The sequence below is a fragment of the Pinus tabuliformis genome, chromosome 7 (assembly GCF_031772625.1).
Source record: "Pinus tabuliformis cultivar Carrire ecotype Pingquan chromosome 7, CPIR1, whole genome shotgun sequence".
Taxonomy (NCBI): Eukaryota; Viridiplantae; Streptophyta; class Pinopsida; order Pinales; family Pinaceae; genus Pinus; species Pinus tabuliformis.
Window position 1 is genome coordinate 841,096,497 of NC_142293.1, and position 288,358 is coordinate 841,384,854.

At 39.1% G+C, this 288,358-nt stretch overlaps 2 protein-coding genes across 3 annotated transcripts; one reads left to right on the forward strand and one right to left on the reverse strand.

Annotated features, from left to right (window-relative positions):
* Positions 1-7,820: 7,820 nt before the first annotated feature.
* Positions 7,821-222,075, reverse strand: LOC149250243 (protein kinase and Mad3-BUB1-I domain-containing protein). 2 transcript variants are annotated; one of them, XM_089458985.1, is made up of 20 exons: positions 221,778-222,064; positions 221,610-221,669; positions 221,256-221,400; positions 220,965-221,122; positions 220,733-220,820; positions 187,464-187,538; positions 187,311-187,366; positions 186,910-186,980; positions 186,323-186,727; positions 185,793-185,995; positions 127,905-128,012; positions 127,690-127,777; positions 61,479-61,582; positions 61,289-61,360; positions 61,049-61,138; positions 60,736-60,893; positions 60,384-60,438; positions 60,100-60,234; positions 59,879-60,000; positions 7,821-8,533 (listed from the first exon to the last, which is right to left on the reverse strand). In XM_089458985.1, exons 1-20 carry the CDS (start codon positions 221,885-221,887, stop codon positions 8,344-8,346), a joined length of 2,493 nt encoding a protein of 830 aa, XP_089315111.1. In that variant the 5' UTR covers positions 221,888-222,064; the 3' UTR covers positions 7,821-8,343. The 2 variants fall into 2 exon arrangements, 1 of the variants encoding a protein (XP_089315111.1); XR_016266817.1 differs by lacking the exon at positions 7,821-8,533 and having other exon boundaries at positions 59,968-60,000; positions 60,100-60,200; positions 221,778-222,075.
* LOC149250244 (uncharacterized) lies at positions 192,130-193,638 on the forward strand. Its single transcript, XM_089458986.1, has 2 exons — positions 192,130-192,794; positions 192,918-193,638. The coding sequence occupies exons 1-2, from the start codon at positions 192,667-192,669 to the stop codon at positions 193,402-193,404; spliced, it is 615 nt and encodes a 204-aa protein (XP_089315112.1). The 5' UTR covers positions 192,130-192,666; the 3' UTR covers positions 193,405-193,638.
* Positions 222,076-288,358: the final 66,283 nt, after the last annotated feature.

Sequence of the window (288,358 nt, forward strand, 5' to 3'; positions counted from 1 at the left end):
AAGCAAGCAACTCCGTCGGGGTACTTTCCAGGCTCGTTGGCAATGGAGCAATGTTTGTGTTCTTGCATGACTCTGTCAAGGTACTGTGCAGGCCTGATGGCAGCGGAGCAACACCAGAGATGAAAAATTATACTATGAAAATCTTAAGCTTGTGATCTACACTACCCTTCCCAACTCGAAACATTGTGAAAATGTTGAATCTTATGTTGTGTTCAACCAAGAAGGTATAGAGGGGACCATGTCTGTTCGTCAGGTAAGTGGAAAGGCCAAAGTAATATGAACAATGAATCAGTACTCCCCAAAGAACCAAGGCCCTACACGAAAGAGTTAACCAAAACAGAGAAGCTGGAATTCTACCAGTGTGTCACAAAGTGTTGTAGCGGCTGCAATACCCTCCAAAATTTTGGCCTATGCTCAATTTCAGAGCCTTTGTTGGTCTTGTATAGTGTTGTCCCAAACACTAAGACTCATTTCATGTACCTTTTTGGAGTGTTTTGGTCTCGTTTGTTACTCAGGAGAAATGTTGTATTTTCACATGTGGGTTGTCACATCAAGAGTAAAAGCTCATTTTGGTTGTTTCAAGGGTCCATCTTTGTGTTTATGAGTTTTCCTAACCATATAAACATATGTCGCACTCGTTCATGAAGTTTTGAGCACTATCGCACAAGTGTCATCACATTCGTCGTAAATTGTATCTGTGGTGTCGCACTTGTCATAACTGGTCATATAGCGGTCACACGCATGAAAATGTATTATTTATGGGTCATGGGTGATATATGTTGTTGAGTCGTCAAGTATTCTAAGTGTTAGATCATAGTCGAAGCTTTATCACTTCACACATCAGTCTCACTGGTCTAACACTTAACCATTTCTGAAGAGGCTTCTCGACCCAGCAACTTGACCTCACTCAGCTTGCCTGGACTATGCATTGCGCAGTTCCAGTCCTCTAGCTATGACCTTGACCTTTGATTTTGTGCAATGCGCAGTTCCTACCTCCCAGGATTATTGCACTGCACAATTCCTAAGCCCAAGACCTAGCCTTCACCTCCATAATTGTGCAATCCTCTCAAACAACCTAGCCTTAACTATGCATTGCACAAGCACAAGCCCCAAGCTCTCTCTTTGAGCCTCTGAACTGTGCAATCCCGCAGTGGCCTGACCTCCCTTGCCTCTCAGAACTGCGAAGAATTCTCCTGCAGTGACTATCCCTTCAACCTTTTCCACTAGCTACCAAAACTGTGCAGACATGTCCCTCAGCCTAGCATGAACTACGCATTGCACAGTCTCAGGCCTCAAGCTTCAACCTTGGTTGCTAGAACTGCGCAATGCGCAGTCACTAAGCCCCCCCTTCCAACCTATCACCTAGATCTAGCTTAGTTAGTAGATCTGAATGCATCATCTTAAGCTAGGAGGTTTTCAAGTTGATGGCATCTCGTCATGAGTGAATTGCATATGCAAGTACCTTATCATTATATGGCGAGATGATGAAGAAGGAGATGAAGGAGGAAGACATGCAAAAGGCAGTCCTATAGTTGAGCATGCAAGCTGATCTATCAAGGAAAAGCAAAGGGACACCAACTCGCGACCACAACTCAGGACTTGAGATCATTGAGGAATCCTACCATCAAGCCATGAGAAGGTAGAGGACAAAATCATTCTCAAGCAGACATCATTCACAGCAGCAGCAGTGGCTTGACATTGCCACATCATCCAAGCAGTTCATATCAGCAATGTCATGTCATGTTTGTCATGAGTTGTCATATGCCACATCATCGTTGTGGGCCATGTATATTGTATTCAAAATGTATTATGAAGTGGGATTCCAAATGACACATGTAATATGGAGAGTCATAGAAGTTGAAAAGTCATAGCAAGTCAAACAATCATGAGAGTAGTCAAAGAGTCACAAGGAGGGGAAGCATCACCCCTTTCGTTATATATACTCCTTCAATGTATGAGCAAAGGACTTTTCAACTTGGTTTGTCCCGCAAGGCATTAGAGAGATAAACTAGTTCTTTGAGCAAGGAGTGGCTCCAATGTTCCACTACTGGAGCTAGTGATGTACATTGTAAACATGTGTCCTGGAAGTTTTACTTAAAGACATAGGTCTTCAAGGCCATCACGTTCTTCGTGCATGGATTATGAATGTTTGTAAGAATATCATGTGGATATTTTTATTTCATGTTTTCTTTCACATGTGCTAAGATAGTTGAACTATTTCGATTATTTTAGTACTTAACTTATTGAGAATGTGTTGTAATCATTGTTATTGTTGTCCCATCCTTGTCGACTATTCTGCAAGATATTAACAGATCTTTCTTCATTTGTTGGTTGTAATGACCGTCGCATCCTCTATGGATTATTTCACTGGATGTTAGACGGATCCTTCTAGTTCATGTGTGTCTCTTCTTGGGTGGTACTACTACCTCTCACTTAGAGGCTCACTTTTCTCCCCTCTCCGCAGTAGAAGAACCTTGACACATTTACAATTGAACACTCCCCAGGCACACCTCCTCGCTTCTTGAAAACCATTGCATCCCTTGCTTGTGCTGACGGTTAGAGCCAAGGCATATCTTTGAGATATATGGCAACTGGGTTGATATTCCGGATGGGGCTCCTACACCAAAAGGTGTGAGGTCTAATTAGGACTTAAAATTTTCACAATCTAAAGTGCCTTAGAAATAAACTATAGCAAAAATGCTATAATCACTCGTTTGAAATTGATTTCAAGGCTATTCACAAAACCTAACTTGCACAAGTCACATCTTGAAAATTATAGTGAACTAGAATATAATTTTTTTATTGGATGTACCTTGAGTTGTTTTCTTAATATGTGCAAAATTTTATGGTTTGAATCTTCCCTGAAGAAGAATTATAGCAAAAGTTTCAATATAACTCACTTGAAAATGATTTTAGCATCATTCACAATCCCTAATTTCCAAAAGGTATATCTCCAAAAGTATAGTGAACCAAAACCTAAAATTTTTACTAGACATACCTTGAGATGTCTTCTTAATCGGATCATAATTTCACAATCTAAAATGACTTCAAAAAAATTATTGCGAAAATGTTGAGACGACTCATTTGAAGTAGAAAAACCTATGATCCTACGTTTTGATACCAAATTCCATTAACCTTGCACCTTAAAAATGACAAGAAACCAATAATAACACTCCAGTTTGAGGAAGAAACCTCCATTTGCAATTAATACAATGTAGAGGACAAGATTTGATGTTCCTTAGACTACTTCTCCTTTGTGTGTGTGTGTGTGTATAGAGAGGGAGAGGGCAAATGGTACAATGAAATGTTCTAACCAATATAGCGATATAATAATAGAAATATAATAACTCAATATCTAGAGCTTAATAAGGGGTATTAGGATTAACATGGGGCTTATATAGGGCTTGATAATATCCCCCATAAGGTAGTATCACATCAAAGAGCATCAAAAGTTTAACTTTCAACAACTCACAAGTTTTTATATCCCTATGCAACGGATACATGTCTAGCATGACTAGTATAAGTTAGCTAGAAATATGTTTTTGTCCTCAACCCATATTTATGTCTTAATGATTATTCGCTCTTGCTTATGGGATCTTACAAGGTACTCATAATTGGAAGCTATTTGACGTGTATTATATCAAATCACTCATGCTCATAACACTTCACATGACCGTACATGGCAATATGCAATCATCATAACTCATTAATCAAATAATATTAATAGAGCAATCATTATCACCAATCAACCCATTTCATCCCTTTACACCTTTATTTAAAAAATATATTCATTCAATATAATCATATTTTACCAATATAATTTTAGCTGGTATTTATATCCTATTATATATATTTCAATTATTCAACATTCTACAAATTTCATTTGAAATAACCAACTTATCAATCCAAATGTAATTAGTATTCAAATAATTAAAATTCCCAAATAACCAATTGTACAAGACATAAAATACAAGACAACGTTATCAAACTATAAAATCCATTTGTTCATATATTACCAATGAAAGTCATTAAGCCTCATCATAAAAGATGTGCATAGTGATATGTAGCTTTATCTGATTAGACAAAACCATAATAAGTTATATGTTATCAAAATCTCCAAAATCATAACATCTCAACAAATCGTTAAAATAGATACACACTTAAATGCACATGTACTACTATATAGAAATATAGTAGACATTACAATGCATGTAAACATGTTTCATGTTGTGATCAAGTACATGTCCAAAATTGAGCAAATAATGGCACTAACAATGCTACATGGAAGGTAAGAAGGAAATTGTTTTGACTAACCTAAAGCCATTGTATTATTTATAGGCGAGTCAAATTATAAAAAATTCAAGTCAAATGGATAATCTATTTACAATTATTCAACCTAGCAATTAAGCACAAGAAAGGGTCATGTAATCAAATAGTTACCTTTCTATGCTAGTCATTGTTTACAACTATTAGTACTTTGATCAAAGTAATGTTAAATGAATCAAAATCACCATTTCACACATAACTTTGTTCAATCACAACCAAACCAATAATATTCATTAGAAGTTGAATCAAGGAATACAAAATATGAAAGGTGAATTGATGTTCAAATTTGATGTACTATGTATACTTTGATCTTGACAATTAGTGTTGGGAAGAGGAGCAGCCCACTTTAATCTAGGTATTCTAGCATGCAAAAACCAAATCCGTTAACCTAGTTCTACTTGCATAAGATGTGACAAGTAGAAAAGCACATCCAAGGATGTACAATATGTCGCAAATTAAGACACTTTATAATAAGAGATGTAGAAAAGTAGAAAACGACATCCAAGGGTGTCCAATATGCACTTGCTTAGATGGTTGTGTGTAAAGGGATGCATAACACTTCAGGATAATTGGTCATTTTGAAGTGCAAAATATTTTTCAAGCTACAATGGTACTTTGATTCACCTAACATGGGAGAAGTTGAAAGGTTACATCCTCGGTTGTACACTATGTGGCATGTCAATCAAAGAATCAAAACTCAACAATCAATGCCCTCCTACACATCTCTAGTATCAACCATGCCATGGAAACTAATTTTCAATAGACTTGGGGGATATTTCAACATTTTAAGTCAATGACTATGTTTTTGTAATCGTCAACAAGATCACCAAGATGGAAGCTCTCTTTCCATACAAAGCCATAACAAGGCATCAGCCATGAACTTGTTTTACAACATGTTTAGTGCATTTGTACTATTGATACCCATAACTTTTTATTGATTTGTCAACCACTTTTGGAATGCATCATTATTGCTGATGGATACCAAAATACAATTCACAACTTTTCATTTACTCATGAATGTATAAAAAAATAAAGGGAATCAAACAATATGCAACTATTGAAAATGTTCAATCACTGACATCCAAAGATGGATGACTATTTAACCTATATTTTATATAGTTTTAATCAAGAGATATGTACTACAACAAATCATTATTTAAAGCACATTTGGGGCTCCAACCTCATGCACTCTAAAATCATGTAATGAAAAGTACATTAGTAAACGATACAACAAAAAGGCCACATTCAATGTGTTGAGATGTTTGTCAGCCACATTAGATTAAGCCATAGACAAATGCAAGAGTCATTGTAGAAGACCTAATATAGAAGAAACATCAATATAACTTACTGTACAATAAAGTTGAAGTTGGAAATAAATTGTAGCTACATTTGTCAAAGACAACTCAAGCAAAAAGACTCTAAATTAAAACCTAACTCTATCTAAACCACTATAAATGGTAAAACAGTATTAAATATTCAATATATAGCTCAACATGTTCAAGCTCCGAATGCTTGGTGAAGATGAGGACCAAATCAAAATGTTAAACAAAAACAATTTGATCCCAAAGATGCATCAACCTTGCGAGGGACAGCACACTATGTGTTAGAGAAGCAAATGAACAATTCTAAAAGATTTTACTATATCAAGTGACAAGTTAGATGCCACAGTAGAAATTCATTGACAAAGAAAACTCCAAAGAGAATTTTTTTTTATTTTCAGGGAAGGATGGCCTATCATCATCAGAAACGAAAGTCCTTATTTTCCCTTCAACCAAAGATGAACTAGACCATTCAATGGTATTTATGTCAATTTTAGCTTCTCTAATTGACTAAAGAAATTGGCATTGATTTAGCATGACCAACATCAACCAATAAGGACAAGCACAATAGCAACATCTTAGTTCGATAAGTTTTGACATATATTGACATTTATAACTGAAAATTGTAATCAGTTAGATATCTTTATAAATTTAACCTCAACTTTGATGAAGGGGTCTTTTAAGATTCACATAAGTCAAAACATTCTTGAGTCAACCTAAAATTCCCACTCAGAGATTATAGTTTAGACGCAATTTCGATACTGTAATTCCTTCATGTAACTCTGGAAATTCCACTTAGAAATATACCTTTTTAAAATTTTAATAACTCATAACATGAGCTCCATAATTGTATATCTTTTGCATTTTTCTGACATTTGTGCAAGTACATTTTAAGGCTATATTGACTAGTTTGACTGTTCAGAGTTCCAAGATCACGGACACACACATCACAGTGAATCAATTCAAACAAGGTTGAATTCTAAAGTTCAGTGGTAAACTCCAATTTTTAAGGTTCAATCTCACTGTCCATTTGGTAGCTAAGAACGTCACATCAATACTTATCTCTTAAAGACACCTACACACAGTTGTACAAATATAATGATTGATTTCTTGTTGTCAATAGATAGCTCTTTCATTACATTACATTTATAACATAACAAAGCACCACTTCATGCAAAGTACAAGATTTTGTAGGGAACAATTTAGCAGGAGGACATTAGTATACTAAGTTGAGACAAAAAAAAACTAAAGAATGGTTAACATGATTATTAACTACTACACTTAAGCACAAAATCTAAATAATAAAGGTGGAATCGAATATACCTCTAAAAATGATCTAGCAATTGCAAGTCATCTGAGCACATAACATATAGGTGGAATCGAATATACCTCTTAAAATGATCTAGCAATTGCAAGTCATCTGAGCAAATAACATTTCCAAACAGTTACAATTACTTAACAACCAACTAATCACTATAAAACATCAATTACCATAATAAAATTCCTTGTTTGAACTTAATCTTTCTAACCTACCTCCAACCTTGTCAAGGTTGGCACCTATTATTTCCGAAAGGAGGTCAAATTGGAGGTACTTCATTGGTAAATAAAAATGTATACCACCATTAATTAAAACCCTTGGAAGACAACAATCAATACTGTAAAAGATATATAGATTACCAAAACCAACAAGGAAATTAAATATCTCCATGGACCCCATTGAATGGTGAATTTGCTATTACAAAGAAGCATGTAAATCATCGAGCTCAAAAAGTCAATAGATGGCATTCAGACATCCATTGTAATATCAATTACAATATCTATGCCACTGACACTGAAAGGCTGCCAGAAATAAATTTCTGTGAATAAAATTACAATATCTATGCCACTGACATTGAAAGGCTACCAGAAATAAATTTCTGTGAATAAAAACCTTAGCTTGATGGCAAACAACAGTATTTGATATAATACATCACATCTTCATCATTACGTCAACGTTAATCTCTTATGAACACCCCTAAAATACACGTATAGAGGATTGTATATCAACATTTAAAAGCCAAGCTAGATTTTTTACATAGTAATGCTAATGATAATTTTATCTTGTCGCCATCACATTATTTATGGTTTCATTATAATAAAATAGTAATAAGTTGGCTGGACTACCATCAGCAAAAGAAATTTAAAACAGATTCGTTTACAATTAATGCCAAACTCCGTTAACCTGAACCAAGCCAATTTCACCTCCATTGCCTATGATAAATAAGCAAATGAACCAGAAAAAACTACAACATGAGATATGCTTGGGTTGTAGCATCTATATTGAAATATAGAGAGCATATAGTTCTAATGGTAAGTTGGCTAATAATGCCCAATTGAGATAAATCGACCAAAGGAATGAGCCATCACACCTCCAAGTGTGCAGGCTAGATCATAATTGAAAATTACAGTTATTACAAGAATAATAACTTACAGGGCCATCTTACAGAACTATGAACAGTGAATACACTTAGTATGAATGCGTCAATTCACTGTTGGATGTAAACTTCCTCCAATCTGTCATAAGAAATTCAAGCTAAACTAATGAACTAAGACCCAATGTTGGTGAAGACTCACACCCTTTCGGGTGAATAATAGAGCATCGCACTTTAATAACCCAAGAATTACATGGGCAAGAGAATGCCAGAAGCATTAATGGATTTCACCTTCCCGAGCACATCACAGTCCTCTGTTTCAACAGCAATTGCTTAAGCTTTTTCTTGAGCTGTGGGCTACTTGATAAATGATCTTCAAAATCTTTCCTCAAAATGCTCAAATCTGGGTTCTCTTGGCAACTTTTCACATTCAACAAAGTCATAAACAGTTTTTTCCACAAGCCACCATTCCAATAACTGAAAACACAACAGCCACTATATTGTTATTAGTAATTTTCTATTATAAAATGTAGTAAAGAAATTACAGTTGTTCGACCCACAAAGACCACTCTTAAGTGGCCGCTGCAAGATCAAGCTCTAAGTGCACAGATGACATCACAAGAGAAGGAAATGCAAGAAATTTTATTAAAGTTGGGATTATAGAAATGAAGTGACCAAAAATCAACTCTATCTTATAGCCAATCATTCATCATTTAGAAGGAGAATCACAAGGTGAATCTTGTAAACTTGAAAGACGTTTTCAGAAACATTTTGATCAATATATGCAGATGATCCAAAATGGATCTTCCAAGGGTCTAGCTCCAAAATGGATAAGAAGTCGAAGTTGGCTAAAGATATGGATTGGCCAGAAAAAAAGACTAAGCTTGTTGGTTCAAGCTTGAATTCAGACTTGTGGAGGCATCTAGGCACTTCTTTTGCAGACCTGTGGTATCTAAAAGCTTGTGGAGCTGTTGAGGACTAAAGTGGATATTTTGCAGATCTGAAGAAAAGTATAGTGACCAGAACCTGTGAAGAATTTCAGGTTTCATGACTTGAAGAAAATTATTTTGGACCTGTGAAGAGTGTTTAACATTCTAACCTGTGGAGACTCTTTTGTGAAGAAAACGTGTATTTAGACCAGTGGTTGGTTCAGATCTTGGAAGTTCTTACCTAATATGCATCTTCAGATCTGGTGCACATCCTTGACCTGTGAAAATCAGAGCTTAAACTAAGTTGAAACTCCGGTTAGAATCATTTGAGAGCAGTTTTTTTGTTGCTAGAATATACTTGAAAAGTTTCTTTTTGTGGACATCCTTGAACAGACCTTTGTAAAAGCAGCTACACTTTGAGAAGATATTATTGGAACCTTAGAAGCACAAGGATTGGTGTTCTTGTAGAATTCTTAGAGTTGAAGCATTTGTCAAGATATGAGACAATTCTTCTTAAGCTGATCACAAATGCATTATTGAAGATTTTTCTTGGGAACCTCGTGGATAGCTCCTTTTGATTATTCTTGTGGCATCTTTGGAATTTTGATTGAAAAACAGTGTTGGAGACATTTTATCATGTTGAAGCAGATTGTAGAAGAGCTGATTGAAGATCTAAGATTGTGGAGAATTCTCGGAGCTGCTTATTAAAGATATCTTTCATTGTTGAAGATCTGTTGAAGACATTTGTAGAAGCTGATCTTGGGGACGTTTGGAGCATGATTGAAACCCTCATGAAGTGACATTGAAGAATATTGTTTGGGTGACATGAAGAGTTGTGTAGACACCTTCTAAGAATCATAAAGTTGTCATTGATGAGCTAAGCGAGGGCATTTGTTGAAGGCTAATTTCAAGATATTGTCATGGCTTATTGCAGAAGTTTTTGGGAAGCCTTGAAGAATCATTCAACCTACATTGAAGAGCTGAAGTAGACTAATAGGGTTGGTGCCCTAGAAGATAGGTGTCCTCAAGATCAGGTTGGAGTCTGTGCTAGTGGAGAGGGTTGGAGCCTCATAAAGACAAGGTTGGAGCCTTGTGGAAGATAGGGTTGGATCCCTAGAGGTTGTAGCCTCATCAAGACCAATTTGGAGTTTGGCACCATACAGGTCGGAGCCTAGTTGATTGAAGATTGGTGTTTTCATCTAGGGTTGGAGCCCTAAACATTATTATACTTGATTTATTGTAAAGAATAGGAATGGAGCCCTAGTTATTTCTGATTAATAAAAATATTTATTCTAAATTGTTCATTTTGTGTTATGTTTATAAGTGATCTAAAACTGGTAAAGTAACAATTGTAAAAGAAATATTGATTCACCCGCCCCCCCTACCCACCCCCGCTTCTCAGTATTTCCAATAGGAATTAATTGAGACATGTGAGATTTCTCTAGAAACTCACATGGATCGATGCCAAGATGATCTTAGCCGTTGATGGAGATCTAATCATGGTCATTAGTGAGCCAACGAGAGATTATAAGAGGTTGATGGGGTTGGAGTGAGATACACTTGAGAGTCGACTTCCTTGTCCAATCGAGCTATACAGCAGCAGCCATTGAGTAGGGAAGAAGAGTTTGAGCCAGAGGGGAAGCAGAGTCAGTGAGGGGCAGAGACAGTTATTCTGGAGGAGATTCCAGTTCCGAAGAGGCAGCAGCAAGTGACAGAAGTATTCCACAGTGAAGTCGTGCGGGCGTTGTGCAGTAGCTTTAGTAAGCAGTTCGATTTAGCCGAGAGGGAGGTCAATTTAGCTTCCAAAGGCCAGGAAATTTTTCCAAAAGGTCGGAGAGTCACTTCCACCATCAGAGACAGGCAAGGACAGCTTGATTGGAGGCTGATTCGAGCCACACGTGTGTGGGTCTGCGCAGAGGCAGCGCAAAAGGCCTATTGTTAAAATTGGCAACTAGGGCCATCTTCCACCTTAGGACAGCTCATATGATGAAGATGACTATTGCATTGGATTACTCTTTCGGAGAGGTACAATTTTGATATAAAGATCATCTCATTCTATCAAGCACAAATGGAATTTTTAATTTATTTCTTCTCATATACAAATGTCAAGGTCAGCCTCAGTGAAATGTAGGCTCATGAAGCCCAATCGATGGGTCTCTTCACCCTCAACGAATTGTATAAATAGGAGTGACCCTTCTCTCATTTGGACACTCACTCATCTCATCACATCATCTTCTCTCTTCTCTCTTGATTGGTTCATACAACTTGGAGGCTCTTTTCTCTTCCCGCGTGTGGAAGGAAAACTGTTTTGGGATGCGGAAATTTTCTGTGATTAGGGCAGCGTTGACTTGAGTACTTTGACTGCAGCGTTGAATTCTTTTTTGGGCCAGAACTTTGATCCTTTTAGGCCGCATTCTTTCGCACACAAATCGAGGCATTTGGGGACAGTTTGACCACATTGATTGCAGCGTTGACTTTCTGTTTGACTACAGAAATTACAGCAAGCATTGTTTGGGTTGACTGAGTTGTTTTGGATTGACTTTGACCCTCTCTTGAGGTTGTACTATTCTATTGTTGATCGAGCTGTTTACAAATTACAAGTTGATTTGGGGCAGCCTTGACCACCGTTGACTTTCAGGTTAGAGCTACATTGACTGTTGATTTGACTGCGGATTTGGTAGATCTGTTTTGGGCTTGTACTTATGATATTTGTACTCTCTCTTTGCTAAATTATTGAAGAATAATAAGAAGATTTGATCAAAGGGTTTACCCGCATTGGGATTTGTCCCTGGCATCCGCCATATCTTGTGTCATATTGTCCTGCCTTGTCTTTTGCACATGTTTCTATGTTCTATTTTCATTTACTATCAATGTGCTTAAATTAATGTGATTGCTACTGGATATAATTGGAAATTGTCACTGGCTTGATAAGGAACATTGAAGTAAATTGTGCTAAAGCATAGAACATACCATTGTTATCTCAAACTAACATGATATCAGAGCTCAAGTGAAGACAAAGCCCAAGCAAGAGTAAAGCAAAGCAATCACTAAGAGAAGTTGTAGTCCCAATGACGACTACATCTTTCTTCAAATCCGAGGAAAAGCTTAAGGACAACTCTGACTATCATGCATGGAAGATGACATTGGATTTGACTTTAGAAGAAAATGATGCCACAGACTATGTCAAAGGAAGAATAGCAGAGCCTCCTTCAAATGCATCTGCCGCTACACAAAACAAATACAAGAAAGGTGGGGTAAAAGCTAAGAAGATTACTATTGATTCCATTCATAAGCCTTTGGTTGCCTATATTTCTGATTTGGAAACATCTAAGGAGATGTATGAAAAGCTGGTTGGAATGTTCAAAGTAAACAATGCAAATCAAATTCACTTTCTCAATAACAAGTTGAAGTATATCAAGATGGATAGAGGAGAATCCATCCAATCCTACTTCATGAGGATTACCGAGATCAAGAATGATCTCCTATCTATTGGAGAAGTCATTGGTGACAAGGAGCTCACTCTTATTGCACTTGGAGGCCTTACAAGAGATTGGGATGTGTTTAACACTACCATCCTCAACAATGATAGGATTTCGTGATTTGATGAACTATTAGTCAGATGCACTCAAGAAAAAAGAAGGATGATGGAAAGAGACAAGCCCTCAAATGGAAACAATCCTACTTCCTTCTCCACTCATTCTAAGAGAAGGAACAATGTTGGTCCAAGGAATCAAGGACAGGGGTTCAAGTCGGGATTCCAAGAAGGAAGAAAAGGAAGATGCTTCAATTGTAACAGGTTTGGCCACTTCACTATAGAGTGTCCTCACTACAAGGATACTCCAAGAGATGATGACAACAATAACAACAACTTCAAGGGCAATGGCAATCAAAGGAACAACAAGTTCAATAACAAAGGAAAGAGGAATGATCCTGCTACTCGAAATGGAAATGGTCATCCTCCCAAGAAGTTGAGAAACTGTAGTTATGAAGAAGTCAATGTCGTAAAGAAAAAAGAATTTTATCTTATTCCTCTCCTCCGGATACATTGGATCATTGGTTGATTGATAGTGGTGCCTCAAGGCACTTCTGTTAAAATTGGCAACTAGGGCCAAACTCCATGTGGGTCATCTTACTTATGGCAGCTGATGTTTTTCTTGGACTACTCTCATCGAGACGTGTAGGATCAATCTAAAGATCATCCGATTCCGATAAGTATTCATGAAGATATGAATTTATTTGTGTTATTGGACAAATCGTCAATGTCGTCCAGTAACCAAATAACCCCCATGTATGCTCAACGTTTTAGTATAAAAGGAGGTGACTTGAGAGTCATTTCACAGTCACTTCACTCTTGATTTCTCTCCACTCACTCTGGGTTTTAGTGGAAGAGAAATCTAGGAGGATGAAACCCTAGACGCAGGAGGAAAGGAGGCTAAACAAGATGCCCTAGCCGCAATAAGGAAGACAGGCCAGGGAGGGTTTGAAGGGACGTTGGAGGTCAACTTCAAGTGACCGAGTGCTGGAAGAGGGTTTATCTACGCTGCTAGGAGAAGCCTTCTATAGGCTGTCTAAGGAAAACTTATACGTTGTTTAGAGGAGGTCTCTACAAGCCCTAGCCGCAGTCCAACAAGTGCCACAAGTTGGTGTTCTAATATGCCCTAGACGCAGTCAAGGAGGAGGCCAAATACAAGCCCTAACCGCAAACAGAAAGGGTCAAGGAACAACGTGGAAGAGGTCTGCTACAAGAGGTCGAGTTTGGTGACTGTCTTAAGGCTAAAACAGAGTTGTTTCTAGGGCCGAGAGGGCAGGCTGCTAGGCCGAGTAAAGGAGGAGCAAACGTTGGTCATTGGGTGACTGTTTGGGCACGTTTTGGAGGAGGCCGAAAAGCTACAGCAAGCTAGGCCGCAGGCCATAGCAAGCTGTTGGTATTCTAGGGCTGCGTTGAGGTGGACAGACCCTTGAGAGGACAACGTGGCATGGGAGGAGCCTCTCCAAGGTTGGTTGCAGCACTAGAGGGCTAGTCTTGTTGACTGTGTGTTCGGTTAAGGGCAGTGGTACATGCCCTAACCAAGAATGCAAGCACAACAATGCTAATAGTGGTGCAACAATGGCACATGGGACAGCAGTGTGGCAACAGTGGTGCAGCAATGGCACATGGGACAGTTGTGGTAGCATGGTGCAGCAATGGCACATGGGACAGCTGTGGTAGCATGGTGCAGTAATGGCACATGGGATAGCTGTGGCAGCATGGTGGAGCAATGGCACATGGAACAGCAGTGGTAGCATGGTGCAGCGCAGTGTGGCAGCATGACAGAAGCAATGGTGCAACATAGTGATGATGGGTGCAGCACAGTGAGGTGCAGCATGAAGATGAGGTGGAGCACAATGATAAGTGTTGCATGGTGATGGAGTCATAGTGGAGAATCAGTTGAAGCAGCATGTCTTCAACTGAGTTTAGCTACTTCATGTATCATCTTCTTCGAGATGATCTATGCTCTTATTTAGATAATTCAAAGTGTTGACTTCTGTTGTAAATGTACTATCTCTCTCTCTCTGTTGAACTATTGAAGAACATATAAGAAGAATTGATCAAGGGTTTCCCCACATTGGGATTTGTCCCTGGCTAGCGCCACATCTTGTGTCCTCTTGTCTTGGCTTGTCTTCTACTATTTATGTTTATGTTCTATCTGCAATTTTCTATTATGCAAATGTGATTGCTAATCTGAAAAAGATATTGAGCTAACTGTGAAAATTGAAATAAATTGCTCTAAGCATAGAACATAATTCACTAGTTACAAAGAAGCTCTCTCAAACTTGATCGAAAAGAAGACGAATATGGAGATTATACTTGGGGATAATGCCAATTATCCCGTGAAAGGAATTGGGAGTGTTACTCTCCATTTAAATCAAGGTCAAACCCTACACTTACAAGAAGTGCTATATGTACCTGATCTGAAAAAGAACTTGGTCTCTAATTTTGTGATGGAAGATAAAGGTTTCAAGGTGACATTCATTGATGGGAAGGTTCGTGTTTGGAAAAGGATCCCAAGAGATGCATTCACTATTGGATTCAGGGTTGAAGGTCTTTATAAGGTTGGAGGAAGTCCGTTGGGAGAAATGACTTATCATACTTCTCTTCAATCCAAATTATGGCACCAGAGATTTTCTCACCTTCATTTCAAAGCCTTACCCGATGTAAGGAAGATGGTCACAAGGATGCCCAAATTCAACTTAAATCATGAAGGTATTTGTTAGGAATGTGAAGCTGGAAAACATACAAGGGGACCATTCCCCTCAAGTGAAACTCAAACCATCGATATACTTCAAATGATTCATTTTGATCTATCAAGTATATTGCCCCTGACATCTTTGGGTGGATATTTGTACTATGCCAATTTTGTGGATGACTTCTCTCGCAAAACATGGATCTATTTCTTAAAGAAGAAGGGTGAAGTGTTCAAAATGGTTCTGCTCTTTCAAAGCCTTGGTCGAGAATCAAATAGGGAAGAAGATCAAAATATTGAGGACGATAATGGTACCAAATGAGTCAAATGAATTCAAAGACTACTGTAGAGAAGTTGGCATTAAGAGGGAGACCACTGCTACATATACTTCTGAACAAAATGGTGTTACCGAAAGGAAGAATCATACTATCATTGAAGCCACCCGAGCTATACTTCATGATCAAGGTTTTCTGAAGTTCTTATGGGGAGAAGTTGTCAACACTGTTGTGAATGTCCAAAACCAATGCACACATCAAGCTTTGGACTTCAAGACACCCGAAGAAGTTTTCACTGGTAAGAAACCCAATGTTTCTCATTTTAAAAGTTTTGGTTGTCCTGTATATTTTCATGTGCCGAAAGAGAAAAGAAACAAACTAGATGCATCTAGGAAGAAAGGAACGTTTGTGGGCTACAATGAAACTTCAAAGGCATATACAATCTATGTGCCTGGTCAATGGGAAGTGGAATTAAGTCATGATGTCACTTTCAATGAAGATTCTGCTCTTAGAAAGATTCGAGATTTTCCCATTGCTAAGAAGGGCAATGATGATGTTGATGCAAAAAAGCAGGATGAACCTCCGTCTAATGAACTGATGCCCGATGTGGAAGGTTTGATGGATCCCATTGATCCACCTCCTTGTGAGCCCTCTACTTCAAGAAAAAGACCTTTGTGGCTCAAAGATACTCTTGAAGATGCCAAGAAACATATTGCATCGAGGGGGGCATTTCGTGAAAGCAAGAAGCCAAATAGGTACCAAGGGTACTTAGTTGCCATGAGTACCATTGTACAATCTGAACCTCGTACATTCGATGAAGTCATGAAACACCAAGTTTGGAAGGATGCGATGAGCGAGGAATATGAGTCGATCATGAAGAATGATGTCTGGGATGTGGTTCCTAGACCTAAGGATAAGTCAGTGGTCAATTCAAAATGGCTTTACAAGATCAAACATCACGCTGATGGGAGTGCTGAAAAGTTCAAGGCCAGATTTGTTGCTCGAGGCTTCTCTCAAAAGGAAGGAGTGGACTACGATGATATATTTGCACCAATTGCCCATATACCACCATCCGTTCGATCATAGCCCTTGCAGCCTCGCAAGGATGGAACCTACACCAGATGGATGTCAAAAATGCCTTCTTGCATGGTTCGCTTAAGGAGGAAGTGCATGTGAAACAACCCAACGGGTTCGAGGTTCAAGATCGTGAGATACATGTATCCAGGTTGAAGAAAGCCCTCTATGGGTTGAAGCAAACTCCTATGGCTTGGTATGAGACGATCGATAGCTATCTTATGAAGTTGGGATTTACAAGAAGCGATGTTAACTCGAACCTATGCTTCAAAGTTGAAAAGGGCAAACCCCTCATTCTAGTCCTTTATGTGGATGATCTCTTTCTTACAGGTGATGACCCTCTCATTCATCAATGAAGGAGGGAGTTGGCTTTCGAGTTCGAAATGAAGGACCTAGGACTGATGCATTATTTCCTAGGGTTGGAGGTCTGGCAAAAGCCAGGTGAGATTTTCCTTTCTCAAGGAAAATATATTGTGAAGCTACTTGAGAGATGTGGGATGGTGGACTGCAAGTCCGTGACTACTCCGATGGAACTCAACTTCAAGAAGCTATGTGGAAGTGTTGTTGGGCCCGGATTGGCGAACCCTACCGAGTATCGTCAACTTGTGGGGGCACTGATGTTCTTGGTCAACTCTCATCCTAACATATGCTTTGTTGTGAACACGTTGAGTCAATATATGGTCGAGCCTCATCACATTCATTGGATTGCTGCCAAGAATCTTTTGAGATATCTCTAGGGCACAATCCATTAGAGATACACTGTCAGGGATTTGAGACTACATGGATACATGGATGCTGACTCGGTTGGCAGTGTGGTGGATCGTAAGAGCACGTCTGGGTGCTGCTTCTCCTTGGGATTTGCCTCTATGTCTTGGATGAGCAAGAAGTAGGAATCGGTTGCACTAAGCACCGTCGAGGCCAAATACATTACTGCGAGTATGGCATGTTGTGAAGCAGTTTGGTTAAGGAAGGTCTTCAGTGAACTATTTGAGCATGTGCTAGATACCACTGTGATATTCTACGACAACCAAAGTGGGATTCGTCTATCAGAGACTCGTGTTCCACGACCGCTCCAAGCACAATGATATCAGGTACCATTTTTTCCGAGATATGGTACAACGTGGAGCAATTAAGCTCCAACACATCAGGACAGATTAGCAAGTTGTAGACATTCTCACAAAGCCTCTCGGGAAGGTCAAATTCTTAACCTTCTGACAAAGACTTGGAGTCTTGTAACGAACCTCTTATGAGGGCCCCATATGAGTTGGACACAAAGCTCTGGGAGCTCCTGGGGGCGTGGGGTACTTCTTCGAGCTAGCTATGAGCAACCATAGGGTGAGTGGTTCACCTTCCCCTAGTGGTGCGCTGGATACAGGGTGAGTGGTTCACCTTCCCCTGTGATACCCCATTATGGTTGACATGTGTATAAGGTGAGTGGTTCACCTTCCCCTACCCGGACACATATATGTAGGGTGAGTAGTTCACCTTCCCCTACGATTGGCATATGCATAAGATGAGTGGTTCACCTTCTCCTGCTGATGCCCTGACACACATCCTACCCATAGAGTCTGAGACTCATGGTAAGTACTTCTCATCTAGCCAATGAGTTAAGAAACGCTGGTTAGGGACCATAGCACTACCGATGGATGCATTGTGTACTGTTGTACTCCCTATGACTAGGATGCATGGTGTTCAACAACTTGATCTGGGATCAAGGACCGACTTTAGTCAGTGGAGAGTGGTATGATACACTCTCGATCACTTCTTCATTATTACTTCATTGTTCCGCAGAGCAAAGCAAAGCAGTACAGGATAGTGACGACAGGGACGATACAAGATGACAAGTTGATATGATGATGGATTGGCAGGTGGAATTCTCCCTAGTTGAGAGGGAGTGTTAAAATTGGCAACTAGGGTCATCTTCCACCTTAGGAGAGCTCATATGATGGAGATGATTATTGCATTGGGTTCCTCTTTCGAAGAGGTACAAATTTGATATAAAGATCATCTCATTCTGTCAAGAAGAAATGGAATTTTGAATTTATTCCTTCTCATATACAAATTGTCAAGGTCGACCTCAGTCAAATGTAGGCTCATGAAGCCCAATGGATGGGTCTCCTCACCCTCAACGAATTGTTTAAATAGGAGTGACCCTTCTCTCATTTGGACACTCACTCATCTCATCACATCATCTTCTCTCTCCTCTATTAATTGGTTAGTACAACTTGGAGGCTCTTTTCTCTTCGCACGAGTGGAAGGAATACTGTTTTTGGAGGCCAAAATTTTCTATGATTAGGGCACCACTAACCAGCGTTGACTTGGGTACTTTCACTGCGACATTGACTATTGTTTTGGGCCAAAACTTCGATCTTTTTAGGACGCATTCCTTGGCACGCAAATCGAGGCATTTGGGGAAAGTTTGACCACGTTGACTATAGATTTGACTTTCTATTTGACTGCAGAAATTACAAAAAGCATTGTTTGGGTTGACCGAGCTGTTTTGGGTTGACTTTGACCCTCTCTTGATGCCGTACCATTTTGTTGTTGACCGAGCTGTTTACAAGTTGATTTGGAGCAGCTTTGACCACCGTTGACTTTCTAGTTAGGACTACATTGACTGTTGATTTGGCAGATTTGTTTTGGGCTTGTACTTATGATATTTGTACTCTCTCTCTGCTGAACTATTGAAGAATAATAAGAAGATTTGATCAAAGGGTTTCCCCACATTGGGGTTTGTCCCTGGCATCCGCCATATCTTGTGTCCTCTTGTCTTGGCTTGTCTTCTGCACATATTTTTATGTTCTATCTGCATTTACTATCAATGTGTTTAAGTTGATGTGATTGCTCCTGGATATAATTGGAAATTGGGCTGATAAGGAACATTGAAGTAAATTGTGATAAAGCATAGAACATACCATTGTTATCTAAAATTAACACCTAAGCAAGGGTTTGGACAGCCTGTTTTTTCTAGAGGACTTGGTGCCGAGATTGCTTGTGGAGAGAGAGAATCATCTCTTTGATATTTTTGTTTGATATTTGTTGATTGGATAGTCTGTTAGCATGCATCCATAGATTGTACTCAGATTATTTCACTGCTGCATAATAATAAAACCCTCATCTACGGCACCGGTTTTCCCACATTGGGTTTTTCCGGGGACATTTGTCCAAAAATAATGGTGCCATTTTTATTTTGTGTGTGCTCTATATTTCCCAGTTCCAGTTTTTATTTTCCGCAGCATTTTTATGGTGAAGAAATTGCAGTCTGATTTATTTGTTATTTTGTTGTAACAAAATAAACTGTGTAATTGATCAGTTAGAAGCATAAATTCCAGTTGCTGCATTTCAAGGAATTTTCACATTATCAAGGTTGTTAAGGTTCTATCAGTCTTGCTAGATTAGCACAAACAAGGCAGGAACCCACTATCACCTTGGCGCGAGTTCTCGCTATTTAGACCATGTTGCACACATTTTGTCAAATTTCCAAGGGAGCAATTGTACCATATTTTTCAAAGGATCAAGATCATCAGCGATCAACATTATGAGTCATTGTAAACTCATTCTGCAAAATTTGTAATGTAAATGATGTTAGTAAGACTGTGTATGTATGTAACAACCTAGGTAAGCCTTGGCAACAAATTTCATCCTAGGAGGCTTTTGGTCTCACTGATTTATCTGTGTTTCTAAACACGAATGATCAGCAAAGTTTTTCCTTCTAGACTTGCTGAGAAATCTAACGCATAAATGGTTAAAAAATTTCTCTACTTGATGATTTCTTGTGATATACTTTTACTTCTTAGCTTATAGTCTTTACTTTGTTATGTTATTATTGTGGTTTTTCATCAAGACAATTACCAATATGCACAATAAAAGACAAGTGACATAGTATGTAGGCTTGTCAGCCAGGGCCAAAACCTCTCACTTCTGGAGAGGAAAACCCGATCAAAATTCTTCTTCTAGATCTTCAATTGATCAGTACCAAGACCATGACAAAGACCCTTGACTCTAGTATCCTCTCAAGAACCTTGTCGCTAACCTTGATGCTTTGCCTCTTCCCTTTCTCAACTTTCTTCTTGATCTTGAACTGCTCTCCTCAACTCCTTCTAGAGAAACTCGGTCTCTATCCTTCACACTGGCTTCTTCTCGACTTCCTATAGAGAAACTCGGTCTCTATGATCTTACTGGCTTCCTCTAGAGAATCTCGGTCTCTAGATCTCTTTCTTGGTTACCCAGAACAAGTACCCCAGAAGAATCCTTTCTTCGTTGCCCCAAAAGAATCCTTCCTTCGCTATCCCAGAAGAAACTTTACTTCGCTAACCCAAAAGAATCCTCCTTCGCTATCTCAGAAGAAACTTTACTTCGTTGAACCAGAAGAATCCTCCTTCCCTATCCCAGAAGAGTCCTCCTTCGCTTGCCCAGAAGAAACTCTCCTTATCACTTCTTCGCACTTTTGTTTAGTAGCCTTCGTCTTCGCACTTCTTCACTGAATGCTTGACAAGTTGCTTGCCATCAAGTGAGGACTAGTGAGGCTACTTATACACATCAACTCGTGACCCGTAGGCCGACATGATGACAAGTAGCAAGGCCAACTTCTTCTAGCATGTTCTTCCATCATTGTAAGTCAACTTGAAGAGGATAAGTGACAAGGTCTTGGAAGATACTTTACATAGACAAGATTGACCTGGTACAAAGTGTAACATGACTTCATTACATGGCAATGACTCTATCATTTTATGACTAGATGACAAATAATTCCTAAAGACTCTCAATGGGAGTCTTGACTCCAAAATAAAATCTCTTGCTCATGAAACCCATGAAGCAAGCAATACAATAAATTTATTTTTCTTCTTTACATCACATTACATAAAATCATAATTACATGTCATTATGAAGACCGAACCTAGTTACACTTTTCAACAAGACTCACCTCAAAGCTAGGGTAGAATTTATCATCAAAGTCTTAGGTCAGTCCTAATGTTCTAGTCGAGTCTTTTGTAAAAGTGATTTGGAAATAATTTAAGCTAATTGGTTAAATTATTTTATTACAAGTCACTTGGTCTACTAGATCATATTGTGTCATAGAATTGGGTGTGTATTTTGAGGGTCTATAACGAACAGGTATTCCCCCTTTGAGGATTGGATTTTGTAAAATCTTATGTAAAAAATATTTTAGTGCATGGTCTCTCATACTTAGACACCATGGCTAAAATATTTGAGGGGAAAAAATAATTAATCCCCTCAAGTTTCAATTAATTAAACTTTCTGACCAAATAAAATTAATCCTAAACCAGAAAATTAATTAATTATAGTCAAAATATTAAAATGTTAGAGAAATTAAATTCTCCAAGTGGAAAAATTCGTGGGTCTTAAAGAAATTAATTTTTGAAGGTCCCCCACCAAAGGAATATTGGAAATTCCAAGAAAAATTAGACTCTTGGGCCTTGGTGGTCAAGTCAAAGTCAAATTTTTTAGGAAATTAGCTCAAAATAATTATTTTTGAGCTAATAAAAAAGCGTTTTAATGAGAAATTCGAAAATTCTTCAAAATTAATTATTTCGATGGCAGAGATTAAAATATCATCAAACATTTATCGACGGTCGAGATTATTTTGACAAGGATCAAGCCAACTAACCGTTATTTTCCACTTTGAAGATTTATCTATAAATTAGAGGTCATTTGTGTCTCAAGCCCTCTGATGTTTGGCTAATGTAACTCTATAAAAGCTTATGTAAAGCTACTATCCCATTGGGAACGTTTTGAATAATCATAATAAAAGACTTTGGGGTGCAGTTCATGGTGTCTTTATTCTATTGATTTGTGGTATGCATTGGGTACGAGCATTCCTATATTGTGCTTTAAATTTTTATTAAATCGTTATTTCATTGTAGATGATAGAAACATTCTATTGATAAGTTTTGGGCTTATCTTAGGTGATCTAATTCATTGTTGTTCTAGCAGTTTATTCTTGAGAAATTATATAGTGTTTGCAGGTTCCCCAACCCTTGTGCTCCAAGTTCATAAAACTATGGGCACAAGCTGACTATGTTTGGATCTTGAATATTTTATATGGTTTTCTAACTTCACTAAAGTTGTGGTTTGACATTTATTTTTCGAAATATAACTAGACATTGTCAAAATCTACAAAAATTTATTTCTCAAAAATTTCTCTAAGCATTATACACTATTATTTTATTTTTCTAACCCTTGTTTTGCAGTTAGGGTTTTCTGGGGTTTTGACATTTTAAATTTTTGTATATATTGGGGTTTTGGATTATTGTAAATTTATTTGTGCAGTGAAATCAAAGGAAGAGAGAAAAATTAGAGCTACATATAAGCCCTTGAGGGTAAGATATAGCCTTTACAATTTTTTTGCAAGGCCAGCTACTAAAAAATTTTGCAGTGAAATTGATTATCTAAGGCAAATTCGATTTTTAAGCGAGGGTTTCAAATTTTGGGGGTTCTTTGGCCTAGCATTCTCCTATACCCTAGCCATCTTCCCTCCTATGCCTGGTTGTTGCCCCTTTCTACCCCTTGGAGCCCTAGCGTGGCCCTTCTAGGCTACAGTCATCCCTTCCTAGGCTAGGTCACAGCCCCTCTAAACCCTCGGTCGGCCTTCTTCTCCTTGGCCGCAGGCCCTGTGGGCCTCCCCAAGCCCTCCTCACTCCTCCATCCCTCTTGACCCTCCTCCTTCCCTCTCGGCCCTCCTTCCCTTGCCTCCTTATCCCTCTGCTCTCCCTCTCTTCCCCTTCGTTCTCCTCCATCCCTCCTCTGAAGCCTCTCCTTTGCCCTTGGTTCCCTCTCCTCCTAAGGCCACGCCCTCTTTTGACTTGTGGCAGCCTCCTTGAGGCCCCCTCTAGGGTGTTGCAGGCCTTTAGGGCCTCAAAACCCTAGGTCGTAGCGCCTTTAGGGCTTCTCGGCCCCTGGTAAGCCCAATTGCAACCTTCCTAGGCTTGTCGTGAATCTTATTAAGTCTTTCCCTTAGCCGATAAGCCTACAAGGCCTTTCTCACCTCAGCGTTAGCCTTCTAGGGCTTAGCAATGCCTTTCTTGGCCCTAGTTTGCCCTCTCATTTCTGTGGATGCACTTGGATTTCTAGACTGAATATTGGTGGGTTTTGTGGGATATTTTGGCTCAAGTTTGGTGTTTTCAGGTACCAAGTCATTGGAAAAAAAAAAATTTGCTAAATTGGGCAAGCAATCTTTAAGGCCTTGGGCCTAGGGTTTGATCTCTAAACCCTTGTTTTCTCATTGTTTTGCTACAGTTGTCATATTTATCACATAACAGTGATATAACATTCATAAGAGTGCCCTAAAATCACATATAAATTGCCTCAATGCACTAAGAAATTCACGATAAAATTTACTAATCAGTGGGCATTGTTTCTTGGGCATAGATCTAATTGATCGATTGACTAATATCTTTGCATAACAAGTGTGATCAAATCTGATAATTACATCTTAAAAAGGGTAAAAATCTAAAATTCAAATTTGATAAGCTTGTTTTGGGATTTGGGAATTGTTTGGCACATTTTAGCACACATTCTCGCATTGGTGGCTCACTGTTTTCACACTTTCCTTACCGGTGTCATAAGTGTTTTAAGATTTGGTATAGCACTAAAAATACATCATAAGAAGGTTGGTTGGCTCGTAAATTTCATTTGGAAAGTCATTGGGTGTCTCATTTCTCACATCTGGTTCATTACTTGCTTTGTCATTTTGGAGTAAAAGTGATTTTGTTTACTGTTGTCCTAAATCTATCTTAACAGTGAAATACAAGATACATAAGTGATTTTCATTGTTTCATGCTCTAATAAGTTCATTGTGGGAAAGATTTGTTTTATTGTGCTATTAAGAAAACAGTTGCTTAATCTAACATTTGCTTGTCTTATTTTAACTCTAAAAGATCATTGACTATGCACTAAATCCACTCATAAAGCACTTACAGCTATAAGCTCTAATCTTCTAATCTTATTGGATGGTTTAAGTTACTCTCTCTCTCTTGGGTATTTTGGCATCTAATTGGCATTATTGTGTTGAGCATCTAGTTGAACATTGTTGATCTCAAAGGGAATCTTGTTAAGAAACTTTTATTGTATATCCTAAGCATTGGCATTTTGAAAATCATTGATTGTAGTGGTGAATCATCTTAAGGAGCGTCTCGTTGTCGCTGGATTGTACAGGCACCACGACAAGCGCTTAGGGCAAGGGTTGTCACTCTGGTCCCCGCCCACTCCATTCTAGTTGTCTCCCAATAGCAGGCTATCGGGGGTAGTCCCTATGGAATGAGGTGAAGGAAAACAAGTTGAGAACCAACTTGTTTGGGAGACACAGATGAGTGACCTAGTTACTTGGTTAAATTTAGCAAGATTAATGATTAGATTAGATTTTAAGTATAATACCAGTGCTTTAATGGAGTCACAATTCTTTCTTATGATAAATTAAAACCAAGTGACCGGATGGACACCCGTTGCTTGAATGATTAACTAGCCTATACGATGTTCAAGTCCTAGGACCTATGTGAGGTGCAGTGATCTCAGTTAATTTTAATTATATGCCTAATTTAAATATGGCATTCCCTTAACTATTTTAAAGTTGGGCTCCAAGGTAGGTTGTGCGGAGGAGGCCAACAGGAACCAGGCGAGGGTCTAATTAACGATACCTTTTGTTGTGCTCCAATCACCCGATGCCTCCGGCGCTACAGAGACTGTGGCTCTAACGACTGCAAGGTCACTGTGTTAACCACTGAAGAGTTGCCAAGCCCCTCAAGCTAGGTGAGAAGGGTTGCCCTAGAGTTTTATCAACCTAGCTTACGCTAGGAGGTAAGTTTTAATGCAGGCTAGATCCTAGAATGCTTATGCAAGATGATGAGTGAAATTATCTTGAATTAAGATTGTTTTTGTTACTTAAAGTTCTTAATGCAAATAATTTTGAAACCAAAATACTTTTAACAATATTGAGATAACAATCTTAACAAGATAAATGCCAAAAGGTACAAGTGCAAACTTCATAGGATATTTCTCACGATGTTAGATTACTTAACAATTTAACCACAAAACTATAAAATGTCAATATTCAATACTTAAGACAAGCCAAATATCGCTCTATAACCAATGGAAACTTAGATGCCCAAAACAAGATTAGGAATGATCTTATTACTTCAATGGCAATTATTAAGAAAAATTTAATCACATCAACAAGATACCAATATGATCAAGAGACTTATCGCCAAGACAATTTATGATTCGAGTGTTTTTAGGTGAGTGAGCTTATTAAATGTGAAGTGTAAATTCTTTTAACATAAACTCACAATGTTAGCCACTTTCACAATATTAATGCTAGGAACAAGTAACAAAATATGAAGATACTTAGGTACTTTATGTTCCAATGATCCTTAAGTGACTGTTATGACAGCATTAGACAAGTTATAACAGTGGTAAAGAAATATCAATCTGACAATGCTTATGTTTGCCCAATGTCACAAAAAATAACCCAACCACCAAATAACTTGACAAACTTAAAAAAATCAAATGTGCTAGCTCCTTTAAGATGTATTTTCAGAGATATCCCAGATCTGATATATTTATTTAAGCAATAAGTAAATGACAGACCAGCAAGCTAGCAACCCTAAAGGCAATGCCCAAAAATGGCAAAAATTTTCCAAACTTGAAAAAATCAAAATTTAGGGCTTTTAGAGGGCATGATTCAGAAAATTTTTAATCTGATCTATTTATTACAGCAGTGAATAATTAATGGATCAGCAAGCTAATGAAGCTACTGAAAATTTTGAATTTTTGACATCTTTTAAGTGTATGCTTCAGAAATTTCAGATCTGAAATTTTTAGTTATGCAGTAAATTCCAGCAAGCATAAAAATAGATCTGAGCTATATCTAAGGTTGCCAAGCGGCCAAAATTTAGGAAAATCAATATTTTGTAATTTTAAACAATTTTGACCATTTAACATGTGATTTTAGGACTTAATTATTACTAATCTAACTGATGTAGTAAAACAGAGAGAAGGCTAGGGTTTAGAAGTCAAACCCTAGGCCCAAGGCCTTGTAGATCCCCTGATCAGAACTTGCTGAAACTTTGGGATAACATTGCCACCTAAAAAATAGAATTTTTGAGCCCCAAAACCTGCAAAACCACCAAGTATTCAATCCAGAAAAAAAAATACTAGAAGAATAGATGCACAGACAATAAAACACCATTGTTTTTGGACCAATGTCCCTGAAAAAACGCAATTTGGGAAAACCGGTGCAGCCGTTGAGGGTTTTATTATTATGCAATAGTAAATTTGAGTACAAATCTATGGAAGCTCAAATCTAGCTTTGCATACAGAGAAAATAACTGACAAACGTCTAGTAAGAAAGATCTCACTTCCAGCGGTTATCCGACACTGATCTTAGCTCAATATGAGCTGCCCCTTGCTGCCTTTGCGTCGGCCTGCTAGGACCAGCTTCTCTCTCACTCTGCTGATCAGTTGTTGCTTTGGAAACTTGATCTTCTGGCTCTCTGTGCTCCCACTCCAGCTCCTGCCTCTGAAACTCGACTTCTCCTTAGAAAATACGGATCTCCCTTTGAAGCTTTGTGTTGCCTCTCGGCACTGTGTCAGCGTCTCTATGGAATACACTGTCTCTCTGCTATGCACTCACTGGACTAGAAAAACTTCCTTCCGACCTTACTATCCCTACCCCTCTCTCACTGCTTTGAAACTACTGAATCACCTCTGACAACTACTATTGCTACTCTAGAGTTCGATTTCCTAGCAATATCGAATTTCTTGCTCCTTAAGTGTGTTCTCCAACCCCCATCGAATTTATTCTTATAATCTCTCGTTGAGGCTTCAATGGCCAAGATTAAAACATAATCAATGCATAAGATTAACTAGAACTCGATCCATGTCTTCTTCTAGAAGATTTCACCATGACTTAATTAATACCCTTTAATTAATCAGTTTTCCTAAGTTTAGACCTAGCTACCATTACAAAAAGGTTAATTATTTTAATTAAGTCATCTTTAAGTGGAATTTCCAGAAACGATTTCTAGGTTTTGAAGAATACATGTATTCTAGCCTCTCCACAAAGTTTCGTGATTAGAACACATCCGATGCTACAAAAATCAACAAAGACAGCTTGATTCCCTACATTTCCACACTAGATACTTCAAAGAAAATGTATGATGCTCTCTCCAAGTTATTTACAATCAAGAATATTGGACAAGTGGCAAGTCTAAAGAATGAACTTTAAACTGTCAAAATGACCAAAGATGATACAATGTCCTCTTATTTTGTAAGAATTTCTTGTATAAGAGATGAAATACAAGCAGTTGATGAAATAATACCTGATAAGGAACTTGTGATTGTTACCCTTCTAGGACTACAAAAGTCTTGGAATGCTTTTGCAACAGGAAGTAGTAGTTGGAAAAATTCCCCCTCCTTTGAAGCAATGTGGTATGCATGTACTCGAGAAGAAGCTCGTCTTTCCTGATAGGAGGTAAGGAAGGAGATGAAGAAAATACCTCAATTGCCTATTCTGCCCATTTCAAGAAGAAAGGAGGAAATAAGAAATTTGAAGGGTCATAGAAAAATCATGGGAAGATTGACCTTTCTAAAATAGAATGTTATCAATGTCACAAGATAGGACATTATAAGAACCAATGCCCCGATAATCCTAAGAACAAGAAGAGAGAAAGAGACCAAGCTACAGTTTCCACTGATGATAATCCTTCGAAGAAGACCAAAACTGAAGATTTCGAAGACAAAGACTTATTCTATTAAGTCTCTAGGAATATTATCCATTGCATATCCTTTGTTTATAGTATGGGCTATTATTTTAGGTCTTGTAGATTTTCTCTTATGATTGTCTCTAGGATTTATCTTTCTTTTGATTCCTAGAGTTTATAAATTTAATACGCTTTGTTAGAAATTTTTTGAGTTGTTTTGATAAAATCCCTCACAAGACTAGATTGATTCAAGATCAAGAGGGAGCTTCCACCTTTTCATAAAAGACAAGTATCTTGTTTTTTATTTCCTTTTCATTGTTGATTTCCTTATATATCTAGCTTCATTTTTGCTTGTTTATAATCGTTCCTCTTATGTTTTACTTGTAAAGAAAAATTTTGTAGGAATGTCAATAAAAGAAAGGATTGTGGCTATATTCAGAGGGAGCCTTCAAAGGGAGACTTTTATAAAACTTTATTGCAAAGGGAGCCCTTCAAGAGGAAGCCTTACAAGGTTTGTAAAGGAAGTAACTCAAGGTATGTATAAGATTACAAGATTTGTAGCAGGTCTTCATCATATAAGAAGGCACGATCTTTTTGTCTTTAAATTTTCTTTATATTAATGACTCTCTCATGTCTAGGGTTTTGCTATAGAATCATGAAGATTCTTATATTGTTAGGATGTTTGATCTCTAGATTAAAGTTAGCCCTTGTAGTATTATCTTTTGATAAAACCCTAGCCTTTTGATTAGAGTTTGTTGATGATATCTAGGGCATACGATAAAACCCTAGCTTTTTAGGGTTTGATGATAGTCTCTAGGGTTTGTGACAAAATCTTAGTAAAGGTTGATGTAAAATTCCAAGGCATAAAAGTGTAACCCTAGGTGTAAATGCTTCCGCTATGATTGAAACCCTAACATGGTTTAATTGTTGGATATCTGAGGTTTAATTTCTTGTTCAAAGTTTTGATAACCCTAGATTGATAAAGTTAATTTCATGCTCTTGTACATATATATATTTGTGCTTGGTTGTACTTGTTAATGACATTTGCAAGTACATTGTTTTCAAGAGGTTGCCTGCCTCATACTTGATGATGACTTTATGATGATGGAAAGGAGTTGTAAGAATCTTGATGACATTGAAGTTGACAATGGTGATTGAAGGATGACCTTGTTTCCATATGAAGATAAAAGGAATGATGTTTTGGAAGGTCGAAGTTCTCTGATGATATGATGATGCAAAAGAAAGAGCCTATGTAGCTAGAAGAATAAAGTTGTTGATGATGGACTTATCCCTAGTTGAGAGGGAGCTTGGATGAAGGAAAGTGTATATCCTCCATAATTGAAAAGAAGAACATGATGTATAGTAAAGACTATGAAGAAATAATAAGATTGGAGAATGGCTAAAACATTGTTGATGGTTACTCTTGTTTGATGAAGTTGTGAATAAAGACAGATGTTTTGAGAAGTGTTGAGGTTGAGTTTGGTGTTGCTTGAGAGGTTGGAAAAAGGAAGCTTTCGTCGAGATTTGTTTGGATATTATGATGAATTAGGCAGCATCAGAATGGTTGAGGACCCCAGATTTTATGCTAGCATATTAATAATAAGAACCAACATATTGGAAGTTTGATATTGGTTGGGGTCGTGAGGCTATAGTATGTTCTAATGAACAAGTAGGTGGTGTGTTGATATCTCCCTGAGAAGTTTTGAATATTTGATAAGAATGCTTGGATTGATTTGGTTAAGAGGGAGAGATGAATACCTTAGGCTGTGTGCCTGTATGATGGTACTTCAGAGAACATCTTGGCCTGGTTGGTATTGAGATCTCAATTATTGTTTGGCCTTGATGATGTCTAAATTTCGTTGTGGGAGGGTACCTTGGTCTTGATATGGAGCTTTGATTAAGTGATTTGACATTGATGATGCCTAGATCCCTGTGAGGGTTGGTGGCTTGGCATGGAGGCCTAGATGGTATCTATATCTAGTTGGATTGTTACCAGGGTTGTAGCTTGATGGTACCTATAGTAGCAAGCTGCCTTGGTGACACCTTAGTCCCTGCTAAGTTAGTGTCTTGGCAGATAGCCTTTGATGACACTTGATGATACCTTGGCAGCTTTTGGCTTTGATGGTAACTAGCATTGCGTATGTTATTGTACTCTTCTTAGAACGCTTCAAACTAAGGTCATCCTTGTACCGGTTGAACAATTATGAATACCTCTTGAGTTAAGAAGGAGTGTTGAAAATGTAACTAGCATCAGTCTTCATAATTGTTGTCTAGCTCATGACATGATGTAATTCATTTGTATTTGTAAAAAGAAGAAAAGAAAAAATTATTGTAAAGATCAAAGAAAATTATTTTTATAAAGCAAGGGTTTCATGCTCAATTTATTTTATTTTTAGGTCAAAGCACCCATTGTGTGCTTCTAGGGTTTGTATCTTAAGTCATTGTCATCATGTAAAAAAACCTTCTTGGGCTCCATATGTCGAAGAAGAAAATTGTTTTTATGTCAAAAATATAAAATAAGTCTCCTCCACCAAGTCAGCTCCATCTCCAACAAGTCGACCTCATTGAAGGAATTCGACCACGCCAAAAGACTATATAAGCGGTGAAATCGATCTATTGTGGCATCCATCCAAGAAGAATTTGATCTGCAATCTGAAGTGACAAAGAAGTGCGAGAAAGCTAGGGAAGGAAGGTCTTATCACTGCAAGAAAGAAGGAATCCAAGCGAAGAAGAGAGGAACCGAAAATATGCTTTTTTTCTGTCACACATGCGAAGAAGTTTGAAATTGCAATGTGAGTTGCAGGGCCAAAGGTGTAGGCCAAAATTGCAAACACAAGAAGGAAGGTTGAGACCTTGTTTTGGAGCAAAATTACTTTGACTTGTGTTGACTTTGCATGGTTAAAGGCTTGTTGATTTGGGCATCTTTATCTTGATTAAGAAAGAGTAGTTGGAAGGCTGACTTGGTGGATTGGAGGAAGTCTTATTGTTGGTCAAAGGTCTTGGTTGTCTCATTTGATTTGGTTCTAAAGGAAGAGAAGAGAATTTTTGGGTTTTCCCCTTGAAGAGGGATTTTTCCCTAGCTGATGAGCCTACATATTGTGTCACTCGGTATCTTGGTCTTCATGTTTCTGGTTTTGATGGTTGCTTGATGATAAGAAGATAAAAGAAGACATAAAAAAGCTAATAAGAATTCAAATACATCACAACTAGTTATCAAGATAAGGAAATCTTTCTGCCTTTTTGATTTTCTAACACACTATAGCTCTTTTATCAAACTAGTAATTATGCACACAACAAGAGTCGAAATCACGAAAATAGTAGGTTTGTGGAATTACAAATTTCAATAGATTTGATTCCCAAGTATGCATATAGTTGTGTAAATCTTTAAATTAAAGACAAGTAGCCTTTTTTAATTCAAAGGGATCACACTAGGAAAGGATTGTCTCAATAATATCAAAATCCCTATCAATTAAGTTTTGTTCTTCGTCAATTGGGATTTGAACTGTTGGAGTTATTTGGACAGTGGAGCTAGACTGGGCCTTTGTCTCAATTGTTCATAATTCCTGTTGTTGTATCTGAATGGCACTTGAATGTAGTTTGTTGTAGAAGAACTTGGTGCTTTTGACGAGTCTGCACCTTTATACATGTTTATTGCTGAAATGGATTTGAGTCGTTGATTTGTCAAGCCACATGATCGAGGATACATAAACAATGTAACCCGATTAAACTCTTGTAATTAGCATATTGCTAACATCATTGCGTATTAAAATCCTCGATAAGCACTCCCTAACTCGTTTGATTACTTAGAATAACACTTTAATTTAAATTTTGATTTTTGCAAAAAACCGTTATGCAAAAAAAACGTTACAACAAACACAAAGATAAAAAGTGTTCTAAGCTTCTACCAAAATTACAATGAAATTGTAAGCCCAAAAAGGTAGCGGTGAAGGCTACCAAGATGGGAGATCAAGAGATAGAGGCATCGCTAAGGTGGACACGAAACTTGTACGTGTTACATTACAAGGGTCCAAGGAAAGTGGAGAAAGGATTGGACTCTTCGAGTCCAGGTTCAAGTGGAAAAAAAGAAGAAATTTGCTCTTTCGGTTGTGGTTCTCAATGGAATTTCATTTTTGTAACTATAGTTGATGAACTTGGTCTCGAAACATACAAGCATCTACAACCATATTCATTGAGTTCATTGCAAAAGACTTCCTCTACATCAGTCATAAGGCATTATAAAGTTCAACTTTCCATAAATTGATTTTATTAATGAGTTGTAATGTTATTTAGCACCACTCACTGTATGTGTTGTGATGTTTGGAAGCCCCTACCAACTAGATAAACAATAGATTCAAACAAGATGTCAAAGATGATTTCGATTAAAATTCATGAGTTATGTGCTTCAACATTCTTCATAATTAAGCTTTTGTGGGACCTGTTGACCACTAGAGTGGCAGCTGATGATTATATGAAGACTCCATGCCCAAGGATGATCCAGAAGACAGTTGTACCATCATATCTCATCAGTCAACAGAGTTTTTTAACTCTACTTCTATTTTCTCATCATCTTTCTTGTACCCAGATTCCACACCCTGCAGGGAATTGTAATAAGTGATACTAGTAATGATGAGTTTTGAGTATGTAACAGGCCTAGGATGTTGGGAATCGATCAGCAAATGAGTACACCTTGGAGTGCTTTTTTTATCTGGTTAATTATCCTTTCTTTTTCAGAGGCGGATAATTTTATGGGTTTTTTCACTCACATTTTACCCCAAAGTCGGGGTGACGGTTTGAAAGTTGAGCCCCTGACACATCTTAGTATCTAGAGTCGATGTATATTACCATACTAGATCACACAAAAAATTTCGTGGAATTTGGTTAGGTCTAGGTAATCATTTTTTAGATTTCCTGCAAGTCAAATATTGCAAAGAAAATTGTAATTAAATTGTAATAAGTGTAGACTAGAGAAGTTGTATGGGGCATGAGTAATCAAAATTACACCTCTCACCCTCAACTTTCTACTATAACACACTTTGAGGAGTTAATAATGTGTTTTGGACCCTCAAAACCCACTTTTTCTAAGTTTAGTGGAAAATCTGGTAATTAATTAAGCCAGAAATTAAATAAATGGAGAAAAATAAATATCCACACATGCTAAATGTTGTGAAAATGAGGTGGAAAATTATGGGGGAGTTAAAGTGAAGTCCCAAGGTGATGTGGACTCCTAAAATCAAGGAAATGACATGTGCTCAAATAAAACCGAATTTCTGGCATTCTAGGAGAAAGTTGCTTACTTGGGAATTCGGATTTGTGAAGTTAATGCACATTTGGGAGGATTTGGGAGAATATTTGGTGGATATTTTTGTGGGAAATTGTCCCCACATGGGTTACCACCCATATACACTTGTCATTCTATCATAAAATTCGAATTTGGCACATAAGGGAAGAAGAAAATGATGTCCACTTGCCAGAATTCAATTTTTACACTTGGCATTGGAGCTCCATTCAACAAATTCGAATTTCTCTTTGGGATTGTCACCTCATGCCACTTGTTTAATCACTTCTACATTGGGATTGACTCCAATGTCATTTGTCATTGTCATTCTTCATTAGGACTTGCTCCCAACTCTCTAAATAATAGAGCCATGGGCTCTCACATGGTATCATGTAATACGAGTTATTGTGCTTGAAGAGACTCTGCGGGATTGTATTCACTACTTGCAATATAATACAATAGTCTTTGTAATAAAGCATGATGGTGTTCTTCTCCTTGCATGTGTGGTAAATTCTTGACTTGTTGTTATGCTTCTATTTATTTCCTCATGTCATTATTTCTTTCATGCTTGTTTCAAGTTATGTTAGTATGCAGCTATCTCATATTAGCATAAGAATTAATTATTTGCTTTAGGAAAAGAAATCTCCTAGTGGATAACAGATGTATCTCTAGGAATTCGTTCCACTGCACTTATTTAATTTCATGTTGATTTAATGATTTGTGGTAAAGTTTTGTAGATGAATCATTATTTGGTCAAGCTTTTCAGGCGTGAGGGGAAATTCTCGGAGGAATCAACCCATTCTTGAGAAATATTCAAGGAGAACCCGCATGTTTTGAATTCCAAAGTCTCATCTATATCTTATTTGTGTCTTGCAGGGATTCTTTCAAGTTTCTTAAAGCTTTTATTTCTTGCATTAAAATATCAAACTTGGAATTTATTTTTTTACTTATTGTACTTCATTTATCAATATCTAGCTATTTCAAAGAGCTAAGTCATGGCTAGTCAAAGAGTAGAGCTTGCTCATACTCTTTGACCTAGCCTCTTGTACATTATTTTTGTAACATACTTTGTTGTCATCTTGGTCTAACATTTCAGTTATTTTTGTATCCTTTTGAGCAAGATAATTTCCATGCTTTGATTTGTAGACTTATTCATCTTGAAAGCATTTATAATATCTTGCACTAACAATTTAGTGATTCACTTTTCAGGGTTATTTTGGCTTTCCATTTGAAAGCATTTTATTTCATTTTAAGCAGGGTTATTTTGGCTTTCCATTTGAAAGCATTTTATTTCATTTTAAGCAAAATACAATTTCATTTCTTAAAGATCAAATACTTGGAAGGCACTGGTTGTTTATGCATTTCATGCTTATCTTATGATGGTTATTGCTCATATCAATTTTTTGTTTATAAATCTTAAAGAGATAATCTATTTAACTCTAACAATTCTCCTAGAAACTCAAATTCTTTTTAACTTAACTTTTCATTAGGGACCACCCCCCTTAGCTAACCTAGGAGATAGCTCAAACAGAGAGAGTCGAGATTAGTTTGACAGACCCTTCTCTAAGTCCCCTGGCACCAACCACACCTTGAGGGGTTGAAGGCTTTTCTCACTAACTTGTAGGTAGGTGTAGGGGACAGGGTCAACAGGACACACAATCCTCCAACATAAGAATTCGAAATGGATCAAGTGCCAAGTCTTGCTTTGAAAGGGATATGAAGACAAAGTTGGCAAAGCATGCAAATAGCCCCAAAAAAAGAAAAAAAAAAAAAAATTGGTTTGAAGGCTACCTTCTTTCCCCAAGGGATTTTACATGTCAAGAGCTTTCAAACACAGCCAAGCTCAATAACCCTAAAAATGAATTTTGTATGAGAAAGTTATGCTCTGAAAGTTGACCTATGCAAAGGACCTCGAGACCAAGTCGAAGCAACACCAGCCACATAAATGATACATGTGGAACTTGCTATGTATGGACACCCAAGGTAATCTAAAGGAGTTCTGAAATGGTTCAACAAGTACAAAATATAGATACAAACAAAGAAATGCTTGCACCAGTAGGTGCATTCTTAAGCCCGGTATGGGTGGATGTGTTTTGTCCATGTGTATGTAACACCTGTGCTGGAAAGTGTCCCCTAGTGCGGAGAGGAGGGAGGAAGAAAGGATGGAGATCAAGAAAGGTGCTAGAGTTTTGTTTTTTCTGGCCTTTTTCTGGACGTCGTCGTCAAACTCGAGCAATGGAATGCGGGAACTATCTTTTGTAGGATGCCAAGGTTTACGGACACCAAGCACACTTCCATCCACGTCGTTGGAAGTGGCTTGTATAGTAGCAAGTCTGCAGCAAATCGAATGCCCTCGTGCTATTGTGCAGACACAAATCAAACGGGCATGTGGGGGTTTGTCCCCATGGAAATTTTTCAAGGTTGGGCTTGTTATAAGACTATAATCTGGGCTTAGAGTTTTCTCGAGGGGCTCAAGGTCCATTCTCATGTCGAAGGTGAAAGGATGTTGAGATTGTGAAAATTTCATCTATCACAACAACTGGAAATTATTTTGCTAATTGTTAATTTATTTGCAGTTTGCTACAACAAATACCAAATAATTCACAATGTGAATTTCACAAATAAATACTACGGAAGAAAATAGCACTAAAAACTGAGAAAATCTAGCACACGTAAAAATATGACAATTATTTTTGTACAAATGTCCCCGGAAAACCCCAACTTGGACAAATCGGTCTAGCGACTGAGGGTTTTACTATTATGCAACAGTGGGAAATTCTTATTACAATAATCTGGATGTTGAAATCTGGCTATAATGCAGAGAAAATATTGGAAAAAATAACTAGAGGGAAATTCCCTCACTCCAGGCATTTTCGACACTGGACTGCCTCTGAAAAACAAGTCGTTCAACTGGGCCTACGCAAGCTCTACATCAATCTGATGCTACCTATTGCAACTGTTGCCCGAACTGACTACTAATCTAGTTGTCTTGCGTGTTGTTGGCTTGGAAAACATCTCTCTGGTACTCTGGAACTTCTGCTCGGCCTGTAGAACTGAAAATGTCTTCCTTCCCATCAAATCGAACTGCCTTATTGAGGATTTGTGTTGCCTCTGCGCAGCCTCCTGGAGAACTCTCAACCTCTCTGCAAATGTACTTGTTGAATCTGGAAAATTTCCTCTAGCCTTAATGTCCCTGTCCCTCACTGTCTCTGCTTCGATCTCTGGCTCTCCAACAACTATTGTTGCTCTCTAGAAATCGATCTGCCAAGGAAATCAAACTGCTCAAGTGTCTTCTCCAAGTGACCATTGACTTATTTTTATAATCCTTTGTTGGAGCACCAACGACCAATATTAAAACTTAATCATGTTGAAGAAAGTGTAACTAGGTTCGGTCTTCATAATGACATGATCTTTGTAAATAATGTAATAAAAGAGAATAAATTATTTTTTTGTATGCCTTGCTACATGGGTTTCATGAACAAGAAGGACCAAGACATCTAGGAAAACCATGTTTCTAGCCCTAGAATGCAAAACTGGAAGGTGAAAAGGGCAAAAAACTACTAAAAAATCATGTTTCTGCCCTGTTTTTCAGCCAGGTGCTGCGCACTTGACCAGTCTTGGGAAAATAGAGTTTTGGAGGGTCAAAACAAGCCCATTTTGAAAACTAAAGGTAGACTTGGCAACTAGACTGGACAAGCTTTCCAATGAGCTATCCTAGGCTCAATTTGGACACCAGGAAGGCAGGCAAAAGTGGGTCTGAAGATGATGTTGCGTGTTTGCCACAGGTGCTGCACACTTGATAGTTGGCCTATTTTTTCATTGTTCTTCTCCAAATTTGATTTTTGCCCATGGGAAATCAATATTTTACCGATGTAATTGATATCATTGATGTAATTATTGCCTTTTACTATTCCCTAGGGGTAAATACATTAGGTTAATATTCTTCATCAAGTCAGATGAATCAGTTGCAATGTAATTAGGGATGAGTCACTTTGACCATCCTACACTCTATCTATCAGTTTAGATTTTGGTGGAATTGCTCCTCTTCTCATGGATTCGACCCCTAAGGATGGGAGGAGTTTGTTTTGAGGTCTATATCTTCCCTTTCTTCACTCTTTTCAGAGGTTGGACTCCATTGGATGTTGTACTAGTGTTTCAGACTTTGGCATGGAATATATTGGATGAGTTGTAGCTATTTTGGTGGGATTCCTGTGGCATGGTATTTTGATATTGTTTCTTCTTCAGTTACATGTGTGTGAATGTTTTGTATCTTCCATGATCCATTTCACTTCTAAATATGTTTGATTTTCAAGGTGTGATAAGCAGAATTCATCTTCTATGCTCTGTTTTGGGAAAATCATCATAATTTGTTTCATTTCCTCAGTTTAAAAAGAATACATGATTTCCATGCTCTTTTTAGCATCTCATCAGTCTAAACCATTCCATCAATATACTACAAAGTGTTAAAGTAACTTGCCTATCTTGCCCCATCAGATGTTTGCAATTTTGATTCTCTTTGCCCTGACTTATTTCACTCTCTGACCTAATTCACTCATCCAGTGACTACCCCAATCAAATCAAATCACAACCCTCTGCACTTTAGATCTAGCCTAAATTCCTAATCCATCTAGCCCTCATGGTTGTGATCCTTTGGAGAGACCCCTCTCCGGCTTGGTAGGGCTAGCTACCAAGTCAAAAGATTGGTCTGTGGTTACCTCAGTTGGACTCTTCCTCGTCCTTGGAGATCCGGACGAGTGATAATATACTGGCGTTGTTGTCGGGGAACAAAATATTCATTTTCCCTGGGTGTACGACAAGTTTTCTTTGGAATTTGGTCCTTTGGATGATGGGACTAAGTTTCAAAAAGGTTGATTCCATAATTGCAGTGTCAAGATTGTAGAGCTAGCTTCAAGAAGACAAATAAGATCTAATTCCACATCCTGATCCAGCTGATTGATTCGAAGATATTCAAAGCTTGTTCAAAAAGCAAAGAAGTTCAAATCAAACCTCATTTCATTGGTAAGCTCTTGATCGTTACCTGTTAAATTTTCTATTGAAAGAAATTCCTCGGTAGTGAAGTTTGAAGCTTTCTTGGTGCCGCTCAAGTCTGAAATATTTTACCTTATGTAGCCTTTGACCCTGTTAAGATTTTGGCTCCGAAAAGATATACCAGGTCAAACCTTGACCCGAACCCTCCTTCTCCTGTTGATGATCCTGAAAGATTGTTAAGAAAACCTAAAGTCCCTTTCCCTGAGACTGAAAGCACAAAGTTGGAAAGGACCACTTCCTTGCCAAATCAGATACAGAGTATTGAGGATATTCGCTTTGATATTAAATTCGATCTATCCCTAATTTGTTCGAAGTCTGAGTCTTGTCTTATAGAGGAAGTGTTTGATCCCATAAAGTTTGATTCATACTTACCCGCCTCAAAATCTTTGTTTAATCAACCTTCTGCTACATCACAGTGTTCAAAACTTGAGCACGAGGTTTGGTCTAATTTTGAGAAACTTCAAAGCCTAGCCAATCAATTACAAATTACTGCGGAAAAATCCTATATCCAGTATCAACTTGAAAGCTTACCTTCTACCATAGCCTTTACTGCACCTTCGAAAACAACCGTATCTGCACCTCCATCTTCATGCCAGCCAACTCAACCCATTGTAATCCCTGTACGCCATCCCCCAGTAGTCACGGCGAGATTTGCTCCCTTACAATTACCTGGTTAGTTGGCAGCTTTACCTCACAAGTATGGCCAGAGACATCCTCTTTTTGATAGCAGCCCGGGAGTTACAGCATAGCAACATATTGACAAGATGGTTGATTTCATTGATTTAGAGGAGGTTGATGATGACGATGTCAAAATGAGACTAATGGCTCAAAGTTTTTCTGGAGATGTGAAAAAATAGTTCTGTGGTTTGGTAGTTGGCTCCATTGATACTCCTCAAAGGTTGAATGAGTTGTTCTTAGCTAGGTGGAGGGAAAAGAACAATCTACTACAAATCTTGGCGGAATACAATACATTTAAAAGGAATCCTAACAAGACGGTTCAGGAGTTTACTATAAGGTTCAATCAGATCTACAATTCCATTCCAGATAACATCAAACCTCCACCTGATTTGGCACTTCAACATTATCCGGATGCTTTTGATCCAGAGATAGCTTATCAACTACGGGAAAGAGATCCTACCACTCTGGAAGAAATGCAAAATAATGCAGTGAGTGTGGAAGCAAACTTGATGATTAAAAAGTCTCAATAGAAACATGAGAAACCAAAGAGGAAAGTAACAATTAAAGAAGAACCCTCTTCTTCCACCAATCTCAAACTAGATGCCCAGATGAAAACCATGGAGAGGATGGCTGACCGAATGATAAATTCGAATAGACAGCAAGAGCCACAAGTTAGGAATCTGAATTTCATAAACCAACGGCAACCTCAGTACACGATAAAACAAAGAGAGCAGAAATCTCCTGAGGCATCAACATCTCAGTAGCAAATTCAGACACCCTTGCAGCAAAATTATGCTCAAGGAGAATCAGAGGACGAAACAGACCCGATTGTTGTAGAAAACCACTTCTTTAGGGAAGACTACCATCCCATTTTCTTGACTGAAAATGAGAAGTATGTCAAGAAGATGGATGATCCTAAAGATGAAGACTACATCTTGATAGATGACTATGCATTGGAAACCCAATCAGATGATTATCAAAGAGGATACTTGAATGCACTCAACTCTCAGCAGAAGAAATATTCCTTGAGAAATAGAGATGTCACGATCACTCCCATCCAGAAAAGGACATCGCAGTAGAAGGATACTCAATCGAAGACAATTCGTCAAGGTAATCAAAGTAAAGTCAAAGAGCTGGCAACAGCTAACCAAAACAAAGTAAATCATCCATCTACAAGCAATCCAAACAAGGACCATGACAGTCAGAAGAAAGATCAGCCATCAAAATATTTGCCCGAGAAAAGAGACATCATCCAAAAAGAGGTAGCTAAATCTAGCTCATTCAATTTAGAAACTGAAATTTCAAATTTGAAAGTGTCAATCCCTCTCACTGAACTTGTCAAAAATAGCCATTACGAGTCTGATATAGTTAAAATGTTGAAAGTTAACCCTATGTCCGACATGGCTAATGTTGAAGATGACTAGCCTGAATTGATTTTTGGTCCAGCCATAAATGGTTAGTCAGAAGATAGTGAGGTTCCTCCATTTTCCCTGAGTTTAAGAATGCATCAATACATTCTTCATAACTCCATGCTTGACTCCGGGGCCTCCCATAATTTAATGCCCAAGGCCATCATGGAAAAGTTGGGTCTAGATATTACTCGTGAATACCATGACTTATATTCTTTTGATTCCGGTAAGGTTCGTTGTCTTAGTCATATAAAAGATTTGGTAGTATCCCTCGACCAAATCCCGACAAAGAATGTCTTAATGGATGTGGTGGTAGTTGATATACCACCATGGTTTGGTATGTTATTGTCAAGGTCCTGGGGAGCGAAACTAAGAGGCACACTACAGTTAGACTTCTCCTATGCCACTATTCCAGTTTTCGGGCAATTGAGGAAATTGTACCGAGAAACCAAAATGAAATTCATGATAACTAGCAAGGAGAAGCCCAATAATCATCCTATAAATGTTGTACATATAGATTTAGAGTCATTTATTTTATATAATGATAGTGGACTGAATGATGTAGATAGTCATCTTGTGGAAATTAAAGATGTACCAGAGATTTCCAATTGTATAAGGACAGTTTTAGATCAGGAAAAAGAAAAGCTGCCAAGTTCATCTGAACAACCATTGGACAAGGCAGAGAAAGGCTCAGAGAAAGTAATGGAAACTTCATAACAGCCTGAAGAGATAGTTCAAAAAATTGACCCAAAGCAAAGACCAGATTTATAGCCCTTGGAAGAGAAGCACGGTCTTTGGACCATGGACTTTGATGGTGCTCTCGAGAAAGATGGGGCAGGCATTGGCATTTGGATCCGAAGTCCACATCATCAACAAGGTGAGGTCCCTCAAAATGTTAGATTATGCTCATACAAGTTAGCTTTTGATTGCACTAACAATGAGGCGGAGTACGAAGAGCTGATCACAGGCTTAAAGATCTTGAAAAGATTGGGTGCACAAAGAATCTTTGTGTATGGTGATTCAGAACTTGTGATCAAGCAAGTTAAAGGTGAATATCAAGCTCACCATTCGCAAATGAGACAATATAGAAATGTTGTTTTAGATATTTTGAGAATGTTTCCGAAATATACACTTTCGGTTGTACCGAGGAGTCAAAATCTTATGGCAAATTCTTTGGCTATAGCTACAAGCAATTTCAAAATCCCCATCTTTTCAAACAAGAAATTTGAGATTCATGTAAAGCATCAGCCCTTTGTTCCTGACAACTTGCGATATTGGCAAGTATTCTGGGATGACAAGCAGGTAAATAACTTTCTCCAGAGTGAAGGAGAGTTTGAGAATTGTTCCATGGATGAAGTTTACGACAAGGATGATCAAGTCATCGAGGCAACCCAAGTTGATATACTACAGCTAAAGGACAACAATATTCCAAAAGGTCTTGTATCTTTGGAAGATTTGTTTGATCAAGATGATGTAGCAAGCAAGCCTACATTAGTTCCTACCGAGAAAGGTGTCGAAGACGTGAACATTGGAACAACAGACAAACCAAAGATGATCAAGCTATCAAAAACATTATCTCCCGAGGTAAAAGAAAAGTATATTCATTTATTGTCTGAATTTTCTGATGTTTTCGCATGGGATTATGCAGACTTAAAGGAGTATGATAAGAAAATAATTCAGCATACCATCCCAATTAAGCCAGATCAAAAGCCCTTTAGACAAAAGCTAAGAAGGATTAACCCAAGGTTGCTACCATCCATGGAGAAAGAAATTAACAGACTTTTCAAGGGCGACATCATTGTTCCCATCAGATTTTCTGATTGGATATCAAATCTAGTCCCGACGAGAAAGAAGACCGAAGAAATTAGGTTCTGCAGACTTCAGAAACTTAAACAAAGTATCTCTGAGAGATAATTATCTGCTTCCCAAAATGGACCATATCCTTCAGAAAGTTGTTGGTGCTTCCCAGATGTCACTGCTGGATGGCTATTTCGGTTACAATCAGATTTTAGTGCACGAGGAAGATCAGGACAAGATAGTGTTCACCACACCTTGGGGCACATTCAAATATGCAAAAATGCCATTCGGTCTCAAAAATGCAGGGGCCACTTTTCAACGTGCCATGGACATAGCCTTTTCCAATGAAAAAGATGTTTTCTTGGTTGTATATTTAGATGATGTAACGGTATTTTCACATTCAGATGATGAACATTTGCATCATTTAAGAGTTATTTTTCAGAGATGTAGAAAGTTCGGGATCTCTCTCAATCCGAAGAAAAGTTTGTTTGCTATGGAGGAAGGCAAACTTCTCGGCCACATCATCTCAAAGGATGGCATCTGGATAGACCCTTCACGGTAGAAGCTATTCAGCAAATTGATTTCCCTCGCAGCAAGAAAGAAATCCAAGCATTCAATGGTAAGATGAATTTCTTACACAGATTTATTCCTAATTTGGCTGAACATCTTAGAGAGATGACAAATATGTTGAAAAAAGAGAATGATGTAAAGTGGTCCGAAGAAGCCCGCAAGTCCTTTCATGCAGTAAAGCTTGCCCTCACCACTGCCCCTGTTTTAATCAGTCCCGATTACTCCAATGATTTTATTATATTCTCTTTTGCTTCTGAACATACCATGGCAGCAGTATTAATGAAAAAAAGAGATAAAATCGAGCTGCCCATAGAATTTTTTAGTCGCAATATCAGGGATGCAGCCCTTAAGAACAACATCATTGAGAAACAGGCCTTGGCTTTGGCAAGGCAATGAAAGATTTCAAAGTTTACATTTTACATTCGCATACTCTTGTTTATGTGCCTAATACAACGGTAAAAGAAGTTCTTGTGCAGAATGACCCAGAAGGTAGAAGAGGTAGATGGATAGTAGCATTATTAGAATATGATCTTAAGATCAAGCCTACCAAGCTGATCAACGGTCAAGGCTTAGCCAAACTCATGGCTAAGTCAAATCTCCATGCTCTAGATATCAACATTGTAGCAGCATTGTCCGACAATCAAGAAGAAGTAGATCTCATTCAGGGATCTGATATCTTTCTATCATCTCCACGATATTTTGATATTATTTATGTTTTGCAACATCTAAATCCCCCTCCAGGCATGTCTAAGGCTAAGAGCAGGTCATTGAAGCTGAAGGCTTCTAAATATTGCATTATGGATAGCGCACTTTATTGGAAAGATCCTAGAGGTGTGTTGTTGAACTATTTGACCGAAGATGAGTCTAAAGAAGTAATAAATGACTTCCACAAAGGGGATTGTGGGGGCCACTTGTACTGGAAGACCACAGCCAACAAAGTACTGAGAGCGGGTTACTATTGGCCCACACTTTTTGCAGATATCTACAAGGCAGTGATGAGTTGTCACGAGTGTCAAGTTTTCCAAGGTAAAAGAAAACTTCTTCCTTTGCCTCTACAACCTATATCAATTCATGCACCTTTTCAGCAGTGGGGCCTAGATTTCATAGGCAAGATTAACCCATCATCATCCGCACAACACAAGTCAATATTGACAGCTACAGACTACTTTACTAAGTGGATCGAAGCAATTCCAACCAAACAAGCAACAAATTCAGTTATCATTCAGTTCTTAGAAACTAATATCTTGTCCCGTTTTGGTTGTCCTAATAACATCATCACAGACAATGCGGCAGTATTCAAGTCCAAAAAGATGACTGAGTTTTGTGACAAATACAACATTAAGTTGGGACATTCTACAGCATACTATCCACAAGGAAATGGTTTGGCGGAGTCCTCCAATAAATCCTTAATCAACATCATCAAGAAAACGTTGGAGGCCAACAAAAAAAATTGGCACAAAAAGCTTATCAATGCATTATGGGCAGATCGGGTGAGTAGTAAGAAATCTCTTGGACTTTCTCCTTTTCAAATTGTGTATGGAGTAGATATTGTTTTTCCTTCATCATTAGCAGTCCCGGTCATGAAATTGTTACAAGAAGCAGGAAGTGAAGAGAATGATATACAGCGCCAAATCAATCAAATGATTCACCTACAACAGACACGAGATGAGGTATTTCAGAACACCTCTAAGCTCCATGAGAGGATAAAGAAAATATATGACCGGAAAACAAAGGAGGATGATTTCAAAATTGGAGATGTGGTGCTTCGTTGGGATGCCAGAAACGAAGACAAGGGTAAGCATGGTAAATTTGAAAATCTGTGGAAAGGCCCTTATCAGATTTCAGCTTTCCAAGGACAAAATGCTTTCTTGTTGGATGAGATGAATGGAGAACCATGCTTAGGAGGACCAGTCAATGGTAGGCTCCTTAAGCACTATCTTTTCTGAATTGTCCTGGTTTCATTGTACATAACAGTTTAACTTTCTGCAAGTGTGAAGTAGAGAATCACTGGAGTTTGGAGCCTGAAGTGAAGGCCATGGAGCTTCACTGATTTTCTGCCATTTTCAATGTTCAGTCGTCAATTAAGTAAGTCAGTTTTGAGTCAGTTTGTGTTATTCGAGTCGTCAAAATTTAGTCATGCATTTCAGTATAAGTTTTTGACCGTATTGGCCCACATGGTTAGGCACTTGGTCTACGGTGTTCTTGACAGCTCCAAGGAGCTACCATCCCCAAAAAAGATCGATGTTAGAGTCAGTATTTGCATACTGCCATTAGTGATCAAAACCCCTCTTTTATATCATATTAGGGTCCCATTCTGAAATTTTTGTCATTCCGCTTAGGTCCTCATTTAAAAATTTACTCACTGATGGTAGCCATATGTCAAAAGCCCTACTCTCTCTCAAAAAATTAATATTTGTTGGCCCACCTTCATGTGTCTTACTAAGCATACATTGACCATAAAGGCTCATTTCATCATGTTTTGTGTCAGTCAAGTCCACTTGGAGTCTGCTCGTTCAAGGTCCCATTAGGTCACTAGGTTTCATTCTTTCAAGGTCCAATAATACTCTATTTCACTACATAAAGCCAGCAAAAAAGAATGAGAGTGAGAAAAATAATATCCTTTTGTCATTTGAAAAGGATTGGCAAACATGTGACTATGTTTGCCCAAGTTATAATTTTTATTCCAAGTATCAGTTCTATTTCAGAATGTAATCTTATTTCAAAAAACAGATGTAATATGTTTTCTAATTAATATAATTTTATGTTCATTATATGTAATAAGTTAATATTCCTAAAGTTGTCAACTCAAAGAACTATGTGCCAACTTCATCCAAGCAAATTCAAATATGAAGAATGCCAAAACTCCATGCATCATCAACGTGCAAAAAGAAAATCAGAGAGTAAAGGGAAATTAGCAAGCATTTCAAAAAGGAGGAATGAAACATTAGAAAGTGGGTTTTAAAGCTAAAAGATCAAATTCATTTGACTATAAAGGCTTTCCTAGCATCTAACTCAACTCCATTTGCCTCTTATCATTTCTTGAGCAAACCCCAAGAGACCTTTTTTCACATCTCTGGGCGAAAATCAGCAAAGCAGAGCAATCGCTGCGCGTTCTCTTCTGGCACTGCACATTTACCTGGCGTTGCATGTTTTCCACGAGCATTACGCACTCCCTTAAGGCGTTGCACGCTTGCTTAAGTCGCTACGCACTCCCCACGGGCGCTGCACGTTTGTCCAAGAGAGCTAAAATCGCCTCCTTAGCTCCACCAAAGTGCATCCGACCTCCTGCAAGTAAGTAACCGCTGCAGATCACATGTTTTTCCCCATAGAATCATTCCCAAAGTGTTTTGAAGGTTTGTTGAAGATTTGGTGTTATTCTCACATATAAACCCTAGTATCTCCCTAAAAACTACCCTTGCACCCTCAATTCCTAAATCTTAACTCCCCTACACTTTCATACACCCCCTACACCTTCATTCCCTTTCCCTAAACCCTTTTATCCCAAATACTCTCTAAACCTTTGTATCTAAACCCTAAGTCCTAGGTGCTACAATTACCTAGGCTCCCAAACCCCCTACATTGCAAACAATTTCCCCATCCCAAAAATCTATCATATTAATACCCCATATCCTCCTCCATTACATACATCCCTTCACCCATCTCCTTCATATTTCCCCTTCCCCATTTCCTATTCCCAAAAAACCACATTCCAACTACCTTATACCTCCCTAGGGTTTGATATTACAACACTATGGCAGAAGAGGAATATAAACCATACAGTGAGGAAGAAGAAACAGGGGGAGAAGAAACAGAGGTCAAGAAAACACACAAAGGAGGCAAGATACTCAGATTTGAGCCCACAGATCTTAGGGAACTCTTGGCATCTCCTATGGCTGTGACATCCTTCAAATATCTAGGTTGTTATGATTTCTGTGAGCAAGTTCAGGTAGTCCAACACCATCCTATGTTGACTAGGCTCTTCATATCTAAACTCCAAGACAACCAAGTCACTTTAGTAGGTGTCACTTTTACTTTATCCTCTGCCATTATATCAGCTGCCACCGGAATCCCAAATGTTGGGGAGAAATGGTTTAAACAAGGTGATTTGGAGAGACATTATTATGAGCCTTTCATAAAACCAAGGCACAAAAATGAAATAAAGGGCTATTTTCCTTTTTCTCACCTACTAGACAGATATGCTCCCATGATGAAAATTATCATGAAATACTTTTCATGTGAAGGTAGGTTTTCTAGGCTTTATTCCTATCACATCCGGCTTTTAATGCATTTCACTAGGGTAAAAATGTTGAATATACCCTACTATCTATTCCGGAGCATTGATAATATGGCCTACATTGTCCAGAAAAGGGAGTATAAAGATCAAATGAATAGTCTCTTTCATCATTCCCTCATTAAAATCATAGTCCTTTATCATCTCAAAGAGCTCAACATTGCATGGAGTACCTTCATAGCCAATCCCATATTTATTGATTCATTTACTCAGAATGTTCAAAGTATCCCTTCATCATCTCACCCTTCCACCTCCATTCCTCCATCTCAGCCCATAGATCATTCATCCTCATCTGATCAGTCACCCTCACCATCACCTCCATCATCACCATTTCATGAGCATATCCATTCACCTAACAGAGATGAAATCAGAGAGCAGGAGTAGATTGGACAAGTTGAGGTCATCAAGCCCAAAGGGGATGATTTGGGCACTTTGACACACATTTATCAAAGAGGCCACAGGCAGGTGTTTGCCCCACAAATTGTGGGAGGGGCCTTGCCTTCTTCATCAACAAAGCAGGTACAAAAGGGCAAGGAAAAGATGACAGAGACAGAGATTCAACATGAGGAGGAAGACCTCCATGAGACAGAGCAGGATTTTGACTTGGTTGACCTAGGTGAGCATGATGACAGTGAGAGCACAAGCATTGTCATCAAAGAAAAAGATGCACTCATCAGGGAGCTCCAGATCAACTTGCAGAGGGAAAAATACATCATCTCATATTATGAGCAGGAGAATAAGAAGCTTCAAGCCAAGCATGATGTCATAGAGATTAAGCTCATCAAGGCTAAGAGGGAAGCAATGAAATCCAAGGCATTGCTAGATGAGGCCTATGACAAGTATGGTGAACCTGAAGAAGATCAAGAAACTAGAAAAAGACCTAGAACTAGAGGACTGAAAAGAGCTCTAGAACTAGAGAAACAAAAGGAGGTTGAACTTGCCAATAAGCTCACATGGAATTAGCAATTTGCCATCTTGGTCAATGAAAACCGGAAGCATTGACTTGATAAGGTCAATCAGCATCTAAAGAAGCTCCTAGACAAAGCTAACAAACAAAATGAAATTTAGAAGAAGATGGCAAAACACTATGCCAACAGAGAAAGGATTGCCAAGGCAAAACTCAAAGTTGCAAAGGAAAAAATTGAAGCTCTAACTCACCAAAAGGAGAAGGAGAAGCTTGACATACTTGTAGAAGCTTCACTCCAAGCCTAGCTACACCAAACATCAACTCCTCGACCAATTTTGAATTCCCTTAGCATATTTTGGCAAAGATACATTTTTTGTTTTTTTTAGGCAATTTAAATATCAGCTGCATGGTCAAACGCGCAGCGCCCACTTTTTTGGGACACTTTTTGGAGGAATGGAAGCCACCAATGGATGTATAAGGACCAAGAAATCTAAGAAAACCTTCTTTCCAGCCCTGGAATGCAAAATTGGTAGGTGAAAAGGGCAAAAAACTATCAAAAAATCATGTTTCTGCCCTCTTTTTTCAGCCAGGTGCTACGCACTTGACCAGTCTTGGGAGAATGGAGTTTTGGAGGGTCAAATCAAGCCCATTTTGAAAACTAAAGGCAAACTTGGAAACTAGACTGGATAAGCTTTCCAATGAGCTATCCTGGGCTCAATTTGGACACCGGGAAGGCAGGAAAAAGTGGGTCTGAAGATGGCGCTATGCGTTTGCCACAGGCGCTGCGCACTTGACACAGGCGTTGTGCACATGACAGTTGGCCTAGTTTTTCACTATTCTTCTCTAGATTTGATTTTTACCTATGCGAAATCAATATTTTACTGATGTAATTATGGTCTTTTACTATTACCTAGAGGTAAATACATTAGGTTAATAGTCTTCATCAAGTCAGATGAATCAGTTGCAATGTAAGTAGGGATGAGTCACTTTGACCACCCAACACTCTAGCTATCAGTTTAGATTTAGGTGGAATTGCTCCTCTTCTCATGGATTCGACCCTTGACGATGGGAGGAGTTTTTTTTTAGGTCTATATCTTCCCTTTCTTCACTCTTTTTAGAGCTTGGACTCCATTGGATGTTGTACTAGTGTTTCAAACTTTGGCATGGAATATCTTGGATGAGTTGCAGCGGTTTTGGTGGGATTCCTATGGCATGGTATTTTGATATTATTTCTTCTTCAGTTACATGTGTGTGAATGTTTTGTATCTTCCATGATCCATTTCACTTCTAAATATGTTTGATTTTCAAGGTGTGATAAGGAGAATTCATCTTCTATGCTCTGTTTTGGGAAAATCATCATAATTTGTTCATTTCCTCAGTTTAAAAAGAATACATGATTTTGATGCTCTTTTTAGCATTTCATCAGTCTATATTAGGTGGGCGGACCTACCTATGGTTTTGTGCATGGATTTCGCACATGGTTTTGGGCATGATGGTTTTTTGTCCATGGTATTTTGTAGATCCGGTTAAGGGAACTACGGTTATGTTCTAATCCAGGGTTAATGGATTGGGGTTTATGGATGCTTCGGCATGTATATATATGTATTGTAACATTGAAAGGAACATAATGAAAAATCAATCTGGTAGTCCTGGTTTTGGGATCCAGGGGAAAATCTCTGTGTATATCTGTTTTATGTTTTATGCTCTCGCCATTGTTTATTTTTTGTTTTTAGAATTCGTATGCAGGTAATTTCTGTACAGGGTTAAAACCTACAAGCTTGTTATTCGAAGGGAAACTACTACAGGATTCTTTCCAGCTGTAGGACAATGGCATTGCTCGAAACTCCACCATCATTTTAAATCTGAGGCTATGTTGTGGAGCCCAAGGAACTAGAAACCCCACTGGATCAGTCTCCTTTATGGATGTAGTGCAAGCTAGACTCGCAGCCAATCAAATCAGATTCAAAACAACCTAGGACCATATATCATAGACCAAACTGAACAAGCTCCAGATATGGAAGTTAATCTTCCAAAGGTAAATTCTCTCTTTACTATGCTTCAATCCAAGGTTGTTATATGCAAATTCAATGGTCTCTGGCCAAGATCTGAGCCATTGCACCAATGGATTTTCTCCACTTGGACCCCTAACTGCAATATATATTTATGTTCCAAAGGATTTTTCATTGTTCAATTTGATACATAAAAAGATTGGATTTTTCCCTAAATGAGGGAATGTGGTTCTGGGGTACGGTAGGGCTCTTCAATACCCCATGGTTCCTGGATGTTGATGCTACAAATATGGTAGTCTCAAAAATCCCAGTTTGGGTGAAACTACCCAATCTTCTTGTTCCTTTTTGGCACCATAAGGTCCCATAGCATATTGGATATATGTTGGGAAAATTCAAAAATATGGACCATGAAAGAACAGAAAAAGGTGTCTTTACTTTTGCCAGAAATAGTGTAGAGATAGACCTATTACCCACCATTTTGTGGGTGATATCCCCAGGAGAAATTTTTTCTCAATGATGAGCCTCAGACGGCAGCCGGCAACCCCTTGATGCCTCCTGCTAGCTCCTTGTGCCATTTCTTCGACACCTGAACCAGCCATGTGGTCCCTCACCCACTTGTATTGATCGTATGTTTGAACGTGGGCCTCCCGAATCTAAAGGTATGTCTTGTCATTTGATATTTGAGTATTGGGTATGTTTATCATGGATACTTCTGGGTATGGATTGATGGGGGGATTTAGCGGAAAGAATGGGCTTAGTTTGTACTCTTGTCTTCTTGATCTCTTTTGGTTGTTACCCTTGAATCTTAGTCCCGTGGGATCTCCTTTATTGACCATTTGGTTCTAGGGTGGTACTACTTGGGAAACCCCGACTTTGGGTGCGTGGTCCCACTCCTTTACCCACATACATTACTCTCTTCCCACTCATTATACCCCATTCATCATTTCTCCCACCTGGGCTCACATTCCCATTCTGGGTCCACATAGGGCTAGCCTCCCTATCCCCTTGACCCCACCATGGGTCAAGCCTAGAATGATGCCCCGGAGGTTGAAGCAACCAAAAAAAGAAGAAAAAGCATAATTCGCCACAATTAACAGGAAATTGTACCACAAAATACAAAAGATGGTCAGGACAAAAATAATTAGCACGGGCAAAATCCAATACATGAGCTCTACCCCAATCCATGGCCATCACCCCGGTTCCATAGGCCCTAAATGAGCCTCCTTTATCATTCAAGAACCCATGATTGTACCTAACCCTAGAGGGCAATGAACCGCCCTACCTTGAAGGGGGTAATCACTGCTATATCTTACACACCATGCTCTTGTCCATTGCACCTCGAGCAATTAATTAAAGAAAAATCATAAAAGGCAAAAGGCATATAAAGAAGGGTGGAAAAATCGAAGCCAAGGCACCTCATGTCCCATGACTGCTCCCTCCTATATATTACATACCCAGGTGTGGGCTTCCCCTTATCTAACTACCCCTATGCCCCATGATGTGGCCCAAGACTGCCCCTCTCATCCCCTTTTCCATCTCACTTATTTGTCACTTGCCACCCCCATTAGAGGGATGTACCTTGAACATACTATCCCCTCTAAGGGTTGAAACCACCCAATGAGGTACTTGGCTAACCCCCTTTGGAGCTTGGGGACACTAGTACATGTTGAAACCCACTACGAAAGGGCATGCCATTATGAAGTGCCCACTTTGCTATCCATGATGTGTAAGCTCTTTTACTCGATTATTTTAATGATTGGTTGTATTGGATCTTATGCAGGGTTACAAGTGGTTTCCATTTCGGTTTGGTTTCCCTATATGGGATCCTGACCCCTAGAGGTCTACATTGGCACAGCTAGGGTGTGCATAGAGAGCCATGGGCCTCCACAATAGCAGATAGCACTCCACAGATCTTCATGGATGTTCAAAGGCTACTAGCGATCCACTTTTGGGATGATGGTGATATGCTCGCTACACTATGCCCGGCGGGCCCCCACAAGAGCTCCACACTCTTGGCAGGTGTCCCAACACTTGTACGATGTCATGGTAGCATTCATTCCACCACTTGGACCGTTACAAAGGATCTCCAGGCATCCCCGATTCATATGGAGACCCATGGGGTCATTTATGTGCCCTCAGACACACTAGGAGCACCACAGATCTACTACTTGGAGAACAAGGGACGACCCCCTTGTCCATCATATTCCGAGGAATTTATTCCTCAATATGGCACTTCAGGATATTATTAGGCCTTTGGAGGTGAGAAAATTTCTAAATCTACACATCAGAAATCATACTGCAATCACTGGTTTATCATCTCCTACTTGTTTTTACATTCAACAAGTTATTTAATTATTTAAACAGCGATGAAAACACTATTGCAGACTACACATACATGCAGATCATGAACTGAAAATAGAACGAGACAAATACACAAGGGACACCGTTATTTTTGGACAAACGTCCCTGGAAAAACCCAATGTGGGAAAATCGGTGCAGCATATAGAGGGTTTGCATTATTAAGCAAGCAGAATTTGAGTACAATAGGTTGCCTCTCACACAAACTAACCTATCAGAGAAATCTCGGTAGCAAGAAATACATACGAGGGTTTACCTCATTCTCCAAGTCACAACTGATCCATTGAATGGCTGACTCCAGCAAGCACTGCGAAAATCCCAGCACAATCTGCTCTGTGTGGGCCAGCGTCTTGCCTCGAGGAGACTGTGTCACTTCTCTGGTGAATAAATTTTCTCACAGGAGCTTCGACTTCAGCCCTCCCGGCTCAGAACATCGAACTCCCAGCGAAATCTCGAACTCTCGACGATTATCTCACACTGCCAATGCAAGAACCCTCTTGGCTTGTGTCAGCTCTACGTGAGCCCCTTCTTGGGCTGTGTAGGCCTCTGCGCTGTCTCCCTGATGCTATTGTTGCCTCTCTGCCTGGTACTCATTGGCTTGGAACTCCTTTCCGTTTCAACTCTCTACTACTGCCCCTTTCACTGCAACTCAGATCACTTGTTCGAGTTTCTCAGCAAACCACGCCCCAAAAAAATCGAACTGGCTGATGGTGTATCTCCAACTGACCCTCAAGCCTCCTCTTATGCTTTTCCTATTGATGAATCAATGACCGAGATTAAGTCCCTAATCAACGGCTAAGATTAAAAAATACTTGATCCTCGTCACTTAGAAGTTTCTCACCCATATTCTTATTAATACCCATTAATATTTTTTTTTCCTAAGTTTAGACTTAGGAACCCATTAAAAATATTAATTATTTTAATAACTCCTCATCCGAGTGGAATTTCTCCAAATGATTTTTGGGTTTTGGAGATCTCATGTGTTCTAGTCCCTCCACAAAATTTCAGAGCTAGAGCACATCCTATGCTACCCAAAATCAACACTCCCTCTTAGCGAGGAATATGCTCTAGCAATACTTTTCAATAGAAGTATTACACCGATCCACTGCATCGGTCCTCTGCGTTGTTGATGCTTGGCCTGCTACCCTTCATCCAATGCACTACTGCATCCTATACTACTACCCATGACTCTTCCATTGTCACTTCTGCATTTGTACTGCAGCTCCCTCTTAGAATGTTGCATCATGCTGCCCATAGCACTGCCACTGTTAATTTTTGCACTGCAACTCAGTTGTTGAGAAGTAAGCAACTGAAAATCCACCCAAAAGTTGACATACTAGTCAGCCTGGATACCTCGTGATGCTAAAGCTACCTCTGTTGCTAATCTGTGCTGACCCTCTGCCGATACCACGCTGTTGCAATCTTCTCTTTGCCTCTCACACTATTCCAACCTCCATTGTGTTGCTTCAGACTCTGGCACTCTAGTGCTGCCATTGTTGCTCCATCATCCCTTGCACCAACTGACCCTCGTCATTCTACTACTGTCATTAAGGGTTCCCGTAACAGTATGTGATCCAAGAGTTTGGGCACCTCAAGAATCATGCCCCTCATGTAGTCCTCTCAACTACAACTCCATGTCACCCCACATCTTCTCCAAAGGCGCATGAGCACTCATGGCACAATTGTCATCCTCGCCTTCCCTGTCAGCTTTCGCTGGAGCAGCCTTCGATTCAAAAGCCTCCTCCTTGCCCTTCTTCTGGGGGCACTGAGTGGCAAAATGTCCAAGTTCCCCACACTTGAAGCATCTGACCTTGGAAATATCCTTCTTCTTTCTCTTTTGCTGCCCTTGTTGTCCCGATGATGCGAGAGTTGCATCCTCCTCCTCCTCCTTGACCCGGCTCCTCTGTCACTACTCACTACCTTGGTCAACCTCCTGATCTCTTCTTGTAGAAGAGCTACCCACATCTCCTCCCAACTGGGGAGAGTCGCTCTGCCCAAGATACTTTGGACAAATATCTCCCAATCCTCGATGACTGCATTCAGGACAGTCCTGACCATGAACTCAGGATCTAGTGTAGACCCCATGGAAGTCAACTAGTCGTGAATCCCTTATAACCTGAGGACGAAGGGATCGATCTCTTCTCCCTTCTGCATCTGGTACTGTCTCAGTTGATTTTCTAATAGCATCTTCCGTTGGATGGAAGTGCCTTGGTACAAGGTGGTCAGCGCCTCCCACATTTCCCTTGTTGTTTCCTTCTCAACAATGTCTGGTACTACATGATCTTTGACCCCATATAGGATCATGCACTTGGCCTTCGCCAGGGCCTCCTCATACTTTGTTAATGGATCAGCGTCAACCAGAACAGCAACCACTTTCAAGGCATAGTCCTTGATGCGATGTTTATCTACGATTGTCAAGATCCTAATCTTCCAGATGACAAAATTGGATGCTCCATCGAATCTGTCCTGACTCTTGATCCCTCAGTCCATTTACTGCCATCTCTGCTCAAAAAATAGGATTAGTTCTCCTCTCCCTCTCCTATTGCTAAGCAAACCTCGGATCTGGATTTCTATGGCGTTAGAAATCCTCTAAGAACAAGTTCTTTATAGACGCCCTATGAGTCCTGATTTCCTTCACGACAATCCTCCGGCCAAATATCGAATCACTCCTCTCCAATCCTCCTTTGCTGCTGCAACCCAGATCTAGATTCCTTTGGCTAGAAATCTGTCAAGGCAGTGACTCCCTCTACCTTGGCTCTGCCACCACAGACATTGTTCTGCACCAACAGATTAGCGTCCCACCAGCTCCACTGAACGAATCTGCTTTGCTCCTCCAGCCCTGGTAACTGACTGATTCGAGTCCCTCAAGCTCTGCGCTGGCCCAGAGAGCTGACGCAGTCACTCCATGAGCTCTTCTTGGGTTCTGCGTTACCCTTTGTAGGCTCGAAATGCTAATGTAGGCACTGCATGAGCCTCTGCGTCATTTTTTTGGCTCTGCGTTACACCTTCAAATGCTCCTCTGCCTCTGAAATGGCACTGTCACTCGGGATAGCTGCTTCTCTTCCGCAAATTCTCTGGATCTTCCGATTGGTGTCTTCAGTCTCCTATGATCTACAATCCTCTGATACCATATGAAAATTTATGAATCTACACATCAAAAATCTTATTGCAATCAATGGTTTATCATCTCCTACTTGTTTTTACATTCGATAAATTATTTAATTATTTAAACAGCGATGAAAACACTATTGCAAACTACACATACATGCAGATCATGAACTGAAAATAGAACAAAACAAATACACAAGGGACACCGTTATTTTTGGACAAACGTCCCCGAAAAAACCCAATGCGAGAAAACCAGTGTAGCATATAGAGGGTTTGTATTATTAAGCAAGCAGAATCTGAGGACAACAAGTTGCCTCTCACACCGGCTAACCTATCAAAGAAATCTCGGCAACAAGAAATATATACGAGGGTTTACCTCGTTCTCCAAGTCATAACTGATCCACTGAATGGTTGAATTCGGAAAGCACTGTGAAAATCCCAGCACAATCTGCTCTGTGTGGGCCAACGTCTTACCTCTGGGAGACTGTATCACTTTTCTACTGGATCGATTTGCTGACAGGAGCTTCGACTTCAGCCCTCCTGGCTTAGAACATCGAACTCCCAGCAAAATCTCGAACTCCCAACAATTATCTCGCACTGCCACTACAAGAACTCTCTTGGTCTGCGTGAGCCCCTTCTTGGGTTGTGTAGGCCTCTGCGTTGTCTCTCTGATGCTATTGCCGCCTCTCTGCCTGGTACTCATTGGCTTGGAACTCCTTTCCAATCCAACTCTCTGCTACTTCCCCTCTCACTGCAACAGATCACTTGTTCAATTTTCTCAACAAACCACGCCCCAGAAAAATCGAACTAACTGATCATTTGGTGTATCTCCAACTGACCCTTAAGCCTCCTCTTATACTTTTCCTGTTAATGAATCAACAGCTAAAATTAAGTCCCTAATCAACAGCTAAGATTAAAACAGACTTGATCCTCGTCACTTAGAAGTTTCTCACCCATATTCTTATTAATACAAATTAATATTTTTATTTTCCTAAGTTTAGACTTAGGAACCTATTAAAAATATTAATTATTTTAATAACTCCTCATCTGGGTGGAATTTCTCAAAACAATTTCTGGGTTTTGGAGATCTCATGTGTTCTAGCCCCTCCACAAAATTCCAGGGCTAGAGCACATCCAATGCTACCCAAAATCAACAGGAGGGCCCCACGACATGTACATATTATTATTTGGCCCCTTGTGAGGCTTATCTTTACACTTGTGAGCTAGTTTGATGGACTTGTCACCAATAGGGGTTTTATTTGCACATTATTTTATCATTAGGGGCTAATGTAGGCCCATAGGCTAATTCGAACTCCTTAGGAGGCTATGTATTGATGTTAGATACATTCATTTGTATCATCAATTGACTTGGAATCTCTCTAATCATAGAGAATTTCTCATTTTCTCCTTGGAGGATATTTTCTGGAGATAGATGAATTTTGACATATGGATTTGGGCTATTTATCTTGTCTTGGAGCTTCGTCTTGTAAACGAAATGTAGGTTGGATATAATCTATAAGGTTGTAAGTGAATTTTGATGGTAATACTCTTGTTGTTGCATACTGCTAAAATTAGGGCTAGTTGTTGCATAATCGAAATGTGGAATTGAGCATGTTTTAGCTAATTTAATGTATGGGCCAATGTTATATGAATGAAATGTCCTAGAGATTATGTGTCTCGATAAGCTTGCATCGTTTGCTTTTAAGTACAAATTCTTGAATGTCACCTTTCTTTTCTTTCTCTCAACATTGGATGAAGTTGACTTTTTGGGCCACCTTGATCAAGAAACCAAGTTCTTACTCATCACCATCCTTGACTCCATATCCCCTATTTTTAACCCTATTTTTTACCATTTTCCCCTTTTTCCCTAGGTCTAGCTCCATTCGGGCACCTAGGGCATCAATTTCCCGGGAACTGACCCAAGGAAAAATTTTGATCTCCTGCAAGCTACTGCGTTGGTGGGTCCCCTCCCCACCCTCCAAATTTGAGGCAATTCTATTGGAGGAATCTCTGGGAATCCCAAGCCCTAGCTCTAGGATCAAATTTGCCTAGGCATCCCCAAGGCTAAACCTCAATAGGATCAATTCAACCTTTTGAAGTAAATATTCTTGCTTGGTCCTTTCCCCTCACCTTGTCCAGGATAGGAACATCATTGGTTGTTGCATTCCATCCTCGAACCTGGGCTAGGTCTACTTGGCCCCGTGTGGTCCCACTGCTCAATAATGATTATTTGTCGAGGATAATTTGGGAATCCAAGTTTCCCAAGGATCATAGAGATTAAGAACCTCATTTATAAGCCTATCATTTCTCCCTCAACCCTCCAATCCTCATTCGTTACCCCTAGTGGACCAAATCCCTTGCTTAAAGAGCAAGCAAGTTCCATTCTTCACTCCATCCTTGGGAAAGGGTTTTCAGGGTCACTTCTCACCTATCCATTGACATATACCTTACAAGTGATCCCTACACTACCGGGACTCCTCCCATCGGTGAAAGTTCGTAAAGGTCAGGGAGACTTAGCTGTGGTGACGGTGGGCTAATCCTCCGCCATTGCCCTTTACCTAGCAGTTGCCCTCTTAGGAACCCCTTTAGGCCCCTGCTGGTTTGAGTGGTAACAAGACCTAAGCAAAGGCCTTCCTAACCATATCCTACTGAAACATAAAAAAATTCAGTGGACAAAGGTATTAGATTATAAGAATACGACATTCAGATGTCGAATTTGCTTTCAAACAGGAACCTTGTAGAACTCATACCTGAAGGCAAAAAAGAAAACAAAAATAAATAAAAAGAGGCCAGCCCAAAAGCCAAAGGGATGGCAGGTATCTGATCCTCATCTTTCAGAATAAGAAGAAGAGACCACGAAGAACCATACAAATGTGGATGCTCAGGCCCAACAAGGAAATCAAGCAGAAGGGGATATTGTGACTCAGTCTGGCACCACAACGCACATTTAGAAGAGTACCAAATTAGTAGTGACCCAAGCATCAAAGTAGCAGAAAGAGGAAACACATTACGAAAAGGACATGGGGCTTATCAAGAGAACCCATACTTTTGACAGATCTGATTCAAACAAAAGTACCCTTGCAGACGGCTGGAAATGAATTGGCACTGGTACAGGCTGAGTCCAACCCTGGGGGTTGGTGAAAGGTATAGAAAATTTAAGGCAAAAAGGAGAAGTTAGGGGATTTTTTTATCATATCTAATTTTGGCTTATATGACTGAATGTTTTCAGCATCTACAGAATGTAATTTTGTTCCTTGTTTCAAGTTGAATAAAATTACGATTTTTTCCAAGTGATTAAGAAAAAACTAAAAAAATAAAAAATAAAAACAAAAAAAAAAACCGGCAATGCAAAGTGAATTAACAACATTCAATGTAATGTTGGCTAAGTGATTGTAATAGTTGGCTAAGTCGTTCATTGTTTTATTGAAAAAGGTGTCTAATGGGTTGATTAAGTCAAGGTTGATCCCTGGGTCATAGCAAACCAAGTCTTCAAACTCCAACCATCACTAAAAGAGAAGATAGACAGAAAAGGACACCTAATTTGGGAACTGTACAATCCAAGCATTTTCTCAAGACAAAGAGAATTCTTTCTTACCAATGTATGCTCAACAATCCCAGAAAAAGGTTGAAATAACAGTCACGTAAATGGTCAGGAAGCCTTGATAATGTATCTGTCTAGATCATTTAGACCACACAATAATCCGGGTGTGAACACTGAAGACTGTACCGCAGACACTTGTATTATATTGAGAGAAATAAAACAGAGAAGCCTTGATAATGTGTCCATCTAACTGTTTAGAGAACATAATAATCTGTGTGTGAAGACTGTGCTGCAGACAACTGTAATACTAATATCTTATTAGTAATAAAACAGAGCATTTGACTGCTAGAGTTTTTCCTCAATTGAGGCTTTTTCTAGGGTGGATTTTGCATGTTATAACGTATAGTTTGTTAGTATTAACATTTTCCAGTGTATATTACTTTAAAAGGCTATTTAGTATTTTTATATCTCATGTTAATGGAAAAAGCTAGTTTTTTTACGAGGGCATATACACTGGAAGTAACAACATAAGAATTTTTCCACAAACCAACATCTGATAGATGAACTGTCTAGAGGATAAATTCAGCAGTCTACAGATCAGTAGATAGTACCGTTTGAAAGCAGCTTTGGGATGATAAAGGCAATCTCCCGCAGGATCAGTTTGCTTAACTAACTCCATGTAACTTCCATGCAACATCATGTGTACAATAGAACAGAGTCCATAAGTGTCCACCTGAAAGAAGCATAACGCATTCATAGAAAAAAGAACATTAATGAAAACCTTACAACAGCTGTTTGAACTGGCTTGACTAACAAAATGCAGGTTCCTTACTTGGAATGTCCAAGGTCTGTTTTCCTGCATCTCAATGCATCGGAATCCTGAGGTCCTACTATCTGCCTTGAATTCTGTGCCACTTGGGAAGAGAGTCATATCTATACCTCTTCCCCAGTCAATCAAACAAAGACCCTGTTAAAATAAAATTTACCAAACATCAGTTGCAAAAACTTTCCGACAGAGGACATTATTTAGCAGCTACTAAAGCACTGAAAGTAAACAAGCAAACAGAGGACATTATTTAGCAGCTGTTAAAGCACTGAAAGTAAACAAGAAAACACCTGATTCTTCCATTGCCCTGTTCGTCTTGGACTCCATTCCTCAGAGATGTCATTACTATCAGAGAAGAAAGAAGCTTGTAAGAATCCATGCAAAAACCCAAATTTTATTAAGCCAAGCAATGCAGAAGCCTCCAGTGGATTTTTAGGACGTGGAATAATTTATTGATGTCTGATAAATCACTCTAAATAAAAAAACCTTCCATAACGAGATATAATATTGTTACTTATATAAGTTATTTTTATAAATAATATACAAAATAGGGTTTACATATTGCATATAGAAGAGAACTAAAAAGTTTAGCAAACATAGACATAATTGTTTCAAAACCAAGACAAACTTCATACAACTTACCTAACATAGCGAATGAGCAAGTTGTCTGGCTTAACGTCGCCATGAATAAGGCCTACAGAGTGCAATGTTTCCAACATACGTAGCATTTCTATAGTGTAATAAATGCATAATACCTCATCCATGCACTGACCAATTACCAAATACGAATTAATAACATCCTGAAGGGCAAGGAAATCAGATTATCAGAGAAGAAACATGGCATCCAGTATAATAGAATCTAATATAAAATATATTGAAATTCGAAAGGACGATAGAATTTGCAAAATCATATGCATTATTCAGATTTGATTTATTTGTGAATTTAGAACATTACCTGGAGAGTCCCATGCTCTAAATAGTCGCAGACCAGAATACTACAATCAGAATATAAATGTACTTTCCATGCTGATCCAAAACTTGACCGCTGAAACAAGAAAATTGTAATGTCAAACAGTAGAAGCTATAATACAATTTCTAAAAAAGGCAATTCTTTAACAAATGATATCTTTGTGATTTCCTTTATGAATTCCTCATATTCCATACGAAAACATCAAGTGAAGAAAATTATGCATACTTCGTCTGTAACAATGCGTTCATCGAGCTGGCGATACATATAAAATTCCCAAGGGCAAGCAGGTCTTTGAATCTATAGAACAAAATGCTCAGCAATTATTGTTGAAAGAAGAAATATGTAGATGAGAATAAACATGAAACTTGATAAAATAGCCACTGAAAAGAAATTATACGTAAATATAAAAGAATACCTTTAAAGCAACTGTGTCATCAGTGCATCCATCAATATGAGCCCTATAAACTTGAGCAAAGGCACCTTCACCTGAGCATCCTTTTATATGGTACTTAGTGCCACCTTCAAGAACAATGCAGAGATAACAGTACAGATCAACATCAAGGATTTGATTGCAAAGCAACAGTATTACTTCATCTCCTAGAAGCACTTAAAGCTTTACACAGGTTTTGTTCTCATAGCTTACTTCTCTTTGTAGTAATAAATTAAGTTTGGTTCTCATCTCCTTTTGAAATCCACCAATTCTCTTTCACATATCTCCTCATTAATAGATGTATTCTAATTAAAAGGTCGCCTATGGCATCTTCCAGGCATTTATGCTCAGGCATAAGCATTATGGTTCAAGTGCCAAGAATCTCTGGGAATTTAAACAAACTAACCACAAACGTGGATGAGAGAGCTGGTGTTGGGGCTAATTATTGGTCCTACAAGGAACCAAATTATAAAAATAAGTGCATTCTACAAGCGAGGCAAGGGGATCCATCCACACTTTGTTTGTGTGTGGGGAATGCCCAGGCAATGTATCGCTTAGAAATGTTAATTCTATTGTTAGGGTATCTTGAGGTTAACATGTGAGCAAACTGACACATATATGCAGTTAATAATAAACATTATAAGATAGCGCATCCATCTTAACCCTGGAACTATTACATGGCAAAGGATATCAAATTAAGAAAGCTAGAAATTGCAATGAATTTTTGCCCACAGAAAGACGAAAAAAAAGGAAGACGGGGATGGGATATTTAACCACACCTATATCGTGAAAACAATGAGATTTCTACCTTGAGAAAAAGATAACTCTCAATACAAAACAGATGCCCTGTTAAAAATCATTCTGCGCTAGCATAAAAACAGGAACAGCAAATTGCAATTTTAAATTACTAGAGGAGAGCTTGAACAGAGAAGAACAATATAATTATAAGAAAAATAAATAAATATAAATACTAATGGTCAGCCGGCAAAGTAATGACAGCCTGGACCCATATCTCCTTTAGTCTTCGGCACTATACATCTCGTTTATGAGGGGAGACCTGCCCTACTAATAGCAGTTGCCCTGAAATAATTGCAACAAATGCAGCTGCTACCCTTATTGACCGATTAGACCAACTTTGCACTATGTGCATCTTGACCAGGACAAATACATAATGCAGCCATCATAATTGCAATAATAAATTCATTCTTCTTTTGTCTAAATAATGTGCACCCTGTTACCGATCCAGTCAGCTGCAAATGCACCAAAGTTCCAAGTCACTAGATATGAACCTAAAGGCCACTTGGAGGGCTCACCCAATGTCAACTCAATGACCCACTCCCACACTTGAGTAGGGATTATCAGTAATAACGGGGGGCTACCATAAATAATTAAGTCTTCAATAAGAGTAAGATGTTAAATGGATTTGACAACTGCAAATCTGGTCTGTTCTAAAGGTCTGGTTATATTTTCCCGATTATGAGGTGACATCATAGAAACTATGGATGCAAGAATGAGGAGTTCAATAGTTTTATGAAAAGATGGAAATTAAATGTAAATATAATTAAACGCTGATATGGAAATTAAGGCAACTAACCAGCTCTTTTGCATTTATAACCATTCGGATTTAAAGCATGCAAAGGGGCGGAAAATTTTTGTATTTACTACTCTAAACAAATTTACTCTTGCGAAAAATAGGTCATAAAATACAGAATTCTAAGAGGCTAAAGAAGATATCTTTAAACCTCAAGTAAGAGAGCCATTAAAAATATTTTGATGGTGTAAAAATCAGATCTCCTACAGCCAACAAGTGGCAAAGAGTTTGCTGGAAATTTATCTAGAAATTGAGATTTTTTGTGTATTGTCTAGAATCAAATTACAGCCAGGCGAGGGGTTTTAAAGTGTGAAATTTTTATGAGGTTGGAAGTGAAGATCAGTGCCAATGTTATTTAGTCCTGAAGGGCAATATTTTTTAGTGTTAATTCACTTGTTTTAACACCATTAGAAGCTATACAAAGCATGCTATAGCAATTAAATAATTGATGTAATGTAATTTCCAGAACACTGGAGTCACTCTATTGAAGAAGATTTTCACCCAACCCTTGGCAGAAAATGTCCTTGAACTGACAAAGTTGAAGTATAAAGCATTTCTTAAGAAGAAAAAATTAGTTTCCCGAAGAAAATCGACCTCACTCAAATATTTCAACAACTAATTGCATTAGAATTTTAAACAGACAGTAACTTATCAATAAGATCTTATAATCTAGACCAGCAATACCTGGATTATGTTCTCCACAATAAGCTCGAAATTGAAGATGTGTTGAAAAATATAACTAGTGTCGGTCTTCATAACTGTATTTGAGTCATGTTGTAATGTATTTGTCAAAAAAAACAAAAAAGAAATTTTATTATAAAAGAAATTGACTTATTAAAGCATGGGTTTCATGCTTGGGTCAATGGTTCTTAGGTCAAATCCTCCATTGTAGGCTTCTAGGGTTTATGTCAAATGTCTTTGTCTATGCCATAATGTAAAAGACCCTTCTTGGGCTTTGTCAATCACCTCCTCCACCGAGTTGGCCACAACCTGGACAAGTCGGGCCTAATTAGGGAGGCAGAATCCACTATAAAAGAGCAGCAAATCGACTCATTTGGAGAACAACAACCACAAGTTCGATCGGCAGTAGCTAGAGATAGAAGAAGGGTTTGAAGTTCAAGGAAGAGGAAGAAAACCCTAACGAAGGAAAAGGAAGTCTTTGTCAAGCAAAAAAGAAGTAGAGTTTTCTCTCTCAACTCTCACAGATGCGAAATTTTAAAGTTGCTGGGAAGGTTGCAATTATGGGTCTGTATAGTAGGACCAAAATTCTGGATGTTGAGGGTCAAAACTTTGGGTTGTTGTTGCGTTGTAGCTGCTGGACAAGAAGAGACTACTAAGTTTGTTGAATCATATTGGAAGGCTGACTTGGTGGAGGAAGAAGGCCTTCTGGTCAAGTCTAAGGTCTTGGTCCATCTCAATTGGATTAGTGGAGGAGTTTGACTAGGTTTTCCCCTAGAGAGGGGTTTTGGCCCTAGCTGAGTGCCTACATCTGGTGTTGTTGATCTTCATGTTTTGATTTGATAATTGCTTGATGAAAAGAAGATAAAAGAAGAACATAAAGAAGATAATAAGAATACAAGAATAACACAAGTAATTATCAACATAAGAAAATATTTTTGCCTTTCTGATTTTCTAACATGTTGTTTCATTTGTATACAGTGATTTGAGATTTTTACATCATAGCTTCAATTCTCCAATGTTAAAACAAGATAGTAAAAGAGCTTATTCAACTATCAACAACATTACAATGAGAGGGGCTCTCTTTATATAGTTGTGGAGCTAGAACCTTATGAATAAAATATTATTATCCATGCAAAAACCCTAACAAATATAATAAAATAATGGTGGCTAGGCTATATGAACACAGCTAAGTTGCACAAAACGCTGAAATGTCTAGAAGTTTCTGAAACAGGGACAGCCCAAAACGCGACCCCCGGAAAATGGAAACGTAGCCAAAACGTCATATATATATATATATATATATATATAGTCAATATTAAATAAATTATAACACATTATTTTGCAAGAAAAGAAAGAATGAGACATATAAATGACATTTTAGAAGGAAATCCAAATTTATATTAACTCCAACATATGATTACATGATGCAAATATCCAAAATTAGCCTTTATAGATGAGGCTTTACATTCAAGACTCCAAAATCAGCTTTTATATGTGAGGCTATATGTGCTAAAACTGAAATAAAACATGAACTAGAGACAATCATGGCTACATTAACAGATCATTACTAATACAACTCCTTTGTTCAGCAGAAGAGGCAACTCTACTAGTGCTTCCAAATGCACTTGCATAACTAGCACAAATATCAAGAGCAGAAAGAGAGAGCTCTAAATCTAGACATTCTGCATCCACATCCCATTCTTTATGAGGTCCGCTTGTATATTCTTCATCCCTACGAGACACAAGGCATAGGTTTGAATGCACATATACAAGATCCTCTAACTTCTGCGATCCCAACCTGTTGTGCTTCACACTATGAATGAAACTGTAGGTGCTCCAATTTCATTCTGCTAATGAAGAGCTTGCCACTTGTGATAGAATACGAGTGGCAAGACTTTGCAAATGAACACCACTTGCCCCATGACAAGTCCACCACTTAACTGGGTCCATGGTCCTCCTCTCATCCAAAGCTGATATGTCTGCAAAATCCTCTAATCCAACAACAAAACAGGCAAATTCTTGCCTTACATCAATTTGTAAAGAAGCTGGAAATATCCTCTAAAAGGCTTTCTTCACTCCATTGGCCACCTCCTTGTCCTTATGTGGAGCCTTCCTCTTCCCATTGCTTTCAGCAATGAATTCTTCATCATAAAATTTTGGATTCAGAGCATGTGCCAAAGTGTGCAATGGAGTGTTGAAGCCATTCCACCTGGTAACAATAATGGACCTCACTTGTTCAGCAAAATCAAAATCCACAAAAAGAAGAGTGGGAGTCTCCTAGGTAATAATTTCCACGGTTTTTTCACCCATGGTATCCATGCCATCATAAACCTCTCCTATGAAAGGTTTCTCTATGTCTGCAACTCGAAGAAGATCAAATGCAGGCGATGTGAACTTGAGCAAGAAATCAATCTTGCTCCACCAATCTTCATCAACCAACACCCTCCTCACCATACTTCCCTTCTCTGAATTTGCTTGTCTCCACTCAGCCCAAGTTGGACCCACCACCATACTCATTAATGCATTTTTAACATCAACAAGGCAACACAACATGATGAAGTTTGAGGCATACCGTGTCTCAGCAACTTTCAACAACTCCCATTTGGAGTATTCTCGATATATTGCTTGAGATTGGTGGTGGTTGGTGACGAATTTTATAATCTCCCTAGCTTGCCTTGTGACCTCCTTAATCCATTGTATTTTTGTCTCAATCTCTTCTAAAATCATATTCAAATTGTGGACAATGCAAAGAGAGTCCAAAATATGTGATTGTATCTACTCTCAACAATCCACCTTGCAACTTTGCAAACAGGTGCATTATCTGTGATAACTTGCACCACATTTTCTGACCCTACTTGTTCAATAACAGAAATTAAAATATCAGCAATGAACTTACTATCCTTTATCTCACCTGAACAATCTTCTACTTTGATTAACATGGCTCCTTTTGTTGATGATGCAATGACATTAATCAAAGGTCTGCATCTTGTATCAGTCCAACCATCTGAGATAATAGAAACCCCTATACTACCCCATGAGCTATGAATTGGTTTGAGAACATCATCAAGAAGTTGCCTCTCTTTCTTCAGCAAAATTGTTTTGACTTTTTCATAGTTTGGGCCCTTGTAACCTTGAGGAGCTCTATTAATCGCTCTCACCAAAACCTACCAATATGGGGATCAAACCACACTAAAGGGCATGCCACAAGCAAAGATGGCCCTTGCCACTCTTGAGTCAATTTCTTCTTTCCCTTGACTATCAAGCATTTTCGCCAAGCTGTTGTCTTGAATTGGAGTTGATGCCTCTGATAACTCTGCTTCTACTTCTAGTGCCCTCCTCTTTCTTGCTTCCTGAACAATCCTTGGCTCAACACTATCAGACATGCAAGGATTGGTAGTGCCCATGCCGATTTTTCTTCTTTGATCCTTCAACCTTTGAGCATCATCGCTCTCTTTCTTGAATCTAGCCCTCACCTTTGCATTTTTGGTATATGCACACACATCAATACCCTTTATCTCTTCATGCAAAATGTGAGCCTTCACTCTTCTGTAAGAGCCCTTGAAGATATTTTCATTTTTTCACAAATTGCACTTCCATTCCCATGTACCACCAAAACCCATCTGCTTCACTTTGGTAGCATACTTCCATAGCGAATGATATTCTTACTGCCTACTTGCTTGAGTGGATTTAGGGGCACTTGAAACACAACTTTGAGAAGCCATGATTGCTGCAAAATGACAATAATACAAAATGAAAAACTCACCCAATTTAGGGGCACCTGAAACACTACTTTGAGAGGCCATGAATGATGCAAAATCTAGAAATGAAAACTCACCCAACTAGATGTTGTCCACGCTCTTCCTCTTGCTGCCCACGCCCTTCCTCTTGATGCTCATGCCCCAAAACATAAATAAACTCCTTGTTGCTGGTATAGGAAGCTCTTCTTACAAAACAATGTGTGAAAAATGAGTGAATGGAGTGCCTTTTTAAAGAAAAGAAGAGGTTCATAGGGTTTCTAGAGAGTTCTATTCTTCACATCTTCTAGAGAATTCCATTTGTAATCCTTTTTATTAAATTTGGCTAACAGCCACATAAAAATTAGTTTATTAGTGTGTGTTGGTGTTAGATGGGGCCCACGCCCTCTTTCCACAAGTTGAGATGGCCAAAAAAGGCTTAAAAAAAGTTTAATTTCTTTCTAGTCGCCGAAACTCGGGCGGTTGCGCTGAAACTTTGCTAAAACATCATCGGTCGTACCATTTGGCATTTCGAAATCACAAAACGTCGTACCATACCACCAGTGGCGTTTCAAGCCCGTTTCAAATCGTCCCAGGTAATAGTACGTCACTAAAAGTAGTGTTTCTTGCAACATAGGTACACAACTATTTTGAATAGTCAAGAGGCAAGTTGAATGCCTAAAGAAAGCATCATATTCCCTGATAATGAACTCAACACATGGCAAAATGGAGAAATTCCTCCATAAAAGGCAAATCTCAACTAAAAAGAGAAGAAACGATGAATAACTAGGTTTTGTTTATGTGCTTTTGTTGTTTTATTGGACAGGTGTTCTAGTCTCGATTTGTGTATAAGAGGCTAAGTAACACAAGATCTCCAAAACCCAGAAAAGGTTTCGCGAGATAAGCTTGTGAAACACCTTAATTAAATTACCTAGCCAACATTTAAATATTTCCTAAGTCTAACTTAGGAAAAGTGGTAATTAAAGGGAATTAATTAAGGAGATAGACTTATGCTCAAGAGACTTCTAGAAAATGACGTGGATCAAGTTTAAGATGATCTTAGCCGTTGATGAGGATCTAATCATGGTCATTGAAGCTCCAACGAGAGATTATAAAAGCAACCCGATGGGATGGAGAGAGATACAAGAAGGGAGAGAGTTACCTTCGCAGATCGAGCTATCCAATTGTCGTGATTCAGCAAGGAAGTGAGTTTGAGCCAGAAGGAGAGCAACAGTGATTGAGGGAGGAACAAAGGAGAATTTTGGAGAGTTTCCTAGCAGTTTTCTAGTATTGGAGAGACAGGAAAAGGGAGGCCAAAATCTTCTGCAGAAAAAGTCGTCCAAGCAACGCGAGTTTACCAGTCCAATAGAGCGAGTTGCTGGGAAGGATTTCTTTTAGTTGTCTGAGGTCAGATTTCGGTCCAGAAGGTAGAGAGAAATTTTTCTAGAGGCAAGGAAGTCTAGATGGCCCAGTTAGAGATAGATCCAAGGTCATATGACTTGCATCAAGCCAGTAGTGCAAGCAGCCAGAAGGTAGTGCGAACAGGCCAGAGGGAAGCCGAATTATTTTCCAGAGGAAAAAAAAAATCTCCTAATTATTTTGGCTAGATTATTTGTCAGAGGATTGCCAATTCAGCATCCAGATATTGTACTCACCATTTTGTTGCACAATAACATAAACCCTCATCTGTTGCACCGGTTTTCCCTTCAGGGTTTTTCCAGATACTTTAGTCCAAAAATATTGGTGTCGACTTTTTGTTGTGTGTGCATCTATTTCTCAGTTCCTCATTTTTATTTTCCGCAGCGTATTTTTTGGTGAAGATTCCAATTGTGAATTATTCATTTATTGTTGTAAACAATTAAACTGCTAACAATTAGGAGAATAGTTTCCAGTTTATTGCAATAATGAATTTTTCACATGGTATCAAAGCTTTGAAGATTAGACCAGAGGCTCAGAAGCGACAGGAGCAGGATTGTGCAATTTCAGAGGGAGATCTGAGCACAAGTTCCCCAGATCTATGCAAGCCAACCAAGCAGTGCAAATTGTTGGGCAGAAATCAATTTTTGGAGGCAAATTGCGAGAAATGTTCGATTTGCCCAAAGCAGAATTCCAACAGGCAGTGGATTTGCTAGAAAGAGGGTTCTAGTGAGCAAATCAGTTGATTCATTGAGCAAATCTAGGCACAAAAGAATTCCAGCAAGGGTTGCAATTGCAGATCTGCGTAGGGGCGAAAAGAGAAAATCACATAGAGGAGATTGCCAAAATTTCTCAGAGGATTTCCAACTCCAAGTTCTAGGAGGACATCTCAGATTTCCCATTGCAGAGAGACCGAAGCAGGCAAATTAATTTGCCAATGCGAGTGTGCCAAAATAGCCAATTCAAGTCACAAAGATTGCAGTTTGCATGCCAATTCCCGGTACACATCTGAAAGGCTGAGCGATTAGTCTCAGTGAGCAATTGAAGGTAGCGTATTAGCCGGAGAAGGACATTCGAAGGCAGATTTGTGCATTCCTTAAGGAGTGTGAGTAGCAAAAGGAAGGTTGAGCCAAGAGGACAAGGAGATTTCCAAATCCAGTCTCTAGTCTATTTGAGTTTTGTAGAAATGGCCGCAACAGGTCTCATAGATCGAGAAAGACTTGACGGAGCCTCAAACTTTGGTATTTGGAAGGTCAGGATGCAATTCTTTTTGGATGAGCATGGCTTGAAGGAGTTCGTAACGGCAATCATAGTTGTACTGACAGACCCAATCCAATTCCATGAGTATAGGAAGGATATGGCCAAGGCGAAGAGGATGGTCCTCGATGGAGTTCGAGACCATATTGCCCCGCATATTGCAGAAAAGAGTAGAGCAAAGGAAATGTGGGATGTCCTTGTAAAGCTATACCAAGATCCATCTGACAAACAAAAAATGATTCTGAAGGAGAAGTTGAGGACCAAGATGCAGAACGGTGAATGAGTGACTCCCTATCTCACCATAATTCAGAATGTCTAAGATGATCTAGCAGTTGTAGGTGAGAAACCAAAAGACAGTGAACTTGTGTGAATAGCTCCGAATGGGTTTACTAGAGAGTGGGCAAAATTTGTTCGAGGAATTACTGGATGAGACAAATTATCATATTGGGAACGTATTTGGAGCGACTTCACACGGGAGGAGCTAAGGCTCAGCCTTGTCCAGGGTACTACTAGTAGCAGTAGCAAAGGGCTAAAGGTTGACAAGGAAGAGAATGTTGCCCTTGCCAGTAAGGAAAAGGCAAGGAAGGTTCCCAATCAGGGACAAATCTCAAAGGGAGACAAAAAGAAGAAAAAGCACCTGACGAAGGTCAAATGCTTTGGATGTGGAGAAGAAAGAGGAGCAGCAGACAACAGCTTCGACAGAGATAGACGAGTTAACCTCCAAGTTGGAAGAGTTTGCACTGATAGTTGTTGAAGAAAATGTAACGAGGCTAAGTCTTCATAAATGTAATTTTGATATTTGTATTTATTCAAGAAAAGAGAAATTATTTTGATATTATTTGTCAATGAGTTTCTTGCTCATTGAAAATAGGTCAAGCACAATTTAAAGTGCTTCTAGAGAGTCAAAGTCAAAATGTAATTATGATGAGACCCTTTGAGGGAATGTTACATCATGTATGTCAATGGACATGATCATGGGAGCACCTCCAAGTCAAGTCAAATCCTCTCCTAGCTTCAATGAAGTCTCCATGCAGCGAAATAATGAATAAAAGATGAATTATGATGAAACAATCAAGTCGGCCTAATGAATAGTCAAGTCGGCCTAATGAACAGTCAAGTCGCCCTGAAAAGGAGGGACAGACCTCTATTTATAGAGATTGTCCACTCCTCTATAAACACACGCAATCATCTCTGAAATTTGTGAAGGAAGTAGCCGAGACAAAGTGAAGGGAAGAAAGTCTAAAAGGGTCTCCAAGGTGCAGTGAAAGAACAGTGAAGGTAAGGAGACAGTTTCTTGGCTATCAGCAGCCACATGTGCGAGGATAAGAGGGCCTCCTTGCGGTCATAATAGCAGCACCATATCATCACCACCACTTACCTTGTTTGGCGTAGAAATATAGGCCTAAAAGCCTCCCACTCAAGCGAAGGACCAAGGAAGAAAAGCGAGGAAAAGAGGGTTGTTCTAAGGCCCATTACAGTCACACGTGCAAGAAAAGGAGGTTGCCACTGTTGGCATAACAGCCCTCCCATCATAGTGATAAATGTTCAATGGTTGGCTAAGAGAGTGAAGGTATCATCATAAGGAAAGGCCTCATCAAAGGCATGTCCTCTAGAGCAAGCATACCCAGACCTACTGTCAATTGAAAGAAGAACGAAGTGCCGGAAGACCCTCAAACCCTTCAAACTCACTAGTATGCCTTCCTTGTTGCAACCTAGAACAGAAGTATTTCTCCTTCTCCAACAAGCTTCTATCTTGTGACATGTTGCATAAATGGATGAGTAAATTGACTCCAATTCACCTTGTATTTATACACATACAAGGGCTCCTCAAAACGTCCTCTATGGGCTTGTCCAGTTGTCAAGAGGCTTATTTAACTCAAGCCGACCTTAACTCATATGGTGCAAACCCAGTCCATAACTTCGAAAATTCATTTCTCACTAAGGACAACTGAGAATTCGACGATTCTTGAAGCATTGGATTGTCCTTTCCACCGTCTATCATCTCAATCCATCACATGTCCAAAGTGCTCCATGGTTTCGGCCCAAAACATAATGGGTGCAAAACCCCAACCTTGGGTTCTAAGCCCACAAGTGACTCTTGTGGCACTTTTCCCTCCAAACCCTGAACCCTAGGGCTTGGAGTACCTCCAAAGCTACTCAAAAATCAACAGCTAGTATTGGAAGTACTAAGAGCAAAAGGAAGATTACAGAGACAATTGTCTTTTTTGCAGGTTTTTGGGGGTTTTTGGCTATTGGTTCTTAGTACAGGTCGCAGTTGTGGGAAGTTGAAGTGAGCTTGACAAGGTCACATCTGTAATAAGTAGGTCACGATCATAAACACTAGGTCTAACCCAATGGACCAGGATCAGGTGGCACTATCTAAGAAGGTTTGAGATATTGAATCGACCTTGGCACAGATTATAGACGATATCGAAGGCCATGGGAAGGATTTTGAAAAACTTCAAGCAGATATTCAGGAAATTAAGGGAGCCCTTAATGTAGGTTCTTATTCCCTTGATTATGCAGTAAGACAAGCCCATGATCAGCAAGATTGAATGAAGGACTTAGAAGATCAAGTGAAGACACTTGTGGCACTAACAAGAGATCAGTCTGATACCAATGCAGTGTTGAAGCAAGTTATAAGGCAGAGTTCAAGCAAATCATCTATGAAGGTGAAGTTGAAAGAACTGAAGACAAATGATAAGACTAGAAGCGTTAAGGTGCTTGGAAACTTTGGTTGGGATGTGGAACAAATGCTGGAACAAATGAAGGGTTGTTTTGAAGAAATGAAGCTCAACGCAATAACCATGTATCTCATAGGAACAACGAAACATTATTTGAGGACCCAAGTTGAGGACTTAGCAGTTGGTCAAATCACGGACAAGATTGACACTTGGACAAAGCTGAAAGAGGCTTTGAATGTGCAATTTAGACCAAGGAATCAAGAATCAGTGGCAAGGAATTGTTTGAGGTAGCTAAAGCATACCGACAAAACCTAGACCTATATAAAGGAGTTCTCATGTCTTATGGTAGAGCTTAGGGATATGCATGATAAGGATAGAATGTATGCCTTTGCTGTCAATCTCCAACTATGGGGGGAATGTTTGTTGAGAAAACAAGTGCGTAGTAGTCTAATACTTGATTCCTTTTCTTGATAATTATTTGTAAATGTTAAATGTCTTCTTATTACTTCTTATGTATTCTTCATCAAGCAATTATACAAACGTTCATTCTTTCAAGAAAAACAAAGAGACAAGAGACACCAAAATTAGGCAGCAAGCTAGGCAAAACCCATAAGGGGAAAACCCAACAATCCTTCTCTTATAGAATCATATCAAAATGACACAAAGACCAAGAAAAAACTTCCACCAAGATACCAAGTCCAACCCTCCTCCAAGTCACCTCCAAAAAACAAACTCAACGTTGGTCTAACTACTCCAATTTTGGTCAAAGCTCTAAAATTCGGACTTGCAGCAAGAGGGGCCAAAAAATTGGTCTGCAACTACTTCAGATAATTCAGTCTTTCTCATTGAAATTCCTCCACACATGCATGCTCTTCACTCTCCTTCTACTTGGTCTATTTCTCCTTTGTTAGGTGTAGAAGATATATGATATGCTAATGAATGAATGTCCTCCAAAGTGGTTGAACTTGTCTCTATATATAGTTGCCCAGGAGGGTCGAATGGGGTGTCACTCTGAAGGGCCAAGCCGACTTGTCCAAGGAGGGTTGACATGGTCATCTTATGGGCTAATAACACAACATAAAATTCAAATTCGTTTTTCTTACAAATGTCCAAATGGGACATGACTCAAATACATTTTCTTTTGACTCATAATAAATTCCTTTTGACTCTTTTGACTCTATAAGCATGAAGAATATACATTGAAAAAAATAAATATATCAATGATAAATTTATATTATGAAGACCAACTCTACTTACAACTTCAAAAAAGGTTAGTCATGAATCAAGGAGTCCAGACTCTTGTAGCAACCATCATTGCAGCAAAGAAGCTCCTTGATTACTGTTGATTTGGTGCTAAGTTGCAGGAAACGTTGGAGAAGAGTCTGTTTCCGGCTGGAAACGAAACGGAAACGAGGAAACTCGTACCATACGGCCTGGAAAGGCGTTTCCGGTCGTAATGGCCCATTTCTCGAGGAGGAAACATGGCCAGTACAGCCGGAAACGCGTTTCCAGGTTGTACGACAAAGTTTCCTCTTCAAAATTGACTTTTTCCTGTATTTTTGTTATTTTTTCGCTTCTAATTTTTTATTGGGCGACTAAAATATCTTTTGGATGCCTCTCAAGTTATAAAAAAGAGGATTTTCTGAGTGGGGCAGCCTAATGTTCAAGCCTACGGCCCTAGTGTTGATATGCAGTTCATGGTAATGTTAAATTCTTAAATTTTTAACATTACCATGAAATGACTCGGGATGTTTGAGAGTCGTTTCGCCCTCATTGGATTTCATATGGAGAAAGTAGAATTTTAGATCTCACTCAAAATCCAGCGGACTTATCTGTTTTTCAGGATTTCGGCATTTGGGTGATTGCAATGTTTCCATTGGATTTTGTCATGTACTAGGGTATGGAACTTGTATTTAATCAAGAGAACCAAGCCCTTTATGCAGGGGAGACTCCCAATAATCAAGAGCACGTAGGATACTAGGGTACAGAACTTGTATTTAATCAAGAGCACTAAGGTCGTTTGACTATGTAGGAGGAGATTCCCAATCAAGCACGAGACAAGAAATTAGAAATTTCTTGTGGCTAGTTTTGGATATTGCTATTTTCATTATGTGATCATTCCTGAGTAAATGTGATTTAAATTTAGAGACTTATAGTTTATGCATTGACAATTTAATCATAATGTAATAAATTAGAATGTATCATATATGCTTTATGATTGCACATATTTCTTAAATGTCCTAATATATATATATATATATATATATATATATATATATATTGTGTTTCCCCGTTTCCAAAATTTGGGGTGGGGGGGGTCACGTTTCGTACCCGTGCTCATTTTGGAAACTCGTACCGGTTTCCCCGTTTCGTGCAACTTAGATTTGGGGTAGCATCAGATGTGTTCTAGCCACGAAAATTGGTGAAGAGGCTAAAGCACATGAGATATCCAATACCCAGAAATGGTTTGGGCAAAATCTAACCACTTTGGGAGATATTAAAATAATTAATATTTTTAATGAAGTCCCTAAGTCTAAATTTAGGGAAAATAAAATATTAATGTGAATTAATATAAAACTGAGATAGAATGGTCCAAAAGTCATGGATCAAGCCAGATCTAATCTTAGCCGTTGATTAGGGACTTAATCTCAGTCGTTGAATTGTCAACGAGAAAAGTATAAGAGGAGGCTTGAGGGTCGCTTGGAAAACACACTGAGTTGATCAAGAATTCGATTTTCTGGGACAGGGCTTGCTGAGAAAATCGAAGGACTGATCAGAGTTGCAGCTGAGGGGCAGTGAATACAAAAGCATATAGGTAGAGAGGGTACCAGGAGCATCAACACAGAAGTTGGGAGAGAGGGACGCAGAGCCAGCTAGAGGCCACGCAGAGCTAGTCAGGGCCCACGCAGAGGCAGCCAGGAGTTGCGCAGTGCCAAAGAGAGCCAGCCTGGGTGACGCAAAGGCTCTAGACACTGATGCAGTGCCTACAGAGGCTGACGCAGGGCGAGTTGGGGTGACGCTGGGTTGACGCTAGGGCCAGAGAGGCTGACGCAGTCACTAGAGGCAGACGCTGGAGATTTCGTGGGGCAAATTGGAGTTGAGAGCTATGGGATTGTTCATCAAGGGTTTCAGCCAGAATATCTGTCTCACACTAAGAGGTACTACTGTCGAGATAATTCTCTGTTGGGTGAGCCAATTTGGCACCCAGATTGTATTCTAAAACTGCTTAATAATAAAACCCTCAAATAGCTGCATCGGTTTTCCCGCATTGGGTTTTTCTGGGGACATTGGTCCAAAAACAACGGTGTCACTTGTGTGCTTGTTTTTCCCTCAGTTGATGATCTGTAATGTGTTGAGCATGTACTTGTATTTATTTTCAGTATTTACATGGTAAATAATTTGTTAATTAAACAGAACACGTAGGCAGAAATAAATCACAAAGTACATGAAGAATTTCTAACAGTTAGACTTAAAATTCCAACATGGTATTGGAGCGTGGTTGTAGATCACAGGATAACTGACGGCATTAGCCAAGCACAGCAGCAGTAGCAGAAACAGTTGTCCCGAGTGACAGAAATTGTTCATAGCGAAAAAGCAACAAGGAAGGGATGACGCAGTCCCTGAGTCATCAGTTCGAGCCGAGAAGAGGATCAACACAGTGGCAGAGAGGAGCAGACCTGACCTACGCAGTGCCCGGTCACCTTTCTCAGTCAAGAAAGGTTGACGCCCATGGCCAGGAGGTGGGGATTTTGTTGGTGCAGGGCTTGCGCAAAGCCTAGAGGCTCTAACCTTCAGTTTGCTGGGACATAGGAGGCTATCGGTAAGTTGCGGAGTGAAGCCGGTGGGGTATTGTGGTCAGAATAGTACCTAACAGGGCAAGACCAATGAGGAGGGAGTTGTTGTCGAGGATTTCTAGCCAAGAAATCCGGATCAGTGGTGCAGTTGCACTAACGATCAGTTTGGGGGCATCTCGACATTGGTAGAGCGGTTTCCAGGAGGGAAATCGAGGCTCAGAGGGAGTCACACTGAGAACTTCTAGGAGGGAAGTAGAGCGACTTGGAAGAGTCGAAAGAGGAGCAGCGAAATGGCAGTGAATAGAGTAAGAGATCAGGACAGACTGGACGAAGCCTCAAACTTCGTAGTCTGGAAGGCTAAGATCTTGTCCGTTCTAGACAGGAATCGTCTCAAGCACTTCGCCCTGAACACGATAGCGATCCCAGTTGACCCGACTGAGAACGAAAAGTACGAGGAGGCAATGGCGAGGGCCAAGAGCATCATCCATGACGGGGTCAAGGACCATGTAGTAGCACAAATTGTCGAAAAGGACACGGTAAATGCGATGTGGGAGGCCCTGACGAAATTGTATCAACATACTTCCATGCAGAGGAAGATGCTACTAGAAAATCAGTTGCGGTTATACCAAATGCAGAAGGGAGAACAGATAGACACCTTCCTCGATCGATTGAAGGAGATCCAGGATTAGCTGACTTCCATGGGGTTGTCGCCGAATGAGGAGATGTTGGTGAGGACCGCATTGAACGCAGTCTCAGAGGATGGGGAGGTATTTGTCCAGAGCATACTGGGCAGGTCGATCCTTCCAGATTAGGAGGAACTGTGGGCGGCTCTTCGTCAAGAAGAGATCAAAATGCTAACCAAGGCAAGAAGCAGCAGCAAGGGGATCAAAATCAAGAAGGAGGAAGAGGAGGATGATGCCCTAGCATCTGAGGGAAAGCAGGAGAAACGGAAGAAGAAGGACCTCTCCAAGGTCAAATGCTTCCTCTGTGGGGAACTGGGTCACTATGTGAGCTAGTGTCCGAGGAAGAAGAGCAAGGGAGAGGCTTCTGAGACCAAGGCTGCACCAGCAAGGGCAAAGAAAGAAGTGGAGACAGATGAGGACTGTGCCATGAGTGCTCATTCGCCACTTGAGAGGAAGTGGGGAGACATCGAGCTGTAGTCAGATGAACTACAGGCGATGAGGGGCAGGATCCTTAAGGTACCCAACCTCTTGGATTATACCTTGTTACGAGAGCCCCGAGGAGGAGTAGCAGGACTGGCGGATGTCAGTAGAGACGGATGCGGATGGAGCAACAGAGGGAGGTACAATGCAGGAGTCCCAGGACAACATGAGGTAGCAGTGCGAGATGCACAGAGTTGTTGCAGCAACGCAGAGGTCAAAAAGGGAGCACTTGTCGGTGATAGAGGAAGCTTCAGCATCGGGAGTGTTTCTAGCCTGACAGAGATGTCAGAGTTGGGAGATAAGTTACTTACTTCTCAGTAACTGAGTTGCAGTGCAGCAGTTAGCAGTGGCAGTGCTATGGGCAGCACGATGAGAGGGGTTGCAGTGCAGATGCAGCAGTGGCAGTGGCAGAGCCATGGGCAGCAGCACGGATGCAGAGGGAGCTGCCGTACAGATGCAACAGTGGCAGTGGCAGGGCCATAGGCAGCAGTACAGGATGCAGCAGTGCAGAGGATGTTGGGTGGGGAGGCCTAGCATCAACACAGGGAGCGATGTTGGATGATCAAGTTGATACTCAGTAAGGAGTATTACTAGAGCACAGTCCTCGCTAAGAGGGAGCGTTGATTTGGGGTAGCATCGGATGTGCTCTAGCCATGAAAATTGGTGGAGAGGCTAAAGCACATGAGATCTCCAATACCCAAAAATGGTTTGGGCAGAATCTAACCAGTTTGGGAAATATTAAAATAATTAATATTTTTAATGAAGTCCCTAAGTCTAAACTTAGGGAAAATAAAATATTAATGTGAATTAATATAAAACTGAGTTAGAATGGTCCAAAAGTCATGGATCAAGCCACATCAAATCTTAGCCATTGATTAGGGACTTCATCTCGGTAATTGAATTGTCAACGAGAAAAGTATAAGTGAAGGCTTGAGGGTCACTTGGAGAACACACTGAGTTGATCAAGAATTCGATTTTCTGGGACAGGGCTTGCTAGGGAAATCGAAGGAGTGACCAGTGTTGATTTGGGGTAGCATCGGATGTGCTCTAGCCACGAAATTTGGTGGAGAGGTTGGGGCACATGAGATCTCCAATACCCAGAAAGGGTTTGGGCAGATTCTAAACAGATCAGGAGATATTAAAATAATTATTATTTTAATGGAGTCCCTAAGTCTAAACTTAGGGAAAATAAAATATTAATGTGTACTAATATGAATATGTGTTAGAGTGGTCCAAAAGACATGGATCAAGCCAGATCTAATCTTAGTCATTGATTAGGGACTTAATCTCGGCCGTTGAGATGTCAACATGAAAAGTATAAGAGGAGGCTTGAGGGTCACTTGGAGAGCACACCAGATGATCAGTTATTCAATTCTCTAGAGCGGGGTTTGCTAAGAGAGGTAGAATCAATGATCGGGAGAGTAGCTGAGGGGCATTGAGTACAAAGAAACAGAGAAGGCAGAGATTGTGTCGGGGGAGCAATGCAATAGCCAAGGAGGGTGACGCAGAGCCAGCAAGGGCTCACGCAGGGCCACGCAAAAGCAGCCAAGTGTTGCGCAGAGCACCAGAGGGGCCAACGCAGCTGATGCAGAGGCTCCCAAAGCTGACTCAGGGCCTCCTGGGGTTGACGCAGGCCGAGAAAGGCTGACGCAGGGTCAACGTGGGATAGAGAGGGGCTGACACAGTCTAGATTGGGTAGACGCTGGGGTTGTAGGAGCAGTTTTATGCTAAGGAGCTGTCGGAAGGGTTTTCTGAGGTTTCAACCAGGAGATTTCTCTCAAACTGTGAGGTACAGCTACTATGGAAATTCTCTGTTGGGTAGGTTAGTTTCAACAACCAGATTGTGCTCTGATATTGCTTAATAACAAAACCCTTAGATAACTGCACTGGTTTTCCCACATTAGGTTTTTCCGAGGACATTGGTCCAAAAATAATGGTGTCATGTGGTGTGTTTGTTCTTGTTTCTTTTAGTTGTTGATCTTTAATATGTTAAGCACGCATTGGTGTTTATTTTCAGTATTTACTTTGTAAATAACTTGTTAAAGAAAAATAGCAAGTAGGTAGGAATAAATCAGAAAAAGTGCATGAAGGGTTTCTAAGCTAAGCAGAGTTAGAAACTTAAACAATCAGAGTTACAGCTGAAGGGCAATGAATACAGAAGTAGAGAGGTAGAGAGGGTACCAAGAGCATTGGTGCAGAAGCTGGGAGAGAAGGACACAGAGCCAGTCAGGGCCCACTGTTATGAATATAATTCATAACAAGTAAATAAATAAAATAAATAAAAATATTAAATAATCAAATATTAATTAGGTTAAATAGTCATTAAGTTAAGTGAAAAGGCATGTCTAAAAGACATGCCCATTCACGAAAGGACACCTTCTTAGGTATATAAATGTGGGTCCTCATTGTAACGTTCATCACTTATACATTTTTATATATAATAAATTATTATTACAAAATACCTCGTGTATTTTTACATTAAAATCAGCAAGCTATCAGTTTTTATGCTTCAGTGGTATCAGAGCTATGGCACACAATATAATCATACGGGTCTTTGAACGTTGTTCGCCACACAATGTGCCATTACGTTCACATCCTGAATGCGTTGAACAGTTTAGTAAAATTCAAGAAGCATTTCAGCGTTTAGAAAAATCATTTGCAGAAGTTAAAGAAGCTCGAAAGGAAAATGATCTAGATAATGATTCCGATGAAACTTATACAGATCAAGATGAGGATTCAAATAAAGTTGATCTTGATGTGAATGATGATGATCTAAATCAAGATAATGATTCCGATGAAGCTGATATAGATCAAGATGATTATAATGTTGAAGATGAGAATGTTGCAGAAGATTCTCAAGCCGAAATTTTAGGAGGTAAGGTCGAAGATGCTGCAGCTGTGGCAGAGGTCAAACAAAGCGCTGGAGATTTAGAAGAAAAAACAAATCGAGAAGAAGAGAAACAAAGCATTGAAAATTTAGAAGAAAACACTAGGAAAAGGAAGCAAAATATTGAAGATGTGGGCGAAACTAGTAGGAAACAAAAACTATATATCGTTGAAGAAGAGAGACAAGCTAGAGATTCAAATATCCTTGAACTCTGCAACTGCACCATAGATTTGAGAAATAAGGTACACTCAGTTATTGATAAGTTTGTAGAACGTGGACTTCAATCCCTCGCTGTGGCCAGACAGCAAGTCCCCAAGAAGAGAAAGGAAAGTCCGGGAGGTCCGTGGCAATTTGTTGGTTTATTATCTTTATTCGACCCACCTCGCCATGACAGTGCAGAAACTATTTGTTGGGCTCTTGACCTTGGTGTCAATGTCAAGATGATCACAGGTGACCAGCTAGCCATTGTGAAAGAGACGGGGCGAAGACTGGGCATGGGTGTGAATATGTACCCATCTTCTTCTTTGCTTGGACATCACAAGGATCCCAATCTTGAAACAATTCCCGTCGATGAGCTGATCGTGAAAGCTGATGGATTTGCCAGAGTATTTCCAGAGCACAAATACGAGATTGTGAAGCGGCTTCAAGAGATGAAATACGTATGTGGAATGACTGGGGATGGACTTAACGATGCCCCAGCTTTGAAGAAGGCAGACATCGGAATTGCAGTTGTTGATGCCACAGATGCCGCAAGAAGTGCCTCAAACATTGTACTTACAGAACCAGGGCTTAGTGTCATTATCCATGCTGTCATTACCAGTCGTTGCATTTTCCAAAGAATGAAAAATTACACGATATATGTTGTATCTATCACAATCCGTATTGTGCTTGGCTTCTTGCTGATCACCCTAATATGGGAATTTGATTGCTCTGCTTTTATGGTTCTGATCATGGTTATTCTTAATGATGGCACAATCAGGACAATATCCAAGGACCGTGTTAAACCATCTCCACTGCTTGACAGTTGGAAGTTGAAGGAAATATTTGCAACAGGTGTTGTTTTGGGCACTTACCTCGCTACCATGACAGTCATATTTTTCTGGGCGATGTACGACCATCAATTTTTCACAGAGAAGTTTGGTGTGAGACCCTTAAGAACAAACAATGAATACATGGCTGCACTGTACTTGCAAGTCAGTATTGTGAGCCAAGCCCTCATCTTTGTGACTCAGTTCCGCAGCTGATCATTTTTAGAGAGCCCTGCCCTTCTGCTTGTCATTGCCTTTATAATAGCTCAATTGACTGCTACATTCATTGCAGTGTACGCAAACTGGGCATTTGCAGGAACCAATGGCATCAGATGGGGTATGGGTAGTATTAGGCTATATCGATTTTGTGTCGCCCCTCATTGCAAAGCAACCACACAAGCCCGTACCAGCCGCTTTTGTGTTGCCGCAGGTCAGCAGGCAGGCCTCAGCCCAGGCATTGGACAAAAACGCCAGCCGCTTTTGTGTTGCCGCAGGTCAACAGGCAGGCCTCAGCCCACTCTCCTCTTCCCGTCCGAGCCACCAAACAACCCAGTCAGTCTATTTGTTCCCACAAACCGACAGCCATTCCACATCGAGCAGTTCCGCTATTCCCTATTCCACTGTTCTTCTCCTTTTTAATAGTTGATTGTAGCTGTAATTCCAGTCTCCATAAAAAAGTCAGTTGTACAACATCGTTCTGAATGACACGTTAAATCCTTGACGGCTGGGGTCCCGATGCGTCATGCCTTATCTTCATCACGACTCAAACAGGATATAAGGGTGACTGTATCTATATATATATATATATATATATATATATATATAGATATTACGAGGTTAATATAATCAACCAATAAACATTACATCAATACAGTGATACTACTCTCATAATAACGTGATTTAATTAATTAATTAATTAAAAATATATATATATATAGTCTTATATTTATAACTATTATATAAAGTTATATTTATAACTAATATATTATAATTATAATTTAATTAATTAATATATTTTAATTAAATAAACAAAAAAATGTTGTAATTATAATTTAATTAATTAATTAAATTATTATTAAAAAAAAACTTATTTAAAAATAAAAAATTCTTAAATTAAAAAAAAAGGGAAGACAACCTTGGACTCAAAATAGAGTTACTAGCGAGCCACCAGTGACGGAGACCTTCCACCTTCCATATGCCGAGATGACAACAGCAAAGACAATTGCCAGCAATATAGCTTTGAGGACAAAGCTTTTGAAGGAAGGGGCTATGTTATGAATATAATTCATAACAAGTAAATAAATAAAATAAATATAAATATTAAATAATCAAATATTAATTAGGTTAAATAGTCATTAAGTTAAGTGAAAAGGCATGTCTAAAAGACATGCCCATTCACGAAAGGACACTTGCTTAGGTATATAAATGCGGGTCCTCATTGTAACAATCATCACTTATACATTATTATATATAATAAATTATTATTACAAATACCTCTTGTGTATTTTTACATTAAAGCCTACAAGTTATCAGTTGAGAGTGAATAGCAGTATTGTAGAGCTACATGTGGAGATTTGAGCAACAATGATGTAGAGTTTGTTCTCTCACAACATGTGGACATCATGTTCACTTTGACAAACAGGATAGAGAATTTGGAGAAGAGGACAAGCATAATAAAGTAGGCAGGAGAGACCAAGATGGCAGAAGTGGTCCAAAGGTGTGACTTATGACATTTTCCTTGATATGTTGAGGCCAAGGAGAGAGTTGGTACATCGACCATGAGCCCAGAAGGTTGGCCACGGGATCCTAAGCTTAAGACACTTATTGAGGAAGCAAAAGGCAAGATAGTGCCATATCCTCCTCTACTGACTTACATGATGAGGAAGTATGGAGGGATGCTTCTAGTAGATTAGATGGGAGACGAGGGTGGAGGTCATCATGGTCAACACCCATTTTCATCCCATTGAGTAATGAGAAGATGGTTAGATATTGTATTTAAATGACAAGCCAAGATGATGGGAGGTGGCGAGCGGAGACAATGGGAGTACCTAGCATGGTGCCTCTACAGTAATGAGAAGATGGTTAGATATTGTATTTAAATGACAAGCCAAGATGATGGGAGGTGGCGAGCGGAGACAATGGGAGTACCTAGCATGGTGCCTCTACAGTACCAAATTGATGAGCCATGATGATTTGAGGTTGAAGCTATTGCATTGTGAGACACGAGTTCTTGTGGAGCTTGGTACACAATCAAATTAACTACCTAATTAGTCGAGCACCATGAGGGGATCCATTACATTTCGATATGCAGGAGTTATTTCCAAAGATGCAATTAGAGATATCAACCAGAGAGTCTACATCATGATGACAATATCTAGTGGGAGATGACCAGAGGGTTGGGTTTGGATTATTACTGAGACAATAATAACTTTGAGTGGGGAAGGATGTCAGACCCTAGACTTGGGTGTGCCTTTAACCATGGCATGTGCCATTAGCAATATCTCCATGGCACACTTTGCAACGAGGATTTCGCAAGAAATGTGATGAAAGTGAATGTTTGGTGAGGTCGCACCAACACGAGGTGTTGAAAAACCAGCACTTGGGGTTTCCATTGGGCGCATGTTGTTGATTTATGGTAGCATCGGATGTCCTCTAAGTCTCAAATTTTGCAAGGAGGCTTAAGCACATGTATTCCAAAAAACCCATAAAGCGTTTTGGGAAATTCCACCCAAAAACAGTTTTATTAAAATAATTAATTATTTTTAATGGGACCCTAAGTCTAAACTTAGGAAAATAAAATAATTAAAGGGTATTAATATAAACTGTGGGTGTAACTTCTAGAAGAAGACGAGGATCAAGCAAAAATGATCTTAGCTATTGATTAGCTTCTAATCTGGGTCGTTGAATGTCAACAAGGAAATTATTTAAGGAGGCTTGAGGGTCACTTTCAAAGACACAAAGTGATTTCAGAAGTTCAATTTTCTGAAGCAAAGCAACTGTCGAGAGAATATCGATAGTGAGCTTGTACACAAAGGGGCAGAGGAAGTGTGGCTAGAGGATCTTCTCCGGAGCCAAGAATAATCAGCAGAGAGGCAGAAAGACACACAGAGGAGGCAGCACAAAGGGCAAAAGGTGACGCAGAGCTAGGAAGGGCTCACACAGGCCCCACACAGAGTAACGTAGCAGCTTCCAACACAGAGGTCCGAATTTGCTAAAGGAGCTGATGTTTTTGAGCCGAGAGGGCTAGAAAAGGCTTTTGAAGGCAAATCGATTCTCAGTTGAGTTGACACAATGACTTAGAGGCTGACGCAAGGGCAACGCAGAAGTATTCGAGGAACTCGCAATTCAGCTGTCGGATCAGCCGAGACTTGCAGTGTAGAGTGAGGTAATCTCACCAGTTTCCTCGACTAAGTAATTTTCTCTATAACTGGATTGCCGGGAGGGCATCCAGAGATTGTATTCAGAAATACTTCAGCGTAATAATAAATCCCTCAGATCTGTTGCACCGGTTTTCCCGCATTGGGTTTTTTCGGGGACATTCGTCCAAAAAACATTGTGTCCTTTGTGTTGTATCTTTCTCTATTGTTATGTTCTTGTTTTGGGCATATTATTTAATTGGTGTAGGTTGTCGTGTATTAGCTTCGTTATTTGCTGTAGGAAGTGTTAGTGTCGGTCTTGAGCCCTCCATCAGTGATCAATAACTCTTTGCATATGCATTTATAGGTGTCTCATCAGTGTCAGTTTTGCATCCCGCTAGGCATGCCATAACACTGAATGGAGGAGCTGGTCTTTGTCTTCTTGGCTTTGCTGGATCAGGTCATACAACAATGTAATTGAGTCAGGCTTGTTCTTGTTTTTGTCTTAAGGTCCCATGGTCTTAGGTCTAGGGTTTTGAGTCAAAATCATTTCAAGGTCATGAGTCATGGTCAGTAGGTGCCCAGCAAGCCGGAAGGAGTCTTGTACATACGTTTCATTATCATTTTCTTCAGCTATAGCTCATTTTATGCCTTGGGTTTAAAAACCCTGTTTTTAAGTCCAAGGCCATGTGGAAATTTGAAAAAATAAAGAAATTCTCAAAAATTTGTAAAAGTGCCGGCAATAACCCTGGTTCCTTCACTACAGTCCCTCAGGCGGTCAACCTGCAAAAAGAAAGGAGTCAAACGCATCAAAAGGCTCATTTCAGGACAAAATGACTCCAAAACAGTGTTAAAAAAGAATGTCCAAGTGGAAACATTAGAAAGTGGGTTCTAAAGTTAAATTTTTTTTGAAATGAACCTATAAAAGCAATTTTCCCTCTTTAGTTACTCTTATTGTGCATATGAAGGTCAAAAATTCATGTTAGAGGCAAGAGGAGGCAACTCGGGCAAAATTCTGCAAATTACAAGGGTAATTCTGCTGCGCGACCACGTGGGTGGGCGCGACCAAAAAAAGGCCAACGCGCTGTGTTAAATTACACAGGCGCGACCAAACGGAGGGGTGAGACCAAACTGGCAGCTTGCGCGACCAAAAAGTCTGCCCGCCCTAAAAACTCACCCAAACGCCAAATCTCCCTCAAATTTGCTCGATTTTGTTGAGGTATGTCTCTTCCACGTGTTGTGTGATGGTTTTGTGGTTGCAAAGGAAGGTAATGCTCATGATTTTATGCAAGGAATCAATAGAGAATAAGCTAAATGACTTGATGTTTTGCAAGCAATATGTATGACAGTTTGTTTGTTTTTCAAGGCAATTTTTTTTTCCTTATATCCCTCCATTCATTTTCCCAAAATTAAATTACATATGTTAACATGTTATATTTGTTAATCTCATTTGCAAATTAGTCATACCAAACCTGCCCCTTAAATCCTATCAAATCCTACCCCTAAATCATGTGCAAACCCTAGTCCTTTCAAACCCTACAAACCCTACCTTTTCCCCATGTTATATGATTAAAACCCTACTCTCTCTACACAGCAAATTTGCATACATTAATACACAGCAAAGTAAAAAAGAAAACATTGTAAAAAAACAAAAAGAAAAGTGATGACAAGGCATGCACATAAGAAATTGTAAAAACAGTGAAAATGTCATTTGCATAGCCTTATAAAAAATAAAGAAAAGTGTCATCTTGCTGTGTATATGTCAAAGATTCAAAGCTGTGTTAAAGTCATCACAAAATTCATCAAAAATACAGCTGCATAATTGTCAAAGGAAACAGTTTTGTTGTGTTAGGGTTTCTCATTAGCATGGTATCATCTCTCTATCCATAAAACTCTGTTTTTCCCTATCCATTCCTTATATTAAAACCCTAATTCAATTGCATTTCCCTTCATTAAAACTCCTTATGCAATTGAATGTCCCTCCCTATGATCAAAGCACATAGTGAAACCCTAATTCCCTATGGTAAAGCATGATGGAAACTGCCAGCACCATGGAAAGACTGCTGTTATGAAAATTGTTTGGCAGATTTTGGTGATGGGTTTTATTGTCTCCTTAAACCTATTTCTCTATATCCCCTCATCTCCCTAACTCACAAGACATCATACTCTATTTCCATTGCAAACCTATCACCGTAACCCTTCCCTCCCTTGGTGATCAAACATACAAAATCACTGTTTCCCAAAAGCATTGAATGGCCATTCTAAAAGTTATAAAAAACAGAGTATGCTCTTAATAGACATTCAAAGACAAAATGAAATGAGCAGCCTGTTAAATGTTGATATTTGATGCTGCCTTATCCCCCTATGCCCATGACATCCTTCCTTCCATCATGATGAAAATTCTATATTGTCCTTTCCCTTGGTGATTAAAAATCACAGTTTCCCTAAATAAAGTATTGATTTGCAAATGATGAAAGATGAGATGGCATGTTTAACATTATGTGATGTTTTCCTTCAGAATTCCCTGCTTATATATATATTTTTTCCCTTTCCTATATGTAAATTCCCTCCCCTAACATATCCCTCATGATGTTTCCCCTTGAAAACAGCATACTTCACAGCATTTTGCAGGCAGGGCAGCGGTCAATTTGACTTGTTTTTCCACCTTGCTCAATAACACCATGTCAACCACTGAGACTAATGAGCAAGGTGATGACCGATCATCATCTTCTGAGATTCATACACAGCAGAGGCCTCGTAGGGGAGGCAAGGGTGGTCATCACAGGAGGGAAGAGCCCACATCATTGACAGAGTTGCAGGCTTGCCCATTGGCAGTGTCTTGTTTTCAGCATATGGCTTGTTTTCAGTTTTGTGAGAGGCTGTCACACATCCAGCATCACAGAGACTTGGCCCGGTTGTTTGTCCTCCATCTCCATGACAGGCAGGTCACCCTTGCAGGGGTAAATTTTGTGTTTTCTCCAGAGGCTATCACAGATGCTACCGGGATACCCAATGTGGGTGAGGTATGGCCAAAGCGCAAATGGGTAGACCTGGTATACTATGAGCCATATGTTAGGCCTGCCTATGTGCATCACTTGACAAGGAACTTTCCTATCAAGTTCCTCCGAGCAGAGTATATAGACACCATGAGACTCATTATGCACTACTTCACATGCGAGGGGAGATTCTCACGAGTATTTTCTTGTCATATCCGCATGATGATGCACTTCACCAGAGTGAGGATGATGAACATCTCGGCATACTTATTTCATGACATTCAGAGGATAGCCACTACCTTTCGGAGACAGACTCCAGTACAGCAGCTCCGGAGCCTATGCCATCATGGTCTTATTCAGCTAGTAGTTTCCCATCAGCTGAGCCAGCAGGGCATCCCTTGGGCGGATTTCATCTCCCGAGATGTTTTCACACAGCCACATTCAGGGCCTGTGGCAGTTCATGAGGAGGGAGGGCCATCACATCAGCCCGAGACCAGCATCCCGAGACACATGGCTTCTTCTCCTCGGGTCACATATCAGAGAGGTCACAGGACCTTATTTGCAGCAGCCCGACGAGTACTTTCTCTACAGCCAGTGGAAGGGGTCTCGTCTTCATCATTAGAGCAGCGAGTGTTATCTCCACATCAGGTGGAAGGGGCCTCGCTTTCTTCATCGGCACAGGCAGTACGAGAGGGCAAGCAGCCCATGGTTGAGGATGAGGCAGTTGGCGAGGCACATGATGATTTCACTGGTCGTGATGCTCATTCTCCTCCTTCTTCAGATTTCTATGAGCTCAAGGAAGAGAACCTTGTGTTGCAGCGGAAGCTTGAGATGGCTCAGTGGACTATCACTTATTTAGAGCAGCGGACCAAACAGCTGGAGACCGAGAAGGAGTTGGATGAGTTATGGAGGATTCGATTCGACCGAGACATCAACCGCAGGAGGCCTGGGGACCCATTGCCCAAGGATAGAGAGTTATTGCTCATCCGAGCAAATTGGCGCTTGGAGGGACTGTTAGAGAAGGCAAACCGTGACAAAGAGCTGTTCCGGAACATGAAGACACACTACTGGGCAAGATTACATGTTTGCAAGGCGAGAATGAAAATTCTCCAAAGAGAGCTGTCAGAGGCCCGGAAGAAGAAGAAAAGGACAAATCCACTCCGCATCTTGGCTGAGGCATCCCTCACTCATCATGGTACTGATCAGCCTTGATCTAACATCAAAATCTGAAAATTTTGAGAATTTTGGAGCATTTTGCAAATTTTTGGTAAAATTACAGGTTTTGCCCACGGTTTGGTCTCACCCCGGGTGAGACCATTTTGAAGGGCTGCTCGGAATTTTGCAAACTTGGCATTTTTGAAAGGGCATGCAAAAAGAAAAATTACCAGTACTTGGGGGCAGCCTAATTTTGAGTTTTGAGCCTCCAAAAGCTCAAAATACACCTTAAAAATGACTTTCTGCCCACTTTTTGAGTTGCAGAAAGTGACCTTGGGAGAAATGGTTTTTGAGGGGTCAAATCAACACCAAATCCAGAAATTCCACTTGGGATGGAAAGTAGACAGGCCAAGCTTTCCAATGAGCCATCTTGCACCTGATTGGATCAGTGGAACCCACTCAAAAGTAGCTGCAAAGGGGCGCGACCAGAACTTCCAGGGGCGCGACCAAAACCTCCAGATTTGCCAATTTTTGACTAGTTCGGCCAGAAAAGCACTATTTTCACTTTGGTTGACTATTTGGGCATGTAAATGATGGATTATTGTGTAAATTTCATGGCATTAGATACTTTTACTCTTCTTTACCACTTCTAGAAGCTTCTTTGATGTAAATAGTGAATATTTAATGCATAGATAAGCTTCCTAAGTTTTAGAGGTAAGTTGTTGAGCTGGCCTATTATCTAGTGACTGATTTAGAATTAGTTGCAACAGCTCCTAGGAAGCTGAGCTCGACCCCTAGAGGTGGGGAAAGAGGTTTGACCTTCTATATTATGCCTTCTCTTTCTCATTTTGATGGTTGGACTCTTGTGTAAGGAAGCTTTATTGTATATTGTGCATCTATTTCTGCAATTTGAAGGCAAGGAAAGCCAGGGTTTTACAGACATCTTTGAGGATTCTTGTGGATCTGATTGTTGATGGTGTGTTCTCTACATGTTCTTGTAAGTTTGTTTATGTGTTTCACATCTCTCTTATGCTTCTAAATTGGACAGATGAAGTGGTAAAGTTTGAACTCATGTTTTGACATGCTCAGCTTTTTAGTTTGTTCAATTTTAATGTTTTCTACTGTCTAGAGAGGATTCGAATTGTGTGTTTGCCCTCTTTAGCTTCTCCTCTATCATCTCTGATCATCCATCTCAGATTAAGACATCAGCACTCATTCCTACCTTGCCCCTTAGATTCCCCTGTGAAAACTGTGCTCAATCCCCGCACCTTGAATTGCACTTCCACCAATTGCCACCAAAAACCCCAAAAATCATTAAATCAACCCCCTTATCAATTTACTAGCCTAAAATCTTTATTATTAATTGGTCAGCCTAATCATATTGAAAGATCTATCGAATCTGACCCGAGAGAGCCTTCTCATACCTCGTAGGGCTAGCTACGAGGTGAAATGGTTTGATGTAGCCTTGAGAGTTTGTCTATCTCAGCCTAGGTGAATTCCAAGCGCTAACAGGAAGCAGTAAATAATTGTTTCAATAATTAACAAATAGGAGAAGTTTAATCACTTGCTGTAGTAGGGATTCTAATTTGTGGAATTTTCACACATGTTACGAATCCATGGGAACAAGGTTTGGAGTATATTTCAATTTCAAAGTTTTGCAACAATCTTCAACCTCCTTTTGGCACTTTGGAGTCCATTTATTTAGCTTTACACAGTAAGTATCATAGTTGATCCACAAGCATTACACAACTTTCTACCCTCATATATTCATTCACCATTGCAGAAGCATTCTACATGGATTCACTACATCCATTGGTCTACAAAATGGAGGTTCCATGATCTCTACAGCAACCCATGTTGCTCTACAAACCATTGGCATCCTTTGTGGTCATCTAAACTTGTTATTCTCACATTCTTTGTTATTGTAGATTTATATAACCATGCCATAGTTAAAAAAAAAATTGTATGCACCACATAAAAGCTTGGACAACCTCATTTCAACCATTTCTTAGCTTGTCCATCGTGGTATGGTTGTCATTAAAGCACATTAATGGATGGAACGTCGGGCAATAATCTTCGAGAAACTTCATGCAGATGCTACGACCTCCACAAAGCATTTCAGAAGGCACATAATAGCTCATTTGAAAGGATTTTGCATTACCTCAAATGGGTTTTGTACAAAATTTGATTTCGTTTCATCGTTTGAGAGATATGATTGATTGAAGTCACACAAATCTGTAAATGTGCATACCTTTGATTTCATGAACGACTTTTTCATTGCACAAATCATTACAAAACAAGTATCTTATATGAATGGAAAGTCTCTTCAATACCTAAAATCGGTCTTTGACGGAATTTGATTTCATCACCTATAGCAAAAGTTATCAATAAAATTGTAGCAAGAGGTCCATTGCTAGAAAAATCCAAAAAAAACCATAGTTTTGGGTCATCCACAAACCCATGATTATGGATAAACCACAGAAAGCTCTCATCCAATACTGCCATTGCCAATTTGGTTATGGGTCATCCACAAACCCAAGGTTATGGGTTAACCACAAAAAACTCTTCTCTGCATTGGCACTAGGCACATTGTAATCATGATAGTTATGGATCATCCACAAACCCATGGTTATGGATTAACCATACAAAACTCTTATCTTCATTAGCTCATGGAATATTGTAATCAGGATGGTACATTAAACATAATGGGGTTCCCCTTTTTTTAGCATTTTGAATAAAGGGGACAATCATATTCTAAGGGAGAAGGATTGATCTGAACCTTAGGGGCGTTAGAGTCTAAGTTTGAATGAATAAGTCATAAAGACATATTTTTATTTTAAAGGAAACTTAATCGATATGTAGTTGATGGGTTCAAACCCAACCAAAGTTAAGTTTGTCAACAAGACACCCTATAAGAACAAAATAGGAATAGAGTGAAGGTCGAGAAGGAGAGGTCCCACATTGGCCTCATTAAATGCAATGGTTCTTCTTAACGAAATTCGTCTTCTCCCATTCTCCCTCTCTCTCTTTCTTCGAATTTTTTGTGATGTATTCAGTTCTTGCATTTTTGTCAATGTTCTTGTGATTATTTTCATGGCAGATATGTATGTTTTCTCTCATGCTCTCTCATCATTCAAGCCTCTTGGAACTTAGCCCCCAAGATCCAGATCTTGGACCATTGACATGTATCTTGGGGGCTAAGATCCAAAAGCCATGAATACCTAGAGAGGAGGAGAGAAAGCATACATATATGCCATAAACTAATCACAATAATATTGATAAAAAACGCAAAAACTGAAATACATCACCAAAAAATGAAGAGAGAAAGAGAGAATTGGAGAAGAATAAGAATAACCATTACATGCAATGAGGCCATTTTAGGGACCTCTCCTCCCCCTTCACTCTCTTCCTATTGCCTTTTTATAAGGTGTCTTATTGATGGGTCATTGGTTACATATCAACCAAGTTCCTTTTACATAAAAATATGACTTTATTACTTGTACATCAGAACTTACGTTATAAGCCCTCTAAGATTTCGATCAATCTTCCCCCCTTAGAAAATAATCATCCCCATCATTCAAAATGATATCAAAAGAGGGACACCATTATGGTTAATGTACCATCATGATTAAAATATGCCATGAGCCAAGGAAGAGAAGGCCTTTGTGTAGTTAACCCATAACCATGGGTTTGTGAATGACCCATAACCATCACGATTACAATGTGCCGCGTGTCAATTAAGAGAAGTGTCTTGTGTGGTTAACCTATAAGCGTGGGTTTGTGGATGACCCATAATCGTGTTCAAAATGGCAAACTTGGAGGAGAATTTTGTGTGGTTTACCCATAACCGTGGGTTTGTAGATAGCCCAAAATCGTGGTTTCTTTTGAATTTTTCTAGCAATGGACCTCATATTGCAACTTTGTTGATAACTTTTGCTACAAGTGATGAATTGAATTCCGTCAAAGACCCACTTGAGGTATTGAAAAGACCTTTCAATTAATAAAATATATTTACTTTGTAATGATATGTGGAGTGAGAAAATCATTATAGAAACTCAAGGTATGCGCGGCCATGCAACTTTACAAACATGTGTGACTTAAATCAACCATATCTCTCAAACCAAGAAACAAAATCAAATTTTGTAGAAAAAACCCATTTGAGCTATCATAAAATCCTTTAAAACGAGCTATTGTGCAAACCTTGAAGTACTATGTAAAGGTTGTCGCACATGCATGAAATCTGTCGAAGATTGCCACCCCATGTTCCATCTATTATTGTGCTTATATGGCGACCATACCACCATGGACAAGTTGAGAAATAGTTCAAATGAGGTCATCCAAACTTCTATGTGTTGTATACAGGTTTTTTTAAGCTATGGCACGGATGCATAAATCCACAATAACAATGAATCTGAGAATACCAAGTGTAGAGGACCACAAAGGATACTAAGGGTTTGTAGAGCAACACGGGTTGTTGTAAAGGTCAAGGAACCTTTGTGTTACATACCAATGGATGTAGTGATTCCATGTAAAATACTCTTGCAATGGTGATTGAAGATCTGATGGTTGAAAACCGTGCAATGCTTGTGCACCAACTACGATACTTAAAGTGTATGGCCAAGGAAACAGACTCCAAAAATGCCAAAAGGGGGTTGGAGATTGTTGCAAAACTTTGAAACTAAAATATGCTTCAAACCTTGGTTCCCATGGAGTGGTATCAGAGCATGTTATGACTCCATGGGAACGAGAGTTTGAAGCATATTTCATTTTCAATGTTGCAGCGATCTCCAACCTCCTTTTAGCACTTTTGAAGTGCATTTGCTTAGTCATACACTTTAAGTTACCACAATTGGTCCATAAGCATTACAGGGTTTTCTACCCTTGAATCTTTATTCACCATTGCAAGAGCATGTTTACATGGATTCACTACATCCATTGGTTTGCCACACGAAGTTCCATGACCTCTACAACAACCCATATTGTTGTACAAACCCTTAGCATCCTTATGGTCCTCTCCACTTGGTATTCTCACATTCGTTGTCATTAAATATTTATACAACCATGCTTTAGCTTAAAAAAATAGTATGCAGCATATAAAAGCCTGGACAACATCATTTTAGCCATTTTTAGTTTGTCTATGGTGGTATGGGTGTCATAGAAGCACAATAATAGATGGAATTGTGGAAATTTATGAATCTACACATCAAAAATCCTACTGCAATCACTGGTTTATCATCTCCTAGTTTTTACATTCAACAAGTTATTTAATTATTTAAACGTTGATGAAAACCACTATTGGAGACTACACTAACATACAGGTCATAAACTGGAATAGATATGAGACAAACACACAAGGGACACCATTATTTTGGACAAACCTCTCGGGAAAAATCAAATGCGGGAAAACCAGTGCAGCACATAGAGGGTTTGTATGATTAAGCAAGCAGAATTTGAGGACAACAAGTTGCCTCTCACACCGGCTAACCCTTCAGAGAAATATCTGTTGATTTGGGGTAGCATCGGATGTGCTCTAGCCACAAAATTTGGTGGAGAGGTTGGGGCACATAAGATCTCCAATACCCAAAAAGGGTTTGGGCAGATTCTAAACAGATCAGGAGATATTAAAATAATTAATATTTTTAATGGAGTCCCTAGTCTAAACTTAGGGAAAATAAAATATTAATGTGTATTAATATGAATCTGTGTTAGAACGGTCCAAAAGACATAGATCAAGCCAGATCTAATCTTAGCCATTGATTAGGGACTTAATCTCAGCTATTGAGATGTCAACAGAAAAAGTATAAGAGGAGGCTTGAGGGGCACTTGGAGAACACACTGAGGGAGACCAGTCAGTTCAATTTCTGGAGCGGGGTTTGCTAAGAAATTGAACCAGTGGTCTGAAGAGCAGTAGAGAGGTAGCAAGTATGGAACAGAGAGATGGGAGATCAGCGCAGAAGAGGCAAACACAGAGCCAGAGAAAGCCACGTAGAGGCAGCAAAGGCTGCGCAGAGCCAGAAGGGCCTGCGTCATCCACGCAGAGGCTGCAGGAGTGACGCAGAAGCCCAGAGAGGCTGTGCAGAGCCCCAGTAGGCTAACGCAGAGGGCTTCAGGCTGACGCAAAGGGTTTCAGGCTATAGCAAAGGCCAGTAGGGCCTATGCTATGTTTAGAAAAGTGCTGGAAGTTTGTCTATCTGTTGGTAAGCCAATTTGGCACTCTGTTGTACAAGAAAATTATTGAATAATAAAATCCTCCTTTGTTGCACCAGTTTTCCCACATTAGGTTTTTCCGAGGACATTAGTCCAAAATAACTGTGTCAATGTGTGCATATGTTTGTCTTTGTATTATGGTGTGATATCTGCAATAGTATTTATTTTAATATTTGTTGAAGTAATTTCATGAATAAGTTATGATGAAATAAGTAGGAAAAGTAAATCAGTTGTTGCAGTGATAGAATTTTCACAATATCGGCAGCAAGAAATACATACGAGGGTTTGCCTCGTTCTCTAAGTCACAACTGATCCATTGAATGGCTGACTCCAACAAGCACTGCGAAAATCCTAGCACAATCTGCTCTATGTGGGCCAAAGTATTGCCTCTAGGAGACTGCGTCACTTCTCTACTAGATCGATTTTCTCTCAGGAGCTTCGACTTCAACCTTCCTAGCTCAGAACATCGAATTCCCAGCAAAATCTCGAACTTCCTTCCGATTATCTCGCACTGCCACTGCAAGAGCCCTCTTGGCCTGCGTGAGCCCCTTCCTAGGCTACGTAGGTCTCTGCGCTTCCTCTCTGATGCTACTCCTGTCTCTCTGCTTGGTATTCATTGGTTCGAAACTCCCTTCCAATCCAACTCTCTGTTACTGCCCCTCTCACTACAACTCAGATCACTAATTCGATTTTCTCAGTAAACCACGCCCCAAAAAAATTGAACTTCTTTAATCACCCGTTGTGTCTCCAAATAACCCTCAAGCCTCCTCTTATACTTTTCCTGTTATGAATCAATGGCCGAAATTAAGTCCCTAATCAACAGCTAAGATTAAAATAGACTTGATCGTCGTCACTAAGAAGTTTATCACCCATATTCTTATTAATACCCATTAATATTTCTATTTTCCTAAGTTTAGACTTAGGAACCCATTAAAAATATTAATTATTTTAATAACTCCTCATCTGGGTGGAATTTCTCCAAACGATTTTTGGGTTTTGGATATCTCATGTTTTCTAGCACCTCGACAAAATTTCAGAGCTAGAGCACATCCGATGCTGCCCAAAATCAACACTCACTCTTAGCGAGGAATGTGCTCTAGCAATACTTCTCAATAGAAGCATCACACTGATCCACGACATCGGTCCTCTGTGTTATTGATGCTTGGCCTACTGCCCTTCATCCAACTACACTACTGCATCCTGTCCTGCTTCCCATGACACTGCCACTGTCATTGCTATATCTGTACTACAGCATATGCTGCAACATGTTGCCCATAACACTGCCACTGCTAACTGCTGCACTGTAACTCAGTTACTGAGAAGTAAGTAACTGAAACTTCACCCAAAAACTGACATGTTGGTCAATATGGATGCATTGTGATGCGGAAGCTACCTCTGCTGCTAATCTGTGCTAGCCCTTTATTGCTACTGTGTTGTTGCAATCTGCTATGCGCCTCTCGCACTGCTACAACATCCACTGCAATGCTTCAAACTTTGGCACTCTAGCTCTGCCATTATTACTCCATCACACCTCGCACCAACTGACACCCATCATTTTGCTACTATCGTTAAGGGCTTCCATAGCCGTAAGTGATCCAAGAGTTTGGGCACCTCAAGGAACCAGCCCTGGTGTAGTCCTCCCGACTACAACTCTATGTCACCCCACCTCTTCTCGAGAGGTGCATGAGCACTCATGGCACAATCCTCATCATCATCCTCCTTGTCAACCTTTGTTGGAGCAGCCTTCGAGTCAAAAGCCTCTTCCTTTCCCTTCTTCCGCGGGCACTGAGTGGTGAAATGTCCTAGTTCACCACATCTGAAGCATCTAACCTTAGTTATATCATTTTTCTTCTTTTTCTATTGCCCATGTTGTCTCGATGATGCAAGAGTTGCATCCTCCTCCTCCTCCTTTTTTACTCGGACTCCTTTGTCACTACTTCCTGCCTTGTTCAACCTCCTCATCTCTTCTTGTCGAAGAGTTGCCCACATTTCCTCCCAACTGGGGAGAGAAGCTCTGCCCAAGATACTCCGGACAAATGTATCCTAGTCTTCGGTGACTGCATTCAGGGCAGTCCTGACCATGAACCCAGGATCTAGTGTAGACCCCACGGAAGTCAACTAGTCTCGAATCCCTTGCAACCTAAGAAGGAAGGGATCGATTTCTTCTCCCTTCTGCATCTGGTACTGTCAAAGCCAATTCTCCAATAGCATCTTCTATTGAATGGAAGTTCCCTAGTACAAGGTGGTCAACATTTCCCACATCTCCCTTGTTGTGTCCTTCTCAGCAATGTGTGGGACCACATGATCTTTGACCCTGTCTAGAATCATGCTTTTAGCCTTCGCTTTGGCCTCCTCATACTTCTACAGTGGATCAACGTCGACCGGAACAACAACTACCTTCAAGGCACAGTCCTTGATGCGATGTTTGTCTAGGATTTCCAGGATCCTAGCCTTCCAGATGACAAAATTGGATGCTCCATCCAATCTATCTGGATCCCTCAAACCATTGACCGCCATCTCTACTCAAAAATATAGGACTGGTTCTCTTCTCCCTCTCCTGCTGTTAAACCAGTAAGACTCGGATCTAGATTTCTTTAGCGCAAGAAACCCTCTAAGGAACAAGCTACTCTAGACTCCCTCTGAGTCTCGATTTCCTTCACGGAAATCCTCTGACCAAATGTCGAATCACTCCTCTCCAATCCTCCTTTGCTGCTGCAACCCGGATCTAGATTTCTTTGGCTAGAAATCTGTCAAGGCAGTGACTCCCTCTACCTTGGCTTTGTCTCCACAGACACTGTTCTGCACCAACAGCAACAGCGTCCCACCAGCTCCACTGATCAAATTTGCTCTGCTCCTCCAACCTCGGCAACTGACCGATTTGAGCCTCTCAGGCTCTGCGCTGGCTGAGAGAGTTGACGCAGTCACTGTATGAGCTCCTCTCGGGTACTGCGTCACCCTCTATAGGCTCGAAATACTAACGCAGGCACTGCATGAGCCTCTGCGTCACTTCTTCAGTTGCTCCTCTACCTCTGAAACAACGTTGCCACTCGAGACAATTGCTTCTCTGCAGCAAATTCACTGGATCTCCCAGCTGATGTCTTTAGTGTCCTATGATTTGCAATGCGCTGATACCATGTGAAAATTTCTGAATCTACTGCAATCACTGGTTTATCATCTCCTACTTGTTTTTACATTCAACAAGTTATTTAATTATTTAAATACTGATGAAAAACACTACTGCAGACTACACTGACATACATATCATAAATTGAAATAGATATGAGACAAACATGCAAGGGACACCATTATTTTTGGACAAACATCCCCAAAAAAATCCATTGCGGGAAAATCGGTGCAGCATATAGAGGGTATGTATTATTAAGCAAGCAAAATTTGAGTACAAGAGGTTGCCTCTCACACCGGCTAACCTTTCAGAGACATATCGACAGCAAGAAATACATACGAGGGTTTACCTTCTTCTCTAAGTCACAACTGATCCATTGAATGGCTAACTCCGACAAGCATTGCGAAAATCCTAGCACAATCTGCTTTGTGTGGGCCAAAGTATTGCCTCTAGGAGACTGTGTCACTTCTCTACTGGATCGATTTGCTCTCAAGAGCTTCGACTTCAGCCTTCCTAGCTCAGAACATCGAACTCCCAGCAAAATCTCGAACTTCCTTCCGATTATCTCGCACTGCCACTGCAAGAACCCTCTTGGCCTGCATGAGCCCCTTCCTGGGCTACATAGGCCTCTGCGCTGCCTCTCTGATGCTACTCTTGCCTCTCTGCCTGGTATTCATTGGCTCGGAACTCCCTTTCGATCCAACTCTCTGTAACTGCCCCTCTCACTGCAACTCAGATCACTAGTTCAATTTTCCCAGTAAACCATGCCCCAGAAAAATCGAACTTCTTTGGTCACCCGGTGTGTCTCCAACTGACCCTCAAGCCTCCCCTTATACTTTTCCTTTTGATGAATCAACAATCGTGATTAAGACCCTAATCAATGGCTAAGATTAAAGCAGACTTGATCCTCATCACTTAGAAGTTTCTCACCCATATTCTTATTAATACCCATTAATATTTTTATTTTCCTAAGTTTATAGGCTTAGGAACCCATTAAAAATATCAATTATTTTAATAACTCCTCATCGGGGTGGAATTTCTCCAAAGAGTTTCTGGGTCTTGGAGATTTCATGTGTTCTAGCCCCTCCACAAAATTTCGGAGTTAGAACACATCCAATGCTACCCAAAATCAACCGGAATGTTGGGCAACAATCTTCAGCTAAATTCATACACGTGCCATAATCACTACAAAGTACTTCAAAGCGTTCATCATTGTTCATTTTAAAGGATTTTCTGATAGCTCAAATCATTTTTTAACGAAATCTGATTTGGCTTCCTATTTTGAGAGATATCATCGATTGAAGTTGCACATGTCTATAAAGCAGCATTAGCATGCGTGCCTTCGAGTTTCAGGAATGATTTTCTCACTCCATAAATCATTACAGAGTAAGTATCTTATATCAATGGAAAGGTATCTTCAATACTTCAAATAAGTCTTCAATGAAATTTGGTTTCATCGCCTGTAGCAAAAGTTATTAGAAACTTGCAGCAAGAGGTCCATTACTAAAAAAATTCAAAAACAGGCCACAATTTTGGGTCATCCACAAACCACAATTATGTAAACCACACAAAACCGTTCTCCAAGCTTGCCATTACCAAATCGGTTATGAATTATCCACAAACCCACAATTATGGGTTAACCACACAAAAACTCTCTTCATTGGTACATGGTACATTGTAATCATAATGGTTATGAGTCATCCACAGTTATGAGTCATCCACACATCCACGGTTATGGGTTAACCACACAAAACCGTTATTTTCATTGGCTCGTGGCATATCGTAATCATAATAGTACATTAAACATAATGGAGTCGACAATTTTTTAACATTTTGAATGATGGGGACTTTTGATGCATGAGAATTCTATTGAGAAATCTAAAGGGTTGCAACTAAGATGATTTCTCTTCAACTTGATAACTGCATGTGATGTATTTTTATTTCTTCTTACTTATTAGCTTCTTCTCTTATTATTATGTTGTTCTTATCGTCAAACAACTACCAAGACAAAAAGATCAACAATACACAAGAACACAGGAAGTAGGATGCAAACCAAAGCCAAAACCTCTCCACTTGGGAGGAAAACCCACAAATCTCTTCTCTTCTTATAGATTCTTCAAATGATAAATTCCAAGACCTCTAGACCAAGACCAATACCCTTCCAAGACCGAGTCTGACATCTATGATGATGTGCTTCCTCTATCCATGTAAGACCCAATCAAATCTCTTTCAGTTGCACAACATCGACCCCCAGCTACAGAGTTTCAATGTCCATTGTAGGTCTAAAATTTTCAACCCCTACAAAAGTTATTGCTTCCACCTGTGTGAGCAAGTTAAAGGTTTCCAAGGTTTCCTTTGACCTTCACTTGGGTTCCTCCTTCTTCTAGGGCTTGTAGGTGACCTAATAGACCTTCCTTCAACCTTCTTTCTGCAATTTCCTCAACTTCGATGTTGCAGCATCAAAACCCTAGCCTTCTTTCTTTGCACATGTGAGAGAGAGAGAGAGGGAGAGAAATAACTTAAACTTGTGTCCTTCGTCCTTCTTCCTCCTTCACTAGCCTTCGTCTGCTTCTCCTTCGCATAGATGATGAGAAGATGAGTGTGTCCATAGGAGGTCAATTTCCCTCCTATATATAGGCTTCCAAGGAGGACGACATGCCCTAGTGAGGCCGACCTCTTAGCTGTTACGCCGACTTGGTCTTGGAGGGTATTTTGACGCTCTTAAATACAAAAATAATTATTTTTACATGTTACAATGTGTCCGATGGGATATTCTTCATATGACAATGACTTTTTTGACTTCTTGACCCTAGGACAAACCCTAGAAGCACTCAATCAGTGCTTGATCTCTAAATAAAAGACCTTCAGCATGAAACGCATGCTACAAATATAACAATAATAAATTTCTTTCTTTTTACAATATACAAGAATCAAAAGTACATTTCATATTTATGAAGACCGAACCTAGTTACACATTTCAACACTCCCTCTTAACTAGGGAGGTATTCATAATGGTACATGGACATTCTCAAACTGAAGAGATCTCATAAGAAGAGTCAGATTGGTAAGCCATCTCATAAGCTATCATTCCAACTTATTTTTTTGCATCATACCAACCAACATTGTCACATAGCAAGGCCTTGGCTAACAACTCAATCTCTCCACAAGATCAGAGTACAATGATGGCAAGACCAATGATTGATAGACACCATCATCATTGTCTCTCAAGGACAATTCCTATCTTGGAATAACACATCCTCAAGGAATTTCCTCTGCGACTACCCTTACATCTTGGATGCCCTACCTCATCCTCAAAGAGTATCGAAAACTAGATGCTTACCCAATCCTCCATTCTTTCTTCACGAAGTGAAGATAAGATGATGTGTCTATCTCTACCTCTCAACTAGGGAGGATATATCAACCAATCCAAGCTTGTCTCTCAAATACACAAGCTTCTTATAAGGAAGATATTTTGTCAAGATGTCAGCTACTTACTCATCAGTGGAGATATATTATAGCTACAACACTCCATCTTGCACCAGCTTTCATATGTAGTGATACTTGTTATTTATGTGCTTTGTCTTTCCATGGAACACTGGCTCTTTAGACAACCTTGTACAGTTGGTGTTGTCACAATGTATCACCATAGGGTCCATCGATCTATCAAACAGGTCAGACAGCAACTTCTTGAACCAGACAGCTTCTCTACTTACTTCACAGGTTGCAACGTATGCAGCGGCAGCACTACTCAAAGCAACTGATTATTGCAATCAACTCATTCAGGATATCATGGAGGATCCCAAACTAAAACATCCTCCAGTAGTGCTTCTCCCATCCATCTCACTGCCTCCCTAGTCAGCGTTTGTATATCCAATCAAGTGGACATCATTCCTTCTATCATACTTCAGGCAGTAGTGTATTATGCCTTGCAGATATCTCAGTATATGCTTGGCCATTATCCATTAATCATGCTTGGGCTCTACCTGGAACTGACTGAGAATATTCACTGCAAAACAAATGTTTGGCCAAGTATTTACCAAATACATCAGTGAGCTAACCAAATGTCTATACCTTGTCGGATCCACTTCTTAGACTCTTCAAATTTGTGATCATAGGGGTTGTCATAGGTTTGCAATCCATCATGTCAAACATTTTCAACATCTCGATCACATATTTTCCTTGACCTAGATATATCTCATCAGGTCCTTGCCAAACTTCCAACCCCAAATAATAGTGCATCAGCCCTAGATCCTTCATATCAAATTTTGCTGCCAATTGCTTTTTACACTCTTGAATACGACCTTCCACACCTGTCATGAGAAGATCATCCACATATAGAAGAATGATTACGGGCTCATTCTTCACAACCTTGATGTAGAGATTCAGATCAGCCAAACTATTCAAGAAGCCCAATCTTTGTAGGTATGTGTCCATCCTTGCATACCAAGCCCTTGGTGCTTGCTTAAGGCCATAAAGTGCCTTCTTCAGCCTGCAGACATGAGTCTCTCTATCTTTTACTTCAAATCCCAAGGGTTTTTCTATATAGACTTCTTCATCAATAGTACCATTCAGGAATGTTGTATTAACATCCATTTGATGGATGTTCCATCCCATTGATGTTGCCAAAGAGACCAATGATCTTATAGTTGTATACTTTGTTGTAAGTGGAAATGTCTCTTCATAATCGATGCCTTCTTGTTTGGAGAAACCCCTAGCCACAAATCTTGCCTTATATTTATCAATACTTTCATCTGTTGAATGTTTAATCTTGTAAAGCCACTTTGAAGTTACCACAGATTTGTCTTCAGGCCTAGGAATGATTTCCCAAACTCCATTCTTCATTATTGATTGATATTCTTCATTCATGAAATCTTTCCATTCTTGATGTTTGACAGCCTCTTCAAAGGTGGATGGTTTTGCTTCAATTAACTTTGTCATATAGGTTGCATACCCTAAATATCTTTTAGGCTTCTTACTTTCCCTAAACGTACCCTTGGTTGCTCCATGTCCCTCCGCATCTAGAAGAGTATACTTTAACCAATTAGGTCTCTTTCTACTCTCGGGGATGATGACTTGTTGCATAGGTTCACTGGGACCTACTTCTTCATGATTTGAATCCTCTTCCTCCCTAGTGCATTCTTCTTCAAATATTGGAAGTTCTTCATCATCAGAGTCAATCAGGAGGTCCTTCGATTTCTTGAATGCAATACTTTCATCAAAGATTACATCTCAACTTCCATTTGGTACCCTTCCTTTATGTAGATCCTATATGCCTTTGAAGTGTTACTATAGCCAACAAATATTCCCTTCATGCTTGTAGGATCCAACTTCTTTCTCTTATCTTTCAAAATGTGAATATAGATAGGACAGCCAAATATTCGGAGATGGTCTACGCTTGGTTTCTTCCCAGTGAATGCTTCCTCAGGAGTCATGTTGTCTAGTGATCTGTGAGGACTTTGATTTTGAACATACACAGTAGTTTTTGTTGCTTCACCCCACAAATTTAGGACATTCTTGATCATGTAACATGGCTCTAACACTTTCCTCAATCAATCGATTCTTTCATTCAACAACTCCATTTTGTTCAAGATTATATGGGACTATCAGCTCCCTCTTAATCCCAACCTCCTTACAGAAAGCTATGAGTTCCTTAGATGTGTATTCTCCTCCATTTTCAGATCTTAGTACCTTTATCCTCCTTTCCGTAAGGTTCTCTACTTCAAATTTGCATTCTTGAAATTTGTCGAATACTTCATCCTCAGATTTCAGCAAATAGATCCAAGTTTTCCTTGAGTGGTCATCAAAGAATGTTACATAGTGTAGATGACCTCCAAGAGACTTCATAGACATAGGACCACAGACATCAAAGTAAATGAGATCCAAAATTTCTTTTGACCTTGAAGCACTGGTTCCAAATGGTCTCTTAACATTATACCTAATGCACATCCCTTGCATACTCCTTAATGATCCTCCTTGAGTTTAGGGATGCCATTCACCATCGAATTTAGAGTTGATAAGATTGTGTAGTGAAGGTGTCCAAAGATTCTATGCCAAAGTTCACATGGACTTAAATAATTGTGAACCAAAGATTGAGAGAGAGGGGTCAGCAAAAGTTTTTATCCCATACCACAACCTTTCCATCTATAAAAGCGACTCTATATCCCTTATCTTCTAGACATGAAATAGAAAGTAAGTTCTTTTGCAAACCTGGCACGAACAGAATGTTATTGAGATGAACGTTTCCTCCATTTTCCAGCTCCAGCAAAGTTGATCCAATTCTTCTTACAAGATAGCTTTTCTTATCACCAAGTTCAACAAAGTAGGAGGATTTTCCTCTTGATAAGGTTTTTAGTTGTTCGTGCTCACCTGTCATATGTCTTCATGTTCCACTCTCGATTACCCAAATATTTTCATCCTCAAACATACCTGTAAGTGTTGAGAATAACCCTTTGTCCTTTGTAGAAGTCTTAGTCATACTATTCTTGATGGATAATAGGAGATTCCACAATGTCTTGATACCTTGCTTGAGATGACTTACCACCATATAACATTGCTTCAATGATTTCTTCAAGGATGTAATGATCTTCATCATGCCCTTAGCCAACCTTAGCTCTAATACCATGCTGAGATATCTAAAGGGTTGCAACTAAGATGATTTCTCTTCAACTTGATAATTGTTTGTGATGTATTTTTATTTTTTCTTACTTATTAGCTTCTTTTCTTATTATTATGTTCTTCTTATCATCAAACAGCTACGAAAACAAGAAGATCAACAATACACAAGAACACAAGATGTAGGCTGCAAGCTAGGGCCAAAACCCCTCCACCTGAGAGGAAAACCCACGAATCTCATCTCTTCTTATAGATTCATCAAATGATGAATTTCAAGACTTCTAGACCAAGACCAATACCCTTCCAAGACCAAGTCTAACCTTCGTGATGATGTGCTTCCTTTCTCCAAGTCAAACCCAGTCAAATCTCTTCCAAGTGCATAACTTCGACCCCCAGCTACAAAAGTTCGACCTCCACTGCAGGTCTGAAATTTTTGTCCCCTGTAACAGTTATTGCTTCCACACGTGTGAGCAATTTCAAGATTTCCAAGGTTTCCCTTGACCTTCACTTGGGTTCCCCCTTCTAGAGCTTGTACGTGACCTAATAGACCTTCCTTCAACCTTCTTTTTGCAAGTTCCTCAACTTCCATCTTGTAGCATCAAAACCCTAGCCTTCCTTCTTCGCACGTGTGAGAGAGAGAGAGAGAAATGACCCAAACATTCGTCCTTCGTCCTTCTTCCTTCTTCGCTAGCGTTCTTCTGCTTCTCCTTCGCTTAGATGATGAGAAGACGAGTGAGTGTCCATAAGAGGTTGAGTTCCCTCCTATATATAGGCTTCCAAGGAGGACAACATGCCCTAGTGAGCCCGACTTCTTAGTTGCCATGCCGACTTGGTCTTGGAGGGTATTTCGACACTTTTAAATACAAAAATAATTCTGTTTACATGTTACAATGTGCCTAATGGGATCTTCTTCATATGACACTGACTGTTTTGACTTCTTGACCCTAGGGAAAAACCCTAGAAGCACTCAATGGGAGTTTGACCTCTAAATCAAAGACCTTGAAAATGAAACCCATGCTACAAAAATAACAATAATAAATTTTCTTTCTTTTTACAATATACAAGAATCAAAAGTACATTTCATATTTATGAAGACCGAACCTAGTTACGCATTTCAACACATTCCACTTCCAAGTCAAAATCTATTTTGACTAGGCCTAGGGGTTTTCATTTATCAAGGGACTTGGTTCCCTAATTGAGTGTAATTATTTATTTAATCGTATTTTCTTATGTTCCCATGAGAAATATACATAAGAATGAGGATATTGTAATTAGATCTCTCTTTTAGAATATAGATATCGATAATATTTGAGAGAGTTAGAGAGAAATGAGGGAAGTTAGATTGTTGAAAGATTTATGGATCTAGGAATCCTAGAATAGGGGTTTAGGTGAGGATTTTGTGGATCTGAACCAAAATATAGTTCAAAATCCTTATGTATAAATATGTAGCTAAAATAAGATTATGTGTGGTGAGAGAGGAGAATTGAGAGGCTCTGGAAAGCCAAAATATGGCTTCAGTGCCAAAAGAACCATGCATTGTAAATCTGGCCTAAATGGCCTATTGTAAATATGTTTTATTCTTTTAATTAATACAAGGAAGTGCTCTATCCAAGTGCCTTGAGTGGATCTTTGTGGGAGAAGAAAGTGAGAGTTTCTTTAATAATAGTCCTTATGTTATCTTATGTCCAAAATACATACACTGTAACACATGCACAACATTTAGGTACATAATAATCATTCTGGAGTCATTTGTAGATAAGGCGAGAGGAGCACCTAAAATATAACACATATATATGAGAGCGATTACAGGATGTTCGCATGAGAAGGCATGACAGAGGCTATGCAGAGTAAAGGAAGCTCAGGAGGATTGGCACAAAGAATGCAGGGGAGCAGAGATCGCAGAGAGAGATAAGCAAAGAGTCAAGAACGTGTTGTGCATAGAGCCATAACATATAAGCACAGTCGAGGATGCAACACTTAGTTTTCTTTTCGTGATAGAAGTCCATCACTTGATAGTGTCGGGATACGTCACTTGACAAAGTGAGGAGACAGAATGTGAAAAGTCGGGTTGGAGGCTTTATTTCAAAAGGAAAGAGCACGAGTTCTTAACCACGTTGGCTCGAAGTTATTATCCCAGAAGAACAATAGGGGAGGGCTTATGAAATAGGCAGCTTAGAGACCGGGCTCACGTGAAGTGGACCAATCTAGAAGTTTCATAAAGCGAGGACTTGTGAACTCATCCTTGCCTCGCGCCAGGATTTTGAAAGCGGGTCAAGGATATTAAGGGGAAAATCTAGATGGGTCCCCCCCGAAAATTTTACTTCGATGGCTTTTGTAATTCCCTTTTTCTATTGCTCCATCATCCCTTGCACCAACTAACTCCTGTCATTCTGCTACTGTCATTAAGGGCTCCCATAGTCGTATCTGATCCAAGAGTTTGGGCACCTTAAGGATCTTGCCCCTTTACTTCATTGTAGCTCCAACTATAGCTCTATATCGCCCCACTTCTTTTCTAGAGGTGCATGAGCACTCATGGCGCAACCATCATCGTCCTCTCCATTCGCTTGCGCTGGAGCAGCCTTTGAGTCAGACTTCTCTTCTTTGCCCTTCTTCTTCTGAAGGCACTGCATGGCGAAATGAACCATTTCTCCACATCTGACTTTGGATATGTCCTTCTTCTTTCGTTTCTGCTGCCCTTGTTGTCCCGCTGATGCAAGAGTCGCATCCTCCTCTTCCTCCTTCTTGATTTTGATCCCTTTGTTGTTGCTTCCCACCTTGGTCCATCGTCTGATCTCTTTCTGTCGAAGAGAAGCCATGCCCAAGATGATTTTGGCAAAGGATTCCCAGCCTTCAGTGAATGTATTCAGTGCAGTCCTAACCATAAATTCAACATCTAGTTTAGCCCCTATGGAAGCTAGTTGGTCACGGATCCTTTGCAACCTGAGAAGGAAGGGATCAATTTCTTCTCCCATTTGCATCTGAAACTGTCTCAGCTGACTCTCAAGCACCATCTTCCGCTGAATGGAAGTTGCCTCGTACAAAGTGGTAAATGCCTCCCACATTTCCCTTGCTATGTCTTTCTCAACAATATGTGGATCACATGATCGTTGACCCCATCCATAATCATGCATTTTGCTTTTGCCTGAGCCTCCTTGTACTTTTTGAGAGGATCAGCATCAACCGGAGCAGCAACCGTCTTCAAGGCATAATCCTTGAAGCGATGTTTATCCAAAACTACCAGGATTCTAGCCTTCCAGATGACGAAGTTGGATGCTCCATCCAAATTGTCTTGATCCCTCAGTCCGTTAACGGCCATCTCTACTCAAATGAATGTCGAACCGGTTCTCTTCTCCCTCTTTCATTGCTGCCCTAGCAAAACTCGGATCTGGATTTCTTTGGCCCTATAAATCCTCTAAGGAACAAGATCCCTCTGAATTTCGATTTCCTTCATGGAAATCCTTCTGCCAACCATTTCCGAACCACCCCTCTGATCTCTCTTTGTTGTTCTTCAGCACTGGATCTAGAATTCTTGGCAGGAAATCTTCTTAGGAACTGATTCCCTCTACTTTGCTTTAGCCCCACTAGGTATTGTTCTGCACCAACAGAATCAGCACCCCACCAGCAACTATTGATAAAATCTGCGTTGCACCCCCAACAACTCCAGATAAAATTTGTGTTGCACCCCCAGCAACTGGAAAATCAAGACTCAACAGTCTCTATGCTAGCCCAGTAACCACTGCATTGCCCTCTACAGCAACAACGTCACCCAATTAGGCTGACGCAAGCTCTGGATGAGCCTCCCTTGGTGACAATGTCACCCCTCCTCTGCTCTCTTCGTCTAAAACTGTGTTGTCTCTTGGGACAGTTATTTTCACGCACAGATTTTTCCTCTGTCCCTTCGCTAATGGCTTCAATCCTCCTTGATCTGCAATTGCTCCGATACCATGTGAAAATTTTTGAATCTAACAGATCAAAAATCCTACTGCAATAAACTAATTTTCATTACCTACTTGTGTTCTTCATTTTAACAAGTTATTTTCATAATTATTCAGAAAATATTAGTGCAAATACACTGCAGCCTACACCAATATACAGATCAAGTACTAAAAAAAATAAATGAGACAACCACACAAAGGACACTTATTTTTGGAATAAACGTCCCGAAAAAACCCAATGTGGGAAAACCGATGCAGCAGATATGAGGGTTTTATTATTATGCAGATTTCTAAATACAACTAGGGTGCCAAATCCGGCTCACCCAACAGAGAATAAACCCAGCAGAAGTACCTCTATCCGGAGACAGACATTTTGGCGGATCCAGCAACCAGATGAACAAACCCCACAGGTGACTGCGCTATCCCCAGTGTTGTGCAGCGATGGCTACTCCCAGTACTGCGCTAGGACTGCGTCACCTCCTCTAGGAGTTGTGTCACCCTCCCAATGAGCCTTCTCGACTCAAAAATCGATCTGTTGAATTGATTCCCAATCTGCCTCACAGAAACCCCAGCGCTGCCTCTCGTGATTGCGTCAACGCTCCAGCTTCTACATCACCCTCCTGGAGCTGCGTTGTCTCTACATGGTGTTGTGTTGCCTCTCTGTTATGTATTCTCGGCATCGGACAAAAGCCTCGCTGCCAAATTGCCCCTCTCTGCACTAGAAGCTTACTCTAAAATTCTCAGCAAACCACGCCCCAGAATTTCGATCTAGCTCAAGTGTTGCTCTCCCTCTGTGTGTTCTCCAACTGACCCTAAGCCTTCCTTTATACTCTTCCTGTTGAGAAATCAACAATCGTGATCTAATCTCTAATCAACGGCTAAGAGTAAATTAGACTTGATCCTCGTCACTTAGAAGCTTCTCACCCATATTTACATTAATTCAATTTAATTATTTTAATTGCCTAAGTTTTAACTTAGGCACCATTAAAAATAATCAATTATTTGAATAACATGCACTCCGTGTGGAATTTCTCCAAACGATTTCTGTGTCTTGGAGATCTCATGTGTTCTAGCCCCTCCATAAAATTTCGGAGTTAGAGCACATAAGATGCTACCCAAAAATCAACAGATGTGTACAAGTCGGCATGAACCAAGGAATGGAACCAAGTCTTATGATGTGCTCGTGTTGCGTGAAGCGGAAAGGAATTTAAAAGCGTCGAGTGCTTAGATAAATTATGGGGTCTGCAGAGGTATAATAACAAACTTAAGGGCTATAGGTGAAAGTCTTGAATCCGATGGTTTTCGTGGAATTCCTCCACCCCTTGCGATTCCTCCCATTGTATATTTGAATATGAAGGGATTTTATATCTTGAGAACCACTGTGTGCACATAAAAGGGATTTACGTCCTGTGTAATGAGACTACGAACAAGGATTGAAGGAAGCGCCGAATGTGGGGAGACTGGGCACTATGCGAAAATTAGCAAGCTCTATTTAGGCTTACATCAATTGCTATAAGAGCTGGAAAGCTCTGAAAATCTCAAATTACAGAGGTCAAAAGAAGGAGATTCAAGAGCAGAAAGAAACCACACAAACAGGGGACAAGGAGCTTTAGAGGAAGGGTCAAATCTGGAAGAGTTTGAATGAGATTGCAGAATTGCAGATTTATAGAGGTTTGAATGTAGGTTTAGAATCTGGATTGCCAGGGATAAAATGTAGGAAAATGGTCAAGTGAAGAAAGTTGATAATTGATAAAAACAATTGGAGAGAGAATTCACAGGTAAAGTGGCAGGTAGTCGTGAAAGAAATAAACACAGAGGAAGAAAGGAGTAAGAAAAGCTCTCAAAAGAAGCTCGTGGTAGAAAAAAAAATTTACAGTAGGGGTGTTGTAAAGAAACTTCAGCCAGAGACTGAAGCAAAGAATGGAAGAAAGGATAGTGAGAAAACTTGCAACAACCTAGAGCAAGGAGTGGCCATTTGGTTTCCAAATAGAGGTCCATGAAGGTGCCAAAAGACTAGGCTCAGAGAAGAAGAAGCTTGGCGAGGTATCGTGTGGCAAGAAGAGGAGAAGCTTGCTACTACAGTGGTTGGTTGCAGCTCACAATGGGCATGGAGAAGCTCACAGAGGAAAGACTAATGAAGGCAATGGCAGACAGTCGAAGAGAAAGTCTAGAAGGAAGCCACAATAACAAGAAAGATGTTAATTCTATGCAACAATGGTATGTTCTATGCTTTAGAGAAATTTTACTTCAATTTCTTAACTAGCCCAATATCAATATCCAGTTTAGCAATGACATGAACATGAAAGTAAAATGTAGATAGAACATAAACATAAACAATAGAAGACTAGCCAAGACAAGAGGACACAAGATGTGGCACTAGCCATGGACAAACCCCAATGTGGAGAAACCCTTGATCAATTCTTCTTATAGTTTTCAATAGTTCAACAGAGAGAGGTACAGTGATGCGTGGTTTAACGGTAAGTCTACTTGGGTGAAGCTCAAGAGACTGCAGTTCAAATCTCATTGAGTACACTGACCTGCTGTGGTGGCAGCTCAAGGAGCAGATTCCCCACCCCCGCCTTGGTGGCACGAGAGTCTCGCTCTTGCTAAAATCATAGGATCTTAGTATATCCGACTTGCAGGTAGTTGGATGTACTCTTGGTGTTATAGTGGCAGCTACGAGGATTGATCCTGGGTCTCCCATAGATTAGGCCTGGCAGTTACCGATTCACCTTGTGTTAAAAAAAATAAAAATAAAAGTTCAACAGAGAGAGATAGTACAATTTACAAATCTGATCATTTATGACAGCAACAAAAGAGCCCTAACTAGAAAAGTCAACATTGGTCAACACGGCAAATTTTACCCTCAACAAATTAGTCAACTTCGGCCTCCAAATAGCAAGATGAATCAACCCTCAAAACAGCCCAAAAACAACCCAATCATCTGGTCAAATAGCCCACTTGTGGTCAGCCCTAGCTGCTGGTCAAAGTCAACGTTTTAGCCTCGATTTTTGTGCCCAAAAATGCGACTTGCCCAAACAGAGATAGCCCTCACAAAACGCAGTCAAAGGAGGTCAACACATGTTGGTCAATGCTTGGTCAAACTGTCCAGAAATTTGGTCTCCTAAAATTTTTCTCTCCTGAAATTTCGACCTCCCGAAATTTTGCTCTCCTAAAATTTCGTAAGTGTGGAGAGAGAGAGGCCCGAAAATCCGTAACCAATCAATGAGGGGAGAGAGAGAGAGAAGTGTGAAGATGAGTGTGTCCAAATGAGGATGAGGCATCATGTATTTATAGGCTAACGTTGACAATGAATAGACGTGACTGTTGGGCTTCTGAGCCTACCTAAGTTTGTTGGGCGACCTTGACAATTAGTCCATAATCAAAATAAATTCATAACTTCAATTGTACATGTCAGAATCGGATGACCTCTAGATCTATCCTACACCTCTCGAAGAGAGTAATCCAAGAAAAATATTAGTTGTCATAAATAAGATGACCCATGTGGAGTTTGGCCCTAGTTGCCAATTTTAACACTCCCTCTCAACTAGGGAGAACTCCACCTGCTAATCCATTTGCCAATCTGTACTATCTCTGCCATCAATGCACTGCTCTACACTGCTCTGCTCTGCTGAACTATGAAGAAGAAGAAGTGATCGAGAATGTATCATACCATTCTCTACTGACCCGAAGTCAGTCCCAATCAAAAGAAAGTGTCTCATACCACTCTTACTAACCCGAAGTCAGTTCCAATCAAAAGAGAGTGTCTCATACTACTCTTACTCACCCGAAGTCAGTCCCCATTGATCCCAGATCAATATCGGACATCCTAGCATAGGGAGTACGGTAGTACACTATGCGTCCATTGCTAGTACTATGGTCCCTATCCTCATTTCCCTACTCATTGACCAGATGAGAGGTACTTCCCATGAGTCTCAAACTACATGGGTAGGATGTCTGAGCAGGATAAGGATGAACGACTCATTCTGCCTACATGTCGCCAAGGGGTATCACAGGGGAAGGCTGAACCACTCACCCTATACACAACAAAGCACTAGGGGAAGGCTGAACCACTCACCCTATGGTTGCTCACCGCTCCAAGAAGTACCCCAAAGCTCCCAAAGCTCCCAAAGCTCAATGTCCATCTCATACAAGACCCTCATAAGTGGGTCTCTCCATGACTCCAAGTCGTTCTACGAAGGCCAAGAACTTGACCTTCCCCAGGGGCTTTGTCAAGATATTGGCGACTTGCTCATCAGTCCCAATGTGATGGAGCCTTATTGCTCCTCATTGTACCATATCTCGGATAAAGTGGTACTTGATATCTATATGCTTGGAGCGATCATGAAACACAGGATTCTCTGAAAATCGGATCCCACTTTGGTTGTCACATAGGATCATGGTGGTATCCAGCACATGTCCAAACAGCTCACTGAAGAGCTTCCTCAACCAGACAGCTTCACTGGAGGCCATACTAACAGCTATGTATTCGGCCTCGGCGGTGCTCAAGGCAACCGATTTTTGCTTTCTGCTCGTCCAAGCTATTGAATTAGAACCCAAAGAAAAACAACATCCAGAATAACCATGCAGCCTCACATTTCCAACAGTGTATCTCAGTTCATGAGTGATTGTGCCCCGAAGATATCTCAGAAGATTCTTCACAGCAATCAAATGTATATGATGAAGCTCAACCATGTATTGGCTCAATGTGTTAATTGCTAAACATATGTCTGGACGGGAATTCACCAAGAACATCAGTGCTCCTATGAGATGATGATACTCAGAAGCATTTCCCAATTCAAGTCCAGCAACACTACCACATAACTTCTTAAAGTTAAGTTCCATCGGGGCAGTCACAGGTTTGCAGTCCACCATCCCAAATCTTTCCAATATCTTCACAACATATTTTCCTTCAGATAGGAAAATTTCACTTGGCTTTTGCCAAACCTCCAACCCTAGGAAGTAGTGCATCGGTCTTAGGCCCATCTCAAATTCAAAAGCCAACTATCTCTTACATTTGTGAATGAGAGGGTTTGCACTTCCATCAGCTCCATGCTTGATTTTGTAGAGCCACTTAGAGGTGAAAACCAATTTGTCGTGGGGTCTAGGGACCACATCTCAGACATCATTCTTCATATTTGACTCGTATTCTTCATTCATAGCATCCTTCTATACTTGATGCTTCACGGCTTCTTCGAATGATGAAGGCTCATTTTGAATGATAGTGCTCATGGCGATCAAATATCCTTGATACCTGTTCAACTTCTTGCATTCACGAAAAGTCCCCCTTGGTGCAATGTGTCTCTCGGCATCTTCGAGAGTCTCCCTAAGCCATGAGGGTATCTTTTTGGAGGAGGAAGGCTCATGAGGGAGTGGGTCAATAGGATCCATAAGTTTATTGACATCAAGCATCAATTTGTCCTCTTTTTCACCCTGATTTCCTGTGTCAATTTATTTGTCCTTCCTTAGGATAGGAAGGTTGTTGATCTTCCTGAGGCCCATATCTTTGTCGAAGGTGACACCATGACTTATCTCGATTTCCTTATGACCAACCACATGAATTCAATATCCCTTAGAATTTTCACTCTAGCCCACAAAGATTCCTTTCTTCCCAGATGCACCCAATTTGCTTCTTTTCTCTTTCAGCACATGAAAATATATGGGACTTCCAAACATTCTAGAATGAGAGACATCGGGTTTCTTACCAGTGAACATTTATTCGGGAGTCTTGGAGTCCAATGCTTGATGAGGATCGGTTTTGAACATACATGGCGGTATTTGCAGATTGAGCCCATAGAAACTTCGAAAGGCCTTGATCATGAAGCATGGCACGAATAGCTTCTACAATAGAGTGATTCTTCCTTTCAGCCACACCATTCTGCTCGAGAGTGTATGGCATTGTAGTCTACCTCTTAATGCCAGCTTCTCTGAAATAATCTTGGAATTCATTGGATTCGTAATCGGTCCCATTATCAGTCCTCAACATCCTGATTTTCTTCTCGAATTGGTTTTCGATGAAGGCTTTGAAGTGTCAAAACCAGGTGAACACTTCATCCTTCTTCTTCAAGAAGTAGATCCAGGTCTTGCCAGAATAATCATCCACTAAGGTGAGATAATATAAGTATCCTCCCAAAGAGTTTATGGGCATCATACCAAATATGTTGGAGTGGATCAATTGCAATATCTCTGTGGTCTTGCTATCACTTGAGGGGAATGGTCCCCTTGTAAGTTTTCCTTCGGCACATCCCGGACATACACCTTCATGCTCTACTTTGAACTCGGGCATACTTGTCACCATCTGTCTCACACCGGGTAGAGCCTTAAAATGAAGATGGGTGAACCTCCGATGCCATAGTTCAGATTGTAAAGATGTGTTGCAAGACATGGCTCCCAATGGACTTCCTCTAACTTGATATAAAGTGTCAACCTTGAACCCAAGAGTAAAAGCATCTTTAAAATTTCTTTTCCAAACACATACCTTTCCATCGATAAAAGCCACCTTGAATCCTTTATCTTCCATTGACGAAATGGACACTAGGTTCTTCTTGAGATCGGGTACATATAGTACTTCTTGCAAATGAATAGTGTTACCTTGATTCAGTTGAAGGGTAACATTCCCTACTCCCTTCAAGGGATAGGTGGCATCGTCTCCAAGGATGATCTCCAAGTTTGTCTCCTTTTCTATCAAATTAGAGAGGGCTTCCTTGTATCCGTTGAAGTGCCTTGACGCACCACTATCAATCAACCAATTTCCCAAAGTGTCTAGAGGAGAGGCAATGGAAAGGGTCGATATAAGATAGTACTCTTTTTGCTTATTGTTAACAGCATTTGATTCTTCATACTTGGAGTTCCTTGATTTCTTGGAGGGTCGACCATTTCCTCGATGTCCCTCATTCCTTTTTCCTTTGCCATTGGACCTGCCATTCCTTCGATCATTGTTGTTGAAGTTGCCCCTGGAATGATTGTGATCATCATCATGAGATGTGTCCCTTCTATTTGGACACTCCCTTGCATAGTGGCCAAACTTATTGCAAACAAAGCATCTTCCCTTCCTACCATTTTTGAATCCCGGTCCCTTTACTTTATTTCTTTGAACCTGCATTGTTCTTCCTCTTGGCATGAGCGGAGAATGCAGTGAGGTTGCTTCTATTAAAAGGCATTTCTTGCTCCACCATTCTTATTTCTTTTTGAAGGCATCTCGACATTAATTCTTCAAACCTTGGAATTCGATCATTGTTGAGTATAGTGGTTCTAAATAAATACCACTCAGGTGGGAGTCCTCCAAGGGTGGTGAGAGTAAGTTCCTTTACAGGAATGACTTCTCCAATCGAGAGTAGATCATTCTTGATCTCAGTAATCCTCAAGAAATAGGATTGAATATCCTCGTCCTTCCCGTTCTTAATATCCTTCAACTTATTCTTGAGAAATAGAATTTGATTAGCATTAATAACCTTGAATATGCCGACCAACCTCTCGTAGATCTCTTTGGAGGTCTTCAATTCAAAGATGCAGGCCACCAAATGCTTGTCAATGGAATCCCTGATAATCTTTTTTTCTTTGACTTGAGCCCAATTGTGCTTGGTCTTGGCAGAAGCCAGTGCATTTGAAGGAGGTTCAGGGATTTTACCCTGCACATAGTCCATCACTTCTTTTTCTTCCAAGGTCAAATCAAGAGACATCTTCCATCCATGATAGTCAGATTTATCATGGAGCTTGTCTTCAGCCGGGAAGTAGGATGAGGAACCCATTGAACCTTTTGTCCTTGTCCAACTGTCTTTGGTGATTGCTCTTTCACTCTTGCTTGGGCTTTTTCTTCACCTCACCTCTGATACCATGTTAATTTTAGGCAACAATGGTATGTTCTATGCTTTAGAGCAATTTTACTTCAATTTCTTAATTAGCCCAATATCAATATCCAATTTAGCCATCACATCAACATGATAATAAAATGCAGATAGAACATAAAGATAAATAGTAGAAGACAAGCCAAGACAAGAGGACAAAAGATGCGGCACTAGCCAAGGACAAACCCCAATGTGGGGAAACCCTTGATCAATTCTTCTTTTAGTCTTCAATAGTTCAGCGGAGAGAGAATACAATTTACAAATCTGATCATTTATGACAGCAGCAAAAGAGCCTTAACCAAAAAAGTCAACGTTGGTCAACAAGGCAAATTTGACCATCAACAAATTGGTCAACTCCAATCAACTTCGGCCTCCAAACAGCAAGATGAATCAGCCCTCAAAACAACCCAAAAATAGGCTAGTCAAAATCTAGTCAAACAGCCCACTTACTGTCAGCCCTAATTGCTGGTCAAAGGAGGTCAACGCATGATGGTAAACGCTTGGTCAAACTGTCCAGAAATTCGGTCTCCTGAAATTTCGGCCTCCTGAAATTTCGCTCTCCTGAAATTTCGGCCTCCTGAAATTTCACTCTCTTGAAATTTCAAATGTGGTGGGGAGAGAGAGGCCCAGAAATCCATACGCAATCAATGAGGAGAGAGAGAGAGAAGTGTGAAGATGAGTGTGTCCAAATGAGGATGACGCATGATGTATTTATAGGCTAACTTTGAGGATGAATAGACGTGGTTGTTGGGCTTCTGAGCCTACATAAGTTTGTTGGCCGACCTTGATAGTTTGTCTATAATCAAAATAAATTCATAACTTCATTTGTACATGTTAGAATCGGATGATCTCTAGATCAATCCTACACCTCTCTGAGAGAGGAATCCAAGAAAAATATCAATTGTCATAAATAATATGACCCTTGTGGAGTTTGGCCCTAGTTGTCAATTTTAACAAAAAAGGATACCAGAATAAAGATTACAAAGCAAAAAATGAATGAAGAAGAAAGAGAGAAAGACTTGGTTGAGATGAAAGTGAAACAAACTGAGATAAAGCAACGGCTACAAGAACAAATAAAGCAATGGAAGAAAAGATTATTAACAAGATTAAAGAAAGGTATTTATGTGGGAAGAAGAGTAAAGTGGCCTGTCAAAGAGTTGTATGCTAAGAAGCTAATGCAGTGAGTAGAGGAAGAGGAAGCACTCAGAGAAGCTAAGTGTGAAGTCAAAGAATCCATTTGTGAACCTGAAAAAGGACCGATCCTTGGAGAGGAAGATGATGATGAAGTGATGCTAGAAGCATCTTCTGAGACTAGATTGTCTCATGATTTTGGTTTTAATTATTTTGGTAAGTGTATATTTGCAAGTGGAATAGCAGAGATGGTAGAAGTTCCACAAAGATAGAACCATGACTGTAGAGAACAGGAAGAGAAACAATTCCAAAAACTATCACAAGAAGAAGCAGCTATGAGAGAGTTCATGATGAAACTCTTCAATGGTGTAGGATGAAACTCAGAGGTATGATTGGTTGGGTTTGTTTCTTTTTTATAATTGTATATTTAGTCATCCTTGAAGGAATTAAAGATCTTTGGAATTTGGGAAAAGAGAGGTTTTATGTGTTACGGAGTGCAGATAGTGGAGAAGGAACTAGCCAGAATAGCTCAGTTCAAATTATTGCAAATGGCTCAAAAACGCAGACACAAGGAAACAAAAGAGCATGCATGGAGATAGAAACTTGTGCACCTGATGAAGATGATCAAAAGAAACAAGACGTACTTGAGGCGGGAAAAGTATTTGATGTTTTTGAACATAGTTGGTTCCTTGATGAGGAGAAAGTCATGGATATTGATGAAAGGTTTATTAACAGCTTGACGGACTATGAAAATAGTTCAGACCAGCTTGGTCATGAGGTAGCTGAGGCAGCAAAAAAAGAGCCTCATTTTTTAATTTGACACTTGATGTGTATTTGTAGGTTTGAGAGATGAAGATCAGCAAGTTAATGATGTGCTTGTGAGGATAGAAGAAGAATTGAAACTCAAAGAGGAGGTAACTATAATGGAGGAGCTATGTGAGCATTTGTTTGATGATGAAATTGTTACAGCAGAAGGAACTGAAGTAGGGCATCCCTCGAGATTTGTTATGGAGGATGGAACAACATCATCTGACGTAGCATATGAAAACATGCTTGAGGGGAGTCTCATACCCAAGGTTACTTGGGAGCAGGAGTGGGAGTGACATTTTCAAAAGCTCCTGGTTTGGGAGCAATTCCGGGGGCGTTTTTTATATAATATATATATTTTTCAATTTTTTTATTTTGATGCATATGTCAACAAAAGCATGTAGAATGATGAATTAGATATAAAAAACATAGATTGAACCATATAACAGCAATCATCTGAAATTATAACTAAGTTACCAGGATTCGGAAATGGATATGGATACGGATCCGGATCCGCTAGTTTTTTGAAAATCTAAGATCCGGATACGGCAAGGATACGTCACGTACAATATATATATATATATATATATATATATATATATATATATATATATATATATATATATATATATATTTAAAATTTTAAAAAACACCTTAGAGCTAAAAAATCAAATACTCCATGAAACTATCAAACACTTTTAGAACATTGAATGATAAATATGAAGATTGAATGATAAATGCTATTTAGATCCATTTGATGATCTGTAAATGTATTTAAATTTAAATAGCATTGCACCCTAAATACATTAAATTTTAAATACATTAAAATTTAAATAGTCAAATATTAATATAAATTACGAAACATTGTAAATATTATAAATTATAATGATTTAAATTTATATTTGACATTTGTACATAATATATATTATATATTATATATTACATAATTTATATTTGACATTTGTAATTAAATTTATATTTGTACATAATATATATTATATATCACAAAAAATGAATATTAAACATTTGTACATAATATATATTATCCTATGCATAAAATTAAATTAAATACACAGTCTACACTACACTATATCACAAAAAATGAATATTAAAAATTAAAATACAACCCAGCGACTGTGTGCTGTCGGGCTGCCTGATTGTGTGCGGGCGTGAACAGTGTCAGTGTTGAGTGTCACTATGCTGCGTGCAGGGGGGCCAGCAGCATGAACAGAAGTGCTGCGGTGCTGTGTGCAGAGGGGCCAGCAGCATGAGCAAAGGTGTTGCGTGCTGACTTTTCGGCGACCATTTCACCGTTTCCGGCAGCCAGCAGCAGGATCCGTATCCTGGGAAAATTTGCCGATTCCAAAAACTGTATTTTATAAAATACGTATTTTAGCCGTATTTTTGGTGTATCGTATCCGAATCCGGTTCCAATCCATGGATCCAGCAATATTCCTCTTGCCTCTGCCGGATCCGGTAACTTAGAGTTATAATCTTCATCAACCCCATCCACAAGTTAGTATCATACAACATATTGAGTCTAATGATTCATCAATCTTAAAGTTTCAAGCTTTCAAAATTCAATATATAACATTTATCATCATTGATCACCAAAGTTGTACTTGTAAGCTAAGTGTAACCATTACAACAAATAATATCTAACATGAAATGAAATGTTATATAATGAAATGAAATGAAACGACTTTCAACTTTCACAAAGCATCATATTCATAATTCATTACTAATGAGTTATAATTGCCAACTTCAAACTTAAATTGTGATATACTGTTTACAAAAAAAATCATAATAAATATGAAAGACTCAATAGTTATAAAAACTACTAGAAACTAGAAAAGACAAGTAAATCTATTATCTATTGCTAATGCTTGGGCCTCTTGCCGCCACGAGAAATGTCTACTTTTTTAGTCTTGTTGGAAAATCGGGATCTTTGTAATTAATATCACCCTCTAAGCATTAATATCCAGCGGTATCTTTGTCATTACCTTTGGATCTATATAAGGATCTTTGTCATTAATATCACCCTCTAAGCATTAACATAAGATAGAAAAAGCATAGCATGTCAAATCAATATTTTGTTTGAGTGATGCGTACATATTTAGGAGGGTCATGATAGAGGAGTTCGACAACCAATATCACTAACATCGAGGTACATAGAGGGATTGGTGCTCTTGATTAAATACGAGTTTCATACCCTAATACATCACAAAATCCTATGGAAACATTGCAATCCCCCCAATCCTGAAATCCTGAAAAACTGAGAAGTCTGTTGGATTTTGAATGAAATCTAAAATTCTACTTTCTCCATATGAAATCCAATGAGGTCGGAACCACTCTCAAACATCCTGAGTCATTTCATGGTAATGTTAAAAATTTAAGTAAAAGGATGAAAATGAAGATTAAGGAGAATGTCACTTTTACTTTAAGAATTTAACATTACCATGAATCGCATATCAATACTAGGGCCATAGGCTTGATCATTAGGCTACCCCACTCAAAACTTATTTGTTTCTTTGAAAAAAAATTGCATTTGGAATATTACTGCAAAACAAAATTGCAAAAAAAGACTAAACCCTCCCAAAAAACCAGGTAGTGTTTTTTTTGCCAGGAGCACACTCTCGACTAGCTCCCGAGTCGCTCCTGCCTGGAGCACAAATTGGGAAAGGGGGCATGGGGGGGGGCTGTGGGTGGGGCGGGCGCTCCCCCGCAACCCTGCTCATACCTGAAGAAGGAAGCATGAGTGAAGAGGAGATTGAACCGTTGGAGGAATGGTTGGTAGGAGAACTGAGCAACGAATGTTGCATAGAGGACAAGGATACAATTCAAAATGATTTTGAATTGTATGAAGAACTGAATTCTTTGGAACAGAGGATAGAAACCCAAAGAATGCACATACAGATTGCAAGGACAGAACTGGAGGAGGAAGGATTTGTGTTCAAAAACAGTGAAGAAAGAGTTGTCCAATGTGGGCAACAAAGATATGAACAATTGATTGGTAAGAGTTTTGTAACTCTTATAACAAAGGAGGATGTGCAACAGCCTAAGGACAGGAATAGTAGCAGTGGAGATCAACCAAAGATAGAGGTTGACAAGGTGATTGATGAAGTGTGTGAGTTGATGAGAAGACCATCTAAAAAGAGGAGGTACAGCAGGCAGACGAGGATAGCTAATAAGGAAGAGTAGCTGATAGAAGAACTCTGCATTAGCAGATCAAGTGGGCAGCAGCAACACAAGATATGGAAGCCTAGAGAAGGAAAGACAACAAGGAAACATCACCACAGCCAAGATATAGACCAGTTACAAAATAACGTTTTTGATCCAAGAGGACCTTCAGCAACATATGAAAGCACATGGTCAAGAGACCGTGATATTTTTTCTACCTTGGGAGTCTGATGCAACAACATTCCACTTCCAAGTCAAAGTCAATTTTGGCTAGACCTAGGGGTTTTCATTTACCAAGGGAGTTGGTTCCCTAATTGAGTGTAATTATTTATTTAATTGTAATTTTGTTCCCATGCAAAATGTACATAAGAATCAGAATATTGTAACTAGATCTCTCTTTTAGAATATAGATATCGATAATATTTGAGAGAGTTAGAGAGAAATGAGGGAAGTTAGATTGTTGAAAGATTTATGGATCTAGGAATCCTAGAATAGAGGTTTTAGGTGAGGATTTTGTGGATCTAAACCAAAATATAGTTCAAAATCCTTATGTATAAATATGTAGCTAAAAAAGGATTATGCATCGTGAGAGAGAAGAAAATTGAGAGGCTTGGGGAAGCCAAAATATGGCTTCAGTGCCAAAAGAGCCATGTATTGTAAATTTGGCTAGAAGGGCCTATTGTAAATATGTTTTATTCTTTTAACTGATACAAGGAAGCGCTTTGTCCAAGTGCCCTGAGTGGATCTGTGTGTGAGAGGGCAGTGAGAGTCTCTTTAATAACCAATCCTTCTGCTATCTTATGTCCAAAATACATACATTGTAACACATGCACAACATTTAGGTACATAACAATGCTACTGGAGTTGTTTGTAGATAAGGTGACAGGAGCACCTAAAATATAACACATATATATGAGAGTGATTACAGGAGGGTCAGATGAGAAGGCATGACAGAGGCTAAGCAAAGGAAAGGAACCTCAGGAGGATTGGCGTAAAGAATGAACGAGAGCAGAGATTGCAGAGAGAGATAAGCAGAGAGTTGAGAAGGTATTGGGGCGCAAAGCCATTACAAATAACCATTGTCCAGGGTGCAACACTTAGTTTTCTTTTCATGATGGAAGTCCGTCACTTGACAATGTCGAGATATGTCACTTAACAGCGTCGGGAGACAGAATGTGAAAATTCAGGTCTGAGGCTTTATTTCAGAAGGAAAGAGCATGAGTTCTTGATTGTGTCGGGCCAAAGTTATTATCCCGGAAGAACAAAAGGGGAGCGCTTATGAAAAAGGCGGCTTAGGGACCGACCTCACGCAGTGAAGCGAACCCGCCTAGAAGTTTCATAAACCAGAGACTTGTGAACTCATCTTTGTGTCACGCCAGGGTTTTGAAAGCGGGTCGGGGATATTAAAGGGAGAATTTGGATGGGTCTCGCCCGGAAGGTTTACTCCGACGCCTTTTGTAATTCCCCTTTTTTATTGCATCGTGCAATAAAGATTTGGTTGAGGTGAGATCCTGAAGTTAAGTCAGCCAGCCTAGAGGCTTAAGCCGAAGGTTTTTATGATCCTTCTATCTATTGAGTTGGGCCATTATGAGTGGGAAAACGTGGTGCTGGTTAAAGAATTAATTGAGAGGCGCTAGGTTGACCTGTGAAGACTAGCCAGTATGGAGGGAGTTGAGCTAATGTGTACAAGCCAAAAAGAATTAGGGAATGGGACCAGGTCTTATGATGTGGTTGTATTGTGAGAAGCGGCAAGGAATTTGAAAGCGTCGGGTCCTTAGATAAAGTATGGGACCTACAGAGGTATAATAACAAGCTTCATGGCTATAGGTGAAAGTCTTGAATCCGGTGGTTTACGTGGAATTCCTCTGACTACTTTAATAAAACGTCCCATTGTATATGTTGAGAAATCTAGGGCATGGATAGTTAAAAGATTTCTCTGTTTGATAATTGCTTGTGATATACTTTTACTTCTTTGCTTATAGTCTTTTCTTCGTTATGTTATTATTGTGTTCTTTCATCAAGACAATTACCAATATGCACAATAAAAGACAAGTGACACAGTATGTAGGCTTGTCAGCCAAGGCCAAAACCTCTCACCTCTTGAGAGGAAAACCCGATCAAAATTCTTCTTCTAGATCTTCAATTGACGAGTACCAAGACCATGACACAGACCCTTGACTCTAGTATCCTCCCAAGAACCTTGTCACTAACCTTGATGCTCTGCCTCTTCCCTTCTTCGACTTTCTTCTTGATCTCGAACTGCTCTCCTCGACTCCTTCCAGAGAAACTCGATCTCTATTCTTTACACTGCTTTTTCTTGACTTCTCCTAGAGAAAATCGGTCTCTATGATATTATTGGTTTCCTGTAGAGAATCTCGGTCTCTAGATTTCTATCTCGACCTCCCAAAAGAATCCTTCATTTGTTGCCCCAAAAGAAGCCTCTCCTTCGTTTGCCCAGAAGAAACCCTTCTTCATTGCCCCAGAAGAATGTACCTTCGCTGCTCCAGAAGAATCTTTCTTCATTGCCCCAAAAGAAATCTCTCTTCGTTGATCCCAGAAGAAACCCTACTTCGTAATACCTAGAAGAATCTCATTCGCTATACCTTCTTTGTACTTCTTTTTGTTGGACTCTTCTTCGCACTTCTTCTTGATTGAATGCTTGTCGAGCTACTTGATATGAGTGAGGCTGAGTGTGGCTTATATATACACCTTTCCTCATGCCCTTTAGGCCAACATGATCACTTGTGGTTAGGCCGACTTCTTCTAGCATCTTCTTCCATCGTTGTAGGCCGACTTGAAGAGGATAAGTAACAAGGTCTTGGAGGATACTTTACATAGACAATATTGACCTTTTATAAAGTGTAACATGACTTCATTACATGACAATGACTCTAACATTTTATGGCTAGATGACAAATAAATCCTAAAGGCTCTCAATGGGAGTCTTGACTCAAAAATAAAATCTCTTGCTCATGAAACCCATGAAGCAATTCATTACAATAATTTTATTTTTCTCTTTTAAATCTCATTACATAAAATCATAATTACATGTCATTATGAAGACCGAACCTAGTTATACTTTTCAACAGTGTATTTGGATATGAAGGGATTTTATATCCCAAGAGCCACTATATGCACATAAAAGGGATTTATATCCCGTGGAACGAGAATATGAACAAGGATTGAAGGGAGCACCGAATGTGTAGAGACTAGGCACTATGGGAAAATTAGCAAGCTCTATTTAGGCTTGCATCAACTTTTGTTTTCTATGAGAGGGGATTCATCTGAATCTTAAGGGTGTTTATAATCTAAGTTTGGATTTATAAGTCATAAAATCATATTTTTATGTAAAAGGGAACTTTATCAATATGTAACTAATGGGTTCAAACCTAATCAAAGTTGGATTCATAAACAAGACACATTATAGGGCATGACCAACCATAACAGCCCCACGATACCATGATACATAACATCACATGGCCTACAAGGTTTTACCTCGCATTCTTTGGGGTTACAGGAATGCTACCAAATGAAAAAATGCATATGTTTATCCTCGCCGAAATGAGGGGTAACAGGGTACGAACCTTCAAAATAGAAGTCAACACATCGTGAAATAAAGTTTTTTTGGCAACTTAAACTATAGAACTTTCTCTATAGCAATATTCCTCATTCATATTGCATCCTCCTTATAGTACTAATAGCATGTATTTCTAAACAATGTGTCTAAAACTATAGAGAAAAGTACTAACATCATGTAACGACCCATCTATAAATACAAAGAACGCAAGCATAATAGCAGGTATATGGTACATGCATATGATAGCTACATATGCATGTGTCGCATACACCGCACTAGTATTTTATACTAAATTGATTATAAGTGCTAAATACCATGACACTTCTTGGAATAGAAGTTCTACTCATTCATCAATATTGCGTAATGCATGGTTAGCTCGTAAAAGAGGACTATATACATATTATATGTTCCAGATTATTGATAAAATTATATTAACAAATTAATATAATAAAGGTTAATTATTAATATAAATAATTAATTAAAAAAGGGTCCAAGTATAAAGTTTATAAAACCTTATATTAAAAACAAATATAAATGAAACTTTATATTAAAACAAATATAAATAAAACTTTATATTAAAATATAAAAAAAAAACTTTATATTAAAAATATAAATAAAACAATGTAATATGATAAAAATATATATAAACGTTATAATGTTTAAAGATATGTAAATCCTCGCATTAGAGCCTTGGTAAGTCTTAGGCAGGTACTCACCCTAAGATACATAGGGTGAGTACCTACCTATGTTTAAAGATACGTGAATATACAATGTAATCTTAAAAGATTAATAAATATCATATGGTTTCAAAAGGCGTATTTCATTCACGACCTAAATTGAGACCAGGAGGGGCTACGTAGGCGGAGGCGTGGCATTAGCAGGGTGAGCGGTGGCTGCAGGTGGGAGGGCGGCCACCGCCAAACCAGAGGATATAAACCGCAGGTCATGGGTTGAGCAAGGGGGAGGAAAACCAGGAGGAAGAATTCGGAAGGCAAGGGAATCAGCCATTGGAAGAGCTTGAGCATTCTGAGGTTCTGGGCACGGGGGACAGTGAGCTTCTGTTGAGAAGCTTACTGGATTGAGCAGCCAGGCTCTGCTCAGTCTGGCTGGGTGGATTCGGTCTCTCGGTAACTGGAGCAGCGTAGCCAGAGGCATCTTCAAATTGCAACAGTTCAGGTAGGTACTTCAACTGTAGGTAAATTCCTTACTGTTTTTTGTACATCTGTTTTTCGGTTCTTACACATCATCTCGTCAAGGAAACATCAACAAAAGGTACCTAGATAATGGCATCAAAATGCATGGTATATATTATGCATAATCTCAAATGACAAACATCATAGATGTCGACAAAAAGCCAATAGATGGAGGATAACCCTTTAGGATGGAGGTCATCTAAGAGGAAAATGAAATTGTTAAATGTGCAATAAAGGATCTTAAAATGCCAATAATTATGCATATTTAAATAAAATTGCAAGGTTGTCCCTTTCAAACTCAGCAAGGACCCAACTAGCTTAGCACTCGATAAAACTTGGTGACTCGACAAAGACTAGACAAATACAAAAGAAACTTAACATATAGTAAATTTTGTGCACAAAAATATGGTGAGTCTATGGGAAGTATGGCGAGTTTGTGACAAGTCTTGGCCAGTGTGGCAAATCTTCAAGAGTATGGCTAGTTCCCCACGAGCCTAGGGAATTTTGAGTTTCAAGGATAAGTCTTAGGCAGGTACTCACCCTAGCCAAGCCTTGGCAAAACACAACAAGAATTGCAAGTCTTGGTTGAGTCAATCTACATTGTAAAATTCTTTTTGATGCATGCACAAATGACCATATGCATTGTCTATATTCCAATCAACTCTAGAATGATTTTGCTTATCCAAACATCATTCTTTTGCATGAAAATTAACATAAAAATAAAATAATCATAATCTACCAAGAGCTTAAAATTAACGATCAATATGGCATTATGAAGCTACATTAGGAAAATACAATCAATTAACTAACATAATAGTGAAAGTATAGGGGTAGAGATTTCCACCTAGATTTAGTATTTTATTTCGTGCCGCATTCCGTAGAGATGATAAACATGCCTTCCCATTGTAATTTTTCTTGCTCGCATTGTATCCCTATGCAAATATAAGATAAGGCATTGCACAATCTCAACCACATTAAATATTTTCTTAAAAAATGGTCAATAGAACCACATTCAAAGATAAATTCTAGAAAAGAAAGATCAAAACCCAATGTACTTACATTGAACATCAACATTTGTTTCTTTAGCAGCTTCAAAAGATCACAGATAACAGTGTTAGCCCATGGGTTTAAACCCTTGTTCCTAGAAGAGTTTTTAGACTCACTTTCCTGCAAAGAAAGAAAAATTGGATTCTCACATTAATAAGTGTTGGAAGAAGAAGAGTTCAAAAGTTTAGATTTCTAGTCCATAAGAACAATTCAAACATACTTATAGATATAAAACCAATCGATCACATTGTCTAATAATTTAGTATATCATTATGTTATAAATGATAATGTATAAACTTTGCATATGTGTATGTTTTGATTACTATGTTTCTTTTTTCTAAGCTTTTAATCGTTATAACCAAATGTAGACCCTCCCTTTAACGTCTTCAATAAGTTTAGACACAGTAAGTGTTCATTTCTGGGATGTTATGAGAGGTATTTACTAGATACACAAGTTAAAAGAAAGAAAATTTAAATTTCAAATTAAAAATAAGAAAAATTAATTTAATTTGCAAAGACATGTAGACACTTGAACTTCTCATTAAATCACCCATTCATCACACACATTCTTTTCTCTCTCGCACACACATGGGAAGCTATATGAAGAAGAGGTCGAGGTTTCTAAGGAGTTGAATTTCTGAGACAGTAAATGTTTAGCCAATTGAATTTTCCAAGTGTAATTACTTAATGATGTTTTGGAGTGTGTTAAAGTAATATCATATATTATTGGAAGTAATGATTAGTTGCAGAAAATTGTGCTTGTCTAATTAGCACTCGAAAATCAACATCGTATCAAAGCTATTGTTCTGTGCCAAATTGTGCTATAAAAACCATTGGTACATGATAACACCAATCTATGTGAGTTATGGCATCGAAGACTTGTTCACATACACTACAAAGCTTTGCCGACATTGCGGAAGATGGTTACAAGACTTCTAGAGCTCTAGGTAGAGCATGAAGGAGTTTGCAAGGGTTGTGAACTTGGCAAGAATGTCCAGAGACCCTTTCCGAGCAGTGACAGTAGGTCCAAGGGGATCTTGGATCTAATACATTTAGATGTTTTTTGACCAATGACAGTATCTTCTTTAGATGGTTTCTTGTACTATGTGAAATTCATTGATGATTTCTCTCGAAAAACATGGATTTACTTCATGAAGACCAAGGATGACGTCTTCAGCAAGTTTTAAGAGTTCAAGGCTCAAATAGAGAACTTGACAAGGAAGAAAATCAAGGTTTTGAGATCAGATAATGGAGGAGAGTATACTTACAAGGCCCTCATTTCCTTTTGCAAGGAAGCAGGGATTAAGAGGGAGTTGATAGTTCCTTACAACCCTCAACAGAATGGGGTTGTCAAAAGGAAGAACAGGTCCATTGTGGAGGCTATTAAGGCAATGATTCATGATCAAAATTTACCCAAGTTCATATGGGGAGAGGCATCCAAAATGGTAGTTTATGTTCAGAGCAAAATTCCTCACCAAATCTTGGGGAATAAGACTCCTGAAAAGGCTTCCACAAGTGAGAAACCAAAGATCGGGCATTTCAGGATCTTTGGTTAACCAGTCTACATTCATGTACCCAAGGAGAATAGGACATATCTAGAGCCTTTTAGGAAGAAGGGAACATTTGTTGGATACAATGAGACATCAAAGGCTTATAGGATTTATGTTTCAGGACAATGGTAGGTTGAGGTCAGTTAGGATGTTACCTTTGATTAGGATGCATCCTACTGGAAATCTAAAGGATCTCACATGGATATTGATGATGAGGAGCAGCAGGCTCCCAAGGAAGTGGTTTCAAGTCCTTCTGTAACTGTGGAACATCCTTTAGATCATCAGGATGGCCCAAAGGGCCCAATGAGCCAGTCGACCCACTTAGGGTCATTGTTCCAGAATCCAAGAAGAGGTCGACATGGCTTCAAAGTACAATACAGGATGCAAAGGGGCATGTAGCTCCCCATGGCACCTTCAGGGAAAGAAAACATCCTAAGTACTCAGGATATGCAGCACTGATGAGCCACATCATTGATTCTGAGCCATCCAACTATAAGGAGGCAGCAGGCCAGCAAGTTTGGAAGCCCCCACATGGGGGAAATAATGATCTCGACCATGACATCATGCTCCATAAATGCTCAAGGTGCATCAAGCAAGTGACCAAAATGGATCATGAGTGCTCCTCACTTCAAGAAAAGTTCAAAGTGCATGGGTAGGTCTCCATAAAGTGCCTCCTCAATCATGACATCATCTAAATTATGCCCTATGTCACCCTTCTAAGGTTAAGAGGAGTGAGGTGGCATCATCATATGCAAGCATTGGGGACCAAAGGTGATGTATAAGCCCTCCCTTGTCATCTCAATGATAACCAACCATCATCTGGAAACTGAGAAATGCTAGCACACACACATAAAATATGAGACAATTATTTTTGGACAAATGTCCCCGAAAAAACCCAACTTGGGAAAACCGATGCAGCAGTGAAGGTTTTTATTATTATGCAGCAGTGAAAATCTGAGTACAATTTGGATGCCTGAAACTAGCAATCCACAACAAGAAAATCTGGGCAAAATTAAAGGGGATTTACCCTTCCTCCACAAGCAATCCCAGCACAACTTGCCTACAAAAAACTTAGCCTCCTGAAACTTTTGTGTCACCCTCTGCGGTGGACTATGCAGTCACTATGACATCTAGCCTTTGACTAGTCTTTGATGAAGTCATTTAATCTAATTGAGACACTTCTAGGCGGAATTTCCAAAAAAGATTTATGGGTTTTGGAGATCTTATGTATTCTAGCCTCTTTGCCAAATTTCGTGGCTAGAACACATCTGATGCTACAAAAACTAACAATCTACAAGATCAAGCATGCGGTAGATGACAGCATAGAGAAGTACAAAGCAAGAATTGTGGCAAGAGGGTTCTCCTAGAAAGAGGGAGAGGATTATGAAGAGACATTTGCTCCAGTCGCAAGATACACTTTTATTATGGGTTGGAAATTGCATCAAATGGATGTGAAAACTAGTTTCGTCAATGGAGTGATAGAGGAAGAAGTGTACATATAGCAACGTCATGGCTTTGAGGTACATGAGGAGTCTCATGTCTACAAATTGAAGAAGGCTTTGTACGGACTCAAGCAGACACCTCAGGCTTGGTATTCTCGAATTGATGGATACCTGATGAGTATTGGTTTCACCAAGAGTGACGTCGATCCCAATATTTACTACAAGATTGTTAAAGAAGTGTGGCGAAGGCCGGGTGAGGTCTTCATTGGTCAAGAGAAGTATATTATTACGATCCTTCAAAGATTTGGGATAATGGACTTCAAGTCCATGGCCACTCCCATGGTGACCAATCTGAAGAAGTTGAGAGGATCTGACTCAAATTTGGTGGATCCCTCTATGTATCGACAATTGATCGGATCCTTGATGTATCTAGTTAATACCAGACATGATATTTGCTTTACAGTGAACACGCTCAACCAGTTCATGGTGGAACCTAGTCATGTACAATGGATTGCGGTAAAGCATGTGTTAAGATATCTTATTGGTACAATCAGTTATGGATTGAGATATGTCTCAAATGTTAAAATATAGCTACAGAGATACACAAATTCTGATTGGGCAGGAAGCACCGCAGACATGACAAGCACATCAAGATGTTACTTCAATTTGGGTTTTGCTATGATAACTTAGATGAGCAGGAAAGAAACATCTGTTGCACTCAGCACTGTTGAGGCTGAGTATATTGCAGCTAGTCTAGCGACTTATGAAGCAGTGTGGCTTCAGAAGATGCTCGCAGCATTGTTTTGACCAAGTACTAGAGGCAACCGTGTTGACAAATCGAAGCACATTGATATCAAGTACCACTACATCCGAAACATGGTACAGAAGGGAGCAGTGAGGCTCCAATACAATTCTACAGACGAGTAGGTCGTTGACATTCTCACAAAGCCTTTGTCTCGGATGAAGTTTGTGTACTTCAAGGACAAGCTTAGAGTGGTTGAGAACGTCTCCCTTGTTGAGATGGAGTGTTGACGTTGTAGCATCAGGGCAGACATTCTCCCTAGGTCAAGGGTATTGACCAGGTTGCATGTAATGTGGCTAGGGAGAATGGCCAAAATAGCATCAGTGTCCATAGCGCTCCCCTGGTCAGAAGGTTCTAACCATATTTCCAAGGCTTACTTGCCTAGTGGGTAGAGTGACTGCCTTAAAGCATCATGCAATTATTTTTATCATTCAAGTTCTAGGTGACAACATGGAGGAATGGTAAATGGGTCGAAAGTTTCACCATTGGTCAGGAAAAATTGACCTGGTTCCAAGCGACACCTAGTTAGTTGGTGATCCAGGACTAGTTTCATTTTTACCCCGATCAGGGGGTACCTAAACATATCGCCAAGGGGTATTCGGCTAGTGGGTGACTAGATCCTCTGCATGATGCTGATGTGGGATGCTTTCCATGTGATTCTCGAATGGAACATGAAGTGGATGGATACAATAACATAGCGGGCTCATTCAATCTTTTCTTCGAATAGAGAAATTTTTCAGCTAAGTGGATATCTTGAGGAAGTCAAGGTGAATACCTCCCTAGTTAAGAGAGAGTGTTGACTTTTGGGTATTTGTAGGAGGTATTCCCTAGCTACACAAGTTAAAAGAAAGAAAATAAATTTTAAACTAAAAGAAAGAAAATTTAATTTAATTTTATATTTAATTTGCAAAGAGGCGTGACTCTTAGGCACCATAATATCACTATAAAAAGACACATGAACTTCTCATTTATTCACTCATTCATCACACACATTTATCTCTCTCACACACACATGGGAAGATATCTAAGGAAGAGGGTGAAGTTTCTAAGGAGTCGAATTTTTGAGACAATAAATGTTTGACCAGTTGAATTTTCTGAGTGTAATTACTTAATGATGTTATGGAGTGTGTTAAAGTAATATGAAATATTGTTGGAAGTAATTATCAGTTGCATAAAATTGTGCTTGTCTAATTAGCACTAGAAAATCAACAAGAAGAATAATTTTCCCATGTATAGTTGTAAAAATACTCATTGAAAAAAAAACTAGTAACAAAAGAAATTAATTTTAGCATACCAAGTGATGCCAAGAACAAACTTATTGACAAGGAAATTAGATAAGGAGGGTTATTGCACAACTATACAGAAGGGGGAGAGAGTAAGCTCGGGACTATGGCATTCATCCATCGCAAAATCCCAAGGTCTCAAAGGGGCCAAGTATAGTCTCCAAGTAGGATTGAAGGTTCGAAGAAAAAATAAATATCGCCAACTAAAGATAATTGTGAAGACACCCATGTGCATGAACAAAGAAATTGATCTAGGTAACGATCTCCCTGAAAAAATTTCCTTTTGGATTGTTGGGATATACGGTTCTATTAGAGTTATAGTTCATTCACTGATGTAGCAGATCTAGATCCCGAAGCTTGAGAAGAGTGGTTACTATTACCCACCACTTGTGGGTAATGTATATAGGAGAAAAAAAATTCCTACATGGTCCTTAGTCAGTAGCCAGCAACCCCTTGCAGCCACCAGATAGCTCGATGTGCCATTATCTCCGTCACCTGAGCCGGCCATGTGGTCCCTCGCCCACATGTTATGATTGTATGTTTGAAGGTGGGCCTCTTGACCCCGAAGGTATGGCTTTTCATGGGTATAGTTGAGTAATTTCCCTTACTTGTCATGGGCACTTTGGGGCATGGATTGATGGGGATATTCAACGGAAAGAGTGGACTAGGTTTGTACTCTTGTCTCCACTGCCCGATTTCGTGCTTAGCCTTGTATCCTACTTCTGTGGGATCTCCTTTACTAGCCATTAGCTTTAGCGCTGACACTACATGGGAAACCCCAATTTTGGTTGTGTCGTCCCACTTCTCGACAACATATACATCACTCCTTTCCACTCACTTTAGCCCCATTGGTCTCTTTTCCCATTCGGGTACACATATCCACTGGTTCCACATAGGGTTAACATCCCCCTCCCCTCATCCACACCTAGGGTCAGGCCTAGAACAATGCCTGGAGGTTGATGTAGCTAAAAGAAAAGAAAAAGCATAATTTGGCCACTCTCAACAAGAAATGTACCACAAAATGCAAAAGATGGTCGGGACATACAAATTTAGCACATGGGCAAAAGCCAAACATGAGCTCTACCCCTTATCCATGGTCATCACCCTGGTTCCTATGGGCCCTAGATGAGCCCCCTCCATCATTAAGGAACCCATGATTGTCCCAACCCCTGGTGGGCGATGAACTACCCCACCTTAAGGTGGTATCCACTGCTATATATTACACAACATGCTCTCATCCCCTGGAGCCCAGAGCAATTATGAACAAAAATCAATGGCAAAAGGCATATGAAGAAGGGTGGAAAAGCAAGGGTCAGGGTAACTCATGTACCACGATTTGCTCCCTCCTACACTCACATACCTAGGTGTGGGCTTCCCTTATTATAGCTACCCTTGTGCCATAACATGTGGTCTAGATGCTTCCCCTGATCCCCACTCTATTCCATTACTTTATCATTTGCCACCTACCATTTGAGGAACGTACCATGGACATGTCACCCCCTTTGAAGGATGAAACCACCTAATAGGGTCTTGCTTAACTCCCTTATTGAGCTTGGAGACACTTGTACATGCCAAAGCCCGTTATGGAAGGGTATGCCACCATGAAGTGCCCCATTGATTCCATGACTTGTAAGCTCTTTTACTTGATTATTCTAATGATTTGTTGTATTGGAGGGCAAGGGGACGCATTGGATCTTATGCAAGATTACAAGTGGGTCTCCATTTGGGGCTTGGTCTCCCTATACGGGGTCCTAGCCCTCCAGAGGGCCACATTGTAGGGTGAGCGTTGAGAGCCATGGGTCTCCACCATAGCAGAGAGCACTTCATAGATCCCCAGTACCACTCATTGATTGCTCGCGTTCCACCTTTTGGACAAGGATGATGCACCTGGTTCACCATGCCCAGCCAACTCCACACATGTACCACACACTTGTCAGATGATCCAAGGTCCAAATGAGGCCTTATGCCATCCTCCCAACCCTTACAGATGCTTTACAGGCGCTTTCGATCCACTTGGAGACCCATGAGGATGTCTGTATGCCCCTCACACACACTTGGGGGCACCACAAGGATTTTCTTGGATAACAGGGGCCAACCCCTTGTCCACTATGTTTGAGGTCCATTCTCACATCATGGCACACTCAGGACTTCAGTAGGCCTCCTCAAAAGCCCAACAACTCATTTTATTGATCACTCGACCATCTTGAGAGGCTTGTCATTATGTTATTGGGCTATCTTGGTGGGATTGTCACCAAGGGATGCTATTATTGCACATTATTTTATTATTTGGGGCTCAATTAGGCCAAATTAGGCAAATCGAACTCCTTAGAGATTGTATAAATAGAAGTGAGGTGATTAATTTTGATCATCATCACTTGGATAAGATTGGTATCTCTTAAGAGATTTTCGCACTTTTTGCTAGGTAAATTTTTCCAGCTTTCTTGATGCACTATGATGTTTGGATTTTTGCTATTGTCTTTGGAGCTTCTTTCTAATGCACAGTTGATGAATGGATATACTCTCTCTCATGTAAATTGAATTTTGATGTTATTTTATTGGTTTACTGCATGTTATGGTTATCATTATTCTTATGGGTTAAATTAAATACAAAATTCTTCTGGAAACCTTGAATAAGTGATTTAATGCATGTGTTGTAATTGAAGAGAGTGGGCGAATGTTCCTAGAGGCACCTAATAGGTTTTAAGCCTTGAAACTTCATCTCTTTGGCAAATTTGAAGTATAAATCCCTATTAACCTAGTTGCTGCCCTTGACGAGGCTAGCAAAGATCAATGAAGGCTCCTTAACTCATGAAAATTCTTGATCCATGTGTATCTTGACTCCATTAAGCCCAAGCAATAAGGCACTGATCCTCGTATCCCTTTGGTGGTCAAATTTACCCCTTTTCTTCACTTTTCCAAATTCTAGGCCTAATCCTAAAGGGTCACGTAGGGTATCACGCGAATTGCATTGTAGCCATTCAAACACCTTGAATTTTGGTCCACTTCTGCGTTGGGGTTTTCTCAAGAGGTCAAATCCAACGTTGGAATCCCAAGATATAGCAAGCCCTAGCAGCAAGACCATTTCTTCCCCTAGGTTGATTTTGGGTTAGTGTCCTCACTTGGGTCATTGCATTTGCATTTCAAAGAAAATTAGTCCTTTGATCCTATTCTCTTCCCTAGTTAGGTCAAGCCCCTCAATTGGTGATCAACTCCATACCCTTGACCTAGCTTGGGTCCACTTGGGTTCTGCGTGGTCTCACAACTATACAACTCAAATTTCACAAGGATTACATAGAGGTCATTCCTCCACAAGGATTCTTAGGTCTAGGAAGCTTATTATCAAGAGATATCCTCCAAACCTAGGCTCAAGTGTCCTCCTAGCCTTTCCTAGAGAGTCCATCACCTTTCTTCTCAAGCAAGTAAGCCATTTATTTGAACCTTCCTTGCGAATAGTCTTTACGAATCACTCCTTATTTGATCATTGATCTATTCATCATTGTGATTCCTCTTATATCGGGTCTCCTCCCATCGGTGAAAGTCTGTAAAGAGCAGGAAGCCTTAGTTGATGTGACAATGGACTATCCCTCCATCATTTCCCTTTGACCTAGTAGTTGCTCTATAGGATCCCCTCCTAGGACCCCTGCTAGTTTGAGCAGTAATAGTTACCATTTCCCTCATTTGAGTTGACGGAATCGAATGGGTCAGAAAGAGATCTAATCGTCAATATGGGTCAAAAATCCAAGAAAAATAGTAGATCCTCTAAGAGCTACCTCAAAAAAAGATGGATTTTTTTTACCCTCTATCATAGCGAGTGGTTTATAGTTTGTTGAAGCTAGTGCAACAAATGTCTGGACTCAAAGAATTCTTTTGCTTGAATATGGTATAATGCCAATCAAAACGGAACCCTACCTTTCTCATTAACAATTTCTTGACGACATAGGTGGACCGAAACCCGAGGCTAGCCATGATTCTCCAAACATGGGTAAGGAATTTTTTTGTTCACAAGGAATACTTCGAAGGATTGAAAAATCTGGAGCATTGTGGAGTGATTTTGCTTTTTCTGCATCATAGGACGAAACAGGAAGTTTTTCAGTAGTGATGCATTCTGAATTGGTAAGTTATGTGGATTTCACTGAATTCTCACTACAAATTGTTGAAATTTGTAACTAGGTTACGTCTTCATAATATTCTATGTACCATTTATTTTTGTATTTGATGTAAAAGAGAAAGGAAAAAATTATTATTATTATTTTATAGCATGGGTTTCATGCTTAAGGTCAATTTGTTTTAGGTCAACCACCCATTGTGTGCTTCTAGTATTTGTCATAGAGTCAAAGAAGTCAAAGAGTCATTGTCATATGTACTAAAGACGCTATTGGGCATTTTGTATCAAGTCAAATTTATTTAGAGTCAAAAGGTGTCTTAGTCTCCCCCCAAGACCAAGTCAGCCGACAAGAGAACAAGTTGGCCTGTAGAGATGAAGTTGGTCTCATTAAAGGTTATTCGAACCTCACAGAAAGGGTACATATAAGGAGCATTTGACTTCACTTGGAGACAATCAATCTAGTTCATAAAAGCACACACAAGGACAAAAGGGACTAGCAAAGAATAGGAGAACAAAAGGAAGAAAGATCGATGTTTTTGAAGTCTGATTTTGGGCCACATTATCTCACACATGCGAAGAAATTGAGGCACACATTGCAGCTACAAGACCGAAATTACAATCATCTAAAGGAGTCAAAGTTTGGTGTCAAGAGGATCAAGTTTGAAAGCCAAGTTACTAAGGAGAAAGGAGGACCCTAAGTGAAGGAGGAAGGAGACTTATTCCACCATATTACTCCCACGTGTGCGAAGTTGCAAGTATTGAAGGAAGGCCGAAAATTGTAGGTTTGAAGAAGGAAGCAAAAAAATGTTGCAGGTGTCAAATTTGAGGACTTAGACAAGTTTGATTATAAGGTGACTTTGTTGAAGCAAAAGTACATTAAAAGAAGGTTGGCATGGTCTTGGAGGGGTCTATGTCATGGGTCTAAGGTCTTGGAATTCGTCATTTGAAGTTTCTATAAGAACAGAAAAATTACTTGTGGGTTTTCCTCTTTAGGAGAGGTTTTGGCCCTGGCTAGCAGCCTAAATCTTGTGTCCTCTTGTTCTATTGATCTTCATGGCCTTGGTAGTTGTTTGATGATTAAGAAAAGAAAAATAATTAAGAAAAGAAAAAGCTAATAATAATAAGTACTACAAGTTGAAGAAAGAAATATCACAAGCAGTTATCAAAGTAGAGAGAAATCACACCAAATCAAGCTACCCTAGATCTCTCAAAATGAATAAGGCTCTTAGTGTTTTTCCTATCTATGTAAGTCTAATGTTGCAACTCAAAATGTTTTGTATTATGGTTCTTAGGACATTAAAGGATTGTGCTAGAATATATATGTAGTCTTGATAAGCATATGTTATTCCAAAGGATCGAGTGCAAAATCACTACCCTCTTTGATTGGAATTTCTTGCGCTTCGAAAATAGTTGCAATCATTTGTAGATATGTTTAGCAAGGTACTCATTCTAGACAGATAATATAATTCCTCTCAAGCCAATTCAAGGGTTTGCATCGAAGTATCTTTGAAAATAGGGTCCTATTATTCATATGTGTTATCACAATGGATGGTATTTGTCAACAAAAGGTCAATTGCCTTAAACTTCCAAATTCATACTTTTCATATCAAGCCCAAGATGACCTCATCCGTGATTGTCGTCATCAAATGCCTAATTTGACCGTATCTTTAATAAGTGTTATTTCCTCTACAACGCTTGCAATGAACGAGGTTAGTTCGTCAATGGGTTCAAGAGAAGCAAACGAGGATGGTGGATCCTTAACTAAGCCATCTCAAAGTGCAGGAGACAAACATATTGGGGTTACAGTTCACAAATCTTCTCAAGGCGTTGGAGGCCCCATTTCATAATGAATTCTTGAACTCAAGCCTTGTAAACATGATGATAGTACCTTTTACCCACCCAAGTGGGTAATCCAATGGAGAATTTTTTTCTTCTATTTGTTCAACTTGTTGCCAACAGCCCTATGATGATCCATAGATGGCTAGCCTCAAAGGCCTTTCACTTATGCTTCAATCAATGCTATATTTCATCTAGATTACTCATCAGTCATGAGATGAAGGTGGGTCATCTGTTATAAGGGTAATAGCCATTTTTGTAATCAAGTGCTTTCATTTAATGTCTAAGGGCATTTTAGTATGGATCATAGGTTGAATTGGATAATAAATTTTGTATTCTTGTTCACATTCTTCACCTGGGTGATTATCCTTTGTCCCTAGCCTAGTGTGACATTCCTTGACGCCTTTCTTTCTACTATCCAAGAGGTGCACAAATAGTAGGCTTTGATTGATGTTGTGTCCATAACAACCCATACTTCACATTTTCCATTTGTCCCTTCTATCGATGTCCCATCTTTGTGTTCATTATTATTTGTCACCAGTACTGGTTTCCTGTTTTTCTCATCCTTGAGTAAGAGTCTAGAAACTTTGTCCTAGGAGGTTGACGCAACGAAAGAAAGGCAAGAGCATAAGCCATAATGGTAAAACAAAAAATATCAAACGGTATATAATGAAATATGTGAATAATGCCTAGCCAAAATTCTACCCCCCTCATTGAGATTCAACTTGCTTGCATTTGGATCGCAATGTGTCAAGATGGTAAACACACTTTTCTTAAATGCCTAGACTTTTGTATCAACAAATAAATCGTTGTCCCCTCATATTTCACCTCATGTGTCCATTTGCCAAGGGTGTCCTTTCACCCCTTACATATATGTATTGAAAGCAAATGCTTTGGATTACCTGTTGAAACTTACTTGAATACAATGCCACATACAAGGTATTTCTCTTCCTGATGATACAAAGATGGTTATAACAGTATTTTAAAACATAGCCAACTCAGACTTGAACTCGACCAAGTCTACCATCAAGGGCACTAACTTGGCTACCAAACTGACTCAACAAGACCAATTTGGTATAGAACTAACAAGGTTGATGCATGAATCAATCAGTTTAGTGCCAAACCAGTCCAACTCAGTCAATTCCATATTATTACACCCTCACTTCTAGGGGTAACTATGGGATATTTTTCTTTGATGATCCACATCAAAGACGATGGTCCCTGTTGCTGAAAAATCTAACAAGCCTAGTGCAAAGCCTCACTAGGCAAATTGATACCTTAGGGAAACAAGCGATCGGGCTGTCACTATAACCTCAACTTCCTTTCTCCCACTATTTAGTGGTATTCAACCATAAGTGAGGCTTCCCAAAATGATATTCAATAAGAATGGCTAAAGGTGATTGGATGAGGTCTAAAGATTGGGATATAGTAACAGCAAAGCCTACATGGCTTATGTAATTTTACCAAATTTCAGGTGCTCTATTCCTAGACCAAATATAGGGCTATTATAGGTTAGAGTTTTGCATATTTTCAATGATAAGGCAAGTTATGTCATATAACAATCGAAAGAAAAGGTCTTTCAATCATAAGTCAACAAAGGAATGAGATCTTCAATTAGATATCAAGGGTATAAGGTTTGCAAATAAATTTATATGGATAAAACATGCCTAAAATAGCCAAAGAAAGATGACATCAACCCTAATATAGGGTTAAAACATGCAAAGCATGCTAGATTTTGCCTTATAATTATTTAATGCATTTCCTACTTTAAGAGCAATGTCACATCAAACATAAATCATTTTCTAGCAATATTTTACATAAAGCCCTAATCCTAACCCTAAATATCTAGGAATTCAGAGAGAAGGAGAAAATTCTTTAAATAAGGTTTGATCAACACCACTATGACTAGTGCCTTGTTCTAAATGAACAAATGAAGCTTACTAGGGAAAATCTAATGAGAACAAATTTGTTGAAGTCGGTAGGATGACTACAACATCATTTTTAAAACCTAGTGGCTTCCCTGGAGGGGAGATTTTAAATTTAAGAAATGCACACTTGGAGTTCTCTTAAATAATTCTAAGATAGAGGAGCAAGATTTGAAGATAAATTCAACAATTTATATCTTGGCATTTATAGAAACCCTACTACACAAATACAACATGTAAAATATATAATATATGCAATAGACTTACAAAATTTTCCACAAGAATCACTTCAATCAATCCCAGCAAACCATCTCGAAGGCATCTCACATCACAAAATATCACATTTTAGCCAAATAGAGACAAGAGGACTAATGTGCACTCCCAAAGAGAGGAGAGTGTGATGAATGATTGATTATGATAAAATGAAATAAGGACTCCTCTAATTATATGAGCTCTAACATGCCTTATTTTCATAATTTTACAAGAAAAGCCATAAAACAAGTTTGCTTAAACATTCAACAAGACTAAGGTCACAAGTAAACCTTAATATAGCTCAAAAACATAATAAAAGGCCAAAAATAGCCCCCACATGGGGGAAATAATGATCTCGACCATGACATCATGCTCCATAAATGCTCAAGGTGCATCAAGCAAGTGACAAAATGGATCATGAGTGCTCCTCACTTCAAGAAAAGCTCAAAGTGCATGGGTATGTCTCCATAAAGTGCCTCCTCAACCATGACGTCATCTAAATTATGCCCTATGTCACCCTTCTAAGGTTAAGAGGAGTGATGTGGCATCATCATATGCAAGCGTTGGGGACCAAAGGTGATGTATAAGCCCTCCCTTGTCATCTCAATGATAACCAACCATCATCTAGTTTCTGGAACAAGCAACATCCATGAAACAATATAAACTTCAACCTAACAATGTCCTAGGTCCATCTAAGCACATCATCATGTATTCCAATGCCAAAATTCATTAGCTCGATGTTTCAACATCTATGAGTATACATATGGGTCAAGTACCATGTGGAATCATCTCATAGCCCAATGATCATCTTTGGAGGGGCCAGGTGCATTATGAAAGTCAAACTTGCTCTCTAAATGGGGTGCAATGACCTTTGGAGTGTTGTTGAAGGGGATAAAGTCCATCTCTCAAGGGGTGTCTACTGTTGTGATGACAGCACCTAACAAAAACCTCTCAAGATCAAGTGAGATCCATAATCATTAAGGATAATAACCATTGAGGCATCAAAGAGAACCATATATAATTCTAGGGGCACAAGAATATTTCCCCCAAAACTCACCTTCACTAAATCAAGACTTATAAACAAGTTATCTCACTTATACTAGGGATGATTAGGTCAACAACCTTATTAGGTATTTCCAACCCCCAAGGGGACTTACATCTTCCAAGGTAGCCCATCAATTCATAGGTGTGTGTGATAATTATCATTACGGAGTGGGAAAGACTTCAAGGCAAATGCCACAACCATGTGACCAGCCAACGGGGTCCAACATCCTAAGTGTATATATGTAAGGAGGGAGCAATCATGCAACCATGAGTTGCCCCTTTCCTCGGCCTACTTTTTACTTATAATGATTTGCCTTTATTTTGTGCATAGCTTAAGAGCCCAAGCTTGCTTTTGTATCTCAATACCCCTTTAAGATGTAGTGGTTTCTCACTCATTAGAGTTAGGACTTTCAAGAGTTCCCTTCCTTAGATGAAGCACTAAATGCTCAAGGAACTGTGTGATGGCTAATGAGGGAGGTAGAGTTCATGCTAGGCTCTTACCAACGCACTAAATAATGTGCCAACCATCTTTTGAAAGACACGTTTTTCTTTCATTGTGGCTTTATATGCTTTTAACTTCCTTTTAGTTGCATCATCCTTTGGGGCTAAATTTCCAAGCCCTAACTCAATGATGTGGATGAAAGGTACCAATACCAATGACCAACGACTACCAGCCGGAAGAATGGAGATGGAAAACGCAGAGAAATAGAGAGTGGTAAGCATGGATTATCTTCGACACACTACATCAATTAGTGTTTTCCCAATAGTGCCCTTCCTAAACCCTCAAACCTCAAAAGAAGTTCCACTCGACTAGATTCAAAGACTAATCTCCCAAGTGAAGTGTGGGAACAACAATACAATCAAATATCAATCAATCATCCAACTTGCCCCATGATACATATTAGTACGCCCATAATGTTAAATGAAGACACATGATTGCAAAAATGGCTAAACTACCTACCAATAGATGACCCGCCTTCCTCCAAGAAGAAATGCCTAGAGAAATAGGGGAGAATCCAAGCAAAATGTTTTTTGTTGATGATCATAGGTTGTTGGCTAGTTAGCTATCCAAAGAGGACAAAACTTTTCTCCTGAGGGTTGCCCATTTTTTGGTGGGTGATTGTCCCAATGATGCCATTCAGCGTTCCCATCAACAACAACCCACAAATGCCTCTCACATCATCCTCAACTCACTCTTTTCACGATGTTGGTGCCTAACACACATGAGGCACATTTGTCCATTGGTTCAAACTATGTGTTTACGTTCAATGTATTGGGCATGAAATGTATGGATCATGGATTGAATCAGATAATGGATCACAATGCTTGGAATTCATGTCCTTTTTCACCCTGAAGGTCATCAGTGCGAAAATCTTTGAATCTAACACATCAAAAACCCCTACTGCATTTTCTGCTTTACTATCTCCTACTTGTTCTTTACATTAACAAGTTGTTTAAATGCATAAATATTGAAGTAAACACAAATGCAGCCTTCACAAATATACAGATCAACAACTGAAATAAACTGAGACAATAGAAGGGACACGGTTATTTTTGGACAATTGTCCCTGGAAAAAACCAATGCGGGAAAATCGGTGCAGCATATAGAGGGTTTTATTATTAAGCAGATTCTAAATATAACTAGGGTGCCAGAAATGGCTCACCCTTTAGAGAATATCCTCGGCAACAATACCTCTATCCGGAGACAGATATTTCAGCAAATCAGCAGCCGGATGAACAATCCTCCAGTGACTATGGTTGTTCCTTGTGCTGGACAGCGAAAGCTGCTCCACACACTCCTCTAGAACTGTGTAACCCTCTCTCGGCTAATCTACTCTCAGTCTACCCCACAGAATTCCTCAATGCAGCCTCTGAAGCTCTCTGGGTCAACTGCGTCAGCTTCTTCGGCCCTCTGCGTCCTCTGCACTGGCCTCCTTAGCCTCTGCATCAACCCTTGTTGCCTCTGCGTCAGCCTTCCTAGGCTCTACGCTGGCTCTTACAGCACTCTACTGCCACTCTGATATGTATTCTTCGGCCTCCTGCCGAACTGCCCCTCGCTGCAACTCATCACTTGTTCGATTTCCTCAGCAAACCTCGCCCCAGAAAATCGAACTGCCTGATCTCTCTTGGTGTCTTGGTGTGTCTCCAACTAACCCTCGAGCCTCCTCTTATACTTTTCTTGTTGACGATTCAACGATCGAGATTAAGTCCCTAATCAACGGCTAAGATTAGATCTGGCTTGATCCTCGTTATTTAGAACTTTCTCACCCATTTTATATTAATACACATTAATATTTTAATTTTCCTAAGTTTGGGCTTAGGAACCCCATTAAAAATATTAATTATTTTAATAACTCTTCATCCGGGTGGAATTTCTCCAAACGATTACTGGGTCTTGGAGATCTCATGTGTCTTAGCCTCTCCACCAATTTTCATGGCTAGAGCACATCTAATGCTACCAAAAATTAACAATCATAAATCTTTAAGTCAAGTGTTGCCACTGTTGGGGAAACAAGTACTGTTGGGGATCTTTTGAAGGTAATATGCCCATGTCCTTTCACACTTGACATACTCCATCTATTCCTTTTTTTGTTGACCTTTCTTTTTGTTGGTTGTTACATGTACCCCGAAAAGGTATGTGCATTATAATCCCCTGAAAAGGAGCTTGGGTGCCCAAGGATGATGCAGCCATATATAAAAAGAAAAAGTGAAACAGAGTGATATGAATTTCAAAATGCAAAAGAAAAATTAAAGAGAAATTAATGATAAATCAAAAGCCAATGTAAGACTGAACTATACCTCGCTATGAGGCCATTGCCCCAGATCTTACACAATGAAATGCATAACTAAATAAGGAATAAGTTAAATTATCCCAACCCCTATGCAATGAAATGAGTATAGAAGAAAAGGAGGCTTGTGAAGCCAAATAAATAATATGAAAAAGATACAAGAAAAGAGGTAGTAAGACATGATGCCAAGGAAAGGGTAACCAAATGCATAAGCTCTCCCTCTACAAAGGCGCTCATGAGGATGAATATGTTATGTAACGTTGCATGTCAATGACACCATTCCCATGAAGCAAACCTCAAGTCATACATTGTCAATTATAATTACACCTTGATTGGTTTCTTGGGAAATAATTCTCTTCCTGGATATTTGGCACACCTAATAGGCCTTTATGATGATCCTCCCATACTTATACTTGGAAAATCGCATAAATTCATAAGCAGGAGTGAATGTTGAAGAAATACCTAATGTGATCTACCTAATGGCTTGTACATTGGACATGACTAACTTTTTGTGTTCCACTGACTATTGTACATACATTAGATGGTCACTTGGACACTTGGAGTCCCTTGTTGATGATGATGCTTCAAAAGACATCATTTTTTGGAGGACGTTGGTGATGTATTTCTTCCACACTTGTTGGAGGTTGTTTCGACTTCTTTGGAGAGCGTTGCACCTTTTGATGACTTGGCATTGTTACCCACCCAAGTGGGTAAACCCTAGGAAAAAATTCCCTCCTGTTTGGTCATCCAGCCAGCCAACAGCCCTATGATGATCCACAGAAAGTTTTGCTTCAAAGCTCTCCACTTATGCTCCAGTCACTGCTCTCTTCCATCTAGCATACTTCCTGAAGGAAGGTGGGCCAGTTATCAAAGGTATATTGACCATTTCTATAACCATGCGCTTTCATTTAATGTTAAGAGCAATTCTAAAATGGATCACGAGTTGAGTTGGAAGTTTGACCTCATTTGATTTTATCCTTGTTCCCACTCTTCACCTAGGAGGTTATCTTTTGGCCCTAGTCAATAGTTACCTTCCCGAAGGCCTTTTCTTTCAATTCTTCAAGAGGGGCACTGATTGATGTAGCATGCCCAATAATCCATACTTGTCACTTTCCATATGTCCCTAATATCCACTTCCATTCTTTGGGTTGATTGTCATTGGTCACTAGTATTAGCACCCTTTACCCATATTTCTAATTCGTGGCCTGAAGCTTTGCCCCAAGAGGTTGAGGTAGCTAAAAGAAAGATAAATGCATATACAAGCAGAGATGAAAGAAAATGAAAGATGCAAAAGATGGTTGGGAATAATAACAAGCACGTGAGCAAAAGCATAGCCTGAGCTCATTAGCCATCACCCAGTTTCTAAGCATGTCATGCTCTCTCTAAATCAAAGGAACTTATAATGTCCCAACCCCGATGAGCAGAAAACCACTACATCATGAAGGGGTATTGAAAAAGCAAAAAGTAAGTAGGTCACCCAAGCTATGCAAGAAAGAAAAGAAAAATTGAAGAAAAGGCACACCAAACGAGTGGAAAAGTACACTAAGGAAAGAAGTAACTTAGGCCTCCATGATTGCTCCCTCTTATCACCATTACACTCAAAATGTTGGACCTCTTTCACTTGGAAACAAGGCAGTGGCATCTTCCTTAAAGTCTTTCCCATTCCATGTACACATTTATCACATGCACTTGTGGATTGATGGGCCTACCTAGGAATTGTCCTTCCCCTTTGGGCTAGAAGCACCTAATAGGGCTAATTGTATAATCATCCCTAACACAAGTGTGGTAATTTCCTTACAAATCATCAACTAGAGAGACATTTGAAGGCAAGACTCATGTAAAGTAGTTTTGAGCTCCTAACATTGAATATGGTGAACTAAAATACTTTAATGGTTTCTTTACCCAATGATGTTGATCTCACTTGATCTTGAGGGTTTGTTTCAAGTGGTTTCTCACAAATGCTTTAGATATCACTTCATGGATGGCTTGGCCCTTCTACAGCACAATGAGGAGGACATCTAGCCCAACATGAGAACACTTGTGACCTTGCATCCACAGGATTTCTCCTCCAGGGGTGAGCATTGGCCCTTGATGAGCCTCCACGTGGATGTATGGCCCCTTACACACTGCAAAACGCTGAAACACTAAGCTAAGAAGTCAAGTAGTTAGCAAGATTGATTATGTACCTCAAAGGACCCAAGACGCCCCCAAGTTGGCCTTTTACCCTCTTGATAAGCATTGCCTTTTTCCACATCCCAAAAAAGGTTGATGACCACTTGAGACAGTTTGGGAGAGCTAGCAGACCTCTTTTGATGCTAACACATGCCCTAGGGTTTCCATGCCACCTATGCAAACCCTAGGAAGGTGATGCAAGGATTCTTGATGATGATATCTTGGATGAGGAGATGCTTGTATTGAGCAACTCATAAAAAAATTTGTGCAAATCATTTCGCTATTAATATGATTCTCCCTCCTAGAAAGAATGAATAAGAAACCTAAAAGCAATTGAAATTTTAATCTTAGTAGGTGGTGTCCCCTAGAGAAATAAGGAGTATTGAAATCATTGCACAGCTTGTATTCATGTATCAATGTGTGGTCTTACATGGAGTTTCACATTGTCCTACATGTCATAGTGGGGACTCCTCCCATTGGTGAAAATCCACAAAAAGCAAGGGATTTTGGTTGTGTTGACAGTGGGCCATTACCCCATTCTTGTCACTTAATCTAGTGTTTGCCTTGTAGGGTACCCCTCTACAAGGCCTACTAGATTTTGCAACAATCGGAGAACTCATCAAAGGCCAAAATGCCAATATTGGGAAACATGATTGAGCAGTCACATTATGAACCAGCCATCAATGAAGTGCATGTTAGTTTTGGTAGCATTGGAGGTGCTCTAGCCTTGAAAATTGGTGGAGAGGCTAAGGCACATGAGCTCTAAAGAACGCAGAAACTGTTTAGTGAAATTCCACCCGAATTGTATTTTATTAAATTAATTAATATTTTTAATGGGGTTCCTAAGTCTAAACTTAGGGAAATTAAAATATTAAAGGGTATTAATCAAAATATGGGTGAGAATGACCTAGAAGGCGGATCAAGTCATGTTTTGATCTTAGCTGTTGATTAGAGTCTTAATCTCGGTCGTTGAAGTCTCGACAGGAAAAGTATAAAAAGACTTGGGGTTCATTTAGAAACACACATAGAGAGATTGAGGAAATCGATTTTTTGGGGTGAGAAGTTCTCAAGAAGAAAATCAATTAGGGAGATCTTGCAGCAGAGGGGCAGTGAGATTCCAAGAGAAGGACTTTCCGAAGAATACAAGGCAAAGAAAGGACAAAATACATCCAAAGGAGGGTTGACACTAGCCTACGCAGTGCTAACACAGAGGCAACGCAATCAGTGAAGAGAAGTCGAATTTCTGCAGAGGGAATTCGAAGTTCAGGTGCCGGAAGCCAAGGTGTGAGACTGGAGGCGAGAAAGTCGAATTCTCAGCCAGCAGAAGATCCAAAGCAAAGAAGCAGCCTAATACCTAGGAGGAGTGACATAGAAGCTACCCAGGGTGACGCAGTTTAACGCAAAAGCTATCCAGGGTGATGCAGTTTGATGCAGAGGCCACTAGAGGGTGACGCTATATCCTATGTATCTTGTTCTTTGCTCAGTTTCCTTGTTTCATGCAAATCAAATTTAAGTAGTGTAGGTTGCAGAAGTAATTTGCTTCATTATTCAGAAGAATAACTTGATGAATGTAATTAAAATCAAGTACGTGAAGTAGATTCAGGTTTGTTGCAGTAGGGGTTCCTTGAGGATTAGGAATTTTCACAGTGCAAGCAAATATAAAGACATCCATAGTGGTTAGAAGGCTTCCATGTGATAATCACCAAGAGCACATTCAAGAATGGGTTAATAATATAACAGAAGGCCTCTTAGAAATAAAGGAAGAACTCAGAAGGACTCCTCCCATTGGTGAAAATCCATAAAAAGCAAGGGGTTTTGGTGTTGCTGACAGTGGATCATTACCCCATTCTTGTCACTTAATCTAGTGTTTGCCTTGTAGGGCACCCCTCTACAAGGCCTACTAGATTTTGTGACAATCAGAGAACTCATCAAAGGCCAACAGGATAGTATTGGGAAACATGATTGAGTAGTCACATTACGGACCAACCATCAACAAAGTGCAAGCAAATATAAAAACATCCATAGTGGTTACAGAGCTTCCATGTGATAATCACCAAGAGCACATTCAAGAAAGGGTTAATAATATTACAGAAGGCCTCTTAGAAATAAATGAAGAACTCAAAAGGCTAAAAGGTGCGGTATTGAAGAAGGATAATGAGCTTAAAGAATGGAGGATGGCGAGTGCTAGGACAATTGTCATGGTTCCTAATATTGAGGAGCGATTAAAACTAAGTGCAAATTTCCATAATTGTTCATATTGAGAGAATTTTCCGAATAAAACTGTATGGAGAATTTTTAATCCTTTCCAACGTTTGCAACGGCAAAAACATGCTCTTAAGTTTCTTTTAGCAAGAACAGTAGGTGATATGTATAGCAGCCCTCTTTAGAAGTACAAAAGCAATGCTTGTAGCACATTGAGTTCACATAAGCAGGGGATGGATGGATGGTATGAGGAAGCAGGAACCCAATATTACAGGTTGTTAGAGCAAGATGGCGGGATGCAAACAAAGAAGTCAGAACGATGTCGTAGTGGCATCTCAACTATAATCAGAGTAGCACAGTGTCAACATGGTGGTCTATTACAGGGATTGTTGATGATTGATGGGAGAGACACTCTCTACGAAGTCATGAACTCCAAAGTTGTTAATGTGGCAATTGACATCTACTATGATAGAGGTCCCCAACAGCTAGACTGGAGGGAGACTATGAGTTGGTACCCTATCAAATGGGAAGTTTATGGAATAATACTTCTAGTCAGGGATGCAACATAGTGGGAATGTTCAGGCATTGGGGATGATAAATTCCCTATTTGGCAGTGGGATCCAGGTGGAATATGTGAGAATTCCTCAACAAGAACCCCTACTGCAGCGACTGATGATATTACTCCTATTTGTTAATTTTGTTAAACAAATGATTTGCAGTTTCCTACAGCAAATATTGTAATCTAAGTCACCTGACACAGGGATTCGGGATTCATAGGATTCGGGGATTCGAGTGTCGGATTCGGACACGTTGACCCCACAGAATAGGACATGTAGGATTCGTTATGTATTATTTTATTAAAAATATATATATATATATATTAAAACTTAGATATTTCTTACACAAATTCTAATTAATGATACAAATTCATTGATTTCAAACATAGATCTTCATCTAATTAATGATACAAAATTCAAATACATGTCAGTGGTCACATAAATCATGATTCATAATTCATAATTTATAAATTCAAATACATGTCAGTGGTCACATAAATCATGATTCATAATTCATAATTTATTTTAATGCAATGTAGCCATCTCAAAATTTTGAAGGTGCAATGCCCTCCACCTCTGTGTTTCACCATCATCCAAAAGAGGGATATGTCAATACCAGAGTATTTATATGAAGAAAACTTTGTCAAAGGTATTTTAAACCACCGGTCTTCTTTTCCATATGCATCCCTCTGGCACTTCCTTTGCAGTGTGTAAGACTGATGTTACCTCCAACACAAATCTTCAGGTAATGTTTGAAATCAATAGCATCTTTGACCTCCATATTCAAGAGATTCTCCTCCATAATTAACAAATAAACTTTAAACTGAAAGAACAATAAAACTCTGCATTTTTGAGTGATTTTTTTGGAAAATTAAGCATTGCATTCTGAGTCATTTTCTTGGGATTCGAATCCCAGAATCGGGATTCGTTGTGCCCGTACGGGATTCGTATGGGATTCGTACGAATCCTGTACGGACACGTCGAATCCTGTTCTGGGATTCGAATTCCTGTCGAATCGTATCCGATTCGCAAGATTCAGATTCGACAGGGGTTTCCAACGAATCCGGTTACATAGATTGTAATGCATACACTGCATCCTTCACTTAATTAAATTATAAGCGAAAACAAGATACTGAGCAAGAAAGAAAATACAACACAACAGACACCACTATTTTTGGACAAATGTCCCCAGAAAAACCCAATGTGGGAAAACCGGTGCAGCAGCTCTGAGGGTTTAATATTATTAAGCAGTAGTTTCTGAATACAACTCTGGATGCCCTCCCGGCAATCCAGTTACAGAGAAATACAACTAGCAAAAAAGAATTGTGAAATTACCTCTGTCGCTCGACAAATCTCGACTGTTCCAGCAGCTGAATCAACTGTCCCCGGCTACAACTACATTGCCCCTGTGCAATAACTGTGTGAGCCTGCGTTGAGCTCTCTAAGGCTCTGCGTCAGCTCAACTAGGGAACGTCTTGCCTTCTAGAGCAGTTTCTAGCCCTCCCGGCTCAAAAATGTCAGCTCCTCTACAAAACTCGGACTTCTGCGTGGGTGACTGAGCTGCCTCTATGTGAGCCCTTTTGGCTCAGTATCAAGCTTTGCATGGGCCCTTCTGGCTCAGCGTCAACCCCTCTAGTGTCTCTCTGCCTCTCTCTACTGCGTATCTTGGGCTCTAGAGAAGATACTCCAACCCAACTATCCCTGCCCCTCAACTGCAAGAAATCTACTCGATCAGAATTTCCTCTTGAGAACTTCTCACTTTAGAAATTCGATCTCTTGATCTCTCGGTGTGTTTTCCAAATGACCCTCAAGCCCCTTCTTATATCTTTTTGCAGGACAACCAACGGCCTAGATTAACTCCTAATCAAAGGCTCAAATCGTTTTGACTTGATCTCATCTTCTTCTAGAAGTTACACCCACAATTAGATTATTAGCCATTAATATTTTAATTTCCCTAAGTTTAGACTTAGGAACTCCATTAAAAATATTAATTATTTTAATAAAATCAGTTCTAGGTGGAATTTCCCAAAACGCTTTCTGGGTTCGTTGGACTACATGTGCCCAAGCCTCCTTGCAAAATTCAAGGCTTAGAGCACATCAGATACTACCCCAAATCAACAGATTATCCCTTCGAATGGCAAGACTTGACCAAGCAAGGGAGTACTCTACAAATTCACCAGGAATTCTTATAGAAGATGGATTGCACTTCTATGGATTGCTTCAAGGCATGGCCCCATGTGACAGTAGTACTAAGTGTAGCATTGTTGAGATGATATGGTAATCATGTGTTGAAGCATTCTACAGACTTGTTAGGGATCTTGGTATAGGTGTATGGATTGCTTGAGGACAAACAATTTTGAGAAGGGAGAATTGTAATGTCCTTTTTTCCGGTAGTTGGGAATAGAGAACATCTCAGTAGCCTAGACTACAAATTAAAAATAAATTGTAGGCTATGAGAGAATTAATGAATTAAAAAGTGACTAAGAAAAGAAAATATTATAAAGTCACTTTAATAAAAGAAGAAAAAGACCCATGGTATTCCGATAGTCCATGACTATTAAACGAGATGAGAGCTCACTCCTTGGGCATGCATTTGGATTATTGTTTTGTTGTTGTTGAGTTGAGCTCTTAGAGCTTGTTTGGGTGAGAGCCCATATTATGGAGAGGGTTAGTTTCAATGGTAAGTTATCCACCTTAGCTCATCTAATTAGGAGGGGTTTCGATATCGAGACATATACCCTAGCCACATGAAAGAGGAGGGATCAAATCAGATCCACTCACTGGGATTAATGTGGAGATCGTGAGGAGACGTCAATCATATCTCTCATAGGTGCATAACGTTGGAGCAGCCATTATGTCATCCATTCAAATATTTTGTTGGTGTTTTAACATGTTATCATAACCATATTGGAATGTGCTTTTCAGATCCATATTTAATATAATAAAGCTAAGTTTTCGTTGCTATTTCTGATGTGTATTTTTTAGTTCTAGCAATTCTGGGTTTTATATCTGCAACTTCATTTGTGCTGATATTTCTTGTATGAAATTGTGCCATTTCTTTTAAAAAAATTGTGGCAAATTTTCTGAAGCATTTTCCTGAAAATTTTATTAAACAATATTAAGGGATATTACATAATAGTGGTAACACTTCTACGTTCCACTAAAACTTAGCACCTTATGAGAGGCTTTGCACTAAGGTGATAGATTTTGTTATAACAAATACCAAGTGGATTCCCTATAGGTCAAAGGGCCATTTTGGGGGGGACAAGATTTTTTTATAAATTATTTGCCTAAACTAAAGCTTCAATCAACCTAAACCCTAAAATCACATTTCATTTATCATTTGTGAGAATTTGGATTTTTCAAAAGTAAAAGTTTTCATTTTCTTTACATTTCCCTTTCTACCCTTTTACTTAATTTTTTTATATTGTCATTGTCTATTTCAAAATATCTGAGGGGGCTTCCAACATCATCAAACCTCATCCAATGAAAATAGAATATCACATCCCATCTAAAATTCAACGATTTTCGAAATTCCAGCAATATGAATTGCAGCAAACCAAAGACAAGTCCACTAAACCATCAAAAGATGCCAAATCTCACCCCTCCTCTACTACATGCCATTGGAAAAATATAAACCTACCAAAAACAGACATGCCAGAGATAGCAATTCCAACTCCTAAAAAATTGGAGTGACTGAATGTGAAAAAAATTGCTCCAATTACTAAACAGAAAACCTGATACAAATGCCATTGTGTTGGATGATATTGATCCAACCTAAGAATGGTTAGAGCAGACCGATTCAGCAAAGTTTGATCTTAATATTGATGACTTGGGGTGGATTCATTTGGATTTGGATCCACTTGTGGGAGTAGCACAGCTCATGCTGAGGATCCCATTTCCACTAGTGGTGATGAGTTTGATGATTCATCATGTAGATCAATGATATGTAACAGGCTAGTAGCTTGTATCTTGTTGTTTTTGTACTTTAAGGCTATATAGAGCCTTGTTGACTATATATTTTGTTTCAAATATGTATTGCACTTAGTACCATTTTGATATATTCACTCTTACATAGTATATACATAAGCAAACTATGCATATTTTTCCTCCAATTGTTTGGAATCTTTAAAATATTTTTTAATTAAAATTTTCATATTTAATGTACCTTTTTGTAAACCAAATCATAAAATTCAGACTAATCTAGTTTTGGTTCAAGTCCAAGTGAAGTCTGATCGAAACCTTGGTTGATGTGAGGCCCAGACCAATATTTTAAAAACTAATTAATAATCATTTTGCAGATGATTTGCTCATTTCTTTTTGCACAAATTGAGGTTCAGCTAATGAAGCTACAAATTGCTTGGTTGTGTTTTGTGGGGCCTCTAGGGTGATTGTTTGTGATCAAGAAGCTGACTGTTACATGGTTGGTTTGGAGCACCCACTTGACTACATACCTCCAACTTAGACATTTGTCTGCCCAAGTGTTATTGTGCAAAATTTGTCTGCCCAATTGTTATTGTGCAATATATTGGCATCCCCTTTGGTGTGATGCTCTCTCCAATTGCCATGTTAAACAAGTGTCTAAAGCACCTACAATGTAAGCTTCTCTTCTAGCAAAATAAGGACCTCTCATTTCCCATGAAATTCACTGTTATGGGTATGTATCTACAAGCATCTCGGATTAAATCATGGATCTAGTGCCTAAAAGAGGGACATCTCACTCAAGGGGCCATCAAAAGCATGCTAAATGGTTATATGGGACATTTCACATGGATCAAGGCATGATTCACATATTTGGATGAGCTACTTCAAGCAAGAAGTGGACACATGTCATATTACGATTAAATCAAACCCTAAAAAGAACTCTAACGAGGAGCACTGAACTTCTGGGATTTTAGCTTTCAATTATTATTATTTTATTCATTAGGGTTTGATGTGAAAGGTATAAATAGAGAAAAGATTTGTTTGCTAAATGCGGGATTGGAAGTGTGGGAGTTCCCATCCAAGCTTAGCTAAAGTCTTTGGGGGTAGAAGTTAAAAGGCATTTCAGTGTGAGGTTCTTCATCTTTTTTACAGTTTTCTTCAGTGGACTTGATAGATGGAAATTACTTGTACAAATCTATGGGTGTAATCTTTTGAAGAATCAAAAGTTTTCTTCAAAAGAAAGACATTAGGATTGAGGTGAAGCACCATCTCTTTTCCTTGTTGTAATCATTTGTACTCATTGAAGGATATTTATTGCTGTAATTTTTTGGTTAGGACTCCACTTTATTTTTGAGTGTTTACCCTAGCTAGGGATGAAGGTTAAATGTGACACACTAGGTCCCCTTAATATTTTGGAGAAATTAGACTTAGAAGACCTAATATATTGTTGATTATTCGTTCATTAAGCAAGTTGTCCCAATTATATACCTCAAGTATGACTTCATCTATGGTTTCCATTTAATTGTTCCTGGTTCGACTTTATTACTTATCTAACTATGTACTTGTTGCAACAAGCATCATTGGAAGAGCCCTCTTTTAATTTTCTGCATATTTAAGTAAATCCATTAAGATGATTAGAACATGTTCATAAAAACCCAATACACCTCCTTCCATATTGTCCAAAAACTCTATTGTTGATTGCCCAATTGGATAGACACTAGTCCTGGAAGTCCACCATCACTTTATTTCTAAGGAACATCCAAAATCATCATTTCTAAAGTTTCTTCCCTTGATCCAAACAAGAACTAACCTAACATGAGAGGAAAAGTTTTTACGGTGATAATGGGTAACCTTTCCAAGTGTCTTTATGGTTGGGCATGTCAATGTTTGTAGCTTGGACCAGGTACTTTTGTGCAGGCCTAAGTGTCTAGGCATGCAAAAGTTGCGTAATACACCCTTAACCATAGCAATTACTTTAATGATTAAAGTAAATTTTTCTTATAAGATAAAGTGAGTTAATCTAATGAAACGCAAAGGTTTTCACATTAGTGAATTAGATGTAATTTCAATAGTTGATCTCAAATGGTGTTGAGGTCTAATCTCAACCATCAATCAATTTGGGGATTAGGGTTAGGGATTCAGTGATAACTCAAGCTTATAAAAGAAAGGGTAGGCTAAGGGAGAAGAAACAACAACACACCAAGTGAACACAAGACTTGAGAGGAGATCTTAGTGATTGGGTGGAGAAGGAGTTTCATCCAAGTGTGTTAGGTTTGAGGAAGGTCTAAAGAGTGCAGCAAGGGAGATCTAAATCAACCAAGACATATCAAAGGTCAGATCTAGGGCTTGATTAGTTAGATCAGATCTAGATTATTGTTGTATTTGTAATTTCCTCAAAGGGTCATTTTCCCAATAAGGGAGCCCAAGTGGATTCTGAGTTATTGATGAAGATTTGTTTCATTGGTAAGAAAATTTATGTGTGCATGTGATTGTGAGATTAGTGAATTTAATTTGCTTCCATTGTTATATTTGTTAAATTTCTAATCGTGTTATTAATTAGTAGATATGATTTTCTAGGAAGTAATTAACCAAGTGCTAAGGCACCCTTCCTATGTGCCTATAGGGTTGCACCCCACTCAAGGATTTGAATATCTTTAAGTGCAAGTCTTGGATGGAAAAAAAACAAATGCTTAAATTGCATATACAGATTTGAGAGGGAAATGTTGAGGACACACTAAAGACCTTTCAATTAGTAGAGAATCTTAGAGGAGGATGAACGACAAGGAAAAGGAACTTACAAACACTTCTTCATTGCAAGGTATGGATTTGTTACCTCCCAAACCCTCACATTGAGTGATAAATCCCTAAAGACAAGTGTGACCTTAGACAAACAAAGAGGGGTTGTCCATTGTCATCATAAAACCATTGTCTCTCTTTAGGTCAGTTGTCCTCCAACACAAGGTAGGTATCTCTAAAGAAGGGTGGGTTGCTAAGACCACTACCAATCCAAGGGTTATGGAGTCAAGAAATACAAACAAAGAGGGTTTAGAATAAAATGGAGAAGCTTTAGTAGTCAAGCCATAAACTGATGTTCCATGACTAATTCAAGTAGATTATTTGGGTCATGTGAGAGTAAACAAGCGCCCTAATGCAAGATGCAGTAGCCAATGTCCAACCATAGAATAATGAAGGATAACTATAACATGAGATTATAAGCAAACATGATTACATAGACAGCCTTTTAATGAATGAACAACCCAACCATATTTCACATTATCACATATAACCCCATAACATTAGCAAGCCATTATATATGCCATACTAGATCTGTCATTATAGCAGCAAATTCCCCAATATTCTAGATTACAACAAGGAATAAAGAGGGCTAAGAACCTCACACTTAGCTCTTCTTATGTGCAAAGATTTGCATTCTAGAGACCATTCCAGCAACAAGATACAACAGCCACTCCAACATAAAACCCAAATCATTCAAGAGAAAAGAGATGAGTGATGACAACCTCACATACACTTCCTTGTACCTTAACTTGCTCCTTCTACATGATCTTCAATTAGGCTTTAGAGGGTTCTCCCTACCAATCCAACCATGAAAATAAAAAGAAAGAGCCAGTCCTTTTATAGACCTAAAGCTCCATCTCTTTACAATAAAATTTTGATTTAGTGAGTTGTAGATCCACTTTCTTCTCCCATATATAGCAATAAAGTACTAACAACTGTTAGATCCATGTTTTTCTCCAAACGAGCAATAAAATAATATGAGTGGCCTCTAGATCCATCAATCTCTCCAAGCAACAATAAATATTAAAAATACAACCTTAACCTCCTTAACTATTCTCCCAAAAATAATAGCACAAATAAAGTCAATCAATCTACTCAAGGTCCAAGGAAGGTGTTCTTCTTCTTGGCCTCTTTCTCCAACGTGCCAACTAACTCCCCCAAAAAGTGGATCTATGGAATAACAATATTAGAACATATATCAAAATTTTAGATCCATGATTTACTCCAAGGGATGTTACTAAGATATCCATGGCAGCTTCTAGATCCACAAACTAGGAAGTAATAAACCATATAGTGATTAAACAACTTCTTGAAATCTAGACGTCTTCATATTAGGATCTTCAAAAGGCTTAGGAGAGTTTGCTTTATCCTTCCTTTTTATCATGTGTAATGTTCCAAACTTAAACAAACGGTGATATGCAAAAGCAAATATGATTTATACACAGAAAAATAAAACGATCAGCAAACACTCAATACACATCAGAAATGAGAACCAGTTGAGCCATTTTATTAATGGAATGGAGCAAGTACAATAGTATGGAAAATGCACCTGGGCTTGCCTCAAGGGCAAGCTTGACAGAACCAAGGTGTAAAACAATAATCTCAATGCTGGAAAACTATTGCTCCTCTAATGCTCTGCGTTGTCTCCCAGTAACTGCACTACTAGCTGGAAAGGAACTGCAAAAAACTTCGTCTCTGGGGCTCAGAAAATGATGAAACTTCAGCCCCAAGCTCCTTGGTCAAAACCCACAAAAACCTATAAAGGGTTTGGCCTAAATCCAACCTCCCAAATTCAACCTCCTTTATGGCCTACGCCCTCCTAGCTACTCCAAGAATACGGTTTGCAAGGAATGGTCATGAAATCCTCCTCCAAGCTCTGAAAGGAAAGCAAACACCACTCCAAGTAATTCCTCTAACCTCCACGGTAAAGCTCAGCCTAAGGACTGATACTCTACCCACCACGTGAGCTCCAAGTGTTGCTTCTGCGCTGGCCCAGGAACTGCGAAAATCACATTGTAAAGCAATAAGCTCAACCAGCTCCCAAACTCTCCCAAATGCTAACAATCCTCCCTTGCCTCCTCTCTAGAAAATCTATCACCCAAACTCCACCGCAAGACACCACAAACAAACTCGGCCTCCTCTTCACTGCGTCCTCCAGTAATACGCACCACCTGGAAGTGAATGCCACTATTGGAAATCACAAAGAGATCCTCCTCCTGAATAAATGAAGAAAACCTTCCTAGGGTGGCACTCGAAGAAAGGGTGAGCTCTTCACTTGAAGAACTCGTGCTAAACAGCGAGTGACTCGGCTAAGCAGCTCGAGCAACCAAAGAGAAATCGATATACCAAAAAGATGAATGAGATGAGGAGAGTTTCTTCCTTATATAGATTTTGTGGAGCACTTTTCCCTCCAATTGTTCCTCCATCGTGGGCCCTCACTTAACCACCTCCATGCAAAACTTAACCATCTTCATGCAAAACAAACTAGAGAGTGCGTATTTCCCTAGTAAGGGTGGCCCCCATGTGTAACTTAACCACAACACAAATAACTTTTCCTAAGTCTAATCTCCTAATAAAATCGAATGGGGTCCACTAGCTCCAAAATTGGCCCCATAATACAAAAGTTAATCTTGTTCCAAAATAATTTAGGAAGGGACATGACATCATGTATTACACCTAAGAGCCAAACGACCTCTTTGAAATACCTTTCCACCCTCCAATTATGTGTCAATGACTTCAAAAGGCTTCTACTATGATGAGAGATATCTTTAAGGTGTTCACTTAACCATGTTAAGGAGGAAAATGCCACTAACTTATGAAGATCATTCCTTCGCTTTGCTCCTTTTGGCCATGTAAATGAAGGTGTTCTTCCAATGTGTAAGGCTATCAATAAATAACAGCCAACAAGATGGATTGCTCTAGTGCCATGAACGAGAATTCAAGTGATCATTGTTGTAGTGAAAGAGGATAATATTTCTAAGTCCAAACAAATATGAAATGACCTCTACCAAGCGTGATTAAGAGTACAACATGGCAAGCCTTGATGCTATGCTAGGGCATCTCAATCAAAGGATCTTCAATGCTAGATTACTTAACTTTAATCTGGAAAAGGTGCTTGTTAACTGCCAGATTGTACCTGGTAGATAAAGGAAGAAAACTATTAAAGTTGGACATGGCACTGCTCTAAATTTCAAATCCAGAAGTCCAACAAGGCAATTTTTCCCCTTCTTCTCCTATCCTCTTCTCTCTTCTTTCTCTATGCAAATTTCATACCCCATGGGGGAATTGTAAAAAATGTCACTAGCATGATGAACTTATGTAAAAGGCTTAGCCCCTTGGGACCTAGCTACTTAGGAAGTTGCTCCAAAGTGTTTTTTACTCAATTACTTTTACTTTTTAGCAATAAATAATTAATTGAATTTTTCACTCACATCCTCCAAAGCTAGAGTGTGTCTTAATAACTAGGCCTTGAGTGTGTTTTCTAAGTCTAGGGTCAATGTATATTATCATACTACGCATTATCTTGAGTCTCATGGAATTGTATTAGATTTTTATAGGAATTCTTTAATAATTAAAAATTTCCCACATAATGGGGAATTTTCAATTAAAATTTATGTAACGAATAAAAAGTACTAAGAAGACCCATACGGCATGTAGGTACTCGTTTTTCATGCTTAGAGTACCAACATGTTACATTACCTTCGTACCCACTTTTGGGTGGAAAATATTAACTTTTCCTCATGAAAAATCATGTTTACTCAAAAAAGTGAGAAAAAAGACAAACAATCAAGATATTACTATTAGATAATTGGGAACATGTTGGAAGCATGTTTTTGGTCAACTAAGGCTCTCAATCACTTCAGAGGAATGAGTAAGCATTCAAGAGGGAGTTAAGCTACAAGTCAAGTGATGAGATTGACTCCCAATTAAGCGCACAAGCTAGGAGGTCGAGTTTGTTGCCAATTAGGTCGAGATCTAGAGGCCAAGTTGTCTCATTAATGTGGAGGTTGAGTTAATGCCTGTTAAATTTAGATAACAATGGTATGTTCTATGCTTAGCACAATTACTTCAATGTTCCTTTAGCAACCCAATGCCACTTTCCAATTTAGATTTCCAATAGCAATCACATTAACCAATAATCACATTGACAGTAAAAGTAGATAGAACATGAAACAATATGCAAAAGACAAGCCAAGACAAGAGAACACCAGATTTGGCGGATGCCAGGGAAAAACCCCAAGATGGGGAAAACCCTTTGATCAAATATTCTTATTATTATATCAAATGTTCAGCAGAGAGAGAATACAAAAACAAGAGTCAAAGTCAAAATTGACTTGCCAAATCTCTGTTAAAACTTAAAACAACCTTGTCAAAGCTGCAAATTTCTGCAGCAGTCAACAGCCCTAACCAGAAAGTCAACATTGGTCAAAGCAACAATAGAATGTCCTCAAAATAGCTCGGTCTTCCCTAGGCAAACTCGGCCTGATCAAAAGGTCAAATTCAGCTTAAAACAGTGACAAAGTCAACAATCAAATTTGGTCAAATTGATGTCTTGAAATCTGTGGTCAACCTGCAATTTTGGTCTGCGGTCAAAGTGCTCATAATACCTCGGTTTTTGTGCCAAAAGGTGCGGTCTGACCAAACAGATAATCCCCCAAAAAATCAAATTCAAACTTTCCTTGGAAGGTCAAAGTCAACATTGGTCAAACTACAGTCAACTCTACAATTTTGGCCATGTAATTTAGCTTTGAAATTCGTCCTTCTTGTGCCACACGTGTGAGAGAAAAGAAGAGCCCAATAGTTGTATGAACCAATGAGAGGAGAGAGAAGAATATGTGTTGATGATGCTGCCAAATGAGGTGAGAGGTCACTTATATTTATACAAGCCATTGAGGATGAAGTGACACATCCATTGGGCTTTCTGAGCCTACATGATGATGTGGCCGACCTTGACAATTTGCACATGAGTGGGCATAAATTCAAAATCACAATTTTGCTTGTCCAAATGAGATGTCCTTTATATCGATTTTGGTCCTCTCGAAAAGAGGAATTTAATGCAATCATCATCTCCATCAAATGAGTTGACCCAAGGTGGAATTTGACCCTAGTTGCCAATTTTAACACTCCCTCTCAACTAGGGAGAATTCCACTTGCCAATCATCGATCATCATGCCATCCTCCCATCATGTACCATCTTTGTATCTCATCTCATCTCTGCTCTACTGAACACTGATATGAATAATGAAGAAGAATCGATTGAGAGTGAGTCACAAGACCTTACCACTCTCCACTGACAAATGTCAATCTTGATCCCAGATCAAGTTGTTGAACACCATGCATCCTAGACATAGGGAGTACAATAGTACACGATGCGTCCATCGGTAGTGTTATGGTCCCTATACATGTTTCCCAACTCATTGGCCAGATGCGAGGTACTTCCCATGAGTCCTGGGCTACATGGGTAGGATGTATGTTGGGGTATCAGCAAGAGAAGATCAACCACTCATCCTATGCATATGTCAATCATAGGGGAAGGTGAACCACTCACCTTACACACAATCAACCTTCATGGGCTATCACAGGGGAAGGTGAACCACTCACCCTGTACACAGTGCACCAATAGGGGAAGGTGAACCACTTACCCTATGGTCACTCATAGCTCCAAGAAGTACCCCAATCCTCTAGGAGCTCCTAGAGCTCAGGGTCCAACACACGCGGGACCCTCATAGGAGGGCCTTTCCACAACTCCAAGTCTCTCTCAGAAGGCTAAGAATTTGACCTTCCCTGAGGGCTTCGTGAGGATGTTTGCGACTTGATTATCAGTTCTAATGTGTTGGATCCTTATTGCTCCCTGTTGTACCATATCTCGAATAAAGTGGTACCTCATATAAATGTGCTTGGAGTAGTCGTGGAACACGAGATTCTCTGAAAGGCAAATCCCACTTTGGTTGTCACAGAAGATCACAGTGGTATCCAGCACGTGCTCAAATAGCTCACTAAAGCGCTTCCTCAACCACACAACTTCACAACAGGGCATACTAGCCGCAATGTATTAGGCCTCGACGGTGCTTAGAGCAACTGATTTTTGCTTCCTACTCATCCAAGAAATTGAAGCAAACCCTAATGAGAAGCAACATCCAGACGTAATCTTAAGATCCACCACGCTACCAGCCCAATCAGCATCAGTATATCCATGTAGCCCCAAATTCCCAGTAGTGTATATCAGTCCATAGTTGATTGTGCCACGGAGATATTTCAATAGATTCTTAACAGCAATCCAATGTATGTGATGAGGCTTGGCCATAGATTAACTCAACGTATTCACAGCGAAGCATATGTCAAGACAAGAGTTTACCAAGAACATTAGGGCCCCCACAAGTTGTCTATATTTGGAAGGGTTTGCCAATTCGAGCCCAGCAGCACTTCCACATAGCTTCTTGAAGTTGAGTTCCATTGGAGTAGACACAGACTTGCAATCCACCATCCCACATCTCTCAAGCAGCTTCACAATGTATTTTCCTTGAGAAAGGAAAATCTCACCTAGCTTTTGCCAGACCTCCAGGCCTAGGAAGTAGTGCATCAGTCCTAGGTCCTTCATCTTGAACTCGGAAGCCAACTCCCTCTTGCATTGATAAATGAGAGGGTCTGCACCTGTCAGAAAGAGATCATCCACATAAAGGACCAAAATGAGAGGCATGTCCTTTTCAACCTTGAAGTATAGGTTAGGATCAACATAGCTCCTTGTAAATCCCAACTTCATAAGATAGCTATCAATCCTCTCATACCAAGCCCTAGGGGCTTGCTTCAACCCATAGAGGGCTTTCTTCAACCTGCATACGTGTGTCCTTCGATCTTGTACTTCGAACCCCTAAGGTTGTTCCAAGTAGACTTTTTCCTTAAGTGAGCCATGCAAGAAAGCAGTCTTAACATCCATTTAGTGTAGACTCCATCCTTGAGAGGCAGTGAGAGCAATAATGGGTCGGATAATGGTATATCAGGCAACTGGTGCAAATATCTTGTCATAGTCCACTCCTTCCTTTTGAGAGAAGCCTCGAGCAACGAACCTAGCTTTATATTTTTCAACACTCCCATCAACTCCATGTTTGATTTTGTAAAGCCATTTAGAAGTAACCACAGACTTGTCCTTGGGTCTAGGAACCACGTCCCAAACATCATTCTTCATGATAGATTCATATTCCTCATTCATCGCATCCTTCCAAACTTGGTGCTTTATGTCTTCTTCGAACTACATGGCTCAGATTGAACAATAGTACTCATAGCAACTCAGTACCCTTGATTCTAGTCTGGCTTCTTACTTTCATAGAATGTCCCTCTTGGAGCGATATGTCTTTCAGCATATTCAAGAGTATCTTTGAGCCACAAAGGTCTTTTCCTTGAGGTAGAGGGATCACTAGGTGGTGGATCAATGGGATCCATCGGGCCTTCAACATCAGGCATAGGTTCATCTGAAGGAGGTTCATCTTGTTTTTCCGCAGCATCATCATTATTGTCCTTCCTTGGAATGGGGAGATCTCGGGCCTTCCCAAGGGCAGTATCTTCATCGAAGGTGACATCATGGCTAACTTCCACATCTCTTTGTCCAGGCACATAGATTCTATATGCCTTTGAATTTTCACTGTAGCCCACAAATATACCTTTCTTCCCAAATGCTTCCAACTTGTTTCTTTTCTCTTTAGGCACATGAAAATACACAGGACAACCAAATATTCTAAAATGAGAAACATCAGGTTTCTTGCCAGTGAAAACTTCTTCGGGTGTCTTCAAATCGAATGCTTGATGCGGGCTCCTATTTTGAACATACACAGCAATGTTGGCAACTTCTCCCCATAAGAATTTTCATAGACCTTGATCATGGAGCATGGCACGGCCCACGGGTGGCTTCCATGATTGTTTGATTCTTCCTTTCAGCAACACCATTTTGTTCAGGAGTGTATGGAACAGTTGTCTCCTTCTTAATTCCAACCTCTCTGCAAATGTCATTTGATTCATATTCGGTTCCATTGTCGGTCTTCAATATCTTGATCTTCTTCCCTGTTTGATTTTCCACTGAGGATTTGAAAGAACGGAACCATTTGAACACTTCATCCTTCTTCCCTAAGAAGTAGATTCATGTTTTGTGGGAGAAGTCATCTACAAAAATTGCATAGTATAAGTATCCTCCCAATGATGTTACAAGCAACATACCAGAAAGGTCAGAATGAACCAATTGAAGAATATCGGAAGTTTGACTTTCACTTGAAGGGAATGGTCCCCTTGTAAGTTTCCCAGCTGCACAACCTCCACAAACTCCTTCATGGTTCATGTTGAACTCAGGCATACCTATGACCATCTTCCTTACCCCAAGTAAGGCTTTGTAATGAAGGTGAGAAAATCTTCGGTGCCATAATTCAAATTGAAGAGAAGAATCGCAAGTCAAGGCTCTAAAAGGACTTCCTCCAACTTGATAGAGACCTTCAACCCTAAATCCAAGTCTAAAAGCATCTTTAGGGTTTCTTTGCCAAATACGTACCTTTCCATCAATGAATGCTACCATGAAGCCCTTGTCTTCCATCGCAAAAATAGACACCAAGTTCTTCTTCAAATTGGGCACATACAACACTTCTTGTAGATGAATGGTTTGACCTTGATTCAAGTGAAGGGTGACAATTCCTACTCCTTTCACAGGATAGGTGGCATTATCTCCAAGTATGATTTCCAAATTAGTCTTCTTTTCAACCAAATTTGAGAGGACCTCCTTGTACCCAGTGAAGTGCCTTGAGCCTCCATTATCAATCAACCAATGATCCAAAGTATCTAGAGGAGAGGCAATAGATAAAGCGGAAATAAGATAAAATTCTTTTTGCTTTCCTCATACTTGGTATTTCTTGTCCTTTTGGGAGGTCGAGCAACGGGAGCATTCCTCTTTCCTTTATTGTTGAACTTGTTGTTCCTTTGATTGCTATTTCCTTTGTAGTTGTTGTGGTTGTTGTTGTCATCATCCCTTGGAGCATCCTTGTGAGGACACTCTCTAGCATAATGGCCAAACCTGTTGCAATTGTAGCATCTTCCTTCTCTTCCTTCTTTGAATCCCTACTTGAATCCTCGAACTTGTCTCTTTGGACCAGCATTGTTCTTCCTCGTAGCATGAGCGGAGAAAGCAGTAGGTTCATTTCCATTTGAAGGCTTGTCTCTCTCCATCACCCTCGTCTCCTCTTGAGTGCATCTAGCCAATAATTCATCGAAACTAGGAATCATGTCATTGTTGAGAATGGTGGTGTTAAACACATCCCATGCTCTTGCAATACCTTCGAGAGCGATGAGAGTGAGCTCTGTGTCAGCAACAACTTTTCCAATAGATAGAAGGTCATTCTTGATTTTTGTAATCCTCATGAAGTAGGATTGGATAGACTCCCCTTTGTCCATCTTGATATCCTTCAACTTGTTTTTGAGAAAGAGGATTTGATTTACATTGTTCACTTTGAACATCCCAACCAATTTATCATACATCTCCTTAGATGTTTCTAAATCAGAAATATAAGCAACCAAATGCTTTTGAATAGAGTCTAAAATTATTCTTTTAGCTTTGATCTCACTTTTCTTGTATTTTGTCTTTGCAACAGCAGGTGCATTTGGAGGAGGCCCCACCACTCTTCCCTTCACATAGTCCATGGCATCATGCTCTTCCAAAGTCAAATCCAAAGTCATCTTCCATGCATGATAGTCAAATTTGTCCTTGAGCTTATCCTCGGATTTGAAGTAAGATGTAAAAGCCATTGAAGCTAGATCAATAGTCTTTACCAACAGATCTCTCTTAGTGATTGTTTTTCTCTCTCTTGCTTGGGCTTTGTCTTCACCTGTGCTCTGAAACCATGTTAAATTTAGATAAAAATAGTATGTTCTATGCTTAGCACAATTACTTCAATGTTCCTTTAGCAGCTCAATGCCAATTTCCAATTTAGATTTCCAATAGCAGTCACATTAACCAATGATCACATTGACAATAAAAGTAGATAGAACATGAAACAATATGCAAAGGCAAGCCAAGACAAGAGAACACCGAATTTGATGGATGCCATGGAAAAATTCAAAAACCCCAAGATGGGGAAAACCCTTTGATCAAATATTCTTATTATCATATCAAATGTGCAACAGAGAGAGAGAGTACAAATACAAGAGTCAAAGTCAAAATTGACTTGCCAAATCTCTGTTAAAACAACCCTATCAAATCTGCAATTCTCTATAGCAGTCAACAACCCTAACCAGAAACTCAACACTGGTCAAAGCAACAATAGAAAATCCTCAAAACAGCTCGGTCTTCCCCAATCAAACTCAACCTGATCAAGAGGTCAAAGTCAACCCAAAACAATGACAAAGTGAACAGTCAATGATATGAATAAATATTCATAACTAAATATTATTAAAATAAATATATTAAAATCGTAAATATTAATAACTAGTAATTTAATTAATTAAATGCACATTAATTATGAAAGGGCAATAATGTCCAAAAGACGTGACTTTTTAAAAAAATCTTGTGGCATGTCAATGCCTATTAAGGTGAACCGCCCAAGGCATTATAAATCATCATTCAATATTCAATTTTAATAAAAAATATTACAAATTACAGTGTGTAAATGTCAAAATTAGAATCCAGTGTACATCTCTGGTTTTCTATAGCATTACCAGAGCCACGTGTTCTAGTCCGAATACGCTACACATACTCCCCCACTACTTCATTCCACTATCATCTGTCCCATGTCTGCCTGTTTTTTCTCACTTTCGACCCTCTGTCAGTCACGTCCCTTCCTCTGATCCATCATCGTGCTCCCCGTTGCCTATTTCTCCTGACACCCTTAGCCACTGGTTCATTCTGCCACGCCTGCCTGCCTGTTCATTCCCCAACCACCATTCTTCTATCAGTTCACTCTTCTCGATTTTCGTGGTACCTACATCATCATGACAAAGTTAGCAATCATTTTGGAGATGAGTTGCTTACACTGTGTGGGGCTTTCAACTTAATTATTTGCAATGGTCTAAATAGATGGAAATGGTCTGGGAACTTCACTTGCAACACATACAATGGGGCAAGTGTCGTTGACCATGTGATGTGTTCACAAAGCTTAATAGAAAAGATAGATGAAGTTAGTATTGGAGAGCATATTTGGGACATAAAATCGGACCATAACCCAATTTTTATAAGGTTATCATGGTTAGGAGAAAGGCAGCATACGAGGAAAACCCAATGCTCTCGACAATCACTATCAAGGGGCAAAATTCTTCTAACACAAGAAAATGATACTATCTTCAAGACAATGTTAGAGAGATTAATTCAAAAGGAGAAAACTAGTTTCAAACGCTTCAGCAGCCATGAGTTAACAAATATAATCCAAAGTGCACTTGAGAAGCGCAAAAGAGCGAAAAATAGGAAATCATAATCAAATTGTTTTCCTCTAAATGCTTGGTTTGATGAGGAATGCAAAATGGCAAGGAGAAGCTTGAAAAAGACAGGAAAAGAGAAGATGAATGTAAAGTTATATAAGCAAATACTAAAAAGGAAAAAAGATGAGTCCATGCAAACAAGGAGAGAAGAGTTAATATATTTAAGCAAGAATAATCCAAAGCTTTCTAGCAAGAACTGCAACCAAGGAAGAAGCAAATTGAAAATAATATTACAGCCAATCAATGGTTTGAATATGCAAGGCAACTCTATGAGAAAAAATCTAAGGCGGAGTCCCCCCCAGGATCACCACAAATTCAAAGCTCTTCACATTACAGGAGGTGGAGAATGGAATTAAAAAGCTGAAAACAGGAAAGGCAAAGGACTTGGTTGAACTTCAAGCAGAGTATCTAAAATGGGGAATGAACGCTCTTGCACTGCACATCATGAAAATATTCAACAACATCATTCAGCAAGGATTGCCAAGAGATTGGACAACTAGCCTAGCAATACCCGTTTTTAAAAGTGGAGACATCAATAATCCATCCAACTATACAACAATTATGATCAATCCTTTGTTTGCAAAGCTTTTCAGCAACATGGTAGAAGACACAATTAGCAAGTGGGCAGAAGTAAAAGAAAAGAGGGCAAGAGGACAAGCGAGTTTTAGGCCGAAACATTCTACAGTGGATCATGGCATCACATTGAGACACAATGTTGAAAAGGTTTGGGAGGACAAAGAAGAAGTATTTTGTTGCTTTGTTGACTTCAAAAAAGCATTTGATGGAGTCCCTAGGGCTAAGTTGTGGTGTAGAATGGAAGAACTTGAAATTCCTGTGCATTATAGAGCCGTTGTCCATAGACTTTATGAAGAAGTGAAAGTCAAAATTAGAACCTCAGCAAGTATTTCAGAAAGCTTTAGAAGTGACATTGGAGTCAAGCAAGGTTGCCCTCTATCCCCCACTCTTTTTGGTCTATATATTGATAAATTGGAAGAGTGGCTAAATCTGCAAGGTGGAGATGGTGTTCGGTTGGGGGAGTTTGTGATAAAGCTTCTTTTATATGCTGATGATATTGTATTGATTTCTAAATCGGCCCATGGATTGCAAATGCACTTATATGCCCTTGAGCATTTTTGTAGAGCAGTGGGGATGCAAGTCAATACTAGCAAGACCAAAATAATGATTTTTTCTAATAAAAGGAAGCAGAGCCAACATACTTTCTTCTTTGAAGACAACATTCTTGAAGAAGTAAATGAGTACAAGTACCTTGGGATTGATTTCAACAACAAACTCAATTGGGAGGACTGCAGAAAGAAGAGAATTTTAGGAGGGTGGAAAGCATTATATGCTCTTCAAAACAGATGTAGAGAGGCAGAGTTATGGGATTGGAAAACGATTAAAGTGCTTTTTGGACTCCTAGTTTGTCCAGTGATGCTATATGGGTGTGAATTGTGGGCTAGCAACACTCCCGTCTCAAAATGGAAACAAATTGAGAAAATCCAAAAATGCTTGATCATGAGCAAGTTCAAAATAAAAAGTTCGGTACCTTATGAGATAATGTTGAGTGAAACAGGATCAACTTCCATTGAAGCAATTGCTATGGTGTAGCTCATAAGATACCTAAAAAGAATTGAACAAATGAGAGTAGGTAGATGGCCTAATGTTATCTTCAATGAAGGCATCTGTGAAAGAAAGAAAACATGGATGAAACAAAACTACATATGGATGCAAAAATGGAATATCTAGCTCAATGCCTGTCCCACAAATAGCAAGGAGCTAAAGGATTTTGTTATGGAGAAGTTTCGTAAAAAGGTATGGGGAAAAGGGTTGGGTAGAAAGAAGAAATATTACATTGAGGAATTCAACCCTACGTGTGATTTACAACAAAAAGAGTTCATTGGAGCTAGCATTTCGTGGAGGGCAAAGGTTCTTATTGCTCAATTAAGGACCAACTCACATCAACTTCAGTGTGAAACAGGTCGATGGAAAAGGCCTAAAGAAGCTTAGGAAGAACGGTTGTGTACATTTTGCACATCTGGAGCTGTGGAATCGGAAAAACATTTCATTTTGGAATGTGATGCATTCAAAGACATCATAGAAAGTTATGAGAACATGTTAGCATCAATTTCTTGGCATTGTCTTTTTAGCGAGGGGATTGTTGGAAGGTTGGGTCAGCTCATCATCAATTTGAATCGGAAAAGGACTAAATTGAAAAAAGTGAAAAACAGGGAACTAATGGTCTCATAGACTATTTTTAGTCTCATGGACCTTAAAATATCATTTCATTTCATTTCCAAAGCCGGCAGGTCCTATGCAGAGACTTTTGTCACATTGTTCCACCCTACCTGTGTTCTGCGTCCCCGACACCAACCGCGTTCATGCCTGTCGTCCGATCGGTTGACCTTTTAACCTTTTCAAGTCAATTGTTTTTTATCATTACATTGGGTTATATATCAATACATTACATTGATAACTATATAATATAGTTATAGAACTTTATTAAATTATATTATTTATAATTTAAATTTAAATTAAACAAAAAAAATAGTTTCAAAAAAAATATTATTATTTATTAAAAAAAATGGTTCCACTAAGAAGAAGAACAAGTCCCCCCGATGGGGGTGATCATCTGAGTAACCACTAGGCACATGCGAGACCCTCGGGGCTCCCCCCTCCTCCACGTCGTCATTAAGTTTGCAGTTACATGTCGTGCTTGCATTCATTCCACTCGAGTGAAGATCCATATAGTTAATGCATCAGTTAAATTCATGGGAAAACAAGCTTTCCTCTCCAATTCAGAGTTTTTGGCGATGAATTTTGGTCGGGTGGAGTACTACAGGAGAAACAGGGTCCATGGAGACTCGTCGAGGTCATGGCCTTGGATGAGATGTAAAGTGGAAGCTCGGTCTGCCTTAGTTTGGTTTGAATTTGGCCTTTAGTCCTGCACTTGGGATCCGGGAACCTCTTTGGATGGTGTTTCGGATGGCTCCATGCTTCTGTCTAGCAACCCTATCACCGACTTTCAAGCTGGAGTAGGAGGCCCCTAGAACTCTCTACTGTCATGCGGGAAAAGGTAACAGTGTCCATAGCTTTTCTCAGTCATTCTGCTTTTAGTTTCAGTTAGAGGTCACAGTTATTGGTTTCTTGTGAATGCCCACCACCGGTTTTCTGTTGGAACTTGGAAGTCATCTTTGGTGTTTATCTGTGTCAAGGTTGTTGTATTACGATCTCTGGTCAATGTTGTTGTTTGCATGGGTATCTATTTGGGTTAGGTCTCATTGAGACAGTCTCTCCGACCACGTGGGGAAGTGTTGTTTGTTTAAGAGCATAAGTGGGTTGGCGGGCTTTGTATGCCTTGGGCAGTTCTTCGACCTCGGGGATAGCTTGCCCATCCTAGTTCAAAGCCCGTGATGTTTGGGTCCTGGTGTGTGTCAATTCTGGTTATTTGTCTCTTGGTCCTGGTGTATGCCAATCTCGTTGTAGGTTCCTAAAAGGTTCTTGCATGGCCTTGCTTGCTAGTCGCTCGTCAGTACACGCAAAGCACGTAATGCCTCGCCAACTAGGTTGGCCTCGCCACGGGGGTGGTCAGCAAATCAATGTGGGGCATCCCGCGTCAAGCCATAGCTTGTCCTCTAGGAACTCAGCAAGCCTAAAACTCTCTCCAGCTCATTCTCCAGGTCATATAGCGGCTCCAACAACCATGGAGTCCATAGCAGAGCAGCTTCAAAATATCCAAATCAATATGGACATTCTCAGGGACCACATGTATGAAGATCGTAATGAGATAGTGGCTTACATAAATGATATTCAATATAGTCAGAATGAAATTCTGGAACAATTGGATAGCCTTTGTCGCAGCCACCATCACACAAATGACCACCTTCGCAATTTGGACACACAGGTGGAACGTATTGATTTTTATATGCATGATTGTGTTGGTTATTTTGCAGCTCCCCCTATACTCCCTCCCCACCACCCTCCTCGATATGTTGTTGTCAGTTCTTGTGTCTTTTTTGTTTTTTCCTAGTATGTTATGGCTACAACGCCTATCGGAAATAAAAAAATGTAAAGAGTCCTTTATGGTATCCTCCGGTCCCCAATCTCTATAAGTCTAATCGGAATGAGAGAAAGGGGACTGTTCAGACAAATTTTGTAAGCTTTATTTTCCTGAAAATCTAATGAAAGTTTTTTGAACGACAAAAAAAAACTAGTCAAAAATGGGGAATAATAATGACGATTCAAAAAATTTCCAAGAACTTGACAAGATGCGTCGGCATCTTGATAATGTCGAAAGGAAGCAGCAAGAGTAAGGATAAGGTCAAAATAAAACATTGGCAAGCCAAGAAGGAATAGCAAGTGATGTCAAAAAAGTAAATAACATTGAGAAAACGTTACTAGCTAAGTCACCCAACCCAGGGATTCAGGATTTGTACGATACGGGGATTCGAGAGTCGGATTCGGACTCGTTGACCCCCCAAAACAGGACACGTAGGATTCATTATATATTATTATATTAAATATATATATATTTTTAAAATATATATATATATATATATATATTAAAAATTAGATATTTCTTACACAAATTCTCATTAATGATACAAATTCATTGATTTCAAACATAGATCTTCATCTAGATGTTAGTTTTACTATTTACAAAGTAAGTTAGTAACATTATAGCATGCATAGTACATACAAAATTCAAATACATGTCACATAAATCATGATTCATAAATGAAAGACAACTTACAAGATAGTAAGATAAAGACACTGAGAACTGTAGTTTTCTCATTAAGTCATCAAATCAAAATGTGTTACATAGGTAGTGCAATGCCAATGGCAAATAGAAATAGAAAATATAAAACAACTACAGGTATACAAGCCTCAAGGCAATAGGTAGCCCATGACTCATGAGTCAACAATCCTCATAGTCATCATCAGAATCAGCATCAATGTCCTCATCATCATGGTCACCAGACTCACCACTGCTCTCCTCTGCATCCTCCTCCTCCCCTGTATCCATAGTCGCCTCTGCATCTGCTGGTGTGGAGGATGACCCCTCTAAAATATCACCGTCATCAAATCTAACAGGCTCTAGCACTGGATCATTGAGATCCATGTTGGCCAATGCCAACTCAACACTGCTGTCCAGACCCATATCATCAGGAAAGACATCCCACATCTTTGTCTTTCCCCTCAACCACTCTTCCCTCTACCTGTAAATAAGACAAAGGTTGGTGTGCACATACACCATTGTCTCTGCCCTGGACTGCTCAAGCCTGCTCTTCTTCACACTATACAAATTCCCATATGTGCTCCAATTCCTCTCGCAACAAGAGGATGAAGTCACCTGAGAGAGGAGCCTCATGGCTAATTACTGAAGAGGAGGGCTTGTTGCCCCGTGATTTGCCCACCAAGAATAGGGCTTCTTAGCCCCCCTGTCTCTAATCACATCATATCCTGCAAATCGACCAGTGTTAGTGGAAAACTCTGCAAAGGCATCCTCCACCTCGTCAAGCAATGCTCTATCCTGAAAAACCCGCCTGAATGCATCTTTCCTCCCCTATGAGATTTCACAATCCATGTGAGGAGGGAATCTGCAGGAAGGTCCACCATTCAGCCACTCATTGTTGTAGTATTTTGGGTTCAATGAGTGAGCCAAACAATGTAAAGGTGTGCAATTCTTGTCCCATTTGCTCACAAGAATATCCTATATAGTACCACAAAAGGCCTCTAGTGATGTCTCATACTCGAGGCACTCACTCTGTAGAATAATGCTCCTCACGGACTCAATCATGGAATTCCATCCCTCATAAACCTCTCCTAGGATGGGTTTGTCTGTAACTACAAATCGAAGCAAAGAAATGATAGGGTCCATGATCTGAATAATTAAATCTACCCTCTCCCACCAAGCATCATCTAGCACTGTGTCCTTCACTCTTTTAGAGGCTACTTGATTTGTCTTTCTCCAAGAAGACCAAAACTCAGAAATAACCATGGCCCCAAGGGCGGTCTTGACCTCCCTCAACCTCTTCAACATCATGAATGAAGGGGCGAACCGTGTATCAGCAATCTTCAACAATGATAGATTGTTGTACTCCTTGTAGATAGTGAGGGCATTTGTATGATTTTGCACAAAGTTACGGATATGTCGTGCATCCTTAATAATGTTACCAATACAAAGCACATCAGAAGCAATGGATTTCAGTGCTAAGTTCAATGAATGGACAATGCAAGGTGTCCAAAACACTTGTGGATATTTAGCTTCCACAATCATGCCAGCAGCCTTGCAAACAGGTGCATTATCTGTAATGATTTGCACACAAGAATCGACACCTACATCTTGAATAACTTTAATAAATAACTCACCCATCAATTGTGCATCTTTGTATTCTCCAAGTGTATCCACTGCTTTAAAGAAAACTGGACCATTCAAGGAAGACACCATGAAGTTGATGATTGGGTGTCATGCTGGATCTGTCCATCCATCAGAAACAATGCTAACCCCGGATGTTGGCCATGATGCTTTAATAGGCTCAAGCATTTTTTGCACCTCTTTTTTTGCCTTTGTCAACAATGTGGTTCTAAGCTTCTTTGAACCAGGAGACACATACCATGATGGAGACCCATGAGTTAGATCTCGACACATCTCAATAAATAGAGGTGAGCGTGCAACATTAAATGATATGAAGTTTTGATAGAAAAAGAAGGCAATGGTGAGATCAAATTCTTCCCGTTTCTCTTTTTGAAAAATCTTGTCCATTGGACCAAGTGAAATTGCTCTTCTTTTTGCTACTTGTCACCCAATAGAACTCTCAAATGGAAATTTGGTGGTGCCTTTCCTCAAAAATGGAAGGGGATCTTCATTCTTGGTTTTTCTTGATTTTGCAACGACATTTGCCATACCAACAGTGAACTCCTTTTCCATTTCTTTCCTCTTTTGTAAAGGAACAACTTTACAAGCTCCAATTCCACAACCTGGTAAAGCCAACAAATGGCCTTTCACACGGTAATATTTGCTTTTGAAAGAAATGTGCCAAAAGTTGCAACTCCATTGCACATTGCCTCCTCCCTTCCACTTGGTGCTTGTCCCATCCTCTCTTGTGACATATTTCCACAAGGGATATTTCTCAATGCTGTCTTTAGGTCCTCCTCTTCCCTCAACATTACTTGCAACAGACTCTGATGATATTGGGGGAGGAGGTGCATCTCTAATGGAGACATTCTTCCACTTCCTTTGCCCCCTAACTGCTGCCCTTGATTGAGCCATGAATACTATAAAAAAAAAAAACAAAACATGCACAAATTTGTAAAAAAAATTCATATACAAACTGTTGTAATAGAAATGCAAAAAAATAGAGATGAAATGCACTTACCTGGTGCTTGAATCTCCTTGCCGAACGCTCCACACCCTTAGCTCCTTGCTCCAAACCCTTATCTCAATGTATGCAAAACCGAAAGAGAGAAATGGTAAATGACAGATAGAACAGCGCGATTTTATGCCAGCGAGTTTCCCTTTTTTGGCATTCGAATCCCAAAATCGTGACACGTGCGGGATTCGCACGTGTCACGTTAGGACATGACGTGTCACATTCTAGGATTTGAATCACCATCGAATCGTGTCTGATTCGTGGGATTCGAACACGCAAGCCATTTCTAGCGAATCTGGTTTCATAGGTTACTAGGCATGCAAGCCCAATTAATGAGAGGATATAACACAGTTTTTAATCCTCTAATCACACAAGAGCCATCACAAAGTCCCAAGACTCCAGAAGGTGAAATTTTTCCAAATCATGAAATTCCGCAAATGTCGTATATACAATTCTAAGGAAGTCAGTATTATACCAAATTTCCAAAAAAATATTATCAACGAATTAAAAGACAATTACCTAAGTATGATGGTAAGGATCATAGAGGCGCCATCGTCTGGGTCAACAAAATGGAGGCAATTTTTTAGTCAAACCCGCCAATCGGTGAACAAGAAAAAATTATGACTGCATCTAACAACCTAGAAGCCAAAGCATATGATTGGTTTTTATGGTGGTCAAACAAATGTGAAGAACGTTCATTTATTTGGAAGAAATTTGTAGTTGCCTTACTACAAATATTTCATGGCGAGGAAGAAGATGATATCTATGAAAAGTTTGTTCATCTCAAACAAAAAGGAACTGTAAGTGAATACACCCATGAATGGGAAGTATTAGTTGTAAGATAGAGAGGTTTTACCAATGAAGAACTACTAAAACTGTATAGGTGTGGACTTAAAGAATACATCCGAGCAAAATTGAAGCTGTACAAACCCAAAACTATTGAACAGGCTAGACATGCAACAATAATTTTTGAACAAAAATATAAAAAAACACCATATGCCAGTAGTGAAAAAGCAAGCAACTACTCAAAAGGAAAGTCAAGTAAGTCTTCTTTAGAAAACACTGATAAGTACATTCCACCCCCGTTGCGAGGAGGAAAACAACAATCAAATTTCAAAAAGAAAAAGGATGGCAAATGTTGGACGTGCGGAGACAAATACTCTCCAGGACACAAGTGCAACACACAAAAACTCTACAACTACGAAGAAGAACAAGAAGTGAAAACTTCAGATAGTGACTCTGATAAGGAAGCCAACGAAGAAAATAAGACTCCCAACCCAAATCCAGAAGAAGAAAATATGCCAAGAATTTCTCTGGCAGCCATCACAGGGATAACACAGCCACAAACATTAAAACTGAAGGGACATATTAAGAAGCAAAACATTATTGTGTTAATAGATTCTGGAAGCACCCACAATTTTATAGATGTCAACGTCGCAAAGAGGCTAAATCTATTTGCATATCATGTGACAGATATAAAGGTTATGGTGGCAGATGGGAAAAAATAGATGGAGTAGGGAAGTGTCATAAAGTTAAAATGCAGCTAAATGATTACGAAATGGAGTCTAGCTTTTACACAGTTCCCTTGGGAGGTGTAGATGTCGTCCTGGGAATACAATGGTTACAAACGTTGGGGACATATTCCGCAAACCACCAGAAACAATTCATTAAGTTCAAGTGGAATGGAAGAAAGTATAAATTGTTCAGGTTCCAGGCTCCTACCCAAATCATATCTACACAACAAATGAAGAAACTTATTCGCAAAGGAGCTCTGGTATTTGTCGCACAATGCCAACAGTTAGAGTTGTTATCGATGGAAGGGACTCACCAACAGTCTGAAGTTACATCCCTAATCCGGAAATATGACAAAGTATTTCAAGAATTGCCGATGAAATTACCTCCTGAAAGGAAAATCAAACATATCATTGAAGTCAAACCAGATTCAACATTGGTAAATGTCAAACCATGCCACTACCCCCATCATCATAAAACAGAAATAGGAAAGCTAATACAAGATCTGTTATAGTGTGGAGTCACTAACAAAAGGAGAAGTCCCTATGCGGCTCTGGTGGTGTTAGTTCGAAAGAAAGATGGATTCTTTTGATTATGCAAAGATTATCGAGGACTAAACAAGATTACTATTAAACACAAATTCACCATTCCATTTATTGATGAAATGTTGGACGAACTCCATGGCGCAGAATATATTTCAAAATTAGATTTGAGGTTGGGCTATTATCAAATTCGAGTAAGATTAGAAGACATTGAGAAAATTGCATTCAAAACTCATGAAGGGTATTATGAGTTTAAGGTAATGCCATTTGGTCTAACAAATGCGCCAGCCACCTTCCAAGCAACCATGAACGAACTTTTTTCGCCCGTACTTGCGAAAATTCGTATTGGTGTTCTTTGACAATATTCTCATCTACAGCAAGACATGGAAGGAGCACCTCAAGCATTTAGAAGAAGTATTGTCTGTATTGGAGAAAAATCAATTTTATGCAAAATTATCAAAGTGTACTTTTGGTCAGAAGGAAGTCGAATATCTGGGACACATCATATCCAAGGAAGGAGTCAAAGTGGATCCTAGAAAAATTAAAGCAATTAAAGAATGGCCCAAGCCAAAGAATATATCCAAACTTAGGGGATTCCTTGGATTAACCGGATACTACAGAAGATTCATAAAGAATTACGCACACGAGACTGCTCCTTTAATGAATTTACTAAAGAAAAATTCCTTTCAATGGGACAATAAAGCAGACAAATGCTTTGAATCCTTAAAAGAGATAATGTCATCTACCCTAGTTCTAGCAACCCCTGATTTCTCCAAACCTTTTGTGGTAGAGTGTGATGCCTCAGGGTTTGGGATTGGTGCAGTACTAATGCAAGACGGACGCCCCATAGCTTACGAAAGTCGAAAACTTAATAAAAGGGAAAGCTTGAAGTCTACCTACCACAAGGAGATGTTGGCCATTATTCATGCACTAAGCAAGTGGCATCAATACTTATTAGGGAGCAAGTTTTCAATCCACACCGATCATAACAGTCTTCAGTTCCTGTTACAACAAAAAACATTATCTACAAAACAACAAAAGTGGATAGAGAAACTTGCAGCATTTGACATGGAAATCTTGCACAAAAGGGTAAAGGACAATGTGGTTGTCAACACTCTTTCACGTAAAGATGAAGACACCACAACATGCATTGCTTTGGTAATAATTCATGATTGGTTGGACGATATCCAAGCTAAATATGCCAAGGAATCAGAGTCTTGCTCGATAATCGAAAACATCAGTCAACACCCTAATTTTGAATGGAAAAATGACATACTATGGTATAAGGGTAGAATTTACTTAAGTCCTTCATCAAAGTTTAAAATAAAATCTCTTAAGGAATCACACAATTCCCCTGCAGCTAGGCATGTTGGGTTCTTTAAGACATACTACAACCCACGTCAATCATTCTACTGGAAGGGAATAAGTAAAGAGATTCAGAAATATGTCATTGAATGTGATATATGTCAGAGAAGTAAAAGCGAAAACGTCTCAACTCTTGAATTGTTACACGCTTTACATGTCCCAAATCAAAAATGGGAAGAAATTTCAATGGATTTCACCGACGGTTTACCCTTGTCTGATGGTTAGGATAAGATATTCGTTGTAGTAGACAAGCTCACTAAATATCCACACTTTATGGCAGTTAAGAAAACAGACACAACCAAGCAAATTGCAGAGGTCTTTTGCAAAAACATCTACAAGCTACATGGTCTACCTAAAGTCATCGTTAGTGATAGAGATGTGAGATTTAAGGGGAATTTCTGGAAAGAGTTTTGCAACCAAGTCGGCATAACCCTTAACATGAGTTCAACTTACAATCCGCAAACAAATGGACAAACAAAAAAATAGTAAATAAGTGTTTAGAAACATACTTACGATGTTTCATATCTAATAAGCAAAGTAAATGGTCACAATGGTTGCACCTAGCAGAATGGTGGTACAATACCACATATCATTCATCAACCAAAATGACCCCTTTTAAGGCACTATATGGTTATGAACCCCCGAGATGGAAGGATTTTGCATTAAAAAACGCTAAAGTACAAGCAATAAAAAACCATCTGGAATAAAGTCAAAATACTATCCAGATACTAAGGGAAAACCTAGCAACTGCCAAGAATCAAATGAAGCAACAAGCTGACCAACATCATTTAGAAAGAAAGTTCGAAGAAGGGGACTAGTTCTTTGTAAGACTACAACCTTACAAACAATTATCCTTGAAACAACAAGGAAAAAACAAGTGAGCTCCAAAATTCTATGGGCCATTCCAGATGATCAAGAAAATCAATGATGTAACTTATGAATTGAAACTACCAGACGACTGTTGAATTCACAACGTATTCCATGCTTCATGTCTCAAAAAGGTACTAGGTCAAAACTAATCAGCTCAAACCGAGATTCCTAAGGTCGATGAAGAAGGAAGGATTGTCTTAGAACCTGAAGGTATCCTTGCAACCAGAGAGAAGGTACTACGTTCCAAAACTATTAGAGAATATCTGATCAAGTGGAAAAAAATTCCAGAAGAAGACTCTTCATGGGAAACTGGGAAGTTCTAACAGCAATATTCCTCGCTGCCCTTGCTTTGAGGACAAAGGAAGTTTTAAGGGTGGGGAAATGTTATGAATAAATATTCATAACTAAATATATTAAAATCATAAATACTAATAATTAATAATTTAATTGATTAAATGCCCATTAATTATGAAATGGCAATAATGTCCAAAAGACATGACTTTTAAAAAGAACCTTGTGGCCTGTCAATGCCTATTAAGGTGAATCGCCCAAGGCAATGTAAATCATCATTCAAAATTCAATTTTAATAAAAAAATATTACAAATTACAGTGTAAATGTAAAAGAAGAATCCAATGTACATGTATGGCTTTCTACAGTCAAACATGGTCAAACTGCTATCCTGAAATTTGCAGTCAACCTGCAATTTTGGTATATGGTCAAAATGTTCAAAATACCTCGGTTTTTGTGCCAAAAGGTGCGGCTTGCCCAAACAAATAATCTCCTAAAAAATCGAAGTCAAACTCTCCTTGGAAGCTCAAAGTCAACATTGGTCAAACTACAACCAACTTTGTAATTTAAGCCTTGTAATTTAGCTTTGAAATTCGTCCTCCTTGTGCCACACGTGTAAGAGAAAAGAAGAGCCCAATAGTTGTATGAACCAATAAGAGAAGGAGAGAGAAGAATATGAGTGTTGATGATGATGCCAAATGAGGTGAGAGGTCACTTATATTTATACAAGTCGTTGAGGGTGAAGTGACACATCCATTGGGCTTTCTGAGCCTACATGATGATGTGGCCAACCTTGAAAATCTGCACATGAGTGGGCATAAATTCAAAATCACACCTTTTCTTGTCCAATTGAGATGTTCTTTATATCAATTTTGGTCCTCTCAAAAAGAGGAATTTAATGCGATCATCATCAACGTCAAATTAGTTGACCCAAGGTGGAATTTGACCCTAGTTGCCAATTTCAACAATGCCCAAGTGAGGCAAAGTTGAAGTCAAGATGAAAGATAAGTTGGGGAAAGGCGGTGCGAGTTCACTCCTCTTCCTTTCCACTTGGAACTCATACTCCCTCCACTTGGGCCTACGCACTACCTCTCTTGTCCTACACACGCCCACACTTTGAAATCGCATGTCTCTCCCGGGATTGTCAACCTTTCTTGGGATCCCCTCCTTCATTTTCTATAAATTGAAGCTCTTGCCTCTTGTGCAAGCTAGTCTGAGTAGTGTTGAAGTGTGGGAACTCTTGGGGAATATTCGTTCCTATTTTATTGCTCTATCATATGTGAATAATAAAAGGGCTTGGAGGCTACATGGTGTGTCGATTTTTGTGTGGTGGATTGGCTCTAAATGCGAGGTATATTTGTTTATATTGCATTTGCTTTGAATTTGTTATTGTAGGCCTTGTAGGGGCATTGTTGCTTGCTAGTTTTTGTGGCATCAGATGTGTTCTAGCCTTGAAATTTTGTGGAGAGGCTAGAATACATGAGATTTCCAAAACCTAGAAATCGTTTCTGGAAATTCCACCTAGAAATTACTTAATTAGATTATTAGTCAATATTAAATATGACTAATTAATCAGAATTAATTAAGTCAAGGGGTGAATGTTCTACAAACTCACACGGATCGACTTCAAGTTAATCCTAGCCAACGATTAAGATCTAATCTTGATCATTGAAGTCTCAACAGAGGATTATAAGAAGTCGATGGGCACTTGGAGAAGACACTTGAATAGTTCGATTTCCTTGGTAGATCGATTTCCAGAGTAGCAGTAGTCAGTTGTCGGAGAGGGAGCCAATGAGATCGAAGCAGTGAGTGAGGGGCAGGGACAGTGATCTAGAAGAAAGATTTTACAGATCCGAAGAGGCAGCAGCAAGTGAGTCGAACTATCCCAAAGAGGCAGCGTTGAGAGACTGCACAGTGCTTTATAGCTAGGCAAATCAATTTGGAGAGAAGGAAATTCGTTCTCAGTTCTAGTCTCTAAAGGCCGGGCAGGAGTCCCAGAGGGCTGGAAAGACGATTTTCACAACATCCAAAGGCAAAATGAATTCAACTAAGCGCAGTTCGAAGCAAGTCGTCCAGCCAACTACGCAGATTAGCGCAGAGGTTAATGCGGTGCTCCAGGAGGTCGATTTTTTTATAGGGAAAGTCCAACCAGAGATTTCCTGTGGGAGAAGGATAACTCCCTTCAGTATTTTACTCAGATTTTCTTCTTGTTTGGATTTCCAGTTGGGCATCCATAGATGTACTCAGATTTCACTGCTGCATAATAAATAAAACCCTCACTGTTGCACCGGTTTTCCCAAGTTGGGTTTTTTCAGGGACATTGGTCCAAAAATAACTGTGTAAATTTATGTGTGTGTGCTAGCATTTCTTCCAGCGTTTATTCTTCCGTAGTTTTATTTGTGTAGGTTGCAGTGTGAGTTATTTAGTATTTGTTGTAGAAAACAGTAAATAAATTGTTAATTAAAAATAACAATTAGGTGAATAATTTCCAGTTGCTGCAATAGGATTTGGGTTTCCAAATTTTCACATTGCTCACAGGAAAAGACAAGCAATCTTGGTTGTTTGTTTGTCCTTATGATAGTTTTGTGTTTTGGAATTGAAATTTGCATATGCTTCTAGTGTGATTGCAATGTTTATTCAATCTCCATATGTAAAGCTTCACCTATCTTAACTAATCTCTTGACAAGATCTTAGAAGTTGTAGGTGCCTCAAATTTGAAGGTTGGATTCTCGTTGGCTGGAGTGTTCATCATTCAATACATAAGAAGCAAATTCCAACCAAGCACCAAGTGTCCCCAATTTCTTTGAAGACTCCATTATCTCCTTCTCTTCCTACACAAACTCTAGAAAGTTCTCTCAAGATTCTTGGTTCTTTTCTATAAGATGTTATTGTTAAATATAGCAATTTAAAGGCTTATCTTATTGTCGTCCTAACAGCAGTAAAAATCAGCCAAGAAAAACCAAGTTACTTTGGTTTTCCCTTGGTTACCTAGAGTAGAAATTTGTTTCTTCCATTCTAGATTTTCACTTGGAAATCTTTTAATATTTTTCACTGACAATTGCTGGTGTTCCAAAAGGATTTTGGACATCTTTCACTATTTTTGCTTGCTGATTTTTAGCAGGTCCATGAAAATACAAGGGGAGGTGCTGCCCGATTTTTGTCAAATTGGACCATTCAAGCACCCATAATGAACCTATAATATTCCCCTTTGTAAATTAAGTGATTATCCATTGTAACTTTGAAACCACCATTTCCTTTTATTCACAAGGGATGCCCATCACCATATAATCATTGTAATTTTGAGGGAGCTAGGACCATGTCCTAGGAATCCCATTCTCTTGTGTCTTTGTCTCATTTTCATGGTATGCTTTTATTGGGTTTAAAATTAAATTTGCACCACAAAACATTAGAGTAGATTTATTTTATTGAATAGATTAGATTTCAATTTAGTTTCTTAGATTAGATTTCATTTTTGCAAAAGTAACAAACATCTCCCGTTCAAGTCCTATTATGCTCTCTGTCATTGCAAACCTAGCTTGATCCTTGTGAATGATCAAAGAGGGCTTGTTGGTTTGATTAGCTTAATTAGGGAAAACCTCTTAATCTTTATTGTAAGTTCGGTAGAAAAGAAACTGTAGACTTGTAAAATCAGGAGAGTGAGCTAGCCTCCTCTTGATGGATCTCCTTGCAACTGTTGACTTGTGAAATCAGGAGAGTGAGCTAAGCCTCCTCTTGTTGGATCTCCTTGCAACTGTTGACTTGTGAAATCAGGGGAGTACTCATTGAAGCTAAGCTTCCTCCCATTGGATCTCCTAGCAACCTTCTCTATCCCATTCGAAGGATAAAGGTAAAAGAGGAAACACACATTAGATTAGTTTTATTTTCTTCCAGTCACAAGGGTCACATAGCCACACTTACATTGAGCACTTAAATTAACTAATAATTCCAAGTGAAATCAATTTAATAAAATTTACCAACAGGACTCTACAAAACATTTCTACAGTGTACAACACTGGGTTACAATTTCATTGCCGGATTTATTTCGAAGCAGATTTATTTTCAAAGCAACAAGCATTTACTTTTGGCACTAGTCTATTTCATTATTCAAATTTCTGTCAATTGATTATCTGCTTATCTATCATTCATATTGTATGCTTGTGGCTAATGTACTCTTGTGTAATCTAATTAACTCCTAGAACTATTTTTCTTGTTTACTATAGCTTAAGCAGCTTTAGTTGTTTTAGGGACTACTACCCTTGTATTCGCTAGGAATTAGCCTAGATGGAGGAGTCAAGATTGAGTGACAGCAACTCGATTCAAGACTTGCCCCCAAGGACACACTTAGTGAATTAAAGATTTATTCCACGTAACCCGAAGGTGTAGATTAGGCTGCAACAGTGCTTATCAAAATAGACTATAATCTCCTCGATCTCTCTGGAATGCATTTTCTCTACAGGATAACAACAAGGTTGCTGATGCAGGTCTCCAAGTTGTTCTTCCAGGCTGCTCAAAAGCTGAATTTGGCACCATGATAAGGGTTCAAACAGTAGGTCGAAAAACACTTAAGATAAGTCACAGCACTCTGCTAAATCATCAAAATTCACCTTCACATCTACCTGGAAGTAAAAGGACTGGACTTTGGCTTGATTATAGTCCACATTATATGACAAAATTACAGACTGTATAAACCCTCTGTACTAAAACCAACAGCCATATTGTTTACCTCTTTCTGCTGATCTATATAGGTTGAAAAAATATTCCTTAAATTGCTGCCTCAACCAAAATATAGACAGGCACAAATGATGCTGTACGCAATATTCTTTCTATGGATTTTGCAGGCTGAAACAATGTTCTCTGCGTGCTGGAAATTATGCATCAGCATTGTGAGTTTATACACAATGGTATTACCCTTCTGCTGCTGTAGATAAGTTATCAAAACAAAAATGTGTTCCCAAGCTGGTGTAAATAAAGCATCGAAACTTCATACGCTGAGAATAGACTGCCATGTCAATAATCCATCAGGCTTTTCTACAGGCTTAACAGCTAGATGAATCAAACTGCAGAATAAGGATCCATTCTAGATTAACTAAGTGCCTGATATCTTGATCTTGCACATATCTTTTGGCCTTGCTGAAACTATTTCTGGGTCATCCAAAACTTGATGAAGGAAACCTTTAACAGAAACTCTGCTTAGTCTTTAACCAAAGTCCATCTTGTAATACTGGAAAACAGGATGCATTTGTAATATTTTCTATTGGCTAATAGAATCTCCTTCTTCCCCCTCCCACGTTTACTTGTGTTGATTTAATGTCTCTTTCTATGATATTTTGTGTTCATTAAATTTTGCAAGTAAATATAGAAGGGATTTTGCTTTGCCTTAGAGATGATATATGGGGTTTTGTTTCTTGTAAAGTAGAGCTATTTTTGCTTGTCTTTCATGCGAGACTGTTGGAGTTGGACTTTGTCTTCTTGTTTGTCCATTCAACTTTGGACAATCCATCAAGAAGCACAAGATTACAGGGTCCTCTCTTCCCTTCCTCTCTCAAAGCCCTAGCTAGCTTTCTTGCTTCTTTAATTTAGCAATGTAAAGCATATTTTCTCGTCTATCATTAGTATCCCCATCTAATGCTGGGGATCATGTAGTACAACCAAACAAAATATTCCATCAACAAACATATCAAACTTCAATCATGGAAAACAGTCACCCAGAACATTGTCCAATTTATTTTCTCGTCAATTGAATCATAGCTATATGTCAAAAAGACAATAAATTTAGCCATTTGTGCACATGTTTGTTCTAAAAACTTAAAAAGATAAGATGAATGTGTGCTTACATTCAAATCCTTGTCCAATGATTCAAAACCATTGGCAGCAACTTCTGAGCATGGGTGCAATATGGTTAGATGACAATCTTCCTTTTCATCATCACTATCTCGCTTGGTGTTCACAAGATGAACAGAATTTGTACTTTCTTGACTGTAGAGTTTATCTTCCAGGTTCTCTGAGGAGCGAATCCTAAACTCCGCCTTGTAGACATCTGGAGCAGACGGAAGTTTAATACTTCACCCTGTAATCATTAGTTCTAAATCTCATTTTCATAAATTTCAAGAATTTTCTTGAAAATGTTAGTGCAAACTAAGCAAATTGTTGTCCTGAGATCGAAAGCTGCTGAGTAAACCGAATACATCTAGAAAGACTAGATTTGCTCGCAATCAACTACAAAATAAGTTTCCTTCTTTCTAATATATTAGAGAAAATGTCAATACAAAATGGTTGCAAACAATTCCTTCCAATTTCCCTTCTAGAATGGGATGCTGAATGTTATAATGTAAGGAAATTTACTAATAGTTATGGAAGGTTTTACCTGCATCAGGAACTCCAATTCCTTCCACAGTTGGTGGGTGCACATTATTGTTGTGACCATCACTAGCATTCTTGGATAAACCAATTGGACTAGAAGATACAACCGGCCACATTTTATTATTTGGTTGTGCATTACCTCCATCACCCAAAACGTCATCTTCAGAGGTGACCCCTAAATTTAATGAAGCTGAATTTCTACAGTCTGTGATTGATGATCTTCTCTTTTTGTTCTGCCGGTTCTCCACAATTATGGCCTCAGATAGAGCTCGTGCTCTGTTCTTTGACAACTTTATTGATATTGTTTCTTCAGATCCTTTCCTTTCACTATCTAATTCAACCAAAGATGCACAACTACAGGTAGATTTATTCAATTTATCACCCAATTCGTGCTCACATCTTTTACCACCTGAAAATATGCTAACAAAGAAACAATAATAAATCCCATAGAATTTAAAAAATGCAAAAAACATTAAATTGACAAAAGAAACAATTATAAGAATGGTACAATTCAAAAAAGCAAAGATACTAATAATAATACTGATATGGAAATTAGAAATCCAATGTCATATAAGTTTATAACGAACATACCAATGTTCTCTGTTGAATATTCAGGTTGCATACCATGAGAGGAAGATCTTTTTTTCCAAGAACCTGTCTGTCTGGATGATATGAAGAAAACAAATAACGAATGTTGGCCAAATAACAAACCATCACTGAAAAACTAATATGAAAAGCACATATCTCTTTAGAAACAAACATCTAAATTCTAATATAAAACATACAATATATGATGTGCTCTTCCACCACAATATATTGAATCTTAATGCAGTTTTAATTAGCATTCTCGAATCTCAATGATGAGGATATTTCATATTACTAATTACAGTATATTTATCAACAGCACTTGTAAGCTCAACTCAGATCAAAAAGCAGAAGAAAAGGGACTATCAACAATTAGAAAGGCCAAATATCAATATTTAAAGTCTTGCCTAAGCTCGCCATCTTTGAAGGACTTGACATCTGATGTGGGCAAAGAAATCTGAACCTGAACTCACGAATAGAGGCAGATCATCAATATTCAGCAGCCAATTATAGTGCTTGAGTAGATAGGCTCAAAACCAAATTAAGTTAGCTGAACATACCATTTTATTGCATATATCAGAATCCTTGAATGGACTGCAGGAACCTTTGTCAACCAAATTTTCACATTTTTGGGCCTGCCAAGAAAATCTATCATTGTGTTTGAACTACTTATAAAACTACATTTATAATATATGACAAGCAGAAATAGTAGAGCAAATTGTAACAAAACACTTGCATTAGGAATAAACTAAATTTTTAAACCTGTAACATCCACAAAATTAAAAACTGGATAATGAAAATTGAACATAAGCAAGATATCCTGCATATCAATGCAATAGAATTTCTCCAAGTAATAATTTGTGCATTTGTAAGGAATTTAGCAGAAAATTCATTAGGTGTATCTTTTCTTTCTTCAAAAAACAAATCTTATATAATTATATTTCAATAATAAACAAGAGAGTACATCATACAAATTCCATCAAGTTAAAACATGGGTATGCAAGCTTCCCCTCCCCACATAGGCAAGGAATACCACCATATCCATTTTGGCTCCAACGTAAAGAGAATCCGTCTTTGCTGAAGAACCAAATCCTAATACAGAGTGCTAGACCTAGTTTGACAACTTTGATTTGCCCCAAATGAACAGCACATGGTCACCAATAAATGTAGCTCTCATCACTGCTTCCATAAAAAAGGAGCTACCAGTCAACTACATGAATCCTCAAATGTTCCTGCCTGCCTACTTGATCATCCATCTTTTGCCAAAGGTGACTCAGTCCCCAGTAGTAACCCAGTCCAAATGCAATCTACCTGCCTTGCAATTCCAAAATAAATATTTAACAGTTTCTGCATTCTGGAAAATCACACTGCAGTCATCTTTAAACCCTGTATGATCTATAATATCTCTTCTTCAAATGTTGGGTTATTGCTGAGGATTAGCCACCCAATAATCCAGATAGCAATAGATATCCAGGGGACAACAACAAACTTGATGAAGCCTGAGGTTATCGCACAAGCTATCAATGCATTAAACAGACTCCAGAGTGCACAATAGAAAAGTGAGAGCTTTTCCATGGAACAACAAATAATTCTATTAACCAAAATAATACAATGAATCTCTGAGAGGAGATGTACAAGGTGATTACGTTGACCAATCAACTTCCATAGAGTTTAAGCCTCTATATATATAGCTATTGTTATAGACTTACCGTTACAAATGGGTGGACAGAAAGAATTCAATTAAGAATAGGTGGGTAGAAAATACATGCAAAGAAATGCAACAAGTCGGAATATCGTCTCCTGGATGATATGGCCTGTGGTTGTGGGTGAGGCAGTTGCTGAGGGCATTTCCTTGGATGACATTGGCCCCATGTCTGACTAGGTGTGAAGACTGAGATGCCTGGTATAGAAGATTCTCCTGATTGGTTAAAAAGGGGAGGATGAGAAGAAGCAGGTGAAGTAGAGGATATTCCAAACCAACCATTACAGGATTAGGAGAGTCAGGCAACACCCACAGTACCCACCATTAGATGTTCAACTCTGTGTGGAAGACCTACCATCACAAGAGGAGGACACATAAAAAGAGCAAATGGCATTCATAGCAGATAGTAGATATGTTGACAACTTGACATATATTTGATGTAATTTTGTTTTGTCTATTCGGTTTTGACTTCACAAACTACCGACAGTTAATGTAAGTGAACATCTTACATCATTTGACATCGAATATATGTTGTATATCTATCTAGTTTTCATATTTGTACAGCAATGTTAATGGTTTATATTTAAACTTAAATGAAAAAATAAAACATTTTGCATTCCATAATGCTTGTCAAGTTATTGCCAATTTTTTCCAGCTTTCCAAGTTGATGACCCCTCCTAATTTTTTCCCGATTCCATTATTTTCAAAATCAGATCAAACTCCCTAACATCTATCTGCATAGATTTCCATCCACTGGCTTCAAATCTTAACCAATTCATAACCTCACTGTTATTTCCTGTAACAATTAGATTACCTACAAACAACGCTACAATTACAATATCATCTCTTTTGATTCTTATATACAAATTTGGATCTGGTGGACTTCTATTCAGCCTGTTTTTCCAAAGGTTCTCATCAATCTTTGTATACCAGGATGGGGTTTGTTTAAGCCTGCATAATGTATTTCCCAATATACAATATAGGTGAATTTTACCTTTTTTGCACAAAGCAATGGGATTGCCCGTGAACATTTCCTACTCGAAGTCCCCATTTAGAAATGCACTTTTGACAACCATGTAACAAATGATCCACTTGAAACTCATTGCTATAGCTAATAGCAACTTGATTCTGTTTTTGTTTTTGTAACATGTGCAAACGTTTCTTCATACAGTGTCCTCTTCCTATGCAAAACCTTCCACTACTAGCCCATCTCGTGCTTGTCAATTGAACCTTCTAATTTGCACTTTTTCGTGTAGACACACTTGCATCCAATTGCACTTTTAACTTCATATAATCCCATAAGGACCCTATTGCCGCAAAACCTAGCAGGTCCAATGAGAGGACTCACCGGGCAAAGGCCACACCCTATGGCAACAATGAAGAAGGGTTGCCACTGTCACCTCAGCAACCTTCCTCCTGCTGTTTATGTGATTTCAACCATAAGGTAGGCTTCCCTATGTCACCTGCAAGGTATTCTAATACTATGGCTCAAGGTGGCTTATCTTCGAGGTCTAAAGATAGGTAGACAGTGTTGTTAAAATCGCGATTTTATCGGAAAATCGCGATTTTTTCCTCTGCCCGATCAAATCGCGATTTTTATCCGTAAAAATCGCCACTTTTTTTTTATACCGATTTTTATCGAAAAAATCGCGATTTTTTGAAAATATCGCGATTTTTTGCGTAAAAATCGTGGGAGGCGCGGGCAGCGGGGTTTTATATGGCAAATTCGATTTTTTTTTAATTCATTGTGCTGTCGCCGCGCGGAGGAGGAGGAGAAGAGGTGAGGGAGAGGAGCTGAAGGGTTTCCGTCGGATTTGGGAGCGAATCCAAGCGTTTTTAGGAGGAATCCAAGCCAAGATCACCAATTTGTCCATAAAAGAGGTATGTAGATTAATTTTTTTTGGTTTTGCTTCTATAAAAACTTTGGTTTTCATTGTTTTTAAAGAATTTTTTGAAATTTTTCATTGATTTGGGATGGGTAATTTGTTATGACTATGAGAACCAATTTTTTATTTTTATTTTCTCATTTTTTTTAAACATTGTTTATTTTTTTTGAATTTTCATTGTTTTTTGGCATTTGCCATTGGCATTTGGTTGGGTAACTTGGGTTTAGAAATTGGGATTTTGGAAATAATTAACTTGTAATTTTGCAAATGCTAAATTGTAATTTGTATTATGTAATCCTAAATTCCTATTTCCTAATCCTTATTTTTCCATAGGTTTGCAAATTCAAAATTCAAAAACAAACATGCCAAGGAAATTGGATCCTTTCTAGGAATATGGTGACCCTAAAACTCCGAATGATAGACAAAACTTGTATTGCAAGTTGTGTGGAAAGGAAATATTCGGGGGGGTGTACAGGTTGAAGTTCCACCTTGCACAAATCCCTGGACATGATGTGGGGCCCTGTCTAAATACAAATGCTGAAATTATCCAAAAAGCCATGAGAGCATTGGGAGAATTAGAGCACACTAGAGATGCCAAAGAAGAACTCAAAAGGCAACTAAAAAGGTCAGTTGAAGGAAGTGGGCCAAGTGGCACTGGTTCTACTGCAGCGTCAGTCAATCCGGTAGCTGCATCATCATATTTTGTTCCTCGAACCACACCTGGTTCACAACCAACTATTGGTTCAATGCTAAAAAGAACTGAAAAAGAACAAGCTGACAAGTTGATGACAAAATTTCTCCTCTGGAGTGATATTCCTTTCAGCATTGTAAGGAGTAATCCATTTTTCCAACCTACTGTTGATGCTATTGCCAGTGTTGGCCCGGGGTACAAAATCCCTTCTCTTCATGATTTCAGAGGCCGGCTTCTTCAAGATGAAAAGCGTGACTGCACCCAAAGATTGGAGGATTTTAGGGCATCATGGGCACAAACAGGATGCACTGTTATGTCAGATGGTTGGACTGACCAAAAGGGGAGAACCCTTATAAACTTCTTGGTTAGTTGTCCCAAGGGGACTATGTTTATCAAATCTGTTGATGCAACTCATCAAATCAAAGATGCAAGAACTTTATGTGATTTGCTGGATGTGTTTATTTTGGAGGTGGGTGCAGAAAATGTTGTCCAAGTCATAACGGACAATGCTGCAAATTATGTTGCTGCTGGTAGAATGCTTATGGACAGGCATCCTGCTTTATTTTGGACACCTTGTGCTGCCCATTGTATTGATTTGATGTTAGAGGACATAGGGAAAATTCCCTTTGTCAAAGAGGTTGTTGACTCATCAAAAAGCATCACAAAATTTATTTACAATCACACATCTGTGCTTAGCTTGATGAGAAAATGCACCAACAACAAAGAGTTGGTGCGCCCCGCCATTACACGGTTTGCGACGAGTTTCATATCTCTTCAATCCCTCTTGAATTCTATGTGGGATTTGAAGAGAATGTTTCTTTCAGAGGAGTGGCGTGCTTCGTCAATGAGCCGCAAACCAGAAGGAGAGGCCGTCTGCAGACTAGTTTCATACCAGGAAGACTTCTGGGCGGGAGTGCAGGAGGTGTGCGTTGTTACAGAACCTTTGGTAAAGGTTCTTCGGTTGGTTGATGGTGAGAAGCCCGCAATGGGCTATTTGTATGAAGCCATGGACAGGGCCAAAGAAGCCATTCGGTCCTACTATGATGATAAGGGAGATGATGGGTTTCAGAGACAACTCCTTCTATGGGAAGTCATTGATGAGCGATGGAACAACACACTCCATCGTCCCATTCATGCTGCTGGGCTTTTCCTGAACCCTGCATTTTCTTATGCATGTGGGTTTAATTTTGATGTTGAGGTCGTGGAAGGATTATTAACCTGTGTCCAGAAGATGGTGAGATCTCCAGAAGAACGTATGGAGATCTCTAGACAAATTGAGCAATATAAGTTGTCAGGTGGCACATTTGGCTTTGAGATGGCTGTCATTGATAGGACGATTAAAATGCCAGGTATTTTTTAGTTTGTAGTATGTACTTTGTAACTTTGTTTCAACTTTCAAATTTCATTGTTTCTTCAAATTCCATTTTTTTCTTATGTTTATTTAAAATTTTATTTGTAATTTTGTTGTAGACGCATGGTGGAAGATGTATGGTGGCAGAGTACCCCTTTTGCAAAATATTGCCGTACGCATCCTCAGCCAAACATGCAGCTCCTCGGGATGTGAGCGCAATTGGAGTGTATTTGAAAAAATACACAACAAGAAGCGCAATAGGTTAACACTTAAACATTTAAAATATTGCAAATTTCCAAATAAATTTTTGAATTCATTAAAGTTTTAAACAATATTTTTTTTATAATATTAATTATTAATTATTATTTCATGAACTTTGTACAGGTTGGAGTCCCATAGACTTAATGACATGGTCTATGTCTACTACAATCTTCGATTGTGGGTGAGACAACTAGAGAAGAGTAAGACACCTGATACGGAAGCCATCTCATTGGATGGGATTGACACCACTGCTGAATGGAGGGTTGAGACCGAGAGGCCTCTCATGGATCCCACTGAGGATTGGTTAGTGCAGGATGAGGGGGAGGAGGAGGGGGAGCAGGAGCAGGAGCAGGAGCAGGAGCAGGAGGAGGAGGAGTTGGAGGAGCAGGAGGAGGAGGTGACACCGCCTACCCGGGCTACCACTACCACCAGTAGAGGACGTGGTCTCCGTCCACCTAAGCCTCCTGTAGCTGCTACTACTAGTTCTTCAGCTTCTAGAGCACGTCAGACTCCACTGCCATTTCCACCAGCACAGGCACCAGCTTCTACATCTAGAGGGAAAGAGAAAGCTGTGCCATTTTCTCGCAAGAGGGGCAGAGGAAATCAATAGGATTAGACTTTCATTTTATTGTATATGACATTATGACATGATGAGATACATTATCATATTTTTTGTTGATATTTTGAGGCTGAGTTGGACTTGGGACTCAGGACTTACTATTCAGGACATGATTCAATGTTATGTGTGATTTTAGCGCTAGAAATGATATTAAACATCTTATATATTAGTTTTTTTATCATATTTATGTGTCAATGTATTTATTTTATGTTGTAGATGGTTTAGATATTAAAAAAATTGAAAAAAAATGAAAAAAAATGAATATTTTTGTGCCAAACGCTTTTTTCCCGCTTTTTTCCCGCTTTTGTCGATTTTTTCCGCTTTTTTCCCGGCGCCGATTAAATCCCGATCGCGCTTTGTGCAACATTGTAGGTAGAGGGCTTGGCAAGGCCTAAGATGACCAAGATATTCAAAGCTAAGGTTCAAGCTTTCTAAGGTTGGACCTATGAGAAGGCTGCTATAGGTTAAAGTTTGAATGATGTTCAATTTTAGGGAACAAAAAGGGAACAAAAAGTTTCCAATAGAGACTAGGGCTAATGCAATTAAAGTGTTTTAGGGTTGTTGGATATGTGCAAAGAGCAATAAATAAGGATGATGCCGGCCCTTCTAGGGAATGCAAAACAACTTATGATATTAGATTTTGCTTTTATATGATTTATATAAATTATCCCACAATTTAGAGTCACTCCTATGCAATGAAACAACACTTTACAAACAAATCTGCTCCTAAAACCCTAACGGCTGCCCTAGCTATTGAAAATAGTAGCGAGTGAAGGTCTTCTTTGACTTGTGCCTTAGTCAAAGTGACCACAAGCAGTCTTTCCTTAGCATGCGCAAGTTCCTAAAAATTAGGACGAGTTCATGAAGCAGCTTCACTCACGTGAATAGTTGGAGGCTCAGTGATTTGTCTCTAGTGCGAGTTAGCTTTGGAAAAGGACAAGTGACCAGTCTCAAAGGTTATTTGTGGCTAGGACAAGTTGGATGAGTTAGTTATACTCAGTTAACTAGTCAATCACAGGTCGGAGTTCCAAAAATAAACTTGCCAATTTTAGATGGGTCATGTTGACCATTAGAGTGGCAACTGATGATTATATGAAGACTCCATGCCCAAGGATGATCCAAAGGACACTTGTACCATCAGATATCATCAGTGAACAAGAGTTTTTAAACTCTACTTCTATTTCTCATCATCTTTCTTGTACCCAGATTCCACACCCTCTAGGGAATTGTAATATGTGATACTAGTAATGATTGAGTCTATAGCAGGCCTAGGATGTTGGGACTCGATCAGCAAACAAGTACACCTTGGAGTGTTTTTTTTATCTAGTTAATTATCCCTTATTTTTTAGAGGGATAATTTTCTGGGTTTTTTCACTCACTTTTTACCCCAAAGTCGAGGTGACGGTTTGAAGGTTGAGTCCCTAACACATCTTAATGTCTCAAGTCGATGTATATTACAATGCTAGGTCACGCAAAAAAAATTCATGCAATTTGGTTAGGTCTAGGTAGTCATTTTTTAATTTTTTAGATTTTCCACACTTTGAAAATTGCAATAAAAATTGTATTTGTAATGTAATAAGTGATGTCTAGAGAAGTTGTATGGGGTATGAGTAATGAAATTTGCACCTCTCACCCTCAACTTTCTACATTGACACACTTTGAGGGATTAAAAATGTGTTTTAAACCCTCAAAAGCCATTTTTCCTAAGTTTAGTGGGAAATCCGGCAATTAATTAAACCAAAAATTAAATAAATGGAAAAAAATAAATATCCACACATGCTTCTATCACTGCAGCAACTGATTTACTTTTCCTACTTATTCCACCATAAGTTATTCATGAAATCACTTCAATAAACATTAAAATAAATATTGTTGCAGATATCACACCGTAATACAGAAACAAACATATGCACAAGAATCAACACATTGACACAGATATTTTGGACTAATGTCCCCGAAAAAACCCAATGTGGGAAAACCGGTGTAGCAAGGGAGGATTTTATTATCCAAAAATTTTCTAGTACAACAGGGTGCCAAACTGGATTAGCCACAGATAGACAAATTCTCCAACACTTCTTCTGAACCCAGCATCAGCCTTGCTGACCTCTGCGTGGCCTAAAACCCTCTGCGTCAGCCTGTTGAGACTCTACGCAACCTCTCTGGCCTTCTGCGTCACTCCTGCAACCTCTGCGTGGATGACGCAAGCCCTGCTGGCTCTGCGCAGTCTCTGTTGCCTCTGTGTGGCTCCCTCCGGCCTTGCGTCTGCCTCTTCTGCCTCTGCGTTGATCTCTCGTCTCTCTGATCCATACGTGTTGCCTCCTAACTGCTCACCAAACCACTGGTTCAATTTCTTAGCTAACCCCACTCCAGAAATTGAACTGATTGGTCTCCCTCAGTGTGTCCTCCAAGTGACCCTCAAGCCTCCTCTTATACTTTTCTCGTTGACAAATCAACGGTCGAGATTAAGTCCCTAATCAACGGTTAAGATTAGATCTGGCTTGATCCATGACTTTTGGACCATTCTAAAGCAGTTTCATATTAATTCACATCAATATTTTATTTTCCCTAAGTTTAGACTTAGGGATTACATTAAAAATATTAATTATTTTAATATTTCCCAAACCGTTTAGAATCTGCCCAAACCCTTTCTGGGTATTGGAGATCTCATGTGCCTTAGCCTCTCCACCAAGTTTCGTGGCTAGAGCACATTCGATGCTGCCCCAAATCAACACTCCCTCTTAGCGAGGAATGTGCTTTGGCAATACTCCTCACTAAGCATTACCCTGATCATCCGGCATCGGTTCCTGTGCTGATGCTAAGCCTTCCTGCCCAACATCCTCTACACTGTTGTAACATGTACTGCTGCTCATGGCTCTGCCACTACTACTGCCACTGCTAAATCTGTACGACAACTCCCTTTGCATCTGTGTTGTTGCTGGTCCTTTCTCCCAACATTGCATCTGCACTGCAACTCCCTCTTCATTCATACACTCATTTCTACTTCTGAAAGGGGTTCTTTACCATCCCTATCTTTTCCCTAAAGTAGTCAAATTTTGACTTTCCAAGGGCCTTGGTGAGGATATCTGCCACCCGTTCTCCTGTAGGACTGTAGCTCAACTGCATAGCTCCTCGTCGGACACAGTCTTTGACAAAGTGACATCAGATATCAATATGCTTTGACCTATCATGAAACACTGGATTCTCAGAGAGTTTGATGCAACTCTGATTATCGCACATGATCCTGGTCGCCTCCATATTTCTTCTAAATAGGTTCACCAGCAGTTTTCTAAGCCATATGGCCTCACACGAAGCTATGCTTGCTGCCATATATTCTGCCTCAGATGAGCTCAAAGCCACGGACTTCTGTTTCCTACTGCACCAGGAGGTCATTCTTGATCCAATGTTGAAACAAGACCCAGAGGTACTTTTCTGATCCACTAAACTTCCTGCCCAATCTGCATTAGTAAATCCACTCAACCTGATATCCTTCCCCTTGGTGTATAAGAGCCCATAATCAATCATTCCCTGTAAATTCCTGAGAACGTGTTTGGTTGTTGCACAATGTGCCCTCTTTGGTTCCACCATGAACTGACTGAGGGTGTTGACAACATAGCAAATATCTGGCCTGGTATTGACCAGATACTTCAGGGACCCTATGAGTTGCCGGTATAGGGTGGGCTCAACATCCTTGTCTTCTGATGCATCAATCTTCTTCCAGTTGGTGATCATTGGCATAGACATAGGTCTACAGTTCCCCATCCCAAATATTTTCAAAATTTCTGTAGCATACCTTCCTTGCCCAAGGAAGATTTCTCCTTTCTATTGCCAAACTTCCAACCCTAGGAAGTAGTGCATTCGTCCCAGATCCTTCATATCGAACTTTGTGGCTAGATTCTTCTTACAGTCCTCAATGAGTCTGGATGATAATGTCAGAAAGAGATCATCCACATATAATACTAAGATAAGCGGCTCGTTCTTTACAACCAAATAGTAGAGATTCGGATCGCATCACTCTTGACAAACCTCATCTTCTGCAAGTAGCCATCTATTCGACATACCATGCTCTCGGTCCCTGCTTCAGCCCATACAAGGCTTTCTTCAGTCTGTATACATAAGACTTCTTCTCATGAGTTTCAAAGCCCTCTAGTTGTTCAATGTATACCTCTTCTTCTATTACCCCGTTCAGAAATGTCATCTTGACATCCATCTGATGAATCTCCCATCCCATCTAGGCTACAAGCGATATCATGGTCCTAATAGATGTATACCTGGCTACCGAGGAAAAGGTTCCCTCATAGTCAATCCCTTCCTTTTGAGCATACCTGTTAGCCACAAACCTCGCCTTGTATTTCTCAACACTGTCGTCCGCAGCATATTTGATCTTGTAGATCCATCTCGAACCTACCACAGATCTGTCTTAAGGTCTTAACACCACCTCCTAGACGTCGTTCACCATTATGGAGTTATACTCCTCTACCATCGCATCTAGCCGACCTGATGCCAAGCTGCCTCCTTGAAACTGGCAGGCTCTCCATCCTGAGCTACTAACGCCTGATATTTGTCTGGCTGTTTTTGCTCCCTCTTATTGTTCCTTGGCTCACCAATGAAGTTCTCGACATCACGCAGAATTTGACGAAGTTCCCTGCTAGTTCTTCCTCTGCCAGCAGGTGCTTCTGTTCGCTCCTCCTCCTCATCCTGAGAATCTTCCTAACCTGAGGAAGAATTCTTCACTTCTGTTGGTTGAAGAGGCATGACCAACGGATCCTCTTTCGACTGCTCCTCGGAAGGCATTTCGCGAGATCTTCTGAAAGCTCTGTCCTCCATGAACTTTACATCTCGTCGTACTACTACCTTCCTGCTCCCTGGAAGATAGATTCTATATGCCTTAGCGTTCTCACTATATCCCACCAGATATCCCTTTTCCGCAATCTGATCCAGCTTCTTCCTCTTTTCTTCAGGTATGCGGCAATATGCTAAACTCCCAAATATCCTGAAATGGCTGACTTCAGGCGTAATATCCTGAAATGGCTGACTTCAGGCGTCTTCCCAGTGAAGACTTTCTCTGGAGTAATCTTGCCCAATGCCCGATGAGGAGTCCTATTCTGAACATAGACAATTGTGTTGCATGCTTCCGCCCACAGGAATTTTGGCATATCCTGATCATACAGCATGGCCCTAACTGCTTCTACAATAGTCCTATTCTTTCTTTCTACTACCCCATTCTGCTCCGGATTGTAGGGAGTTGTCCACTCTCTTTTGATGCCCTCCTTAGCGCAATAATCAGTGAAGTCCTTATCGACATACTCTGCACCATTATCTGAACGCAAAACTTTTATTTCTCCCCGGTCAGATTCTCCACCAGAGCCTTGAACTCCTTGAATCGACAGAAAACCTCATCCTTGGTTTTTAGAAAATAAATCCAAGTTTTCCTCGAGTGGTCACCAATGAAGGTAAGGAAATACTCGGCACCACTGAGAGATTTGATGGACATAGGTCCGCAGATATCTGAGTGTATCAATCCTACTACACTCTTGGCCCTGTGTTTGCTCCTAGGAAATGTCGCCTTGGCATACTTTCCTAGAACGCATCCCCTGCATACATCATCTCGTTCCGTACTCAGATCCAGAACTCCTGTTACAGTGCTCCTGAGAATTCTCAAAGCTCCATGGTGCAAGTGACCCATCCTTCTGTGCCATAGTTCGTTCAAGTCCGTGTCCCCGTGACTGCCTATTAGTGCCATTAGTGATTCTAGTTGTAATCTATACAACCGATTACTTTTGATCCTGATTTGCACTTTCTTTTTCCAGCTCAGGTGTTTGACGTATACCTTTTCCTTGATGAAGTAGACGTCATAGCCCTTGCCTTGTAGTTGTGACACGGAAAGTAAGTTCATCCCCAATCCTGGTACATGCAGTACATTTGTGGCACGGAACCGCTCTCCTGATTCTCTCTGAAAAACTATGGTACCCTTCCCTACTAGAGTACACTTTGCCTTGTTCCCCATGGTAATCTAAAATTTGATATTCTCTTCTCGATATTCTGAGAAACACTCCTTGATTCCCGTCATATGCCACGAGGCTCCACTGTCTATATACCATACTTATGATCATGCAGCACTAGTCATGCACGCCACTTCTTCTTCCAACCTAGAAGCCAACATAGAGAAATCGAAATCTCTTTCTCTTATGCAATCTTCTAAAAATCTGCATGAGTCCCCAGAGGTGGATGCCTCTGCATCGTGGTCTCGACCCCTAATTGATTTTCCCTTTCTGTCTCTGATTACTTGCTCTGATACCATATGAAAATTCTATCACTGCAGCAACTGATTTACTTTTCCTACTTATTCCACCATAAGTTATTCATGAAATCACTTCAATAAACATTAAAATTAATACTGTTGTAGATATCACATTGTAATACAGAAACGATCATATGCACAAGAATCAACACATTGACATAGATATTTTGGATTAATGACCCTGGAAAAAACCAATGTGGGAAAATTGGTGCAGCAAGGGAGTATTTTATTATTCAGCAATTTTCTAGTACAACAGGTTGCCAAACTCGCTTACCCATAGATAGACAAATTCTCCAGCACTTCTTCTGAACCCAGCGTCAACCCTGTTGACCTCTACGTGGCCTGAAACCCTCTACGTCAGCCTGTTGAGATTCTACGCAGCGTCTCTGGCCTTCTGCATCACTCCTGCAGCCTCTGCATGGATGACGCATGCCCTGCTGGCTCTACGCAGTCTCTGTTGCCTCTGCGTGGCTCCCTCTGGCCCTGTGTCTGCCTCTTCTGCCTTTGCGCTGATCTCCCGTCTCTCTGTTCCGTACTTGCTGCCTCTTGACTGTTCACGAAACCACTGGTTCAATTTCTCAGCTAACCACGCTCCAGAAATTGAACTGATTGGTCTCCCTCAGTGTGTCCTCCAAGTGACCCTCAAGCCTCCTCTTATAGTTTTCTCGTTGACAAATCAACGGCTGAGATTAAGTCCCTAATCAACGGCTAAAATTAGATCTGGCTTGATCCATGACTTTTGGACCATTCTAACATAGTTTCATATTAGTTCACATTAATATTTTATTTTCCCTAAGTTTAGACATAATTATTTTAATATTTCCCAAACTATTTAGAATTTGCCCAAACCCTTTCTGGGTATTGGAGATCTCATGTGCCTTAGCCTCTCCACCAAGTTTCGTGGCTAGAGCGTATCTGATGCTACCCCAAATCAACAAAATGTTGTGGAAATGAGGTGGAAAATTATGGGGGAGTTAAAGTAAAGTCCCAAGGTGATGTGGACTCCTAAAATCAAGGAAAGGACATGTGCTCAAATAAAATCGAATTTTTGGCATTAAATGAGAAAGCTACTTACTGGGAAATTCGAATTGTGAATTTAATGCACATTTGGTAGGATTTGGGAGAATATTTGGTGGAAATTTTTGTGGGAAATTGTCCCCACATGGATTACCACCCATATACACTTGTCATTCCATTATAAAATTCAAATTTCGCACATAAGGGAACAAGAAAATGATGTCCACTTGTTAGAATTAGATCTTTACATTTGACATTGGAGCTCCATTCAACAAATTCGAATTTATCTCTAAGATTGTCACCTCATGCCACTTGTTTAATCACTTCTACATTGGGATTGACTTCCATAGTTCTATATAATAGAGCCTTGAGCTCTCATTTGTATCAGATGGTTGCTAGCTATTGTGCTTGCGGAAGCGCTAGTGCCATGTACACTTTCAAAAATATCAATAAAGACTTTGGGGTTTCATTCATGAGGTGTTCCTCCTTTGGGAGTGTGATGAATTGTTGATCATTGGTATAATTCATTTTACTCATGCTTTGATCTAATTTGTTTCCATATGCTCTTGTAGATTTGTTAATGTAGAGCTATTTTGCATTGACATTTGATTTAGAAGTATGCTCTAGGTATAAAATGCTCTAGTTGGTTTTAAATAAATCTCTAGAGTTTCTAAGCATTGTTTGTTGTTAAATCTATATGGAACTAATTATTGATTGAAGTTTTGTAGAGGAAACATCTTGTTGGGATCACATAACCAAGCATAAGGGGAAGTCTTTGGAGAGACCAACCCACTCTTGATACATTTTTAAATGAGCTCTCATTTGTTCTTTGAGCTTTCATAGTCTTATCTTACAAAGTGGTTTTGCAAGAGTTTTGGCACATAGTTTGTACACAAGTCGAGCACTTATAAATTTAAATCTCTTTTAAAAAAAACATTGTACTTCATTTCTTTCATTTGCTATCTAAGAGCTTGAAGATGGCTAAGCAAAGACAAGAGTTTACTCACACTCTTTAGCTTATCCTTTTGTAAATTATAATTGTACATATACATTTTATCTTGTTGATTTTTTCACTAATACTTAACTTATTTTGCAGTCATTGTTTGGATTGTTTGCTAACTCTTGTGTGACAGATTTTGAAGAGCAACCTCCCACAACATCTAACAAGTGTTTGCAGGACTTTTGGCAAATGTTGGGGGTTCGATTTTCAAAGATGTCGTGAGCCTTTTTTAGGCTTATTTTGGCCAAGTCGAGTTCACTAGAGGGCTGCCCATTTTTCTCTCTAAGCTATGAGCATTTGGAGGAAACTCACACCTTGTTTCCCTTGCATAAGTTTTGTGAGATTTTGTCACTACTTTCTCAAGAAAGGAGGTCTAGTGTCCAATTTTTAAGCAATTATTGTGAGTACTCTCCTTGAAGTTTAATTGAGAACTTTGAAGGGCTCTCTTCTTATTGTAATATTAATAAAAGATCTAATTTACTTGTGGGAGCTTGGGATTTCTCTCATGGTATCCTATCTCCCCATTTAAAGGGAGACTTCTCTTGGGTGGATTGACATTTGCATGGTTTAAGCTTTCATACTTCATTCACTTACATGCATGCTTTAATTGGGAATTAACACAACCTCACTATCACATTTCATTAAGTTTGAGTTTGTTACAATTTTGTTTGAGCTTTGCATTCTCTATCTCATTATTGCTTGAAGCTACAAACTAACACTTTACTTTGGGCAATTCATCATTTACATGCAAGCATTTTATATTCTTAACAAATTTTGATTTGTTTCCATTTACCTTGGTAAATTGTTTCTTGAGTACTTGAATACATGCTTCATTTTTATGCTAGATTGTTATCTTGAATATTGGAGAAATTTATTGTCATTGTCTATTTAAAACAATTTTACTTTCAAGCAAATTACTTGTATCATTTTAATTCATTGATGAGACACATGCAACACTTGTAAACTAATTTTATTCCTCCAATTGAAGTTATAATTGCAACTTATGTTGAACACTATTTCATTTTCAAACATTGCAAATCAATCTCTTTGAAGCATTTGCATGTAGCATTATTTTATTTTGGAGAAAACATTTACATGCATTTCATCTAGTCATTTTAGTATAGGAAGGCCCCAAGTCTCATCAAAATTTTACCTCAACATAAGTTGGTTGAAGTAGACATCTTAGGGATCCTCTACTCTTTACTGTTAGACTCATATCTTTGGGCGAGGGTGAAGTTTGAAGATTGAAGAGTTAAATAATAATCATGTTGTAGAGATAATTAATAAAATTAACCAAGAGCACTTTCCATTACATTTACTTTACTTGTCTCTTGATGGTTTGAGTTTTCATATGCGAAGTCTATTCCAAAAGCAAGTATTGTAATCCTTTCAAACAAGTGTTTTATTTTCATGCTTCAAGTCTAATTGCATATTGATGTCTTGGTTTAGCACTTTCTTTCTTTTACATTTCCAAGTTAATTACTAATTTTTGGGTTTTGGCAAGATATGTTTCACATGTTTTGGTTTATAAAGTTGATTATCTCAAAAGCATTGTGTATCTTACATATCTTGTGCTAACAATTTTTGTTTACATTTCAGGGTTACTTTGCTTTTTTTTTAGAGCATTGCATTTTACTTTGAGAAAATATATCTTTAAATTGTTGAGCAAATTCCTTACAAGGCACTGATTTTATGGTCTTTTTTCATGTTAATGATTGACATTGTTATTTCAAGTTGCTCACATCATATTTGCTCATAAATCTTTAAAAGTAGTCCATTTTCACTATAACACTCTCCTAGAAATTCACATATTTTAACTTAATTTTTCATTAGGAACCACCCCCCTCAGCTAACCTAGGAGATAGCTCAAACGGAGAGAGTCGAGATTAATGTGATAACCCCTTCATTGAGTTCCCTGCCACCAACCACACCTTGTGGGGTTGAAGGCTTTTCTCACTAACTTGTAGGTAGGTGTAGGCGGCAGGTGATAACATCTTTGGCGTTGTTTTCGGAGACAAGTCTTCTTGTACCTGGGAAATCGACTAACTATTGGTTTTTGGATGTTGGATTTTAGATTTAAATTCTTGTTGATGTGGCGACTCCACTTATTTCATTTTCTACAAGGATTTCTACTTGAAGCTTGCTTCTTGTACATTTTTTGCTAATCTTGGACAGAAACCTCTCTCTGGTATCCATTTGCTCTTTTTAGGGTCAAGTGAGCATGACATCATGAATGATTTGTTCACCCCTTGTAATTTTACTAACATTTCAAGCTATCCGAATTTCATTCTGGATGAAGCCATTGAGGTTATTGAAGAGTTGCCTAGTTTTCTAGGTGACAATGCCATCAATGTTGAAACTCACCTTAGGAAATTCCACCTTTGTGTGAGCAAATGGTTCCATGATATTAACCATGAGGACATTAAAATGAGACTTTTCATCTTTTCATTAGATGGTGATGCTATGGATTGGTTCATAGACTTGCTAACAATTTTGATTCCCTAGAATCAATCATTGACGCCTTTGAAGAAAAATATGGAGATGAAAGAAAGATCAACGCGAAAGCTAATGAGAATGATAAGGATCTCATCAAGGGGTTGACTCAAATGATTAAGGATATGCAACTCAACCAAGTTCAACTCATTAAGACCATGGAGGAAAATCATGCACAAGCAATAAAAGTCATGGAAATCAATCATTCTAATCAAATGGTCAATTTTCAAAATAGGTTGCTCACCATGGAAGAAAAACAAGTGCAATTAATCAACACCATGGAAACAAATCATGCCAAGGAAATAAGTGTTATGAAGGCTAATCAAGTCACTTTTCAGAATAGGCTGGAGGAAATGGAAAGATCACAAGTACAAAAATTCCAGCTTAGGTCAGATGACGAAAGGGAAAAGAACAAAGAAACAAATCATAAACCTCCCAATCCACTAAAACAATCTTCATCTCATTATGAGGAGGTCATTTACTCCATTGAAAAATGGCTAATTGATAAAGACTTGGATAGCAAGGAAACTGAGGGGAATCAGGTTTATACTTATGAGATTGATACATCACCCATGTCAAAGCAGAAGCAGAATGGACAAAGGCAAGTCAAAGAAGTCTTGGATACTTCGAATTTTCCATCAGAGCATCTTCAAGATCGAGCAGAAAGGTCTACTTTGATCACCTCAACATCAACATCACAATCTATTAAGAAAAAAAAAAGTGAAAAGGATTTAGTAAATTTGATGGTCATGTACAACACAGTGTTGGGATTGATCAAAGTCCTCAAATATTCAGAATTGGATAGGGCACATCAGAAAAGCAACCCATGGATCTGCCTGAAAGTAAGCAAGTTCTCAGCATGAACTTCATTGAGGACATCTGATGCTATGGGGCATCTTTTTGTATCATATTTCTCACCTTATCCCTTGTCATTTTTGTTTAATTAGTTTTATTTCGTGAATAAACTGTCATTTATGCTTTTAGAATAAATCTCCATTTCTTCATTTCTGTACTTGATGATATTTTTTAATGGATACTACTGATATATGTCTTTTGTCAGTGGATGCAGATTCTAGATTCTTGTACATTATCATTTCACATCTAGCATGCATCCCCATATGGAGCCAAATGTTGACCACTAGAGTGGCACATGATGATTATATGAAGACTCCATGCCCAAGGATGATCCAAAGGACACTTGTACCATCGGATATCATCAATCAACAAGAGTTTTTAAACTCTACGTCTATTTCTCATCATCTTTCTTGTATCCAAATTCCACACCGTGCAGGAAATTGTAATAAGTGATATTAGTAATCATGAGTTTTGAGTATGTAGCAGGCATAGGATGTTGGGACTCGATCAACAAACAAGTACACCTTGGAGTGTTTTTTAATCTGGTTAATTATCCCTTATTTTTCGGAGGTAGATAATTTTCTGGGTTTTTTCACTCACTTTTTACCCCAAAGTCGGGGTGATGGTTTGAAGGTTGAGCCCCTAACACATCTTAGTGTCTAGGTAGTCGTTTTTTAATTTTTTAGATATTTCGTACTTCGAAAATTGCAATAAAAATTGTATTTGTAATGTAATAAATGATGTCCAGAGAAGTTGTATGGGGTATGAATATTGAAATTTGCACCTTTCACCCTCAACTTTCTACTATGACACACTTTGAAGGATTAAAAATGTGTTTTAAACCCTCAAAACCCATTTTTCCTAAGTTTAGTGGGAAATCTAGCAATAAATTAAGCCAAAAATTAAATAAATGGAGAAAAATAAATATCCACACATGATAAATGTTGTGGAAATGAAGTGGAAAATTATGGGAGAGTTAAAGTGAAGTCCCAAGGTGATGTGTACTCTTAAAATCAAAGAAAGGACATGTGCTCAAATAAAATCGAATTTCTGGCATTAAATGAAAAAGTTGCTTACTTGAAAATTCGAATTTGTGAAGTTAATGCACATTTGGGAGGATTTGGGAGAATATTTGGTGGAGAATTTTGTGGGAAATTGTTCCCACATGGGTTACCAACCATATACACTTGTCATTCCATCATAAAATTCGAATTTAGCACATAAGAGAAGAAGAAAATGATGTCCACTTGCCAGAATTCGATTTTTACACTTGGCATTGGAGCTCCATTCAACAAATTCAAATTTCTCTTTGGGATTGTCACATCATGCCACTTATTTAATCACTTCTGCATTGGGATTGACTCCCATAGTTCTATATAATAGAGCCTTGAGCTCTCATTTGTATTAGATGGTTACTAGCTATTGTGCTTGTGGAAGCGTTGGTGCCTTGTACACTATCAAAAATATCAATAAAGACTTTGGGGTTTCATTCATGAGGTGTTCCTCCTTTGGGAGTGTGATGAATTGTTGATCATTGGTATAAATCAATTTATTCATGCTTTGATCTAATTTGTTTCCATATGCTCTTGTAGATTTGTTAATGTAGAGCTATCTTGCATTGACATTTGATTTAGAAGTATGTTCTAGGTATAGAATTCTCTAGTTGGTTTTAAATAAATCTCTAGAGTTTCTTATCATTGTTTATTGTTAAATCTATATGGAACTAATTCTTGATTGAAGTTTTGTAGAGGGAACACCTTGTTGAGATCACATAAACAAGTGTGAGGAAAAATCTTTGGAGAAACCAACCCACTCTTGATACATTTTTAAAGGAGCTCTCATTTGTTCTTTGAGCTTTCATAGTCTTATCTTATAAATTGGTTTTGCAAGGGTTTTGGCACATAGTTTGTACACAAGTCGAACACTTCTAAATTTAAATCTATTTAAAAAAAAAACATTGTACTTCATTTCTGTCATTTGCTATCTAAGAGCTTGAAGATGACTAAGCAAAGACAAGAGTTTACTCGCACTCTTTAACTTAGCCTTTTGTAACTTATAATTGTACATATACATTTTATCTTGTTGATTTTTCACTATACTTAACTTATTTTGTAGTCATTGTTTGGATTGTTTGCTAACTCTTATGTTGTAGATTTTGAAGAGCAACCTCTCGTGACATCTAACAAGTGTTTACAGAACCTTTGGCAAATGTGGGGGGTTTGATTTCCAAGGATGTTGTGAGCCCTTTTGAGGCTTATTTTGGCCAAGTCGAGTTCACTAGAGGGTTGCCCATTTCCCTCCCTAAGCTGTGGGCATTTGAGGAAACTCACACCTTGTTTCCCTTGCATAAGTTTTGCGAGATCTTGTCACAACTTTCTCAAGAAATGAGGTCTAGTGTCCAATTTTCAAGCAATTATTGTGAATACTCTCCTTGAAGTTTAGTTGAGGATTTTGAAAGGCCCTCTTCTCATTGTAATATTAATAAGAGATATAATTTGCCTGTAGGAGCTTGGGATTTCTCTCATGGTATCCTATCTCCCCATTTAGAGGGAGGCTTCTCTTGGGTGGATTGACATTTGCATGGTTTAAGCTTTCATACTTCATTCACTTACATGCATGCTTTAATTGGGAATTAACACAACCTCACTATCACATTTCATTTAAGTTAAAGCTTGTTACAATTTCATTTGAGCTTTGCATTTTCTATCTCATTATTGCTTGAAGCTACAAGCTTACATTTTACTTTGGGCAATTCATCATTTACATGCAAGAATTTTATATTCCTAACAAACGTTGATTCGTTTCCATTTACCTAGGTAAATTGTTTCTTGAGCACTTGAATACATGCTACATTGTTATCATGAATATTGGAGCAATTTATTGTCACTGTCTATTTAAAACACATTTTACTTTCAAGCAAATTACTTGTATCATTTTAATTCATTGATGAGACACATGCAACACTTGTAAACTAATTTTATTCCTCCAATTGAAGTTATAATTGCAACTTATGTTGAACACTATTTCATTTTCAAACATTGCAAATCAATCTCTTTGAAGCATCTGCATGTAGCATTATTTTATTTTGGGGAAAACACTTACATGCATTTCATCTAGGCATTTTAGTATAGGAAGGCCCCAAGCCTCATTAAAATTTTACCTCCAACATAAGTTGGTTGAAGTAAACATCTTAGGAATCCTCTACTCCTCTATTGACTCCTCACTGTGAGATCCATATCTTTGGGCAAAAGGTGAGGCCTGAGGATTAAAGAGTTAAATTGTAATCATGTTGTAGAGATAATTAATAAAATTAACCAAAAGCACTTTCCATTACATTTACTTTACTTGTCTTTTGATGGTTTGAGTTTTCATATGCAAAGTCTATTCCAAAAGCTAGGATTGTAATCCTTTCAAACAAGTGCTTTATTTTCATACTTCAAGTCTAATTGCATATTGATGTCATGGTTTAGCACTTCCTTTCTTTTACATTTCCAAGTTAATTACTAATTTTTGGGTTTTGGCAAGATATGTTTCACATGTTTTGATTTATAAAGTTGATTATCTCAAAGGCATTTTGTATCTTACATATCTTGTGCTAACAATTTTTGTTTACATTTCAGGGTTACTTTGCTTTCTCTTTTGAGAGAATTACATTTTACTTTGAGCAAATATATCTTTAAATTGTTGAGAAAATTCCTTACAAGGCACTGATTTTATGGTTTTTTTCATGTTAATGATTGACATTGTTATTTCAAGTTGCTCACATCATATTTGCTCATAAATCCTTAAAAGTAATCCATTTTCACTATAACACTCTCCTAGAAATTCACATATTTTAACTTAATTTTTCATTAAAGACCACCCCCCTTAGCTAACCTAGGAGATAGCTCAAATGGAGAGAGTCAGGATTAGTGTAACAGCCCCTTCTCTAAGTTCCCTGCCACCAACCACACTTTGTGGGGTTGAAGGCATTTCTCACTAACTTGTAGATAGGTGTAGGCGGCAGGTGATAACAGGTCAAAAAGCTTATAAGGAGGACGAAGGCACAGAATTGGATCATTGTTTTGTGTGAGCACAAGGTTGTGACACAAGACAATAGAGAGCATGAGTTTGTGTGTGAGCTAGCAGAGTTAGGAAGAGCATGAAGGAGAGGCTTACATTTAGTGTTTTTGGCAGAAGAAATCCTTGTTGGTATGTGGTAGGACATAGGAGGAATTTCCAGGGCCAACAGAGGGATTTAGGAGCTAAAGACAAGGTTCTTGCAAGCAGGTTTAGAGCTAGGTACTAGCAAGGAGAACGAGCTTGTTCTCAAGTGAAACCAATTGCCTTGTAATAATTCAATTTGCTCAAACTTCTGTCATTAAATTTCTACAGCGAGCAGAGTGTTTTCCCAGTTGGGTTCCCTAGAAACTTTTGTGTTTTTGGCTATTGTGTGACTATTTAATTCTATTCTATTCCACTGCAAATAAGTAGATAAAATTGTGTGTCTTGGGTTACAAGTTTGTTTCAGATTTGCTCATTCAAGCAGTAGCAGAATTTTCGTGGATTTTCTACACTAGCGGTCCAAGAGAGAGAGGGTTTAAGGAGGTTTAATTTAATTTTAAGATGATCAACACACTTACAGACTAATGCCTTATCTCACAAGGGAAAATGCAGTCATTATGGAATTAAATGTCAAGGAAGGATCTTGATGGAGTAAGGGCCCAAGGGGAGATGCACTAGGGCATCCACTTGTAAAGCCCTAGCATATATTCTTGTTAGGGGAGAAATTAATTATAAATTTTGCATGCTAGGAGATTCCTTATAGGCTTTGAAGAAAACAATTGTACACATAATAATGAAGCAAAATTTCACCAATAGTAAGCATTTAGACATGGAGCAATAAAAACCCCACTTAAACATTTAAAGCATACAAAATATCGATAATCAGCAATAAACTTACAAAATCTTCTATAATAGCTCTTCTTTCAATTCTATAACAGTGTCTCCAAGCCCAACATCACATCCAAGACAAATCACATTATGCCCAAGTAGCAAATAAGGAAGCAAGTCACACTCTTTCTAAAGAGGTCGAATTCACATGTGTGACAATGAAAATAAAAGTAAGGGGGAGGCTCTATTTATATTAGCCTTCCTCCACTCACTTTACATATAAAATGACTAAAATCCCTAAAGATAAATCCACTTTTGAGTGTTCTACAAGAAAAACGTTACAAGACAACCCCATAGCTCAAAACAAGACAAATATGCCATAAAAGTGCAAACGTGACGAAACAAATGTTGCAATAGTGTGACGTCGCCCTCCAAATGAGCTCAATAATCCATAAGGATGTGAGGCCAAGATGTCATGCCTAAAAAGTGCCCTACATCACCCTCATAAGAGGAAAAGGGACGATGTGGCATCAACTGGCTCAAGCGTCGAGGCTCCAAGATGATGTACAAGCCCTCCCTTGCAATCTCAAGGATGACCATCATCATTTAGGCTTTGGATCAAGTGATGCTCATCAATTAATGTCAATGCTAGCCAAGGGTCATCATGGTTCCACTAGACACATCATTAATATCTCCAACCCTAAGCATCATGGGCTCAGCATTTCAGCATCTAAAGGTTCATCCGGGTGTCAAGCATCATGTGAAGTCGTCAAACATCCCAACGCTCTACTCTAGGTAGACAACGCTATGCCATCAAATTCAATCTCTCTCTTGCTTTGGATGACACAACTTTTATTGTTCTGTTGAGGAGGTGGAGCAATCACCTCTAGAAGCTTTTGTTGCTATGTGGACCACCTGACAAAATCTCCTCGAAATCAAGTGTGAACCAATCAATCATTAGGTAACCAAAACCACAAATGCATCATAGTGGACCATACTTAAAATTAGGGGCACAACCAATACTTCACACAAAGATCACCATCAAATATCTAACTAGACCATGTTAGTTTTTGGCAGCATCGAAAGTGCTCTAGCCTTGAAAATTGGTGGAGAGGCTAAGGCACATGAGTTCTAAAGAACCCAGAAACTATTTGGTGAAATTCCACCCGGATTGTATTTTACTAAAATAATTAATATTTTTAATGGGGTTCCTAAGTCTAAACTTTAGGGAAATTAAAATGTTAATGGGTATTAATCAAAATATGGGTGAGAATGATCTAGAAGGCGGATCACGTCATGTTTTAATCTTAATCGTTGATTAAAGACTTAATCTCGGTTGTTGAAGACTCAACAGGAAAAGTATAAGATGGAGGCTTGGGGTTCATTTGGAAACACACACAGAGGGAGAGAATTGATCTAGAGTTCGATTTTTGGGGCTAGGAAGCTGAGAAATTCGAACTAAGTGATCATTCAGCAGCAGAGGGGCAATGAAAATCCGAAAGGACTTTCCAGAGAACACTGACAAAGTGGCGGAGAGAGCTTGCAGAGAGGCAGCGCGGTAGCCGGGAGAGCTGACGCAGAAAAGTTGCCTGTCACGCAAAATCCAAAACTCCCAAAACAGCTGAAACTGTCAGGAACTACCAGAACAGCCGAGAAAGTTGACACAGAGGCAACACATTAACCGAGAGAGCTTACGCAAAAAAGTTGTTTGTCACGCAGAATCCAAAACTGCCGAAATTGTCAGGAATTGTCGAAACTGTTGGAACAGCCGGGAGAGCTGACGCAAAGGCGCATAGGACAGAGAAGGTGACACAGAGCCAACGGAAAAATAGCCGGCGTTAGCCAGTCTTGTGTCAGATCAGCCGGAATTTTGTCGAGTTAAGTGAGGTAAAACTCACTCAGATTTTCGGCCAATATTTTCTCTATAAAGGATTGTTAGATGAGCATCCTAGATTTGTATTCAAATATTTATCCTGCATAATAATAAACCCTCAGAACTGTTGCACTGGTTTTCCCGCATTGGGTTTTTCCAGAGACTATTGTGTCCAAAAATAAGTGTGTCATGAGTATCTTGTTCTTTGCTCTGTTTTTTGTTTCATGAGATCAAATATTTAATTAGTGTACGCTGCAGAAGTAATTTGGTTCAGTATTCAGAAGAATAACTTAATGAATACAATTTAAAAATCAAGTAGGTGAAGTAGATTCAGATTTGTTGCAGTAGGGGTTCCTAAAGTGTAGTAATTTTCACAGACCAAGCCTCGTATAGGTGTTCCCTCTATTATGTTTGGGATGGCTAGATGGATAACCCTATTAGGTGTTTCCAACCCCAAAGGGCAAGTGACAAGTCCCAAGTCAACCCATCAATCAATAGGTGCAAGTGTAGATGGCGATAATGGAGTGGGCAAGACTTCAAGCCCAGGGGCCATAATCTAGTGACCAAATAATGGTGGTCCAACATCTAGGGTGTGAAAATTTGGTGATCCTAAATCCTACTACAGCAACTGATAATGTTTCTTCTGTTTGTTAAATTAATTGAACAAATTATTTGCAGTTTTCTACGACAAATATCGAAACATATACACTACAACCTTCATAAAATAAATATTGTCGAAGAAATAAAAACACTAGAAGAATAGGTGCACACACAGAATAATACACCGTTATTTTTGGACCAACGTCCCCGAAAAAAACCCAACTTGGGAAAACCGGTGCAGCAGTTGAAGGTTCTATTATTATGCAGTAGTAAATCTTAGTACAAATCTATGGAAGCTCAAATCTAGCTTTCCATACAGAGAAAATGATTGATAGAAGTCTAGAGAGAAAAATATCACTTTCACCCCGACACTGACCTTAGCTCAAGATGAGTTGCTCCTTGTTGCCTCCGCGTCACCCTATGCAAATCTGCGTCACCCAACTTGGACAAATGTCTCTCTCACTCTGCTAATTAGCTGCTGCTCTAGAAACTCGATCTTCATGGCCTCCGGGCTCCCACTCCGGCTCTACCACTGAATCTCGACTTCTCCTCAACAAAATACGGATCTCCCTCTGAAGCTTTGTGCTACCTCTCTGCACTGCATCAAACTCTTTGTGGAGTACATTGTCTCTCTGCTATGCACTCACCGAACTAGAAAACCTTCCTTTTGGCCTTACTATCCCTGCCCCTCTCTCACTGCTTCGACTTTACTGAATCACCTCCGTCAACTCACAACTGCTACTCTAGAAATCGATTTCCCAGCAAAATCAAATTTCTAGTGGCTCCAAGTGTGTTCTCCAACCCCCATCGAATTTCTTCTTATAATCTCGTTGAGACATCAACGGCCAGGATTAAAACATAATCGATGGCTAAGATTAACTAGAACTCAATCCATGTCTTCTTCTAGAAGATTTCACCATGACTTAATTAATACGCTTTAATTAATCAGTTTTCCTAAGTTTAGACTTAGGCATCATTAAAAAAAGATTAATTATTTTAATTAAGCCGTCTCTAGGTGGAATTTCCATAAACGATTTCTGGGTTTTGGAGAATACATGTATTCTAGCCTCTCCACCAAATTTTGTGGCTAGAACATATCTAATGCTATAGAAATCAACATAGGGTATATAGATGTCAGGAGGGAGCAATCGTGGAGGCATGAGTCACCCCTTTCCTCAGCCTTTTTTTTCGACCCCTTTGGTGCGCCTTTTGCTTTTTTTTATGATAATGCTTTGATACGGGTGCATAGCCAAGGAGCCCAAGCTTGCATTTGAGAGATTTAGCACTTATTGCCCCTTAAGATGAAGTGGGTTTATCACTCATTAAGGTTGGTACAATACAAGGTTTCCACATTACATGTGGAGCATCAAGTGCTCTAAGAATTGGGTGATGGCTAATAAGGGCAGTAGAGCTAATGCTAGGCTTTTGCCCGTGCACTAATTTTAGTCCCAACCATATTTTGCATTTTGCCTTTTTGTTTCAGTGTGGCTTTCTTTTCTTTTATCTTTCTTTTAGCTACATCAACCTCCAAGGCAATGGATGAAGATGAGATAGTGCCAATCCCCATGACCAATGACCACTTGCCCAAAGAAAGGTTGTGGAATATAGGGAATGATAGAAAGTGGTAGGTCTGGAATATCATGTGCATGCAACTTTAATCAAAGCCTCCCCATTAGTGTCCTTCCTATAACCCTAAGCCCTCAAAGTAGTTATCACTGGACTAGGTCAAAGACTACCACCCATATGAAGTGCGGCAACAGGAATACAGTCAAGATCAATTAATCATTCGTATTACCCTTTGATTCATATGAAAGCAAAATCACAACTGCGAAATGGTAAAAGTACCTATCGATGGATGACCCACATTCCTATAAGGAAAAATGAGGAAAGGGAGAAAGAAACCTGATTGGAGCATATATGTGGAGGGTCCATGTCATCATCTCAAGTGATAATCAATAGGGTTGCTAGTTGGTTGGTTGTCCAAGGAGGAGAAAAAATTCTCCTCCGGGTTACCCACTTTTTGGTGGCTAACAATCCCAAGTTTCATTATTCTGTATAGAAACAACCCCCATGACCGGTTTGGCTTCGAAGTACATTGCAAGATGCAGAGGAACATACAACTCCCCATGGCACTTTCAAGGAAAGCAAACATCCTAAGAACTACTCAAGATATGCAACACTAATGAGTCAAATCATTGATTCTGAACCATCTAACTATGAGGAGGCAACAAGACAACAAGTTTGAAATGATGCCATGATGGAGGAATATCAGTCCATCATGAAGAATGACGTGTGGGAAATTGTACCAAAACTTGAGGGGAAGTCAGTGGTGACTTCCAAGTGGATCTACAAGATCAAGCATACGATAGATGGCAACATAGAGAAGTACAAAGTGAGATTCGTGGCAAGAGGGTTCTCCTAGAAAGAGGGAGAGGACTATGAAGAGACATTTGCTCCAATTGCTAGGTACACTTCTATTAGAACTATTATTTCTATTGCTTCTATTATGGGTTGGAAATTGCATTAGATGGATGTGAAGACCACTTTCCTCAATGGAGTGATTGAGGAAGAAGTGTACATAGAACAACCTCAAGGCTTTGAGGTACATGAGAGGGAGTCTCATGTTTGCAAACTGAAGAAGGATTTGTACAGACTCAAGCAGGCACCTCAGGCTTGGTATTCTCAGATTGATGGATACCTAATGAGTCTTGGTTTCACCAAGAGTGATGTCAATCCCAACCTTTACTACAAGGTTGTTAAAGGTGATCCTATGATCTTCTTGTTATATGTTGATGACTTGTTTCCGACAAGAGCATAAAATCTCATTGATCAGTGTAAGAGGGAGTTGACCTCTAAGTTCAAGATGAAGGATATAGGCTTGATGCATTACTACTTGGGATTAGAAGTGTGGCAAAAGCCAGGTGAGATCTTCCTTGGTCAAGGGAAGTATATTATTACGATCCTTCAAAAGTTTGGGATGATGGACTGCAAGTCCATGGCCACTTCCATGGTGACCAAGCTAAAGAAGTTGAGAGACTTTGATTCAAATTTGGTGGATCCCTCTATGTATCAACGATTGATCGGTTCACTGATGTATCTGGTTAGTACCAGACTTGATATTTGCTTTGTAGTGAAAACTTTGAGCCAGTTCATGGTGGAACCGAGGCATGTACATTGGATTGCGACAAAGCATGTGTTGAGATATCTGCGTGGTACAATCAGTTATGGGTTGAGATATGTCTCAAATGGTGAAGCATAGTTGCAAGGATACACAAATTCCAATTGGGTAGGGAGTGTTCAAGACAAGAAGAGCACATCAGGATGTTGCTTCAATTTGGGTTTTGTTGTGATATCTTGGATGAGCAGGAAGCAGACATCTGTCGCACTCAACACTACAGAGGCTGAGTATATTACAGTTAGTCTAGCGAGTTGTGAAGCAGTGTGGATACAAAAGCTACTCACAAGATTGTTTGATCAAGTGTTGGAAACAACCGTGATATATTGTGACAATCAAAGTTGTGTGAAGCTTTCGGAAATACAGTTTTCCATGGCAAGTCGAAGCACATTGAGATCAAGTACCATTACATCTGAGACATCGTACAGAAGGTAGTAGTAAGGCTCCAATACATTTCTATAGACAAGAAAGTTGTTGACATTCACACAAAGCCTCTGTCCCAAATGAAGTTTGCCTACTTCAGGGACAAGCTTGGAATGGTTGAGAATGCCCCCCTCGTTGAGCGGGAGTGTTGATGTTGTAGCATCAAGGGCAGACATTGTCCCTAGGTCAAGGGTATTAATCAGGGGCCATGTAATGTGGCTAGGGAGAAGGGCCAAGAGAGCATCAAGACCTAGAGTGCTCCCCTAGTCAGAAGATTTTGACCATATTGCCAAGGGTTACTTGGCTAGTGGGTAGAATGAGTGCCCTAGTGCATCAAGGGTTACTTGGCTAGTGGGTAGAATGAGTGCCCTAGTGTTTTACCATTCAAGTATCATGTGACGACATGAGGAAATGGTAAATAGGCCCAAGGTTTCACCATTGGTCAAGGATACTGACCTAGTACCAATTGACGACTTAGATAGTTGGTGACCTAGGAATAGCCCTGTGTTTTCTCCAATCAAGGGGTACCTGACCATATCGCCAAAGGGTATTGGCTAGTGAGTGACTAGAACCTTTGCAAAGGATATTTGGCTAGTGGGTAACTAGATCCTTTGCATGATGTTGATGTAGGGTGCTTTCCACATGGTTATTGGATAGAACATGAAGTGGATGGATACATTTACATAGTGGCCTCATTCAATCTTTTCTTGGGATGGAGAAACTGTTCAACAAAGAGGAAAACTAAATAATTCAAGGTGAATACCTCCCTAGCTAAGAGGGAATGTTGATTTTTGGTAGTTGTGGTCGGTATTCCCCATCTATACAAGTCGGCCAAATTTAAATATATAGATATATGAGCTCATGTAGGCTCCAGAAATTCAAGTCGGCCCCATCATGCGAATGGGTGTTACCCTTGGTCAAAAACCCACCTCCTTTGACCACTGTATATACACATTCCACTTCCCTCATTTTGGCATCAATTCAAATCATCGCAAAAAATATATGTTCTTCTATTCACATGTGCGAAGGAGAAGGAGAAGAAGACCAAAGTCTAATCATGCGAAATATATATATATATGAGCTCATGTAGGCTCCAGAAATTCAAGTCGGCCCCATCATGCGAATGGGTGTTACCCTTGGTCAAAAACCCACCTCCTTTGACCATTGTATATACACATTCGACTTCCCTCATTTTGGCATCAATTCAAATCATCGCAAAAAATATATGTTCTTCTATTCACATGTGCGAAGGAGAAGGAGAAGAAGACCAAAGTCTAATCAAAAGTTTAACCAGTGTTGACCATAGTTCTTTTTAGGTCTATTTGACATGTTTTGACCAAGATTCTTTTGAGGCAATTTGACCAAATTTTTTGAGATAGTTTGACCAAAATTTCTAAAGCAATTGGCTGAAATTTATGAGGCAATTTGGCCAAAAATTTTGAGGTAGTTTGATCGAAACTTTTGAGGCAATTAACCGAGTTTTCTAGGCAATTGACCGAGTTCTATTCTAGGCAATTGACCGAGTTCTATTCTAGGCAATTTGACCCAACTTCTGGGCAACAGCAGGAGGCCGAAATTCAGCTTGATTGAATCAAGGTTGAACAAAGTTGTGGGCAGTTGCAAGAGGCTGAATTTAGGCCTGTTTGATCGGGTTTGACTTGCACTAGATTGTTGGTCTAGGTTGACCAAGTTTTGACTTGAAAACTCAAATTTTACATTTGTTGAACTAAATTATTTCTCCTAGAAAAGATTGTTGGGTTTTCTCTCGAGTTTGGGTTTCCTAGGTGAAAAAATTTGGTGTCTACTGTGCATGTTTTTTTTACTGTGATCTTTACTGTTTCCGTTGGATCTACTATTGAATTTTGTGAGTGTAAGTGCTTTATGATGTTTTCAAATATGCTAAAGTAAGATTGTATATCATTGGAAGTAATTATCAGTGGCAAAAAAGTGTGCTTGTCTAAATCAGCACTAATAAATCAACATTTTGATCACCCATGGTATTCTAATGACCCATGGTATTTTGATGACCTGTGGCATTGACCCATGGTATTATAATGAAAAACGTTGTAAAAAAAAGAATTGGAGCTCACTTTTGGGTATGCATTGGATATTTGGAATTTTGATTTATAGAGCTCTTGGCACTGAGTATAACAGTATGAAACCCTAGTGGAGATAAGTTTTGGTGGTGAGACCATCCACCCCAACTAATCAATATTGGTTTCGGTGGTCAAACTATCCACCCTAGTTGATCAATAAGGAGGGATCATCCAGATTCCTCATAGGTGTGCACTTGAAGAAAATTAATTATAAGTGACCATGGGAGTTGAAGGAGACACACTTCATCATTATAGCAGCACTCCTTTTATTTGGAGGCCAAATTCTATTGTTAGGTTTTTCTGGAGGAAAGTTGAAAATCATTGGGTAGGTCTAACTTATTGGAGGTAATTAAGGTAATTTTGTGACAGTTGAGTTGCATTCATCCTTGTAGCCAAATTATGCAAAATATTATAGCAGTTTCCAAGTTCCATTAATGCATTATGTATGAAATTTCATAATTTAGTTGAATAAAGATTTGGTTGGGTTAATTGGTGTTCAGTTGGTAAATTATGTTCTATGTGGTGATCTCTTGATTTATTGCATGAAGTTTCTCCTTATTTTCATGCCAAATAGGAAATTATTGCTTGCAAAGTGTTTGTAATAATTCCTGAAAGAAAAAAATTAAAGATTTTAGCAAATGTGTGCATTAATTCGCCACTAGAATTGGACCATTCTATAAAGGGGGCATTGCATGTTCCCTTGAGGGAGCATCCAAGAAGCATGCTCCCAAGGTGTTTCCTTAATGCTCCCTCTGAGAACACACTTCAAGAGCAAAGCATTCTCAAGGAGGATTGTCTCTCGTAGAATGGCTTATGGAAGAAAACACGTAGTTTGAAGATTTGATTCTAATATTTTTGTGACTAATGTTAGTTTTTGTAGCATCGGATGTATTCTAGCCACGAAACTTGGTGGAGAGGCTAGAATACATGAGATTTCGATAACCCATAAATTGTTTCTGAAAATTCCACCTAGAGATGACTTCATTAGATTATTAACCTATTTTTTAATGTTTCCTAAGTCTAAACCTAGGAAAACTAGTTAATTAATCATAATTAATTAAGTCAAGATGAGAATTCTCTAGAAACTCACACGAATCGACTATGATATGATCTTGGCCCTGATTAAGTTTTATCTTGGTCATTAGTGCTCCAATAAAAGACTATAAGAAGTGGATGGGCACTTGGAGAAGACACCCGAGCAGTTCGATTTCCTTGGCAGATCGATTTCCAGAGAGCAACAGCAGTTGCCGGAGAGCCAGAGATCAAACTAGAGACAATGAGGGGCAGGGACAGTGATCTAGAGGAAGCTTTCCAGATCCAGAGAGGCAACATCAAGTGGCAGAAGTGATCCACATAGAAGCAGCGCAAGCACTGCACAGTAGTTGAAGCAGAGCAGTTCGATTTAGCTGGGGAGGAAGTCAATTCAACTTCCAGAGGCCGGGAAAGTCTTCCAAAGGGTCGGAGAGTCACTTCCAACAGCAGAGGCAGGCAAGATGACTTGCTTGGAGGTTGATCTAAGCCACACGTGTGAAAGGCAATGCAAGCACTGCACAGAGGGCCTATGCTGGGGTTTAGATGACTAATTTTTCAGGAGGAGCTAGTGTCGAGATTGCTTGTGGAGTGAGAGAATTTTTTTTTTCTAATTATTTTTGTCAGATACTTGTTGTTTGGATTGCTAGTTGGGCATCCATAGATTGTACTCAGATTTCACTGTTGCATAATAATAAAACCCTCAGTTGTTGCACCGGTTTTCCCAAGTTGGGTTTTTACGGAAAAATTTGTCCAAAAATAAATGTGTAAATTTTATGTGTGTGTGCTAGATTTTCTCAATTTCCGGCGCTATTTTCTTCTGAAGTTTTATTTGTGAAGTTTGCAATAATGAATTATTTGTTGTTTGTATGGGCGAACAAATTGTTAATTAATTTATAGTGAGAAGAATAATTTCCAGTCGCTACAATAAAAATTCATAGGGAAATTTTCTGAGCTGCAAAATATTTTCGTAGCGCCAAAATTTTCACAACTAAGAGCATCTGAACAAGCATTCAGCAACAAGTTTCAAACCACAACAGTGTTGGTGAATTTACCATTGAACACATTCGTTACATTTACACTCCCACTTAGGTGACTAGGTTCTTCTGTAATTACAATCAAACATTTCTGGAGATTTTTCCAATTAAACTTGTTGTCAACAATTTTCAAGAGGCTGTTGGCTTATACTGTTGACACTTCCTTTGTGTAGAGTTTGCATTCTAAAACATTTGAATGCAGACCAAAAATATCAAGTTAAACAATAAGGTAGGCTAACATTTAACTGTGATTAACATTGATCGAAGATGCAATGGGCACTTTGTCTCTCTAAAATTCCATATGATGATTTTCAATTGTCTCAATGGCCATATTACATGTCGGTAAGAAGAGGTTGGGGCAAAAGCTATCAGCTGAACCTCACTTGGGATTTTGGCATTCTAATCGAGTTTCAGACATCACATTCATTGCAACTAGATATAATCATTAGGATAAAGAAGGCTTCATTGCCCTAAAAAACACAAAAGGATTATGCTTTTAGTATTTGTGCAATTTCAATGCAGCAGGTTGCAATTGATGGTGCAAAAGATACCTCCCGTGCACTGGTAGTCACAAGTTCAGTCATGCGATCAAGGAAGTGTGCGTACATATTCTTCAATCTTGAGTGAGGTTGTGCCTGCCTGCAACAATGCACTTACAAAATATTATCACAAGGGGTCTCCGTTTGACCTCAATTGGTTCTATTCTTATATGTTATGCTTATTCCCTTAACCCTGTACGTTGGATACTCACCTTAGAACATAAATGGAAGTGAGAGAGTGTACCTTGATAGGCCCAACAGGTATATTGCATTGGCTTGGATTAGTTTGCTTTGCAGTTCCAAATATATGGCGTAAGCTTCGTAGAACAAAGAATGGAATCGACCTATACCCTTTTCCTCCATGGTTGAGTAAACCTGGTCGAAATCCTGAGAGCTATCTGCCTGGTAACATTTCCACAGAAGAAACAAAATGAGCACGAATCATGGCAAGGTTCTGCTTGTTTGCTTTCTGTGAGTCATCTACTCGAAAGAGAAAAAAGAAAAAAGAAAAATGGATATATCATTGAGATCTTACATAAAAGATCCAGAGTTTTAAGTATCTGATATCATTCCGGTACTTGTCATCATTCTGAAATGTGGATGTGCAGGTCTCCAACAGCTTCTTAATATAAATATTTTGGGTGTCGTTGGAGAATGTGGCTCGAACCCATTTGACGCACCTGCAGGAAATGTTGGTGCTCTTCGTTTCAATTAGTAGATCCAGCATGACAGAAGGTCAGTGTTAATGTGAAACGAAGTCTTCACAGAGCGATGTGCCATTGAGGTGAGATAGCTTTGCAGCATACATAAATAGTCACGACAAACCGTGTACACCCACAAGACATGACACCGAAACCACCAGGATGGAAAGGATGAATGAATTACTTACCTGAGCCACGGCAGCAGAGGATCGTCCCCGACGTAATTGGAAATATCCTCAAACATTTTCCTGCAGTACAATAGTTGTAACTGTTACGCCATGGATTGAATCAGTGGACTTGGGAAATTGGGTGTCTGAGAAAAATAAATTGGAGATATGTTTAAGGGTTCGACTGACCTCCATTGTTGTTGAATGTCTGTGTCATCATTGTCCGAGCCGAATCCCCAAATCGGCTGATCGGCTTTCACATCATTCGCCTCCATTCTTCGCAGTTCCTCGTCTATCATGGTGATGAAAGGGCATTGGTCATCATTCCAGTGTGGCAGAGGTTGATAAATTTGATGGCAAATATGTTGTATGTGGACGTCGTTTCTTCTTGTTGCGATTGGAATGTAGTAAATAACACACAGAGGATTCTTTTTCGAAGCACAGAGAAGATTGTTAAAGAGGTAGGAGAATTGGAGGGAAATTCAAGGCTAGATTTCAAATGTTAACGGGTTATATATTCAGCGAGTATTGGTTGGAAGGGTTACTTTTGGGGATAAATGGTTTTCTTGATTTGTTTAATGTGTGTATTGAGAAAAGTTAATTGGAAAGCCCCATTTAGAATCTCTTTGTTTTTGGCATGAACATGTGTGGCAATAGGATCACAAGAATATTCTCTTTTTTATTTTTTAATTATTTGGTTGATTTCAAGATGAAATGTTGAAGATTATAATAATATTATATATTTCTTTAATATTAATAATAAAAATATAGTAATGGTTATATATTAGTTTAAATTTATTTTAAATATAGATTTACTAAGTGTCGAGAGGGATCAAGTTTAAAGTTAAGATTAATTTAAGTCGGTATTTTTGCATTTTATAATAGGTTTCTTCGCCCGTTTAAATATGTTTAATCATAATAAATACTATGGGTTATGTAATACCATAGGCATATGTTTAATCATAATAAATACCATGGGTTATGTAATACCATGGGCTTGTAATACACGTTGATCTTATAGTTTAATTTAACTTTAAAATTTTATAGCTAAAATTATAATTATTAATGTTATTATTTTATTTTTGTAATTTTAATTATAGATTTTCACTTCTTCTTTTTTCTCACCACTTCAAAATGTTTATGTTGGCATTACAATATCATTGTCATATTGGGCTAGAGAACATTTTGTTGGCATTACAATATCATTATCATATTGGGCTAGATAGGTCTCTTGGGAGATAAATCAAGATAGAGTTATAGGGGATATGATTTTACAAGAGAGGGGGTCTTGAGGAGGTAAGCCAAATTGCTATATTTTAATGTATCCATTTGGGAATTATTTTATTTTGTAATTTTAATTAGAGATTTGTGCTAATTCTTTTTTGTCACCACATCAAATTGTTTATGTTGTCATTACAATATCATTTCGATATTGGGCTAGAGAGCGTCTCTTTGCACAATAATAGATAAACCAAGATAAATTTATAAGGGATATGATTTTACGAGAGAGGGGGTCTTGAGAAGGTAAGCCAAATTGCTATATTTTAATGTTTCCATCTGGGAATTAGTGAGAAAAAGGTGGTTACATGAACTTCTTGGGGAATCCACATGGTGCTTTGTAAGCATCCATATTTTAACCATGTTTTTTTGTTATTAATGGATTGATTATTCATGGCTATTTGTTTTTATTCCTAATAATGACATGGGAAGGAACGCTGGCTAAAAAAATCCAAAGCTGGTTGATAATTTTAGATTTTTTATTATTCCAATAGTTAGAAAAGTATGCTTGTGTGCATAAGAGTCAGGACAATTGAGTAAAATTGTCCAAAGGTGAGATTCCTTGGAGTTTTTAGCATTGATATTTCTTAGCCAATGCCACTAGAGTTGGAGAGAAAGGGAATAACTTAATGGATTGCATTGTATAGAAGGGAATTCTTTTTTTGAGGTTTTGCATGCCAAGGGGGAGGGGCTAGTAAACTGGGATCTATGTGAGTGCAAGAATGAAAACGAATTGTAACAACTTGATATTTGAATTGATTTGGGACTTAGAGTCGCATAGGCACCTGTCTTTATGGATTCATAACCTTAACCTAGGGGTGACATGTTATAGAGAGTTAATGTGCAATTGCATGAGATTGGGTGGAATGTTTGACGTCTACAACCAATCAGTGTGAATCTTATATGAGGAAAAGTTCTTTGTTTTCTCTATGTTATATTTTTGTTATGATTATATTGAGTTGTCTAGCTTGTTAATGTTATATATGTGAATGAGTAGCTTCATTTTCATATATTGGTGTTTCTTGATATTTATATGAGTTTTTCTTTGTCATGCATGATTATTGATTATTAAAGGATGAGTTAAAATTCACCCGATAATGTGAATTTTAAGGCAGTGAGGTGTGACAGTATGTTATAGATTGATATCAAAGCATCACTTGCATTTCTCTAGTCATATGGGCAGACGAACATATTCATTTTAGTAGAGATTGAACCAAAGGGTGCCTTTAGTGGCCTGAAACATTTTCTTGAAAATATGGATTTTTGAAAATTTTGGGAAATTTGGGATTTTTTTGTATAGTGGCATCGATGATGATAATGGTGACATCATCAATGATGTGGACATGCCATGATGGTAGGGATGCAATGGAAAGCTCAAGTGTTTTACACGTCCACGGTGGCATGCTTTGGGATTTGTACCGGAACAAGGCATGCTCTAGATGATGTGGATGGGCACAACACATAAGTGGCTTGTGGCAGTTTTGAAAGGTGGTATTGAGAATTTTTCCCAAACCCCAACAACCCATCAAATTATAATGCATGGTAGCATGGTAGTTTCTAGATATAGGACATTGAGATCAAATTAAATCCCATGCTATTTAAACTCAGACAATACATGATAATTGTCAATCTTAATCTTGTCTTCAATATCAAATCAAGCACTTTTTTTTAAGTTCATTATTTAAATGTGTTGTTAACCCATGCACATCTTATTGAAATTTAGAGAATCTTCACCATAAGTTTAGGGAAAGGATTAGAGATATGAATGCCAAGCAAAAGATGCAGATCAAGGCCCACCACAAGCATGGAGTGAAAGAGATAATGTTGCGTGGATTGTCAAAACTGAGTGGGGCCAAAGGAAAATTAGGGGAGAAAGGAAAGGTAAGGAAGGAGAGAGAAGAAGGAAGGAGGTTGGGTATGACAAGGCATGTGAGGTGGTCGAGAGATGTGACATGGCATCACCCTAGGGTGCCATGTCAATCCACACATGTGATCTAGGAGGATCTGAAAAGGCCCAAAATTCAAAATCCTCGGATATTAGCAAAACCAACACCAAGTTGTAGAGGTTAGTGAGCCGATTCCAATGGCGCAAACAACACCTCAATCCAATTCAGTATGAGGGAGTTACGTTCTTATGAAGCTTGTCACAAATAATGAAAAGTCAAAGTCAAAAGTCAACCTAGGGTGCCACGTGGCACTCCCACAAGATTCCATGTGGCAACCCAATAAGTAGGCCCAGGTGGGACCCATGGCAACTGATGTGGCAAGTTTGAAGGACATAGGGTAGAGGTGTTAACTAGGCATATGACACGGTGCAAGGTGGCACACATGAACCAATGAGGGTTTGTCATGTGGCCCAATCACACGACGCCATGTGGCACCTCAAATTATGCCAAGTGGCCTTGGAATGTGTGCACACCCTCCATTTCACTTTGGCAACTTTGCTCATGCATGGGTTTTTGTTTGTATATGGTGTGTTACGTGGGGCATACATATAGTTTTACCATATATTATATGCTTAATATACTTTGTCATGTATGCAATAAAAACAAAACAAGTGGGCGGCCAACAAGTTTGACCCTAGGACCTCCCCACATACCAAAGTCAAACTTAGGAGTGCCAAACAAGTGCGCTAACAAAGAAATTGTTAACTTTTCCCACACAATATTATTTAAAACATTGCCCATCTGTGTTCTGGAGGGTGAAGATACTAATGCACAGTGGAACAGAGAACACAAAGAACGAGGCCCTCATTGGACACATTTTTTGAGATATATTTCTAGAATATTCTATTTTACAAGATTATTCATATAATCTTGAAGATTCCTTGAGGGATCCAGAGGTGAAGGTGACATAACCATATGAAGTTTATAGTCATTTTTCACGAAATTTTGCAAGGAATTTACTTGTGCGGTTAGAATTGTGATATAAGCAGCAAATCTGAGGGCTCATGGCTGGAGCCCATGTGTATCATTAATGATTGGCACATTTTATGAGATGGAGTTGCACTTGTGAGAAGGCAATCAAGTTTATACTTTTTTTCTTGAAATTTTGCAAGGAATTCAATGGTGCATTCAAAATTGGGATCTAAGTAGCGAATATGATGGCTCGTGGTAGAAGCCCACGTGTGCCACTAAATGTTTGGCACAAACTTCAAGGTAGCCTTGTACATGTCAAAAGGTGGTCATGTTTATACTCTAAAGTTGCAGAATTCAAGGCAAACCTCCTGGTATGGAGTATGTTGCAATTTGAGTAGCGAATTTTTAGGTCACTCTCAAAAGTGAGGTATTGCCATGTATTTGCCATTATTTCGATGATATAATATAAAGGGGTCTCAACTTTGAAGTTGGGCCCGAAGACGTAGCTCACACATTGCGAGTGAACTCCATTAACAAATCTTGGTACATTGTCTTTGATGTCTTCATTTTGTGTTGCTTCTTCATGGATGTTGCATTTATGGTATTTTCATGATCTTTAAGCATTTTTGTTTAACATCACAAAAGAAAAGATCTTCTATCAACATGCCACATCAACATTGACATGAACAAAAGTTACTCTATGCTTTAAACTAAAAAAGTCTCGAGCCAAAATCATACTTTGGCCATATCAAGAGTACAATAACTTAGATCCAAATGAAATTTTATGGGCATGTCCACAATTGGAAGGGCTATAGGAATTCAAGTGAGAGCCCACTAACCAAGTATTCTCTCATTTGCCAATAACTCCAAATTAGTGAGTTTTGAAGAATGAGATGGTGCTCCTAGACAATGGCCTTGCTACTGATGAGATTTTGACAAAGAGTAAAAAAAGCAGGCATGAATATACCCATTGGAGTAATTGACCGAAATCCAAAGGGTTTGGAATGGGGATGCTAAAACAGGTCAAAATCCATTATTCTATGCCACTTTTGAGGGATTTTAAAAGAAGGAAAGGGATCCTAAATGAAAAAACTATAAATGTTTATTCACTTGACATTTTATCTATTCATCAAGGGAGATACTTTTCCTTAGTGAAGTTTTTTCCCAAGCTACTTAGTTTAGGAGTAGCTAATTTCGCTAAAAAAATCAAAGTTGGAGAAAAGTGGGAAAAGGACAAAGTTGACAATTCCATATTGTTGCATAACTTGACTATATCACTATCTAGGAATTATAAGGAATCATTATTGGCGTTAATATCAATGTCTGCAAAAGTTTTCTTGGTTTATTACAAATTTTATTTTGTAAGTGACAAAAGTTGGCCTCTTAATTAAATTTGCACCAATGAGAAAGTGCACAAATTGGGTGAAAATTGCAACTTCGAAAAAAAAAACTTTCAACTCAACGATCATATTGATGCCTGAATATAGTCATTAACAAGTTGATATGCGAGACAATAAGCTTCAATTTCATGAATTGAGAAGAAAAAAGTGTATAGCTTTAATTGACAAATTTTATAATATGCATGTTTCTAACAACATTGGTTGCTTGCACATTTTGCCAAATTAAGGGTATAAGTGAAATAAGACAAGCTCGTGATTGTAGATTGGAGACATGGAGGATGAACAAATAACTTACAATCATGAAAGAGATGTTAAAGGCCTAGACATTAGTTGACAATCCTCTCTTTGATCAGGAATTTTATTATGTTTTTGACTTATTTAGCCCTAAAAATACCTCTCCTAGTCATTTATGACAATATTTTCCCATATTCATCAATTTTTGAAGGTCATTCATTGCGATATTTGCAATAGATCTAGGTAAGATCTAGAACATGGGTTTTGATCGTCGATGTCTTGAGATTGTGAGTTTCTGACTCGCCCAACCTAAAACAATTTTGAGACACCTATTCAATGTGTGGTCAAAGCGGACACTCTAGTAGGAAAAACTCAACACAAGTTGCTAAATTCACCCAAATCCAATTTTTAGAGATTGTACCCATGGTTTGAGTGCCCAACAAGGATGGTTGTATCATAATTCATCTTTAGAATAGTCTGAAATTAATAAAAAAAATAGGGTTTCTGTGTATTTTGTTGAATTTTGCATATAAAGGCAAGCAAACTTAGTTTACCAAGATGTGTTATTATTTTTTAGAACTTGGGTAAACTCAAGAGCTCAAACTTTGTTTGTAGACTTGTATTTAGTCATCTTAAGGAATCCATGAAGTTTCTTTGAGTTTTTCAATTACTGATTCCAATTAAGTGTGCTTGTTGAGTTGTGGAAGGCCCCCCATCACTTAAGCTAGTACTTTCTTTCATTGTTGTGTGTTAATCTGGTAAACTTTTTCTTTTTAATGTTGTATTTCATTATATTTCTTGTTTATATGATCTAATTATGTTTTGTATATTCAAATCTAGGGCTGCTTATAAAATTAGTTTCCTAAACATTGTGTAGATATGCTTTAAAACCTTTGTTTATAAGTGTTCTTTTCCGATTATGCCATTGTTATATTGTTTACTTTTGAATGTTTTCGGTGTTGTTTTATTTTGGTTATGTCATTTGATTCTTAATGTGAGCTCACTAAACATTATGAGCCACATATGACTATATTGCATAAGTATATCATAGCAACCACATTCATCCAATATTCCATCAATAGAATATTTCTTTTTGCTATCGATTTAAGTATGTTTATGAGTTTTATTTATCATTGAGTAGTTGATGTTTGAAGGAACAATCTAATTGGCAAAGTCAATCAAAGCACCCCTAGAGTGCCATTCACCATCTTTCTTGGTGAAGAGGGACCCAACTTCTTGATAAATTTTCCACTTAGCCTTGAGCTAACAAACACTATAGTCCTTGATTTTCATATACTAATTTATTTTAATAGATTAATGGTCTGGGAACATGTTGGTTAAGAGGATGAGTAGAAGACTATGAGTGATTGCCTATTTTCACTCTCACAAATGGGGAAGGTCATAGTGCATTCTCAGCCTCTTAATTGGTACTAGGTCAAAATCCATTAAAATGGCTAAAAGACAACTAGAGTGTATGCTTGGTTTTAGTGGCAAGAAAGGCCCCAGTGCTTTAATAAATCCTTTTGATTAAAAACCCCTTTGACCATTTTTTTTTAAGTATTTAAGTGAAAGCTTGATTGAACATGACTTAGGTAGAGAAGTCTGATTTGTGTGAGAAATCTAAGTGTATGCCCAGTCCAAGTGTTCATAAATTAAGTCAGTGTGTTTTACATTTCAAGCCAATGTGATTAGATTAAAAATTTTGTTTCGTGATTCCTCAATTTAGTATTTAGTTTGATTTATTTCAAATTTAACCTACAAGCGACAACTAATATAATCTAGCTCATTACATATTGTAGTGTGCTTCCAAGTTTACAAACACTAGATTGATATGAACATTGTGTCCCAGTTTAGGTATCTAAATTATCCAAACAATTAGTTTGGGATATGAAGACATTGGTTCTAATGGACATAGAAGTGAGGGGGAGCCAACAAAATTGGTAGAAGCTATGAGAAAATTTGAGAGTGGAAGTGAAGAGTTATGAAGTTGATAGTGAAAGAATAATAAGAGCCTGGGAGGAGCAAAATCAAATAAATAGTCCATTTCTGTAAATATTACTTGTTGAGACACACACACACACACACATATATATGTATGTGGGCTTATGACATGAGGAAAAAGGTAGGCCTCATGCAAGGAGGGATAACTATAAAGGATCTAGGCACTCAAGAAGTGCTAGCAGATCTAAAAAAAATCACTACTCACACACCCACTAAGATATGAAGTTTTGTGCATATGAAGGGTCGAGGAGCAACCCATAAGTGTCCCTTGTTAATCGTCAAAGAAGAAGCTAAGAGTTGGATGGTTTACAAGGTGAGCTTAGGCAGCTTAAGGCACCGACTTTTTATGGTGAAAACAAAAGAGGAGATGATTAAAAAACCCAACCATTTGGTATTAGAAAATATTTTCAATTACATATTTACTTCTCTAGTCTAAAAGCCATAATTAACATGTAACATTTACGAGGAGAAGCCTTTATGCAATAGGAGCAAATTGAAGTAAGTCAAGCATATTGATGAGAAAAGGATTACTTGGAAGCAGTTAAAGAAATATTTATAGTGACAATATCTTTCATACCACTATTGTGATAAGAAAATGCATGATTTGAAACCAAGTTTTGAATTATTTTTGTATGTTAAATATAACTTCTCTTAACTTTATTAATAAACCTTAATGGGTAATTAAAAAGATGTACTTGCATAATAATGAGCAATAAGAAAGGCCAAGAAGAGAAGTTGGATCAGAAGGCAAACAACACAATACGGTTGTGTTTCTCAGATCCGATATTACTGAATGTTTCGGGAGAAGCTAAAACAAAAGCTTTGTGGGACAAGTTGGGGACTTCCTATCAATCTAAGTCCCTCATAGATAAATTATTCATTTAAAATAAGTTATATGACCTTACGATAAGGGATGGAGACTCGGTTATAAAGCATTTAAATGCCTTCAATATTGTGGTAAATCAATTATTATATGTTGATATGAAGATTTCAGATGAGGATAAGTGCATTAGTATGTTATGTTTGCTACTAGACTCATTGGATAGTTTGGTTGTTGTTATAGGTAGTAAAACATCTACCTTGAAATTTGATGAAATAATATCATCCTTGTTGTTGGAGGAGATGAGACAAAAACATGGAGAGCCACAATGGAGATACCTTGTCTATAAGAGGATGATCCAAAAACAAAAATACAAACAAGTCCTCAAGTGAAAGATCTAAATCTATAGGGAGATCTAAATCTCCAGGAAAATTTGTAAAGGTATCTTGGAAATGTGGAAAATAAGGACACTACAAGAAAAAGTGTACATCTAAAACTCCCAAGAAAGGAAAGGGATCTGATGATGCTCCTTTTGCAGAGGCGGAAACCACCTCAGATGAATGTGGGGATCCATACTTGGATTATTCTTCAAGTACACATCACTAAGGCATTCATACTTGGATTATTCTTCAAGTATATCATGAGGCATGGTTAATGTACTTAGGTGCATCCTTTCATATGACTCCCCATAGGGAGTGGTTTTACGAATATGAGAAATATCAAGGTAGTGATGTCTTCCTAGGTGATGACAAGAAGACCAAAATCATGGGGCAAGGAAAAATCAAGTTGAGCTTGATAGGTGGAAGGATTGGAACACTCCCTCGTGTTCTGCATATTCCAAGATTGGCCAAAAATCTAATTTCTATAAGCAAGAAGGATGATGCAAGTGTAAAAATAGTGTTTGAAAAAGATACCTGCAAGTTGGTTTGAGGAGCATTGGTATTGATGAGGGGAGTTCAGATCATAACTCTGTACAATTTGTTGGGCAATATTGTTATTAATAGGTGAAACAATTATATTTCTCCTTAAAGTGGAGCAAAATGTCTTGTAGTCTTTGAAGAAAAGACTATGTTGTGGCATCAAATACTAGGACATGTTGGAGAGAAAGGCCTCAGTTTTGATACTACATGAAGGTATGTCTACTTTCTCTCTGGATTTTGATTTCAGTGAACATTGTGTATATGGAAAGTGGAATCAGGTGAGGTTTTCCTCTAGTGCTAAGAAAGCATAAGGAATATCAGAGCTTGTACACAGTGATGTGTTTGGATATTTGTCGATTCTATCATTGGGTAAATTTGTGTCTTATGTCTCGTTTATAGATGACTTCTTGAGGAATACATGGATATATTTCCTGAGGAAGAAATGTGAAGTCTTTAACAAGTTTAAATAATTTAAGGCTCTTGGGAAAATTAGGCAAATAAGAAGATTAAGGTGTTGAGGATAGATAATGGTGGAGAATTCTCGAAGAAGGATTTCAAAGAGTTATGTAAGAAGTGTGGTATAACACAACATAAGAGTATTCAATATACACCTCAGCAAAACAAAGTTGCCAAAAGGATGAACAGGATGTTGATGGAAAAGGTGAGGAGCATGCATGCAATGATGTTGGATTAGGACAAAAACTTTAGGCAGAGGAAGTGAATATAGCATTTTACCTTATTAATAGATAATATTTATTAGCGTTGGAGGATAAGACTCCACATGAGGTACAGACTAGTAAGAAAACCTCTCTTTCACATCTCAGGGTATTTTTCCGTAATGCATATGTATGTGTTACAAAGGACAAAAGCACAAAGTCGGATTGCCCATATACAAGGTGCATCTTTATTGCATATAAATATGGTTTAAAATGTTACAAGTTTTGGAACCCAGACAAAAGCACAAAGTTGGATTGCATCTTTATTGCATATAAATATGGTTTAAAATGTTACAAGTTTTGGAACAGAACCCAGAGAGAGAGAGAGAGAGAGAGAGAGAGAGAGATATGCAGACGCACAAGCTATGCAGGTGCATGCCCCACTATGTCCATCAAGAATAAAATCTCGACGGTATCTCATGCAATCCTTGTTCAATATTCTAGGGAAACACTTTCGGGGCTACGTGGATCCCCTATAGACCTTCCTTTAATGTGTCTCGATGTCATTAGCTACCGCAACACGTTCAAGCTCCACCACACTACGTCATCCCCACCCATTCTCTTATGTGAGGCTTACAATCTATCGCGGTTACCTGAAACACCACTTGGCTAACAACCATCTCAACTCCTCTCTAACCAATCGCGTAGTCGTAATCCCTTATACCCATACAGGTGGGCTCTGTAATGCCACATCACCTGGGGGATTACATCCTAGTGAGGGTTGCAGCCGACTCCATTGGAAATTGTCGAGGCTAAGGCGTTTAGGTGATGTCATCCTCCACATGGCCCTAGATTAGGTGTGCCATGTGTCACGCAAATCCAAGTCATTAGGTCCCAAAAAACCCTTAAGTTTAGCTTACATGTGTTCCCCACTCGGACGTCATGTGGCTCTGAGTCTGTGTCACTTGCCATGCCAGCTGGGGCTCCCAACTAACCCTTTGTTGCATGTTCAGTTAAAATTTCATGTTATAATTGTTTTGGGCATCCTCCACCTCAACGCGCTAATCATTGAAAAACCGACCCCACCCACCACGTCGTCCCAACATTTCATTTCTGGTAGGATTTTCCCAACCTCCCGTCAAATCTCTGGGGTACCAAACCTCTGGGACACGTGGAGAAATTTAACACCTTGAAAATTTGGCTGTTAGGGTCTCTCCCACCTATGCCCTTGGTCATGGCTCTTGGACATATGGTTTACAATGCATGTGTCTTTGTACTCCTCCAAGACTTATCTTTCAACTCCACGACACATGCTTATATGTAGATAGATTGGGCTCATCCTCCCTCGACACTTGCTTATAACGACCACACACAAGGATAAGTGTTTAACCCCTTAACACCTTATGTTAAGCTCTTGCTCTTTTCCAAAAGAGTTTATACATATAGTTGTAAAATTCTTAGATCTAATCGCTCCTAAGCTTTCAATGTATGCACATATTTATATATTACGCTCTATTATCCCTTCTAATCTTTTAATAGGGCTCAAACCAACCCATTCAACACACACACACACATGTAACGATATCCTTCCTAAGCTTATAAATAAACATCGACCAAATATACATGTCATTTATGCAAACCCTTAAAACACAAAGATAATTTTAACAACAAGTATTTTCCCATCCTTCATGCTCAACTAATTAGATTAAATTCGAGCTCAAAGTTAACACATGAATTGAACCATTCCTTTAACAACGCAACAAAAAGATAAATATTACAGAGACCTACCCATCTCCTGACACTCGAAACTCTTAGACAATATCCCATACTCATGAGATGAAATATTCTCATGTGAATGTGTGCCATTAAACTAGAATTTATGCTCAAAATAACACAAGGAATCATACCATTCCAAAACCATGCAAGAAATTAACATTTCCTAATCATACAAGAAACTCCATTTCCCAACACTGACAAGTCATTGTTAACCAGTGCATAATCAGGCAATAAGCATCCATACATTCATGCAAGAATCAACATTCCTAAACATTAATGTAAGCATTGAACCAACACATCAAACATGAAAATAATATTCGAAAGGCATTTAAAATGCACCACAAACATTCATATATCATTTATTTATACATAAGGCATAAGGAACACTTTTTTTCCAGCTTAATAAATCACACTTGGAGCAATGTTTAGGCGTATATAGAGTTTCCTGGGATTGGACGACATCCGCGAGACTAAGGCATAAGGAACACTTACCTTAATTTGATAGACCTGACAACTAAGATTGGGACTTCAACTCTCCACCCGACCTTAGACATATTACAACCAAGCCTTTCTTGTAGTAGTTGCCACTAAGCCAGATTCCAGAGCTTGAGGATGGAGTGCTAAACCATGTAAATATAATAGCTCCACTTGAAACAAGGCCTCCAAGGTAACCCACCTTTACCCATCGGCCAATCAAATAACCATATGCACAGGGACTCACTTCCCTCAACCATTCTAAGCAACTTCTCGTTGTTATGTCACAAGGCTTGATCTCGACCAACTTCATCATGGGGATATTTTATAAACACAGAGGCTGACATCTCTATTCCATTAACATAATTTCATTATTGTATGGGGAGGTTCCTCAGTGGCAAGCTACTGATGAATCAATAGGTTCTTCTAAGCACAAGCTTCCCAGTGGTATTCCTCAACCTTAGGAAAACTATTTCTCAATCTCAGTAACTTAACTCAATCAACTTTTATCACGGGGGTTCCTTGTTTCACAAAGAATCACATCTCTAAATCAAGAAAATAGTCTTATTATAACATGGGAAGGTTCCTTAGTGGCAAGCTACTGATAAATTAGCAGGTTCTTCATATCACAACTTCCTAGAGGTTTCTTAAGTCCCAAGGAAAGCCGCTCTTAGTGGTTTCCTCAGCCCTAAACAAGCCATTACTCGATTACAAGAGGAGGAGAGTTCAATATGCAAATATAGGAAGGCTTCTCAGTGGCAAGCTACAGATAAATTATTAGGTTCTTCAGACCATAAGCTTCCAAGTGGTTTCCTAAGGCGAGCCACACTCGATGGTTTCTTCAGTCCTCAGGCAACCATAGGGTGATGAGAATCTAACATGGGAAAGTTCCTTAGTTGGACAAACTACGATGGGAGCACATAGATCACCCTTGTTGGGTATTTCTTTAGACAGCCCAAGCACCAGTGTTCCTAGCCCAGGTCCACACCTAGTGTTTCCTCAATCACCCCAAGTACCTGAGTATCTTTGTCTCCTAGCTAGTAGCTTCATCAATCCACAAGCTTCCTAGTGGGTTCTTCAATAAAAGGCAAACCATTATCGATGGTTCCATTCGTCCTTGGCAAGCCACTACTCTCGATCCTCCACCAACAAACCCTCTTAGCTTCATAAGTTGGTCTATTTACAATCTTAGTTCTTCCTCTGTGTTGAATTTCTTTTTCTATTCCCTTCCTCTTCCAAGGGAATTTCTTGCTTTTTTTCCCCTACGTTGACTCTACCCCTTTCGAATGGAAGAATGTTACTAAGAACCTCTTAGAATCCCTTCAATTTAATGGGAGCCTCTCGACATCCAATCACTTCCTCTGTATGTACATAGTCTTATGCATGTTCCCATGCAAATCACACATCACTTCCCTTTCCAACAGAATCCGCTTGGCCTCCCTCGTTTTCATGTGCATATGAATAAGGTAATATTCATCAAACATTTTTGGCCTCCCCTTCTCGTGGTTGTTTTCACTCTTCTTGTTGTAGCCAACTGACCACCCTTGTCTTTTCGTGGGTCTATGCATGCCCTCCTTGTGGTGAGTGCAACCCATACCTCTTCACAAATCTTTGTCCTATGTTTGCTTGTAATTATGCCCAAAAGACACATGGGCTTGTCGTCTGTTAATTAGTTGCACAATCAACCCATTTTATCCTCTCATCCAACCCATGGGTGATGTATTTAAAATCACCAATTACTCAAGTAATGAAATCCATGTCCCTTTCTCTCATCCATTTAAAATTTTATAGTTACATAATTACAAGGATAATGTTTTACAAGGGGAATTAACTTGCAGGGGTTGTGTCAATCTGCACGCCCTTAAAGGAACATTGTCCTCAGTGTTCTCATTCCCAAACACAAAGAAAACATGCTTCACCCAAGCATAAATGATTTGGAGCTTTATATTTACAACTCAATTAAAATTATAGTTCACACATATAGTTGCTAGCCCAACAACTAAATAAACATGAAAATTATCCTTGGATGAGCCACTTTTTGTGGCTCCTTTGCAGTCTTCTTGGTGCTCTTGTTGCACATTTTGATATTTTCAAGCTACTGCAATCTTCTTTCCAGTCAACTTCATTCACCCAAACCAAGTAATTCCCATGCTTTCCTATTAACATGGTGTGCAATCTCTCATAAGATTCATCGTAAATAATTTGTAGAAATTTAAATTATACCTATTGTCTTGTCCTTTGAATGGGTGCTCAACCATTCACACACATCTTTAGAAAATCCCATTTATCAGGTGTTCTTAACGACTCCTCATTGTTACACCATCAACATTTCCTTGTCATTCGCATGACACAACATGAGCATATAAAATTATTATTCTCATGACATTAGAATCATCGGTCAGCCATCCCGATTGGGATGTGGGCCGACAGTTGGGACAACAAGGGTGCAATAATGAAGGGTACCTGGGCACTTAATATCGTCGTCCCCCACATGCTCAAGGCAGGGGGTGTGGTGACCCTTGGCATGATTGCATGCTGGGGAGGTGGGCAAGGTGGCGGGATTAGAGGCAAGGCAGGGTATAACGAAGGGCGAGGAAATTCGACGTGCAGTCTTAGCGCGATAGCTTGTGGAGAAGGGTGGTATCTCAGGGCTGGGGGAGAACATCGGAACACGAAGAACCAGGGCCGTCGACGAACACCTGCGGACTTCGGGTATGTTATTTAGCTCCACCTCAAAACTGTAATTATGGTCTTGTTGGGGTTTAGCTGGGGTGCAAGGGGTTCTATCTGGGGGATAGGAAATTGTTGGTGGAAATGGGGCAGGCAACTGCTCGCCATGGCCTGGTTCTGCGTCTATACCTTATGTCAAATGGGTGAAACCCATGACTGTTGGGGGGCAATTGCTTGCTGTTAGGATGGGAAGCTTCGTGCTCAGTAAACAAGGGTGGGGGGAAGCTTGACTGTCGCAAGGTAATGCAGGAGGGGAAATTGATCATAGATGGGGGCAGGGGAAAGCAGCTGGTAGGAGGCTTGGGATGCAGTCATACCCGCGACTCGCAAAGTAAGCATTGGGCTACCTGGAACCCATGTCGGAGTGATGGCAAGGCCAAAAACTCTGGGTGGAGACCCAGTTGGGGGGAACCAAGAGGCAAAAGCACTAAGGCTAAGGCAGAGGGGGAAAGGTACCTGAACTACAGTGGGCATATAACAAGACGCAAGGGGGGTTTGCGAGCTCGACATGGGCATGGGTTGGTAGACCTGCATACAAATGAGAGAAATGGAGAGGGGAAAAAGGGTGCTTCAAGGGGCTAGGGCCATGGCCTTTCCCATTGGGGGTTGCGGGCTCTGACCCACCCCAACATGATTGTGGGAAGATTTGGCGAAGAGGAGAAGCAAGGCAAGAGGTACCTCGCTGCAAGAAACAATGAATGGGTGAGGTGGTGCATAATTTCAATTCTATGTTTAAATCTAACTTATTGTGGATGTCATCAGTGCTCAGGACAACAGGTTATGGCTCGTGCTGCGCGAGGCCGTGGGTGTGGTAGGAGAGGCCCAACACCCAGGAAAGATAAGGGGTCGAGCACGTCGGAGCCACGCAAGGGAAGAAAATCAGTAGAACATCTCATAACAGAGGCGGCGGAGGCTTACTGAGAGGGGACGGATGTTGGCATCCGGAAATTGTTGGAAGAATGGGAAGAGGAAGTGAAACAAGGCAGTGAGACAGAGGAAGAGATGGACAACTGGAGGACCTTAGTCCCGGATCCGAGAAACACCCATGGAAGAATCACTCAGTTCAAGCAAACTCTGTACTTGTATTGGCTAATGAAGAGTTTACTAGGCAAGGCTATGGAGCAGATCTCAGTGGGAATGGTGGTGACACTACAAGGAATGTCGAACTACAAGAAGGATATGGAGAAAATCCTCTTTCAGCTGCATAAACAGGATATTAGGCTGGACAGAATTGACTGCCATATCCCTTGCATCCTGGAGCTGTACGATATGCCAAGAGCATCTGCCAAGGACCCGACACCTATTGCATCTATCTCAGAGGAACATAAGGATTAGACTCCTACCCATGCATAATTTTGTCTTATGTGGATAGATTTTAATTTCCATGTTGCAATTATCAATTTATATAATTATGTAGTGTTTGGTCATGAAACAGAGACGTATCTAGCTTGGCTGGAAAGACTAAGATAGTATTGTTTTTGGATGGCTTACAATGTGGACCGGTGGCCAATAGACTTGGTTTCCCTCCGGGGCAAGTTGAGGCCACTCAGTTTATCTGTGTGGTGTAAACTTGTTTATGTTTAATAGAAAATGGAATGGTCCTGCCAAGCTTAACAAACAAACAAACAAAAATCGTCGGTCAGCCAGAGCTCTCTTTACCCCATCGTTTCCTCTTTCAATCAGGGACCTCATTGGAAAACTTATTATGTCATCCCATCTAGCCATTCACATTTGTATCAATTAAAGTTTTATACAATCATTCTTTCATAAGAATGATTCGTGACAAGAACCTTTTAGACATAACAACATGTGTGTCTACACACATGTTTGCACACACGCGCGCACACTCACATATATCAGGATAATTGTGAACATAAATTTGCAAATGTAATTAGAGTCAAAGTCAAGAGTACCTCCTTTTGAGCCATTTTCATGGCTTCCATATTGTTGTCCATTATCACCATGGACCAAGGCAACCCACTTGGCAGTCATATTATTGTCCACTTAATCATGGACATACATATATTAACATATGTCAATTAAAATCAGAGTTTTGAGAACTCCCTTCTTTTATGTAGGCATGCATGAAATTTCAACAACATTTGCCAAAGGAATTCTTTGTCCAATTCCTTCCTTTAACCTTTTTTCCTTGTTGTTATTACTAGTTTTTCGACTGTTGTTTTTTGTTAGCACTGCTCACACAATCAAATTACAGTCATGTATATTTCCTTATTTATGCCTTTAGTTACATTTAGGAGTCATGTTGTAAGGGATTCCAGAAGTGGCCTTTTTCTAGCCCATCTTCCAAATATCAGCATGTCCTTAACCATGCTATCTTCGCACTGCACATTTCCAACCTTCCTCATTTTTGTTCATGCTCTTTAATTATTCGCATGGCCTCTTTCAGGTTGTAATTTCTATTGAGCCTTCTCAACTCTCTTACCAGATCCTTGTGGCTTTCCTGCCATGACTACCAATGTTCCAAAGGCCCACAAAGCATGAAAATGAAAGGAAAAATCCAAAGGAAAGAGAGGGAAAATAATAATAAAATAATAATAATAATAAAATAAAAATTCATGACAATAGTCATAAAATCAGGCAACAAAATAAGTTGGTCACACACATTCTAACACTCAAAAGGACAATTCAAGCATAAATCAATTAAGGAACACAAAACATAAAAACTCACTCCCCATGAGTTCCGGTGTTCCAATGGTTCATGAATATAAGCTTAGGAAAATTCCAACTATTCATGCTTGTTGCACCATGCCACATTACAAGCTTCTTTTATTGTCACTAAGTCTTCTTATTTTGCCACATGCACTCAACTATTAGCATTTTAATGCAATATAATAATTATACTAGTTGTTATATTGCAATACCAAGCCAAGCATGTTACCCTGCAACTGTAAATATGTCTTCATTTATTCATTAGTCACATGTCTCAATTTGAACAAAAAATTAATTATATATATTAACTCAGTTTCAAAATTCAAAATACATATACACATACTAGCATGTTGCCATCATATGTTTAGAATTCAATATTTTAATATAGATCATAAACACGATTAAAATGAGGCTCCTTACCAAGGCCAACAACATCAGTTGAATACCAATCTGTTTACTGAGGCTATCATTAAAAGATTTAAAACATGACCTTTAAGATTTTTTGTTGCAGTCAACCTTCTTTGCCAAGGGCAACAATCATTACCTTTGCAATCTCAAGGGGGGTTAGTTAGAAAACCACCTGTCACATCAACATTTGCCTTATATATATATTAACCATAAACAACTATGATATGCAATATAAGCAACACAAGGATTTCTTCAATTCCTCATATCATGTGGGCATTCAGATGTGCATTCATCCCAAGTGTGTAAGAACACACCACTTAAACAATCATGCACAAAACCACACAGGTAGTTCTAGAAAAGCTAAAGAAATAACAACATCCATGGTCACAGCAATAGATTGTCCACACCTTCAAGATGCTTAATAGAAAACACATGCAATACCATTTCATTTTTCAATAAAATCAATCATACTAGAACATCCTTGAAACTAACATACAAATCACAATCAAATGCTATAAATAACATGTAAAAATATCCACATTCAACTACAACACTCAGAGCTAGAGCTCCACCATAGTTCCGACGATCCAAGCATTGGACCTATTGCTTTGTTAATTCTATAACATGGTACCAATTTATTCCCAAAGTTCTAGAGTTGAAACCTTTGTCCATATTATTTCTGCGATAGAGCTCATCCAGTCCAAGTGTTGAACCTAAAATCTCTAATATCACTCTATAACATACCCCCTATTATCCCCCAACCCCTTCTAAGAGTAGCACGCATCTACTCTAGTGACCCGACCTACAATGTCCCATTATAGAAATGGGGTCTAATTTTTTTCGATCTTTTAACTTCCTCAAATTTTTCAAAGGATGACATCGTTGTGTTTATCTCTTCGAGACCTTTCCAATTATATAAAACTTGCCTAAATCTGACTCTCGGATAAAAATATATGGGCATTCAAATATTGGTCTATCAAATAGTGCCACAACATGTTGACTTGCCACGTGGATATCCTAGTCATGTCCACCTCATCGATAGTGGGAAACATGATCCCGACTTCCAATCCATTCATATCGAGTTATAACTTAACTTCTTCCATGCTTTACCAAGCCCACATATATATAAAATCTTGGCGGTATCTAATGCGGTCCCCCATTGAATCTCTCGGGGAAACCCTTCCAGGGTTATGTGGATCCCCTGTGGACCTTACTTTAACATGTCTCACTACCATTAGATACAAAAACACATTAAATAGATTCCAACGATGGCCTTTTTCTAACCCATCTTCCCAATATCAACATGTCCTTATTCATGCTATCTTCGCACTACCCATTTATGACCTTCGTCATTTTTGTTCATGCTATCTTCGCACTACCCATTTCCGACCTTCATCATTTTTGTTCATGCTCTTTAATTATTCACATGGCCTCTTTCAGGTCATAATTTTTATTGGGCATTCTCACCTCTCTTACCAAAGTCTTGTGGCTTTCCTTCCACGCTCAACCAATGTTTGTGAGACACCCAAATTATGAAAACGAAATGAAAAATCTGGAGGAAGAAGGGGGCACAAAAATAAAAATAAAATACATGACAACGATCATAAAATCATGCAACAAAATAAAATGACCATGTGTAATCCAACAATAAAAAGGACAATTCAAACATAAATCAATCGGGAAATACAAAATATAAAATATTCAACAATATAAAAACTCAATCCCCATGAGTTTTGGTGTTCCCAATGGTTCATGAATAAAAGCTCAGGAAATTTCCAACCATTCATGCTTGCTGCACCATACCACAATATGCACTTCTTTTGTTGCCACTAAGTCTTTTTATGCTTCCATATGCAATCAATTATTAGTGTTATAATAAATTATAATAATGATACCAATTGATATTTTGCAATGCCAAGCCAAGCATGTTACCCTGCAGTTGTACGCATGTCTCCATTTATTCATTAGTCACATGTCTAAACGAGGACAAAATTTTAATTATATAGATTAACTGAGTTTCAAAATTTAGAATACATATACACATACCATGTTGCCATCATGTCATCATAGGTTTAGAATTCAATCTTTTAATTCAGATCATCAACATAATTAAAATCATCTTCCTTACCTATCTAGAAGGAAATAAACAACTAGATATTTAAAGATTGCCACAAACCTCTGGAGATGGTATGGCAAGGCATAACTCAAAATATTAGAGAAACAATATTAGCTGAGAAATGGCACCTGGATGATTGACAGGTTGCTCCTCATGAAGCTAGAATTTTATCTATGCTAAATTTGTCCCCCTCTATGATTGCTCTGAGTTTGTGGAAACTTCTAGTTTCCCCTATAGTATCTCCTCTACACTTCTCTGCTCCTCCGAAAGATTTTATTAAATTAAGCTTTGATGGTGCCTCTAAAGGCAATCTGGGGATGGCTGAATATGGAGGTCTCTTATGGGACTCATTTAAGAGGACGAGACTGATTTATGCAACTGATTGTGGTTTTGCAACCAATAATGAGGCTGAATTTAATGTTGTTAAACAAGACCTCCTAACTACCATCATAATGGGATACGGGAAGCTTGTGACCAAGGGAGACTCAAAATTGGTGACAAATATCATAAAAAATATGAATCATGGAGCAAGATGGGAAAAACTTAGCCACAGTTGGCGCACAGCTAGATTAGTGCAGGAAGTTGACGAACTCCTTCCCAACTTCGATTATATCCTTTCTTCCCATGTGCGAAGGGAAGGAAACAAAGCTGCAGAATTTCTAGAGAATTGGGGTTTCTCCCATGTGGGCATATCCATTGAAATGACTTGGCCACCCCCTCCCCTGGAGGTTGATTTGTAACCCCTAAAGGCAATATTGCAGCAGGACAATAAAGATAGTCAATAGTCTAACCAAGAGTAGGACCCATACCCCCAATCAGGGTGCAAGCAGGAAAATCTTGATCATCTCAACAGTTAATGGGTGTTTTACGGATCCCAAGGTGCCTATACACTACCCTCCACATGCACAAAGCACATGGAGGGGTGGCGGATCACATGATCGCAATCAATGCAAGGTGGGAAGGCCGTAATAGAATGAAAACAAAGAAATATACCGACTTTTTCATCAGTGAGATTGGTAAGTACTTCGTCTGCGATTTATTTTGGCATAGTATTGGAGTAGAGCAGTTCGGCATGCCGTTGAAGAATTATGTGGAGGTATTTCGAAGGGCTCGGGTTCTCCTGCAGTGGGTTTAGGTTGTCGGCCTCAGGTATGTTCTCTGACTTTTCACATATCTCTTTGTCATGGCTCATATTTTTTGTCTATGGGTTTCATGGAAGAAGGGATGTGCCATGAATTGGTCGGTCTCGAAGATGTATTCCCTAGAAGAGGGTCTTGTTGTTACTGAAATGTTTGAAGGTTGTTTGATTTTTAATATCCCCGTGTTTGTGTTTTTTGGAGTTTTGTTGGCTCGCATGGGCATGTTGTTGGTAAGGCCTATGGGCCGCCCATGGTCTCTTTGGTTATGTCATTGGAGCACTCACTTAAGTTTTTATTTGGTAATATGTGGCATTGGCCCTGTATTATCAAGGTCTTGACAGGGAGAAATGCTTGGTTTTTAATGATACCCTCCATGGTTTGCATTCAATTGGACTTATGTCTATGAGCCTTGGTATTACTCCTATTTCAGGGGCCAGGGTTGCAAAAAGAGATACCATTGGTTTTTGTATGGGTTGTGGTTCTCACATTGGATCACCCTCCAGTCCCCCGGCTAGGTGCGACCCCTAGAAGCTCTTGGCTCCTGGTTTTTGGCTCGCTCTAGGTCGACTTTCTGGTTTTAATTCGATTGGTTTCAATCTATCTTATCGGATCACCAGCACTATGGCTCGCGTTATTTCCAAGAGAAGAAAGGCCACTAGGGGTTCCCGTGGTCTCAGGAACCACAACGTCCCATTCTCCCAATACTTCTACCAAAAAAAATCATGGGCATAAGTCCACCTTCAGGATTATTGATGAAGCAGCCATTTGATATCATGCAGGCTTAGCCCCAGTTCGTTGGCCCATAGCTCAATGGGAAGAGGAGGTAAATAATAAAGTTGAGCTTCTGGACATTGACGTGGATGATTGATAGGCCCTAGGCACTCTCGGGGTCGTACTTCTCAGTACAAGCAGACAATTCACTTGTATTGGTTAATGAAGAGCCTTTTGGTCAAGGCCTTGGAGCACATTCCTTCAGGCTCGACCATGACAACACAGGCTTTCCCAGATTATAGTCAGGATTTTCAACAAATCAAGTTCCAGCTTCAGAAGCAAAACGGACGCCTCAGCCGCATAGAACAACACATCCCATGCATTTCGTAATCTGAACTTCTCGAGTCAAGTGCAAAGGACCCAACCCCGGTTGACTTAGCTGACGATGAGTAGTTTGGTGTATCACCTTTGTTTTGACTTTTAGTGTATGCAATAGTTTCTATCTTTTCAGTACTTTCAGTATGTTTATAGATATCTAGATGTTAGGTAGTATAAAGACAATCAGACCTTTTTAGCATGGTTGGATAGACTTATTCTATTTTGTTTCTGGATGGCTTATCATGCCATTAGGTGGTCAACAAACCTGGTTTCCTCAGGGCAGGTTGAGGCCACCTAACCATTTAGCACATGGATGTAACCTGCTTGATTTTGAAAGATAATAAAAAGAAAGGTCCTACCAAGCTTACCAAAAAAATGATCTTCCTTCCCAAGGCCAAAAACATCAATTAAATACTAGTTTCTTTACTGAGACTACCATTATAAAATTTTAAAACTCACCCTTTAACATTACTTTTTGCATTCAACCTTATTTGCCCAGGTCAACAATCATTGCCTTTGCAATTTCAAAGGGGTTAGTTAAAATACACATGTTACATCAACATCTACCATCTTATATATATATATATACAAGATATTTACGACTCTATTAGAGAGAAGTGTTATATATATATATATATAGTCCATGAATGAAGTGTTATAACCCACACTTACTTGTATAATCCAAAAAATATCAAAACACTTCTCTCTAATAGAGTCGTAAATATCTTGCCTCTAATCCACCGAGGCTCTCAGTCGTATGACAGACAAACCATGGAATTCTCCCATCCAATCAACATATACATAAATATACAATTTCAACCAAAAACGTCTATGCTAAGCAATACAAGCAACGCAAGGATTTCCCAATCCCTCATATCCATGTGCATTCATGCCAAGCGTGTAAGAACACGCCACTTAAACAATCATGCACAAAACCATGCATGTTGTTCTACAAAAGCTAAAGAAATAACAACATCCATACTCACAACAATAAAATGTCTAGACCTTCAAGATGCCTAATGGCAAACACATGCAATACCATTGCATTTTTCAATAAAATCAATCATACCAGAATATCCTTGCAACCAACATACAAATCACAAAAAAATACTATAAATAATATCTAACCATATCCACATTCACCTACAACACTAAGACCTAGAGCTCCACCCTTGCAATAAAGGTCCAAGTATTGGACCTAGCTTTGGACCTATTGATCTGTTAATTCTATAACAGGGTACCAATTTATTCCCAAACTTCCAGAGTTAAAAAATTTGTCCACATTGTTTCTACAATAGAACATATCGAGTCCAAATGTTGAACCTGGAAGCTCTGATACCACTCTATAACATACCCCATATTATCGCTAATCCCTACTAAGAGTAGAAGGAGGCAACTACTTTCATGACCCAATCTCCAATGTCCCTTTATGGAAATGGGGTCTAAATTTTTTGATCTTTTCAACTTCCTCAAAATTTACAATGGATGACATTGTTATGTTTGTCTCATCAAGGCCTTTCCAACGATATAAAATTTGACTAAATCTGACTCCCATATCAAAAGATATGTTCTTTTAAAAATTGGCCTATCAAATAGTGCCACGTAAGCTAGGCCTGCCACATGGTTGTCCTAATCATGTCCACCTCATCAACGATTCGCAACATAACCCCAATTGTTGACCCATTCATACTGAGTTATGAATTAACTTATTCCATGGTTTACCAAGCCTACATATATCACACACACACACACAAGGTATGTGGGTGTGGGTCACACTACGACCATGTCACCCTGAGAATAAAATCCCAGTGGTATCTCATGCGGTTCCTCATAGAATCTTACAGGGAAACCCTATCAGAGTTACATGGATCCCCTATGGACCATGCTTTAATGTGTCCCATTGCCATTAGTTATTGTAACATGTTTAAGGGATTCCAGCAATGGCCTTTTTCTGACCTATCTGCCCAATATTAGCATGTCCTTGTTAATGTTATCTATGCACTACAAATTTCCAATCTTCCTTAGTTTTGTTCATGCACTTTATTATTGGCAGGGCCTCTTTCAGGTTGTAATTTTTGTCAGGGATTCTCAACTCTCTTACTTGAGTCCCATGGCTTCTTTGTCATACCCAACCAATGTTCACAAGGCCCCTAAAGCATGAAAATGAAAGGAAAAATACAAAGGAAAGATAGGGAAACTGTAAATAAATAAATAAAATAATGACAAGAGTCATAAAATCACGCAACAAAATAGCATGACCGTGAAAAATCCAATAGTCAAAAGGAAAATTCATACATAAATCAATCTAGGAATAGAAAACATAAAATATTCAACAACATAACAGCTCAATCTCGATGAGTTTCAGTGTTCCCAATGGTTAATGAATAAGAGCTTAGCCAATTTCCAACGATTCATGCTTGTTGCACCATGCCTTGTTACAAGCTTCTTTTATTGCCACTAAATCTTGCTATGCTACCACATGCATTCAATTGATAGTGTTTTAATGGAATATAATAATTATACCAATTGTTATCTTGCAACGCCAAGCCAAGCACTTTACCCTACAATTATACACATGTCTTTGTTTATTCATTAGTCAAGTGTCTCAACCAGGACAAAATTTAATTTTATACATTTATGGAATGGTAATGAGTTCAATGCATGCATAACCATGACCATTCCATCACAATGTTAATGCATGCATTGAACTCATGACCATTCCATCACAATGTTAATGTATGCATTGAACTCATGGCCATTCCATCACAATGCTAATGGATGCATTGAACTCATAACCATTCCATCACAATGCTAATGCATGCATTGAACTCGTGACCATTCCATCACAATGTTAATGGATGCATTGAACTCATGACCATTCCATCACAATGCTACACCCAAAATTCACTTGCACAAGCAAACAATTAATACACAGTCCATGAATGCAGTGCGACATCCCACACCTGCTTGCATAACCCATCAACTATCAAAACATTCCACTCTCTAATTGATTCACAAATATCTTGCTCCTATCCACCAAGGTTGTCTATCGTATGACACACAAATCATGGAATTCTCCCATCCAATCAACATATACATAAATATATATTTTCAACAATAAACAACTATGCTATACAATACAAGCAACATAGGAATTTCACAAATTCCTCATATCATACGAGCATTCACATGAACATTCATCCCAAGTGTGTAAAAGGACACCACTTAAACAATCATGCTCAAACCCATGCAAGTAATTTTGCAAAAAGCCAAAGAAATAACAACATCCATGGTTAGAACAAATATTGTCTAGACCTTTAAGATGCATAATAGAAAACACATGCAATAGCCAATTGCATTTTTCAATAAAGCCAATTATACCAGAACATCCTTGCAACTAGCATGCAATATCCTCATCCAGCTACAACACTTAGAGCTACATCTTGCCCCTAAATCCAAAGATCCAAGCATTGAACCTATTGCTCTGTTAATTTTGTAACAAGGTAACAATTTATTCCCAAAGTTCTAGAGTTGAAACCTGTGTCCACATCATTTCTATGATAGATCCCATCTAGTCCAAGTGTTAAACCTAGAAGCTCTCATACCACTGTATAACATACCCCCTACTATCCCTAGCCCCTACTAAGAGTAGAAGGAGGCAATTACTCTGATGACCCAACCTCCAATGTCCCATTATGAAAATGGGGTCTAATTGTTTTGATCTTTTCAACGTCCTCAAAATTTACAATGGATGGCATCATTGCATTCATCTTATTGAGACCTTTCCAAAAATATTAAATTTGTCTAAATTTGACTCACAGATCAAAAGATATGGTCGTTCAAAGATTGGCCTATCAAATAGTGCCACGTCATCTAGACCTACCACATGGCTACTATGACCATGTCACCTCAAGAATAAAATCATCTCATGTGATCTCTCGTTGAATCTTCCAAGGAAACCTTTCCGACGTTATGTGGATCCCCTGTGGATCTTCTTTTAATGTGTCCCATTGCCATTAGCTACAACAACATGTTCAGGGTTCACCAAGTCACATCGTCCCAATCCATTCTCTTTTGCAAGACTTATAATTTGTAGGGGTTACATAGAAGACCACCTGGTTAGTCACCAGCTCAGCTTCACTCCAACCAAGTATGTGATTGTTGTCCCTTACACCTATACAAGTGGGTTCCGTCGTGCCACATCACCTCAGGGATTAAATCTTGGCAAGGGTTGCACCTTACTCTATTGGAAATTGTCAGGGGTAAGGCACTGGGGTGATGTCATCCTCCATGTAGCCCCACATTAGGCGTGCCACATGTCAATCAAATCTAGGCTACTTGGGCTCACAAAACCATAGAATTGAACTAACATGTGTCCAAGACGTCATGTGTCTTTAATTCCATGTCACCTGCCACGTTGACAGGGGGTCCCGCCTGGCACTTCGCTGCACGGTAAGTTCAGATTTCACGTTATAAGTGTTTTTGAGGTCCTCTGCCTCAATGTGAAATTTGTTGAACAATCGATCCCACCTTCCATGTTGTCCCAACATTTCATTCCCAACGAGATTTACGCAACCTCATATTAAAATATCTAGGGTACCACAAACCTCCAGGATGAGTGGATAGTTTTAATACCTTGTAACATTCGACGGTTAAGATCTCTCCCGCTCACGCCCTTATTCATGGCTCCTGGCCATATGTTTTACAAGGAATTCATCTTCGTGCTCCTTTGAGCGTTAAATTCTGGCCCCATGACACATGCTTATATGTAGATAGATTGGACTCATCCTCCCTTGGTGCTTGGTTACAGTGTTTGCGCATAGGGACAAGGGCCAAACCTCTTAACACCTTTATGCTAAGCTCCCACACATTTCGATAAGAGTTTATACATAGATGTAAATCTCTTAGAGATAGTCCCTCCTAAGCTTTCCACATATGTGCATATTTATACATTACACTCACTATCCCTCCCAAGCTTTTAACAGGGCTCAACTCGACCCATTTAACACACACACACACATATAACTAGTATAATTAATGTTATCCTTCTTGAGTGTAGTGTCCCACCTTGGAAAGGTTAGTTTTGTGACACTTAGAGAGGGTGATTTTGATGTAATGATATAAGATTATGCATGACAGACTTATGTACATGCTTATATGCTATAGACCTAGTTTGGGTCACCTGGTTGCTATGTGCTTATGATAATATCTATGGTTGTGTGTATAAGAACTAATTTTGGTTAAGAGCATATTATCAATGTTTTCCCTTTTGGTATCCTTGTTTGGACATAGGTATATGACATGGATGGTGATTCAGGATTGAAACACATAGATCCATGGATGATCATGGTTATGTGGAACATATGGTTAATTATGATTTATGGATGATACATGATTTATATGATTATATATATTTAATCTTGTAATGAGCAAGATGTGGCAGGGGACATGGTTATTTGCAAACAAGGATGCTCAAATTATAAATGACTGTGGAAGTCAAGATACATTATTTTTATGATTATATATGCTTAATCTTGTATTGAGTAGGATGTGACAGGGGACATGGTTATTTGCAAATAAGGATGCTCAAATTATAAATGATTGTGGAAGTCATGATATATGATTTTTATGATTATATATGCTTAATATTGTATTGAGCAGGATGTGACAGGGGACCTGGTTATTTGAAAACAAGGATGCTCAAATTATAAATGACTGTGGAAGTCATGATACATGATTTTTATGATTATATATGCTTAATCTTGTATTGAGTAGGATGTGACAGGGGACATGGTTATTTGCAAACAAGGATGTTCAAATTATAAATGGATGCGAAAGTCATTTCTCTAGAACCAAAATGGTTGTGGAAGTCATGCACAATCTTTAGTAAAATGTGAATAAGTTAATTATGAAATTCATTGATTCCTTTGATCTATGAGATTGTGATGTGTGTAGGTCTTGGAACAAGGCCTTACCAACGAACCATCAGATGGGTATGAGCTCACAATCAATACCTTAAGGTGAAGCGTGGAGTTTCAAAGCAGAGTAGATGAGAAGCCATGGAAATTAGGGCACGGAGTCCTAAATCCATGAAGGATAAATATGTGGGGTCTTGGATCTATAATAAAAGGATTAGGGTGCAAAGTCCTAAATCCATGAAAGATAAAGACGTGGAGTCTTGTATCCATAATAAAAAATCTAGGGCATGGAGTCCTGAATATTTAAAAAGATCAAGGTGTGGAATCTTGGATCTTTAGAGTAGATCACGGCGCGGAGTCCTCAATCTGCTAAGGCACAGAGATGCATGCAATAGGGGTGCGAAATCCCTATTCTCCGGAAGAAAAATACTAGTCATGGCAGCTCAAGGATGAATTTCCTTAATAAAACCTCTTTTCTAACAATCCTATAGTGACTTTCTAAAAATAGAAAGTGATGTCTAGCATCTCAAGCATGACTTTCCAAAAATAGTAAATCAACTTGCATAAATTGGTAATCAAGTATAGTTGAAGGAAAATCACTTAACTCATCATTGATTGATCCTAATAGTTCAATATCGACTTAATTCTCAATATTATTAATAGTATTATAATATTTTATGAGACTATGATATTATTATTAAAAGGGAATTACAAGTCACCTTCATCTCCTCAATCACTTTAAACCTTTCTCCTTGATAACTCTCATGGCTCTATGCAAATCTCTCTCTTTTAATAACACGTTACACTTTATTTTATGCACTCAGCAAAGAATGACGTATTCTTCTTACAATCATTAAAGACATGTCATAAAAGATTCCTCTTACGCTCTCTTTAATGCATAAGTTACACTCTCCTTAACTAAGGCACACATACCTCTCCTTAATGGCATGAGTTACACTCCTATAAATAGGATACAAGGCATTCATATTACTCCTCCTTTATGACAAGAATTTGTTGCTCCTCCTATATATGTGTCTCATGTATTCTCACTTAGGGGGGAGAGTGAGGGGCATTGTGATACCAAGAGTTTGAGAGATTTATTAAAAAAACAATTATGAGAAGGAGAGACTTGGAGAGTATTCAATTGCTTTCGAAATGAATTTGAAATTCCTAAACTAAACTTTTTTAAGTAGCTCTACCTGGTGGAGCTAACCATGAGTGGTATTGGCAGGAAGTGAAACTTATCTTCCTCAACTTGCCTTGGATATCTCTCTACTGTTGTATTTTGGTATTGTTTGTGAGCTCTTACAGCTTGGGGGTTCCAAGGGGAGAAGTTCTCCTTGGATATGGTTGGGTGGAAAACCAGATGGTTCACAATAAGTTGGTAAGGATATTGGAGCTGAAACATACTCTCATATTTGGAGTTGTATATATACACTGTCAGGTATATTCATAAACACTCTTGAAATTTTAGTTCATTATTAGTTTAAAGTGTTGTAGAAATTTCAATTTATGAGAAATTTCTACTTGTGAATGTTTATGTTATGAGCTAACCAATAATGAATGGCAGCTATAGCTGAGAATGTGCATGCAAGGGGATTAAAACAAGAATGTGTTGCCAAAGTTTTCAAGTTTAGTTTATAATGAATCTTTGTCCATAGCAGGTCATATCTATTATCCAAATTCAATATTATATGTTTGATAGCATGGTTTTTGCTTACTGTGAATTGGGTTGTTAGTTGAAACTTAGATATATATAAAATGTTGCACACAAAATGTTTGAATAAATTCTGCAATAACTGTAGTTCATTTTATATAAGTTTTTTTTTTTTTTTTTGTACAATGTTGTTGCAAACTAATTGACAGAAAGTCTTACATGCTGAAGCATTCAAGATGCCATGAGTTTGATGAAAATATAATATTAGCATAAATTTGAGTTTTATTTATCCATGTACAACTGTAGATGAAGTTTGCATTCTTAGTGTTTGACAAAAGTTTTAAATAAGATAGTAGGAATTTTTTTTTTTTTTTTTTTTTTTTTTTTTTTTTAAGAATCGCATCCATGGGTATTTTGGATGCGATTTAGCCCAACATCAGGGTGTATCCGTGCCAACAGGACCTGTAATCCCCCATTTGATTCAAAAAAAAATACTTTTCTGAACCCAGATCGTAAATCTAGGCGATTTTGCATATTACTGCTGCCAACTTTGTGTGCCTGTTGTCAAGTTTTTTGGTGAAGGATTAAGATGATTTAGTTTCTGTTTTAATATGCCAATATTTGAAGTTTTAATTTATGAATTTTATGAGTTAAATAGGTTGAGTAAAAATATTATATTCATGTTGCTAATGGTTGTCAAAATTGTCTTAAGAGATGATGGTCGCCAAGTGTTTGACAAAATGCCTCAATGGCTATAGGTTTTATGCATATTAATTCATAGAGTAAATATCTCAATGACTATAGCTTTTATGTACTAGAAACTTATGAATATATTATTCAATGGATGTAGCTTCCTATGTCTGCAAGTTTTTTTTGTATAAATGTGAAAATGAATTTTAGTAAAGTTGTTGAAGTGTGAATAGATCAACAGGACAATGTCACTTTTATCATATAAATCTATCATAAAAAATATAAAAAAGGGTGTTGTTGGAAACAATTTTACAATGACAAATTTTGTAGGATTTAATTACTTGTGCAAGTGAGCATAATAAGTTGTCCAAGTTGCATGTATTCATGAGTGTAGTCTTATACTTTAGTAGTTGTAGCAAACAACTAATTGTGCCTAATTTTGGCAAGTCCATTGTTCTACTTGGAACTTTTTGAAGAATAATATGCTTCTGAATTTGTAACAATAACTACTCTTGTTGTAACATTCATTATACGAGTCTCATGATTGAAGCAATGTCATTCTGCAAATAATTGTTTTTCCTTAATACTTGGGAATGAGGATTTTTAGATGATGAATTTGGAAACATTGTTGGGTCAATATATTTTGTGATTCCATTTTTCCATTTCATAAACATATCATTAGATTTTCTGATGAAGAGAGATATATTCCTTCTTCAGTTACCTTATTATAGGTAGATTATTAATCATGCCCTTATATGTGATTTTTGTAATAGAAGTAGGATATTTTAGGTTCTTGTGGCATACTTTGTGGTTATGATGTAAAGATTCAATAAGTGGAACCTATTTAGCATAATCTAGGGGGGTCAAATAGGTTGATTAAGCTTAATGCTCACACATGGCATTATGATGGAATTTATTTCTAGTCTTACTTAGAACTCACGTATAAGTATGAAAAGAGCACATGCTATGTTCTTTTAAACATGAGGAGAAATGCATTTTGGAATTGGTTTTAAGGGAATGTTATCCTTGAATTATTATGTTATATTCTTATATTGAAATAGATGAAGGAACATGATCTTCATGATAACCAGGTTAGTCATATTATGATTATTAAAAAAATATAAAAATAATTGAGTGATAGTGTTTAACGTAACCTTTACTTCTCTACACTCTTAATCATTGGTAAGGTGGGACCTTACACTGAGCTTATAAATAACATCCTCCAAATATATAGACAAGTTATGCAAACCCTTAAAGGACAGATAGCATTTTAACAACCAGGATTTTTCCATCCTTCATGCTTACATAATTAGATTAAATTCGAGCTCAAAGTTAACATGGGAATCGAACCATGAAGAAACAATGCAAGAAAATAATAAATGTTACAAAGATCTACCCATATCTTGACACTCAAGAAACTTAGACAATATTCCATGCTAAAAAAATAAAGGATTCTCATATGCATACATGTCATTAAACTAGAATTTATGCTCAAAATAACACAAGGAATCATACCATTCCAAAACCATGCAAGAAATCAACATTTCCCAATCATACAAGAAACTCCATTTCCCAACATTGACAAGTCATTGTTAACCAATGCATAATCAAGCAATAAGCATCCATACATTCACGTAGGAATCAACATTCCTCAACATTAACGTAAGCATCAAACCAACACATCAAACATAAGTTTAATATACAAAAGGCATTTAAAATGCACCATAAACATCCATCTATGATTTACTGGCACATAAGCCATAAGGAACACTTATATTAAGTTGACAAATTTGGAAACTAAGATAGGGACTTCAACTCTCCACCCAACCTTAGACATACTGCAGCCAATCTTTTCTTGCAGTTTTCACCCTCGAGCTAGATTCCAAAGCTTGAGGATGGAGTGCTAAACCATGTAAAGTCAATAATTATAGTTGAAACAGGGCCTCCAAGGTAACCCACATTTACCCACCATCTAATTGTTGAAATGTGGCAACAAGAATATTCCAATTTAATTTGTCCTTGAACTAAATTGTGAATTGAAATCGAATTTAGTCTTAACAACTACTTGGAAATAATTAATTAAGTTATTTTGACTTAATGAGTTGGAGAAATTCAAGTTAGAAGTCTTTCTGAAGTCATGCAAGAGTTATCCCTTAAATTAAGGAGATAAGATTGAGTTATATTTGAATTGTAATTAGTTAACTCAGTTTACTGAGTTAAGTCCAGTTAAATTAGTTCCAAACTGTTTGAGGAACTAATTGTGAGTTATCAGTCAGTTGATGCGTGCATGCACTCAACTAGTGTACTCTAGTTAACTGAAGATTCCCTCATCAGAAACTCATGCATGTCTATTCTGAGAAAGACCCAGTCGAGATTAAAGTCAAGGACAAAGTACTATCAGTTGCATGTGTTTTTTATAAAGAAAACTCATGCATGCAGAAGGAATCATTCCTTGAGGTTTGTGCAGTTCTGATAGTGTGTGAGATCAGAGTTTTCCACTTGGTGAGGTGAGAATCATCCTAGAGGAATAGCACAAGGACATAGGAGCTTAGAGGGCAGAGAGGAAGGCCGGAGATAAGCCAGGATTGCCTGTGAGCATCTATGAGGATTGTATTGAGAGCTGGCTAGCTGTGAGAGCGAAGGCTTTGTATAATTCCTATGTATTTCCACCTTGTATGATAATACAGATAGTGGGGTTTTTAGTTGAGGCTTTCCCCAAAGTATTTTCATGTGTATTGTGCCATTGATTCTTCTTCTTCTGGTCATATTGTTCAGCTCGATCTTTAAGCTTCTGCAAATTAATAGTAGAAGTAGGTTATAATATTATGCTTTGATTTATATTGCATTATCGGGTTAACCTACATTAGAATTTCTACATGGTATCAGAGTGAGATTTGTAGAAATTATTCTACATGGTATCGGAACTGTGAACAATATATTGAGAAGAGAATTCTAAGTTTGAAGTTCAGGGTTGTAGATGCAAATCGAATTCATATCATACTTCAAGGTTGGCCAATGGCATTCTATGGCTTGAGACTCGAGTATGCCTTGGAAGGTAGCTCAAATTACATAGCATGGAAAGATATAATGGAGGTTGTATTAGAAGACAATGGCTTGAAGGAATTCATTGATCAAGAAATCCCTAAGCTAGCTTCAACTAATGCACAAGAGTTGGCTGAGTGGAAGAAGTGTGTGGTGAAGGTGAGACGGATCATCCTTGAGGGAGTAGAGACCATATTGTCTTGAGTCTCCTTGGGAAGGATACTCCATTTTCAATGTGGAAGACATTGAAGGACCTCTACCAGAACAATAGCGACCAAAGGAAATTGGAGCTCAAGGATAAGCTTCAAAGAATCAAGATGGAGAAGGGTGATACTATTTCCACATATCTGAACAAGCTCACCACCTGCAGGGATGAGCTTGGCAGTGTGGGAATAACTACTGTCGATGATGATATGGTGAGCCTCGCTCTCCTTGGCCTTCCAAAGAGTTGGAATAGCTACTAGGACTCTATGAATGGAAGGGAGAAATTGTCGAATTGGGAACGACTGTGGTCGGATCTTATGCAGGAGGAACACACGAGATGGTTCTTCATCCAAGGATGATGATGAAGAAAATTTGGCCTTAGCAAGTAAGGTAAGGAAAGGGAAGGGGAAGGCTTCCCATTCCAAATCGAATTCTTCTCATGGAGGGAAGAAGGATGACATGTCTAAAGTGATATGCTTTAATTTTCATGAGGTGGGACATTATGCAACTAAATGCCCATCGAAGAAGGGATCCTCGGAAGGATTGGAAGGTGAGGCATTAGCCTCTCAGTTCAAAATGGATTTTACCCTCATCACATGCATGGTGTCATCGATGATGGGTTGTGTCTAGTATCTTGATAGTGGAGCCTCATTCCACATGACCGCAATAAAATTTTATTCAATGCCTTGGAGGAGAAAGACATCAAGATGCGCATAGAGATGGGTGACGACGGAAAGTATAGTGTTTCAGGGGTGGGCACGGTTGCTTTCCAGAGGGAGCATGGAGCTCCTATCACCTTAACAGATGTGAAGTATGTGCCTGGACTGAAGAAGAACTTGGTATCAGTCATGATGTTGGAGGACAAAGGCTACGATGTTGTCTTTAGTAAAGGAAAGGCGTTCTTAAGACACATAGCCACGAGTCAGACCAAGAGGATAGGGATTCAGGTGAAGAATCTCTATAAACTATAGGTAGATGATTGTGCAGAATTGAGTACGAAAGAAGAATTGGTGCAAAGCCAAGACATTGGTGAGTTGTGGCACATGTGGTTGGGCCATTTGCATCATGGGGCTTTGAAGATATTGCAATAGATATCTACAGGACTTCCCAAAGGTAAACTTGAGAAAGTTGACACATGCAAAGGTTGTATCTTGGGAAAGTACACCAAGTATTCCTTTCATGATCGACACAGTCGAGCAAAGGCTATCTTAGAGCGAGTTCATACTGATGTGTGTGGATCATTCTCGACGGCATCCACAACAAAGCAAAGGTATTATTTGATTTTCGTTGATGACTATTCTCGTAAATGCTGGATTTATTTCATGCAGAAGAAGGACCAAACCTTCAAAAAGTTTTGTGAGGTCAAAGCTTTGGTCGAGAAAGAGTCAGGGAAGAAGATTAAGGCCTTGAGAAGCGACAACAGTGGAGAATATGTCTCTCAAGAGTTTAAAGAATTTTGTGCAGCGGAAGGAATTAAACAAGAGTTGACGGCACCTCATAACCCATAGTAGAATGGGGTGGCTGAGAGGAAGAACATAACTATTGTAGGGGAAGCATGGGAAATGTTGCATGACCACGACCTACCACTTCATTTGTGGGTTGAGGCATGCAACACAAAGGTCTATTTGAAGAATAGAAGCCCGCATCGAATACTTGGGATGAAGACAGCAGAGGAATCTTTCTCCGGTAAAAGACCAGATGTGGGTCACTTCAGGATCTTTGGCTCATTGGTATATTTCCATGTGACAAAGGATACATGGAAGAAGCTTGAGCTGACAACAGAGTTGGTGATACTTGTGGGGTACACTGATACACCTCACAACTATCGAGTGTACTTGCCTACCAACCAGAGGACAGTGGTTCACAGAGATCTCAAGTTTGATGAGTAGAAGGCCATGCGAGTTTCCCTTGAGAGGGAGCTCCAACTACAGGTTGTGGAGGAACTGTTGGTTCCTAAGGAGGAGGAGCCTCAGACTGATGCAGAGCAGCCGCATGTAGAGGTTCCAGGAGTGGAGACATCCACTCAAGCAGAGTCTTCTAGAGATGGACAGAAGCGCACAAGAGAAGCTGACAGATTGTTGGAGGATGCAAGAGAGAATGTGGGAGCACCACTTTCTCGACGCAGAGAGAGGAGGTCACTTGAGAGGTACATTGGATACATGGCCCTTGCTGGGGAATGTGCTGAGACCGAGCCATCTTCCTTTGAGGAAGCAGTGCAACAACCAATTTGGGTTGATGCCATGGTGGAGGAGTATGACTCCATAGTTCATAACAGTGTTTGGGACGTGGTTTCTGAGACCGAGAACAAGTTAGTTGTGAGTTCCCGTTGGATTTACAAGGTAACGCAAGCTGCTGATGGTAGTGTGGAGAAGCATAAGGCAAGATTTGTTGCCCGTGGATTTTCATAGGTCGAGGGGGTTAACTATGATGAGACTTTTGCTCCTGTCACAAGGTAATCATCTATCAGATCTATGTTGGCACTATCAACATAGATGAGTTGGAATATCCATCAGATGGATGTGAATATTGCATTCCTTAATGGCTAGATTGAGGAAGAGGTATACATAGAGCAGCCGGAAGGTTTTGAGACCTTCGATCGTGAGTCGTATGTGTGCCAACTCAAGAGAGCGTTGTACATGTTGACACAAGCACCTCGTGCTTGGTACACCAAGATAGATTACTACTTCACCGGGTTGGGCTTCACAAAGAGTGAAGCGGATGCGAACCTGTACAACATTATGGTGAAAGATAAGCTATTGATCATCGTACTTTATGTTGATGATCTCATATTGACTGGTGATGATCAGTTGATCATGTCTTGCAAGGAGGACCTTGCAAGAGAATTCGAGATGAAAGACATGGGTCTCATGCATTACTTCCTTGGCATGGAAGTGTTGCAAAAGGATGGGGAGTTGTTTGTGTCTCAGGGCAAGTATGCCAACAAGATACTCAGGAGATTCCACATGGAGAAGTGCAAGCCCATGCAGACTCCTCTAATTGGTAACTGGAGGAAGGAGGATGCTACTTTAGGAGAAGTAGTGGAAGCTACTATGTACAGGCAGCTTGTGGGTTCACTCATGTATTTGGTGAACACACGACCAGATTTGTGCTATGCGGTGAACCAGCTGAGTCAAGCAATGGTTCAACCTACCAAGTTGTTTTGGAAGGCAACAAAGCATGTATTGAGATACCTCAGAGGCACATTTCAGTATGGATTATGGTACATAGGGACAAAGGGAGTGAAGCTACAGGGCTTCACTGATGCATATTGGGTAGGAAGTCCATCAGATCAGAAGAGCACATCAAGAGTGATTTTCAACCTTGGGTCAGCGACAGTTTCTTGGTACATCAGGAAATAGAGGTCGGTTGCACTCAGCTTGGTAGAGGCAAAATACATGGCTGCAAGTCAGGCAGCATGTGAGGCCTTCTGGATGCGGAAAATCCTAGTTGGTTTGTTTGATCAGAGGATGGATCCAACTGTGATCTATTGTGATGATCAAAGTTGTATCAAACTCTCTGAGAATCCAGTATTTCATGATAGGTCCAAGCACATCGACATCCGATATCATCATCTCAGAGACTGTGTAGCGAGGAGGATCATGTTGCTGCAGTATATTTCGATAGAGGAGCAAGATGCTGACATTTTGACAAAGGCAATGTCAAAGTGTAAATTCAAGTTCCATAGAGATAGGATCGGGGTGGCAGATAATCCCTTTCTTGTTGAGAGGGAGTGTTGAAATGTGGCAACAAGAATATTCCAATTTAACTTGTCCTTGAATTAAATTGTGAATTAAAATTGAATTTATTCTTAACAACTACTTGGAAATAATTAATTAAGTTATTTTGACTTAATTAGTTGGAGAAATTCAAGTTAGAAGTCTTTCTGAATTCATGCAAGAGTTATCCCTTAAATTAAGGAGATAAGCCTTAGTTTAAGGAGATAAGATTGAGTTATATTTGAGTTGTAATTAGTTAACTCAGTTTAATGAGTTAAGTCCATTTAAATTAGTTCCAAACTATTTGAGGAACTAATTGTGAGTTATCAATCAGTTGATGCATGCATGCACTCAACTAGTGTACTTTAGTTAACTGAATATTCCTCATCAGAAACTCATGCATGTCTATTATGAGAAAGACCTAGTTGAGATTAAAGTCAAGGACAGTGTACTATCAGTTGGTGTTTTCTTATAAAGAAAACTCATGCATGCAAAAGGAATCATTCCTTGAGGATTGTGCAGTTCTGATTGTGTGTGAGATTAGGGTGTTCCACTTGGTGAGGTGAGAATCATCCCAGAGGAACAATGCAAGGAAATAGGAGCTTGGAGGGTAGAGAGGAAGGCTGAAGAGAAGCCAGGATTGCCTGTGAGCATCTGTGAGGATTGTACTGAGAGCTGGCTAGCTGTGGGAGCTAAGGCTTTGTATAATTCCTATGTATTTCCACCTTGTATGATAATACAGATAGTGGGGTTTTTAGCTGAGGCTTTCCCCAAAGTATTTTCATGTGTATTGTGCAATTGATTCTTCTTCTTCTGGTTATATTGTTTAGCTCAATCTTTAATCTTCTACAAATTGATAGTAGAAGTAGGTTATAGTATTCTGCTTTGATTTATATTGCATTATCGGGTTAATGTACATCATAATTTATACACTAATCAAATAACCAAATGTACATGGACTCACTTCCCTCAATTATTCTCAACGACTTCCTGATGTCATGTGATAGGGCTTGATCTCGGTCAACTTCATCAGAAGGATCTTTCTTAAACACATCGGTTGACATCTCTAGTCCAACAACATAATTTCATTATTGTATGGGAAGGTTCCTCAATGGAAATCTACTGATGAATCAATAGATTCTTCAAACCACAAGCTTCCTAGTGGTATTCCTCAGCCTTAGGAAAACCACCGCTCAATCTCAGTAACTTAACTCAGTCGACTTTTATCACAGTGGTTCCTTGTTTCACAAATAATCACATCTCTAAATCAAGAAAATAGTATTATTATAACATGTGAAGGTTCCTTAATGGAAAGTTACTAATAAATGAGTCGGTTCTTTAGATCACAAGCTTCCCAGAGGTTTCTTCAATCCTAAGGCAAGCAACTCTTAGTGGTTTCTTCATCCCTAGACAATCCACTACTCGATTGTAAGACGAGGAGAGCTCAATATGCAAATATGGGAAGGCTCCTTAGTGGCAAGCTACTAATAAATCAATAGGTTCTCCAAACCACAAGCTTCCTAGTGGTTTCTTAAGGCAAGCCACACTCGATGGTTTCTTCAGTCCTCGAGCAACCATAGGGGTATGGGAGTTTAACATGGGAAGGTTTTTCAATTGCATAAACTACCATGAGAGTACAAAGATCACCCTTGTTGGGTTTTATTCAAACAGTGCAAGGTCCATTGTTCCCAACCCAGGGTCACATCTAGTGTTTCCCTAGTCACCCTGGGTACCTGAGTATCTCTGTCTCATCGCCAGTAGCTTAATCAATCCACAAGATTCTCGGTGGGTTCTTTAGTCCTAGGAAAACCACTCTCGGTGGATTCATGAGTTATTGGCAAGCATTTTCTCTCTATCCTCCATCGGCAAACCCTCTTCACTTCATCAATTAGTCTATTTACAATCTTAGTTCTCCTTCTGTGTTGAATTTATTTTTCTATTCCCTTCCTCTTCCTGAGGAATTTATTCCTTTTCTTTTTCCCCTATGTTGATTCTTCCATTTCCAAATGTAATAATGTTACCAGGAGCCTCTCGACATCCCTTCACTTTAATAGGAGCCTCTTGGCCTCCAATCACTTCCTTAGTATGCATAAATCCTTCTACCAATGTGGATGCAAAACATGCATCACTTCCCTTTCCAAGAATAACCTCTTGGCCTCCCTCATTTTCTTGTGCGTATGAATTAGGTAAGATTCACTATACCTTTTTGGCTTCCCCTTCTCGTGGTTCTTATCACTCTTCTTATTGTAACCGACCAATCACCCTTGTCTTTTCATGGGTCTGCATAGGTCCTCCTCGTGGCCAGCACAACCCATACCTCTTCATACATATTTTTCCTTTGTTTGCCTGTAATTATGCCAAAAGATACATGTGCATGTCCTCTATTAATTAATTGCACATTATCCCATTTAAGCCTCTTTTTTTTCTTTTTTCTTTTTTGTTGACTAGCGGAATTGGTAATGGCGGTGGTATCATACTCGCGTTACACGGGGTCGAATCCCACCGGCTGCCACTATAACCTCTAGGAGGAATCGCCCAGCCCGCAAGAATGACCCTCGATTAAGACGAGACTCGAACTCGTGACCTGCATAGTAGCACGAACGACTTAGCAGATCGTCCGCTGGCCATGAGACCAAACCTCTGCGGGCCCATTTAAGCCTCTTAGCCAACCCACAACTTATGTATTTAAAATCACCAATTCCTTAAGCAATCTTGTTCCTCAAACAATGGAACCTGTGTCCCTTTCTCTCAACCATTTTAAATTTTATAGTTACACAATTGCAAGGAAAATGCTTTACAAGGGGAATTGAGCCACAATAGATGTCACAAAATCATACTCTATAAAAGAACAAGGATGAGAGGAAGAAGAAGCACATGCTCCGTTTTTTAGGAGATCATTTCGGTAAAGAAGCAAACCAAAGAGGTATGATCTTTCAAATATTTTTTTATATGTTATTGATGATGATCCTATAAATGTCAGGGAAGTAGTGGATTCAGAGGATGGAAAACTCTACAAAAGGGCCATGGTAACTTGAAGAAATGGTAGCCTTGGATAAGAATGAGGCTTGGGATTTGGTGGATTTCCTAGCAAAAATCTCATCAACAGTAAATGAGTGTGTAAGAAGAAGACGTATGCAAAAAACAAAATGGAGAAATACAAAGCTTGATTAGTAGTTGAAAATTGATCTTGGTGTTATTTTTCTCTTGTTGCAAAGTTAGCTTCTATTATATTACTTTTATCTATTGTTGTTGATTTTGATTTTGAGGTAGAACAGATGGATGTGAAGACAACATTCCTACAGGGGAATCGAGAAGAAGAGATCTACATGAAGCAATATGAAGTTTTTGTAGTGAAGGGTAAGAAAGAAACAATATGTAGATTAAAAATTTCCATGTATGGGTTAAAGCAATTACCAAGGGTTTGGTATCAAGAATTTTGTACATATATAAGGACTTGGCTTCAGAAGGAGAAAAGCGGAGCACTGTGTGTATTTTAATCAGTTGGTGATCATATTATTTATTTGGTCGTTGTATGTGGATAATATGTTGTTGATAGGAAATGGCAGAGAAATTGTCCAGGATATGAAGATCCAATTGTCCTCTAAATTCAACACCAAGGATCTTGGTATTGCAAACTTTATTTTGGGCATGGAAAATAAAAGAGATTGGGCAAAGAGGAAACTCTGGTCAAATCAGAGGAAGTATGCTGAGACAATATTGCAGAGATTTAATATGTGGGATAATAAACCAATGAAGGTTCACATTCATGTAGGTAATGTTATTTGCAGAATATAGTCCCAAGACATGGGAAGAGGAAGAGGACATGTCCCATGTCCCATGGTCCATATCCAAGTGCACTTGGAAGTTTGATGTATGCAATAGTAAGTACCAGACCAAAGGTTGCACATGTAGTGGGAATATTGAGTGGGTTTATGACAAAACTAGGGAAGGAGCATTGGATAGCAGTAAAGTGGGTTTTCAAGTATTTGCATGGCATTAGTGATTATAGTTTGTGATACCAAGGAAGATCGAGATTGGAAAGAGTGTTGGACATACGTGGATTTTTTTATGTAGATTGGGTTGGAGATATGGATTAGAGAGGATGTACATGTGGGTATGTGTTTAATCTAATTGGAGGAGAAATGAGTTGGATGAGTGAGAGACACTTTGTAGTGGAACTTTCAACTACAAGGGTTGAATAAATGACAAACACTCATGCAAGCAAGCAAGCAGTTTAGCTACAAAGTTTGTGTTCAGGTATGTGGTTGGTACAATAAGATATAAGGATATATTATGATAGCCAAAGTGCAATTTTCTTGGCAAATAACCCTTGCATATCATTCAAAGACAAAGCATATTGGTGTTTAATATTACTTTGTGAGGTATATGGTTGAAGATAGAATGACGTTGTTCATAAAGGTGGACACTTTGAAAAATGTTGCAGATGCATTGACAAAGTCATTGAGTTCTAAAATGTTTTCTTTGTGTAGAGAAACAATGGGCATTGTGGCCCTGGACGGGTGTTCGTGTACTCTCCTGCATCCCCACCACCTCGCAATGTGCAAAGAAAACAAGTGGAAGAATGTTGGGTATGTGTTATATTCTTTGCACAAGTAGTGAAATGTTCAAGGAAACACCCACCCATGATTTTGTGCATGGTTTTATGCATGCTGGTTTTGGCCATGGTTTATTGTAGATCTAGTCAATGGAAATACAATTATTTTTAATCAAGGGTTAATGGATTAGGGGTTTATGAATGCTTTGACATGTATATAATGTATTGTAACATTGAAAGAAATATAATGAAAAATCAATCTGGTTTCCTAGTTTTCGGTTACAGGAGATAAATGTATGTGTATAGATTATGTTATTGCCATTATATATTATCTATTATTTTATTAAGAATTCGTTTGCATGTATTATTTTCACTTGGTTAAAACCTCCAATTCAGTAAATCCAATTAGGTTAGAGCCAGATTTTTTGATCGTATTACCTAGATTGGATTTTTTCGCCATTTGATTCAAACTCTTCAACCAAATTAGTCATCTCAAGTATGAATTCGAGCTTGTATCTATGAGATTCAATTGTCGTAAATTATTCTGGTTGTGTTACCACCTACATTGCATGGGGATATGCATGTGATGATCTAAATTTGTGTGGTCTAGCGTAATGAACATAGGATTCAAAGGGTTGGGATGTTCGTAGAGGGATTATCCAATTATGCACCTTGGAGACTTTTGGTTGAGTCTTAATTCTCCTTGAATGGATGGAGGTTTTGTAGATGTTATGTTAGAGGATGTTTTTCACATTTTGCATGCTATCTCTATATTGTTGAATTAATATAGACATGTTTTTTTTGAAGTAGGAATTTGGTATACCTTTTTCATTTCTTGTTTGAATATCAATGGAGTTTTACAATTTTTTGTTTTTGTTTCTACTTATGGGCTAGATGTACACATAGATAACTCCCAATAACTTTATCTCTCTCTAATATTGGGTATTGTCTACAGATGCAATGACCCTAGGTTATTTATGCAATACAAAGAAGAAAGGAAAGAGTATCATTGGCTTCTACTTCTTAACCATATTACCTCTTTCTCATCTCTAGAACAAGCTCCCATTTATGCCTTTTTAATGACTTCATTCATCCAATATATTAGGCACTAATATTTAACCCTATTATCCACTTTATTTATGCAATATTTACAACCTCTCCTGCTAAAATTATTTTCTAAGCCACCTTGGCCCTTTATTTCCCTAAAATTTAGTGATCTTACTTAGGGAAGCCTCCCATAAGGTAGAGGAGAGATAACCTAAAGAGAGATGACAATGGTTGACATCCTAGTTACTCAAATCTATCGTACAGGTGCTTAGGGATTGTATACATTCATAATGATAGATTGAACTCTAACATTTTGGTGTCATTGCTAGGCATAAAGTCCATGCCCTATTTTTTTGAATAATATGCTTCATAGTATTTTAATGAGGTAGTCATATTGAAGATTTTTCCTCTCATATAGGTGACTCCACTTCTAAAGGCTTGATGATTTTGGAGGTGAGAACACCAAGTATATATTTAAAGAAGTCACCTTGGGTGACTCCACTCATTTTTATCATGATGTATAACAATGTAATTTTTTGATTTGATATGAAAATTATTTTTATATTGTTAAATGGTATCATAGATTGTCCATGTTCTATATCTGTGTTTTGATGCAGAGGGTGTTCTGGGGTATCCAAATCAACTCCTTATCTTTTTTGGATGGTTGGATTTAAGAGACTCCTATTTGTTGGAGCTTAATGTTAGATATCTTGGATGTGCTTGGAGGTTCTGCAAATATCTTGTGGATGATGTTGTCATTCACATTTTTTTTGTTACGTCCATTTTTCTATAATGGATTTTGAAATGTGCTAAAGCAGCAAGAAGCTAGTATATGCCTTCCATATTAATTTTGTTCATGATTGTTCTCCCAACCATATCCTCCTAGATTTATTCATCATTTTATCATTAAATGCCTTGGAAAGCATGTCATTGATGAAAAAATTGAATGGGGCTATAGGGCATTGAAGTTTTGGCTTGTTGCAACAATTCCTCATATCTCTTCTTCATATTTATTGGAAGGATATGAAGACATATTTTTCACATTTTTAGAGCAACCATCTTAAAATGTTGTACATGGAAGTCCAAGAAGCTGCACATTGGAGTATGTGGATCGGCCGTTTTAACACGAAGACCTTGCTTGGAGAAAGGATAAATCCTTATTGACATATTTCTTTATTCAGACTTGGATAGAGGGGGCTTGTTAACATGTTGTTTTCATGATTTCAATGTCCCTATCCATCCTCATGAGTCATAGGTGATGATGTGCAAAGTTGTAATTTTTGTTCCAACTTGTGATCATTTTATAATTGATGTTGCCGTGTTTTGGCTCATAACCAAACATAAAGGAGAAGCTTAGGATGTAAGTGAAAATCCACCTTGGTTATACTAGAAATGTGATTTCACCTAGTTCTTTGCATTTTTGCATGTAGAGTAGGAGTAGAAGAATAAGCACTTGAGAGCATCAGCTTAGAAGCAATGAGCTTGATATATGAGTCATTTTCTTTCAATGTAATGAACTCCATGGATATTATATGTGGTTTTTTTGGATGTTGATCCATCTCACCACATGGTTTTACTTTTGCATTCTTTGTATGTACATTCATAGATCAAAGGTTTTCATACACTCTTCCTTGAGAGCACATGTCCCCAGTTGGAGCTATTGTTTCCATTTATATTTCATGGGGATGTATATGTAATGATTCATATTTTTATAGCCTACCATGATGATCCAAGGTTTTAAAGTGTTGAGATGTTTGTAGAAGGATTATTCAATTATGCACCTTAGAGCCTTTTTGGTTGAGTCTCAATTCTCCTTGGATGGATGGAGGTTCTACAAATATATTGTAGGTGAGACTATCCTTCACATCCTTAATGCTATTTTATTTTTGCTAAAGCAATTTAGAAATGTGCTTTTGGGAGCATGAATTTGGTATATGGTCTCATATCCTATTGGTCTATCATTAGAATGTTGTCAACAATTTTTTTATATTTATACTTATGGACTAAATATGCACATACATAACTACTAGTAAATCCTCTTTAGTATTTTATATTGTCTATAGATGCAAAACCCCTACGTTTATTTCCAAAATAAAAGGAGAAAGGAAAGAGTATTACTGGCTTGGATGTCTCACCATATTATCTCTTTCCCATATCTAGGAAAACATCCCATTTGAGCCTTTTTTATGACTCCATTCACCCAATTATATATTAGGCATTAATTTCTAGTCCTACTATCCACTTTATTTTCTCCAGCCTTTACAACCTATCTTATTGGAATTCTTTTTCTAAATCAATTGGCACTTAATTTCCCTAAAATTCCACTGATCCTACTAAGGGAAGCCTCCCTTAAATGCGAGAAGAGTTGGCCTCAAAGAGGAGAGGAGAGTTGGTAAGGTGATAGTGGTTGACATCCTATTTATGTGAATATATTATGTCAATGCTCGTGCATTTTACACATTCAAGATGACGGGTTAAGCTGTAACATGTTGTTTGCAAGTGGTTTAGATTTTGAGTTGAGGATAGTGTCATTGGTATACGTAATTTTGTTCGATATTTTTGTTATGATAAAATTGTCCTTGTGCATAGAATGCAAATTGATGGGCCAAAAGCTTTCAAATGCGTGTGATAGTCCCCCCTATTCAACTTGTGATTTCCTTTTTCATTTAGAGTAGGTAACTTACTAAAGCTTGAAGGTATAAATAATTTTAACATGTTTCATATGGAAAATTTTGACCAAGCTAATCCATAAATTTTATTTCTATGGTGTTGTATGTGAATTCAGAACTCTTCTCATATTTAATTAATTTTGAAGAATTGTCATTGAATTTTTATGGGAAACCTTGTGTTGTATTTCTAATTGGGATGTTTGAATAAGATAATGGTTATCATAGATGCAATGTCTTCTTCAATTTGATCAATATTAACATTGGTGTAAGAAATATACCACCAAAGAGAACCCTTGTGAAGATTCCTATTAAATATTTTAAGTAAGAGAAATAAATGAGGCTTCTCAAAAGAAGTCAGTGAGGATTAAAGGCCCGATAGAAGAATGTGTCGTTGTAATCGAATTTACTATACCTGAGGAGTATTTACCATGACCAATATTCAAGGAAATGGAAGCAAGCGTCAAAAATCAATTCCTTTTGTCAAGTTGGAATGACTTGTATTTGAAATTAAAAAAGGAAGTATATCTATAGATGGTGCCTTATCGTGATCGTATTGTTAGAGAGACTGATGATAAAGGTTTTATGAACATATAGAGCCCCAATTTTCATTCTAGTGCAACAATAATAGTTGTTTCCCTTTCCTTAGAGCCATTGATTAGGCTATACACCACTAAACATGAAGGGTGACTGTATGGGCTCTTTCTTAGTTGAAAACTTGAAGAAGTATTAAAGGTTTCAAATGCTTGAACTTCATATGGTTACTCTTTGTGAATGACTTCTATGATAAGAATGATGTATGAAAGGTTTTGGCAAGCTAATGGAAGGAGAAAAAAACATTATCTAATAGAACCATTAGCTAAGGGTCACCGAGGCAGAAGAGAGAAAGAAAGAAAAACTATAATAATAAAGAAAAAAAGAAAGAAGATGTTTTTGAAGAAGAATTTGAAAAATAGAGGTGGGTTGTTGAGGTAGAAAAGAGAAAGAAGTATTTACATAAGCAAAGGGAAAAGGAAGAGTTATAAAAGAAGATGGAGGATGAGAAGATTTAACAAGAAGTGGAGGCTAAAGGACAAAAATAATAATAAGAACGTATGATCATTCAGAAAAGGAGGAAGCAAGACAAGGAGAAGTTGAAACAAAAGATGATTATAAAGGAATGTAGCATAATAGAGAAGACATTAGATGAGAAACCAAATTAGTAGTATATCAACATGATCTAGGTGGATGTTAGTGGCCACCCACCTATTCCATTGGCTCAAAGCACAGTTCTCCAGCTTGGCAATTTTTCCTTTTTACTATTTTTTGGGTCTTGAACTTTCAGGGCCATTTTGAGGCACTAAATGATTTTTTTTTTTCAACCTAATTATAATGCACTCTAGCAAATTCACATAGCCATCACATCTATTCTCAAAAATAAGCTACAACCATTCGAGCAATTTAGTTTCATTCCATAATTTTTACAGTTTAAACACATTTCATTTAATAATAAAAGTAAAATTATAAAGTATCTCTACATTTTTGTTATAAATATGCATTTCATTTCATTCCCTTCATAAATCCAAATTATTGGAATTAGAGCAGTGTGCTCTTTATTTTTTTTTTTTTTTGGTGCATGTCCCTAACGAGGTAATGGTATAAGGAGTTGGGACTTGAACTACTTGAACCTTTGCTAGATTGTTCTTAGTAACTCTAACAACCTTGCATGATGAAAGAACATAAAAAAAAGGGAGCAAGAGATCCTATTAAATTTTTTCTCAAGGAAACCCTCGCATGACAAAGGAACAAGATGATGGATAGTTTTGTATAGATCCTTCAACGACTACCAACAACTGATGCATCTTTTTTAAGCAACCACTTTGGAGGGCTGCCTCCTTCAAGGTACAAGTTAGTCTTGATATTCCTATATTTGAAGGCCGGATAGATGTGGATGATCTAAATAAATGGTTAAATCTACTAGAGGGGTGTTTTTTTTGTCCACATTTTCTCCAATAAAGAAAATATTGCCTTTGTGTTCCTTAATGTTGACCCCCGTGTCAAGGATTCGTGGAGACTTACCATGAGCAAAAGGCCACAAAGGAATTTTCAATGTTTGTTGTTGTCCCCACTTTGAGCTCTTTCAAAAATTCTACTAAGGAATGATATTACCTTTATTATGAGTTAGGATGACTAATACACGAGGTGGACCACAATACAATAAAAGAGGGACCAAAAACGTTAGAGTTCAAAAATATATTCCTTACCTTGCGCATCTAGTAGGGTATCAAAGACACCGAGTGACATCTAGAAAGTACTATGGGCGCATCTACATAGATACATCTAGAAAGAAATAGTATAAGGATATCTCCCCATTCGTTGTGACATAACGATATGCTATCAAAATCAAGCAAAAATTTAAAAAGAAAAAAGTGATAGTTTGGATATGCAAAATTCTCATAGAAAAGGCAGGCCCAACTTGTAGAACAAAGGATAGATATGGGATGGACGACCGCAGGAAAACACATCTAAGTCGCAAATAAAGAAAGGTAATGGGAAGATGAAGAAAGACACTGGAAAGTTGTGTGATCTACATAAGATCCCTTGGCATAATATAAATTAATGTCACTCAAAGAAGTCATTCATGGTTGAGTTGAAAGCCTCAGAGCCAGATGCAAGTTCTTACTTTGAATTAGATATATACAAGGGGAAGTAGACCATTGATGCAAAACTCAGTGCCACCACTACTACAACCAAGATCCAACAAAGTGAACCCGAAGAACCGGAGGACAGTGACAACCTTTTTCACTTAGAAATGTGGGTGAAGGTTGATCCACTGCACTTCATTATCGATAGCAGAAGTCAAAAGAAACTCATCTTATCATATGTTGTCAAGTGGTTAGACCTTCCGACAACACCATAATTGCAGTAATACACCATCAGATGGCTCCACCAAGGGAAAGACTCTGTGTCAGCCAAAATGTCACATTCCATATGTCATCAAGACCTTCAAGGATGAGTTATTGTGTGAACAAAAGGTCACGACCACATCCATGGCTTCCACACAGGGCCTCTCCACGCAACAAAAGCAAGTGGACAAGGTCATGGAAGAATAGAATGACATATTCTCCTCACCCACTGGGGAACCTATGCATTGTCAGGTCAAGCATTCAATTGCTCTAACCCCTAGAGTACCTCTACCAAATGGGCCCATCTATTTCTTCTCTCTTTTGGAAAATGCGGAAATCATGCACCAAATCCAATAACTATAAAAAGGGCAAATTTGACGTAGCTCTTTGCCTTGTGGAAGTCCAATTGTACTCATGCAGAAGAAAGACAATACTTGGTTGTTGAAAAATAGAGTGTAATAGACACAAGCACTATTTCTAAACTATGTTAATTACTTGTGAATATATATTACAGTTCTTTTATCTTCATCAAGTGATCACACTTCAGAAATTCAACTAATAACTATGAAAGGAAAGTAGAGATAACAATGTTGAAAACTTAGAATATGTGAAATCACGTATGTAAGAGAAAAAGATGCGTGAGTGATGAGTGTGTATGTAAAATGAAAAAGTTCAAGTGTATTTTATACCAAATGATCCGAGTTGACTCAACTTCCAGATTTAACCAAGATCTTTTGCTTTCATGATGTAGTTAGAATTTCATTTTATAAGAGCATAAATGAACATATATGCATGCTTAAGCAAATGGAAACATAAGGACGATCAACAAATCATAAACAAGAGACATTGATAACGAAGTTCATCCAATTTGGACTACGTCTCTGGGCCTGGTGTCAAGATGGTGTTGTCTGCTTCATTCAGTGCTGGAAATGGTGAATATGTACATGGACTATGTTTTTTGTCATACAATGACATGTGCCCTCTACGTGAGTGGCAAAGTATCTCCACAAGACGTTCTGCTACAGGAACTATCACTCACAATAGACCTCCTATCAGCATGACATAATCTTACACATGGTGAAAATGAGTATCCCGACATCATGGCATCAAAGGGATCTCAACCAAAACACCCATGGTGACAATGAGTATCCCGCCATCATGGCAACAAAGGGATCTCAATCAAAACATACATAACAATCCATGATGAATACATCCTAGATGAAATAGACACAAAGATTCTGCATCATACATCAAGCAGGAATCGAAACAACATAATACATCTCACAACAAATGATAAAAGAAGTACATGACAACAACACTTCATATACCTCAACTCTGATGTTGGCTAAAGAGTAGAATACTCAACTGTTGGATTTGAATGCACCATCGAAACCTTGGCGTCGAATGGCATAAGATCGACTGTCCACGCTTTGAAATCTGGCATCGTGACTCCAATATGGAAAATGGCCGAAAAATAGAGGCTCAGCTGCCAAAACTGACTGTGCCACTGAATTTGTGTCATTGAGAAGTGTAAAATCACCTAACCATTTGTCAAATTCTGACACTGGCAAAATTTGGGCCTGTAGGAATCTTTTAGATTCCCCTGTGATTCTCCAAAGGTTCCCTTCTCTAGGTTGACTAGATATTTGCAACTCAACTCAGAAAACTGATCTTGCCATTGAGATCCTTGTGAAATTATGAGAAGAATGAGTATAGAGTTGGCTGCATTCTAGATCTGGGAAATTTCAGCCTCCAAGGAATTTCGAAGATTCCCTCAAGATTCTCAAAGATTCTCCTCCACTGGGAATATGCAAATCCGTTGCTCAAAAGGAAATCTGGTATAATTTTTTTTTGTGTTAATTTAAATATGGTTTGTTTGAAGTGTTGTAACCATTATACGTTTTGGGCGCGGATTGGTATAACAGTGTTGGTGTATTATCACATGGGGCCACCCAGTGGGGGCTAGCCCATGTGGGCTGGGCGGGTTCAATCCCCGCTGACTCCACTATTTAATGCATTATGTAGCATGAGGTGGGGGCATGGTCCAGGCGGGTTCAATCCTCGCCAACTCCACTATTTAATGTGTTATGCAACATGATGTGGGGGCATGGGTCGGGTCCATCGGAGGTGGCCCGCCCACTGCCCATGTATAAACATGTTTTGGTTATGGTGGTTGGGCCGGCGGGGGTCACAGCTCATCGATCCATTTTTTAATTAAATTATTTTTTTAACACTATGGTTTGGGAAGGGGGTGGCGGGGGTCATGGCCCGCCACCTCATCACATTTTTTTAAACAATATTGGTATTTTTTAATTTAAACGAAAATAAGGGTCATTGGGAAAATTAATCGTCCAACAAATTCGCCCGCTTTCGGGAGCTAGGTTTCATGCCCCGGTGTCGGTCAAATTGTAGGACACTTAAACTTCGCTCACATGGCAACTTTGACCAAAACTTTGACTGGCTCTATCTCCTTCATACGAGCTCGGATTTGAGTGTTGTTCACACCGTTGGAATCAGGGTGACGAGCACTTCAATCTGGTGTTGTTTTGGGAGAAATATGACCATTTTTTTAATTTTGACCATTTTTTAGTCCTCTAGGACTTCTGCATGTGCCTGGAGCCATCTGGATCAATCCTCCCCACTGAGGATATTTTGGTCCTCCAAAAGCATGAAAATAAACTGTAACTTATTTTTACACTGTCTACACCACAAGTGTCTAATAATTCATTCTTCCTTCTCCTTCACCTTTGTCCTTCGGAGCCATAAGCGATGAGTCTACAACTGCATCCCCTGCAACCCTGTAGTACATTGTTTTGCAAATTACATGCTTGATTTAGAAGACAAACTAATGACCCAAGCATCCCATACTTGCCACGAGTTTATAACACATACTCTCTGGTCAAGTTTACAACAAAATGGAAATAATACCCCAACTATCAAAACAAGGCCAAAATATCATTGTTGCTTAACAAGTGATGGAAAACACACTATCACTGCAACACATGATTTACAAAAATAAGGCCAAACACAATTGTTTCTTTAACAAGTGATGGAAAATACATCATCACTTTCACAATTTAAAATGCAACATAACATAAGGCCATACACCATTGTTGCTGCAACAAGTGATGGATAACACATCATCACTTTTACAGTTTAAAATGCAACACATGATTGTCAAAAATAAGACTATGACATTTTACCACACCTAGAAGAACCATTCCTCACTTATCAAAGTGAATGGGTCGCCTCCTTGTGCCGTATTCGTTGGTCAAACAACTATTTCACTTGGTTCATGCACTGATGCTTTGTCCTTGCGACACTGCTCTAGATGGAGACTCCAACATGTGGCCCTTTGATGACCACTTCTGTTGCAATGACTACAATAAGTTTTCTTCCTCCAAATCTGCTTTACCTTCTTCTTTGCTTGCTGTTGAGTGGGTCTTTCACGCCTCATCCTTTTTCGTGCTGCCATTCTTTTCCAAAACAACAAGTATATGGTTATGAAAACCATAAAAGGTGCATTTTTTCGATGCCATGATTTATGTCCATTATTAACAACATGATTGTAATTGAAATGAACATTCAAATATTGAGACTTATTATACCTTTCCTTGTTGTGTCTAGTGTAATTATGGCGATGAGAGCTTGCCTCAGCCCTTTCCCTGCAATGAGCACTACCATGGGATGATGGTGATGTGTTCCCATCATTCTCTTTCCTCGACGATTTCAATGATGTCTCGAAAGCATCTAACACCCTTGAGCATTCTTCATAAGTGTATCCCAAGTCTATAAATCGAGGTCTTTGCACGACCTCCAATGGATGAGTTATGCCTTGGTTATTAACACCAAGTTCTTCTTCTTCCTTGTACCTCATCCTGGTAAGGAGCCTCAGGTTTGTCCTTGTAATTGCTATCTCCACATTTCCAATAGAAATTATACTATGTGAAGATGAAACTGAAGGAAAATCAACATCTTTTACCTCCACTATCGAGTTGGAAAGAAATGATGAGGGCTTCTCATCATCTGTTGTTGGTGGTTTGCTGGATGTCTTGGCGCATTCCCCAACTTCCTTCCTGACATACCCAAGTCCTTCTTGACGGGTTTATTCCTCTACTTTGATGGGGTTGACAATGCCTTGGCCATTAATGCCCAAGCCTTTTCCTTCATACCTCACTCTCTTCAGTAGTTTGGAGCCAATTCCCGTGGTATAATTTTGAAAAACAATGAAATCATCATCAAGAAACATACTTGAGTTGGAGAATTACTTTTTACCTTACATGGGTCACGTTGCAGCTTTTCCAAGGCCTCGTCCTTAGATTGCAGTTGTCGTAGCAAACTCAGTTTCTCCTCTTTCTCTTCTTGTAGAAGCATCTTCAATTCAACGTTATTTGCTTGAAGACTCTAGTTGCTATGGTTCAGTTCTTCTAGGGCCTCTTCCGTGGCTCGCAAATAAAGCTGCAATCACTGCTTTTCCTCTATCTCTTCTTATAGAGCTTCATACATTATGTCCATCTTTTTGGACACTCTGAGCATGGTCTCGTACATCTCTTTGTCATTCTCCATTGCTGCACGTTCCATTGTTCACGCTCGCAATTCACATCCATGTGAAGATCGCTCTGATACCAAACTTGATTTGAGTTGACTCAAATTCTGAATTTAACCAAGATCTTTTGCTTCCATGATGTAGTTATAATTGCATTTCAGAAGAGCATAAAACATATATGCATGCTTAAGCAAATGGAAACATAAGGACAATCAACAAATGATAAATAACAGACATTGTTAATGGAGTTCGTCCAGTGTGGACTACATCTCCCGGCCCGGTGTGAAGATGGTGTTGGCTACTTCATTTAGTGCTAGAAATGGTGAAGATGTACATGGACTATGTTTTCTATCATACAGGGACATGTGCCCTCTATATGAGTGGCAAATTCTCTCCGTGAGACGTTCCGCTACAGGAACTATCACTCACACTAGACCTCCTATCAGCATGAGACAATCTTACAAATGGTGACATTGAGTATCCCGCCATCATGGCATCAAAGGGATCTCAACCAAAACACCCATGGTGAAAATGAGTATCCTGCCATCATGGCAACAAAGGGATCTGAATCAAAACATACATAACAATCCATGATGAATACATCTCACATGAAATAGACACAAATATTCTGCATCATGCATCAAGTAGGAATCGAAACAACATAGTTCATCTCAAAACAAGTGGTCAAAGAAGTACATGACAACAACACTTCATATACCTCAACTTTGATGCTGGATGAAGAATAAAATACTCAGTTTTTGGATCTGAATGCACCATCGAAATCGGGGTGTCGAATGGCATAAGATCGATTGTCCGCACTCTGAAATCTGACACCGTCACTCCAATATGGAAAATGACTAAAAAATAGGAGGCTCAGCTGCAAACACTGACTACACCAATGAATTTGTGTCGTTGAAAGGTGTAAAATCGACTATCCATTTGTTGAATTCTGACACCGGAAAAAATTGGGCCTGTAGTAATCTTTTAGATTCCCCGTGATTCTCCAAATATTCCCTCCTCTAGGTTGACTGGAGATCTGCAACTCAATTCAGAAAACTTATCTTTCCACTGAGGTCCTTGCAAAATTCTGAGAAGAATGAGTATAAAATTGGCTGCATTCTAGATCTGGGAAATTTCAGCTTCCAAGGAATCTGGAAGATTCCCTCAAGATTCTTGAAGATTCTCCTCCATTGGGAATATGTAAATCTTCTTCTCAAAAGGCGAATCTGACCTCGTCATTGCGTTCCCTGTGAAAATCTAAGAAAAATGATTGTAAACTTGATTACATTTTGACAAAATTAATTTTACCTCCCCAAGCAATATTTTAGCATTTTAAGATTCTCTGCAAAAATTTTGTCTCGAAAAGTGTGACGACATAGTTCCAGCTCGAAATTTGTGTCAAGGTTCCGCACCTAGTTCCATTACTCACTCCCTCCTTAGCTCCCTCCGTTTGACCCTCCGTCGCTCGCTCCCCGAACTGTGCAAATGATGAGGTTTAAGTAAGATATGGCGGGCAGATTTTCCAATAAGCGCTATTGGTGCGTTGGTTAGGGTGTTGGAATAAAGGCAGGGAGGTCGGGGGATTAAATCCCGACCCCTCCAAAAATGGGTGCGCAAAATGATACACCAATTTTATTTATTTATTTTTAACAGCAAATTGCAACGGTATAAAGTTTTGTATTAATTTAAATATGGTTTGTTTGGTGTGTTGTAACTGTTATATGTTTTGGGCATGGATTGGTATAACAATGTTGGTGTATTGTCACATGAGGTCGCTCGGTGGGGGCTGGCCCTCATGGGCCGAGTAGGTTCAATCCCCGCCGACTCCACTATTTAATGCGTTATGTAGCATGAGGTGGGGGCGTGGGCCGGGTCCACCGGAGGTGGCCCGCCCACTACCCATGTATAAGCATGTTTTGGTTAGGGTGGTTTGGGCCGACGGGGGTCATGGCCTGTCGAACCATTTTTTAATTAAAATTTGTTTCAACATTATGTTTTGGGGGGGAGGGGTGGCGGGGTTCAAGGCCCGCCACCTCATCACAATTTTTTTAAAACGATATTTGTGTTTTTTAATTTAAATGAAAATAAGGGTCATTGGGAAAATTAACCATCCAACAAATTCGCCCGCTTTCGGGAGCTAGTTTCATTACCAAGTGTCGGTGAAATGGTAGGACACGTAAACCTAGCCCACATGGAAACTTTGACCAAAACTTTGATTGGCTCTATCTCTCTCATACGAGCTTGGATTTGAGTGTCGTTCACACCGTTGGAATCAGGGCAATGAGCACTTCGATCTAGTGCTATTTTGGGAGCAATATGTCCACTTTGAATTTTGAACCTTTCTGAGTCCTCTGGGGCTTCTGCATGTGTTTGGAGCCACCTGGATCAATCCTTCCCACTTAGGAGCTTTTGGTCCTCCAAAAGCATGAAAATAATCTGCAACTTCTTTGTACATTGTCTACACCACAAGTGTTTGATAAGTCATCCTTCCTTCTCCTTCACCTTTGTCCTTCAGAGCCATAAGCGACGAGCCGACACTTGCATCCCCTGCAACCCTGTAGTACATTATTTTTCAAATTACGTACTTTATTTACAAGACAAACTAATGACGCAAGTATCCCATACTTGCCACGAGTTTATAACACATACTCTATGGTCAAGTTTACATCAAAATGGAAATAATACCCCAGCTATCAAAACAAGGCCAAAATATCATTGTTTCTTAACAAGTGATGGAAAACACATCATCACTACAACACATGATTTACAAAAATAAGGCCAAACACGATTGCTTCTTTAACAAGTTATGAAAAACACATCATCACTTTTACAGTTTAAAATGCAACATAACATAAGGCCGTATATCATTTTTGCTGCAGCAAGTGATGGATAACACATCATCACTTTTATAGTTTAAAATGCACACATGATTGGCAAAAATAAGACCATGACATTCTACCACACCTAGAAGAACCATGCCTCACTTATCAAAGTGAATGGGTCGCCTCGTTGTGGCACATTAACTGATCGAACAACTGTTTCACCTAGTTCATGCACTAATGCTTTGTCCTTGCAATGTTGCTCTGGATGGAGCCTCCAACATGTGGCCCTTTGATGACCACTTCTGTTGCAATGACTACAATAAGTCTTCTTCCTCCAGATCTGCTTTACCTTCTTCTTTGCCTGCTATTGAGAGGGTCTTTCACACCTCATCCTTTTTCGTGTTGCCATTCTTTTCCAACACTCAGCAAGTATATGGTTATGTAAACCACAAAAGATACATGTTTTTCAATGCCATGATTTATGTCCATTATTAACAACATGATTGTAATCGAAATGAACATTCGAATATTGAGACTTGTTATACCTTTCCTTGTTGTCTCTGGTGTAATTATGGCGATGAGAGCTTGCCTCAACTCTTTCCCTGCAATGGGCACTGCCATGGGATGATGGTGATGTGTTCCCATCATATTCTTTCCTCGACGATTTCAACGATGTCTTAGAAGCATCTAACACCCTTGAGAATTCTCCCTCAGTGTATCCCAAGTCTGTAAATCGAGGTCTTTGCACGACCTCCAATGGCTGAGTTATGCCTTGGTTATTAACACCAAGTTCTTCTTCTTCCTTGTATCTCATCTTGGTAAGGAGCCTCAGGTTTGTCCCTGTAATTGGTACCTCCACATTTCCAACATAAATTATACTATGTGAAGATGAAACTGAAGGGAAATCAACATCTTTTTACCTCCACTATCGAGTTGGAAAGAACTGGTGAGGACTTCTCATCATCTGTTGTTGGTGGTTCGCTAGATGTCTTGGCGCATTCCCTAACTTCCTTCCTGACATACCCAAGTCCTGCCTGACGGGACAATTCCTCTACTTCTATGGGGTTGAAAATGCCTTGGCCATTAATGCCCAAGCCTTTTCCTTCATACCCTATTCTCTTCAGTAGTTGGGAGCCAATTCCTGTGGTATGATTTTCAAAAATAGTGAAATCATCATTAGGAAACGTACATGAAGTCGGAGAATTACTTTTTACCTCACATGGGTCACGCTACAGCTTCTCCAAGGCCTCTTCCTTAGCTTGCAACTGTCGTAGCAAACTTTGTTTCTCCTCTTTCTCTTCTTGTAGAAGCATATTCAATTCAGCATTATCTGCTTGAAGATTCTGGTTGCTGTGCTTTAGTTCTTCCAGGTCTTCTTCCGTGGCTCGCAACTAAAGCTACAATCACTGCTTTTCCTCTGTCTCTTATTGTAGAGCTTCATATATTATGTCCCTCTTTTTGGACACTCTGAGCATGGTCTCGTACATCTCTTTATCATCCTCCATTGCTGCACTTTCCATTGTTCATGCTCGCAATTCACATCCATGCGAAGACCGCTCTCATACCAAACTTGATCTGAGTTGACTCAACTTCCAGATTTAACCAAGATCTTTTGCTTCCGTGATGTAGTTAGAGTTGCATTTTAGAAGATCATAAATGAACATATATGCACGCTTAAGCAAATGGAAACATAAGGATGATCAACAAATGATAAACAAAAGACATTGATAATGGAGTTCATCCAGTGTGGACTATGTCTCCAGGCCCTGTGTGAATATGGTTTTGGCCACTTCATTCAGTGCTGGAAATGGTGAAGATGTACATGGAATATGTTTTCTGTCATCCAAGGACATGTGCCCTCTACATGAGTGGCAAAGTCTCTTTACGAGATGTTCTGCTACAGGAACTATCACTCACAATAGACCTCCTATCAGCATGACATAATCTTACACATGGTGACAATGAGTATCCCGCCATCATGGCATCAAAGGGATCTCAACCAAAACACCCATGGTGAAAATGAGTATCCCGACATCATGGCAAAAAAGGGATCTCAATCAAAACATACATAACAATCCATGATGAGTACATCTCACATGAAATAGACACAAAGATTTTACAACATACATCAAATAGGGATCGAAACAACATAGTACATCTCACAGCAAATGGTCAAATAAGTACATGACAGCAACACTTCATAGACCTCAACTTTGATGCTGGTTGAAGAATATAATACTCAACTACTGGATTTGAATGCACCCTCAAAATTGTGGCATCCACAAAATTGTGGCGTCGAATGGCATAAGATCAAATGTCCACACTCTGAAATCTGACACTGTCACTCCACTATGGAAAATGGCTGAAAAATAGGATGCTCAGCTGCAAAAACTGACTGCACCACTGATTTTTTATTGTCGAGAGGTGTAAAATCGACTATCCATTTGTCGAATTCTGACACCGACAAAATCTAGGCCCGTGTGTTATAGACATTTTTGTGCCTAACAGCATGAAGCATGAAATGTCGATAATTTAAGGGATCCAAAGTCCCTAAACATGTTGTTCCTACCCCTAGAGGAACAAGGTCAGCAAACCACAGCACTGAAAATCAGTTCTCCACCTGAAAACACTCAAAAACAAGCTATTTCTGGATCATGTCAGCTGCTCCACTGAGCATCTGCGCTGAATGTCAACTGCTCCACTCTGTACCTGCGCTGAATGTCAAAAGAAATGAAGGCTACCTGCACTGGGCGAGATTGGCCAAGTGGCACAGTCATTCTGCAAGGTGTCAAATGCCCAGGAAGCTTCCAAAATGACACTTGGATCAGGGAATTCGCTTTGTGATGAGTAAGAGGATCTAGATCTCCAAGTGGAAGCAAGAAACTCCAAGTGGACTCAAGAACTGAAGTATAACTGAAGTGGGAGAGGACACTAGTCAGCTTCATGCCGGCCTCAAGCTGACTCATCCTTTCTCCTAATCTCCTATATATAGAGCTCTCTCATGAGGTCTAGGGAGGCTGGAATCTTGTGAATATAAGGAAGTGCTGTTGGTTTGAGTATAGAACTATTGGGTGATTGCTTTGAAGGAGGTGAAGAGGAGATTTCTTTCTGCTGGGAAGTGTTGCTGGATTGGGCCTATTATGGTTGTAACACTCTCAGAACTTTACTTCTTCCATTAATAAAGCATTTGAGGTTCTTCTATATGCATGTGTCTCTGTGGCGTATTGATGCTTGTATATTTGATTTATTCTAATCCTTGAATCAATTATGGATGTATGCTTCTTGTAGTTTCCCTTTCTTGTGCTTTTGCAGGATCTTTGTGTAGCTGGGCCAGTGAAAGAGCAAGGAGCTGGGAGCAAGCAGCAAAGAGGGAAGATTGGATCAACCATTAGCGGAAGACAACGGTTAGTGGATCCCTTTCTCCTCTCTCTTACATCTCATAAAGAAGTAATCTTGAATAGCTTTGCTTTGATTGTTGCTGAGGTACTATCACCCTTAGAGTGGGATAGGGTCATTCCGTATTGGATACTTTTCCCAACAACAAATTGGCGACTCCACTGGGGAGCGTATCTGGTTGGTTGTTTGTGTTTTTGCTATTCATTTCATAAACAAAGGGAGTACCGAATCGAACTATATTTGAATCTTTCAAATGCAAAGTAGAGGGCAGCTACTCTAGCTCAGTTTCTGGGCAAGTTTATGATTTGAAGAGCTGATCCACAAGGACTCTAATAAGCTCTTAGTGATAGCTTTTCATCCTCTTTGTCATCCCTTAGTGTGTCCTTGACTGATAGCTTCTGATTGGAGCAAAAACTGTGAATTTTTGAGCAATCTGTGACCCGGAAACCAAGAGAAACGAAAGTTTCGTTCTTCAGTGCAGGCTGTACAAAGGCTGTCTGCATTTCAGCGCAGTTCCCAAAGGGGCTACCTGCGCTGAAGGTCAAACAGACAGTGTCCCACCTGCGCTGGACCAGTCTTGCCTTGTGCTACTGGGGTTTCCTGCTGTTTCTTGCCCTGTTTTCACTCTTGTTTTTTGCTGCCAGTTACCAGTCAATGTGCCTATCTGAAACCAACTTTCCTTGCCACTACTCCGCCTTGGTTGTATAAAGAAACTGTGTTTTTTCTTTGTGTATTTCTTGTATCATTTACAGTTTCCCATAACGAAAGTGAACTAGTCTTGCTGTGACCTCTTAGATCTAGACCTGTGATAAAGTGTCGTTTTGATCTTAAGAGTTAGTTTGTTTGCTGTTCATAGCTGATTGATCTTTTGCTTTCGTCATTTGGTTTGAGTTTATATATTTCTAGTGTCGAAACAAGTAAATCTTAAGGTGTCTTTTGATTTTGGACAAGCTTGTTTGCTTTCACTTGAAATTGAATTCAAAGTTATACAACAGCTTTCTTTTTGTGTCGCACAAACATTAAGGAAGAGAAAAGAAATACTTGCATTGTGCATGTGCATTATGACAGCTTGCATGTTGATTTAGGGAAAAGTGCATTAGTGTGTGCTCTATGATCTGTGTGAAAAGATGTTGTCTTTCTTTTCCCTCAGTAGTTAATATTTTCAAAGTTGAAAGATTGAAAAGCTTGCTTATCATCTTAGACTGCATTTAGGAGTGTTATCATACATCTCGTGGTGATCCATAAAGGCAAACTGCTAAACAAGATCAACCTTAAAATAAATTGAATTTACATAACAACGCATCGAAACATAACGCAAACACATAGAGGTCTAAGCTAGAGGCGTGTTCCGGCGTCGTTAAACGTGATATCTTAGCGTTGAGTGGTTGGGTGATTCCTCCACGGTGAAGCGATAAGTATCAATACGGACTTGTGCTCCCACATACCGTCGCGTATATATTGGGAGACCCCTATAGGATCAAAGCCTTTATCCAATAGGAAACCGTGTCGGCCGCCCTACTGATCGCAATGCAGTGAACACAGCATTCACGAAGATCGACCACTCGTACCGTAAAACGTATTCTGTGGTTTTGCGAAAAGTTTGGCACACCCTCTGCCTAGAACTCCAGAGCAGTTTCTTTTGGCCTTTTTCAAACTCTATAACTGAAAAAGTCCATCCGAGCATTTGTCACTTCGGGCTCGTTAAAACATCGAAGGAGACTAGAGTCATCTTTAGCTTTTTCTCGACTCTTAAAAAGTGAAAAAGCAAGTTGTGTCTAAAGCGTCGTTATAAAATTTATTTTAAACGGAACATAATCACCTCCTATTCCCGCGTTGATCTTTAGGTTGAGAACATGGAACGCCCCAATCAAGGAACTCCACATGATGGAAATCCTAGTCCTTTCTCCTCTTGGGGAGAAGTTGGTGCGCCCCACATGGCCACATTGTCGCTTCCAGGACTGACAATTGGCCTGCCTATTTGGCTATTCTCAACCAATGTAGTTCAGACCACCATGGTTCCTGAACAGTCGAGTCAATAGTTAGATCAGTCTAGAGCTGCCCACCAGCCTTCTACTTCCTATAACTCTTCCTCCAATCCCTCATCTTCGCAAGGTAGAGCCGGCAAAAGCCAAGCTCCCATGGAGAAGAAGGAGAAGAAGAAGAGAGAGAAGAAGAAGAAGGAGCCTAAGGCGACTGGGGGCAAGCAAAAGACATCTAACAAAAATCCACACACAGCACAGACTGGGCCTAAATCACCATGTGTCATATGTAAAGGAGACCATTTCCATAGAGATTGTCCCTGTATTCCCCAGATACTAAGGGATTGGTCCCCTCGTTTGCACAATTCGGGAGCATCAACCTCTGATAGCCATGTTGAATGCTTACCCTCAACCAGCGAAAGTGAAGGTTCAAGACAAAGAGGGGGATCAAGATCCCCCTGCAGACTGTGTGAAGGCGATCACGCCATCCACCGTTGTCCCTTCTTAGACGAAGCGAAGAGAGTTTTGGAAGATCGTCCGGTTTCACCGGTAATACTTCCTCCTGGATACAAAAAACTCGTGCCAAGTCCTTCGTTGGTTGAAAATGCAGCTGGCCCGCTCAAGTGGTCAGCTGAAGCGTCAGTCATTGAAAATGAACCTACTGAATCCAGACCAGACGAAAGTCTAAAGGTCGATACAGCAGTTGACCCGGTTCTTGCTTCAGAGGTTTCATCCTCAAATGACACCGTCACTGAAGATTCATCTTCAAATGACACCCTCACTGAAGAGAAAAAGGATGACACCATCCAGATTCTTTTCATCGACACAGATTCTGATGAGCATCAGGGCAATGCGCCCATTCCTTTATCGCAGGAAGGAACATCGTCAGGGTCGTATCCGGCCGTGTATTCGGTCCCACCACCAAGCAACCTGGTTGTGTCCTTTGATTGGAACCAACTAGGCAGACCCCGGTTACCAGCCAGTATACCATTCAGAATCATCGTCCAAACTTACAGGATGGTAATGGCTGGAACTATCATTGATGAAGGGGCATCTGTGAGTATCCTTTCCTCTATTGCTTGGAAAGCACTGGGTTCTTCGGAGCTTTTGCCTGAGATAAGAAATCTCTCGGGTTTTGATAAAGGAACCAGTCGATCGTTAGGGATCCTCCCCAATGTGCCTGTTACATTGAAAGGGAAGACCGTTCAAATGAATGTGATGGTCGTTCAAGGACCCTTGGATTATAACCTACTCCTTGGACGAGACTATATATATTGCATGGGAGCTATAGTCTCCTCACTCTTTAGAGTAATGTGTTTTCCACACGAAGGAAGAATGGTCAAGCTCGTAGACCAACTTTCATTTCCGGGATCACGCATCGCAAATAGTCACATACCAACCCTCAATGGTCTATTCACCCAAGAAATGTCTCCACCCCCAGTCCTCCTTCCCGATGAGTGCGAGTGATTCGGAAAGATGGGACTGGAACCCAGGGGGCATGCATCCTGGTCTGCTTTGGGCAGAGGAAACCTTGGGTATAGGGTAGAATTTCCGCGAAAGAATATGACTAGTCCGTACCCCGTCCGTGGAAGGAAGAGGGGTTGTTCTAGAACAGGATTCTTTTGTCAAGGTTACTTGTTTGACAAAGGTCATTCACCATTGTCCACTTCGGTAGACAGTGCCGAGGAAATGTTTTCGTTTGATGGTGTTAACAAAACAATCTTTGGGTAACCAGAAAGAGGCAAGCCTCACCCTTTAAAACAAATGTTTTATCGGATAAGTAGGGGCAGCCTTGAAATTATACCTTACACCTGGGGGCATGCAACCTTTTGGAGTGCAAGCAAGGGATGACTATTTATTTTTTAAATTTTTAGGTCCTCCCTTTAAACCTGTAGGTCTAACCCTTTAAACTCGTAGGATTAGCCGTTTCCAAACTTGCATAAAGAAAGGATATGGGGCAAAGGTAAAATTTGCCGCATTAGGAGCATAGCTTCGTGAGATAAAGCTCCATAAAAAATAGCTATCTCACAGGAGACATTCTTATCTTATGACTGGTATACCGAGCAGTTTTAGCGTCATAGTTCATGCTCGTTAAAAAATAAACATAAGCTATCGAGCAGTTTTACCGCGGAATTTATGCTCGTTAAAAAATAGAAAAGCGAGATCCGAGCAGTTTTAGCGTCATAGTTCATGCTCGTTAAAAAATAAACATAAGCTTTTGAGCAGTCAAGCTCATTAAAAAATGAACACCCCGGTAAATAACCATTGTGATCGTAAAATCATTAGCCATAAAAGCCTTGGTCGTGTTTGCACCTGCCACCTCCATTTCATTTGGCCAATCGTTCACCTCCATATGATTGTTTACCCATTTTGAGGAACAACTGCGAAGAGTGATTTCACTTAGCCATCCTTGTGACACTGCCGTGATTGGAAAATTCCAACCTGTACCTGGAATCTGCTGCTATCCCTGTTTATCACTCGTTCCTCAAAAGACGAGTCTTCTTTGAGCTCTTTTCATCTGACTCGTAAAATATGAAAAGTTTTCCGAGTTTTGGCCTTCCAGCTCGTTAAATTGACCGGAAGAGCTATCCCTCCTCTAGATTTTAATCTTTTTGGACCTGAGGGATTATTGCACAAAAAGGTCGAGCGCTTGTTTTATTCGGCTCGTTAAAATTATCGAAAACTCATCCCTTCTGTATTGTTTTATACTTTTTCGGACTGAAGGGATTAGATGACGAAAAAGGAATTTTGGAGTTAACTTTCTGTACCTTTTCAGACTCTCTAAAATTGAAAAGGACCGAGTTTTCCTTGTCGTTAGACTCGTTAAAATGATTAAATAGCGACAAACTTGTCTTTAGACGAGAACGAGTTTCCCTATCGCTAAGCTCGTTAAAACATAGCGATGGGCTTGCCCGAAGGGCAGGTTATAGAACAAGCATATGTTATCCTCCTCAAGCTTGACAAAAATAAAGAGGTACTGGTCAGAAATGACTGGGGAAAAATTGGGAGAACCTCAAAGCTTTAATGGTAGCAAGTCGCTCTTGAACATGACACTTTGTCCTCCGTATCACATCGGGTTGGGTTGTTTCATTCACCGGTCTCATCACCATGGTCCTCGCCAAACCATCCACATTTGGGGTAATGCTACCGATCCATCACATCAGTGTCGTTATATGTTCAAGAGATGTGTTCAGAAAGAGTCAACCGTGTCCCATCCACTCCCATACATTATCCTTCATCCACCCATGATCGCCACCCTGAATCATATTTCACAGATTGTTTTCACCTCCACTAAAATCATTAGCTCCGTTCCGTGTCATTGATGTGGGATTCATTAAGGCCCTCCTTTGACGGATCGCTTCTTGTTGACTTCAGCTCATTATCCAAGAAGTTGATCTAGGAACAAACCCCCCAGTACTTTGAAGCTTGCATGCCTCAAAGGCAAGTTTCTCACTTCCGGCGACAGGTATACATCAATGACCTTCGACCAGAAGATTTTGCGTGGTGTTCGACGCCAAGTCCTTTATTCACACCACGTGAATTGTACTGCAGTACCTTGAGGATCATTGTCATTATTGGTGATTCCTCTTGCGCTTGTTAACGGTTTACATTATTGACCGGTAATCAAGCGATGTCTTTCCATGTTCGACTTCAGCGCAATTCTCACATGGATCGACTTGTACTTAGAGTGAAGATCGAACGAGTTTGAAGACCCCGGATCTAGTTTCATCCATCCGGGCTGTGATATATATTCAGGAAATATAAAGACATTTGATATGTACATCATTGCAGCAGATGATCATCCTACTCAAAGGATGATAATTTCAGCAGAGGATTATCAGTCTACCATCAGACGATCGTCTGTTCTATGTACCAAAATGAATTTATAAAGCTGAGCATGGGAATGCCCGCCTCAGCTAGATCATGAAAGCAGAATGAAAAATAATGTATTGTATTGTATTTTATTACAGGGCACCTCTCAGCGATTGAATGAACTTCGGATCCTCCTGATAAAGCATTTCACCTGATAAACGACCTCATACTTTAGGGGGCAACTGTTATAGACATTTTTGTGCCTAACAACATGAAGCATGAAATGTCGATAATTTAAGGGATCCAAAGTCCCTAAACATGTTGTTCCTACCCCTAGAGGAACAAGGTCAGCAAACCACAGCACTGAAAATCAGTTCTCCACCTGAAAACACTCAAAAACAAGCTATTTCTGGATCATGTCAGCTGCTCCACTGAGCATCTGCGCTGAATGTCAACTGCTCCACTCTGTACCTGCGCTGAATGTCAAAAGCAATGAAGGCTACCTGCGCTGGGCGAGATTGGCCAAGTGGCACAGTCATTCTGCAAGGTGTCAAATGCCCAGGAAGCTTCCAAAATGACACTTGGATCAGGGAATTCGCCTTGTGATGAGTAAGAGGATCTAGATCTCCAAGTGGAAGCAAGAAACTCCAAGTGGACTCAAGAACTGAAGTATAACTGAAGTGGGAGAGGACACTAGTCAGCTTCATGCTAGCCTCAAGCTGACTCATCCTTTCTCCTAATCTCCTATATATAGAGCTCTCTCATGAGGTCTAGGGAGGCTGGAATCTTGTGAATGTAAGGAAGTGCTGTTGGTTTGAGTATAGAACTATTGGGTGATTGCTTTGAAGGAGGTGAAGAGGAGATTTCTTTCTGCTGGGAAGTGTTGCTGGATTGGGCCTATTATGGTTGTAACACTCTCAGAACTTTACTTCTTCCATTAATAAAGCATTTGAGGTTCTTCTATATGCATGTGTCTCTGTGGCGTATTGATGCTTGTATATTTGATTTATTCTAATCCTTGAATCAATTATGGATGTATGCTTCTTGTAGTTTCCCTTTCTTGTGCTTTTGCAGGATCTTTGTGTAGCTGGGCCAGTGAAAGAGCAAGGAGCTGGGAGCAAGCAGCAAAGAGGGAAGATTGGATCAACCATTAGCGGAAGACAACGGTTAGTGGATCCCTTTCTCCTCTCTCTTACATCCCATAAAGAAGTAATCTTGAATAGATTTGCTTTGATTGTTGCTGAGGTACTATCACCCTTAGAGTG

Coding starts and splice junctions, on each gene's coding strand:
- LOC149250244 (XM_089458986.1), top strand. CDS start 192,667: ATGTATGGTGGCAGAGTACCCCTTTTGCAAAATATTGCCGTACGCATC. Junction 192,795..192,917: donor CACAACAAGAAGCGCAATAG/GTTAACACTTAA, acceptor AACTTTGTACAG/GTTGGAGTCCCATAGACTTA.
- LOC149250243 (XM_089458985.1), bottom strand. CDS start 221,887: ATGATAGACGAGGAACTGCGAAGAATGGAGGCGAATGATGTGAAAGCC. Junction 186,728..186,909: donor ATATTCAACAGAGAACATTG/GTATGTTCGTTA, acceptor GCATATTTTCAG/GTGGTAAAAGATGTGAGCAC. Junction 8,534..59,878: donor CCCAAAGCTGCTTTCAAACG/GTACTATCTACT, acceptor TTGTGTTTTCAG/TTATTGGAATGGTGGCTTGT.